The following is a 231,468-nucleotide window of genomic DNA, read 5'->3' as shown; positions in this document are numbered from 1 at the left end:
TGTGTGTGTGTGTGTGTGTGTGTGTGTGTGTGTGTGTGTGTGTGTGTTTTAAAATTTGCTTATCTTTGATCTTAGTTTCCTGACCAGGGATTGAACCCGGGCCATGGCAATGAGAGCGCTGAGTCCTAACCACTGGACCACCAGGGAACTCCCCAGTAGGGACAGTTTTACGGAGGGCAGTGCCTATCAAAATTGTAACCGGCCATACTCTTTGACCCAGCAATGCCACATCTAGGATTTACCTTCCAGATTTTCTCCCACATGTGCTTCAAGGAGTATGCACAAAGTTATTCATTGCAGCATTATTCGTAATCACAAAAAATATTGAAAAAACCTTAAATAACCATCATGGGGCACCAGGTTAAATACATTATGGTATTTTCACACAACGCAATGTCATGCAGACTTTACAAAGAAATGATATTAAGAGTTTCAAAAAAATTTGAAAAGCCAGAGGCAGGACTTCTTCAATCACTGTAAAAGCCAAGGTAGTCTTAAGCGGAAGTCTTCACTGAGCACACATACCCCTCCCAAAGCCTTCCAAGACAAATATAGGCTTGGATGGCCTCAAGGGAATCAGTGTTCTCTCTCTTCACACTATCTTCTGGAGAAAGCACAGTAGGTGAGGCATGGTCAGTTCCTCACTCTTCTCCCATGTTACAAAACAAAGGCAAACTCACCCTTTTTTGAAGTCTATGGTGCAAAGACTTCTGGGGCATCATACAGAGGGACAATAAATACTGGTGTCCTCAAAGCTTCTTTTAATCGTGGCATTATAAACCCAAGGGAGGGCTTCTGATAGATAAATTTGGAAGAATTTAAAGAATGGAATGACATTGTGACAAAACTCCTTCCATTCCCAGGGTTTCTAATTACTGCATCTAATCAGTCTTGCAATAAGAAGTATTCATTCATTAACTGATTTTTTTTCTTTTTGGCCACACCACGCGACTTGCGGGATCTTATCCCCAACCGGGGATTGAACTCGTGCCCTCAGCAGTGAAAGCACAGAGTCCTAACCACTGAACTGCCAGGGAATTCCCAATTCGTTAACTGATTTTTAAAAAATAGTCCCATCCTATCTCATCAATAGATGAATTTCCAAAAATATTTGAGTGTTTAATAATTTCTAAAAATAGGTAATATATTTTATTGTATTGGTTAAGCGTGTAATAATAATAACTCAATCCAAAAGAAAAGTTTTCAACACTTGGAGACCTATGGTCAAAGACAGCATTGTTTAGTTATATAATTTCAACTAATGGACATATTTGGTTGCAAATAAGTATGAAAGGGTAATCAATACATTTCATATATATATGTTTTTGAATGTCTGTGATATGTATACAGTTATACACATATATACATACATACATACACACACAGACACACAAAACATTAGGATAAAAATCTGTGGGGGAAGTCAACTGGAAATACAAGTTTATGAAGTAAAGGAAGAATGCAAAATTCCAGACTTTTTTTTTTAAGTATAGTTGATGTACAATATGTTACAGGTGTACAATATGGTGGTTCACAATTTTTAAAGGTTATACTCCATTTATAGTTATTATAAATTATTGGCTATATTCCCCGTGTTATACAATATATCCTATAGCTTATTTTTTACATAGTAGTTTGTACCTCTTAATTCCCTACCTTTATATCGCCTCTCCCCACTTCCCTCTTCCTACTGGTAACCACTATATCTCCAGCTTGTTCTTCATATCTGTGAGTCTGCTTCTTTTTTTTAATCACATTCACTAGTTGGTTGTTTTTTTTAGATTCCACATTTAAGTGACATCATACACTATTTCCCTTTCTCTGACTGATTTCACTTAGCATAATACTGTCCAAGTCCATCTATGTTGCTGCACATGGCAAAATTTCTTCATTTTATGGCTGAGTAATATTCCCTTGTATATACATACCACATCTTATTTATCCATTCAACTGTCGACAGACACTTAGGTTGCTTCAATACCATGGCAATTGTAAATAATGCTGCTATGAACATTGGGGTGCATGTACCCTTTCGAGTTACTGTTTTTGTTTTTTTTGAATATATACCCAGGAGTGGAATTGCTGGGTCATATGGTAGTTCTATTTTTAGTTTTTTGAGAAACTTTCATACTGTTTTCCACAGTGGCTGCACCAATTTACATTCCCACCAGCAGTGTACGAGAGTTCCCTTTTCTCCACACCCTCACCAACGTTTATTATTTGTGTTTCGTTTTGTTTTGTTTTTTTATGATGGCCATTCTGACAGGTGGGAGGTGATGTCTCATTGTGGTTTTGACTTGTAGTTCCCTGATGATTAGCAATGTTGAGCATCTTTCCATGTGCCTGTTGGCCATCTGCATTTCCTCTTGGGAAAAATGTCTATTCAGTTCTTCTGCCCTTTTTTTTTTTTTTTTTTTTCCCGCGGCACGCGGGCCTCTCACTGTTGTGGCCTCTCCCGTTGCGGAGCACAGGCTCCGGACGCGCAGGCTCAGCGGCCATGGCTCACGGGCCCAGCCGCTCCGCGGCATGTGGGATCCTCCCGGACCTGGGCATGAACCCGCGTCCCCTGCATTGGCAGGCGGATTCCCAACCACTGCGCCACCAGGGAAGCCCATTCTGCCCATTTTTTAATCAGGATATTTTGTTTTGTTTTGTTTAGGTTGTTTTTTTTTTTTTTTTTGATGTTGAATTGTATGAACTGTTTTACATTGTTGGATATTAACCTCTTATTGGTCATATCAATTGCAAATATTTTCTCCCATTCTATACGTTGTCTTTTTGGTTTGTCAACGGTTTCCTTTGCTGTGAAAAAGCTTTTAAGTTTAATTAGGTCCCATTTGTTTATTTATTTATTTTTAATATATATATTTTTAATTTTATTTTTGGCTGCATTGGATCTTCGCTGCTGTGCGCAGGCCCCCTCCAGCTGCGGAGAGTGGGGGCCACTCCTCGCCACGATGGCTGGGCCTCTCACTGTGGTGGCCTCTCCCGTTGCAGAGCACGGGCTCCAGAGTGCAGGCTCAGTAGATGTGGCACATGGGCTCAGCAACTGTGGCTCACGGGCTCCAGCGCGCACACTCAGCATCTGTGGCGCTCAGGCCCAGCTGCTCCCGGCATGTGGGATCCTCCCGGACCAGGGCTCGAACCCGCGTCCCCTGCATTGGCAGGCGGATTCCCAACCACTGCGCCACAAGGGAAGCCCCATTTGTTTATTTTTTGCTTTTATTTCCTTTGCTTTAGAAGACCAATCCAAAAAAATATATATATATATATTGCTAAAATTTATGTCAAAGAGTGTTCTGCCTATACTTTCCTCTAGAAGTTTTATGGTTTCTGATCCTACATTTCAGTCTTTAAAATTCCAGACTCTTAAAGAAAAGCTTGTCTCTTTGTTTTTAAATGGGTGATGTGCTGATGGTTGATATGAAAATGCTATGCTATTTAGATTCCTTTATACTTAAAGAATGATGTAATCATTTTAATAGCAAGATGTCAACTTAAAAATGTACAAGAAGGTAAACATTCTTCAGAATTCTTCAGCTAGGCACTCAGTGAAAAATGTTGAAGATCTATAAAGCAGGGTTCTCAATCTTAACACTATTGACATTTGGGGACAACAACTCTTTGTTATAGGGGCTATTCTGTGCATTTTAAGATTTCACTTAGTAGATGAAATCCCTGGTTTCTGCTCACTAGAAGCCAGTAGCAGCCCCTGGTTTCTGCTCACTAGATACCAGTAGCAGCCGCTCCTCCCCAGTTGTGACAAGCAAAAATATCTCCAGGCATTGCCAAATATCCCTGGGGGCAAAAACTGCACCTGGTTGAAAACCACTGCTGTAAAGCAGTCTCGGAGTTGGTCCATCGATTAGGAGATTAGACACATAATTAGAGCTGCTTCATACCTGGGTACATTGTACCTGTTACACACTTGTGCTTCGGCACCAGAGAGTCTGGGTTCAAGTCTCAGCTCTCTCACTTTTTGTTGTTTGACCTTGAGTAGTTTACTTCACCTCTCCGTGCCTCAGTTTTCTCATCTGCTGAAAGAGGATACTGGTAGTACCTACCTTATGAATTATGACAGGGGCTGAGCTGAGATACGTGGAATGCTGTGCAGCGTTGCTCACGGCAGGTATGGTGTTAGGCTCTTCCTGTGGTATAAAGAGACATATATATTTGGCCTTTGTCCCCATTTCCCGACACTGAGCTCTAAAACCCTTGATAGCAGTAAGAGTCATAGGCTTGGCAGGAATGTCTTCTGTTCTAATGAAGCAACTCTTGGTGGGACCCCAGAGGGCTTCAGGGTAGGGGCTGATCACCAGAAAGATGAACCCTTGATTAGAAGCTTGGAACTTTCAGCCCCAGCCCAACCTCTGGGGAGGGGAAAGGACTGGAGACTAAATTAGTTACCAACGGCCAGTGATTTAATAAATCATGCTTATGTAGTAAAAATGCCATTAAAAACCTCTAAACAACAGAGTTCAAAGAGCTACTAGGTCAGTGAACCCATCTACGTGCTGGGAGGGTGACATGTCTGAAAAGGGCATGGAAGCTCTGTAGGCACCCCCGACCCCATACCTTCTCCTATGCATCTCTTCCACTTGGCTATTCCTGAGTTATATCCTGTATATTAAGAGTTTTCTGAAGTTTTATGAGCTGTCCTAGCAAATTTTTGAATCTGGGGCCTGTGGGAACCCCCTGACTCTGTAGTCAAGTCAGAAGTGTGGGTAACCTGGGAACCTGATACTTGCAGCTGACTTCTGAGGCGAGGGTAGCCTTGTGGGACTAAATCCTCAAACCTGTGAAGTCTGACGCTAGTGTCAGAAGTGAATTGTATTGGGACTTCCCTGGTGGTCCAGTGTCTAAGACTCCGTGTTCCCGATGCAGGGGGCCCAGGTTCGATCCCTGGTCAGAGAACTAGATCCCACATGCCGCAACTAAGAGTTCACATGCCGCAGCTAAAAGATCCCACATGCTGCAACTAAGACCCAGAGCAGCCAAATAAAAAAAAAAAAAAAAAAAGAAGTGAATTGTATTGAATTGAATTGAATCGAATCAGAGGACACCTAGTTGGTGACAGAATTGGTTGTTGTGTGGAAAAAACCCAACACCCCCCTCCTGTGCTCTGATTATCTTGGAGTACTCACCTCAATCCTTGAGCCATCTTAAGCCGATTGACTTTTGTGAGTCTCCTGCATTGCTATCTCTTGGGTCACCCCACTTTAGTGTGTTTACTGTAGGACCAAGATGTTACAGTACCTCCAGAATCGGGGTGTGACTTTCACTCGTCATTAAACCCTTTACGTCTCCACCCAATTGCAGGTCTCACGCTGGATAGTCTGACCAAACCATGCACTGGAAGGTTTCTGTGCATGGATTAGAGATCCTCTAGTGGTAGAATGTGAGGCCTGACACCTGCCACAAGCTCAGATGGCGATTACATTTTGAAACGGTTGGGAAAAAAAAAATCAAAAGAATAATATTTCCTAACAAATAAAAATGATAAGAAGTCAAATTTTAGTACCCATAAATAAAATGGTATTCTTGTATGGAGGGCCACACCATGACTTTTGTGGGTCATAGGCACTTTTGCCTTCATGGCTTCTTCCTCCATTTAAATACGTAAATAAAAATCATATTTTATGACTGTGTTGGTATAAAGACAAATATAATCCAGGCTGAAGTCATTCATTATTCATAAATTTACTATTACTATATTCTTTTTTTAAAAGAAATTAAGATTTAAATATTTTCACGGGCCCCTAAAAGTATCCTGAACCCTAGGCACTGCCTAAGAGATAAGTGACCCTGTCTTTTTTTTTTTACTGAGCAGCCCGTCCTCCCCTCCCCCATCCATCCTTCCATCCATTCATCGATCTAGGAATGAATATTAAGAATTTAGAAACAGCCCCTTGCCCTCTGACATGGCCCACACTCTGTCTGTGGACTGTTTCTCCCAGGGCCACTCTCACCTTTTGAGATGGACCGCATTCCATCTATGGAATGTGTACCTCTCTAAATAAATCCACTTCTCATCTATCACTTTGTTTCCCACTGAATTCTTTCTGCCACGAGACATAAAGAACCTGAGCTTCAGTAAGTCTTGACACCAGGAACTAAGACCCCCACCCAGGCGAAGGATGGAATGATGATGTGGACCCTCCTGACTTCAACTAAAGCTTGGTCTCTGTCTACCTTCGCCCCGATTCTATGCTGAATTCTCCTCTGCTTAAGCCTTCTCATGTACCCTGAGTTTACACATGCACCCTTAGTTTAAAACTTCCCCAATTTTGCAGTTGGGGGAGACACTACTTTGGGAAAAGATCCCTGGTATTCTCCTTACTTGCTGCAAGTAATAAATCCTTCCTTCTCCCCCACAGCCCCCCTCCAAAAAAAGAATTTAGAAACACTGTTTGTGCTTGAATCCAAAAGGCGACCACTGTGCTAAATACATACTTCTAATATACATCCGCAAATAATGAAACAGTGGCCAAGATTCTCAAAATCCTTCATCACTCTCCTCAAGCAGCTGTGGTCAAGCAGCAATTAAGGGCCACTTTAAACCCAATGAGCTCATCAAGGCTCCAACCTCAGCTGCTCTCTGACGTTAGGCACTCACTGTGTTCAAGAGAGTGGAGCTTTGGGAAGATTGGATGGAAAGTATGAAAACCACGAAGACACCGAAAACACTGCAAACCAAAACTCATAAATCCCCAACAATGTGGGGCTAATGGATTAAGAGTTGTTTCAGTGGTAAATGCCTCCAGGGCGGCACTCCTAAATCCTAAATCCTCAGAATCCATCTGGGGCCTGGCATGCAGTAAGCACTCAGCAAAATGTGCTTGGTGAGTTAACAACCTCCAACACCTCTCAAGCCCTGGGTCACGCAGCTCAGGCCTCACTGGTCACCTACCCAGGCACCTTTCCGGAGACTGGATGCCAGGCGCCAACTGACCTTGTCTTGACTTATCTATGGCTGCTTTCACATCGCGATGATGAAACTGAGTAGCTGCTATCGAGCCTACATGCTCTGCAAAACCTAAAATATTTACTATCTGGCCCTTTACAGAAAAAGTTCGCCAGCTCCTGGTTTAGTGTTTTACAAATGAAAAAAGTGAGGCCCAGAGAGACAAAGTGACTTACCTAGTGTCACACGGGCATTCGTGGAACATCAAGGACTGGAATCCAAGTCAACCCACCCCTCTCCCGGACACCCACAGATTTCTCAGGCTCCCTTCAAACTTTCCCTGCGGGCTACAGCCTCCAGTCCAGGTGTAATTCCAAGAAGAATCTGAATGCCTCTCAAGGGTGGCTGGGATGCTTTCAGGGGTCAGCCAAGGGTCAGGGAGAAGCACCGCTGAGCATCCCAGCTGTGGGAAAGTAACGTTTGCTTTGGGCCAGGTGAGCGGGAGCCCATCCTGGTGATTGTGATGAAGGTGATAACGATGAAGATGAGGACCACGGGGCACTTATAAAACCATCTTATGTGATGGTCACAGTAACTCCTAGGACAGATAAATTGCATTGAACCCTGTGAAACTGCTGACTTACGACAGTTTTTGACCCACAAAATCAGAATTTCATATGATCCAACCTAATATGCTTATCTCATTTCACCAAAGAACAGAGAAAGACTCAAAGACATTAAGTCACTTGCCCTAGATAATGGCAAGTAAGGACAAGAGTGAGAATCTAATTGCTCTAATTCCAAAGCCTTGTACAGAGTTTTATACTGTTCTCCCATTCAACTCCACCCCCTCCTCTCGCTGACTCTCACCTACCTTGGGGCTAAGGTTCAAATTTCTCAGCAAGTCTTCATGACTTACTCTCACTCTCTTCTGCGTAATAACCCTGGTGTCCTTTACTCTCTTTCATCCTAAAGTCTTCCTCTTCCTCACTTTGCATGTCTAATCTATCCCCAAACCCTGTTGAGTTTACTTCTTAAATGCCTTGTCTATCTGGACACTTCCTTTTATTGCCACGTCCATCTCTTGTCTGGATCCTGAAATGGCTTCCAAACTGGGCTCCCAGCTGGCATTCCTGTGCCCTCCGTACCGAAGCCACTATGTTCTCTGTAAAATGCAAATGTGACCCCTTCCACTCTTCAGTGGCTTTTCACGCTGCTCTTAGCATAAAGATGTCCCCTCACCGAAGCCTGGGTTCTGTGGGTCTGCCCTGCTCATCTCTTGGGTCCCCTCTCACCCCCTCTGCCACCTGCTCCCTGAGCTCTTCCTCCCTTCCAGCTCTTTGAGTGTGCCAGGCTTCCTTCCACCAGGGCCTTTGCACTAGATGTTCTCTCTGCCTGGAATGTGTTTTCCCACTGCCTTTGTCACCAAGTTCACTGCTATACTTCCAGCAGATATCAGCTCCAGGGCCACTTCCTCAGGGAAGCCCTCCCTGACCTCCCAGACTTAGGTCAGTTTCTCTTGTTACATTATCTCCTAGAATAGGACTCCTTTCCTTCAGAGTATTCAGTTGTTTACACATTTACACATATTTGTGAGATACATATGTGACTCCCCAACACCAGCTCTCTGAGAGCAGGGGTGCTGTGAACCAGCCCCTGCCTGACATCTGGCATGCATACACGTACAAGGATGGATAGATAAATTCTCCCACAGTCACCTGCTGGATGGCCCTCTGCCCTGTGGCAATGCCGTGTACCCTCCACCACACCTCTGCCCACTATACCTTTTCTTCTCTCTCCTCCTGGAGAGCTCCTATGCACCCCTCAGGGCCCCGCCTCACTGTCACCTCTCTGAAGGGCCCTGCAACGAGCTAGCTGCTCTCACCTTTGGATTTTTATTTTTTTATTTTTTTGAGGTACGCGGGCCTCTCACCGCCGCGGCCCCTCCCGTTGCAGAGCACAGGCTCCGGACACGCAGGCCCAGCGGCCATGGCCCACGGGCCCAGCCGCTCCGAGGCATGTGGGATCCTCCCGGACAAGGGCATGAACCTGTGTCCCCTACATCGGCAGGCGGACTCTCAACCACTGCGCCACCAGGGAAGCCCATGGATTTTTATTTCTTTGCACCTTGTACTTCTACCATCCATCCCACTTATTGTGATAACAGTTTTTGTGTTTTTCTTCCCCTCTATGTTCCTTAAGTGACTATGAGCTCCCTGCAGGCCTCTCTGGATCCCTAATGCATAGCATAGCATCTTGGCCTCGAAACACCTAAGGCAGTGGTGCTGAAGTGAATGTAATGCCTTGTCTTTAGAGCACGAGGCTTTGGATTGTCTTTTCTGGTGTCCAGGTGTGTCCCCCACGACCCCTTCCCCACCACATCCCACGGACGTACCAAATCTCTATCTCTAAAACACTTAGCTGTTTCCTTAATTGCTGGGAGTGATTTTCACATGATTTCTCCAGCCAAGGAAAGTAAACCTCCAGTGCTCTCCTGAAGCCACACCTGTGGGCTTAAAATGTAGACACTGATGGGTAGCAGGGAACCGGTGACTCCTGGATTCACAGCCAAACATTCATTTGCTTAATGTGTGTGATGGTAAACATAGCGTCTACAACACAACATGAAGCATTAGGCATGTGTTCTGAAGTTATTACAAAGTATAAAGGTGTTTCTGAGAGATGTATGCATTCCTGAAAACTTACTTACTTAAAACTTACTTACTTAAAATCTTACTTAAAGATTTCTATGAATTTTTGAGGGTTTACTTAATCAAAGATAGTTAAGGGCTTCCCTGGTGGCGCAGTGGCTGAGAGTCCGCCTGCCGATGCAGGGGAAACGGGTTCGTGCCCCGGTCCGGGAGGATCCCACATGCCGCGGAGCGGCTGGGCCCGTGAGCCATGGCCGCTGAGCTTGCGCGTCCGGAGCCTGTGCTCCGCAGCGGGAGAGGCCACAGCAGTGAGAGGCCCGCATACCACACACACACAAAAAGAAGATAGTTAAACCTGTTAATATTTCATAACTCCTCAGGCCTCCCAGACCAGCTTATGTAACCTATGCCAGATACAGCTGGTAAACTGTAAAATCATCCAAGCCACTAGTTAGGTTCAGAGCCCCAACCTTCTCCAACTATCCCCTTCCCAGCCCATGCCCATCATCTCACCAAGTCGGGTTGGCTCTACCACGTGAGGTTGACCCCATGCTCTTCCAGCCCGCGGGTATTGCTGCAGGTCAGGCCCTCCTGCCATCCTGCCTGCATTGCTGCAGCGTCTTCCTTCCTTCCTTCCTTCCTTCCTTCTTCCCTCCCTCTCCTGTCTGCCCCATCCTACAGGTGCTGCCAAGCAGCTCTGATGAGGTCATGACCTGGCCTTGAACCTTCAAAAGCGCTTTCTGCTTATTGGATACACCTACACTTAATTCCAGCATGGAATTAAGGCCCATAGTACATGGCCCCGGCATTCCCATCCCAGACGCTCATGCCACTACACCCCGACTCTGAAACACATTCTCAAATTCGCCCCTTTGTCCAATTCTTTTCCCATGTCCCCTCCCTTCTGTCTTATATTGTACCTACCTATGTAATAATACCTGTCTTACCTTCCTATTATTGTGAAACTCCTTTAAGAATTTATCTTTTAGAGACTTCCCTGGTGGCGCAGTGGTTAAGAATCCACCTTCCAGTGGTTAAGAATCCACCTGCCTAATGCAGGGGACATGGGTTCGAGCCGTGGTCCGGGAAGATCCCACATGCCACACAGCAACTAAGCCCGTGTACCACAAATACTGAGCCTGTGCTCTAGGGCCCGTGAGCCACAACTACTGAGGCCATGTGCCATAACTACTGAAGCCCGTATGCCTAGAGCCCGTGCTCTGCAACAAGAGAAGCCATCGCAATGAGAAGCCCGCACACCACAACGAAGAGTAGCTCCTGCTTGCCACAACTAGAGAAAGCCTGCACGCAGCAATGAAGACCCAATGCAGCCAAAAAAAAAAGAAGAAATCAAAATATTTTAAAAAAAAGAGTTTATCTTTTAACCCTTTCTTTCTTTCCTCAATCCCTTCCTCTACTTCTTAACGTAAGGCTTCCTCACAATGACCAGGGTCGCCCTTCTCCCTGCATCATGCATTACTCAATGGGGCAAAAAGCGGTTCTTGGGAAAGGAGCAAAAAATCTTAGACATTACAATGGTCTATGGCCCTCCAAACATATACAGTATGTCTGTGCTATTAAAATTTCATGGTACAGCGATTATAGGAAAAATGTCTAATAAAAAAGCTCTTTGACAGTGGAGCAGGGAGGATGATGAGAAAAAGGTTGAGAAACATTGTTCTATATTAGACAGGAGAGAAGGAACTTCGAGGATGTGATGGGATTTAAATGAAATTGATGTCTATAAAATGCCTAGAACAGTGTGTGGCACATAATAGAAACCCAATATATGTTCCTGATCATCGCCAGTGTTTATTAGGCACATACTATATCCAGGCACCATGCTAAGATTTTTCACACATTATCTCATTTAATCTTGCACCCACTCCATGAGGGATGTACCATTATTATTACAGAAGGGAAACTGAGGCATAGAGAAGTTGGTTTAATTGCTCAATGTCAAACTCCTGGTAACTGACAGAGGCAGAATTTAAACCTCTATTTGATTTCAAAGCCTGACCTTCAGATGCAATGGGGAAGTGACCCCTCTTCTCACCATGGGATGAGGTCACCTACTAGTAGGGGCAGAGAACGGAGAGATAGATGGAATTAACCAGATATACAGCCATGACTGGCTCCGGACTGATGGATGGTGTGCTTGTGTGCAGGGCCATGATGATGACCGCCTGTGATCTCTCAGCCATCACCAAGCCTTGGGAGGTGCAGAGCAAGGTATGCACTCCTCCTGACCCGAGAGAAGGAGCATCCCAGTACTGGTGACAGCAGCTAATGTGGCTTGGATTCTCCAGCTCCTGAGGCAGCCCACCTTTGCTCCATCCTCCTCTACCAAGACATGGCAATCACCTGAGGACCTCTCCCATGATGACATAAAGTGGGGTGGCAGGGCAGGAGTGGGGTTCATGTCTTTGCTGAGCTGGAAACCCACGTGGGATGCGAGCAGGGGTAGGAGGATTGGGGCTGGGGCTTGACTCCATGGCGGGTGTCTGCCTGTTGCAGGTGGCGCTACTGGTTGCTGCCGAATTCTGGGAACAAGGTGACCTGGAGCGCACGGTGCTGCAACAGAATCCCATTGTGAGTAGAGAAGGGACTTCAGCCTGATACTGGGCATGTGATCTCATCCTGGTGGAGAGCAGTGACCTCGCCGTGATGGAGAGATGTGCCTCCTCACCCTTGACACAGGGATGTGTGACCTTACCACAGAGATGATCTTTCCTTAATGCAGTGGTTCTCAAAGTATGGCCCCTGGAGACCACCATCAACCTCGTTACTTGGGAACATATTACAGATGCAAATCCACAGACCCACCCTGGACCTACCTGAACAGAAACTCTGGGGGTGGGCCAGCAATGTGCTCTCTCCTAAAGTTTGAGGACCCTGCTTTAAGCTATGTGTCCTTAGCACACTCAGCTAAGTAGTGATTGACAAGTGGACGCCAAAACTTAGATTTCCCTTTCAGTTCCGACAGTCTAGGAGTCCACCTCCCCTGGCTCTGTTCTAACAGCACAGACCATGCAAGGGGATGACCTGGTCAAGCTGAGAACCTATCGACATTGAAAGTAAACTTGGCTGGAACTGTCAGCCGGCCCCCCCACCAGACACAGGGAGACCAGTTAGAAGGTTTTTGTTTTGCAAGAATGTTTCATTGGTAGGGTGGGTCCCCTTGCTGCATCAGACCAGGAGGAGCCCAGTGCAGTTAACTCTTTCTCCCCCCCGACAGCCCATGATGGACAGAAACAAGGCGGACGAACTCCCCAAGCTTCAGGTCGGCTTCATTGACTTCGTTTGCACCTTTGTCTACAAGGTAAGTCCTTTGCTTTCAAAGGCCCAACAAGATGTCTTTGATGAGCCCGGGATTCCCAAATGACATCAGGAATAAAAAACCCTGGCAAGTGACGAGTGATACTTTACAAAGCTCTTCTCACCTCCAATGGCATTTGGTCCTCAGGACAGCCCCATAGGAGCTTGTGTGACTGCATACCCAGGCCAGAGCCCGGAGCTTCGTATATCCTAGTTGCTCAATAAATAGTTGCGGGACAAATGACATATCGTGTTTTCAGGCAGAGAAGTGGGGAGCATAGCAGAAGTGGGGAACATGCCTTCCTAACTTCCCCAGCTTGTGGGAATATGACAGGTCACAGTTACTCAATTGCCAAAAGATAATCTGGAACTTCACTTTGAGTTTTGGCTCAAAGTTAGTCTCTCTCTTGAGAAACCCACCACGCCCCAATCCATGTTATCTGTGCCACACACCCCCCTCTCATTTGTTATTTTGATTTTGGCCATGTTACATGAGGAGACAGAGGTCAGAGAGGAGAAATCACAGGGCCAGGTCACTGGAGTCAGCTAGAGACAGCATAAGAGCCGGGACGCCTGACCCCTAGTCTAGGGCTCTCTGCAGCCCTTCTGCTCCCAGAGGGCGCACAAGTGCGTCTCTGATATAACGCAGACTAACTGGGGTCCTCTGAGCAACAGGGCAGCATAGTTGACGCTCTCCATGACCATCAGTAATATATGAAACGAAGACTGGGCTAAGTGCTTTACGTGCATTTTCACAGCAACCCTATGAGGTACTGTCCTGATTTCATGGTGTCCTGCCCAAGGTCACACAGCTGGTGGCAGCATCTAGATCTGAACCCAGGCAGCTCTGAGCACAGCTGGCTCTGGCTGGACTCCACAGTAGACCCTGGATTTGCCATTCTTACCTTGTGCAAATCTCCACCAATCTGCATCTCCATTTCTTCACCTAGAAATCTAGGAGTAATGAGTCTCATTTTCCCACCTCGCAGGAGTTTCTGAGGATCAAAGGAGATAAAGCACTTCATAAACTGTCACGTGCTGTGCTCAAAGGCATTATTTTTCTTCTTAGAGCTAAGAGACCTTAAGAATCCTCTTCCTATCCCGATTTCACTCAGCAAATATTGACTGTCTTTGTGCCCCAGACCCTGTACTAGGCCAAGGCCACCCCAATGAATGAGCAGAGATGTCCCTGCCCTGTCCAGCTCACAGCTCCGGGGGCAGACTGGCAAACGGAGTCATTACAGTGAAGTGAGATGTAGGAAGAGAAGGTTTGGGGAGCTGCTAATAGAGGACCTGACTTACCTTGGGGATCAGAAGAGGCTTCCCTGAGGAAGTGATGTCTAAGTGGAGGCCTCAAGGGAAAAGAAGGGATAAGTTAGACTGTTCCAGCAAAGGCAAGAGCTGGACTGAAGCCCACAGAAACTGACAGATTTGCAATGTCCGGAGGGTTCAAGTTGGTGAAGGGGGAGAGCACTGGGTCTGGAGAGCTTGAAAGCCTTGTGAAGGAGCTTGTGCTTCATCCTGAAAACCAGGGAGGGCCACAGGAGGGTTTCAAGCGGGAGAGGCATGGGATCTTGTGGCCAGAAGCCCTGCAGTGTCGTCACACACACCGCTGGGGACGGAAGCTGCAACGCGCCCGGGCAGCTCATTCCAGTGCAGACACGACCCACTGTGCTCCACCTGGAACCCGGACCCCAGGGCTCGACTCCTGAGCCAGAGGCTCTGTCTCTCTCTTCCAGGAATTCTCCCGGTTCCACGAGGAGATCACTCCCATGCTGGATGGGATCACCAACAACCGCAAGGAGTGGAAGGTGCTCGCTGATGAGTATGAAGCCAAGTTGAAGATGCAGGAGGAGGAGAAGCAGAAAGGGCAGGCAGCCAACCAAGGTTTGTGGAAGGGGGAGGACGGAGAGCCCCTACGCCACACACACCGAGCTCTCATGGCGTGCCTGGCGGGACCGCAAAGCCTCACACACATGGACCTATTCGGGCCTCCCCACGACCTAGCTGTCCCCATTCTACGTATGAGAGCACTGAGGCCCGCAGAGGTGAAGTGTCATGGCCAAGTCACACTGTGAGCAGTAGCAGAGCCTGGTTCCCAAGACTGAGGCTCCCAGCAAGGATTCCCTGACTGCCCCCAACCAGTGTAGGACAGATTCCAATAATAAAGTGGTAGACATAGGGCCGCTGAAAGCCCTGGAGTTTGCAACTCTTGGTCCAAACCAGGTAAAAGGGAAAGCCCGCCACAGCATCCTCTCATCTGGTGTGTTCTCTTTCTTGTCTGATTGCAGCAGCAGCCACAGGAAATCAGCCTGGGGGAAAACCAGGCTCAGGTGGAGGCGCGCCTGCATCCAAGTCCTGCTGTGTCCAGTAGCGTAAGCGGGGATCCACGCCCAGACCGGCCCCACCCTTCACTGGAGGAGGGTACCCAAGCCAGTGGGAAACCATGCACCTGCTTGAGAAGTCAGAGTTATAGGGTTTGAAGACTGAAGAAGAATTTAGTTTACATCTTCCCTAGTGGCTTTCAAGGCTCTTTTTGGCTGTGAGCACTTTTTATTGAGCTACAACCAACATTTTGCCTTTCATAGACTCAGTTAAACATTAGCGCCAGACTCACTTGCTTACCTAGAATCATTTTTGTTCTTGTACTTTCATTTTATAGTACACAAATTTGCAGTCATCCTCAGAAGGAGAGAACTGCACAATGAATCTCCACCTACCCATCACCCAGATTCTAATATCGAGTTTTGCCACATTTGCTTCGTCTGTCCTTTTATATTTTTTTTCATTTTTTTCTTAGCTGAAATATTTAAAAGCAAATTCCAGACCTACCGTTTACTCCTCCATTGTACGTCTTTAAAGACATATGGGCGTTTTCTAACATAACCACATCCTTACCACATGCAGCACACGGACCCCGAATATCCAGCTGCGGCAGGTGCTGTGATGAGCGGCACAGACCCTCTGCTGAAGACTTGTGTTCCCCGCAGCGATGAGCGCTGTCAGCAGACAGCCCTCGGCGTCAGCCCCTTCAGGGATTACCTCATCCGCAGGGAGACAGTTGCCCAGGGGTGGTGGCCTGCACCCAGTGACTGATCCATGGCAGGTGTTAAGGCCTGGCCACCTTGGCCCAACACAGGACAACTCCGCAGCAATAGCACACACGTCCAAGATGGAAAGTCTTGGAAGATGCCACTCTTCACTGCTCTCACTGGGAGTGAGTGAGCAAAGGAAAAAGTTTCAAGTTCACCCAAATATGGCACACAATTCAAGTTTTCCATATCCTCCGACCAGAAACCGTTTCATAGTCGTCAGTTGGTGTCGTTGTCTGAAACCAAAATGTCAAAATCTCTCTTTTAGCACATATGTTTAGTGTGCTTGTGTGAAAAAGCGGATATACCAAAACAAGGGAGTCCTCGTTCACGAGGTGGTACATATAGCTTTATAAGAGTCAAACCGGCAAGAAGCCAGAATGGAACAATGTTATGTGAGGCAAGTCTGAATGGTTCATCATGATCCACAAAAAAGTGCTATGAAGAAAGGACTAGTGAGCTTGGAGAGTTTTGGAGTGAGGGGCACACCTGGACTGGGGTCTTCTCTGAGAGATGACGCTGCAACTAGAATCCTTTTCCCAGTTAGTAGCTGGCGCGACCCTCAACGAGCACGTCGTAGGACCAATAAAGAAAGACACACCTGGGCAGGGCTGTGTGTGGTATTTTCTTTTTAATCTCCATAGTGTATTTGTTAAGTTTATTTATAAGCAGATCACTTCACTATTTACAGTACATGAGCATAGAGATTCTACAGTTTTTGTGATGTAAACAATAACTCCACAGTGGGAGTTTGAGAAAAGAAGCCAGTTCTGAAGTATTTACAGACGTTAAAATAGAACTTTATACTCACGGAATAATAATACATAGAGCAATTTAATTTGGTTAAATTATCTATGAAACTATAGAATCTGACAATGTACAAATACAGGAAAACAGTTTCTCATTTAGAAGGTAAGACAGATAAACCACACCAGAAATAAAATGGGGACAATGCCGACCATAATAATTAAAAGCAAAGAAGTTCTCTTCCTTTGCCCTCAGGGATAATGTATTTATATAAATAAGGACACAACCCAACAAAATGGAAAAAATATATAAAAAATCCTCTACCAATTAAAAAAAATAGCAAAACTAAAAACTTGATTCTCAATCATCAGCAGTGTCCTTTAAAAAATTAAACTTTAGCTTTTCTATTATAAATAACAAAGCAGATGTGTCCCTCTGTGTAGGTGAAATTCTTGCACCTTTCTCAAGAAATGCATCAATGTAATTCCATACATACACACAAACACAGGCGTGCACACATGCACACACACACACACACACACACACACACAACCTTGCGCTCACACACCCCAGGCTGTAGTTACCTTGTTGAGCTTCCTAATAAATAATGCCCCCTACAGTAGTACCCCTGGGGATGCCCAAACCTCACAAGGTTAGCCATTCCCTGGTTTGACCCTGTCACAGAGCCAGGGAAAGCCCTGGCTTCCTATTGCTCAGAATTCTCTAGGCTGCATGGTCACACTAAGAGAAAAGGATTTGAGTCCAATATTTGGAAATGCTGGAAGGGACCATAGGGACCACCTTGCCCAGTCGATTAAGGCTAGCTACAGACACTGTTTCTTTAGACACCTGGGGTTGGGGAGAGGAATCTTGTGTTGGTTTCAACATTAGCAGCTGTCTCTGGAAGAAGCAGATGCTCCAAACCAATGCTAATCCCGTGGCACAAGTAGGTGAAGGGGGTGGGTGTGAATTTCTGGAGCAGACTGCACTGAGCCAGACTTCTGGACGGCCACCTTCCCCAGAAACCATTTGGAAATCCAAGTGGTCCACTTCCCTGGTCCACTGACCACTCTGACCGCACACCCCTTGAGATTTCCAACCTCTTTCCATTGGAATCAGAACATTCCTCCAGAAACAAAGTTGGGAGTAGTTTATGACTTTCAATTCCTAACACAAAAACATTTGACAAGATTTTTAAATACAAAACCAAACAAACAAAAAAAATCTATTTGGCTATTCGGTGGACCATACCAAAGGCCATGGCCAGGCCCCCCACAGAATCCTCACACTCAACCTCTTTGCTTATCCCGAGGGTCCAGTGGGGGGCACAGAGCAGAGGTTCACTTAACAAGGTCAGCAGCTGCGCTGCCAGTATTGCAGTTACATTAAACCCCTCCTGGGCACCTGGGCACAGGGTCCACTCCTGTCTCTGCTGCCAACAGGATAGCTAGTGTATCACTTCTCAGTCTGCGTGGCTGCTTCTGGGGCTTCTGCCTGCTGTTACACTGTGCTCTAAAACACACGACAGTTTGCTCATGACCTTGCATTTCATTCCCAAAGTTGGCGTTGGACAGCAAGGTAGCCAAAAGGATTTATTTGCCTTCCATCTGGGTAGCTGGTAGATACAGTCTTTGGCCACTAGATGGCGGCTAGACGTTGATAAGGCAAAGCGCTGAGGTGGAAGATGACCAGTCCCTTCAAAAGTCACCCACGAGCAAGGCTGGCAAAGTGAAAAAGGAGGCTTGGAGGATCCTTTGACAAAATGTACAGCAGAGAGGGGTTTCTGGCTATAAAACATGTCTTTGAGACACTGTTGCACAGCCCAGGGAACGACCACCTACAAAACCCTCTTTTCCGAGCCCCCAGTTCGGGCAGTTGGATTTCTGTGCTACTTCTGAACGTGCAAGGCATTCTGATGGAGTACCTAAACATCTGTCCCCCGATCTTGAAGCCTCAGTCACCGCTGCTATAATGAAACAAAAACAAAAGCTGCCCTAAACATATGCAGTGTGATCCACGCCTCCTGTTGCCCCATATGTTTTACAATCATTTGAAAGAAATGTGTGAAAAGTGCCTAAGTTAAGCTGTTTTGGAAAAACAAGTGTATTGCTAGTATTGTCTGTGAGCAATAGAGAAACAGCCAAGTGGTCACAACGTTCGGACTGAAAGCTGCTCGGTGGGGACAATGACGAGGCTCATGTGAGACTCGACATCGCCACCTAGCCAAGCTGGGGTTTACTTCTCACCACCCCACCAGAAACTATGGCTTAGATCTGTCCTGGGGAGCCGGCCTCCTCATATAAGGTAACTCGGCCAGGACCATGTGGGTCTGAATCCACCGCGGGTTGGTTACCTTGCAGAGAACTCTCACCCTGAATGTGAGCTGGGCAGTCAGAGAATGGAATTGGTTTCGTGGGTTAGTGATGGATTCCTGAGGCTCCAGGATGGGAATCTGAGTCTATCAGAGGTGAAAGGGACTTACTTTAGTGCTCATTCCATCCAATATTCCCATTTGTAAATGAGGAAACAGTGGCCCAAGACCACATAGCAAGCAAGAAACTCTGGGTTTCTCACTTTGAGATGGCTTATAGATAAATGATTTGCTCTGCAAATCCATTTCAATCAGCTGTGCTGTTTTCTTTTTTTTTTTTTTACAGAAATAGGTACCAAGATTGAAAAGCACCACTCCATTTTTAGGGCCTCCAACAAAGAGGCCAGCAAAGGGCTGGCCCTAGAATGGGCTCTCCTGTGGCTGATGTCTAGGAAGGCATCTCTGCTCTCTCCTCCCTCACCAGCCCCTTTCCTGATCCCCTGTTCCAATCCCTAGGAGAATGCCTCACACAGCCCAAGGAGATCCATATTCGCCAGTGTAGAAACACGGAGCCAGGCTGAGTGCTGTGGTTTTCTCAAAGTGCTTTTATTGGTTCCATGCAAAGGTAGCCTCTGCCTACTTTCCTGGACATTCTACAGCTGGCTGTCAGGGGCCCTCCACCTCACGTCTGTTTTGGGCCAAGGGCATCGCTATGCATGAGGGTTTCCCAGCTCCCAAGCTCTCCCTCCATTTACCCCGTACCCCTGGACCCGGCAGACAGCCCTGTAGCCCATCTATATGTGCAAATGTCTCAGGGACTTGGGGAACAGCTTAAACATATTGCACGTAAGCACAGACCGGTTTCCTTCTGCCCCAATGGGAAGGATCCCTCTTCTTTGGCCATTGAAACCATTAGGTTCACTTTATTTGCTACTGTACATTCAATTTCTTTCCTTGGTCATATCTGAGGACAACTGCTAAATCTCAAATGGTAAGAAAATACTGCAGTTTTGACGTCAGTGAGTCAGATCAACAAATCCTTTGGGGTTGATTCTGCTTCACAGCTGGGATGTCCCATCTCTCAAGCTGCAGGCTCAGCTGTCATTTCAACTGAACCTAAGGCCTAGGATAGGGTTCCAAGCCATCCCTGCAGAAGGGCTGCACTGTCATGCCTTCCCTGCCCCCTCAGTACGTATACTGCATACACCTAGAAGAAATCGCTCTCCAAACATCAGCAAGCACAGGCTTTAGGCGAGAAAGATTTCTGATTGCACGTCTTCCCACATCAGGACCTGGGTACCGAGTCTTTGCAGCTTAGAGCATTCTTCCCTTCCTCTTCCCACCCTGGAACCCCTGAAGCCCTGCCTCTCTGCTGGGCACATTTGACACGCAAGGCTGTGAGAACTCACAGCAGATGCAGACACCTGACTGGTGCTTTGGGTCTCAAAGCAGTGTCCTGGTTGGGGGGCAAGGTATGGTGGGGGGAAGGGGGTCACCGCCGTAGCTGCACTCCATCCACTCATATTCTTTACCTCTTTGATGCATTTTCCTTCGGTAACCAGAGCCCCCAGGAGTGAGGATTCTGATTCAGCCTGTACCGACTGAGGAAGGAGATGGAAGAATTCCACTTAGCGTTTAGATCGGACATATTTGGAAAACACCAGCACGGCACAGAGATGGACAGTACAACCTGCCTTGCATGGGTGGCTACCAACACAGTCTACTGTAAGCTTTTATGGCAATCACATGTAAACATGATCAAGAGCAAATACTAGGACAGAGCTACAATGAGATGGTTGCCAATGGCAGCTGCTCCCTCTGGGTTACTCCTTAATTTGGTGGGAAAGAGACCAAGGTTGACTAGTTGTCTGGAGAGACCTTGGAGTCTCCTTGGTAAATAATACAGAGCACCGAATGAGTCTTCCGGATGGAGGTTGTTTGCAGGGTTGGTCAGTTTTAGAACTTGCAGCCTTTTATGTACGGGATGGAGAGAAGAAACTTCTTGATGCCTTTGGCAGGCACCCTCTCCCATCAGCGGGCCCCAGCCCCGACCTTAGGCATATCACGTCCCAGTACTACACTCAAGAGCCAATGTCTAACTACCTTCAAGTGCCTTGTATTAATCTGAAGTGAAAGGGCAGCTTCAGCTGACCCAGAAGAGGGGACACACTTGTCCTTCACTAAAAATCTGCATTTCTTTACCCTAAGGTACCATCTTCTCATGGTAGAATCTCTAGGCTAGTGCAATCAAGGAAGAAGCAAATAGGAGGGGCTTAGAGATCATCTAGTCTGACCCCTTCTGGCACACCAAGGCTTAGGGAGAGGAAGGAACTCTGTGGCTTATCAAAGTCACAAAGATAGTTTTTGGCAGAGCCAGGACTCAACCCAGTTCTCCAGACTCTGAATGTAGAGTTCCTTCCTACTTTTTCCACAGGATGAAATCTCAGTTTACTCCTTGGTGCAAATCAGGACTTAGGGGGAGGCATCGGGTGGATTTAAATTCTATTCCATTCCATTCTATTCCATAACCATTTATTGTGTGCCTACCGTATGCTAGGCAGTGAACAGCTATCAAAGGAATTTAGAATGTGCAGGTCCGTGCTGTGGAAAGTCCCCTTTTGGTCCACCCTCATAAACCCTGCCTTCCCCAAACATGTTCCTGCCCACTATTCCACTTGGCCCCCACCCCGAAATGGGATTGTGTTGGAGTAATATTGGGAGTCCTGTGCCAAGGAAGGGCTTTAGGGGAATTTTCTCTCATAGATCAGGGATGGGCCTGCATGAAACCCACCACCATATAGTTCTGTATAACAGAGACCATCCAAAGATTAGACCAGAAGGTTAAACAGGTTAAACTCTGATCAGTTAGTAATGGCTGCTCGGAACTGTGTTGAGGATTCTAATAGCATGACCAAGCTCAGAGAACATGAGTACTGTGGTTGATTAGTTATGTCTGCTACTGGCCGAGGACATGGGAGTAGTGGCCCATATGCCACTATGTATTTGCTAGATACCACCTTAGGAGAAGCTAAGACTATCAGACCTGGCAAGGACCTTAGAGATCAGCTTGCGTAATTCTCCCCCTCAGCCTATTACACAGAAAAGACAATTGGGGCCCAGAGAGGTGAAGTGACATGATACACAGGAACTCAAATTCCCTGTTCCTCTAACGCCTGTCTCCTCCAACCTTCTCTGCCGGCTTGGAGTATGCTCACCTCTCAGGAGAGGTTCAACGGCCCAGTTAACCTACTGAGGTATTTTATAATCTTAAAAACAAACAAACAGGGCTTCCCTGGTGGCGCAGTGGTTGAGGGTCTGCCTGCCGATGCAGGGGACACGGGTTCGTGCCCCGGTCCGGGAAGATCCCACATGCCGCGGAGCGGCTGGGCCCGTGAGCCGTGGCCGCTGAGCCTGCGCGTCCGGAGCCTGTGCTCCGCAACAGGAGAGGCCACAACAGTGAGAGGCCTGCGTACTGCAAAAACAAACAAACAAACAAACCAAAACCCCATAACTACCAACTCCCAAAGAAATAGGCCCGGCATTAATAATAGATTAAATCACCTCGTTTAGTTAAATGAGTCAAGTTCAAACTTTTTTTAAGCAGCAGGACCTTTTTTCTTTTAAACACAAAAATTTCCCAAGGAACCCTGATGTGTGAAAGAGACCAAGTTGGAGCCGCTCTGTCTGAAGCAGAGGCAATGCACTCTTACCCTGCCTGGCCATGCTCTCCCTCACAAACGGCCCCCAAGGCACCGGCAGAACATCCAAGCTGGACATGGCTCTGACATCACTCAAGAACACAAATTTTAAAGTAAAGCCCAATGAACGTTTTCTAAGTCGGAGAGGAGCTTGGAGATTGTCTTGTCCATCCCCATCCCTCATGTCTCCCTCCTGCTCCCCTTGCCCCATGCCACCAAAACAACTTTACAGGTGAAGAAAAGGGAAATCAAGATGAAGGAGGATGGGCTGGTGACTGGCCCAAAAAGGGTGAATGACCGCTCCCAGGTTGCCTCTCTGTGTCACCCCAGGTGCATCACTGAAGCTGTGATGCCATGTCCACAGGTATAAGCAAACCACAGGACCCCTTGGATCAAGACTGGTACCAGAGCCTAAACTTGCCCCATGCTGGTGAGGCAGCCATTGACTTACCCCCACAAAATGAGCCTGGAAGCGTCTAGCCTGTTGTCCTTTTTAGCTGAACCCACCTCTACCAGTCCTTGCAACTTTGCCTCTTTATCCTAGGATAGGCCCGGGCTGGGCCGTTCTTCTATAGTCTCACTGGTTGTGGGACCCCGGGCAAGTCATTTCGCCTCTTGGGGCACTGCCTGGAAAACGGGAATAACGCAGCTCACCCCACCTTCCTTCCAAGGTCCGCAAGGATCTGAGCACTCACGGCCAGGCACAAATTCTAAGCGTGAGCTGGACACCACATGAGGGCTCTGATTGTAAATGGACCCAAACTTGCTCAGTGAGAGACAAGGCAGCGCTCAGCAGAAGAGGCCCAGAAACCTCTCTCCATTCCTCCCAGCTGTGGCTGCATGCCACACCTCCCCGGTGACCAGGCTTCCGGCCACCCAGCACCTCTGGGGCATTCTGGCAAAGGGAGCAGTGCAGCTCAGTGGCAAACACCTCACGACAGTGCATAGTTAAAAAATCAAGGAAGCAATACAATATTCCCAGGCACAGCACATCTGAGCCATAAATACATTAAGGACCTACTTTTTTTTTCTTCAATTAAAAATGAGTTTATAATCCTGATTCTAGTCACAAGTAACGATTTCATCATCACACACTATAGACAAGAAATGGTATGGTGAACACAGCTGCACGTCTACGAGGGGACGTCGGTCGGGGAGGAAGGGGAGGCGGGTGACGGACTCAGCGTCTGGAACGCACCCAGGACAACCCGTCAGAAGCGAGGACACTAGTGTGGCAGTGGAACGTCAACACCATGGAAACTCACAGACAGAAGCAGCTTTGTTCAATGTAAACATTGATTTTTTGTTTGTTTTAAAAGGACAGCAGTTCCAAGTCTCTCTCTCTCTCTCTCTCTCTCTCTCTCTCTCTCTCACGCACTCGCTCTCTCTCCTTCTCATATACTTAATTTCTTTGAAAACGTAAACATATTGGAAGGGCCTTGTCTGAGGTATTGAGGTATTCCTCGAAGGTTAAGGCTGTTATCAGTGCAGGCTCTGCTGGGCCTCCTTCAGTAAGCTGTCAAAATCCATGGCTTCGTACTTGGTTTTCACTGACGCAGGCAGGGCCTCTTCTGAATTAGAATCTGGGTGGGGGTGGAGGAGGCAGTGAGAGGGGAAGGCAGCGAGCAGCTCAGAAAGGCCAGCAGACCAGAAAATCTGCCGCCGGGGTCAGCACCACAGAGCGGATGCGGCCCGAGGCCTCAGAGAGCACTGGGCGGCGGGCAGCAGCTCTGTCCTCCTGCTGGAATACCTCTGCCATGTGAGCAGTGTCTCAGGGCCTCGGTCGCCCTGGTTGTAGGATGGGGAGGCCTGAAGCAGAGTCCCCCAGAGCTCCTTTCCAGCTCCAAAAGCCTCTAATTCTACTTCCCTTAACAGTTTCTTGCCCATTAGGAAACCAGTGAGGAGGTCACGTAAGGCAGCCAACGAAACTATGAATCCCTCAGTGCATGGCCAGGGAACTGGGTCCCCACGGGGGACATGCAGTCAGGAGCGCTGCCTGGCCGGGAGCCTCCGGGGTCTCCTGACACTCAGCCCTGCACTCTGGAGGCTGCACCGGACTCTCCCCTATAAAGAACTCTCTCCTAAACGGTACTTTGTCCTTCTTCATTGACTTGTCCCCAGTTGGCTAGGCATGGTGACAACAGTTTCACTGCAGCCCATTAATGGACAAGGCTGCTGCCTGTCGGGGCCGCCGTGGATGCCCCTCAAGGGGGCAGGTCAGCTACTGGCCCTGTGAGGTCAAAGAGATGGTAGCCATGGTTCTGCCAGGTGGCTGTGAACACGAGATTGGACCTTCCAAGAGGCCACGAGAGGCTTCATCTCTTTGGTAGCAGTCCTGGCACAGGACAAGATGCACCAGAGGCCAGCCTCCGGGCCAAGTGGCTGCCAAGTTATACTCACCAGCACAGGGGAGTCTGGGTGTGACAGCCGTGTCCAGAGTGGGCTTTAGGTTTCAATAAAGGAGGTCACTGCCCCTGACGTTTTGGGTCTGACTGGGACGTGCGGGGTCTACGTACTCACCGTAGTCAGTGTAGCGGGGCCAGCAGAAGTGCCGGAGCCCCCCGCAGCTCAGCTGGAAGGAGGGCTCGCTGTGTTTCCGCAGGGCAGCGCCGTTCCTCAGAGAGAGGGCGGCGTGCTCAGAACACCGGTAGGTGATGAAGCCGTACTTCTCGCCTCTGGGGAGAGAGGACAAGGGGAGCGCGTCACTGGGCCAGCTCGGTCGACATCGTCAGACCACCCGCCACTAGGTGAGGAGCAGAAAGCCATGATGACTCCGTAACTGTCTCGCATGGCCCCTCGATAGACACAACGACAGTCACGGGGCTGACCTCCACAATGGAGTCATAGTAAGAGCAGGCAATCTACTGCACGTTGGCCCGGAGCTGGCCACCACCCATCGCCCCACACGCTCTTCAGACCCCCCTGTGATGGGGGGCTGTTGTCACCTCCCCCCTCTGGAGTGAGAAAACAGGCTCTGAGTTCAGAATTTGCCCAAAGACGGGTGGCAGAGCAGGGAAGTAAATTCAGGCTTCCCGCCACGAAAGCTGATCCTTTTCACACTCCCCTCTACTTCCCTCAGGATTCCCATTTTCTAGGATTTGCCACACCTATGCCCCCATCCTCCCAGTCCTGCACCCTTCAAAGGCAGCCTCAGCCAGCCCTTCCTTGGCTGCTAACTTGGCCTTCACCTTCTCTGAGATCGATGGTACTCCGTACACATCTCATCCCTCATGGGAGACGTGTCGTGCCTGCCTGCTCAGCCTCTACTCCCCGTCCTCTGACAACAGCGCCTTGTGCTCAGCTGGGCTCAGGGCGCCAGGGTAAGTCACACAACGGTGGCCCTCCTTGGCCAGTGATTTATTGAAGGATGAACCCGTCAGCCAAAGCAGAACGCCAAAGACTCCATCCTGCGTCTTTGCTGGAACCGTGAGGGAGACTCCTGCTTCCCCGAGTAGGAGACAAACTTAGAGCTGGAGGCAACCACTTTGCTACCAGGAGGGAAGCCTGCCTGAGAAGGATGCCGAGGTGAGGGGGACCTAAAGTCAGTTCTACCCGGCTCCTCAGTTCCACAAACAACAAGAGAACGAACCCCGACCTACCCATCCGCCAGACAGACTCCTCACGGACAGAGACCATGTGGACCCTCCTACTACTCAGCACAGGCCTAGTGACAGCAGATGCCTTGTAAACACTCAGCTGCATCACATTTCCTGACACCTCTCTGAACCAGGCCAAAGTTGGGACCCTTTCTGATTCTTCAAATGTCTGAGGCTCATGCCTGCTTTTTAAATCTTAACAAATTGACCCTTCTCCTTAGAGATTAATTTGATCGCTTTGTCTTTACAGGTTATCTTCACTTGACATCCTGAAGACTGCACAGAACTTAAAACAGTTCTATTTGTGTAATGACTTTTTAAAAAAATTGTGATAAAAACACATAACATAAAATTTACCATCTTGAAGTGTACGGTTCAGTTGTGTTAAGTTTGTGTGATGGATCTCCAGAACTTTTTCATCTTGCAAAACAAACTCTGTACCCATTAAACAACAACTCCCTATACCCCCTCTTCCCAGGCCCTGGCCACCACCATTCTACTTTCTGCTTCTATGAATTTGACTACTTTAGATCCCTCATGTAAGTGGAATCACACAATATGTGTCTTTTTGTGACTGGCTTATTTCACTTAGCATAACGTCCTCAAGGTTCATCTATGCTGTAGCATGCGACAGGACTGATGCCCATCCTTTTTGAAGACTGACTAATATTCCATTGCATGTATATACATTTTGTTTATCCATTCATCTGTCAACGGACACTTGGGTTGTTTTCACCTCTTGGCTATTGTGAATAATGGTGCTATGAACAGGGATGTGCAAATATCTCTTCAAGATCTCCCTTTCAATTCTTTTGATTATATACCCAGAAGAGGAATTGCTGGATAAAATGGTTATTCTATGTTTAATTTTTTAAGGAATCTCCATACCGTTTTCCACAGCGGCTGCACCTTTTATAATCCCACCCATAGTGCACAAGGTTCTAATTTCTCCACATCCTCACCAACGCTTGTTATTTTCTGTAGCCACCCTAAGGGATGTGAGATGTGTAATGATTCTTATGCAGAAACTATTTTCTCACTGAAGTTTTTAAAAATTATTATTAAATTAGAATTTTAAAAACCTAATAACTTAGTTTGCAAGTATAATGGGAGATACTTTAGAATTATTTCAAAACCGACAAAGCTTTGACATCTAAGTTGTACATTTATACGCAACCTATTCTTGCAGATCCCCTGACAGATGAAACACTGCTTCCCCAGGTGAGTGAGACACCTGGGCCGCAGCTGCAGAGGAACAGAGGGATGGAGCAGCGTGGGGCTTGCAGCGAAGTAAGACTGCAATGCAAGTGTGCCTTCAGCCACCAGGAGCTTTTTGCAGCCCTGTACCAGGGTCTAGGATGGAAAACCAGAAGCTGACACACGGGCTGCAGATCTGGCTCTGCCACTAGGTAGCTGTTCAGTTAACTCGTCTGAGCTCCCCAGAAAGGAGAGCAATAGAAAGAGTAAGAGTGTATACATCACAGGCAAGTTGGGAAGTTAAGTAAAAGAATGCATGGAGGGCTTCCCTGGTGGCGCAGTGGTTGGGAGTCCGCCTACTGATGCAGGGGACACGGGTTTGTGCCCCGGTCCGGGAAGATCCCACATGCCCCAGAGCGGCTGGGCCCGTGAGCCATGGCCACTGAGTCTGTGCGTCCGGAGCCTGCGTGTCCGGAGCCTGTGCTCCGCAACGGGAGAGGCCACAACAGTGAGAGGCCCGCGTAACGCAAAAAAAAAAAAAAGAATGCATGGAAATTGGCTCGCACTTTAGCAAATTATCAGTACATGTTCCCTGCTATTACTGGGTTGCATGATGGTTACCGGTCCTTCCTTCCCCTGCGCTGGCAGTAGATTTGTTCTGCAAATCTTCTCAGGCATCTTTTATGCTTCCAGACCTGAACTGGAACCTCTGTGCCCTCCACTCCCCTCCTCTGCGAGAGCCTGACTCACCTCTTGCTTCTCGTGAGCACCTGGCACTCCACAATCTCTCCAAACACCTCGAAGCGCCTCTTCAGTTCACGGGAGCTCATGTCACTGGAGAGATTTCGAACGTACACCACGCGGCCTTCACCCTGCCCGAGGGGGACACAGAGGGACCCATCATCATTGCCTGGCTTCCTGGAGCCCCCTTGGTGGCGGGCTCCCATGGAGTCCTCGTCCCCAGTCCACATCACCTGGCTAAGCGAGCGACACCAGCTGGGGCTGAAGTCAGAGAGGACAATGACGGTCGCTATCCCAAAGGATTGGCCTTGTGAGAGGAGGGGGCTGTTTAGCATCGGATGGGGAAGTGGCCCCAAAGGAAGCAGCCGTTTACTTGAAGGGAATGAGCAGAGACTGGGCGCAGATGGGAGAGGAAGCCGTCACTATGGATGTAACTGCACAGTGAGTAGCTTCTGTATTTGTTTTGAGTCTGACTTTTTCTGGTAGTGGGGGAGGTCCGAGGATGGTAATGGACGAGCAAAGGGGGCCAGGTCGCTATGGGTTAGAGTGGGCTGGGAAAAAAGCAATGGGACAGGGGCATAAGGCTTGGAGCCACCATCATCTTTGGTTTTGCCAGGGTACTGTGTAGACACTGCGACCAAGAGGTGACCTTCAGGTGAGCTTGGTACCAGGCCCCTAGAACTGCCCAGCAGTGGGAGGGGAGAGGGAAAGCCCAGCTGGAACCTCCCCTCCTCCTCTACCGTCTGTGATTGGAAGTTAAAGGCACAGCTATCGGAAGAGTGGCTTTGATTTGCTGGAGAAACTCCAGCTGTGCTCCTGTGGGCAAAATCACCAGGTTCTGGTTTAGATGGGCTTTCTCCGGAACAGGTTAAGGCCTGTGGTTCTCCAGCCATCCCCTTCTGCGCCACTGAGGGCAGGGAGGAAAGCAAGGGCCCGCAGTCCACAGCAGGGCGCTGCTGTACGGTCACGGGAACTGTGCACGTTCCCTAGGATGGCCTAGGTTCAGCTGCGTGTAGCAGTGTCCTCTCCCAGCCTCCTCCGGCACCTTGAATTCACAAGGCTCTTTCCTGCCTCTGCCCCACTGTCCTCCAGAATCTTTGCTTCATTGGCTCCTTTCATCCCTTGGGGCCCAGCTCCTTGAAGATGCCTCTCCTAGACGACCATATAAATACATCAGCCCCACACAGTCAAAACACGACTGTTTCAGACATTTTAGTCATGACGTGATGAACCTCATAGTGCACCTCCCAATCTGTAATTACAGTGTTTACTGATTTGTTTATGAGTCTGTTGCCTCTCTCTCCCTTCTGGCCCAACCACGGGAAGTGGGGACCTTGTCTGTCTCGTCCACTCTTGCCATCCAGCACCTAGAACAGGGCATGTCACAACTGCTGAATGGTCACACATGGTTTCCAGGAAGACGCTCCACATGGTTTTAAGTACCTGCTTCAAGACAGCTGCATGCGTACCTCTGGGGTATGCATACCTAATGTGTTCCCTTCCCTGAAGCACCATGCTCGGGGGGAGGTGGACAATCCAGTGAGAGTCTGTCGGTCTGTTCATGCTTCTGTCTTACTTTCCCTTCCCTCCTTTCTAAGTGATATGGAGGAGATGAGTCCAGCTCCTCGCCGCAGCTTCCTGATGAATTTTCCCTACGGGGTGCTTTGCAGTGGGTCCACCAGGCACAGCCTGGCCTGTGAACTAACTCTGGGAGAAGATTAAGGAGATGGATCAGGAGGAAGGGACAGTCTCTCTTGGTCCCTTAGCCCCGATCGCACCGGGGGACCCTGTGTACAGATGAGTAAACTGAGGCTCAGGGAAGCTGGGGAGCAACTGACGGTCACACCGAAGTGGAAGCAAGGCCGGCTCTGCTCCCCCATCACCGCCTGTCCCCCGGGGCCCTCTCAAGCCTCTGACGCTGAGCCCTACGTGCTCACCAACTGCACGCCTCCCAGCCAGTCCCTTGGCTGCATTTTGCACGGTGCCACCTTTGATGCCCTTTGGTGACCCCTGTGCTTTTTTAAATGAGAGAAATATAACTACCTCCTGCAGGCCGCAGATGACCTCAAAGGGCTTCAGGTCTAAGAAGCCCTAGCACTTCCTGATGCCCCTGCTCATCCCCATTCACTCTGGGCTCTGGGGCCCCATTTCACTTACAATGGCCTTTTCCCGCCGCTTCCTGGTGTGCCGGACACTTGGCGTTCTGTCTGAACACGACCCTCTGCTCTCACATCTGTCAGTGAACAAGCAAAGCAGAGGCACTCACTCTTGGCAGGAACCACAGGGGGACGCGGGAAGGACTTGCTCAGGAGGCAAGGGGTGCTTCCTCCGCTTCTTTCGGACTCGTTCGTGAGGGCAGAACTATGAGAAGGCCCTCCTGAGGGAGCCCAGCTTTCCCCCTCAGCGGTGACCGCCCAGGGTCGCCTGTGGGTCTGAACACGTGACCGACACATACCTTCTGCCAGCTTCTGGGACGAGATCACTGAGAACCACCACTTTGCTAATCATAACCCTTGTGAACCTTTCTATGCCAACGGGGGTGGAAAGGCCCTCTCGCTTCATTATGGTATTTGACCTGAAGAAAAAAAACCACCCTCTGAGGTCTCATGTTTCCCCACTTTCCAGATGAAAACCCTGAGGCTCAGGTTCAGTATGAAATTCGCGCAAAGCTAAAAAGTAAGGAAGCCAGAGGTCGTGGGAGGTCTGCTGATTCCAGACCCACTGCTCTCCCTCCAGTGGTTGGAGCCTGGTCAAGCAGCAGCCCCAGCAGCCATCACAGCCCCCGGGCCCTGGGGGTCAGGGGACCAGTCAGCCCAGATGCACAGCCTGAGAGGCTCCTGGATGCCGCACGCCTGCGCCCTCCTGACTGTCTGCACACTGCCTTCTCCTCCTGAGCACCAGGCTGCTAGAGTGGAAGCAGCAAGGCGTGTGGGGCATGGGTGAGTCCCAACTCTGCCACACGCTGTCTGCGTCCTTGGGTATAAAGCAAAGGATGAGAGCAGGGGCCCCGGAGTCAGAGAGCGTTCCAATGCTGACTCTACCGCCTCCCTGCTGGTGACCTTGGGCTGGCTACTTAAGCCACCTCAGCTCCAGTTCTTCACCTGTAAACTAGGGAGAATCAATTGTATTTGCCTCCTAGGCCATTTGGGAGGATCAAATCAGAACATGCCCGTAAATGCTTAGCCCAGGAACAGCTCAATACTTGCTGGCTACATTTTTCTATTGAACATTTTTGAGCCTCAGCTTCCTCATCTATAAAATGGGGATAAGAGGCAGACGCACCCTCCAAGTGCATCTGTGAAGCTCACATAGGGTAAAAGAAAGGGATGTGACTTGCAAACTTTAAAGTACTACACAATAATAGTATCATCATCCATTTGCAATGGAATCGGCAGCCTCCCCCCACGAAGAACTGAGAGTGACTGGAAGGTGCTGTAGGGCTTGTTAAACCAGCTCCAAGTGCTTCCTGTTGACTGTTGTTTGGTAGCAGAAGCACAGGTAAAGAAATGCTGGTCTGGAGAAGACTGATGACTAGTTTTTCAGGTTTACCAGCCACCAAGCTCTGCCAGGCAGCTGAGCAGGAACCAAGTTAACCAATTAACTTTCTCCAGTGGCAGAGAAAGCCAGCCCTGAACTTGGCCCAAAAGGGAGAAGAGGAAAAGGAGAATCCATGGGGGTTTCGAGAGAGGCCCCCAACTCTTTGCAGACAAGCCCATGGGTACAGGCCCTGAACAGCTCAGGAGGGGAAGGAGGCTGAGAAACTCCAGCTCCTGCCTTGGGGGATGCGCTTCAACAGGACAAGAACCGTAGCCGCTTCTGAGCAGATGCTGCAGAGGAAACAGGTGGGCTAGCTCACAGCGACCCCTGGAGAAAGGAGAACGGAGCTGGAAGGAGGGCTCAGAGAGGTCTGACGGAAGATGGCTCTGACTGATCGTCCTGGCTTATTACGTAGAAGGGCGTTTAGAGAAATTGCTCAAAATAAGCTCATTTCGAGTGACAGATAGTTCAGGGCTTCAGCACGTTAGTGTCTGGGGAGTCCACAAATCCCCTAAAATTGAATGCTCAGTTAGACGTCTATGCTCATTTTAATGGGGAAAGGAGGCTTTGCTTTTAATCAGATTTTCAGTTAAGAGCTACTGGTATAGATAAGGAAATATAAAGCAGAATTTTCCTAAGAAAAGGTATCTTTCTATTACCTGAATTCTGCTTCTCAGAGCATGGCACTCTGGCAACGTCATCACTCCCTGGGAACTTGTTACAAATGCAAATTCTCCACCTCCACCCCCAGACCTACAAAACCAGACATTCAGGAGGTGGGGCCCTGCCATCTGAGTGGTAACAAGGCCTCCTGGTGACTCTGCACTGCTCCGGACCCAAGAGCACCATCTGGTGGTCACTCAGGTGCATCTCGGGCAGAGGGTTTGAGACCTGCACCCACCCTCCTCAGGCCTCCCCCAGGAAGAGCCAGGTCCTGCTGTGAGCAGGGAGAGAAGCAATCTATCTCCACCAAAATATGCCAAACTTCCATTCTTTCTGCCCAGCCCCCCACGGAATTCTGGACCAGCTCCTTCTACAGTCCGGTTCAGTGAGCAAAGATGGTACGAGCAAACAGGCTCATGACACATCATCCCTGTGCGAAGGTAAAAGAGCTCCCACGGGGGCGGCTGACTGCAACTCAGCAGCACGGAGAAACGGGAATAAACCTTATCACTGCTTTAAATCCCGGTATTTTTTTTTTTTGAACATAGATTAGAATTATGCTGATCTTTCTTTCACATGTAAACATCACATAGGTATTACACTGTGTGGGTATATTGACCCTTGAACAACATGGATGTGAGCTCTGTGGATCCCCTTACACTGGGATTTTTTTCAACAGTAAATACGACAGTACTACACTGTCGGCAGTTGTTGAATCTGCAGATACGAAGGAACCTCGGATAAGGAGGGCCGGCTATAAATTACACGGGATTTTTGACTGTAGGGAGGATTGGTGCCCCTAACCCTCGCCTTGTTCAAGGGTTAACTGTATATGTTTACACAAAAACCTAACCATTTTACAAATATAAAAACAGAAACAGATGAATGAGGGGCAAGTTCATTTGGATATCAGGCCACAATAGGCCAGAAAGTGAGTTTTCTTCCTCCCCCGAGGCCAGGAGATTTGGGCCACTCCTGACTGCCGCACAGCAGGCTTTGCCTGGATACAGGACTTGCCCACAACTCCCCAAGGAGTCCACCTCCAGGGCCTCCGACCAGGACACTGACCACACAGGGAGACGCAGCCCCAGTTTCAGGGCTCCTCTCTCCCCTGACACCCTGAAACTGGGGGGTCCTCAGGGGTCCACCACCCAATCTGAGGCCACCCTTCTATCCATACCTGAAGGTCCTTCGCGTGGCTGGTGACCGGGAGCGGCAGGACGAGGAGCCAGAGCTGGAGCGGCTGCGGGAACAGAGCTGCCGGCTGACCTTGCCTGGTGGGCTCTGGTAGGGGCAGTGGTCAGAGCGAGGGGGACTGACGCCTGAGTCCTCTTCATCCTCCTCCTCGTCGTCCTCCTCTAGGAGGAAGTTGCTCTCGCCACTGCTGCTGCTGCTGTCCTCAAAGACGGTGTCGTATTCGGGGCTCTTGCAGGAGGCCAGGTCTTCATCCTCCAAGGCTGTCTCCAGGAGGCCGAAGTGCTTGGTGAGGCTGGCGCGGATCTCGTGGTCTCTCAGCAGCGTACTGTCCTTGGTGGGGGCACCGACATCATAGCTCCCATCTTCCTCCCTGCCAGAGGCCTGTGCCTCAGCCCGCAGGGCCCCTTGCTGGGGCCAGTCCTCAAGGTGGACCCCAGATGGCTCCCAGGACCTCAACACCTTCCTCTGCAGGGCGCCGTCTGGCTTGAGCACCTGGCAGTAGTCGTGGTCTCCAAAGGAACAGGAGAAGGGGCGCTTCTGACCAGCCTGGGAGGCTGGCTGGGCTGCGGCATGCCGCAGGTGGGACAGGAGCTCGCTCCGCTCTGGGTGCTTCTTTGGCAGCTTGCGGGCAGCCTCTGCGGCGGCCCCGAGCTGGGGAACCTCCGGGGTGGGAGCTATGTCTTTGCCTGGGCTGTGCTTGATGTCTGGCTTGAAGGGGTCTTCCTCTGTGGGCTTGTACGGAGGCGTGGTGGGTGGAGTGAGTCCTACCCAAGCAAGAGGAAACACATGTGAGGCAGAGACAGATCACTTCTCCAAGGAACACTGAAACCCTAGTTTGGGATGGCAGGGAAGTAGCATATATGGCACCACTCCCCAGAGCCAATGGATGGCAGGCATCACTAATCGATTACCGCACTGCGGACTGAGCCTGGACGTAGCCTGGGACTCCTTCTCACACAGTCCATCAGTAATTTTTCAGAGCTGGCATGTGATGAAAGCCCTTTGCCACCCCTTCTGTAGTCTGGCAACGGTAGCCAAAGCCTCCAGATCATCCAAGATCTCTCTTCCTGCTCCATATCCAGTCATTCCACGAGCCCTCCCACTGGTCGTTCCAAATGCCTCTTAAGTCTCCCAGGGTGCAGAGGGGGCAGGTACCATAGGTAACATCTCCCACCTGGATTTGACCACCACAGTGACCTCAGTGGTTCTGCAACTGACCTTGGACTCCATCGTCCCCCGGGCATCAGCCAGAGAGCTCTTCCTTTCTGGTGCTCCCGAAGCCCACAGGATCTAGATGAACCCCTTCGGCCTGGCATTCCTCTCAGCCTTTGGTGGTTGCGTTTGCCTGACCCCCCAGTTCTGCCACAGAGCAACACCGGGTGGCCAGTCTCCTCTGATGCACCTATACTGCCGCTCCTCTGTGCCTCTGCTCGTGCCAATTCTGTGGCCGGGGATACCCTTCCCTTTTTTTTTTTTTGTCTCTCCAACTTCTATGCATCCTGCAAGCCTAGCTCAAATGCCTGCTGCTCTGGGTACTTTGTGAATCTTCTCAGGCCACATCCTGCCCCTCCCCACTCTTCCCCTTCCTCTGTGCTCCCAGAGCTCTTGCACGGTCTTTGGAACAAGCGCATATCAAACAGTACTTGTCATGGTGTGAGTCTGTCGCCCACATAAGACTGTGGGCTCCTTCAGGGGAAGACACGTGTCTCTTTTCATGTCAGATCATGTGCCAACTGTTGGCAGCTAAACAGCTGAACCTGGGCCCTGACTCTCCTTATAACGCCCTCAATGTGTAGCTCAAGACCCGGCGTAGCCTGTGCAGCGGTGGCAAGGAAGGCTTGATGGGGTACTCCCTAACTGCCCGAGGGGCTGCGTCCCCAAGGGCACCCCACCAGCTGAGCCCCCAGCTCACCTGCTGTGCCACAGAGCTCCACTGTCAAGGTCTGCTCGAAGCTCTTCTTGCCAAAAGGAGGGTCGCCAGTGGGGCTGGGGAGCACAGGAAGGAGAGAAGTCAGTCAGCAGCAGGCTCCACCTCCCCGAGCATGGCAGGAAGGCAAGGGGACATTGTGCCAGACCCTGGTTCTGCTGCCCACGAAAGCGATGCCTGGGGAGAATTTTCAGGGGAACTCTCTCCTGGTTGTTGGAGGAAATCAAAGCTGTACAGCTCTTTCAAGGAGACACGGGAGAGACTTGAGGGAGGTGGAGACAGGACAAGCATTGTCAGCCTCCTTATTTTATGATGGAACACCTGAGGCCCAGAGAGGAGAAGACACTTGCCCAAAGCCACACAGCACTGTCAACTTTTCCCCATGAAATTCTCCATCTTTCCCCTGGGCCTGCTTCTAAAAACAAACTCCCTTTCAAGGGAGCCCAGATCCTAAGAGTCCCACATGGCAATGAGGGCAGGGGTGTGGGGACAAGGACCAGGCTCAGGGGCCGATGAACCACCCTACACCCAACCAGATAAGGTCTCCTGGAGTCATAAACCAACAATTTCTAAAAATCTACCTTTGCGACAAGGCCAGCATGAGGCACCTGGGAGAGTCTGAAAAGAAGACAAAAAAGAAAAAAATAAGATTTTTCCCAACATGGCGTGGCTAGCAGATGTTTCCCTCTGAACTTCATCGGTACCAAGCACAGCTTCTTTCAGGCGTGTGACCCAAAAGCCTCTGCCACTTTTAGGGACTGTCAGGAACAACTCAAATCCACCTTCATTCCCCCAGACTCGGCAACATTAACAGCTGGCGGATCTACTGATTCTGCAGAGTTGATGGGAACCAGGGCGACCCCTTCTGGCCAATCAGTGTAGCATAATGGTGAAGCGTTACAGCTTCCAAGGCTAGTAGTGGCTGTGGGCTCTGCCCCAGACAGATGCAGGACTAACTCGCTGAACCGACCATTAGCTATCTCTGTGCCTTTGTTTCTGTGTCTTAAAATGGGAATTATAACAGCACCCACCACACGGGCTTCCTGTGAGGATCAATAGGGATAATCCGTGTCAAGTCTTAGACCAAGCCTGGCATAGCAAGTGCATAACAGATAACTGCTGTATTATTATCCCCACTATTGTTACCATTTAAAATGCCACTTCACTGTGGAGCTGAATTTATAGACTCACACCCTCCATCACATTGCTACCCAGGGAGTCTTCTTTAGAGCACTTATCACAATTTGTCATCACTTCTCCTTTCTTGCCCACTTTTTGACTGCCTGTCTCCCCCACTGAAACCCAAGCCCCAAGAAGGCAGGCATCTTGCTGCTCGTTCATTAAGGACACCTGGCCCATGCATGATGAGAAACTCAGAGATGGGTAGGAGGTTCCTGAAGATCTGCCCAACGAGCCTACTGCACAGGAAGGGAAGCTGAGAGACAGAGAGGGAGAGGGATTTGCCCAACCCAGGGCTCCTGGCTCCCGGGCAGTGGGGTCTGCCACACCCTGGCCCTGCCCCCTCTCTCGGACCACCAACTCCGACTACCTCCAGAAGAGAGCTGCGGACAACTGGGGTCCTCGTCGGTGTCCCCACACCCGCTCTCACAGGGGCTCTCCAGAGCTGGGATCTGGGGTCCCCGTCGGAGCTGCGGGTCTTGGCCACTGTCCTCGTCCATGGGGCTGCCCAGCTCCCCCTCCACGTGGTAGGCCTCAGGGGCCAGGCGCAGCGAGGGCAGAGCCCCTTGGGGCTCCGCGGGGACCATGGGCTCATCGGTGAACGTCAGCCAGGGGCCCAGCTCCGGGTTCAGTCTCCTGGAACGCCGCACGGGGCACACAGAGTTCTCCTGCTTCCTCCCCAGCTTGGTCCCCGGCAGGCCCCGGCCCGGCCTTTTCCGGCCCCACTCCTCTTCCTCTTTTTCTTCTTCTTCCTGCTCCTCTTCCTCATCTTCCTCCTCAGGCTGCAGCCTGGCCAACCGGCTGATGTGCCCTTTCACCTCCAGCCGCAGCGGGCGCAGGCTGGGTCTGGGCCCCGAGCTCTGGGGTGAAGCCGCGACCCGCACCTCCTCCACGGGGGAGGGGTGGCCCGCAGAGGCCTGGCTGTCTTTGGGCCTGGGCCTGGCCCGGGGTGTGAGGGAGGCGTAGACAGGCGTGGCCAGGCGGTAGGGTTTGCTGACATCACAGAGGATATCTTGAGCCAGAAGTTCCCTCAGGATGGAGAACTCAGCCCAGGTGGCTTTGGAAGGGTGCTGGCACCGAGGCCGGGGTCTGACCTGCTTGTCGGGGCTGCTGCAAGGCTGGGGGTCTGGCTCTGGGGCCTGTGCGGGCAGCTTCCTCTGGGGAAGGCAGTAGGTGTGCATGTAGCGAATGAGCTGCACCATGGCCTGCATGTCCTCCTGGGACACCTGGGCGCCGGGGTCTGCCCTGCCCGGTGCTGGGGAGTCCCAGGGAGAGGCTGGAGCTGGCTGGGGACTCGGGCAGTCCTCACCCGCCTCCTCATCCTCCTTGGCAGGGACCCAGGGACTCAGGGGTGGTGGTGGCTGGAGGACCCTATCAGGGGAGCGAGCTTTAGCCCGGGGGCAGGACGGCACCGAGGTGAGGTGCTTATGCAGCTCTGTGCAACTCCGGGTCTGAGACTGCGTCATGGGGGCCTTCCTGTCTTGGGCGCTGTCCATCTGGAGAGGAAAAGAGGCCAGAGTGAGGAAGGAGACCCACACTGCTTCTCCCCGCTGCCCACCCCTGCGGCCACTGGCCAGGCCCAGCGTGTCTCACCTGGATCGTCAGAATTGCCAGGTTTCACCACTTCATCCCCAGCTTCCAGCACAGAGCCTGGCACTTAGCAGTGCTCAGGGGATGAGGAATGAAGGAATGGCCAGCCTCCTAACAGGTCTCCTAGCTATGGATTTCGCCTTTTCTAGATTTACTGCCAAAGCCCTGCTCTGACTACCCCACTCCCCTGCGCGGAGCCTTCAGAGAGAGTGCCAGGAAGTACATTAGTGGTTGCCTGGGGCTGGGCGTGGGAACAGGGATTAACTGTAAACAGGGACACTGGGGATCTTCCTGGGATGATGGAAACGTTCTAAAACTGGATTGTGGTCGTGGCTGCACGACTCTGTAAATTTACTAAAAATCACTGAATCATACTTTTAAAACAGGTGCCTTTTATGGTATATAAGTGGCACCTCCAAAAAGCTGTTAAAAAAAGAAAAAGAAAAAGAACAATTCAGTATCTTCCCAGTACCCGTGGGGTAAAGGGGAGGCCCCCTGGCCAGGGGTGCTCTGCAATGTAGCCCCACCCGACCGCTGTCTCCAGCCTTATCTGCCCCCGCCGGTCCACACAGGGCCTTTGCTCCCAGTGCAAATGTCTCTTTGCTGGGGCCAGACTGGCTGTCAAGGGTGTCTCACGCCCCTGGTGTGCCCCCTAGCACTCCAGACGGCAGGCTGGCTCAGGAAGGAGCTTAGCTGCTGCCCTGTTGACAGAATGGAACATGAAGGATGGACCTCTGTTTTGGGAGGTCAGCCAGGACAAGTAGGGAGGGGGCACAGGGACAGGGTCCACCCACCAGGGGAGCCCAGGCAGGGGACAGACTCCTACAGAGCCACTGTCTGAGAAAGATGCCATCCTGATTCTGCCCTAAGGGGTGGGACTGTCCGCAGCAGTCCCCTGCAGCAGTGTCTGGGGACAAGAGGGGAGGGCTGGGTGCAGGCTTTGAGTAACAGGAACGCTGGGAAATTACCTCTGAAACCTCTCCTTGGAAGTCTCAGAAGATGGAGCCCAAGGAGGAAAAGGGACTTACTTCCCTCCTGGGTGCTCAAGATAGAGCTTTCAGCTCTCCGATGGCTCCCCACAAAGAGAAATCCAAACTCCTTATGGCCTCTATGGTGCCAGTGAGGACCTTACGTTTCCTTCCGTCACCTCATTAGCATAAGCTTCCTGAGGGCAGGCCACATCCTCCTCGTCCCTGCTCTAACCCAACAACTAACACAGTGCCTGGAACACTGAGGTACAGTTGACTCTTGAACAATGTGGGGGTTGCGGGGGGTAGAACAGCCGCGCGCGCAATGGGAAATTCACACATGACTTCTAGTCAGCCCTCAGCAGCCACGGTTCCTCTGCATCTGTGGATTCAATCAACTGCGGATCCTGCAGTACTGTAGTATTTACTACTGAAAAAAAATCCACGTGGAAGTGGTCCCATACAGTTCAAACCCACGTTGTTCAAGGGTCAACTGCACATGAACAAGCCCAAGGCTCTTTCTAGAACCCCAGACTGGCCTGGGTCTCAAGCAGTGCCCAGCATATCAGCGACAAGGGTTGTGTGATGAGCAAAGAGGGAAGCTGGAAGTGGACTGAACTTGATGGCCTCTAACAAGAGCGGAAAGGTGCACACCGCCCTCCCCAGAGACCCCCAGAGGCCTGGGTGCGTCTGGGGGCATGTGCAGAAATACCTTGACCCAAGGCCGCTGACTTCTAGACCTGAGGCCTGCCTGGCGCCAGGCGGTCCCTTCCTTCTGGCTGTCAGAGGTCGAGGCTGGGTAGGACGTGGTGAGAAGGAGTTTCTGCAGCTGTGGGAGGAACAGAGAGGAGAGGAGCCGGGGCTGAGCTGCAGCCAGAGACAGGGGATGTGCACCTCAGGGAGAAGCCTGGCCCAGAGCCAGCCCCTCAGGACCAACCACACCCTGACCCCAACATCACAGGGCCATGGTGGAACACAGGAAGGGCACTTAATGACCCAGAATATGTTCCCAATATATTAAGTACAGAAAGCAGGTTGTCTAACAATCCCAAACCCATACAGGCATCCCAATAAAATGTAAGTCCTTTTGAGAGTTAATAACCTAAGAGGAATATCTGTGATCTTGAGAAACCCAGACAGATGTCGGGTGATGTCTACCCACCTTACTGTTGAAATATGATGCACATACTTGATTGGGACATTCTGCGTATACTCGTAGTACACATACACCACTTTCTGTGACCTTTCATGAGGTGGGATTCAATCATGCAAGAATATATATACACACATCACTTCCAGCCCAGCCAGCTGTTTTCACACAAGTGGAAGCTGCTTAAGCTTGTCTGGCTTTTCTAAATTTTCTATAAAAGTTGCTGAGCTTCTGTACCCGGAGGAAAAGTGCTCAGTGTATCCCAGCCAAGAAAGCAGGGAGCTGAGTACGCCTGGGGGTTTCGCCAGGGATCCTACCACAGCCAAGCTTGAGAACAAGTCAAGAAACATGATGGGTTTTTGCTACAGCATCAAGTGTTTCCTCAAGGGACATGACCCCCAGGAGGATTGCCAAAGGCCTGGGGACCAAAGTAAAGGCCACTCCCCACTCCCCTAGGAGCTGGATGAGCCACACCACCCTACCTCGACCCCAGACCAACACACACATCTGTGATTCTCTGGCGTGGACAGGAAAAGATTCTTAGACCAGAGGCAAGGGGCCTGGTTCTGATTCAGTTCAATCCCAGCTCACTGTGAGACCCTGGGCGAGTCCTTTCCCTCTCCCAGCCTTGAGGAAGAGGGAAAGGACTGGGAGAAACCAGCCTTGGTTTCTCCAAGGTAGGGGGTATGTGTGTGGGGGGTGGGTGGAGGGGGTGGTGTCTGTGTGTGTGTGTGTGTGTCTGTGTCTGTGTGCGTATAAAACAGGGGCAGGTAGACTAAATGATTGGGTCTTTTTTGACTCAGGGGTCCCTCTAAGAATATGAGAGAAGCTACTGACCTCAGAAAAACACACATATATGTAGAGGTCCACGGGTCTCCATTAGTCCAGAGGTAGACTCTCTGGGACCCATGTCTCCAGGTTAAGAACCGGGTGTCTGTATAAATTCTCAGGGTCTTTCTAGAACTCTGTTGGTATGCGGGGAGTCTCAATGGTGAATCTGTTTCCTGTGTGCCTAGCCCAGTGCCTGAAACAAAAGTGCCGTCTAAGGCATGAGAGGGAACAACCGGTGACCAGCAAGGGTCACTCTCTACCTCTTCCAGGGTGGTCCCTCTCCAGAGTCCTACACAGAGTTCCTCTTGTTCCACGACCACCACCACCAGTTGTGCGGGGACTATCACTCAGATAGCACTTTTTGAGACACTTCTTTGTACCAGGCACTGTTCTAAGTTCTTTATATGTATAAATCTGCTGTACTCCTCCCAACCGCCTTTGAGATAAGCACTATTATTAACCCCACCTTACAGACCAGGAAGCTGGCTCAGAGAGAGGCTAGGTGCCTAAGGGACACATAAGCATTCATTGGTGGGGCTGGGAATCAAACCCAGGAGGTCTGATTCTAGTCTGAAAGGAAGCACAGCACTTATCGGCAGGAGCCACAATGTGGGGCTGAACATATGCTTGTATCCGGCACACACGGCTGCTTACTAAATATTTCACACTGCTTTGGGGAACTTGCAGGCAGCGGGAAAGAGGGCAAGGGGTCCTGGACCAGGAGTCAGAGTACCTGAGCTCTGGTCCTTGCTGGCACACCAACTCGCTGTGTGACCCTGGGAGAGGCCCTCCCCTCGCTGGGCCTCAATTTCCCCAGAGTCGCACTTTACAGTCACCAAGGGCTCTAACTCTTCACGACCAAAGACCCCTTCCACCTCCAACAGGCTCCGGTTTTCCAGCTAAGTCTCGCCAGCCCCTAGGAGCTACAGTGTCAAGGTGAGGAGCCCGAGACAGATGAGCTGTTCTTCACAAGCCAGGACAGCTGGCTTTCTGGCACCCTAAGCCCGAGTCAAGGGCAACTGCTTTCAGCAACTTCTGAGGTCCGGAACCCTTTGGAATCTGAAAAAGCTGAGACCTTCTCCCTAGAAACCTGCAATGCCATGTGTACGTTTCTACATTCCACGGACACTCAGGTAGCAGTTAACTTTTGCTGGTGGAAGTACGAACCGGTCCAACCTCTTTGGAGGGCCAACTGGAAGTATTTGTCTAAACTGAAAAACCACATATCCTACGACCAAGGAATTCCTTTTCTAGGAATGTATCCACTTACAAATGGCCAAGGCCAGTAACAGGACACAGACTGAAGCAACAGAACAATAAAGGAGTTGAAGCAATGTACATATCTGCCAACCAGGGAATCGGTTAAAGAAGTATGGTACATCCTTATGAAGGAACACTATGTAGCCAACAAAAAGGATAAAACAGAGATACCTCTGCTCATTTGAAAGAGTTCCCAAGACACACAATTCACTTGAGAAAATCAAGGTGCAGGGCAGTATATAATGGAGGCTTCCTTTTGTAGTTAAAAAGAAAAGTGGAAGAGGAAAGTCACACAACAGATCAGTAACCATGGTTACTTCTAAGGTAGGAAAAAACAATTATGAGATGGGTAAGGAGGTTTTGCTTTTAACTATCCATACTTCCTGCTTGAATTTTTACTGTGTGTGTAAGCATAATCTTTAGGAAAATGTTTACATTTAATTTCAAGGGTTTAACACACACTTAGCGTCAATCCATGAAATCCCAAAGGGCCTACAGTGTTGCAGGCGAAGCCCAGGGAGGCCTCCCATGGCCAGTCCAGGCTGCTGCCCTGAACCTTTGCCAGTGATGCACGGAGACCCCTGCAGGGGCTGGAGCTGGTTTTCCAGCACCCACCACCTCTACCACCAGACACCACATCTCAAGCCACCACCATCATTTCAGTTGGAAACAGATTCTCACCAGCGAGAGCTCATCCACTTCAGGGGCTGAGGCTGGGGCCCTCTCCAGGGAGGGGCTTGAGGGCGCAGATGAGGGGACAGGCGAAGCAGAAGTGCAGGAGGGTGCGTCTCCATCATCCAGGGCTGGGAAGGCGGCCAGATGCACAACATCTTCGGGGATGTCATCCAGGGTTTTGGTGAGTGCTGCCAGGAGGGCCTCATTCTCACTGTCGATTATCTGCAGTGAGCAGAGAGGCAGAGAGGGGACACGGTTAGTCAACGCCTTGGGCTCAGCGACTCTGTGTAGAAATCTGCTTTGTACACACAGCTGCACTACCATCACCCTCCCGCCAAATCCACTCAGATCCTCTCAGTTTGCTGGGACGGCAGATGCCCGAGAAATGTGCTATGGACTCCAAGAATCAAAGAAGTTTACGAGAAGGCAGCAGGTGGAAATGGAAAGGGGCCTGGCCTAGGAGCCCCAGTCTGGACTCTGCTGCCCATCAGCATGTGACCCCAGGCCCAGGGCTGTCCACGTGAGGGACGCCCGTCCCCTCCTCTAAGGACAGCCGCTTCACACCACGGCCTCCTGCGTCCAGACCCCTGGACAGGGCCCTGAGGCTGCTCTATGCCAATGGTAGCCCCAGGTCAGTCTCTCTGACTCTGGGGCCCAGGCAGGTGGTAGAAAGGCTGGAAGCTTCGAGGTTCAACCGTGACAGTGAAAGCAGAGCAATAGGGAAACAGCTACCATCCCCTGTGGGTTCCCGGGGCTTGCTGCCTCATTCACGCATGGAGGGGCAGTCAGTGCAGCGGCTAGGAGCCTGGGCTCTGGAACTGGGGCTGAATCCCAGATCTCACATTTATCAACTGTAACAACACCTACTTCATAAGGGTATTGTCAAGGGCTGAGTTAACATATGTAAAATGCTTAGAAAACAGTGCCTGGCACCTAACGAGCACTCATTACTACTACTACCACCACCACCATCATCACCATCACCACCACCACCACCACCATCACCACCACCACCACCACCACCATCACCACCACCACCACCACCCCCACCACCACCACCACCACCACCCCACACACCACCCACCACTACTGATTCCTGCTATGATGATGAGATGATGAAGATGGGGATGGTAATGTTGGTGGTGGTGGTGGCGGTGGTGATGGTGGTGTGATGGTATGGTGATGATGGTGATGGTGGTGGTGGTGGGGGGGATGATGGTGATGTTGGTGGTGATGATGGTGATGAGTGGTGGGATGATGATGGGGATGGTCGTGTGGTGGGGACTGTGATGGTGGTGGTGGGAATCCCGATGTGATGGTGTGGTGGTGGGCGATGTGCGCCGGTGGGTGGGGGGGCGAGATGGACATGGTGGTGGGTTGAGGGATGGTGATTGGTGGGGGGGGGATGGTGGGAGGGAGGTGGTGGTGAGGGGTGATGGGGGGGGGGGGGAGGGGTGGGTGGTGGGGTGGTGGATGGTGCGGGGGTGGGATGGTGGGGGCGGGATGTTGATGGTTGGTGGTGCGGTCTGGTGGAGGGGAGAGTGGTCTGGTGGTGGGTTGCATTTGGTGGGGTGGTGGGTGAGGGTGGAGGGCGGCTGGGTGAGTGGTCGCATGGGGGTGGGATGGTGCATGGTGTGGTGGGTGGGTGGAGGGTCGATGGGTGGGGTGTGGTGGTGGGTTATTGTGGTAGTTGTTGGGGTGTAGGGGGGGGTGGAAGGGTGGGGGTGGGTGATGGTGGTGGTCGGGGGGGGGTGGTTGAGGTGAGGGGTGAGTGAGGGTGGTGGTGTAGGTGGGAGGGGGGATGGTGGGCTGTGTGTGTGCGATGGTGCGGGGTGTGCGGTGTGATGGTGTGTGGCTGGTGGCGTGAGGGTGGTGGGGGGTGGGGGTGGGGGGGTGGGGGGGTAGGTGGTGTTAGTGGCTGTGGTGGTGATCGCGGGATGGTGAGGTGGTGGGGGTGGTGGGGGGGATGGATGAGGTCGTACGGATGGTTTGGGGATTGATGGTGATGTGGTGGTGATGGGATGGATGGGTGAGATGGTGGGTATGGGTGGTGTGATGAGGGTGATGGTGGCGGTGTGGGTGCGTGAGGGTGGGGATGGACTGTCGGTGGTGGCGTGGTGTGGTGGATGTGTTGATGGTGATGGTAGGTGGGGTGGTGTGGTGTGGTGGTGGTGGGTTGATGGTCGGGGTGGTGTAGGGATCGGTCGATGTGGGGTCAGGTGATGTAGGGTGGTGATGGTTGGCTGCGTGAGGAGGTGGTTGTGGTATGGTGGTGGTGATTGATGGGGTGTGGTGATGATTGGGGTGGTGGTGTGTTGATGGGTGGTGGTGGTGGTGATGGGAGGGGGTGTGGTGGTGGTGGGTGATGGGTTGTGGTGATGGTGGTGGTGTGGTGGTGATGGTGTGGTGGTGATGGTGGTGTTGGTGGTGGTGGTGAGTGGTGATGGTGGTGGTTGATGGTGGTGGTTGGTGAGTGGTGCGGATGGTGGTGATGTGGTGTGTGGTGGTGTGGGGTGATGGTGATGGTGGTGGGGATGATGGTGATGATGGTGATGGTGGTGGTGGGGATGATGGTGATGATGGTGATGGTGGTGATGATGGTGATGGTGGTGGTGGTGATGATGGTGATGGTGGTGGTGGTGGTGATGATGGTGATGGTGATGATGGTGATGGTGGTGGTGATGATGGTGATGGTGGTGGGGATGATGGTGTTGATGGGGATGCTGGTGATGTTGCTGTTGGTGGTGGTGGTGATGGTGGTGATGATGATAATGATGGCGGCAGTGGGCAATTCCTCCCCCCCCCCCCCGCTTCTCCTAGCACATATGTACTGAATGGCTACTCTGTGCCTGGTGTTGTCTGGGCACTGGTGACAGAGCATCCCAAGACTGATACAGCCCCTGTCCTCACGGAGTTTACCCTCCAGTGGAGAAAAGAATTAAACAAGGAAACAAAATCAGATCATTTCAGAGAGTGAGACAGCCTGGGAAAAAATGAAAGGCAGCTGTGATGGAGAATAAGAAGGCGGTGAAGATTCACAGGCTATTGACAGTGGTCAAAGAAGGCTGTTTTAGGCAGCTAATACTGAAGCTTAGGCTTGAAAGATAAGAAGGAACCAGCCAGGCAAAGAGCTGAGGAAAGAAGATTCCAGGCAGAGAGAAAACCTAGTGCCAAGGCCAGGGACAAAGAATTTGGCTAACGAGAGGAATAGAGAGGCTTTGTAAATACTGCCTCAGGTAAACCCCACAATAGCCTCTGCAGGGAAGGATACTATTCCCATCACCATTTTGCATTTGAGGAAACTGAGACTCATAGAGGTTGACCGATGTGTCCTGGGTACGTTGCATTCATCCACACAGCAAATCCAGGGCAGAGGCAGGGCTTACACGGAGCACAGCACACACACATGAGCCAAGAAGCTTCCTTCCCTGATGTCTCAGACATAACACAAGGGTCAGCGTGCACACTCCCAGCCCACCGACAGATACCAGCCCACCGGCCCTGGGCCACAGAGGTCACACTGCTATTAGGTGAGGCACCAAGCGCCTCATTCAGTAAACCCTGGCTGCTGGGCCTGTTCTGGCAGGAGGCAATTCTGTCACATGATGCCCTTCCCCAGCACTCTTTCCCATCCCAGGTCAGGATGTTTATCCTTTCTTCAGGAAGTTCATTCGAAATACTCCTGTCGTGACGGCCTTTTGGCTGCATGAAATCTGTTCCAGGCCTTGCAGCCGGAGCAGCAGCTGAGTAATTCGAAGGGGGGACATGGGGAGAAGAGAAAAAATGTGTTTGTGATTTTGGAACAGAGCTAAGAATAAAAGAAAAGGTCAAAAGGTTCTGGCTGAGCCTGACCTGGGCCCTGGGGATGGGAGTCCAAGGGCAGATCCAGGCCCAATAACTCTGGTTCGGGAATGCAATCGGGCTCAAGTGGCAGCCTCTCATCCCCATCCTCAGGCCAGAATCCCAACCCTGTGTTCCCAGAGCAATCTGCCCAGCCTGATGGGGAGTTAAGACCTTGGGAGCTGGGGCTCAAGGACCACTCTTGGGGCTGACCGTGGCAGCAGCTCTGCCACTGACAGGGTGATCCTGGGCAAGTCATTTCCCTCTTCTAAGCCTTGCTGATTTCTGGTCAACGGGAAGACAGGATCCCTGGTTGGCTTCCCTCCAAAGGCTACTTGGAAGGCCAGTTTGGAGGCAGTGACACAAGGGCTCTGTGCAATGTTCCCGGGTCTAGCTCAGTGCCTGGGGCATGGGAGGCTCCAGGCAGATTTGCTGAATGGAAGAATGAGTGAACCAAACAATGAACTCTGACCACTAGGGAGAGACTGAGATTAGTGTCTCAAAAAACAGATTCTGGAGGGAAGTTATTCAGAAATGATGTCATCAGCACTGGATGGAATGAGGGTTCCCTCTTTCACAGGGAGAGAAGCATGGCCCAGAGATATTCTGAATTATCACAACTATCAGAGCTGGAAGGGACTTCAGGGATCACGTAGTGACCAGGGACGTCAAACATGTAGCCTGCGTGCTACTGTCCCCATCCCTACCCCCCACCCTGCCCTTCCACCTTTCTGACCACAACCCTCCAGGCAACACTGCCAATACGTCTCAGTTGGAACTCATGAGGAAGCCTATTTGCCATTCTTTTGGGGGTGGGGGGAATGAAGGTCCAGGAAAGAGACTGGCCAAGGTCACACAGCAAGGCAGGAGGGGCTGGAGAGGATGGTCAAGGACTTACTAGGTGCCAGGCATGGTGCTGAAAGGAATGCCAGATGGCAGAGACCCCAAGGAGCCCCAACAGGTTGAGTAAAAACAAAATGACTGACAGAAGGTCTCCCCGCTCTCTCCTCAGCCCTCCCTGGGCTGCTCCAGCTCTGGAACAGCCAGACAGGGTTGGGGGTCCTGACCCTGTCTGGGAAGAAAGTCCATTCGTGCTCTCGGCATCGTGCCATCAGCACCCTAGGACAATACATCACAGGGAGCCGCCCCTCTCCTCTTCCGGCCCGTTAGCTCAGCTCTCCCGGCTCCGCTTAGAAACAAAGTGCAAATTAATGGAGAGTTAATCAGCTGAGGAAGGGATATTAATAGACTTGCTCCACCCCCAACCTTCCTGAGCTCTCTTAGGCTGAAGGAAAAGGAACCTGCAAGAAACCTGAGGGAGAACGCTTCATTCCGGGTGCCTAGAGGAGCTTGAAGGAAGGACACAGGACAGAATTTAGGCTATCAGGGCCAGAAGAACACTCAGAAATCATCTACCGTTCCAGGGCTTAACTGGGGTGCAGGAAACCCCGGAAACCATCTTCCCTTCCTTTTTTCTGGGGGTGGGTCCACAGATGTCCTCAGGGTCTAACAGGACCCAGTGACTCTCTCCCTACAACAGAGTAAGAATCACTGATCTGATCCACGCTCGTTCCTCATTTCTCACCTGGGGAAACTTAGGCCCAACAGTGAGGAGCTACTAGCCCAAGGCCACGTGGCACACGGTGATAGAACCAAACACCTGCTTCCTCCAAAAATACTTACTAAGTTTAGCCTATTGTGACCCTGGCCCTAGGACTCTGGGCACACAGAAACAGAAGGCACTGTCCCTGCCCCCAAGCAGTTGTCAACTCTTGTAAGGGTGGCTGTTCTCCACTCTGTCTGTTTCCATAGTGATGGTACCACCTGACTTGTGAGAACACGGCTCTGACACAAGGCAGCATGGCTCTATGACTGCCACTGGTCAGATAAGGACGCTGTCCCAGTTAGCGGCAGAGGGGGTATTAGAACCTCTGGTCCCTGTATCCCAGCTCAAGGACTCTGGAATGGGTCGTGTCTGGTCCTTGGCAGGAAGGAAACTATTACAATCAGTTTCTTCATTCAACACATATGATTGAGTCTTTTCAATGCACAAGGGCCCCACAGAAGAACAAAACTCTGTTTGTCCTCAAGGAGCTCGAAGCCTGAAGGTCACAGGCATGCACGTACACAGGATGGGAGCCCAGAGAGGAAGTCACTGACCACCTGCCTTAGGAGGGGCTAACATGACAGCTGGGGGTCAAAGGATTTATTCATATGATAAATATTTTTTAAGCCCCAAGAAAGTGCCGGGCTCCATGCAGAGCCCTGGGGATATAACAGTGCACAACGCTGTATCAGCCCCCAAGCTCAGGGGGTTTATGATGGGGGAGGGGGGCAGGGAGGAATCAGGCACTAATCACATAATCACCGCAGAGGCACACCAGTGTGTATGGGTGGAGCAGAGGTGGAGTGCGGGCCATGAAGGGGAGAGGGGCTGGGTGGGCAGAGTTCTGCCTCACTAACCATCTGTGAAGATTCTCCTGCCCTCCTTGCTGTGCTAAGAGCCCAAGGGCCATACCAAGGCTGACTTGTGTCTGAGACCATTTCATGCACATAGTAGGACCTTGGCAGGAGCTTACTAGTGGGTCTGGCCAGTCTCTGAGTAGGTGAGGCCTGTACAGTTTAGGTGGGGATGGTCTCCCCGCAGCATCTAAACCCCTCTCACTCATCAGCTCTCCATAACCTGGAAGCATTTCCTGGAAGTTGGCCCCCTCTGAGGGAGGAGGTAGCACAGTGTAGTTAACCCCATTGTTGTGAGAAAGAATGGACGTCCTGGGAAAGAGCCAGAATTAGAGCCCAGCCCTGCTGATCGTCATAGGGTTGGCAAAGAGGTTATACAACAGCGAGGGGTTTGGGGTCCTGTGTTAGAGTCTACACTCTGACCCTTCCTAACTGTATGGCCTTGGGCAAGTTACTTAACCTCTCTGAGCGTCACTTTCCTCACCTGTAAAATGGGTTACTAATAGTTTTTCTACCGACAGGTTAGAATAATCTTGGGAAAAATCCAGCTCCTTAACATGGCCCGGGAGAGCCTGCATGATCTGGCCCCTCCTAGCCCACCTCCACCCCCCAACTACTTCCTGGCACCTTCCCCTTAGCTACTGCTCCAGTCCTTCGGGTCCCAACACAGCGAGCTTTCCTGCTTCCCCACTCTGTGATCATCACTCATCATGTGGCTCCTCCTCCTCCTTCAGCCGAAGCATCTGCTCCTCGGAAAGGCCTTTCCTGACCACCCAGCCTTTAGATGCTCTTCTCATCCCAGGTTTATTCCTACGGTGCCCATGTCACAAGTGACCACTGTTGGTTTATGTATTACCTGATCTAGGGTCAGTCTTCCCTCTAGACCATAGAGTCCACTGTTGAACACAGTGTCTGACACATACAGGGAGCTCCATAAACATTTCTAGAAGGAATGATACAATCTGTCAGGAGTACTATTTGAGATGGTGCTCTTGGCACACTGACTTGGCACATGGTATGTTATTATTATTGTCGTCGCTATCGTTATTATTATATTGCCAGACATTATCATCACCATCATCCATCTGCCAGACAGACACAGGGCGCTATGGCTTCTTCCTCCAATCTTTATAGGGGAGCATATTTCAAGGAAAGAATAATGAGTCCAAACGTACCCATCACCCAGCTTCAACGTGGCCAATCACATTTCACTTATTACCTCCATGCCGTGCACCCACACCCACAAATGCAAATGCATGTAGGGATTGTTTTATTCTGATGCAAATCCCAGACATCACATTACCCCCTGTTTGAGGCCTTCTTAAAGGAAATGTGCCTCCAAAGCTGAGAACAGAGGCAGATGCATAGATATGCGCTGCGGTTCCTGGCACTGCCTCTTTTTAAAGAACCTCTAGGCTCCAACTGAAAAATGGAGATAACTATACTCCTGTGTGTGAGTTGTTAAGAAAATTAAGCGAGTTAATATACACAAACAGGGACAGTCCTGCCACAGAGAATGTGAGTCATTCCCATTATGGTGTCAGCATGGTTATAAAGCTCTGGCTCAGGAGGCAGGCAAACTGGGTTTAAATCTAGTTCAGCTACCGACGAGGTAAATCACCCTAGGCCCGTGACTAAACTTCTTCAAGCCTCAGTTTCCTCATCTGTAAAATGGGGGAATAATCTCACCTGCTTCACAGGGTGGGAATGAGAGTTCACTGTGGCCATACAGGGAAGGGAGGCCTTGGAACCCCCTCTGGCTCACAGAGGGACTCAGTTCTGACTGGGGGCATAGAGAGAGCAGCTCTTCCGAGCCCTCACTTCCCAGGGGTGATAACACAGCCTGGCAAGGGGGCAAGAGCTGCCCAAGATCAAGTGTAGACCCAGGACAAGAGACAGGGTCCCAAGAGCTTTGGTGGATGAGGAGACTTCTTTGCATGAGCAAGTGTAGAAGAAGATGGCTCAGGGCAGAGCCGGGCTTTTAGAGGGAGAGAGAGGCAGTGAGGTTCCGGAGGGCATACCTGGAAGAGCTCCGGATCGTTGGGGCTGTACTGGCTGGTTTCGGTCTCAGGGTTCTCCAGGCGCCACTGCAGCTCCTCAAAGCAGGTGGCCGAGTCGAAGTCGCTGGCGTCCAGCTGGGAGAGGTCTAGCTCTGGAAAGTCAGCGCAGAGCTGCTCCTCCCCAGACCCCCCGCCCTGAGGAGACAGGAAGGAAGAAGGCGGGTCAGAGCTGAGTTTGGTTAGACCCCAGCAGGGACCCTCTTACTCAGGATGCTGCCAGTCTGAACCTGTGGCTGCCTTTGTCCGAGGCCTGATTTTGCCAAGCGACCAAGAAATGTAAAGCAGCATCCTCTTGCAACTGTCGAACCTACCATGAGCTAAGTCAGGCCCTGGCAGTACAAATCCCCCTTCCTGCTGCTCCGTCCCCACCTCCTCTGCACTCCTATACACCCCTCAAAGCCCTGCCCGCATAGCACCTCTATTCTCTTACCAGAAATATTTTGTTGAAAACTTTATTACAACCTATAAATAGAGATCTATTCCTTTATACAACTGCTTCCACCTGAAAGGGGATTTGCGGAAGGCAACAACCCCTCTATATGAATAATGAAACAACAAAAAGCAATAATAATGAGAGATGACATCATTGAATGATTGCTGTGTTTTGGAAGAACACTCACCCATGTTCCCAGGAATATTTGTAACGTCTAAAGTGTGGAAGACCACCCATCAGTAGACAATAGGTAAGTAAAGCTATAATCACCTATATCATAAAACAGTGCTGTTGAAAAGAATGAGGCCGTTATGCATGTTCTCCATGGCATGTTAAATAAAATACTAAACTGCAGAATATCAGCAAGTAAGATATTACCCCACATGTGTGAAAAGAATGGGACAGACTCAAGCTACACACTTCTCACGATAATACGTATGAGAATACCGTGCCAGTACACAGGAAAAGGTCTACAAGGCCATAAACCCACCTGCCAGTGGTGGGTGGGGTAGAAGGGAGTCATGGAGGACCTGGTAACAGTACCGACCGAACTGATGCTTCTCAGAGGGTGGTCCCAGGACCGGCAGGGGCAGAACCACCTGGGAACCTATAAGAAATAATGCAGATTCTCAGGCCTAACCCCAGACCTGTGGACTCAGAAGGTGGTCACCTTCTCACCCTGGTCTCCCAAGTTTAACAGTTACCAACAGAAGGGCTGCCTTGCAGATTCAGAAACAGCCTGAGTGGGGAGGCTAACACAGAAAGAGGACACCACAGGCGCTGGGGTCTGGTAGACCTGAATCATAATCCCCATTCGCCAGCTGTGATGCCTTAGGCAAGTCCCTTCACCTCTCTGAAGCTCAACTGTCTCATCTGTAAAGTGGAACAACAACTGTCTCATACAGTTAATATTAAAGGAGGCAGTGCCGTAGCCTGGCTTGGTAAGTTGCTCAATAAATGGTAGCGAGCAGTAATGACAACAAATTTTTAAAAATAATGAGAACAACAGAGTTTCATGGCAGGCAAAGGAGGGTGGAACCTCTTTAGAGAACAGACAGGCTTGTGTGACACTTAAGAGAAATAGGTTTTATCCAGACCTTTTCCTTAATTGTTCCCACTTACTAGGCCTCATAAATTATGAATAAATGTATATTATTAGCTCAACTTGACACAGGAAAAAGGCTTTTATCCGAATTTGGGTCAAATGTCTTAATTGGCATTTTGCAAGAATCGTGCACACACAGGCAGCACCGGGGCTGGGTTCTCCCAAGCGGTCAGTCCCTGCTCTCAGGCCAGGCAGCACGGTGCCCAGAGAGTATGTCTCCAGGGACATCCCTGACCACACCTGCCCTCCATCTGCCCGGTCTTTCTCCAATCCACTTGTGTTCAACATCCATGAATATTAAGTCCTGAGTCACTCCAGTGAGGATTCTCAGCCCCCTCCTGGGGCTGCAAATCTCCCCCTGCCCAGTTGGACTATGGGGGTACAGTGGTCTTGCCTGTTCTAGACGGATGATTGGTTTGTTTCTAGTTTTTGGCTGTGATGAACAAGCCTACAGTACGTGTGTACAAGTCTTTGTGTGGACCTATGTTTTTATTTCTCTTGGGTGAATCTCTAGGAGTGGAATTGCTGGGTCATATGGTAAGCGTATGTGTGACTTGATTAAAAACTACAAAATTGGGCTTCCCTGGTGGCGCAGTGGTTGAGAGTCCGCCTGCCGATGCAGGGGACACGGGTTCGTGCCCCGGTCCGGGAAGATCCCACATGCCGCGGAGTGGCTAGGCCCGTGAGCCATGGCCACTGAGCCTGCGCGTCCGGAGCCTGTGCTCCGCAATATTTTGCGGGAGAGGCCACAACAGTGAGAGGCCCGCGTACCGCAAAAAAAAAAACTACAAAATTGCTCTCCAAAGTGGTGGTGCCATTGCACACTCCCACTAGCCATATGAGTTTCTATTGTTCCACGCCCTCAACAGTACTTGGTGTTGTTAGTATTTAAATTTGAGGCGTGCATGATAGCAGGGGCCTACAAGCATTTATTAAGTGCTACTGTGAGTCAGGCACTGTGATGTATAAGACTCAGTTCTTTCCTTCATTTGTCGACATCTCAGTGGGGGAAGAAAACACATAAATATTTCATTACAGATGGTGCTAGTGCCACAAAAGAAACAAACCAGGTGCACTGATAGAGGACAAGAGAAGGAGGGGAATCTACTTAGACGGGGTGACAAAAGGCTTCCTGGAGGAGCTGACGTCTGGTTTGAGACCTGAAGGAGGAGCCAGGCAGTGGAAAATGTGGAGAAAAAGCTTCCAGGCAGAGAGGACCCAGCAAAGTCAAAGATCCAGGTGGGGACCAAGCCTAGAGAATGGGGTACTGACCAAAGGCCAGTGAGGCTGCAGCTCAGCCCTAGAGTAGGGGGAGGGAGAGGATGCCTTCAGAGAGGCGGGTGGAGGCCGGATCAGGTAGGGATTGAAGGGATTTGGGTTTTGCGCCAAGTGTGATGGGGGTGGGAAGCAGGCAGATGGGTTAGGCTGGTGTAGCATCCAGGAGAGGAGCAGGTGGTGGGGCTGGGAGGACAGCACCGAGGCCCTGTGGAGCAGGAGGGAAGGCCAAAAGTAGACAGACAAGGATGCTAGGCAGCTAGGGCCTCCCTGGCCAGCAAAGCCCCAGCTATAAGCTCTCTGGGGAGCTCTCTCTATACGTTCTAGAACCAGCCCGTGCTAGTAACTCAGAGCAGCCACCTCTACAGGGCTTGCTTTTTGAGTCTTAGAAACAGCTTTTAAATCAGAGTTCCAGAATCCCAGACCAGCCAGGAACCAGCAGCCCTGAGAGGTTGTCCATGCAAGTCTTTGTGGACAATTCGGGAGAACGATGCGCCTTCAAGAACTAGTTATGGATATGTGTGCACAGTGCATGTGCGTGCAAGGAATTTAGACTTAACTTCTAGCCCTTCACAGACACAGCTAAGAACTCCTGACCTGGTTGGTCTACCTACTTCACTTTGCACCTATGGAAACTGAGGCCCAAGGAGGATAATGGATTTGCTCAGGGTTATCCAATGAGCGTCCTTCCCATGAAAGCCATGCCACCTCCTTTACAAAATGCCCATCAAGTGGCCATGACTACTGCACTTAATGATTAGCCAGAGCAGCTTGACATACTCAATGTGTACCCAGGGCATAAAAATAAAGAAACCTCGGGCTTCCCTGGTGGCGCAGTGGTTGAGAGTCCACCTGCTGATGCAGGGGACACGGGTTCGTGCCCCGGTCCGGGAAGATCCCACATGCCGCAGAGCGGCTAGACCCGTGAGCCATGGCTGCTGAGCCTGCGCTCCGCAACGGGAGAGGCCACAACAGTGAGAGGCCCGCGTACCGCAAAAAAAAAAAAACAAAAAAAACCCTCAGCTTCAAGGCCTTGTCAATTACGGCTGAGGCCACTCTCCAGCTAAAAACCATTAAACATTGCATTAATAGTGATTTCTCTGGCCCTCTCCATATTTAGAGAGGCTTTTGAAGCGGTGCCTCCGGTGACCCAGCTCTCTTTTGAAAGGTCTGACTTGAGGCCTTCCTGTTCTGTACTGGGCAGCCCCAGCAGGACCCACCCATGGAATGGGAGGTAGGGGGGTCACAGCACAGGCTAAGTCACTGCTATTACTGAGCACTTTCTATATGCCAAGGGCCACACTAAGTGTCTTATATACATCCTCTCAGCAGATTCTTGTAACGACGCTACAGGGCAGGGGTCACTGTCCCCATGTTACTAATCAGGAAACTCAGTCCAGTCACTTGTATTAGTTTGCCAGGGCTGTCGTAAAAGAGCACCACAGACAGTGTGGCTTAAACAACAGAAATATTTTTCCTCCCAGTTCTGGAGGCTAGAAGTCTGAGATCAAGCTGCTGGCAGGGTTGGCTCCTTCTGAGGCCTCTCTGGTTGGCTAGTGGATGGCATCTTGTCCCTGTGTCTCTTCCCGTTCCTTTCCCTCTACATGTGCCTGTCTCTGTCCAAATTTCCCCTTAGATTAGGCCCACCCTAACGACCTCATTTTGACTTGATTGCCTCTGTAAAGACCCTATCTCCAAATAAGGTCGCATTCTGAGGCACTGGGGTTTAGGATGCCAAGATACCTTTGTATGGAGGACACAATTCAACGCATAGCACCCAGGGTCCCAGAAACGTAAAGCTGAGATTCAAACCCCGGGTCTCCTGGCTCCCTAACAAAGCCTGTGCCATTGCCCGACATCCTGCTTCTGAACGTGAGAAGGAACGTTTAAGACCATTTATTCCCATTTATGGATGGGGAGATGGAGCTTTGGGAAAAGTCTGAGAAAGACCCAAGTCACAGGGCTAGTCTGTAGCTGAGCAGGGACAGGCCTGGGGCCACATGTGCTGCATTGTGCACCAGCCCCGCATGCACAGGCCCCTGTGGTCCCCACCACCAGTCTGCTCACACCCCTGACACGCTCGGGACACCCCCCTCTGGTTGCAGAACCTTCTGTATCCATTCCTCCAGGGACACCACACTGCTGATCTGAACGGGCTGTAGCTGCCCCAAGCCAGGGAGATAAAACGCCCCGGCAGTGGATTAATGGTGTTTCATCCAGATTCTAAGTTGCTTCACTGGAAGCCTGGGTATCTTGTCGCAGATCGATTCCCTGTTTAAGAAAGAACGCATCTTCAGGAAAAATTGGTGGCTCCGCTTTACTGACTACAATCAGCAAATCACCTAGCTTAGTGCCTGACCCAGAGCACATTCTCAGACTTACTGAGTGGAAGGAAGCAGGAGAGGGGGAGGGGGGGCTGCACTAACAGAACTTGGGTTCTGGGCCTGCCCGCACTCACTATGCATCCTTCGGTGGGTCACCTCCTCTCTCGGGTTCTCACTGCCCCCTCTGGAAAACAGACCATCAAACACAAAGACCCTATGGACCCCTCTTGCGCAAGCATTTGCAAGTACAATTCCGTACTGCACTTATCCAGTTTCTGTGATCCACATAGGCTTGGGGTAAGTATTTAGGTAGAATAAATAAATGAATTTACAGAGGGAGAGACAAAGACGCAGAGAGAAGGTCTGTATTGAAATGGAAGGAGGCCTAGAGAAGAAGGATAAAGGGCTAGGCCTGGCTTGGCTACTAACGTTAATCATTTGTGGTCAGGAACCTAACTTTTGCCGGCTTAGTTTCTATTGACAAAATGGGGATAATAAAAAAGAATCCTATCTCACGGTGTTCTTAGAAAGATAAAACATCACAGGTCAGGAGCCTGGCACATGTCAGACACCCCGTGAATGGTGGTCACTGATACAGCATTTATAGCTGACATTCAAGTGATGTTCACAGCTATGGTCTCACTGGTACCTTCCCAAGATGCGGGAAGTAGGCAGTGGTCAACGTCCCCACTTGACTGATGGGAAAGCAGGACATCTCAGAGGTCAGTGCTTCATGACCCATCTGCTCAGTCCTAAACCCGCGGATGCCCTCAATCCTATGTTCCTTCAACCTCCACCAGCCCCCATTCCAGTGTTACCATCGCTCGTGGTTTCTCTTGGCGGGTGATCTTGCCCTAACAGTCAGACCACGCTGGCTCTCTCCGGGCCTGCCCTGGAGGGTGGGAGCAGGGCTCCCACCCAGGCCTCATACACTTCTTTACTGACATCTTGGATGCCCTAAGTACTGCCCTACAAAGCATCCTTCGCTGACAAGAAGTTGTATTTGATGGTCTGGGGCAAGTTTTCCCTTTAAATTACTGTTAGGAATGCCCAGACTGGCCTGGGCATGAGATCTGATAGGGTGGTAGGTACCTGGCACTGGGCTCACCTTTCCCGCCTCCCTAACTTGGCGGATACCAAACACGGCTCTACCTCCCACTGAGCCCCGAGCCTTCGCAACCCAGAGCCTTACCAGCCACTGCTGATTCATTAGACCCAGCCTGCTCTAGACCTATGACCCTGTACCTCTACTTGCCTTCTAGGAAGGAAGTGAAGTAAGTATTCATGATGTCCCCACAAAGCCATTTCATTATACAGATGTTTTCCTTTTTCTCCTCCTACGTCTGTTATTTGGCTGGCCTCCCACCCATTCCCCTTCCTAATGGTGGCAGCCCACTGATCTCCTTGGGGAAGTCATCCCTCCCCCGAATCCAGGCGGTCCAGGTAAGCACAGTCTGGCCAATTAAAGGGTCTCATCCAGTGACCACAGCAACTGGTTCACAGGGGTGGGTCAGAGTGAACACCAGGAACGTGCTGGAGCGTGTGGACAAGGGTGCTCAGCTGGTTGAATTTAATTCTGGAGACGCTGCGAGCCATCTTTGCTTCCACCTGCGAAAAGCCTGCCCAAGAATGAAGCCAGCACGGGGAATGCAGAGTCAAGAAGCAAAGAGAGGGCTTCCCTGGTGGCGCAGTGGTTGCGAGTCCGCCTGCCGATGCAGGGGACACGGGTTCGTGCCCCGGTCCGGGAAGATCCCACATGCCGCGGAGCGGCTAGGCCCGTGAGCCATGGCCGCTGAGCCTGCGCGTCCGGAGCCTGTGCTCCGCAACGGGAGAGGCCACCACAGTGAGAGGCCCGTGTACCGCAGAAAAAAAAAAAAAAAAAAAAAAAAAAAAGAAGCAAAGAGAGATGTATTCCGGATAAAAATAATTTAAACACTTGGATACAAATGTGCCTGAAGCCAGTCTATTTCCTGTACTCCACAATTATGTGAGTGAATAAGGTCCCTTTCCAGATTATGTACCTGCTGGAGTTTGTCACCTATCAATGAAAAAGTTATGACTGATTCATCTCTCTTACATCCAAAAAAAAAAAACCTAAGCTTTCCACTGTCTTCCAAATTAGTACAAAACTCCTGAAGATGCTTCCAGGAGAACAGTAGGAAGAGTAATTGATTTTTAGACCTCAAAGAAATACTACAGCATCCTCGTAAGACTCAGGAGTCACAGACACAAAATTAAGCTCCAGGAAGAATAAGTAGAAAACACAGGGGCTCTGAGCTCAGCCTAAAAGAACAAAACACCCTGAGCTTAAAGATAAATCAGACCATTGAAAGGATCTCCCGCCAAAACACTCAAGGCTAAGTGTCTCAGAACATCATGGAGGCCCTTTCCACACAGGAGCATCTGGCCCCAGGCCTGCCGAGCAGAAACTCAGTGATGCTCAGCGCTTTTCAGCGGGGCCTCAAGCCCCAGCTACGCAGCTACCCGCTCAGGGCTTAGCGTAAGGTGATCTGACAGAAGGTCACCAGGCCTGGCAAGAGTGGGTCCTCCAGCCCAGAGAGCAAAATGGGTCCAGTGCTCAGAACTGGACTACAAGGCCAGGCCGGGAGGACGACCAGTTACCAGTGACCTTGGGAAGGCAGCTCTTCTTGGTAGGCGAGGCGATAGGATGGGGGAAGTGGGGTCCCTGATATTTCTAAGTGCCAATCGGCCCTGGGATATCCACCTCAGGACATGAGGGAGGACTCAACGTGGAGCCTGTCAAAGTCTTCAACATTTTGGGCAGTTTTCTGTTACTTGCCACCAAACCTAATCCTTACCAGGCCCTCTCAGGCCTTTGGTACAACAAACACTCCCCTAAGCAACCGCCCGGGTTAACCAACACTCTTCATCCCCTCCTGTAACAACACACATTACTAAGGCCCAAGGCGCCCCAGAGTCTCAGAGACAACCCTCCAGGTCATCTCCAGCAGCTGGGTTGTTTGTTCAATGTCATTTGTGTTTCTTCCCAAACCCATTTGTTACTATAATTACAAAGTTTTTTTTTTTTTTTTTTTGGGGGGGGGGCTCACGCCACCTGCAGCATCCTAGCTCCCCAACCAGAGATTGAACCCATGCCCCCTGCAGAGTCCTAACCACTGGACCACCAGGGAATTCCAATAATTACCAACTCTAATGAAACGGTTCATCAACAGAAAATATGAGTATAAAAGAAGAGACTGCGACGGCAACTAAGTTGAAGGCTGTGGAAGGACTCAATAAAGTTGAGCTGTTTTTTTAAAAAAAAAAACATACAAAAACCCTGCTGTCAAATTATGTGTGGGTGAGCTAACAGTGAAAGATTAGGGAGGCACTGGCAAGAATCTGAAGGATTCTGCACTTAGATTGCTTGAGTCTAAATTCTTAATCCAACTGAGTGAATTCCCAATCTGGAAATAGGAGCCCTGGCAGCGTGGGTGTGGACCAGGCAGGAGAGAGCGCTTGGGATTTCAGCGTCGGCAGCACAAGCAGTCCTAGAGCAAAAGGCTGGCAATAATGAATGTGCATGCCATATGGCTTCATTAAACAACAACGTTAGGTATTACGTTTTATGATTTCGTACTCTCACTGACTTTTTCCGAGGAATTCCCCTCTCCAGCCCTCCACCCACCCCACCAACCCCCAGCTGTAGTTCCTGCTTGTCATCGGATAAGGTGGCTATTGGACATGGATTGCAGCTTGCATTGTATAGGAAATAAATCCTTACAGTGGACTCCCAGAAGACAGAACTGGGGCTTTTGGCACTGGAAGAGGCTGTGGAAATACTTCTAGAGATGACTCTCTTATTTTGCAGATAAGGACACTGAGGCAGACAGTCTCCTGGGACAGGTGTTATCTTGGGCATCTCCTTTCCTCCTCCCTGTTGCCTGCAAGCAGCCCCTTATCCAACAGAAATCCCTAAGGTCTCTCAGAGCTGTGCCTGGGCCAGGTTACCTGGGGTGGAGCAGCTCCTGGCTGTCTTGGCAGGTGGTGGGCACTGAGGTCTAAGAGGGCACCATTGGCGCCCCACACCCCTGCACCCCACTGTGGCTGCACAGATCCTGGCACCTGTCAGCCAACACAGGCTGCCCCTGGCCCAGGAAGGTGGTGCTTTCGTTTATTTTAAAACAGTAAAAGGGTGAAGTATATTCTGTGACACGAGTGAGCGAGAGTGAGTGAAGGTGTTTCAGGGGCAGTGTCGTCCGCATACTGTGTTCGCCTACAATTGCTGTCAATTTTATGCACTTGAATTCAAGGGCCTCTTCAATTCACAGGAGAGCGGCAGGAAAAGCGCTTTGTGAACTGCGAAGCGTGTGCCGGTATCCACCTGCTGTTAAGACTGGTTAACAGTCCCTTTCCATCTCCAGGGACCAGCCTCCCTCATGGAACTGCTGTGTGGCTTGAGTTTCCACCCTGGGGTCTCTGTGCTGGCAGCTCCCTCGGCCTGGGATGCCTCCTCTATCTTTCTTCTGCGCATGGCTGGTCCTTTCTTATCAGCCCCATCCCAGATTAAATGTCCCTCTGAGGTGAGCCTTGCTGACCACTGTATCCTAAAGTGGCTGCCCATCTCGCTCCCATCACCTGCTCTAAGTCCCTCAATTAACACGTTTCACTTTCTGATATCCCCTCCCCCCTTTGCCGGTATTTTTTTTTAATTGTGGTGAAATACACATAGTATAAAATCTTCCATTTTAACCATTTTTAATTAGGCAATTCAGTGGCAGTAAGTATATTCACACCGTTGTGCAACCATCACCAGCGTCCCTCCCTCTTCAGAGCTCTTCCCCCTTTTTCACTTATCTACTTGTGTATTGTCACCTCCCCCAGCTATGAGTTCCATGCGGGCAGAGGCGGTGTCTGTCTTTGTTCCCCGCTGTTTCCCAGAGCCTAGCACAATGCCCAACATATAGTAGCTGCTCAATAAACAAAATGAGATCCATGTGGAAGTGTCCTGTAAACTGGAAAGGGTGGTACACAAGAGCAAGAGACTGCAACATGGACATTTTCTCCGTACAGTCCCAAGACAAGGCCAAATTCCCTGGCAGCCTCAGTTATTCGACAACAATTTTGAGTTTTTGTCCAACTCTGTGGGGGCAAAAGCGTCGAGAGCTCCTTTTCTTTCCTGGTTCCAGGCCCCTCTGAGAGGTCAAGAATGAAGATATACGATCACACAAACCACCTGACATTGACACTCACCATTTCAACACATCAGCTCTACCCAGAGCAACATTTTATTAGTCGCTGAAGGGCAGGCACAAAAATAGACTGCAGGGATCGAATGCCACCCTCTACAGTGGTTGAAAGGCCCTGGCATATGACGACTTGAGGCCTGGGGACCCTGGGAGGGGGGTCCTCTGTCACAGGAGTGCACAGACATTGGAAGCTAGAATCAGGGCTGGGATTAGGCTGAGGTGAGGGTACCAGCCTTGGGCACCAAAAAATTCAGCAATCAAGACAGATCATATTTAATGCAATATTGTGAAAACAATCAAAATTAATGCCCCCTAAAAATCCATGATGAGCAACATATCAAAATTCTAAATAAAGACAAGGTCAGTGGTACTGATTTTTCCTTTTGCTTCAGGTGACTACTTGGCTCTGCATGGCACTCTTCCCTCCTTTATTTAAAAGATGTGGTGTGTTCAAAATGGATACTTTGGCATTGACTATTAACATATTAACTATTACAACATATACAAATGTTGCATTAAAATATGATTTATCTTGATGACTGAGCTTGTTGGCATCTCCTTAAATTTTGTGTCTGAACCAAATGTCTCCTTTGCCTCACCCTAATCCCCACCTGGGTGGAATGAGGGTGAAAGAGTTACTGTATGTTCAGGTGACTGAAATGAGATCAGATCCTGTCCTACACCCCTTCTCCCTGGGGCCTCAGTTTCCACATCTCTACAATGGAGCACACGACCCTAGGGTAGCTGTGGAACTGTCCCAGTCTTGTCCAGTGAGGCATTTGGGATGGGAAAGTAGGAAAACTCTAAAGTGCTGGCCGTATGTGAGGAACTGTTATTACATTTTTATCAAAGGTAGTAAATGGTCCATCACAATGGTAAGTAGCATTCAGCTTTGAGATGAGTTGCAACACACTTGCCTGATTTATAATGAAAGGAGTGAAGTTTGCTAAATGAATAGGTTTTACTTTAAGAAAAGAGATTAGAGCTGATTCACGGTTCTGTCAGCAAGTAGGATCTCCCCTCCCATTCCAATGCCTTTACTGAACAGGAAGGAAGGCAGAAGGCTACAGCTAGCCCTGGGAAAGCACCCATTTCACGCAGCTGAATGGGGGGACCCCAACTCCCTAATCATGCTGCGGGATCATAACCTAACAGGCGCTTTCCTTTCCCCGTCTCATTTTGCGGGGTTCCTTCAAAATCAGAATATGCCCAAGGGGCAGGGCAAGAGGGACTGGCACGTGTCAGCCAACCTCAGGTGTGAGACGCATGAAGAAATGCCTGGGAATAGATAGTGGTGATGTTTGTACAAAATCATGAATGTACTTAATGCCACTAAATTGTACACTATAAAATGGCCAATTTTATGTTATGTATATTTTACCACAAAAAAATAAAAATAAATTTTAAAAGTCCCGGAGTCCTAAAATAAAGTGCCCGGCACACTCCTTCTGGAGGTGTTCTCCAGGGTCCTACGGTCTCCATGTTCTTTGGTTCTATTTATGTGTCTCTTGCTGTGGCTGGCAGGAGACACGGGGGCGGGAGCTGGGCCAGGGCTCAGCTGAGAAGCCCTTTTGCCTGTTAAACACTGTTATAAATAACGCAGAAAGAGGCAGAAAGAGGGTCCTGGCATGAGAGTGAAGGTCAGGCAGCCCCTTCATGGCATTTGAGGAAATGTCACGCCCATCGGGCCAGCAAGGTGCCGGCTCACATCTCCAGCCCCACGCTGCCCAGGGCTGACGGCAGTCGTGCCGGGGAGCCCGTGGAGCATCACTCCCACTCAGGAAGGGCAGCCCCAAGGTGGCCGGCTCCCGGGGGTTCGAGCAGAGAGGGGACCACGGGGTGGATGGAGGAGCAGAGGGTAGCTGAGAATCCCCCAGCCCAGTGGGCAGGGGCTAAAGTCAGCTTCCCAAGGACCCAGGCCAGGGCTCAGCCACCAGCACACCAGCCTCGGCTTGTCAGCCAGTACACACAACCCGCCGAGGGAGAGATGACTCAGCAACGCTCAACCCACAACTGCCCCCGCTGGGGCCGCTGCACAGCGTGGGAGCTGGGAGGGGCCTCACGGCCCATCTGGTCCTGTGGTTCCCATGCTGGGCTCCCTGGGGAACCCCCTGCACGCTCTCCACCCCTGCAGCCCACCAGCACCCTGGGCTTTGAAGTGGGAGGGGTTATGAGGGAGTTCATTAATTAGGTTTTCCATTTTTATTAACTAAAAACCATACAGTGGCAACCCATCCTACTCCTATTTAACCTGAGTGAATTCAACATTATAAGCCTGGCAAAAACCAAATTTGTTTCTTTCTTAAATGTTAGAAATACGATGACATTCTATTTTGCACGGAATTCTATATTTTCCCATACCCACACACTCTTACCTATTGTTCATACACGCTATTTCATCAGCAATTTAAGGGCTCTACGGACTTCATTTGAATCCTCAGAGGAAGAAGCCACTTCCCAATTAAGTGGTATCCACCACTCAGAGCCCAGCAATGTGGGTATTTCCCCATTTTACAGATGAAGAAGCTGAGACGCAGTGAGGTAACGTGATGTTGCTAAGCAGAATATGAATGTTTGAGAGTCTTTATGTGCTCAGGAAGCCCAGGTAACAACGTGTGTAGACCACGGAAGAGAGAGCCGAAGCTGGGTCTCGTCCACCATCCCCAGGATGCTGGAGGCGTAGCTGAGACTAGGGGCCGTCGCTCACTCGCCTGCTTACAAGCCTTGACTTGTCACTGCCCTTGACAAAACCCCAAAGTCCTCACCGGGCCTGTGAGGCCTGGCGCGGCCTGGCGTGGCCTGGGCCTGCCGCCTCTCCCACCATTTCCTGGGCCCTCCCATCCTCCCAACGCTGCAGACACAGCAGCCTTCTTCTCCTGGAACAAAACTCTCTCGGCTTGGGGTCTCCACCTGGGACACTTCCTGCCTGGTCCTAGGCCACTTATCCAGCACTGGGTCTCAGTGAGAGAGGCCTTCCCCAACACTCAACCCCCTGAACACTATGGGTTATGTCCCCATGTGTTATCCACAGCATGAACCCAGGGACTGTCTGTCTCCCCTCCAGAATACCAGCTGCATGACAGCAGTGGTCCAGACTTGTCCTCTGTTGAATCCCAGTGCCTGGAACAGTGTCTGGCACAGAGTAGGTGCTCACTAAATCTTTGTGGGATGAGTGGAGGTGGGCCGGGGGAGTAGAGCTCCGGTTTCCCAGTTCAGTTTAGGCATCTCTGCGTCACACTGCTGTGAGGCTTGCAAGCTCTCCCTCTCACGCACCCGCCTTTCCTGGGGGGGGGGGGGGGGGGCCGCGGGGGTGTGTCCTTCTGCATCCATTTATTCCCTTAAGGAAATAAATTTCACAGTGGTCAGATGATGAGAAACCCAGACCCATGGGCTCCCAGATGAAGCTGGTGGGAAACAGATTCTCTCTGGCCCCAGCAGGCCCTCCCTGGTCATGTGGTCAGTGAGGGCCCACTCACTCACGCCCCCCATGCCTGAGGCACTGGCTCCCTCCAGCCACAGTGAACCTGCCTCATGTAGAAGTATGTTCACTGGACATGTAAAGCGAATTTGTGTCAAACAAATCATACCTTTCCATTCCCTTCTTCTTAAGTAACAGGGAGGTGGCCCACAGGGTGATATTGCCACTGGCTCCTCAACCAAAGCCAGGGCCCTAACAGTGGAATAACAGGCATCTGAGCTAGGAAATGGACACCATCTGACGATGCTTGGGTATCACCCCAGCTTGCAGAGAAACAGGCAGGAAGTGGGGAGCTCTCCAGGAGAGAACAGTGAGATCTTTCAGGGAGTGAAGTTCCCATCACCCCTGCACGTAAGTGCCACCTGAACCGACATCTCTGACCTACTAGGTTCCTTCCACCCTGCCAGGATTAGGAATCCTGGGGCTCATAAAAATCTTTTATGCCTGTAAACTAGACCTTCTCCCATTTGATCCTCACAACTGGGCAGAGGTTAAGCCATTTTTCTGATGGGGGAGCTGAGGTTCATAGAGGGGAAGTAACTTGCCTAAAGTCACTAAGCGAGTTAAAGAGAGGAACAGGACTAAATCTCCCAGACCTGACTTAGTTGAAGCAAAAATATCACTGATTAGGAGGCACAACCTTGAACTCTCTGCACTACTGGCAGTGGGGAACTTGGACGAGTCCCTCTACTTCTCTGAGCCTCAGTTTCCCTATATTCCCAAACTGGGCAGGCTTGGAGACCATGGTCAGTCAGCTGGGGCTTCAGGACATGCAGGGTCAGCCTGTGACATCCTGGGCATGGTAGCAAACCCTCAGGTGCCCCATCCCTCAGCAATCCCTAACAAGGGGGAAAGATGGTGGAGATGGAGATGATGATCACCGAGGGACACGTCACATGGTGTGTGTCTGCAATGGAGTCATGGGAGGACATGTGGGAGATCTGCTAGCCCCTCACTCTGCCACTCAAAGAGCGGTCCACAGACCAGCCGCATCAGCCGGGCCTGGAGCTTGTTCCATTCTGCAGAATCTCAGGCTGAATCCTCCTGAATCAGAATCTGCCCTTTAATAAGATCCCTAGGTGATTCGTAGGCACATTAAAGTTTGGGGAACAAAAAATTTTAAATCAGAAGACCAATTGTAACATGTGAGCTTTGGTTCAGCACCTAGATCCTTCAAGCCCCAGCGTCTGCATCTGTAGAGTAAAGATAATAATGTGTACACTTCACGGGACTGCTGTGAGCGTTACGTAAGATCACACATGCCAACAGTCCAGCCCAGTGCCCGGCAGGTAACAGCTGCCCAGATTGCTAGTTTCTTTCCTTCCTGAAAGGCCAGAAGGAAGAAGGCCTCTGTTTCCATTCCAAGTCCTGCCTGTACATCTGGGAGGCAAGGAAAAGACCCCCATGGGGCAGCAACAGATGGGGATGGGGTGGGAGCAAAGGGAAAGGAGGAGAGCAGAGGAAATAAAGAAGCAAAATAGAGACAAGCAGCAGAGATCATCTGAATCCCCAAGAAGCGGATGAACATGTGAAACCCAGAGACACAGCCGTTTCAGCTCATGTCAGAAGCCAAAGGGCTGAGGATGGAGGAGCAAGGGCCACTGGGCTGTGTCCCCACAGGTCACACACTGCCTTTCCAGCCCAGCTCTGAAACAGTTCTTGTGGCCAGGGTGGACACAGCGCCAAGGGTCACTGGAGCAACCAGACAGAAGCTGGGGGCTCAGGCTGAGCCCTGAGAAGGGTCAAACTTGGCTGGAGGACACCAATCCAAGGGACTGTCAACCCAGAGGAGCTGGACAATGGGGGGCTGAGCTGTGTGATTTAACCTCTCTGGGCCTCAGTAAAATGGGAGATAGTAATAATAGCCTTAGGGTTCTTAACGAGGATTTAATGAGAAGAGCTTGCATTGTGTCTGGTGCAAAGTAAGTGCTCAAAAGATAACGGCCATTCCTGAGATTATTACACAGGAGACCTGAAGCAACTGCTGGAATAGAAGCAGCCCTCTGGGCTTCTCAAACTTCCTCTACACTCAGTCACTGCGTTAACCCCTTCAAGCTCAGACTGACCCAGTCCACAACACCGTCAACTCACAACTTATCGGCAGCCACGGCTTCCTGCTTTCACACCAGCCCCCTCCAGGCTGCTGGACACAGCACAGCCATAGCCAAGTTCTCAAGATGCAGATCTGACACTACTGGACCCTGTTTAAAATCCTGCTTGCCCCCAATTCCTCCCAGATAAAGAGCAAAACCCTTCAGGAGGCCTGTAATGTTCTGCGTGATCTGGCTTCTGTCTACCTATCCGGAATCATTTCTTAGCATTTACCCACCGTCTCCCCAACTTTAAGCCCCACTGGCCTTCTCTCCACCCCTGGCACTTGCCAGGATCTCTTCCCCCATAGGACCTTTGCATGTGCTGTTCCCTCTGCCTGGAACATCATCCCACACATAGATCCTTTGTCCAGTTATCTTGTACCGTACCCTTCACTCTTTACCTCCTCGAGCTTTCCTTGAGCCATGCAGACCACACAAGGAGCCTGGTTGTACCTTCTGTAGGTCCTGAGCCTTCCTTCAGAGCTTATCACAGTTGGTAATTTATTTGCATGGGCATGTATTAGTGCTCACCAATGTATCCCTGGTACCTGGCACATAGTAAGTGCTTAATAAACAAGGAGAGTAAGTGAATAACCTCATTCTCTGGCAACCATCTCACCCACCTATCCAAGTCCCACCTTCCCTCTCACCTCATCCCCTAGGCCCTAACTCTCCATATTACACACAGGACAAACCCCAGTGCTCCCTGATCCTCAACCTCCATCCCTGACTTGCAGGACTGGTGCCAGAGATCCAAACGTTTCTAGATCTGATTTTCTTGAAAGCAGCTTTGGGCTATGGCCAGGGGAGGCGTGCGCTGCTGGCCTCGGCAGTAAACACTGATGAAGCTGTCTGGACCAGCTGAGCTGAGATCAGGAAATGCCAAGATTTAAAAGCATCCGGAACCCATTTATTTATTGTTGTTCTTGCACTTCCAGGCTATTTTAAGCTTCAGATCAATCAGATCCTCTCTCCAAATATCGCTCCAGAATCAGCCAACGTGCACCTGGCCCTACCTGTCAGGGCCCCATCTGACACACGACCTCAACGACAGCAAAAACAGGTAGCTGTTCTTGTTTACTGGGTGCCTCTGTGAGTGGTAAGTGAAAGTCGCAAACAGTCTCAAAGGGAGGTAGTATTAGCTCCATTGGGAAGATGGGGAAATTGAAACTCAGAGAGGTGAAGAAAGTGGCCCAGCGTCACACAGCTAGTAAATGCCGGAACTGGGATTCGACCCCAGATCTTCCAAATCCAAAGGTCAGCCTGGGCTCCTAACTGCTCAGCAATACTGCTTCCCTCGTTCCCCTGCCAAAGCTCTTCCTACATACTGAGGGGTTTCTCATCTTGCCCCTGCCCTTTCAGCCACCTGCAAGGACCATCAGTGTTCTTACGCTATGAGTCAGAGCCACCCGCCCCCATGTGCGTTGCTATGGGAAGGTCGCCAAGCTGGGCTGTTAAAAGGGGAAGGTAACGTTACATCATCATGTTTGTATTTTTTTTGAAATGATGGATGGATGGAAAGATGGAGAGATGGTTCATATATTCATAGATTATTGCTAGAAGGACACAAATGAAAGTATCAAGGGTTTGGGGGAGTAAAGAATAAGGAGTTGATTGGGGATAAGGGGTATCAGAGAATATTTACTTTCAATTTTATGTCCTTCTTAAGGTTTTTATTTTTCTTTAGTCATGCTTCAACCAATCCTTCAAAGGCCAATTCAGAGGCCGCCTCCCCCATGGAGCCTACCCTGATTGCCTCCACCTGTCCCTCCTCTGCATCCCTACCACATTCTGCCTGCATCTCTCAGGGCCCTTAGGCCACTGAGCCTGCGTACTCAGTGTGCACATACCCACAGGAGTCCCCAGCCAGGCAGGAGCTCCAGGGCCTGGATCAGTGTCATGAGCTTCTGGGGTCTCCCCCAACACTGAGCCTCTGCTGAGGCGGGGGAGTGGAGAGGCCTGGTGAATGAATAACTATTTTGCTTTCTATCTTGGTCCACGGCCTCCTGAAGCCAAGGAAGTTAGAAACTCTAAAATGGAGCTTGGGGGTAGGGAAGAGAAAAGGAAAGCAGAGAATCAGAGGGTAAATTCAGCTCCCGGAAACCTGCCCAGCGCACATCCCTGGGAAATGACTCAAGCACAGCTTATGCCAGCAGACAGTCCATCTGGGCCCTGAGGTCACCAAACCTCATCAAGGTCCTGCTTATCAAATATAGAGGCACACGAAATAAAGCCACCAATCTGGAGCTGGGGCTCTGAGGAAGGGACAGAGGCAGTGATGAGAGGCAGGGAATCTGTCCCCCATTCCCCACCCCTGACCGATCACCCAGGAAGCTCTGGGCTGTGGCTGAGGCTGGACCCCTAGGTCAGACTTGGCTCTTCACCTTGACAGGAGCTTTGGTGATGGTCCCACCTCACCTCCCACGCAGCAAGGGGGTTCCCTGCCCTCCTCAGCACCCACCCCTGCCTGAGGACCAAGGAGAACTTGGTAACCTTTGGCCCATGATAATCACAAGCTTTGTTGAGCCTCTATTTTGCGCTATACACTTTACAACCATCTCATTGATCCTGTCCAACCAAATTGACGGGCGGATACTGTCCAGTCCGTTTTACAGATGAGGAAACTGAGTCCCAGGGATGTAAGTAATGTGCCTGAGATCACACTGCCACGTTAAGTGATACTGAAACTAGACCAAGGCTGCAGCAGGGGAAGAACCAGAACCAGAACTCCACTGGCTGGAGCGATGGGACCACAGCCACCCAGTGATGAGAGGCCTCAGTTTTCTCATTTTCTCAGGGGCTGTCAGGCTACATGGCAGCATAAGAATCACTGAGCTAAGGCCATGCTTCCCTGTCTCTGATCACATACCCACTGGGGGTGCAGCGGTGGGCTGAGAAATACTCAAAGGCATAGGCCAGGCATGGTGCCTCTTCTCAGAACTCTATTTCCCTCTTAAGATCTGGCATAATAGAAAGTTAAATCATTTCACTGGTAAGGGAAACTTTCTTCCAGTGTAAAAAACAAGGGTATGCTAGGGACTAGAATGTAAAAGTTGCATTAATTTTTTCGTATAAAATAAGAACGATTTTTGTGCCATGGATTCTGTTTAAACTGGCTGTAGGTTTAGCTGACAGGGCTACTTTGGAGGCAGCGACAGGATTGTTAAGAACTGACTGTGGGGAATAAAGATGCAGACGTAGAGAATGGACTTGAGGACACAGGGAGGGGGAAGGGTAAGCTGGGACGAAGTGAGAGAGTGGCATGGACATATATACACTACCAAATGTAAAATAGATAGCTAGTGGGAAGCAGCTGCATAGCACAGGGAGATCAGCTTTGTGACCACCTAGAGGGGTGGAATAGGGAGGGTGGGAGGGAGATGCAAGAGGGAGGGGATATGGGGATATATGTATATGTATAGCTGATTCACTTTGTTATAAAGCAGAAACTAACACACCATTGTAAAGCAATTATACTCCAATAAAGATGTTAAAAAAAAAAAAAAGAACTGACTGTGGGATCAAAAAGATCTGCATTAATTTGGGCTCAGCCACTCAAACAGCTGTGTGACCCTGGCCAAGATACTCGACCTCTCTGAGCCTTAGCTTGTAAAATGGGAATAAGATCATGCTTATAAAGCAGGAGTCCTTAACCTTTTTTGAGTCATGGGTCCCACTGGCAATCTAGTGAAGGCTATAAACTTCTCAGAATGTTTATTAATGCGTAAAATAAAACATAAGATTATTAAGGAAACCAACAATATCAAAATACATTTATACAATATTAAAAAGAGTAAATTTGTTACAGTAATATAACATGCTTCCTTATTACTATACTAAATAATAAGATCTAGTAGCAAGTGTAACAGTCACCAGTAATTTCAGAGTAGTGATGAGTATAAATATTTTTAGATATCTGAAACGACCGTAATGTGATATGAAAATATCTGTGATTTCCACTGGTGACAAAGTCACAGGTACCACTAATACTTTTACAGTTTGTCGCCTGCATTCACAACGGGAGGAAATGCTAAATTTCACTTGGAGGTTAGCAAAAATAAAGATGTCATTTTTTTTTCCGTCCAAGTTCACAGACCTCTGAATTCTATCACCTGGGGTTTAAGCAGCTCAGTTGTAAGGCAATCTACACAGTGTCTGGCATGCTCTGTAAATGTTCTTTAGGGTAGCTGGTTTGAGCTATGCCAGACTCTGCCCCCCAGACACAACAGGGCCCAAGGTTCCGCCTGCGTGCCATTAGGAGTCCTCTAGGGGAGGGGTTTGAGCAGCCCTGCGCCCTTCAGGGGCTCAGGGAGGGATGTGGGTTATGCAAAGCTGTTAGGTGAGTGAGGGAAGCTCTTAAATTTAATCCAGAAGCTTAGGGTTGGAAGAGGGTTAAGCCCCAGCTAGATGTGCACTCAGGCTGTCTCAGCTCAGAACAAGCCGTGTCCTTCCGCGCATTAGCTGCGTCCTCGACCACTCTGCAAAGGAGCCCTTTCAAATCCTGCCTCCTTGACATCTCCACTGTGTGGTTTATTGGCATCTCAACCTTATGTCCAAATGGAATTCTATTTGCACGCAAGCCAGTTTCTCTTCAGTTTTCCCAATGTCAATAAATGGCAAACCCTTCACCCAGCTGCTCAGAAGAAAACTTGGGTTTCCTCTTGCCCTCACCCCCACATTCAATCCATCAGCCAGTCCTGTCCACTCCCTCTCCAAAATACAGTACTCTTCTCTCCATCTCTGCTGTCACCACACTAGGCCATACTATCACCACCTCCTACCTAGACTTTTACAGTGCTGCCTAACAGGACTCCACTTCCATACTTGCCCAGCCCACCCCAAGTTCATCCTCCACATAGTAGCCCAAATAATCTTCAAAAACTGTAAATCAGATCATGTCACTCAGTCGCTACTCAAAACACTCCAAAGATTCTCCTACTGCACTTAGAATGAAATCCAAACATCCATGGCTTAGAAGGCCCTTACCTATGTTGCCAGCAACCTCTCTGGCTACTTCGTGCCTTGCTCACCATGCCCCCCAGCATCCTGGCATTCTTTACATCAGAGCTCAAACCAGTCACTGCCCCAGGGCCTTTGCACAAGCCATTTTTTGCATGGCTGGCTCCTTCCTGACACTTAAACCAAATGTCACCTCTTCAGAGAGGCCTTCCCCGACCACTCACTATAAAGTGGCCACCCTTCCCCACTCTGGCACACTCTCCATCACATGGCTGCATCCAACTTCTTCATGACCCACATCACTGTCTGAAATAAACGTGATCATTCTGTTGATGTGTTTGTTATCTGTCCACCCCCACTTGAATGGAAGCTCCTGATTGCTGGGGACTAGTCTGTGTTGCTTCCTACTCTATGTTGGCACACAGTAGGCACTCTTCAGATTTTACTGAGCGAGCTTATTTTGTACGCGAAAATGGGCTGGGCTCCGGACAGGCACTTGACATGCAGTCCTTACAGCTGCTATTCTTTCCCTTTTACAGAAGAGGCAACTGAGGAGGCCCAATGAGGTTCCCCAGCTGGTTGAGTACTGTCTAACCCCAAAGCCAGATTCTTTATCACTGCATCATACTCTTTAAAAAAAATTACCCCTTCACCCACCCCCATCCTCTCCAAAAGTCATCCCCAAAGAGAAGACAAGGAAAGATGCAGAGGTACAGGGCTGAAGCGATGGCATCCCAGGCCTCATGATGCTGTGACCTCATCCCGCTCAGAGGCTGTTCCCCTGCTGGACCGCTCTGCCCACGGAAGCTAGCTGGCAGGGATCCACACCTGGACTCACATTTGCCTGCAGCACCCTGGAAGCTCCCCATGGCTCCTTTCTCCTCAACTGCCTTTTCTGGGCCTCTAATCTCCAGATCAGGTTTCCAGAGCTGGGGAGTGTCCTCTGCTTAGGAAATTCTCCAGTCAACACTGGGGGGAAGGGGGAGACCTACCTGAGAGGCTGGAGATCTGGAAGCCAGAACCACAGAACCCCAGATAGGAAAAGACCTTGACAGCCATTCAGTCCAACCCTCCTCCTTATGCTTTAACCAAGCAATAGCTGCAAGTACCTCGTGGGATAGGTTCCCTTTTAGCTCCATTTCACAGATGAGGAAACTTGAGGCCCAGAGAGGTTTGCTAACTTCCCTTGGAGACACCCAGCTAAATAAGTCATTGAGCTGGGATGGGAACCCAGAAAATCTGACTCCCTAAGCCGGGACATTTAACCTCCGTGCTAGAATAAGAACAAAACCCTTTTTGTTTCAGAGCCCTGCCAAGGGAGGCACAGGTGCCAGAATTACAAAACAACAGAGTGAAAGGGGCCCTTAGATAGACCTGGCTCTAACTCTCCTATTTTCCAGGGGAGGAAACTGAGGTTCAGAGTGGGAAAGTCTCTGACTGCCCCTCTGATTACATCAAGCTGCCCCTGGCGAACTACGCGTGGCCCCGACACCAGGCAGGGTGCACAGGTGGCACGCATGGGGGCGGGGGGGGGGGTGCAGTGACCCCTACGAAGGACCCACTCCAGGAGCGAAGGACCCACTCCGGGAGCGCGCTCCCCTGGAGCCCGCATTCCAATCTGGTTACAGCAGGAAGGGCAGGTGCTCGGCAGACAATGCGCCGTCCTCCATCCGTGGCGGGCAGGAGGCAGCTGCTGTGCGGGAGCTTGCCTTAAACAGAACTCCCTGTTTCCATTTTAGCCCTGTTGCCATGGGATGGGTCTGGCTGGGACAACAGCCTCCTTATATAGGGCAAAGCAGAAATCCTTGCCCCCCTTCTCCTAACACAAAGGCAATGGACACAAAAAAAGACAAAATAAGCAACTGCTCTTTAGAGGCAAACACATCTCTTTGCCACTTTACTGCTCAGAGAATTTTGCTTGTGTGTGTGTGTGTGTGTGTGTGTGTGTGTGCGCGCGCGCGTGCACGCACATGCACGCGTGAGCACGCATGCAAGCCACAAAACAGCAAATCGGAACAAAGTGCTCTGGCCTGGGTTTGACACTGACAGCTGCCACCATATGCTTCCAAGGAAGTCCCCCTGCCTCCCCAGGCCTCAGTTTCCCCATATGGATATGCAAGAGTCAGACTAGACAGTGTCTAACATCCTCTTGCCCTTAACATTTTAGAATTCTATGAAATCCAGACGATCTGAAAACTCTTCTATTCATTAAAGCACCGACACATGAGGGACTACACCATCAGCCAGTCTGTCTGGAAATCCTTCCCCAAGAGACTCCACTCCTCCTGGTGTTGCTCTAACACAGGCTGATTTTTCTTTTCTGTTGTTTTTGGGGGGTGGGGGGCTGCGCTGTGCGGCATGCGGGATCCTAGTTCCCCGGCCAGGGATCAAACCCGTGCCCCCCGCAGTGGAAGCGAGGAGTCTTAACCACTGGACCACCAGGGAAGTGCCCAGGCTGAATCTTAACCCTTCCTTGATAGCTCAAATCATCAGGGGTTGGCCACCTTCTTCTGTAAAGGGCCAGATAGTAAATATTTTAGATTTTTGATCTATACAGTGAATTACTCAGCCCTGGACTTGTAGTATAAAGCCTCAGACGTGTGAACAAGTAGGCACAGCTGGCTTCCAATAAAACTTTATTTTCAAAAACAGGCAGTGATTGGATGTGGCGCTCAGGGCCTTAGTGTGCTGACCCCTGGGACCATCACCTTCACCGTCACCCCCTCCACGTGGTCCTTTGCTCTGACACAGTGTTGCCCCTCCCCGCATGGCTCTAGTGTCTTCAGAGCTGCTGGTCTCTGCCCTTCGCAGTCATTGCCTCTTGGCAGTTGGGTGCTTGGCTGACACGTCTTCCTGCTGTGAGTCTGCTGTCTTCAAGAAGTTCCACCCCTCTCTGCTTAGGTACTACTTATAATCTGCAGTGGACTGCTCAACCAGATCTCAAAGCTGAAGGCTCTAACTGAGACAAGAATCAGTGGGCTCTGAAGGAGACTTGTTTGGGGAACAGCAGTGCCTGGTCCCTGTGATAAGGATTTTGGCTACCAAAGGCTCTGCAATAGACTCCAGACTGTGTAGGCTGCCGGACGATGTGTCTGAAGGTATGAGGAAACCGGGGTGTGATGTGTCCTCCCCACAAACATCTGTTGCATGGGTGCCAAGTGAGGCAGTTCAAGGGCATTCTTTTAAACAATGGGCTACTTACACTATTATTAACAGCGCAGTGGGATTTTTGGAAGACAGAGGATGCACAAATGAACCAACTTCCTTCCGTCTTTCCCCTGGACTTGTTGATAGAACCACTTGTCCCTTCTGACAGGAAAGCATCTCCTATGAGTCAGGGGCTCCTCCTGGCAGGCAGAAACCACTCCCCTGCCCAAGAAGAGCTTCCCCACCTTCTCCACCCAGTTCTTAGGGAAGCAAAGAGGAAAGAGCAGACAACAGCAGCTGCCCCCGCAGGCTTTTTGCGGGGTGGGGGAGTCACCCAACCAGCAACCCCAACTGCAAGGGCAGGGGGGCCCCCCCGAGGGATGGAGGACACACCCACCACCAAACCCAGTGACCTGGGCTCTGATTAGAAGTCTGCGGTCGCTGCTGGTTTATTTGCATGTCTCTGAAGGTCAAGGAGAAGACACATGAGCATCTTTATTGGGTTCCCGAGGGCAGATCCAAGATACCAATGGGTGAAAGTCACAGTTTTTCCCATACAAGTAAGAATGAAGGCAACGATTCCTTCTTTGCTGGGATTTACACAGAGGCCAGCAGTGCAAACTGCAGAGGGGACTCAAGCACCCGAGAATGCAGACGCTTTAATTAATCAATATGCCTCGGTACCGAGCCTGTGCTCCACTCCGGTTCCTATCCTTCAACAGCAGATGCTTTAAGCCTCACATCAATCCTTGAGGTAGAAATTAATGGTCCAGTTTGCAGACGGAAAAACTCAGTCACAAAGGCTGTTACAGAGAGGCAAAAGCAGTGCAGCCAGCCAGGATTCGACCCCAGCTCTCTGGCGGCAGTGTCTCCATAAAATCACATTCCTTAAATGACACTCAGACTCCGGGTCCCATCCCTACTCCATCCCCAAAGTGGGATGGATTCATTCTGGGAGGTGGTCTTGGCCTTCTCTTTGACCCTTCCCTCTGGGGAGCTGCTGTGAAGAGTGAGGGGGTGGGGACCCCACGTCTTAGAGGTCCCAAGAAGGTAGAATTCTGCCTCCCCCTGTACCCATCCCATCCCTGAAGGATCAGAAATCTCCCTCAGGAGAACTGGAAGGACTCTCCATGCCAGACCTATTTGCCAATTCCCACTTTACAGCCTCCTGCCCTGACCCTCCCCACCCTTTACTCCAAACACCCTGAATGGTCCTACCTCAGCACCTTTGTATATGGTGCTCTATCTTCCACCACTCCACCCGCCCCCCCCACTTCCCTAGTACGGTCACTCTGTTCTCTTCAAAACCCTGCCCTCCCAAGTCTTGCTGGAGGACACCATCTGCCCAGCTCACGTCCCTCTGTGGCTTTAGCATCACTTCCCCGTGGGGAGGCTTTGAATACAAGGCCAGGGGATTATGATGTGTGTCCTGGGGTCACCTGGGGCCAGCAGGCGCTCATTCATCCCATGCTTGTTGAATGAGTGAAGCTTTTATAGATGTATCCTTTTATATTTAAACAGAAAAACCACAAGGCACTGGGATAAGGTCCCTCATTATTTTAATCTGTAAAAGGCTGTAAAACGGGGGAAGGGGACTGCCAGACACCAGGCCAATGAGAGTAGCTCTCCTAGTCTCCTCTACTCATTGGGCCTTCGGTTAAGAGCAACTGCAGAGGGGAAGAAAGTCCTACAGTGGAAAACTAAAACTCCCTTCTAGCTCTAATATTCGCTAATTACCATTCATTCTGCAGAAATTGACTTTTGCTATAAAAGACTTGCCTCTCCAGGCAATGAAATCACAGAATCTCAGCACCAGGAGATCTGCACTGGGTCGGCTCACCGGCGCCAATCCAAGCAGGCAGTCTCTGGAGCCCCTTGCACACCAACAGGGATGGGGAGCTCACGAAGAAGCAGAGGGTCATCTCTAGAAACTTTTAAGCGAGAGTTTTGCGGGGAGGTCTTGCAGGGTCTTTCACCTCCCCCAAGAGTTGAAGGTGGGGTGGCTGAGAAAGGGGAGTTAAGGAGAAACTTAATAGAATCAAAGGATATTCTAAAGTAGGACTCAGGGGCTTCCCTGGTGGCGCAGTGGTTGAGAGTCCGCCTGCCGATGCAGGGGACGTGGGTTCGTGCCCCAGTCCGGGAAGATCCCACATGCCGTGGAGCGGCTGGGCCCGTGAGCCATGGCCGCTGAGCCTGCGTGTCCGGAGCCTGTGCTCTGCAATGGGAGAGGCCACAACAGTGAGAGGCCCGTGTACCGCAAAAATAAAAATAAAAAAATAAAGTAGGACTCAGTATTTCTCAAGGTGGTTCTCTGACCACCTGCTGCAGAATCTCCTGAGGAAGCTTGTAAAAATGCAAGTTTCCTGGGCCTTACCCCAGAGGCCCTGAATCCATCTCTGGGGGAGACCCAGGAATCTACATTTTAAACAAGCTTCCAAGTGATGAAGCAATCATTACTGTCTACTGTCCAGATTCCTGCCCCAGCCTAGGAATCTGTATATGTCACGCATTGCCCATGGATTGCCAGGTCCCACTGCACAGGTGGGGTCACTGAGACCAACTCCCAACAGAAGGGAATTTGCACTCAGAGTGACTGACGGGAAAGCAAATCCTCTATAAGCTTTGTCACTCACTTCTTTATTTCATCAGGTCCAAAAACAAGGGCACTTGTATACTTCCAGATGCCTCATCCTAGAATCAGAATCTCTTCCGGTTGTGCTCTTTTTATTATAACTTCTTAGCCTCAAAGGCCCCCAGGAAATGCAGGCTGCAGATCAGCTCACCCTGGATTTGGCTGGATGGGGGCTGCGGCAGGATGGACGGGGAGTACAGCTGCCGGCTGAGCGAATGTATCGGGAAGAGCTGGCGGAGACATGCAGGGGTGAGAAAAGAGGCACCCCCAGAGGGGTTATTGAGTCCAAAGTCTGGGGGCTGAGGGTGTGGGCGGTAGCTTTTACCTGAGAGGGGAGAATTTGCTCAGAGCTGACCAGGGCATCATAATAAATGATGCTGCAGAAAAAAAGTCCTGGTGCTCTGCCCCGTCCTGAGAGGGGCAACCCATGCCCACCATTTCAGGTCCCTTTAACCTCTACACCGCTCCCTCCACCATCACCCATACTGAGTATTTAATATGTTACCAAGCACAGCTCTTACATTATCTCATTTACTCCCTACACTAATCCTACACAGTAGGTATGACTACCACCCCTATTTACAGGTGAGGAAACTGAAGCTCAGAGAGGTTAGGTAACTTGCTCAAGGTCACCCAGCTAGGAAGTGGTAGAGCCAGGAGATGAACCCAGGCAGTATGACTGGAGATCAGGGGTAGACTCTTAGCTTCCCCCTTCTTAACCCCCAAAAGGTCTTAGAAAGGTGTCATTGAGCCGTGAAGGGTTCACACATAGACCATAGCAATCTCCATGGGTCTTAATGAGAGAGTAGACATGTGAGGCATCTCCTAGCAAGAAAAGAATTAGAGGTACTGCTTTAGGTAATCCCTTTCAGGTGCACTTGACAGTTTACAGTGAGAAGCATCATAATGCATAATAAAGGGATTCAAAGCAGTGACATTATAACTAGGCTGCCTGGGTCTGAACCCCACTCCCAGAGTTATGTGATCTTGAGCGTGTGACAATGTCTGCACCTAAATATCATTTCATATAAAATGAGGATAACAATAGTAGCTACTTCACCGAGTTATTTTGAGGATTTAATGAGGATATAAGTAAAGCACTTAGAACAGTACCTGGCCATAAAAAGTGTCATTTAACTGCTTGCTGTTATAATAAGTATGATAAAATGATCTCACATTTATTACTTCATTTGATCCTCATAACAGCCCTGCTTGGTCCACAGGACTGGATCATTTGTCCCAGTCTGCAGATGAGAAAAGCAAGGGAAAAAAACAGGGAAAATGAATTCCGCAAGGACACACAGCCAGCATAAGTCTCAATGTACCTCCCAGGCAAGTCCCCATTTTGCCTTTGCTTCTCTTTTGAGACCTGAAGTTACCTCCATTTGTTCTGTTGACTCATATCTAAAGTGAGAAAGCTAAAAAAAAAAAGGGCAGGAATGTCTACCACACAACAAACATGCCACCACTTTCAGTGCCTTTGCCCATGGCAGACACTGCTAATCAATCATAGGCCTCTTTCCTACTGAGCCTGAGCATAGATCTGGACTCTCCAACACAGTACTCTTGACAGTCCTTATCAACTGATCACACATGGTAGCTGATCAAACCTTTCATTGTATAGACAGAACCTTCTATTCAAACTCGGATTATATCCAAACTTAGTTATGACTGGGAGACAGGGGTACCCATAGCCTAGCCACATACGTCAAGCTCCCTGCAGATCCTTCTCATAGATTATAGTGTCCCTGTGAGTAGAATGTGGTCACAACAGCATCCATCTTTCCCTACATCCAAGAAACTGCCCAACAAGGATGCCTTGCTTACAGCTGACCCTACAGCCTCACCATCATGACTGGCAATCATGTCAGTCATTGGGGGAGGCATTCGACATGAGCAGGTCTCCTCTGTGTGGTTATGGACACTGGTGAAAGGTATGGTAGGTAATTACTTACTAATCCCATTTTAAAATCCCAACCTGGAGGATGATTTGGTTTTTAATGTAAAGTGGAGTGGTTCAATGGGCACAAGGGTTTTTATCCCTCCACCATCTCTCTGGAGAACAATACATTCCAATGTTGGAGCTCATGGGTCAGTGACACTGAACCTACACACACACTCTTGCTCCAGAGGTGGGCCCATGACCTAGTCCTGGGCAGTCAGAGAGCCACACTGCCAGACATCATTACTGGCTCAGGGCTGAAAATATATCCCCCAATCTAGACAATGAGAGTCAGTCCCAGGATGTTAGCTGGTGCTAGTGGAAAAGAAATGCTCTCCTCCGATTGCAGTTGCTAAGCTGATCCATGAGAGGCCTTGTGGCCATTTTTTCAATTGACTGGGAAGAACCTGTATGAGAATGGAGCCCCAATAAAAGGAAAGCTGAGTTGAGAGATGGTGCTTTTGGATCAAACTGAACCTGAACCCCACACTTCCAGTTATGGGACCCAATAAATTCCTTTTTGGGGGGTGACTTTGAGTCAGCTCTCTTTCATTTATAACCACAACAATCCTAACAGTTGAATACTCACATTCTGATGTGGGTAGAAAAGATCTCCAGCGGGCACATGACCCCTGCAGCTTCTCTCACCCATGCCACAGCTGATAAACTGGGCAGGCATAGAGGAGCGAGCCTGTGTTCTCTAACATGCATGTTGCGGTAAAATTTTAAAAGTTTGAGAATCACTGAGCTTAACTCTGTGGTTTTCTACTGATGTCTCTTTTCTACTCTAGGTACCTAATAAAATTGCTAAGGCTTGAGCCAAGGGAGTTAATGGTCTAGCTTCTGAGGCCTGGAAGGCAATTTTGCTTCTATTGGCAGAGGACCTCTCTTCGTTCGTTTGTTCATTCATTCCTTTATTTATTTCACCGACATTTACTACCGTTTGATGGTCTCCGCTCTGAATTCTCCTCCAACCCTCCTGCTACCTAAGACATTCCTCCCCTGACGGTCTCAAATTCCAGCCTCTGCAGTCTGCAGCATGCATGCCGCTGGGGTTAGACATAAGGCCACCCTGTGACAGGGTGTCCAGGAAGACTTGGCTGCTGCCACTGGGGCATCTTCCCATCAACAGTGGTTGTCAGGGGACTTCCCTGGTGGTCCAGTGGCTAAGACTCCGTGCTCCCAATGCAGGAGGCCCGGGTTCAATTCCTGGTCAGGGATGCCGCAACTAAGAGTCTGCATGCCGCAACTAAAGATCCCGCACATGGCAACGAAGATCCTGCATGCAGCCACTAAGACCCGGTGCAACCAAATAAATATTTTTTTTAAAAAAGAATGGGTGTCGGGCTTGGTCCTTGGCTTGCCTTTGCTCTAAGCCTAGCCCAGCCCAGCCCAGCCCCTTGGGCAGCTAACCTCGTAGATGTGAGGGGACAGTCAGCAAATGATTGTATACTCTGGCCTCATTTAATGCCAGCCTGAGTTGGGGCACCACAAGCCCCCGACAGTCACAACACTAACAACAGCAGGCTCCACAGACACATCTGAACCACTTGTGTGACACCATCAGGAGACCAAAAGGTCTTTACGCTGTGTGTGAAGAGGGAGACTGGGATCTCAGGAGAGGCCGAGTAGAGGGCAAGACGAAATGCACAGCGGTCTTTCTATAAATACTTGGCACTAAAAGTTAAGGGGAGAAAAAAAGAACTTTTCTTAATGATCAAAATTTGTGAGTCATTTGAACTGCCACGTTCCCTCATCAGGTTGTAAACTAAAAAGGAGGGGCCCCTGTTTATTGTGTGCTTACTAAGTGTCAGGCAGTAGTACACTGTCTCATTTGAGACGGCAGAAAGGAGTATCTCCACCTCTTTCACGACGAAGAAACCAAGGTTCAGAAAGATCACCTGCCCAGCAAGTGATGAAAGCCAAGATTCAAATCTGGGTCAGTATGGCTGCAAAGTCCACGCTATTAGCCTCTTTGTCTTTTTTCTGTCCTACCTTTAGAACTGGAATGGCCCTCAGATGAGGGAGTCTGGTCCAATCCCCATTGTACAGATGGGAGACTGAGGCCCCAAAGGAAGAGGCCTGCCTGGGACCTAGGGTTCTTGCTACCCTGGGTGGGGCTTCTCTCTAGGCTCCTGAACCCTGAACACCAGTATGGAGAAAACCTGTCGTCCTGAGAGCACATACACTTTCTTCTTTCCCAAACTGTCATTTCAGTGCTAACCTGAGCCATGCTTCTAGGGATATAGCAGTGATAGAAAGATGGAGTCCCCACCATCCAGTCAGATGGTGCCCCAGATCAGTGCCCAGGCAATTAGAACACAAAGAGAAGGAACTGAGAAAAGTTCAGTTGGCTGGAGTGAGGGTCAGGGGCCCTAGGAGGGATGATGGGGAAGCATCCTGAAGGACTTCTAGGCCATGATGGGGAGGTTGGCCTTTGCCCCATGATCATGGGGCTCCACTGAGAGCATTTCTGCAGGACAGTGACAAGATAGCTCTGTGTTCTGGCTGCCACGTGGAGATGGGAACAAAAATGGCAGCAGGAGACCCAACTGGGTGGCTGTCCCATAGGCCAGCGTGACAAAGTGGCTGCTAAGTGAAAGGAAGTAAAATGAAGAGAAGCGAATGGATTGGACTGATTGTTTGCCAGCAGGGCAAAATGGGGTAGATGGGCTGACTGGTCATGACAAATTCCCACTATAATCCTGCTGGTGGCTGTGCATCTCAGTGGAAATTAACTAATGGACTTCTGGGGTGTTGCGTGTGGCAGGAGGGAAAGAGATGTGTCCCAAGGTTGAGGAAGGCTTGAGTGGGCCATCAGTGTCTCTCTCTCTCTCTCTCTCTCTCTCTCTCTCTCTCTAATTCCCATGTGACACTGATACTGTGACCCAGGAGTTGCGATGCCCATCCCAGAATCTCTGCCCTAAGCACCTTGACCTTCTTTCCACCCTGCGAGCTTGGAACCACTGGCCAGGACAGCCCCACCAGATGCCTCCACACTAGGTCTTTCTTCCCTTCCTCTTTTCTGCCCCCCCCCCCACCTCTGTCCCAGCCAGCACTTGGCAGCCCCCCAGAGGCCTGCTGGGAATCAGGAGGGAATGTTGAGCATCTGGCCAGAGCCCAGGCCAGCTCTGTGGGTTCACATTAGGGCACCTGCTAATGTGCAGGACTCTAGGGCACGCCGTCCCGTGATTGGTTGGTGAGGCCAGGCATCAGGGCCATCCCAGCACCCAGGGCCGCATGAGCCCAAATCCCAGCTATAAATAGATGAGAGCCTGTCAGCCCTCCTGCCCATACCCAGCCTCCCCTCCCTCTTGGCGAAGAATGAAAGGGCGCCTTGAAAAGGTGCAGAGGCCCAAATACCCAGCTCAGCTGCTCTGGACCCAGATCTTCTGCTGATCTCAGGGAAAATACTCCATCCTCTAGAAATCCAGGGATCTGTCAAGCTCAGTCCCCACTCAGCCCACATCTTGCTTCCATCCTCAATAACAATCCTGGTGTAGTTACTGCTTCCAGCCCCCAGATTTCTGAGTCATTTGGGTCACACTTTAATATGCTACCAACAAGGCATTCATTAGGAAGTCACTGCCTGGGGAGAAGGGTGCATGCGTGCACCGGTCTTTGCAGCAATGTTTATTTTTTAAAGCTTCTTTACGGCTTTGAGGATATGAGACCAACGCTCGTCCCTTACCTTACACAAAAGGAATGGGCCTTACCCAAGGTCACATAATAAACGGACAGCAGAGCAGGGACAGGACTCCCAGGCCAGAGCTCACCACAGCCCCAAGGTGATCACGAGACGAGCCTCACTCACAGCCCAACACCACTCGGGATTTTGCTTATGCCGTGCCAATGGCCTGGAGTGCCCTTCTTGCTTCTCTCTTCTCTCCCCTCCGTCTTGGACTCGGCCCACTACCACCTCCACCAAGAGGCTTTCCCAGACATTTAATTTAGTCCGCAGCTGTCCTGGCCCCCACTCCCCACCAATGCAAACACTTCCCTTAATGCATTTACTGAGTCACTTGCTTGGCACTGACCAAGAATGGCATTAGTAATTAGTTTCCTTTATTTAGGGGTAGCTAAGAGTCTATCTCACAAGTCAGATACAAGTTAGTAGTAGCTATCATCGTGTGGGTAAGGATCTGCAGGAGAGAGTACGGTGATGTCTGCCCCAGCCAGACAAAATGTCAGCACTCGTGCCAGCTTTTGCCATACCTGCTTTAGTATCTACTCTTCACTCTGCTGCCCCCAAAGACTCAATTCCTTAAGGCAGAAGCTCACTATATAGATCAGTCAGCTTGAGCTATGAGAACAGGGATTCTCCACTCCCTGCCCACCACCAAACGTCAGCACGGTGGTAAGCAGACAACGCAGAGGGGGAGGGGGGGAACTGATAATTATCCCTTGCTCATGTCTGTGGCTGTACCACACAAAGGACTCCACAGCCATCACCTCAGCTAACCTGGACAACAAGGCTGAGAGGCAGACAGGTATTCTCTCTCCTTTTCACATAAGGAAACTGAGGCACACGGAGGTTAAGTGACTGTCTCTGGATCACACTACAGGTGTCGGACCTGAACCCAGGTCATAGAATGGCAGCCATCTAGAACCAGCAAGCCATAAAAAGGAAAGAAACTGGGTCGTTTGTAGGACATGGATGGACCTAGAGACTGTCATACAGAGTGAAGTAAGTGAGAAAGAGAAAAACAAGTATTGTATATTAATGCATATATGTGGAATCTAGAAAAATGGTAGAGATGAACCGGTTTGCAGGGTAGAAATAGAGACACAGATGTAGAGAACAAACATATGGACACCAAGCGGGGAAAGCGGCAGGGGTGGTGGTTGATGGTGTGATGAACTGGGAGATTGGGATTGACATGTATACACTAATATGTATGAAATGGATGACTAATAAGAACCTGCTGTATAAAAAAAATAAATAAAATAAAATTCAAAAAAGAAAAAGGAAGAAAAAAAACTCTACTGCTAAATAAAATTAAAAAAAAGAAAAGAATCATCACAGCCAACCTGCCAGGTATCCATCCCACTTGCCCTCTCATACCTCCCATGATGGGAAATGCCCTACCATCCAAGGAAGGCCAGCTCATTCCATCTGGGACAGTTCTGGGCATTTGGAAAGCTCCTTCTTTGCCTGAGCTGGAACCTCTTCTTATGACTCCCATTCTCCATTGCCACCCCTCTCCATGTCAAATATTTGCGGGCAGCTCACGCCCTCCCCAAACCTTGTTTCCTCTGGTTGCACACTTTACAGCTCCTGCCATTTGGAACAACACCTGGTTTCAAGTTATCTTGCCTTTTGTTCCTCTTTCTCTGAGAGCACATCTGTTTGCCTACTTTGTTGAAAGTACCATCTCCTCCCTAGTTCTAGGAGCCAGACTTCTACTAATATAGCCAAGCATTCAGAAGTATCCATAATTTTTTGAGATTCGTCACGCTTCATACTATACACCGCCCTCCCCCACAAATATCCCTCCTCTGCCACCATTCTGCAAAACTAGAAAAAACTAGAATAATAGGGAATTCCCAGGTGGCTCAGTGGTTAAGAATCCGCCTGCCAATGCAGGGGCCACAGGTTCGATCCCTGGTCTGGGAAGATCCCACATGCTGCAGAGCAACTAAGCCCGTGTGCCACAACTACTGAGCCTGCGCTCTAGAGCCCGCGAGCCACAGCTATTGAGCCCGCGTGCCACAACTACTGAGCACGCACGCCTAGAGCCTGTGCTCCACAGCAAGAGAAGCCACCACAATGAGAAGCCCACGCACCACAATGAAGAGTAGCCCCCGCTCGCCGCAACTAGAGAAAGCCCACGCGCAGCAACAAAGACCCAACACAGCCAAAAATAAATAGATAAAATAAATAAATTTATTAAAAAAACAAAGAAACAAACAAACTAGGGCTTCCCTGGTGGCCCAGTGGTTAAGAATCTGCCTGCCAATGCAGGGGACACGGGTTCAAGCCCTGGTCTGGGAAGATCCCACATGCCGCGGAGCAACTAAGCCCGTGCGCCACAACTACTGAGCCTGCGCTCTAGAGCCCGTGAGCCACAACTACTGAGCCCGCGTGCCACAGCTACTGAAGCCTGTGTGCCTAGAGCCCGTGATCCGCAACAAGAGAAGCCACCGCAATGAGAAGCCCAGGCACTGCAACGAAGAGTAGCCCCCTCTCACCACAACTAGAGAAAGCCCACGTGCAGCAACAAAGACCCAACGCAGCCAAAATAAATAAATAAATAAATAAATTTAAAAACAAACAAACACACAAACTAGAATAATAGACTGTCAGAGCAAGAAGGACCTCAGAGACTCCGAGGTCAGACCTCTCACCACACAGATGAGGGAGAAGGGCCCTGTCTCAGGTTCAATGGCGAGACGGTGGAGAGCCAGACCAGAACCCAGACATCCTCCTCCCACTCTTGGACTCTGCCTACCAAACACTGGGTAATGTTTGACTTGAAATCCTACACCCAATTCAAGGGCAGGCGAGCCAACCTGGGTCTTACAGAGGACTGTTGAGAGAGGTCAGGTTGGGAGTCTGCACCCGACAGGCCTAGGGCCACACTCAGCTCCCACTGCTCTCCATATGGGCTCATCCCCGTGTTAGAACCTGTGCTGGGAGCTTCGCCTCTCTGGGTGTGTGGGCTGACCACGTCCTAACCCCACACGGCTCTGCACCCCACTCCTGCCCACCCCCAAACTCTGCAGCAGTAACAGGCCTGGGAGTTCATCACAGGCTCCACTCCCTCCACCCTGCCCAGGACGAAGGCCCTTTCAGCCAGTTCTCCTTTCAGCTTTAGGTGCAGGGAAATAGTCACCCACTTGCTGCCAGCCAGAGGGTGTTGGCAAATGCCAAGTGAAACGGGAGAGCTCCCACGTGGAAGGGCTGGGAGCGGGCTCCATGTATTCCTTTATCAAACATCACTGAGCACTGAGCGGCCCTGGAGCCAAGATACTGGGACACAGCACCACGGGGCTCAGTGCATGCCCTGACCTTGCCACCTCTGGGACCTGCCTCACATCTCCCTTCCCTGTTCCCACCACACCACCCTCCTCTCAGTAACCCTCCAGGCTTTCAAATGCTCTTTCTTGCCTGGAGGCAAGTCAATCCTGGAACAAGCCTTTCCTGATGCCCATCCTCCCCACCATTATTTCCTCTTTCTGCACCCATCACTGTTCCACAGTTTGTCACCAATGTCTCCTGATTTGTTTCCTTGTTTCTGTGTTTCTAGAGAGCTCCATGGATGCAGCGGCCTGTCAGTCTTACACTGTTGTATCCTCAGTGTCCAGTATACAGCAGATGCTCAATAAAAACCTAAAGGCATGAATGTTGTGCAGTGCCTGAGGTGGTCCAGCAACACTCTGGGGGCAGAAGAGGCAGCCCCTCCCCAGGCATGGGAATGATTGTTGTTTTCCGGTTACTGAGCACTTACGATGCACCAGGTACTTACATGCATCCTGCGGAATTCTTACAACCCTCAGCCCCCACCTAAAAGATGGGGAGACTCAAGTTCAGAAACGCTTAGTGACTTGTGACGTGCACCCAAGACGCAGCAGAGACAGGATTCAAAATTCAGGACTCTTCCATGGACTGCCCCCAGATTTGGGGCCTGGCTGGGATCAGATGGTGACAGGGCCTCTCCTGGACTTCATCTAGTAGTTAAGAGAAATCCGGGGAAGACCTTTCTGAGGAAGGGCCAGCGTGGACCCTTCAATCTGTGACATTCAAACACTGGGTCTTGTTGCGAGTGATTTCTTGGGCACCTGCTCCCTAAAAGACTGGTCTGCGAGTAAACTCCTTGTCAAACGCAGACAATGGGCACCAGCCACCTCCCTGTGAGAAGTTTCTAGAACCTTCTGGATAATCTCTTTCCATGGAATTCTGGAAACTTGGGCATGATTCTGAGGTCACACTTCGCTTTTTACTAACAAGGAAACTGAGTGCCAGCTCTTGCCTGAAATCCCCCAGCCATAGCCAGGCAGTTACAGATCCCGGATGCCTGGCCTCGGGTGTTGCAGGGGAACCTGGGGACATGAAGGGCTGTGACTTGCAGGAGGAGTGAACAAGAAGGTCCCAAGGTCGCTCAGCTTCTGTGAGGTCCCAAGAAGCTGAGCCAGGGCCAAGGGTGGGAGCTGACATGGCAGCTCATTTATCCTACGGAAGTGCTTGTGACAATCAGAGCTGCCCAAAGATGGTCACAGGCAGCCTTGTGAGATCACGAGGGCTCTGTGACCTGGTGTGTACAAACACAGGCTGCCTGGTGGGACAGCGGGGGATGCAAGCGGGGGATGCAAGCACGAGATGGTGGGCGGGGTCTTAACGAGATAGCCTTGCAGCCTTCTTGACCCAGAAAGCCTGGGAGCTCTGCTCTGGGCCTCTTCTCGCCACGTCCAGGGTCTCTCTGGCCACTGGAGGTCTAGGAGGAATCAGGGAGCCGAGTTGCAGGCTGGGGCTAAGAGATAGACTAAAGTCTTCCTGCTGGGAACGTGGGCCTCCTCCCCCTTTTTGGTTCGGGGGCTGCCCCCCTTATGCCACGCTCTATGATGTGCACAGACATCCGCGGAGACCCAGGTGATGCTGGTCAATGCGTGTGAGCAACTGGACACTCTGTGCGTGTGTGTATTTTAAGAAGAGAGCTTTAAATCTCTACTTCCAAGTGCTCCTCTCTTGGGGAGCTACAGCTCTGGGAGGAGGATGGGGCAGTGCGGCCCTCGTGGGGAGAGAGGACCAAAGAAGGCAAGAAGTTAGGATGCAGGGGGAGGGGGCAGGCCACGGGCAGTTTCCGAGGAGACCCAGGCTGTAAAAGGAGTGAAGATGCCTCCGTGATCCATGAGAGACAAGGCAGACACTTAACTCTTCCCTCCAAGCAGGGGAGGGCAGCGTGGGAGGGTAGTGGAATTTCCCAACACATTCCTGGGCATGGATCCCAGCAAGCCCCCTCCCACTCCTGGCTGTCAGCACAGCTCCGGCCAGGCCTTACTACTGAGCGGGGCTGGCAACGGCCCAGGAGGCGGTGGGCTTTTGGAAGGAGATAGTAGAGCTTGGGGGCGAGGGAAACAGGCTCTGGAGACAAAGAATGGCCTTAGATCCTGGCTGTGCCAACCTGAGAGGTCTTGGCATGTGCTTCGGGACTTTCCTCAGAAGTTTCCCCACCTGTAAAGTGGGCAGACTGTGTGTGAGAGAGAGAGATGGCTGAGAAAATTACTCTAAAGCCCTGGCACATACTTGCTTGACTAATAGTAGACGCAGCAAACCACGAAACTGCCTCGGCAATAAATACAACAGCAAAAATGCATTCAGACTGAGCTCCAGCCCCGGCCTTGCTGCTTCACTGAGGTGAGTTTTGTCACCTTTTCTGAGCCTTAGGACCTACACCTGCAAAATGGAAATAATAACTTCCCTCTAGCAAACTAAAAAGTGAAGTACACCGGGACATGGTTGTCCCTACTGTGCAAGAGCTGGGCGGAGGGGAGGATTAGGACTCAGCGGCAGGAACGAGGCGGGAGCGTGAGAGCGTGAGCATGTGCATGTGTGTGTGTGTACAGAGTACAAGCAGCCTGGAGAGACTCACCCTGTCCGCTGCCAAAGGGAAAAGGTTACCGGGCTATTTCCATCCTCCCCTGAGAACCACACACAGTCCTATTCAAACCTGTCTGAAGCCACAGAGCCAGCAAGTGGCCAAAGAGGGATATGAACTCAGGTCTAATTGCTGAGGCCACGGTCCCTCTGTTACTCTACAGTGCTGGCCCCTGGGTGGGTCATTCCCAGAGCCCTGGATGAATTCACTGCAGCTCAGTTGCAGCTGGTACCAACGGCCTGCCCGAGTCTCCCCAGGCCAGCATCCACCTCATTCATGATCTCAAGAGCCCTCGGTCTATGGATACCAACCACGGGGGGAACCACTGCCAGGGGCATTTGGGAGTTCCAGGTTGGCACAATGATTCAACTCAGGGGCCTGGGAAGCTATGCGTTCTGCATAATGAAAGCTGTCCAGCCTAAAAAGGTTTTGGTACCCCTTGAGGGAAACACACAGGCAAAATTTCCATAGCACAGGTGGAGAAACTAAGGCCCGCAGAAGAAAAGGAATTTGCCCACGGTCACACAATAAGCTAGCAATGGAAATGAGTCTGTAGTTCAGCTCTTCCTACTTCCAGTGCAGTGGTCTTTCATCACCTTCATCACCTACACTCTGCTCTCTTTTCTAGGATATCTGTTAGAGTTAGAACAGAGTGCAGAGAGGGTCCAGAGGAAATATCCTTGAATGAGGATGCTAATAACAATGATGGAGGAAAAGGGGTGGGGTCCTGGCTTGGCAGGGAAGAAAGGAGGTGGTGGGAAGAGGCCTGGGTAGCCAGTGCTCTCTCGATGCCAACCACTAGGGGGCAATGTTGGCCTCAGACAGCTTGGTTGTGTTGGAAGATGTTTAGAGGACGCCAGAGAGCGGAAATGTGGACAACTCTATTAACTGATTTCTATCTCACTTGATTTACTTCCCATTTAGACCAGCCAGTGCACCTAATGCCACAATTCCCTTCAGTGCTGTGGAGGGAGATACAGGGGGAAAAGGGAAATGGAAGAAGGAGGTCCAAAGGCGGATGCAGATCAGATAAGCCACAGAGATCCAGAGCCCGGAGGACTTCCTAGCTTCCATCCAGGGACAGAGGAAGAGGAGTGGGTATCACTAGCTAAAGCCTTCAACGCAAGACATGCCCAGCTGCAGACTCAGCATCCCTTTCTAGACCTCTTAGAGAATGTTCATCTCAGGTGCCAGCTCCAAGTGATTGGAGGACTGCCTGAAGCACTGCTCCACGAAGGATTCTGAGGCCTGTCCAGGTTCATGGGGAAAAGTGTGGTGATTGATTAGTTCTGTCCACCATGGGTGCCGAAAGGAGAGTTTCAGCTCCTGTGCCATCTCAGTCATGACCTTTCTTCCTTCCAGGAAGCCTCACTCTACTGCATCTTCCAAGCATCCTGGGCAGTGGACAGGGTAAAAACGATTGAGCCCCTCTGAAGGGAAGGAAACTGAAAAGTCAAAGAGCCAGCGAAACGGTCCCAGTGATGCAATAAGTCAGTGATGAAAATGGGGAGGAGAACCTGGGCAGGGGGCTCCATCTCCCCTCTTATTACTGCTGTGCTTTCTGGGGACCCACAGAAGGGCATTCTCTGATGCCTCTGCCCCCACGGGACTGTAGTTAGGGCTTCTGCAGTGAAACTGAAAACGGGTGAAAGTTCTGCCTCGTGAGGCTGTCCAGAGGGTGTTGGGGCATTCACAGCAGGGAGCTGCCCTGCCTCACCCCTACACACCCTTCACACACCCCTCAGCTGCCCGTGAACACACCCCACCAAGGAGGAAAGGGGAGGCCGGTCCAGGTGAGGTTGTGTAACCAGTTCCATCCATCTGTGTCTGCCTGACAGCTGCCAGCACCGGCTTTGGCTCTCCCTGCTCTGACTGGAGGAACGTGGCACTCAGCTGGGTCATGGCCTGAGTCTCAGACGAGCCCACCTAGACCCTGGAAAATGCTGAGGTGGAGCAACCACCCCCAAAGGCCATGCTGTACAATGGGAAGAGCATTGGACTTGGAGTCCAGAGTCTCAGATTGAGGCTTCAGCTCTGCCACTCACCCACTCTGGGGCCTTGGCCAAGTCCCCACCCCTACCCCCGGGCCTCAGTTTCCTCTCTGTTCGATGGGGATTCATGGCCCCCAAATGCCAGCCTGTGGACCAGAGGCATCAGAGCCACCCAAGCACAGGGCCAAATCGCAGCCCCAGACCCAAGCAAATACCTGGGCGTGGGGCCTGGAACCTACACTGTGAAGCAGTTTCCCACCGGACTCTGAGATCAAGAGACAGAACTCAACCCCTGGGCAAAAGGCCATCCGCTGCCAAACCAGCAGCCTCCTCTCAATGACTCCCTTGAGCGGGTCCTAAACCATCTCAGCCATTTTCTGAGCAGGCCGACAGGGCCTAGCTACAAAGGGGAGTGCCCAGGATCAGCACAGGGCAGAGGCAGGAGGTGGGGGGCGGCTCAGACCCTGCCCAGCAGTAGGATCACACGTGGGGTAGGAACCAGCCATGCTCATCCCTGAACACCTGGCACCCCGAGAAGAGCCTGGCTCACGAAGGGTGCAGGCTGCATGCTGAATGAATGAACAAATGTCAAAGCTGGGAGTCTGAGAAATCATCCAACCCCATCTCAATGCTCAGATGTGATAACTGTGGTCAGGCAGGTCATCACGGGACCAACCCCAGAAAGATGACAGTAGCAGCAAATCTTTATGGAGTCCTTACTCGGTGCCAGGCCCACGGCTAAGTGCGCTACCCGTAAACTTTACAACCCCCAGGAGTATGTGATATATTTAGCTCCATTTTGCAGGTGAGGAAAAGGGGGGGCCAGTGTACACAATTAGTAAGCTGCAGCACTATGGGGATCTTTCACCAGAGGGGGGCAGGGGGCTCCCCCAGGCTCTCTGCTTCACGGATGCTGCGAGGTGCCAACCCCAGACATCCTGCTGGGGCTCAGATGCCCGTACCATTCTGGCCTCTGCCCAAAGGGTGTTCAAGTCAGAGCTGAAAGAGGGACCCAGGACAAGCGCCTCATTCGCTCTCCTGACTGGTGCTAAAATGGCCCTGAGGCACACCCTGCAGACACCTCCTTTCTGATTGACGGGATGTTGCAGTGTGGCCCACGCAGGGCTGGATGGGATCCTGGGGACAGAACAAGCTGGGACCCGTCTGCAGTCACCCGGGCCTGGAGTCACCATCAAGCCAGACAGCTGGGTCTCTTCCTTCAGAAGTTCACGATCGGCTTCCTCCGCAAAAGGCCTGTCCGCTCTCCCCTACCCGCTTCCACCTCACTCCAGTCTCCAGCTTACAGCCACCCTGCCCGGCCCACCTCAGGCCACTTCCCTGGCTGCTGGGCCTCCAGCCACCATATCTCTTAGCTTCATAACACCCTCCCAGTGTGTAATTACACACTGATGTGGATACTTGATTGGTGTCTGTCTCCCTCCCACGAAGGCAGGGACACTGTCTTATTCGCCTGCTTGCCCAAGTGCTGGCAAATTTTGGGCCCTCAATAAATGCTTATCAAGAAAAAAGGAAATCCGGGGGGAGGCAAAATGCAAAGTTGAGAGTGAGTGGTCCCGGTGGCAAGGGGTAACAGAACCCCAAATGGGCAGAAATCAATCAGGGCTGGGGCAGATGGAAGAGAGGGAGTCAATCAGGGAAGGTTTCCTGGAAGAGGAGTTAGGCTTCAAAGCATGAGTAGGAGTTTGGCAATCATTTCAAGAGAGTGGACCCTCACGGGGCAGAGGTGGGGCTGCCCTCCGTTGGAGGGTTCCGGGAGGGGGTCAGGCTGAGAGACAAACTCTGAAAGTAGATGCTGCCTCACCCCACCCTGCCCACCAGCCAGAGAAGGAGTGGAGGTGCCTTCCCTCCTGTGGGCAGCAATGGTTGAGAAAGGTCAACTGCCAGGTTCATACACACGCCAGGCCCCACAAAACACTCAGCATCCCCGCCCACAGGATACGAGGGTGTGCAGGGCTGCCTCAGTTATTTAAGCTTTGGGGAGGGGCACTATTGTGTTTCCTCTGGAGGCTGTTTTGATGAATAAAAGGCGCAGAGGTCTGCACAAGCCATCACCACAGCAATCCCTGTACCCCAACTACCATCACAGCCTGTGTGGGTCCCCCCAAACACCAAGCACTGCACCCAGGAGAAAGCACCATCCTGCAACCACTAGAGCCAGGGCCAAACCCTTAAACACCAGATACAGTCGTGTTATGTTGACACATCATACCAAACCTTAACTTCACCTTCACCCAATCCCAAGCACTGGTGCACCCAACGCAACCAAAACGCCACCACCTCCGTCACTCAGCAGTTACAGAAAACACCAGGAACGCCACAGCGATACCACGCGACCCCACAGCTGAATCCACTACCCCAAGCGCCATAATGATGTATCCTTAGCGCAAACCCCATATCCCACGACAGCCGGCAGGACACAAACACCATCACACCCTAACCCACCAGCGACACGGCACAACCATGTCCCTGCAGAACACACTCGCAGCCACACATCACAACTGCCAGCCCAACAAGCTCATGGCAAAGGCCTTCACCGCCAGAGCTGCTAGAACACACCCAGACCCAACATCCAGCATTGCCTTTGCGCCTGCTCATCCAAGGGTCCCGGGGCAACCCCGATCCAGAGCAGATGGGGCGGGCCCGTTGGAGAGTCCTCACGGCCCGCCTGATCTGGCTCTAGACGCCACCGGCGCCTGCCCCACACTGTACAAGGTCCACCCTGAACATACACCCCGGCCATGGCTGACCAGCAGCTGCACAACAGTGGTTTCCCATCCCAGCGCTCCTCTCGGCCCCTTTGGGACCTGCCTTGTCCACCCCACTCCACCCACCCCAATGCGCTCAGTCACGTTCTCCAGATACACGCTCCCATCAGGCGCCCTGCCTGAATTCTCAGAGGAGGTCCTAGGAGACCAGAAGGGTTGTAGTTTTTAAAAGCTCCCAGAGGCTCTGACACTGAATCCAACCCAAGAATCCCTGCGGTAGAGCCTGACACCAGGGCCTGGGGGAGAGAAACGTTCAACCCTCCTTGCCTTTGAGGTGATATCCAGCCCTCGAGAGGCTTGGTATGGCTGGGGAAAAGGAGGCCTGAGGTCCGCAGTGGCAGCCCCACTCACTGGGAAGGAGACCTTGGGGGAGACCTCAGTCTCCCTGTCTGCAGAATGGGGACAGCCTTCCTGTCTTTGCCCCGGTCCCTGCTGAGCACATGCTCCTCAGTACCCCCTGTAGGGCCAAGCCTCCTGCAAAAAAGCTGGCAGGACACTGGCTATAGCCCTGGGGCCTTAGAGCCATAGTAGTAGAACGTATTATTCAGCTATGGCTGCCATAATAAAATACCACTGGGTGGCTTAAACAACAGAATTAATTTTCTCACAGTTCTGGGGGCTAGAAGTCCAAGATCAAGGCACCAGTCAGGTTGGTTTCTGGTGAAACCTTTCCCTTGGGCTTACAGATGGCCACCTTCTCATTGTGTCTTCATGTGGCCTTTTCTCTGAGTGTGGAGAGAGATCTCTGGTGTATCTTCCTCTTTTTGTAAGGACACCAGTCCTATAGGATGAGGGCCCACCTTTATGACCTCAGTTAACCTTAATTACCTCCTTATAGGCCCTATCTCCAGTACAGTCCCATTGGGATTTAGGGCTTCAACATACGAATTTTCAGAGGGATGCAATTTAGTCCATAACACGAGGAAAGGCTCAGTATAGGGTCCATGGGCTTGGCAGTCTGGCAGACCTGCGTTAGAAAACTTAACCTTCTGAGCCCGTTTCCTATCCATAAATGTGGGATGACGACACCTAAATCACAGTGCTGAGGATTAAAATGAGAACGTAAAGCAGATGGAAGCTGGAGCCAGCTTGGAGAGACATCCCACTGGTAACGTGAAATTGGGCTTGGGTGGGAAATTACATCACTGGCAAACCCTAAAAATTAAGGCCCCCATCCACACCCCAGAGCCCCCTGTTACACGTTTACCAGGACACCACTGAACGTAAGACAGAGTAAGTACAGAACTTTCTACTCAGTGCTGTCAGATAGGCAGACCGAAAGAACAATATCTTGCTATGCAAAACTAGCAGAGGGAAGGAAAACACTTCTCTTGCTATAATTTATGTGCAGCATAATAGGTGTTTCCCATTACTCTATGCTTTTGTTTTGATTCTTCTCCACTCCCCAAATCTGACCTCATAGATCCAAGACCACACCCTGCTAGTTCCCACCTCCATGCCTTTGCCCACCCGCCTGCCTGCAGCACCCCCATAGTGTCCCCAGTAGCCCAGCAGACCTGGGCAATCAGGACCCCTGCGCTGGGCTTTGCATCTCAGAGGGCTTGATTCTGGCCCTCCTCCAGCAGTGCCCTCCCCACCTGGAAACAGCAGCCCCCCTCTGGACCCCCAAATGCCCTGCCTAAATGGCCCCGAGCCTGCTTACAGGGCCCGTGCAGGCCTCTCCCCTGGATCCATCATCCACGGGATGACTGCACGGCATGTGTACACTCTGAGGCCCAGGGGTTACTGAGCAGTGGCTCTCTGCAGTCCCCTGGTAGATGGAGCTTAGACATGCTGCTGGGGGCATCCACATGTGTGTGCACGCGGGCTGGGGGGTCTCCATTTGTTCTCTTGTCCTAGCCTCAACAAACCAGCCATCCCATTTCTTTAAGTTTCTAGAACAAGAAATTCGTCAACATTGATGATGATCCTTCAAAGCCCAGAGTCCTCATCTCGTCCATAAACCATAGACCATATCCAGCCCTGCCCCTAGAATAACTGTGTATCACATTTAATCTTGTAAGTCTTTATGACTGCTTTGGTGTCACTCAAGGCATCTCATGCTGTTCCAATAAACCTTGGTATTTCCATAATATTCTCTGTTTTCGTTCTTCACACAACCCTTGGGGGAAAAGGAACATGCTACTATTTCCACCTAACAGATGAAGACTTAGAGCTATTTAGTTACTTGCCCAAGGTCACATAGCCAATAACTGCCCTGAGGTAAAAAGTCTTGACTTTGCATGGGTGCCCATGTCCTCCCCTAATTGGATGATCAACTTTCCCCCCACCCACGACCCCCCGTACGCGGGCCTCTCACTGCTGGGGCCTCTCCCGTTGCGGAGCACAGCCTCCGGACGCGCAGGCTCAGCGGCCGTGGCTCACGAGCCCAGCCGCTCCACGGCATGTGGGATCTTCCCGGACCAGGGCACGAACCCGTGTCCCCTGCATCGGCAGGCGGACTCTCAACCACTGTGCCACCAGGGAAGCCCGGATGATCAACTTTTTTAAGGGCAGGGATAGTATCTTATATTTCTTTGGACCTTGAGGAGCTAACGGGCAATAGAAATATGGTTCCTAGAACGGTAACAATTGGGTCTCCCTTTTTTTTGTAACTTTACTCATAAGAAACTGAACAGAATTTGACAGCTGGAGAAGGCAACTTCAGGACTTCCGAGTTCCTCCCCAATAGGAAGCCAGACCCAGCAAGAAGGCAGGGGGTTCCTGCAACCCTTAGGAGGCTAATGTGCAGCTGAGGGGGACAGCTGAGCTATCACAGAGCTGAGGGGGTTCTGGAGATGGAGTTATGTCCCCCAAAGATGTCCATGTCCTAATCCCCCAAACCTGTGACTAGGTTATCTTACACGGGATTTTGCAGATGTAATTAAGTTAAGGATCTTGAGATGGGGAGATTATCCTGGATTATCTGGGTGGGTTCCATGTAATTACAGGGTGTTTATGAGGGAGGCAGGAGAGTCAAAGAAGGGGACCTGAGGATAGAAGTAGAGTAGAGGTCAGAGCAATGTGACCAAAAGCCAAGGAATGTGGACAGCCTCTAGAAGTTGAAAAAGGCAAGAAAACAGATTCTGTCCTAGACTCTGCAGGAAGGAATGCAGCCCTGCCATTGATGTAAGTCCAGTGAGACCCATTTTGGACCTCTGACCTCCAGAACTGTGAAATAATAGATTTGTGATGTTTTAAGCCACTGAATTTGTAGTCATTTGTTACAGCAGCAATAGGAAGCTAATACAACTCCTGTTCAATGTATAAGTGAAGAAACTGAAGCCCAGAGAGAAGAGAATGGCCAGCAGTCCCTCGACTATGGGGACAGGCCCAAGGAGAGGCAGCGCTCATGGTGCCCTTGACGGGCTTCTGGTCCCAGTGAGAACCACCTCTCCTGCAGTTTATCATTTAGCCATCTTGATTATCATTTGCAAGGAAGAAACATAATATGTTATATAGAAGAATATAGACAAATGCCAGAAAGTTCCAGGGGAGCAGAGTTCATCTCAATGAAAGGAATACCTGAGCTGTCAGATGTAAAAAGGGAATGGGATACCCACAGTGGGAACGAATGTCCTGTCCCTGGAGGTGACAGCTCAGTGGGTACAGCATTTTCAGGGATGCTAACAGAAGCGTTCTTACTTTGGAAGGTTAGACCAAAGGATATCCACGAATTCATTATTTGAGAGGGTCCTAGATTTCTAGAATTCCTCTACATTGAGTCTCTAGATTCCTCTGCAGTTCCAAGATCTCACTCTACCCTTTAATAAAGCCTGAGACCCCATGCTTGTAAGATGTCTTAACGTCATCTCTCCACACGTCCTCAAGGCTTCCTGGTGTCTCCGTGGAATCAGAGGGAAAAGGAGGGAGAAAACTTCCCCTGGGAGCCCTGAATTTCTAAACAATTATTTAATTACCAAGGAATCTTTCTAGCCAGCCTCACTCAGACCACATCTCCTGGATCAGGGGGAAAGGCTGGAGGCACAGGAATGCATTTGTGGGCTCTTGTACGACCATCCCCTCAGCTCCCAGAGCCCACCTCTGTGAACTTTACACCCTAACCCACGGCCTTCCCTCCCAGCCAAGCCAGCGTGGGAAATGGGCTGAGATGTCTAACTTTACAGAAAGAGGACTGTTGTTTCCTAGCGCAGGCAGACTTCCTCCCCTGGCGCGGGTGGACATCCTTGCCGGGGAACAGGGTGTTGCCAGGACAGTTTTCCACCAGCTCAGTGCAGGGACCCTGTCCTCATCTCCACGCCAGCGCCACCAGCCAAACTGACTTGGAAAGGAACATGCTGGTTTTGCTTCCTCCTCACACCCCTGCCACTCCCCACCCCAGGCTGGTTCCACACTCAGGTTCTCAAGTGCAAGCAGGCACCCTGCTTCTCTCTCAGAGCCATTCAGAGAACATCCACCTTCCCCAAAGAGGCCAGCCACCTGACTCTGTGGGGGAAGGGGGGGTGGGAAGCGGGAGAACAGATAATTCCATTGTCTCACATTTGCCTTCAGCGGGATCCAATGAAACCCTGATGGGTGCTACCATGCTCTGTAAAGACACAGGCAGGACTCAGGGCATAAACCCAGGCCCCAGGGTGACGCACTGCTTCTTCAGGCCAGCTGCAGGCAGAAGCCAAGAGTTCAGCCTATTAAACTCTCTGGGATCCAGAGACAGGATAGCTGTTTGGCCTGGCCTTGGTTGAGAGGCAATAAGAAGGTTAATACTTCTGGGTATTTATCTGAAGGAAACAAAGGCATTAACTCGAAAAGATAATCTGCACTGCCATGTTCAGTGCAGCACTATTCATAATAGCCAGACATGGAAACAACCTAAGTGTCCACTGACAAATGAATGGATAAAGAAGATGTGATATATATTATATATATATATTTATAAATATATATAAATATAGATTATATATTTTATCTATATATATATAATTTTATATATATACATATATATATATATATATATATATATATATATATATATATATAAAATTCAGTCATAAAAGCAGGAACTCCTGCCATTTGTAGCAACATGAATGGACCTTGAGGGCAATATGCTAAGTGAAATAAGTCAGACAGAAAAAGATAAATACCATAGGATCTCATTCATATATGGAATCTAAAAAAACCAAACTCATAGATACAGAAAACAGATTGGTGGTTACCAGAGGCTGGGGGCTGTGGAATCAGTGAAGATGGCTAAAGGTAAAAACTTCAGTTATTAAATAAGTCCTAGGGATATAATTCATGGTGTGGTAACTATAGTTAATAATACTGTATTGCACATTTGAAAATTTTTAAATATTTTTTTGAAAAAAAAAGGTTAAGATCGCACACAAGCTTTGGAATCAGACTGCCTGTTAAACTCCAGCTCTGCTGTGTGAGGTGAGGTGTGTGTTGTCAAGCAAGTTAGCTACTTTGGAGCCTCAGTTTCCCCTTTTGAAATATGGCACTAATAAAATTGATCTGAGGAATGGGCTACAAAGGAGGTATGCAAAGTGCTAATCAACTTGCCTGGCCTATTAAGAAAGAGCTTAACAAGTGATACCTTTAAATACATAGATTTGTGAATCATTAAGGCTCTACCAAGTCTGGTATCCTGTAGTTAACCTGGTAAAGATACCTTAGCTTGTCTTTCCTGGTTACCCTGTAACCACATGACATTAGATTTTCTGGTCGATCTCCTTTCAGACCACCCCATTCAAGACAAAAATAAAATATGATGATAAATAAAAAAGAAAACAAAACCCAAAAAAAGCCCTGAACCTGCAATTTGGGTGATCTGCCACAAGGTGGAAGACTTCTCGATGGCAACGTCTCTTATAAGGCCCAAGTTTGCCTGAGGATTCAGAGGTAATACCTCTGCTCACGTGACAGATTAGCAATCAATAAATTTCTACATGTATTCATTTTTTTAAAAGCTCTTTATTAAAATAGCAGCCTTAAATAAATTGCGCAATATCTGCTAGGTACTGTCAAGTGCTTAACCTCATGTAACCCTAAAAACAATCCCACAGAAGCTAGCATTATTATCCCCGTTTTTTGGCAATAAGGAACTGAAGGCTCAAAGAGGTGCTGTGGCATGCCCAAGGCCACACAGCCTGTACCTCTTAAAGGCAAGACGACTTCAGGTAAGAAAGACCACCTCTCTCCTCTTTCCACCCTATAGTTCTGCCCTCAGCTCCAAATGGCTCCAGTCCCAAGTGCCCGAGGCAGACAGTGAAGACTTACCAACAAGACCAGCTGACTGCCCCGGGGCCTCCCAGAAGGGAAGCAACACTAGCCAGGCTGGCCTCTAATGCCTGTCCCTCCCTGATCTAAAGGAGGTATTTCCTTCACTTAATAAACAAAAATGAAGGAGAGAGCTCTTCCTTCCTTTCCTTCCATAGGATTAGTCTGCCTTAAAAAGAAAGTTCTGAATTATCTCAGGGTACCCCCTTAATACTTCCCTACCTCTTAAACAGAGACTTCAGTTGGTTTCCTTCTGGCAAATCCTAGGGGGGAATTCCCTTTCTTGCCTTTTTTTTTTTTTTTTTTTTTTTTTTTTTTGCAGTACGTGGGCCTCTCACTGTTGTGGCCTCTCCCGTTGCGGAGCACAGGCTCCGGACGCACAGACTCAGCGGCCATGGCTCACGGGCCCAGCCGCTCCACGGCATGTGGGATCCTCCGGGACCGGGGCACGAACCCATGTCCCCTGCATCGGCAGGCGGGCTCTCAACCACTGCGCCACCAGGGAAGCCCCCTTTCTTGCATTTTGACCATCAGTAACTCTAGTTCCATTCATTAATAAGCACCTTCCACTTGCATTTTCACATTTCTCCCTCCCCCAGCACCCCGATGAAGTTGACATTCCGGTGACAGAAGAGACAGCAAGCAGTACATGCATACTGATGAATCAGACATCATCCCGATGGTCACCAGACTTGGCTCTGACCAGCAGACCCTCCTGGTAGGGGCACCTCCATCTTTTCCCACCACTTGTATACTGGCAGCCATGGTCCACCACCCTGACTGAGCCTGTCTCACCCTCCAGGCCCTGAGACAGCCAAGGCCTAACTGAGCCCATCACTGGACGGGCCCTAGGAAGCTCTTCCAGCCTCCATATGTCACAGATCAGCAAGTCATGCAGCACTGTCCCTCTTGTTTTCTGAGTCACAGAGCTAGAAGCAACCTCAACGAGAGCCCAGCCCCATGTCTTTGGGCTTCAGCTCCAAGCCCGTTCTGCTCCATCAGCCTGGAAGAGGTCAAAGCTCAGGTCCTGGAGAAAAGCCCTAAGTAGCTCCAGCCCCGCTGGGTCCCTCCTTCACTGCACCATTCTTGGGAGAAAGCCTGCCGCAGGAGGGAAGTAGGGGGCACGAGTGTTTGGGGCCTATGCTCTGCCCTAAGGGGAGCCCATCGTCAGGGCTCAGGGATCAGCCTGGGTCAGTCATTGGTCATTAGAGTGCTATGCTTCCCATGCCAGCTGCCTGATCTTACCATATCTTTGTAAACCCTCCTACTAGTTTCTACCTAATATCTTTCTTTAAATCCACTCATTTTTCTCCTCAGATTTATCCTTATCAATAAGTTATATGTAATAGCTACATTTTCTCAAACGTGCATTGAAGTAAATACTTAGCTACTTAAATGAAGTAACCTGATTTACTTGCTGCCCCAAATCGCCAAGCAGACCACCCACGAGCCCCTCTGACCTCTGAGTTCACTCATTCACACACTGACCTTACCCCAGCCGCCTGCCCTTAGCTGGCCTCCGTTCCTCCCCTGGAAAATTCTGAAACAGTGGCATGTGAGCTCTTGTCAACCCAGCACCTGGTCTCCCTTGGTCTGGTAATTTCACTGGCCAAGGATCATGTCAGCTTTGTACTGGAGCCTGTCTTTATTTTTTTTAATGTACATTATTTTATGTACCACTAAGAAAAAACCCTGCCAATTAAACTGTAACACCAGGACTTCCCTGGTGGTCCAGTAGTTGAGAATCCGCCTGCCAATGCAGGAGACACAGGTTCGAGCCCTGGTCCGGGAAGATCCCACGTGCCACGGAGCAACTAAGCCCATGCGCCACAACTACTGGGCCTGCGCTCTGGAGCCCGAAAGCCACAACGACTGAGCCCACGAGCCTAGAGCCCGTGCTCCACAACAAGAGAAGCCACTGCAATGAGAAGCCCACGCACCACAACAAAGAGTAGCCCCCGCTTGCTGCAACTAGAGAGAGCCCGCGCGCAGCAACTAAGACCCAACACAGCCAAAAATAAAGCAATAATAATAAAAATAAATTATTTAAAAAAATACAGTAACACCATTCTTTCTTTTTTTTTACAAGATCAATATACAAAAATCAGTTTATTCCTACAGACTAGCAATGAACAATATGGAAATGAAATTAAGAAAAAACTCCATTTAAAACAGCATCACAAAGAACAAAATACCCATGAACAAATTTAACCAAAGAAGTGTAAGATTTTTACACTGAAAACATTGAAAGAAATAAAGAAAATGTAAATAAATGTAAAAACATTCTGTATTCACGCCTTGTAAAACAATATTGTTGACATGGCAATATTCCTTGTTTTAGTTTTCATGTTGCTGCTATAAAAATTTACTTCAGCTTCAGTAGCTTAAAACAACAGATACATTCTCCTATAGTCTGGAGGTCGTAAGTCCCCCAGAGAACACCAAGAACATAGGTCTTACGGGCTAAAATCAGTATGTTGGCAGAGATGGCTCCTCTGGATGGAGCCCGTCTTGAGAGCACCATGAATTCACAGGTTCCATATCTTTGACCAATTCCCACCACCCCTCTCCAGTCCCCATGTTTGATCCAGCCTCCTCGGTGGGGCTGGAGGACATCACACCCTGAGCCTCCATCCCTCTGGGTCCTCCTCGCTCATCTCCCCAACCCCACACACCCCGCCAGCCCTGCCTCCGGCTGAGCGCCCACCACTTCCACTCCTGGCTCCGGGCGCCTCTTCCCGCCCCAGGCTCCCTGCCTACCTACCAGGAATTGTGAGGCAAGGGGGCACTTCTCTGGATCTCAGTTTCTCTGTCTGCACATGAAAGACGAAAGACTCAAATAGAAGTTTTTATCTGGGGCCTGCGCCTGGCTTTCAGAGTCTATGAAATCATGCGCACACATTTTTGTTTTGACATTCTTAAGTAATACAAGTCCACACTATCTTCAAAGTCCCAGATGAGGGCTCTGACCCTGTTCTGGTCAGAGCCCCAAGAGTACATGGTCTCTGAAGGCCTTCGGGCTCTCACTCTCACACTCTGAATCCTCCGGGCGTACACACTCCCCCTCGTCACACCCATGGCCGACTGTGCAACGGGCCTCAGTAAAGACCTAAAACACCCTCTCTTTTCCATGCTTCGTGATCAACAGCCCCTGACAACAAGAAAAAAGAAAGAGAAACACACCAAGTGTTTGATGCCTTTTATTCAACTTCAGAACCAAAGAAAGTTACAACTTTTATAGGAAAAAAAGAGAAAAGTTCAAGAGTCACCCCAGGACCTGGGGCCAAGGCAAAGCCCTCACTCCACTGTGGCTCCCCGAGGAATCCAGACTGAGAACTGCAGGACCAGGGCCAAAGACTAGAGCGAGAGAGGCTGCAAGGCCAGGGAAGGGGAGAGGGAGGGAGCAGGGGCCAGTTCACCTCTCTAAAGGGACTGGAGGGGGCTTGAGGGAGAGCCCACAGGGAGAGCCAGAGGATGGAAGTCAGAGATTCAGCTCAACACCCACATGTCCCCAACACTGTCCCCCCAACAAAATTGGGGGCCTCCGGTGACAGCGAGGGCCCTGTCCTGCATGCACAAGCAGCAGCTGGGAAATCCAAGCCCTGTCCGAGAGGGGATGGCCTCTAAAATCTCTTCTATTCTTGAGACTCCTGGAATTCTTCCTCAGACAAAAGAGAAGGCTGGGGCCTGGGAAAGCGAGAGAGCCGTCTAGAGAGGGGCCTGAGTGGGTGAGTCAGGCCGGGATCAGCAGAAAGGCATGTGAAGGCCACTGTGGGGACTTCCTGACCTAAGTCACCCCATCTGCTCCTCTGCTTGTCACTGCCCTTGCGCTTTATACCCATCACCTCACAAGTCCTCGAAGGAACCCAGTAGGGACGAGGGTCTGGCCATAGAACACGATGGGGAGTAGACAGAGCTAAGGAGGGAACAGCAAGGCCGAGGCAGAAATCCTGGCTGGGCGAGCAAACAAGAGCGCTCAGGGTGACAGGCACTGAGCTGAGCTCTTTAAACACGCGTTATCTTGTTTAACCCTCACAGTCCCGTGATGAGGTGGTACTGCTGGCATCCGCGGGTCCACGGGAGAACACGTGCTCCCTCCCTCTGGACAAGGAGACCGAGGACAGTGGGGACCCGCCGCCTGTCAAGTTAATAAGCCACAGAAGCAGCCCCTCCAGGGCCCACAAAACCAAAACAGCGCAGTGGAGTGTGAGAAGGGGCCTGACGCCGAGCCAGCATCAGTCACAGAACAAAACCCCCAGACGCCTCATGCTGTTTTAATAACTAGAGCAGCAGGAAATACCTGCCCCCCAGTTCAGGGCAAGAGCCTTTTCTTTTATCTTTACTTCAGGGCTGGGCAGGCTCTCCCAGAACGCTCATCGGGACAGGGTGTGCACTGGGGGATCAGGTCAAATGGGATTCTGCTACACCTCAGGGCAAATTCCAGAAATGACTCTGCTCCTTCGCCTCTACCAGGGGCAGCCAGACACAGCGGGCCTCAGTGGCTTTCTTATTTGTGTGGCAGGTGCATGAGAATGTTAGTAGGGCAGTGTCTGTCATATTTGCATGGCGTTTGGGCTCCACTTACATTTCTCTCCACAATGTACAAGCAATGCCAATCCCAAGTGTGTCCCAGGCTTCTACACACCTGCTACCACAGCCATGAGGGACGATGGCAATGGAGAAGCTGGTGATGATAACCACGTGACTGCTAGAGACACATTGTGTCTGTTTATTCTCATTTTATTCTTGCGCCCTTTTTAAACGGGGTAGTAGGCTCAGAAAAGCCAAGCAACTTGCCCGAAGTTACACAGCTTGTTAAATGGCAGAATCCTCAGACCCGGCACTCCAGTACATATGAGTCAAAAGCCCTGCCTTTAGCTATCATTCAATGCCAAGGCCCTGCCCCTGGCTTCAGGGGCACTGCAGCAGGGGGAGCCCAACCTCAAGTCCCACCCCCAGCAATTGTTCCCAGGAACTGCCGCCCAGGGCCCTCTGGCATCAGCACACCGGGCTGGCTCATCAGCCTCGACCTTCCGACAGTTTGCTGGTTGCTGTGGTCTGCTTGCTGGTGGCTGTGTGCACAGCGCTGAGCGTGGGTGTGTGCTGAACGAATGAATCAGTGGATGTCCCTGCTGCGTCCTTGGCTCTTGCCGAATCTCTTGCATTATATGTGCAAGACCCGCACCCCTTCTTTGTCTGTCCCGCACAGCTCCTTGCACATAACAGCTGTTCCACTGCGCTGGGTGAAAGAATCTAACACGGAAAATGTGGTAGGAAATCTCTGGGTCCGAATCCCAGCTCTGCCGCTAACACACTGCCTAACGTGGGCCACCAGCTCAGTCTCTCTGAGCTTCAATATCCAGGGCAGGTGTAAGACCCCCAGCTCGGCGAGTCCTTGGAGGCCAAATCCTTCACCAACGCCCAAGGAGCAGCCCTGCAGCTGGCCCTCGCTGCTGCTGGAAGCATGCCTGGTGACGGATGTGGGTCATTCTTAACCAAATGCACTTCCTCTGGTTTGTGAGGACAAAGCGAGGGGTGAGAGCCCCCTCTCTGAACCGGCCCAGGGAGCAGCCCAGCAGCCCAACTTTTTCCTTTACATGCTGCTGAAGTTCAACTCCGGTCAGCAGCCACTTAAGGCAAGTGACTTAAGTCAGAGTCTCCAGCTCCTGGCCACTGAATCAGGAATGGTGGTATCCCCTCCCTTACCTCCTGCTCCGTGGTGGCAGCTATGGGTATGGCATTCTTCAAGCACTAGCCCATCTGCTCGTTCACCCTGCACATCCACTCTAAGAGGCAGGTACAAGAGGCAAACAGGAGTCAATTACCTGCCTGAGGTCATGAGTAAAGCATAACTGGCTCTCCTCAACAAACTGCAAAATAGAATCTCTAGCTCCATCCATGAGGAGCATTACCCTGCTGGCATCAAAACAGTGAGTTAAAAAAGTTAAGGCCAGGGAAAAGACCTTCTATAAACCTTAATAAAGATTAATGAGACCTTAATAAAGATATATCATCCAATATAATGCTAAGTGAAAAAGTCACAAAGACAATATGATCTGATCTTTTTTTCATGGAAATATGTTTATGGGAAGAAAAAAAGAGAAGCATTCATGGCAGTCACTTCTAGACAGTGAAATTATGGGTGGTTTTTATTTCCTTTTGGAAGATGTACCTATTTCTTTAATTTTCTTCAACAAAGATTTAATTCTTTTGTAATTAAAATTTTAATACATTTTTGTTTTATACTTCAAAACAAAGCAGAAGTTACTCTTATGTGAACCAGAGGAATTGTGGATGTACAAACTTAATGTTCAAATCTTTAATTAATTATAGCTGCTTTAAACTGGAAGTAAAATGTGAAAAATAATTCTAAATATTTATAATTATTTAAATATTTGTTGAATTAAAATAAAAAGCAAGATATGACCCCACGGAAGAGACACAGCATACCTTGGAGCCTTGAAGGAAGGCTCAAGCACATGGACAGAACTGGCCTGTAGAGGTCTTTGAATCCCAGAGACAATGAGCTCCCAGACAGGACCCCTGCTCCCACAAGGTGGCACCTGGCCCAGCACATGATCACACGGGAGATCCCACCTGGATTCAGATCCCCGAGCCAGCTCCAGGTACTTGTCTCTTGAGGTCCATCTCACAACAGTAACTGACAGCTTCAATGACAAATACAATCCTAACCATGATACATGCAATGCATGGGTCTACTTCGTCCTCTTGCCAGAGGACTCTATGCTTGAAGACAGTGGGGACAGTCTGTCCTGTTGCACCTGTGCCCCTAGCACCCAACAAAGAGCCTGGCATACACTATGGCTCAGTAAGCATTTGTTGAATAAATGGATAAGTGAAAGGATGTATGATGGATGAGGTGAATGAGTGAATGGATGAGTAAGTGAATTCTGACCTAGAACAAGGTAGAGGCTGGATTTGTCCCAAGGGCAGGGTTAGCCAGCCAGAATCCACTCCACAGTGGGACATGACTTGGCTGAATGCATAACCTTACCAACGTGAGCTGTAGCCTCACATGGCCATCACACGGTAGACCTGTCCCCAAGACCAGCTGGCCCTGGCCACAGACATTACTATGTGTGGGAGGCGGGGGGCAAGGGTCATGGTATAAAGGGGGTGGAAGGAGGAAAGTTTTCCACCCCCCAGGCTGTTGCTAGGAAAGATTAATCAAGACCAAAAAAATGCCCCAAGCTGCCCACCTGGTCTTTTTCTAGAACGCAAACTCCTGGGGCAAGAAGACTCCCTCCTAGGGCAGTGGGGTCCATGGGAGTCCAAGGCCTCCACATTAATCTGTGTCACTCCAGCTCTGTGACCTGCAGATCCCTCTGGCTGGGCCTCCCTTCCTCCTCCTGCCCTAGCCCCCTAGACTATCCCTGCTGGTTTCTCTGCACTGTGACCCTGCCCTGGGCCCAGCTATTCCAATTTTAAGAAGCCCCCTCTTATTAAGCAACCCAATTAGCCTCACTGACCTCGACTCTGCAGCTCTCCGAGCAGCCGGGCGTTAAATCGCAGATCCAAGTGTGGAAATTGACTTTGCGTCGAGGGTGCCTGAGGACACTGACACCATTTGATGGAGAGCCAGTGAGGAAGCCCTCATCTGTTAGGGACAGCCTGCCAGAGCTACTCTGAATTAGAGAAGGCCTCGATTCTGTAACTTACAAAGGCTCTGTGCATTTTACTCATTTCAAAGAAATACCGTAGCTTAAGTGATGGTCTAAAATATATCTATATGCTCAGCTCTCCCCAGCGGATCCCCTCAGGCGGGGCCTGCTCTTATTTATAACTATCACATCACCTGCTCTGAAAAGTTGCTCAAACACCAGTTCTCTATGCAGCCTCCCCTGGGATCCTGGCTGCACAAGTGGTGGGTGTATCTTGTGAAGAGTGACAAACCCAGCTGCTGGGGGCCTTTGCCCTTGCTGTTCCCCACTACCTAAAACAACTCCTCCCCAAAAGGTTGCTTCCTTTTTTGATTTCTCAGGCCTCTGTATGAATATCATCTCAGAGGGGGTACCTTCCGGACCACCCTCTCTGATGCAGCTCACGACCCCCATCACAAGACCCCATCACAAGTGGGTGTCTCATTTATTCTCTTCTGAGGGTTTATCCCGGGCTGAAATCATGTTTATTTTCTGCTTCCCTATGTCAGTTCCCCACGGTCAGGACTGGGTCTAAGCTCACTGCTACATCCCCTCATCCAAGCACAGGAAATGGACATTAAATATAGGTGGAGTGAGACGGAAACTCCCTGAGGCCGACAGAACAATGAATGATCCAGGGAGACCCAGGCCCAGGGGTCAGGAAGCCAGATCCCACGTCAGTGGGACGTCAGACAAGGCACTGGGCCTTAGGGCTGCGGCTTCAGTCAAGGAAGCTCTGATCCCCTCCACTCACAGGTCACCAGATAAGCCAACCCCCTCGTGGGGGGAGGGGGAAGGCAGGCTGACTCAAATTCTCTGAGGTTATAGAAAAAGGACGTCTCACAGGAAGTGACCTACAGAGTCTACAGGAGTGGGCAAAATCCCCGAATCCCCTCAGAATGTGGGTCTTAGGGGTTCTAGGCCAAGCAGAATCCACGTCAGGACCCGACTATGGCCAGACTACGCAGCCCTTACTGTGGCCAAGACAACAATAAACTAGGATGTAAGCTTCCCAAGGCCAGGGACCCTGCTTCTTTCTGCTGAATCCCAAAGCCTGCACCAGTGCTGGCACATAATAAGCACGTCAGTAAGTTGTTTTGTTTTGTTTTGTTTTTGCGGTACGCGGGCCTCTCACTGTTGTGGCCTCTCCCGTTGCGGAGCACAGGCTCCGGACGCGCAGGCTCAGCGGCCATGGCTCACGGGCCCAGCCGCTCCGCGGCACGTGGGATCTTCCCAGACCGGGGCACGAACCCATGTCCCCTGCATCGGCAGGCGGACTCTCAACCACTGCGCCACCGGGGAAGTCCCAGTAAGTATTTTTTAAATAACTTATTATTCGGTGCCTCCTACACAGTAAGCATTTTATATACAAAGTCCATTGATTCTTCAAATCCACCCTACGTAGCCAGGACTCCTATTACTTCCTCAGAGAGGTGAAGTAAGATGGCCAACCAGCAGGGGAGGGCAGAGCAAAGCGTTGAACCCAAAAAGATGTCAGACGCCAGACCCCAGCTCCCTGACTACCGGGCCGCCACACCTGCAAAGCCAAACAGTAATAATGACACCATCTACCAAGCCAGACGGGCAGGGCTCTACCACTGTGGTCTCAGTAAGCCTTTCAACAGCCCTCTACGCTACACAGAGAAGGCAATCATGGCCCCAAAGGGTGAAGTCACCTAGTGTGGTGTCTGCAGCTAACGCCTGGCAGAACTGGGATTCCAACCTAGATACCTCTCAGCTCCGAACCACAGGCTCTTGGGGTTCAGCCACAGAGCATTCCCCTGAAAGGGAGAGGCTGCCGTGGAAATTCGAATAATTTACTATAAAAATCAGGATGCTCTCGAAGAAACAGCTCATAACCTGTGGCTCCTACTGTAGCAAGACAACTCAGGACCCCGTTCCCCATCAGACCAGCCTCTGGTGCAGGACTCTGGCAGGTCTACTCTCTCTGGGCCTCACTTTCCCCACCTATTTAACCCCTATTTAACCAGATGACACGGCTCTCAAGTTTTAAGAATCTAAAATCTTTTCACTCAAGTTTTAAGAATCTAAAATCTTTTCACTCATCTGAAACTAAGTAAATATTAATGTGGTATTAAGTTTGTACAGCTTTCTACAGTTTATAAAACACTTTTTACATTGATTATCTCATCTATCCAACAACCCTGCTGTTGAACTAACATCCTCACCTTACAGAGTGGGAAGGAGTGACTTAAGCCACTTAGTCAAGTCACACAGCAGGTAGGTGTCAGAACCAGGATGTGAGTCCCTCACTCTAGTCCACTGGGCTTTCTCCTTCAGCTGGGGTGCCAGAGAGGAGGGTGGAGCCCAAGAAGGTCCCAGGGTACTGTAAGGGAAAGTGGAGGGAAAACAAGCACACCCATATAGAAGAAGTATCAGCAACACAAGAGGCAGTTCATTGGAAAGGAAACACAAGTGACTCTTAACCATGAGAGAAAGACTGCAAATTAAAACTTCAAAGAGACACCAGATTAACAAAGGTCAAAAAAGTTTAATACCATGGTGTTGGTGAACAAGCATTTCCTATTCACTTCTGTGGGAAGGCAAAACTGATGTAATTTCATGAAGGGGAATGTGGTAACATTCATCAAAATTTCAAATGCGTACACCCTTTAACTGGGCAATTCCACTTGGCAGTATTTATCCTACATATCCATTCACACATGTGCAAAATGATGCTCATACAAAAATATTCACTACAGACTAGTAGCAGCACTAAATTAGGAATAAGCTAAATGTCCAATAGAAAACTGGTTAAGAAAACTACAGTCAAGCCAAAACATGAAGCAGATCTTTCTTTATATATGGATATGAAATCATCTTTAAGATATAATATTAAGTGGAAAAAAAGCAAGTTGCAGGGCAATAATCTTAGCTGGCTACCATTTGAGCAAAAAATTGAGGCAAAAGGTAGACCATATATATGGTGGTTGCACAATTTTTCTCTGGAAGAACATTTTAGAAATTGGTAGCAGGGCTGCTGTGGGGATAGGAGCACAAGACTTCCATTTGTAACTTTTACAATTTTTCAAGGAGGATCACGTATTACATTTTCAAAATAAATACAAAAGCAAGTCTATTGTCTCTTTCCGATTGAACAATGCTGTATGTTGAAACCAGCATGAAAATTAACTTGCTAGATAGCTGGATCTTCCGAGGGCCTGTTCCACATGACCCCCACCAAATCTCTTCCCCTTGGGCCGGCTCCGATAGCAGCCTCAATCACAAGGTGGATCAGTTAACACTTTAAATGGGCTGACTGAGTAAAAGATTCTAAATCAGGAAGTCTGGGTTTAAATACGTTCTCTACCAGCACGGGTGTTTATCTTTCTCTGCACATATTAACAAACGTATATCTAAAAAGATGTGATGCACAGTGTGTGGAATAAAAGCCAAACCTCTGGGGTGATTAAATTCCGGGGCATAATGGTGATCAGTCATGTGAAATACTTGGAGATGATCAGATATTGTCCAAACTTGATAGGGTCTGAGTTAAAACAGTAGTGGTCACTGTAGTGGGCCCAGGCTGGTCAAGTAATAACAGTGCCTTACCTCTGTTTGTGACTCTAAAACTTGCAATTAGCTTTGGAATCCATGATACGTGCTTTGTCACGGCAATGCAGGGATTGATCCCATTTTATGAAGGAGAGAGGTCACATGGTGGGCAACATTTAAACCAGGACTTCAGTTGAAGTTCTCTGTTTCGCAAGGTCACGGGCAGAAATCAGTCCATAAAGGACCAGAAAGTAGAAGTGTGCCCAAGGAGGGAAGTTTGGCTGGAGGTGGAACAAGGCCAAAAAAAAAAAAAAAAAAAAGCACTGCTTTTGACTGGTTGTTTCTGGGTGTGGGATTTTTTCTTTTCCTTTTGCCTATTTATAGTCCCTTAAATTTCAATAAGTTAACACCTGCCACTTTTATATTAATAACAAGAAAATACAATGTATATAAAAGTAAAACAGAGAATGATATATTCAGTTGAAAGGCATTTAAATATACCAAATTGCTAAGAGTGGTTGTTTCTTGAGGGTAAGAGATTACAGGATGGAGGTAACCTCACTTTCTCTGACAAGTTCGCTCCTAACGTTGGAAATGTTTTAATACTTTAAAATTTTTATTAAAAATGTTTTAAATATTAATTTAAAAACAGATACATTTGTTGAAAAACCAATGAAAATATAAAGTGAAGAAAAAAATTTTAAGGCAATAAGTATTTCTCCAAAACACCTTGGGATTAACGGTGAATTATGGAGCAATTAGACAAATGTCTGAGTTACAGAGATATAAAATTTCTGTTTTAAATTCCATCATTTTTAGCTTCCTCTATTACCCAACAAAACTGCTTTTCAATTAACTTGTTCTGTAAGGGTCAGAGCAGAGCCTCCCCTGGATGCAGGCAGATGTCATCTTCCAGGCTGAAGCAGGGCCAGGCTGCCTGCGCGCACCCACCAAGCGCACATGGACCTGCCTGTCAGTCCCTCCGTCACCTAATCCACCCGGCTGCAAAATGCAAAAGAATCCGGCAGCTGGTGAGGGCTGGAGGGAGTTGGGTAGCTCTGGTGTTGAATTGCCTGTTGGCCACATGGTATGGTAAGTGTGGTCGCTTTTTTTCCACTTGCTGTGAGCTTTCTTTAAATAATTGCAGACCTCGTGGTTGAGCCAGCAGGATCTAAGCGTGAAAGGCACCAGAGACCAGGGCCCAAGAATGGCCATCCTGAGCCTCACAGAGCACCCACAGCCAAGTGTGCAGACCCCCGGGGTATCTCAGAATTCACTGACACCTTCCCTCCCTTCTTAAAATATTTTTTAACGAAAACAGAGAGGAAAGCTAAAAGACAGTTTTACAGATAAAAGAATGATTCAAGATAGATAAAACAGTACTGTGGAAAAAAGGGAAGAAATCAATTTTAGATATAATCTATCAGTGGAGGATTTTGAATAATTTGCTCCTTTAAAAAAATCTGATCCAAAGTTCCTGATTTTCACCCAATCTTTCCACCCCCATGAGTGACTTATCCAAATGTTCCGTGATTCACTGGGGAGGTTGGAAATTGGGGATTCTCTTGCCTGGAGTTCCTCCTCCACCTTCTCCTCTTTCCAAACCCACACGTTTAAGGCACATGATCCCATGACAAATTTCTTCCAACTTGCAGTTCAAAGAAAAGTCAGCACCTGTCACCAGCAAAGGGGACACAACCAGGGGAGTTAAGGACCTGCCACTGGCTTTGCCCGCTGGATGGAGGGAAATCACGTTGCCCATCTGAGATGTGACCATCTCCCAGCTCCAGGCATCTCCAGTAACCAACCTTCTCCCTCTCTATCCAGTACCTGGCAGTTCTGCCTCAAACAGAATTTACAAAACAAGACAGCCTCTGCGACAGAAAAAGGATAAGTCACAGCACGGCAGAGATGGCGAAACTCAAGCCCAGAGAGGGGGCCAGACTTGTCCAGGGTTACACAGCAAAGAGGGACAGGCAGGACCTGAACCGAGGCCTTCTTCCAGACCACCAGGTACAACACTCTCACCGTGGCACCCTAATCTCCAGGGCAGCTACAAAATTCTCTAAACAAGATTTTCTCTTCCCTACCTCAAACTTAGAGGAATCGATGGAAATTACACTTTGGGGGGGAAGTTGCAGCTATTGCAAAATCACACAGTGGAAGGCTGCTGCAACTCCATAAAGACTGGGGATCGTTGCTCCAAGGAGAATTCGAGATAATCTTGGGAACTCAGTCTACACGAGGCACAGACATCAAAGGGCCCTAGACAAGGGCCCTTTCAAACACCATCCCTTCTGGACCTTGCAGACTTGGGGGCCACAAATCCCACATTCCTCTCAAGTACCTGCAACAAGGACCTTATTGGGTAAGACATTTCCATATCTCTGGGCCTCAGATTCTTTGTCTGTAAAACGGAAATGAAAATCGTCAAAATCGAGGTTGTGAAATCTGGATGTGAAATGCTATGAGAATTGCACAGTGATATGCTAAAAGGGATAATAGTTGAGATGAGACGAGTAATAATAATTATTATTATGGCAATAATTATCACTATCATCATTAAATTTACTGAAGGCTTCCTCTGCAAAGCTACTAGCCTTCTCCTTGTCCATCAAGTACCCAGTGGTTGTGCGAGGTCCCGCCTCACCATGATGGGGATTGCTGCTTCATTGGGCGAAAGGACCTCGGTCAGGGCTGCAGGTGAGAAGCTGTGCCCCAGCCTTGTGCCTCCACTCCACGCCTGGGGTTGCACAGATCACAGGGTGACACCACTCATTCCATCTTGCCTATGAGGCTCGGGGAAAACCTAGTCACCTCCCCACCCAAGACCTCCCCACTCCTTCAGAGCAGCCTCCTGCTAGTTTCTAGGGCTGGAAATCTTGGTGCTCCTACTTGTGATTCTTCTAGACACTTAGTTCATCCTGTATGTTCTTCCCCCTCACAGGAGTCATCCAGCCAGCTCAAACCCTCCACTGATGGGGAAGGAGCTCATGTTCGCCCCCCCTGCACCTCTGTCACTCACTGCTCATTCACCAGCCACAGGACGTGCTGGGCCTTATGACAGGCTGGCCTCTCCCTAAGATGCCCTTCCCCACCGAGTCAAGCCAGTTCATCCCTCAATACTACTCATTCTGCTACACGAGCTGCCTGGATACTCCCTCTGCCCCGGTCACCCTCACGGCCACCTGCGAATCTGATTTTCCCAAGATGGGAAGCAGGGCTTGCTCAAATCTGCAATCCTAGCTTCCTGCGCAGAGGGAGTGATTGCTGCATGGATAGGGAAAGGAAGAGGTATCAACTGATAATCCATGATTCTGTACCTCATGAGGTCCACCAGTTTTTGTCACCCATCTGTCATCAAACCAACCAGTCACTGATTGTCACTGTTAAGGAGAATAACCACCCCCAGGCACGGCACTAAGTTCTTCAGACATTATATCATTTCAACCACTCATTGATATACTTACTATTATCCCATTTCACAGGTGAGGAGGAAACTGAGGCCCGGGCACATTAAGTAACATGCCCTAAGCCACTCAGCTGCTAAATGACAGATTCTGGACTCAGACCCCAATTCAGAGCTCTAGTCATAACCACTATTCTAGCTGCCTTCCACTGACCCTCAAAATCCAGACCCCAGGCTGAGTCCCTCACTGGAACCAGCTGATTCTGTTCCACCTCTGCTTGTCCCACAACTGAATCCTTGAAAATTAACTGTGCGGTCACCTGAACAAAGTATTTCTTCTCATTCTGGAGTGGATTCTACATCTCCCTCCTCCCTCTCATGCCTTTGACCTCATCCTCTAGCCCCCTCTGCTCTCCCCAGGACTTGATCTACTAATCTGGGCCTACTTTGTCTCTAGGGAGAGAAGCTTCCGGTAAGATACCATCATTGTCCTCTAGGCTCGCCTGCTGCAGTGTCTCGCTGGAGACCACCCCCAGAGGTGGGAGATTGCCACATTCCTGCTGGGGGCTGGTCCACAAAGTGCAAGTCAGGCAGCCACTCCCTTGGCCACCAGGACAAAGAGTAAGTGCTGGAGGCCTGGGTGCTGCTGGGCAGGTGCCCGTGGTGACACCCACAAGATAGGGAGGAGCTGCTGCCCAACCCTAGGGAGCAAGTAGTGTGAGGTCACTGGGGCACTGAGGCATGACTCCTTGGGGGCAGGGCACTGCCGGGGGGCCTCTAGGGGCCTGTGCCTGCCTTGATCAGCAGAGGAGCTAATCCCCCAGCCCACACTCACCCTCTGAGCCTCACATCCCTCATCTGAAGACTGGGGCTCTATCTCCTGAGGTTGTTGAGAGAGTTAAGTGAACTCAGCACAGTGGCCAGTACAGATTAAGGGCTCAACAAAAATTGAATTCATTCATTCAAGAAATATTCAGTGAATGCCAACCATGCATCAGGCTCTAGGCTAGCTTCTGGGGGTACAGTGGGAACCAGACAGGCAATGTCCAGTCCTGGTGGAGCTTCCTTTCCCATAGGGGCAACAGGCAATCAGTGAGGTACAAATTAATAAATAAGAAAGTATCTGGCGGTGCTTTGTGACCGCCTGGAGGGGTGGGATAGGGAGGGTGGGATGGAGGGAGACGCAAGAGGGAAGAGATATGGGAACATATGTATAACTGATTCACTTTGTTATGAAGCAGAAACTAACACACCATTGTAAAGCAATTATACTCCAATAAAGATGTAAAAAAAAAAAAGAGAGAAAAAAGTATCTGGGATACTTAAATGCCTTAAAGAGACGAGAACATGGTACTGTGACAGAAAGTGGACAGAGCAGGGGGATCGGGGAAGGCTTCTCTGAGAAGGAATGTCTCAGCAGATCTGGAGGAGGTGAGGGGGCAGCAAGCCATGGTTATGCCTGGGAGGAGCATTCCCGGCAGAGGGAACAGCATGTGCAAAGGCCTCACTACACTAGCTGGAAGAATACTCCTATTATCACTGGAGCCAAACCCTGTCCTCTCCATAGAAGCAGCAAATATAGCTGGGAGGACAACTCACTGGGCATCAGAAGAAGTGGGTTCTAGCTCTAAACCACCAATATGGCCTGGCATGACAACCTGCACCTGTTGATCTTTAAGGGTCTGTAGATAACCTGCATTCCCTTGGGCTCCCTCCTTTATTCCTCTTCTAACCCACCCCCCTCTTAAAGTCATCACGATCCCCACCTCCTGAGTTGCCCTAGAAGTGTGTGTGTGTGTGTCTGTGTGTGTGTGTGTGTGTGTGTGGCTGAGGCTTGAGGACAGACAGAGGGATGAAGACAAATATCTGAAAACTGATTCACTGCAGGATCCTGTCAAATCACCCTCTGGGGCTCCACTTCCCACTCTGTAAAATGGGAAATCTGCTCTCCTCTTGCCTATGACACGAGATTGATGTGAAGGTCAAATAGAAATGTCAGATAAGGAAGCCGCCCTGCTTTACACAGGCATCATATAGGGGCCTTCTATCTGCTTCTCCATCATTTGTATCCTGTGCTCTGGACTAAGGCAGGAAGGACAGAGAAGGGAGGTCACAACAGAGTTAATTCCAGACACTCTACAAATAGTATCTGATTGTTCAGGCCCAAGGCAGGGGTGCTATGACAGGGAGCTTTCTAGAAACATAGATGCTTAAGGGCTTGCTCTCAAAGATCCTCATTCAGTAAGTCTGGGATGGCTTCAGACGTATAATTATTATTTTTTTAAAACTACACTGATGATTCTGATATGCACTCATGGCTGAGAACTACTGATTAGTTCTACCAACTCTGGCAGGTAGAAGCTATTATTATTCCCATCTGGGAGCTGGCTAACTAGAGCACAGAGCGGCTAACTCCTTGGGTCACACAGCTAATAGTCATAAAGCTAAGATCTAAACCAGACAGTCTGCTCTCATTCATCACGAGTTTACACAGTTTCTTGAAGCCACGCAGCGTTTGTCACAGGCTCTTTCTACTACTCCATGCAGCCTTGGAAACCCAAAAGACAACATCTCACCAGAGGAGACGGCACCAACTTTCAAAGAAACTTTTATGGCTAGACTAACCCTTCTTCATCTGGCATTATCGAGAAATAACATGTGCTCACAATAAGCAGGGTTTGTATCAACAGATAACTTGGAAACTTTTCCTGCTTTTGACAGACTTCCTATTTTAGACGGTAACACCAAAATACATTTCACTTTCTTACTCCCTTGAACAGAGAACACGGATCAGAATATACCTTTCCTCAGGGATGACACACTGTCTCTACCATGCATTAGAGCTTTGTACTTTTGTACAGTAATGTATTCGGAACAAGGGGCCTGGGCTTCCCTGGTGGCGCAGTGGTTAAGAATCCACCTGCCAATGCAGGGGACATGGGTTCGAGCCCTGGTGCGGGAAGATCCCACATGCTGCGGAGCAACGAAGCCCGTGCGCCAGAACGACTGAGCCCGCGAGCCACAACCAGAGCCCGTGTGCCACAACTACTGAAGCTCGCACACCTAGAGCCTGTGGTCCGCAACAAGAGAAGCCACCACAATGAGAAGCCCGCGCACCGCAACGAAGAGTAGCCCCAGCTCGCCACAACTAGAGAGAGCCCGCACGCGACGAAGACCCAACGCAGCCAAAAATAAAAATAAATTTATATTTAAAAAATCATTAAATTACCCATAAATAGTGGTAATTTAAAAAAAAAAAAGAACAAGGGGCCTCCTCGCGCCTTCACTAAAAGGCCCCAAGTGGTTTTCAGTGCTGAGTCCACGTATTTCTGTCTCTGGTGGAACCAAACGCTTGCACAGACACATGCTAACAAAACGGGTTTGCTGTTTCTAATGTCCTGAGGCATGGACAAGACTGCCAAGCTTGTAAGAATTGTGTGTAAAGGAAGAGTGAATTGGCCCTAGGCAGGAAGGGTAAGGAGTGATCTTCTGTGGAACAGACTGAGTCTTGAGGGGATCCTGAGCAAGGAATGATGCATATGGCTTAGAGTTAATCCTTTTGGGCTGGAGAGCACAGTCCTTGGTCCCTGAGTGATCCCTCCCCCACTTTACCTCCCTGGATTCCCTCCCCACTTGCTTCCTCCATAGTGGAGGCTAGCTTGCCCAGTCCCTCTGGAAAAAGCGGCTGGGCAATGGACATGAGGCCCAGTGTAAGGTGTTGGTTTCAATCTCCCTGGAAGGCGTAGGGACATTTGACCAAATCCCTCCCTGTAGATACGAGAGACTCCTAAAGCTTTGAGTTGGGCCAGAGCAACGCCCTGTAACAGACTGGATTCCTAACCTGTGGTTTAACATTCCACAAAGACCTGCCCACTGGAGGTGCGTTCTGATAGGGGTTTCTGGAGGCTCCAAAAAAAATGTTTGCCTTTGATTCCTTTGTATGCAAGGCTTATCTTGGAGATGACGGCAGTGGGGCCCTTGTGGGGACCAGTACAATCACCACACACACCCCTCACCCACACATTCTAGCTCCAAGCACAGAGAAGGAGCTTCTGGGGCCAGGCAAATGACTGGTGACTTTCCTGAAAGATCAAACAGCATTTGTTCATTCATTTAGTCATTCAACAAATATGTATTGGGGGCCTACAGTGTGCCAGCCACTGTTCAGGCACTGGGGGATTTGATGCTGAACCTGCCTGACAAGACCCCTCTCCTTAGGGAGCTCTGGTCCTGACTGGTTACAGAAGAGAGAACGGTAGAGAATAAACACATACACAAAGGTTATCACAGGCTGGGACCAGAGTTTTGCATTTAACAAGCTCCAGAGAAGGCCAGGGAAGGTCAGAGATGGGGGTGAACCTGGCACATGGTGGGCCCAGAATAAATAGGTATCTACTCCCCATACAAATCTTCCCCCAAAGCAAATTCTCTTCTGCCACCCCCTACCACCATCTCAGTTATAGGGATGCCACTCTGAGCCCCCTGTACTCTGTCACTTCTCTCCCACATCCACTCACTTCCATTGAGCCCCCCGGTTGAGGGCAAGTTTAGATGCCTCCTTCCTGCTGTCCATCACCCCCATTCCAGTCCTTTCTATACGCTCAGCCAGATTAGTCACACTGCAGTGGTTAAGACCATGTGCTCTGAAGCCAGGCAGACCTAGGCTCAAATCCCAGCCTTTCCACTACTTATCTGGGTGATTGGGGTGAGTCACTGAACTTCTTATACCCTTAGTTTTCTGGTTTGTCATAGGACCAACCTCACCAGGTAGCTGAGACTCCTTTACCTGACAATGTACCTGAAGGTCCTAGCTTAGTACTTGGCACATAGTAAGTGGTCATTAAATGTTACCTATTTTCTATGGTTACTGTTATAAATAATACTACTAACAAAAACCTTTGCTGACTTCTCACCAGGACATTCAAAGCTCTCCCTTACAGCCAGTTTCCCTGTGTGTTTTGTTTTGGAGTGGCTGAGTGGCAGATATAAACGAATCAGGGTGACAGAATACAGAGTGAAGGTAGGACATGCAAATGTCTGCCATAGACTGTGGGATCACAGAGCAAAAAGGGGGCACTTCTCAGAGAAGGATTAGGGGAGGCAGCACTCAAGCTGGCCTTGAAGGATGCTGTTGGAGATTGGGAGGGGCAACAGATACCTCATGGTAGGGGCCCTAGTGGTTACCAGGTATAGGGAAGGAACTGCAGAACAGTGCCAGCACCTCAAACTGGGGAGGCAGCCTCAGTCTATCCAACTGTAAGATGGGGGTAACAGCACGGACCACTTCATGGGGTTCCTCTGAGATTAAATGCTGTTGCTTAAAAGGGTTAGCAGTCGTTAACTGTCCTCATCACCGTCACGGCTGAAGGATATGGTTGAAGAGGAGGGCGGCCTAGGAACACCTAACATCAGGATCCACGTTAAAAATAATATATTGTTCTACTCTTGTGGCAATGGGTACAGTGTTGCATGATCAATAATACCGGGTGAGTGAATGGACGGATGGATGGATGGAATGATGGATAAATGGGTAGGCATCTGAGGCCCCGAATGCCATACCAAGGAGCTTGATTCTGCAGGTCACTGAGGGTGGGCCTGCAGATGTTTTGAGCAGGGGCTGCTGGGGCCTGGGGTTACTAGCAGCATGGAGGCTGGGCCATCCTCAGTGCCAAAGAACCAGGTCAGGGCCTTCCCCAGTGTCCTGGGTACCACACTTCTCTGAGAGGAGCCTGAGACCAGAAATAAAGGCTCAAGCAGCCACGTTGCCAAGGCTGTTTGCCATGGCAACATCAGGGAGCCACTCGTGGGCCGGCTGCTGCAACTGCTCAGGGCTTGGTTTCTAACGTCTCCTCGCTCTCCCTCTGCTAAATGACTCTGTTCTGCCAGGCAAGCACAAGGAAAAAACACGGCGGCAGAGCTGCCGGGGAGCATCCATCTCAGCCAAGCAGGGCTCTCCCGGCTGAGTTCCCAGACAGTGGGTCCCAGACAGCTGAGTCCCTGCTATGCAGAGCCAGCCCTGGCCAAGCAGATAGCAGCCAGGGGTCCTGTCCTGCCTCTGCTGGGTGATCTGAAGGCTTTCCCTGGTCTGCTCCCTGTTTCTTTACTTCAAGGTAAGGGCATTGAGCAAGATGGTCTCTAAGGCACTCCCAACTCCCTGAAAGCTCAAGTTTACCTTGGTGTATATACATAATTACCATACAGAGGCTACCATTTATTGGGTGCTTGCTATATGTCAGGCAATGTGGCAGGCATATTTATCTTCTGCAGTTATCCTAAGAACATACTATAATTATCCCCAATTTTGCATGAGGCAACTGGGGTCAGAGAGGTTAAGACACTTGCTCAAGGTCACACAGCTAGTAAATGGTAGAATGCTGATTTAAACCCTTGGCAGTTAAACTCCAAAGCCCAGAGTTCTTAATCACTATCTGATATTTCCTCTCCTCTCTTCAAGCAGCATCTAACTGGATTCGCTTTCCTAAAAGTCACGTTGGAACACCTGGCTAAGGCTGGATGGGATTCCTCTTCAGTCCCCCCAGAAGTACAGGGGAAAGGAAATCATAATACTAGAAACCTCAGGGCTAAGACAGGATCAAGGACCAAGAGTTCAGTGGGAAGATAAGTAGCAAGATCTGAATTATGGGCTGCCCTGGTGGCGCAGTGGTTGAGAGTCCACCTGCCGATGCAGGGGACACGGGTTCGTGTCCCGGTCCAGGAAGATCCCACATGCCGCAGAGCGGCTAGGCCCGTGAGCCACGGCCGCTGAGCCTGCGCGTCCGAAGTCTCCGCAGTGGGAGAGGCCACAACAGTGAGAGGCCCGCGAACCGCAAAAAAAAAGATTTGAATTATATTTGCCTGTTTTTATTATTAACAATGGCTCCCATTTATTGGGCATTTCGAAACACTTTACAGGCATCATCTCAAGTAGCCTTTCCTAAAACCCCTTAAGGTATCTGCTACTATCAGTCCTATTTCCTAGATAAAAATGCTGAGGCACAAAGAAATTTTGTGCCAAAGGCCACAGGGCTTGCCCCAAGCATAGTACAATCCTAGGATTCAAAGCCCTCTCAGCCACTGAAACAAATAATTAGAGAAAACATTTGTTTTCTTTCCTAAAAGACCGAGCAGTAATTACAGGCCTTTGGGGATAATTAATCAATGACTTTGCCAATGACTTGTAAAAGTCTCTCTGGTCTCCTACTCTAGACCTGAGCTGCAACTCAGGCTCTTCCCTAAGGAAAGAGCAGAGCGGGGAGCCCAGGAGTCTTGCTGCCACCATGGCCTAGCTATGTAACTCCAGGCCAGGCCCCTCCTCTCAGCTCTGTCAACTCCTAACCCTGCAGCCCTGTCTCCCTCAAAGGATGGTCCTCGGCATCTAATGAGAAAACCAAGGTCAACTGCAAGGGAAGTGGGTGAGGCTCCTGGGGTTTAGGAACAGCGAGAGCAGGAGGAACGTTCAGCCTGCCCAGGGTGGTCGTGGACTGCACCCCAGGGTCCTACAGCCACCACAAAGCCCAGCCACCCTGGGCAGCAGTGTCTCTCCAAGGACTATCACCCTGTCCCTCTCTGAGAGCCAAGACCCACCCTCCCCTCAAGTCCTGATACTGGAAAAGAACTCGTCAGAGAGTCAGAGACCTGAGCTTCCTCCAGCAAGATGGCTTCTTCTCCTGTGCCCCAGTGTCCCTTCTTCTGGGAAAGGCACTCTAAGATCCCTCCCAAGCTGAGGAGAGGGAGCTGCTTAAGAACCAATGTTCAAATCCCAGGTTAGACACTCACTAGCTCCAAGACCCTGAATGACTTAACCCCTGTGTCTCAAGTTCATCACTTACAAAACGGGAGAAACAGAAGCCAACTCACCATTACTGGAAGAAACCCATGCAACAGTACTCAAGTCTCTTCACAGATACACACTGAAACAGCCATAGATGACATGTGCTCTGTGGGTGGATGAATAAGAGTGGCCCCTGGTCCAAAATGGCTGAATCTGAGTGTCGGGGGCATGGAGATTCCCTATTCCCTTCCCACCACTGGCTTTTGCTGTGTATGTTCGACATTTTCCATCGTAAAATGTTTAAAATACAAAGTTCTTTGCAGAGAACCTGACACCTAATCATACAGAACATTCTTCTGCTCAAAAACTCGTCTGCTTAATGGGTAACCACAATGCTAGACCAGGATAAAAATTATTTTTTCTTGCCCTCCCTGAGCTGTCATCCTAGTTGTAGGGTTAAACGCATACATGCAGGCAGGGACTTCCCGGGCGGTTCAGTGGTTAAAACTCTCCGAGTTCCCACTGCAGGGGGCACAAGTTTGATCCTGGTCAGGGAACTAAGATCACACAAGCCAAGCAGCCAAAAAAAAAAAAGCACGCAGGCACCAGTAGATAGTAAGTGGCACCAGTGTGCTTCACAGGCCTTCCAGAGCGGTCAGGTGTGACCTGGGGCTTGAATTGCGGGTAAGCTATGAATACATTAAAATGGTGGGGATGGAGGCCTGGAAAGGAGCTTTCAGGTCATTCCACAAGCGTTTTATTAGTCTGTCTCTTCTCAGGGACACATGCTCTGAAGAGGCTCATAGTCTAGCTCATTTGCTCACTCAGTGAGGATTCTGAACTGTGTTCCAGGCACTTGTCTATTCATTGTGGGAAAAAATGGTCAATGAAGTGAACAAAAATCCTTGCCCTCATAGAGCTTAACAATCTGGAGTGATTTCCTAAACACTTAACAAGACCTATGTTAGAAGAGATGCATCTACTATTGGGTGCTTCTATGCCACGCATTGTGTGGGGTGCTTTAAATCCATTTTGTCCTTTGATTCTCATTGACTCCTCAAAACAGGTTTATCAGGGAAGTACTATTTATCGTTACCTTTACACATGAGGAAATGTAAGTTTGGAGAAATCACGTGACCCACCAAAGGTCTCACAGCTAGTAAATCACAGAACCAGGACTCAAACCCAGCCAGGCTTCAGAGTGCACCCTGCCACACGTGGGATGGAGTAGTGGTACCTGGAGGTGAGAAGGCGTCACCAAAATGATGGCATGGGAGTTGAATCTTGCAGGATAAATAATGGAAATAGTGGAAATGGAGACAGAGGAGACAGAAAGCAGCTGCGTGAGCCAACGTTTCCTGGAAGAAGATTCATGACATAGCCTGGGGCAGACCAGGATCCCAAAGGGAAAGCAGACAACTCAGGATGAACTCAGGGGCCTAACTCTCCAACTTCAAGAACCTTCAGGTTCTTGAAGTTGGACAGTTCTTGCACATGAAGCTAAACTTTGGCCTTTAAGTTAAAAGTACTGGGGAGCCATGGGTGATGTGTGAGCAAGGGAGTGACATCAGACATGTACTCTAGGAGGACTGAGCTGCCATCAAGGCTGAGGACAAGTAGGAGAGGGCAAAGATCCGTTCGGTAGTAAATGCAGGAATCCAGTTGTCAATGGACAAGGACCTAGACCAGAGTCGGAGAGAGGAACAGAAAGGTCAGTCCAATCCAATTGAATCCTCATCAGCTGAGTGTCCACAGGACGCATGTGAGACATTCAACTATGTTGGAAGAGGAGAGACAGTAAACAACACTGCTCATTCTCTTCTAAATGACTGTATTTGGGTTCCCTCCACCCTTATATCACAAGAACTATGCTTCCCTTTCCCACAGAGAAAAGATTGCCTGGGCGGGAGTTAGTTCCATCCTTGCTCTTGCCCTTCTAAAGTGTTTCAGAGAGAGAAAGATTCCAAGTTTTGTGAACAGCAGTTGGATGTTCATTTTATATACATTCGATTATTTAATTCCCAAACCTGAGAGTTAGGGCCTAATATCCCCATTTCATAGACTGAGGAACAGAGGCCTAGAGAAGCAGAGGGACTTATGAGTTCTGCCTTCTTTCTCTACAGTTGGCCTTCATTTGCTCAAGGCGCTATGAACAGAACAGAACTATGAACAGAAACAGAGTAGTCCCTGTCTTCATGGAACTTGGAGTCAAGAGGTCTAGGGACCTTGCCCACTGATCCTGGCTCTTCCACTTACTCTCCAAGGTAATGTAGGTAGAGCATCTTCAGCAAGTCAGTGAGTTTTCTGAAACTGTAAATGCCTCATCTGTAAAATGGGAATAATAGCACCTACACTTTGTAGAATCTTTATGAGAATGAAATGTAATAATGCAAATAGAAGGCTCAGCAGAGCACACAGCACATAGCAGATGCTCAATAAATTGCATTGGTGATGACGATGATGCATCGTCCTAGGAGACAGCCATTAATACTGCAGTGCTCGTATGAGGGACTCACTTCTAAGCCCAAATCCAAGCTCCCATTTGCAAGGCTGCTTCTGACTCAAACCAGTATTCCTTCTATTGTTCCAGAGACAGAAAAAAAAGGGTGACTCACCTTTTTTTGGCAATGATGAAGCTTCTGGCTGGCCTGCACCAGCTTGGGAGAGGAGGACCCTAGGGGGAAGGGGAAATATAAGCCCCCAGGGCCCAGTTGCTGGGTCATTGCCTTTCCTGGGTTTCACAGGCATCCTGATCATTAGCACCAGCCAGGAAGCCCCAGTGAAAGTGAACCCTGGGCCTCTGGTAAACAAATCCAGCAAACGTGTCCCCTTCTGGGCTCAGGTGAAAAAGTTACTCCCCTGGGTCTCACACAGGTTTACAGTAGGTAAAGGCACCCAGTGAAGGATTCACTTCAACCTGCCCCTATAGACGGCCAGAACCCTGACTTGGAAAAGAAGTTAACCCTGGCTTCAGGGGCTGTGGAGGCAGCAATATTCCAGATTTAGCAAGTCAACATTAGTGAACCCATTTTCCCCAATTCTCCATGTAGCATGAGCCCCTTCTGGTGCTCGGATCCAGTCTTAGAACAATGAGGAGATAGAATACCAATGGAAAAATGGGCCAAGTTCACCAACACAACATTTCACAGAACAGAACCACAAATGGCCCATAATCACATGGGGAAAAAAGGTTCAGCATCACAAGTCATCAAAGAAATGCACATTAAAACAATAAGGTGACAAAATTTATTGATGAACAGACTGGTAAAAATGAAAAACAATTAAAATACCAAGAGTTACCGGAGTATGAGGAACCAGGCATTCCCACACAATGCTGGTGTGAAATTAGCACAATCTTTCTAGAAGGCAATCCAGAAATGTGTTTACTAAACGCCTGCATAGTTCCTTTGACAGAGTAATTTCATTTCTAGGAATTCAAATGAAGAAAAGGCATATGCAAAGATATTCATTTCAGCATGGCTTACAGGAGCAAAAAAAAAAAAATTATAAACTACTTAAATGGCTTAACAATAAAGGATTGATTAAATGCATTATGGTTCAACCCTTAATATTATATAACCATTAAGATATTAAGTAGAATACTTGTTGATGTGGAAAGACAGTGACAGCATATTGTTTGGAGGACAAAAAAAAAGCAAGCTACAACAGTGAGATTCCAAGTTACAATTAGTATGTAAAGAATGACTCCATTTTTGTACAAAAGATATAATCCATAGGAATCAACAGGAAAAAGTCGGAAAACATATATAAAAATTAAGAGTGGTTATGTTTGGGTAAGATTACATATTTTCAATTTTTTTCTTTATGCATGCCAGTACTTCCCAACAATTCTATAATTAAATATTTTTAAATGATAACAGGTTGGACTTAATTATTTAAAGTTCCTGCCAACTCTGGGGTGGTGGTGGTGGGATGAATTGGGAGATTGGGATTGATATATATATACACTAATATGAATAAAATAGATAAGTAATAAGAACCCGCTGTATAAAAAGTAAATAAAATTCAAAGAATTTTTTTAAATAAATAAATGAAAATAAAGTTCCTGCCAACTCTGACATTTTGGGCACCTATGATTGATGCCCCAAGTGACTTCGAACAACCCATATTTAGTGTGGGCTTACTGTGTGGCCTTTGGAGCCTAAGTCATTGCCCACAGCTGCAGCCCTCTGCATTCCTCTCTTCCGTACTCTGCCCGGCTGTCTCCCCAGCCAGCCTGAGTGCTTCCCTTGTCTGTAATTCCTGTGCCTAGCCAAGAGCTGAGCAAAGGAGCTCAGCATGGTGACAGGTGCCACGGGGCACAAAGAGATGAAAGGCACAACTCTAGTTCCAGAATCTTACTGGGACAGAACGCACACACAAAGTGCTTGGTTGTATAACACAGACTAAGAAAACCAGAGGCTAGAGAAAGCAGGGCAAGCCGGGTTGGGGAGGCCTGCTAGAGCTGAGGGCCATGCAGGAATGGTGGGTGAGGGCACTGCAAGCAAGGGGCACAGCCTGAACAACGGGAAGCCAACCCAAAGTCCTTTGGGAACATGCCCCAAACCTTTCCAAAAAACTTTCACAATCCTTGGTCTGCCGAATTTCTGAACTTTGCCCTGAATGGGTAAAAGTTAAGTCTCCTAAACAGGAGCCCTCCCTCTGTCTAACCCTGGGTTAGCCACCAAAGACAAGTCTTTGGGATAGAGCCGATAAATTACTTTTACTCACTCTTCCCACCTCTTCCAAAGGCGGAGGGGAGGAGGGGAGGGCCAGGGAGGGTCTGGGGGGAGGAGAGGAAGTTGCAGGAACAACAGACATCTCACATGCAAACAGTGCTCACCGCAAGCAACCGAGGGCCTTCTCTTGCGGCGCCACCAACCCCATTTGACAGATGGAGGAAAGGAGGCTCAGAGAGTTAAAATGGCTTGCTCCAGGGTCACCCAGCCAGAGAGTGGGGAAGGCGACTCCACTCAGGCCTTCTGACTCCAAGTCCAGTGCTATTTCGAGGTAACACACAGGACCTGGAGTCAGGAGCCCTGGATGGCTCTGTCACCCACTGGCTGCGTGGTCCTGTACCAGCCGCTCAGCCCTCACAGCCTCTATCCCCAACTGTAAAATGAGGAGGCACGCAATGACCCGCCCAGGTCCTCTTCCGGTTGGCTCTATGAGCCTTCTAGGGGCGGCTGCAAAGCTCTCCCCTATCAATTACATTTCCCAAGTTGGGCCGGCAAAGATCACCAGAAGAGCTTCAGCCTATCACGTGGTTAAATAAAAAAAGCAAAACGTCCCGGATTAACTTTCACTGCACTGCTTCTGCTGATACCTGATTACCCAATTTTCAAGTTTCCTTAGGTGAAATATCCCTGCTGGGTACGCACTCCGGACGGCTAAAAGGGCAAAAGATTATTGGTCAGCCAAAGAACACAGAAGATGGAGTTAAACCCAAAACGGAAAGTTCTTGCTATGGGTCTCTGAACAAGCCTCTGGCAATTTCAGGCCTCCTTCATTCGCGTCGTAGGGAGAGGTTTGGAGTCAGCCCCAGACAAGTAAGGGGGTCGAGGGCAGAACTTTCCTAGCGGCAACTCGATCCACCCCGCATCCAGTCCCCCTGGCCCCAGGCTGTCGGCTGGGGGGCTGGGGGCGCCGTGGTGGTGCCAGGGCTGGGATCGGCCTTCGGAGCAGACATGGGAGCGGGGCGAGTGGCTGCGCCCGGTGACCGCCGCGGGAGCTACACTGCAGTTTCGTCAGAGGTAAAGGTACGCGCCCGGCGCGCGCGGCGTGTGCACACAAACACACACACCCGCGCGCGCAGACCGTTCATCACACTCTTCCCCCGGCCTGGAGAAGCGCGATCACACGCCACCAGCCTCTTCGGCCCCTGCCCGGAACCCACCCAAGCTGGCCCGCCACCGACCACGAGGCCCCGCGGCTCCCTGACGCATGAACGTCCGCAGCGGGCGAGGACCGGCCTTCTCCTGCGCGTGGCGGGCTTCCTCTCGGCGACACCCCGCCACGCCGCTCGGTTCCAGCAGCCAGCCGGGACTCGCCACCCAGGGTCCGCCAGAGCTGAACGTCTCGGCTGCTGCGTCCCCTCCAAGTCGCATCTCAAGGCAAGAAGTCAGCTAGCAAGCCTCTCCCCGCCCACCCGGTCCCATGACAGCTGCTGCCGCCCAAAGACAGGCAGATATAACAAGAAGCAAAGTTTCCCTCTCTCCCCTCCCCCACCCCGCCCCCCCCCCGACTTCCCCCTCCCTTCCACTGTTATGCAAAACAAGCCGGCAACGGCGCTCCGACTCCAGGTACCAAACCAGCCCTAGCGAGCCGCGCCCGGGAGCGCCCAGCGGCCCCTCTCGGAGCACAGGCATGCGCCCGCATCCGGGGTCTCATTCTCGGCTCCGCCGCATCCCCAGCCGCCCTGCTACCGGCAGCGGGGCGGCCGTAGAAAAAGCCCTAACTATGGGGCCAAACTTTATGATTGCAACAGGCATGGGGTGGGGAAAACTAGGGAACGGGTGGGGGGCGCGCACGCCTTGTGCTGGCATTTTCAGTGCAGCTTATCCCAGCAGCAATGCCCCCCGCCCCTGTCTCCAAGTCACCAGCTTCCTCGCCCCCCCCTCCAACTCCCGGCACACCAGGGCACCCTCTCCTGTCACGCGCGTGTCTCCGGTGGGGCTCCCAGGCGCCGCCAGAGCCCGGGACGCCGCCTCGCCTTCCCTTCCCCCAGCATCGCCGAGCGCGCACCGGGGCCGCGCGCCGCAGGGGGACCCAGGCATCCCCAGACAGTCCTCCGCCCCCATCCTGCCGTGCTTTTCCCCCCGGGGGCTCCGCCGGTTAGCGAAACCAGGAAGGTTCTATCCCCGCCCGCATGTCCACGTGCCCCGCAGACCCCATGGCTTCAGCGGGCAACTGGCAGGAAACTCCGCGCTGCTGGCGCTTTGGGGGAGCCTTGGCGGGGGGGGGGGGCAGCAGCAGAACGCGGGGTATCCGAGACTGGAGGATCAGGGGACTCCGGGGACCGGGGCAAGCGCCTGTGCCCGGGCCACAAGTCCACGTGAAAGTACGGCAGCAAGTGCCGGGAGCCTGAGGGCGCGCCTCCCACACCCAGAGCCAGCGTAAGGGTCCCCCACACCTTAGCGCGGCTCAACCTCCCCAAGGAAGCGCAGAACCCCCCAGCTCTGCGGGCGTGGGGGCCGGACTCCAAGCAACGAAGTCTAGACCCTCCCCAGCGGCCGTAGCGCCCCCAACGCTCCGGCACGCGCGGGAGGACCTCCAGCTCCCAGTCCATAACGAAGCGCATCGCAGGGTGCACGGAAGGGGGGCTCTGCAGCCTGGAACCCCCGATCCCCCCAACACGCCCACCGCTGCCTCCCGGCCTCCGCGGCTGCGGCGGCAGCCCCCGCAGCTCAGCAGCCCTGGCTCCGGGCCCGTGGCCCCTGCTGGCCGTACCTGCGTGTCGGCGAGATAGTTGAGGAAGAAGGAAGAGAGCTCTTCGTCCAGCAGCGCGCCGCAGTCGTTCCCCGCCATCTTCCAGCCGCGGCTGCAGCGTGCGGCGGAGTCAGCGCCGAGCCGGCCGGGGGGGAGGGAGCGAGCGAGCGAGGAAGGGAGGCGGGAGGAGGGAGAGAGGCCGGCGGGAGGAGGAGGGCGGAGCTCGGGCCCCGGCTGCCGCAGGGCAGCTGGCTGCGGGGGCGGGGCCGCGCGGTGCCCGCTCGAGCAGGGGGTCGCGCCCCCACTTTCCTGCGCAACGTCTGGCGCCGCGATCCTCGCCCGCTGCCCCCTGCCCGGGAGGAAAGCGCCCGTAGCCTGGTGACGGTGCCCAAGCCGACAGTCCGATGCCTGCGCAGCAATGCGGGCAGCCCACCGCTCCTGCCAGAGCGAATCACGTTGCGTTAGCACTGGGCGGGTCCTTCGAGACAACCTGCTTTGGCACAGCTGGGGAAACTGAGGTCTGGGAAGGTAGAGGACCTCGTTTGAAGCCACAGTGCAGTTCAGTGCAGGAAGACAAAGCCCAGGTCTGGCTGCCCTGGAGGCTTGAGTTTGTCATGCCGGGCTGCAGGCCAGAAAGGGAGGGATACCATAGGTCAAAGGTGTAGAAATCCGGGAAGGCTCCTCAGAGGGAGTGGCTTTTAAAAAATTCTTTTCCTTAGAAGATGCGTTGACCCATATTCCAAATGTAACCCTCTTTCTCTCTTAAGTATCCCCTCACTCCCTAATTCCCCCCAACCCCCCCTAAAAAACCCCAAAACTTCAATGACTTCTCTTACCGTGGCCCACAATGTCTTCAAATGGCCAGCCTCCTGCATGCTTCCCCAGGCCCACTGGCCTCCTCCCAGTTTCTTGGGTGAACCATCTCACAACAGGGTGCTGTCCCCTGCCAGCAGACATTCATCTAGTAAACCACATCTTCACCGCATCCTTCCTTGCTGCCCCTCAGACTGTCAACCCATTCCCTCTCCCCCTACTCCCACCGTCCTGGGCTCCCTTAGTTCTGCAGGCCTTTAAAACACTGGTTAACAGTTGTCATTTTACATTAGTTTCAGGGAAGATTTGATCTTGGAATCTCTTCCTACTAGACTCTAAGACCCACGGAAGCAGGGCCTGAATCTGCTTTGGCACATGCTATGTCTCCAGTGCCTGGCATATAGTAGGTTCTTAATAAATAATGTGTTAACTAAAAATCACAGAGGATTTTGATCCCCCATTACCACCACCACACATTGTGTAGATAAGGAAACTGCCCAGAGTCAAGGGTGCACATGGAGTGAGTGCCAGAGCCAGAACCAGGACTCGGGTCTCCTGACGCCAACCTTGAACTCTCATCATCATGCCCTGCTGTTTGCCAGGCAGGAGATGAGGGCACCGCCTGGGTAAAGGCAGGAAGGCGGGAAGATTTAGGCCTGTTTTATTGGGCCCTCCTGCCTCCTGCTCTCCTCCCACCCTGCACTCACAAGGGCTGACCCACCCTGCCTGCCCTACCTGGGCTCCCTCCCAGCCAGAGGAGGAAACAGGGAGGGTCCACAGTACACCTGCTCAAACTTGAACACCAGGGCAAGAGCTTCCTTCTTCTCCAGCCTGAGGTTCCCAGAACCGCAGGGCATGATTTCACTCTTTGGGCTTTAGACCAGTGAGCTTTTAAGGGACAATGAATCCCAAGAGAAAGCCTAGGACTTCCCCGGCGGTCCAGTGGTTACGACTCCACTCTTCCAATGCAACAGACACGGGTTCGATCCCTGGTCAGGGAACGAAGATCCCACATGGCACGCAGCCAAAAAAAAAAACGAGAGAGAAATCCTACATGTAACCTTGGAGCACTAGCCTGGAGTCAGTAGTCCCAGGTTCTGGTCCAGCCCACCACATCTCATTCCAATATTGAGCAACTCAGGGAGTTAAGAGCATGGGCCCTCTAGTCAGATTGCCTGGTTTTGAACGCCTGCAAGTCATTTGGTCTCAGGCCTTGGTTTCCTCATCTACACAAATGGAGATCATAGAATTACTTACTTCAGGACTTCCCTGGTGGTACAGTGGTTAAGAATCCGCCTGCCACACACACAAAAAAAAGAATCCGCCTGACAATGCAGGGGACACGGGTTCAAGACCTGGTCGGGGAAGATCCCACATGCCGCAGAGCAACTAAGCCCGTGTGCCACAACTACTGAGCCTGCACTCTAGAGCCCGCAAGCCACAACTACTGAGCCCGTGTGCCACAACTACTAAAGCCCTCACGCCTAGAGCCCATGCTCCACAACAAGAGAAGCCAACGCAATAAGAAGCACCGCAACGAAGAGTAGCCCCTGCTCACCACAACTAGAGAAAGCCCGCACACAGCAACGAAGACCCAATGCAGCCATAAATAAATAAATAAATACTTTTTTTTAAAAAAGAATTACTTCATAGGGATGTTATGATGATCAAGGAGATGACATATGGAAAGTGTTCGGCACAGTACCTGACTTCATGGGGAAAATGCTAACCTCTCTGGTTCTCTGTTTCCTCATCTGTAAAAATGGGGATAAAATATTTGTCTCTCGGAGGCCCTGGCCAATGTTACTTTCCTTTCCTCCAGCGCTTACAGGTTGCTGGCTACCTTGAACTCCAATAGGTCTGGATTTGAATCCTGGTGCTCACTAACTTTGTGCCGTTGGTTGTTTACTTAACCTCTCTGAGCCTCAGTTTCCTCCAGGTGGGGATCTTGTGAGGATTGAATGAAACAATGTGTGTAAAATAAATTGCCTAGCCCTGCATCTGGCAAAGAGGAAGTGCTAATTCTCACGCTCATCATCGTCACCACCATCACCAGTGTCGTCAGCGTTAGCACTAAGGATGTGAGCTCTCCTAAGGCCCCGCTTTTCTGCTGTTGCCCATAGACACCAGAGTCAGAGCCCCACAGGACTCTGTTTCCAAGAAGTGTCCCTACCAGATCCAGCCTGGCCTCCGATTGGTGTTGTGCCCCTTATAACCCAGGGACCATTCTTGGAGGGTCCCCAAGGCCAGCCATCTCTAGCCTTGGCCTGGCAGAGCTGCAGTGCCAGACAGGGCCTCCCAGGGAAGCCCTCAACGCTCACCCAATGGCTTTTGTCTTTAAAACCCTGATGTTGATAGAAAAGCCACAAATTGCCCAGCTTCAGGGCGTTTCTTACTAACCCCTGTGTCCTCAGAATGGGCTTCTGGCTGGCAAGAAACTCAGGTGAAAAGGCACCTCACCTGAGATATCCAGCTTCTTTTACAAAAACACCTTATCCCAGGAATTCCTTTATCAAGGGCCAACCACAGAGTCAACCTCATCACCTTCTCTGATCCTTAAAAGCCCTCAAGAAACCTAACAAGCTAGATGATCTTGTGCAGTTAGCTTCAAGTATCTGAGGCTGCTTCCCTACCTGTAAAAACAAAAGGGTCAGGCTAAACCAACCTCAACTGAACACTCCAGCCCAGATATCCTGGCAGTTTATAGGTATCAACCTAAACTTAACAGCTTTTCTGTACTGTGCATGTGCCAGACACCTGAGTTTATATCATGTCAGATTGTCTTCAGCAGCCCTGAGTAGTCGGCAGTGTGATATCCATTTTATGACTGAGGAAACAAAAGCCTAAAAGGGGTTAAAGTGATTAGCCCAAGACCAAGCAGTTAGAGACACAGCTGAGATCTGAAGCCAGCTCTGTGCATGGTCTAAGCCACAGATGCTTGAAAGGGATTGAGGAAAACCTCACACCAGCAACCCCTCCCGGGAAGCTGGAATGGTGGCACATTTCCTATTTTATGACTTTCAGGTGAAGGGCAATAATCATGCCAAACTTGGACTTCAAGTGCCTCAACTCCTATCTCCTCTGCCTTTTATTGGCCTTGCCTCTCCCGAGATTAGTGAAAGTTTGCCCTGCCCATACCCTGGGCAAAGCCCAGACCGCTCCAGGCTCCATGGAAATGGCTACAGCAAAGTGAACCTATTTGACTTGAATATTTTAGTCACTACCAACAAATCCTCAAAAGTAAAAAACATCAGTGTTTTCTCCCTTCTGATAATAGGAGAATGCTTTACTCAGATATTACAGCCATGATTCTCAAACTCTGGAGTCATATCAGTCACCTGGGCCCCGTCAGCAGAGATTACAATTCAATAGGTCTATGGTGGGCCCAGGCATCTGCATTTCATAGGCTCCCCTAAATGACTCTGCTGCAGGAAACTACCCGTCATTCAATAGATGCTTAATGAGCACCTACTATGTGCCAGCCAGTGTGATCAGTGAACACAACAGCTGCCACCCCTGCCCACATTCTATTCAACACAACCGCTTAGTGAATTTTTGTCGAGTGAATGGGGGAGATAGGACATGGGTCTTGATAATCACTGAGGTTTCCTGCCAGCTGCCCATAACTCTGATTCTCTGACCCAGACCAGGGAGTCAGACACACACCTATTTCCCACCTATTTCTCCAGTCCCAGGGGGCAAGGACTCAAGCCAAGAGGAACTAAAAAGTTACCTGGTTTATATTGCTAATTTAGAAAGCCAGCTCCATCTTCTATTGAATTGTAGAGCTTGAGAACTGTGGAGGGGCAATGGAGGGTATGTTATCTACCAGCTTCGCTGTACAGGTAGAAGAATGTGGCGGAGGTCATACAACCCTTCAGGGGCAGAGCCAGGACTAGTAGCCAGAGCTCCAGATTGGGTAGTGCTCAGGTGTCTTCACAGGACAAACTTCTCAGGGCTGAGGCTGTGGAAGACATCATCCAGTTGCGTCAGTCAAGGGTCTCAGAACTGGGGACAGGGGCTTCTGGCCCTTGAAAGTCCATCATAAGCAAGGCACTTGTTTGTGTTGCCCTCTTCTTCCTGTAGGGCTAACTTATAAACTCACCAATACCTTTGGGAGATACCAGATCACTTTCTCTTTGACACACTACAAATGATGAAAGGGTTTCCAAATCAGCCAGTGAGGGCAGTAAACAGCTGTGAAGTCAGCTATGACTGTTTTGCAGTTTTGAAAGGACAGATTTTCATTCACCCTCCTCTGCCTTGTTAATGACTGTGCACAAGTATGGGAGTCATGAAGCGGGGCAGGAAGAGAAACACCTGCTTTTTCCCCATCTGCCCACAGATCAAAATGACGCCAGACATGTGTGACGGATAAATGGGCCCTCCTTATGTCCATTTGACAGATGGAGAAACAAAGGCCCAGGGATGTGAATTATTCTTTTTTTTACGGAGATGTAAATTCTACCAGGTTATTATATATATATATATAAATATCTACCTATATATCTATATCTATCTATAGATAGATCAACCTATCTGTCCCACCTGACCTAGAATTTTGTGTGGATCAAGTTCACTTACAAAGGACTTTGAATTTTACATTCACAATCCTAAATCATCAGTAATGCTCCTTTGGAAATTTATTCAAAAGCTGGGACCACTACAGCATGATGCTTATGTGGATAGATAAATAGATAGATAGATTCAACAAATATTTTTAGAACCTGCTGGGTGCTACAGACCTGTGCTACAGGCCCACAAATGGTAACCATAATACAATCTTTGCTCTTGCGTAACTCACAGCTCTGATCTCCACAACACGCAGGGGAGAGACTAGTCAGCCTGCAGCTTGCTAGGGAGGGTGTAATAAGTTCCTTAATGGAGGAAGTTGGGGGGCTGAAAACTGGGTGGGGCTGGGAGAAGAGTCCAGGGGAGAGGCGGGATCTGAGCCAAGACAATGAAAGTAGTAGGAGGGATATGGAAGAGTGGGTGGACTGAAGCCATATTTTAGAGGAGGGATCAATAGTCTTTGGCCATAGGTAAGAAATGGTGGGGGAATTACAGGGAATGGTCAGGACACCCAGGTTCTGGCTTCACTGGATGATTGGTCTTAGAAGAGAGGCAGCTCAGAAGGAAGTCTCCTAAGGAGTATTTTCAGATGACTGTGGGATGTTCAAGGGGAGACATACAAGGGGGGCACATTGATGCCAAGCAAAAAATTGGAAAGAACCTCAACATCTAGTAAGACAGTTCAATTCCACACCTAGTTACAGACAGTAGACAAAAGCTCACACATGTGCACAGAGAACTGTGTCCAAGGATGTTCAATGCAGTATTGTTAATTATGGTAAAAATAGAGGTTACAGGAAAAATGAACTGTAGGGTGAGATCACACAATGGAATATTAGATACTTGTGAAAGTCAATAACAGCTGCATGAATCCACAAAGATAAATCACAAAAGCAATAAGTGAGATCAACAAGCAGCCTAAGGATACACACAGTATTATGCCACTTACGTAATATTTTAAAATATGCAAAATAACACTCCATAACGCTGGTCAATGCATGTATATGAAGTAAAAGCATAAACACGGGACAGCAAAGACACAGATCATTTTAGGAAAGGAGAGGAGAGAGGGATCCAGGGCTGGCTTCGTGGGTGTGCCACCTCATGCGTGCAGTCACACTGGCCCTGGGCATGCTCTGCTGTTGCCATCTTGAAATTCATAATGATTTTTGAATAAGGGTTCCCACATTTCATTTTGCACCAGACCCTGCAAGTTATGTAGTTTGTCCTGGCGGGATTAGAGTACATTGTATGTGAGAGAGCTCCAATTGTACCTGTGATTTTTTTTTTTAATCTCAAAAAAAAATTTTTTTTTAATTCATTTAGGTATTTATTTTTGGCTGTGTTGGGTCTTCGTTGCTGCACGCAGGCTTTTTCTAGTTGTGGAGAGCGGGGGGCTATTCTTTGCTGCGGTGTGCGGGCTTCTCATTGCAGTGGCTTCTCTTGCTGCTGAGCATGGGCTCTAGGCATGTGGGCTTCAGTAGTTGTGGCACATGGGCCCAGTAGTTGTGGCTCATGGGCTCTAGAGCGCAGGCTCAGTAGTTGTGGTGCACAGGCTTAGTTGCTCCGCCGCATGTGGGATCTTCCCGGACCAGGGCTCGAACCCATGTCCCCTGCATTGGCAGGTGGATTCTCAACCACTGCACTACCAGGGAAGCCCTCAAAAATGTTTTTAAAGTATCAGTATTTGTTAAATCTATGTAGTGTATTGTTCCCTGTGCTTTTTTGTATGTTTGAAATATTTTATAATACAAAAACAATGAAGATGTAGTTATATAAATAGTGGTTTATTTACTTGAAATACACTGCAGAAGGTAGAAATCTATATGGAAAATGTACAGGAAAACACGTATAACATTAAGTGAAACAGGATTATAAAAATGTTTGTAAAGTGATTATAGTTATATGCATAAATGTACATGTAAAGTGTGTATGTTAAAGTGACATAAGGAGTGTAAACAAATGAAACGTGATTAGGATGGCAGAAATAATTTCTTTTAATATTTTCATTTGTGTTGTTACAATTTTGTTTTTACAATAAATGAAATAAAATGTAACTTGCTGTCTGCTTTCTATACTAAAAACGAGCTCCTCTGATAAACTATGTTGCTGAGTGCTGTGTTATTTAAGTAACAAATATGCATTGTAGCAGAGATATTTCAGAGACTCAAGATCTCAACGTAAAGGAGTAGCTATGATGGAACTTTTGGGAAGCCTCCCTAAAATGAGGCCTGAACTGGAAGTCAGGTCGGAGTCCCACTCTGGCACTGAACTCACATTTGGACAAATCTCTTCTCCAACTTAACACTCAAATTCCCAGTCTGCACACCAGTGGGCTTGGACTGGATCAACCACCCCAAACATGCCTTGGATGGGTGTCTCGCCGAGACCTCTGCCTTGACGGTGAGATGCTCTGATTCCCTATCCCCTTTGCAGGGGAGATCATCCGGTCCATGTGTATTTTGGCAGCAGAGACGGTTGAAGTAAGGATACTGAGAGGAGAATCCAGGTCAGTAGGCGACCCCAGGAGTATTTTACATGGGGTGAAATCTCCTTGGCTCCTGGAACAGCCAGAATGGCAGAATCCCAGGGAAAGGGCATGGCCTTACCGGCAGGGCAAGGCATAGAGGGCACAGCATGGCATCATGGGCACAGCATCACGGGAGCCACAGAGCATCCTGGGTACAGCATGATGGGTGCAACCCTGCTCTCTTCAGCTTCCCTGAGAAAACTGACAGACAACTCAAAAGAAGAAAAATTGGTTGAAAGGGAATATTCCACCTTCTGTCAGAGTTATTTTATTATTTTTTCATTATAAATTATTTTAACTTACAAATTACATAATTATTTTATCCTTGTATATATAAAAAAATAAACAATACAAATAAAGGACAAGGTTCTGTCACCAACCCACCCAACACCACTCCCTCCCCACAGGTGCCCACTGTTTGTATTTCATGAATGGCCTTCCAGAAAAGAAAAAAAAAAAAAAAGTGTATTTTTCTTTGTTTTATATACTCATTATAAGACTAGAAACCCTCAAAGTTTCATTGAGACTTTTAAACAAAAACGGAATCCTACTATAATAATTACTATTTTGTAATTTCCTTCTTAATGTGTCTTGGAGGTCTTTCCATATCAGTACATATAGATCTACCTATTCCTTCAAATTGATGCATGGCTTTCCCCAGGGTGAGTGTGCCATGGACTTGATTTGTAACTGTTGGTCCATCATGTTTCTAGACTTATGTTCTCCAGGTTATATGGTCCTGGTTATATCACTAAAGAATATGCAAATCTGGGGATAGAAAATAATGACAATGGATGCATTCCTTTATTCATTCAATCAACAGAAGGCTGTGGAATGCTTACTTTGAGTATACCCTTCATCTTTTAATACACAATCAAGCCAGATATGCATAGTTTAGAAAATAATATCAGTCAAGTTGCTACATTGTTTGAAATTCATTCATCATTCCTTCATGAGCAAACTACTTTGTGCCACGTATTCTGCTAAACTTTGTGGGACTATACAGTATTAGTTGTGACTGCTCTGGTTGCAAATAACAAAAAACCCTACTTAAACTGGCTTTAACAGGTAATGTATTGGCTTCCATAATTAACACATTTAAAGGAGGAATGTTGCCAGGAAGATGTGGAAGTTCATTTCCCAGCTCTCTTTTCCTCTGTGTCAGCTTCATTCTAAGACAGGTTCTCTCCTGGTGATGGCAAGGTGGTATGCTCCAGGCCCAAACCCAATCCTCTTAGCAAGTCCAGCAAAGGAACTGTCCCAGTTGTCCAGCAAAAGACTAGGATTCACTCTGATTATATCAGTTTGGCTCAAATGCCCATCACTAAGCCAATCCCTGCTCTGATTGGTCAGTACTGGGTTACATGCCCACCTCTGAATCCAGGAGTCAAGCTGTTTCATGCAACCCCCCCAACGCCCAAACCAAGGTTTCTTAACAAGACACCATTAATTTGAATGGAAAATAATTACATCCTTTTTACTAACTTCAAACTGAAATTTAGCATTTCCTTCTATTATGAATGTAGCAAACAAAGCACAGCGGTATTAAAAGTTCCTATAACTTTTGCACCAATAGAAATCACAGATATTTCATATCATATCACAGAATATCATTTGTGTTCATCACTATTTTGAAATTACAGTAGCTATTAGACCAACTAGATCTTGTGTGTTGATAAAAAATATATATTGGGCTTCCCTGGTGGCGCAGTGGTTGAGAGTCCGCCTGCCGATGCAGGGGACACAGGTTCGTGCCCCGGTCTGGGAAGATCCCACATGCCGTGGAGTGGCTGGGCCTGTGAGCCATGGCCGCTGGGCCTGCGTGTCCGGAGCCTGTGCTCCGCAATGGGAGAGGCCACAACAGTGAGAGGCCCGTGTACCGCAAAAAAAAAAAAAAATATATATATATATATATATATTATTATATCAAAATTTCTTTTTCTTACCATTTGATAACTATTTCAATATAATTGACTTCTTTTAAATCATTTGTAGTTGATATTAAGCATTTAAAAACATCAATCTGAGGAGGGGTCCATAGGCTTCTACAGACTGTCAAGGGGTCCATAGCACACAAAAAAGGTCTAGATATAGTATGGGGGAGGGGTGTCTCCCTAAAAGGAAATCAGGTGCCTTTGCCAGAGAAAGAGGAAAAGGTGCTGAGTAGGCAGAAACAACTGATGTCCACACCAAAGGGATACAGAGATGAATCAGATGTGAGCCTGCCTCTAAGCCAGTTAGACAAGGTGTCGGCACTTCCACCGCAGGGGGCACAGGTTCCATCCCTGGTTGGGGAACTAACATCCCGCATACCACAAGGCCAAAAAAAAAGAAAAAAAGAAAAAGCAGTACACGTAAGGACTTAACCACAGAATTAAATATCATAATGAAAAGAGGTGTATAAAGATGTCGCTCATTCTCGAAGGATTTCCATCATCAAAAACAATGAAAGACAATGGTGATACATGAAATTAAATGTAAGCATAGAAGTTAGTGGGACCATTTTTTTAAAATATGCAATGATAATTCTTAAGAATATTTTGTTCCATAAACCAGGATTAGTAATACTTCTCTGTGACACTCTCCAACCCTTTTAGAATTATCTTGAGGACCATTTAAGACAAAGATGTGAGAGTATTTTAAAACCCTCTAGTAGAATAATTACTGTTGGGACTCTTTACAGTTCATAGAGCATGGTCCTACTCATGAGCTCCATTCCACTCCTTGTGATGAGTAATCTCCTGCCTCAGGGCCTTTGCACTTGCTGTTCCCTTAACCAGGAGTGCTCTTCCCTCAGCTCCCCTTGTGTTTTATTCTCATTCTTCAGCCCTTAGCCCAAATCTCACCTTGTCAGGGAGGCCCTCCCTGACTATCTGATCTAAATTAAATCTCTGAAATTATCTTGCTTGTTTACTTATAAGACAAGCAAGGCAGGAGAGCAGGAATAGTGTCTTGTTACCCACAGTGTCCCCCAGGATCTGGGACAGTTCCTCCCACATGGAAGGATGCTATTAAATGAGGAGTGATCGACATCTCTGTGAAATTGGTAGCCAGGCCTGTGGTACAGAGGAGGAAGCTGAGGCGCAGGGAGGAGAAATGACTTATTCAAGTTTCTGTGGCAGGTATGGTAAGCACATAACTTATTGTCCAGCCTGGAAGGTTTTTACCCTGGACACATGCTAAGCTGAACAGGACACGGGATAGCAGGTGTAAACTGAAACAGCAAACAAAGACACCTGGTCACACTTCAGAAGGGGGACTAAACCCTGGCAAGTGTAAGCCATGTTCTTTCTGCTAAATCTGAAGTTCTGTGAAAAGTCAAGGTCAGCAAATTACTTTCCCCACATGCCTCTGCCCCACAGGGAACACTAACCTACGCAGCTCAGGAGCAGCTGATCATCACGAATCTGCTGACTTTACTGTCCCCCAGAAGTCCTGAGAAGGTTCTCCATAGCGGAAGCCAAGATTTCTTCTGTGGAAGTAGGTGCAACGGTAGAATGAACAAAATTAAACCTGGATTTCCTTTGTGAAGAGAAGGAGGAGAAGCTCATGAGATCACTTTGCTCTGCAGATGCCGACTGCCCTGCATAGAATCCAGCAATATGCCTGCCCTTTGACCAGGTCTCCCTGTCCCTGGGAGTTCACCTTAAAAATGAGTGAAAGGAAGAGAAAAAGCTAGCCAGGCAAAAATATTCACTGAGGTGGACTGGGGGTGGGGAGGCTGGGTTTGGAGCGTAGAGTCAGGCAGGCCTGGGTTTGAAGCCCTGCTCTACCACTATCAAAAGAGTGGCCAACAGTGCCGCCCAACCCCTGTGCATGCTGTTCCTCCAGCATGAAGGATGGGGTCTGGCTCTTCCCCTTGATTTCGGACTAGCCTTGTGACTTGATTTGACCAAGAGAATGCAGCAGAGAGGGTGCTATGCCAGTACCAGGCCTAGGTGTCAGGACAGTGGGAGCTTTTGCTTTCGCTCTCCAGGAAGCCAGCCACTGTGTAAAGAAGTCCTGTTAACATGCTAGACAGATCACGTAGATAGAAAGAGGCCCTGAAAGATGAGAGACCACAAAGACAGAAACCAGCTGACTCACAGCCATTTCAGCCTCCTCTGCTGTGGCACCAGACATCTGAATAAACCCATCTTGGATCCTCTAGCTCCAGTGAAGTTGCCTCAGTCAGTACTGTGTGCAGAAGAGATGACTCACCTCCACCAATCCCTGACCACATTGCAGAATCATGAAGAAACAAATGGTCCTTGTCCCCTTAAGCTATCACATTTGGGGGCAATTTGTTACACAGCAATAGCTACCTGAATTTGGGCAAATTATTAAAATAATGTGAGCCTCTGTTTCTTCATCTGTAAAATGGTATAACTTGAATACTTACCTTACAGGATTGTGGTGATGCTCAAATGTTACATAGCAAACATTTAGTGATTTTGTGGAATATAATATTATATGATAATATGGTATAATTTCCTGCAGGTGTTAAGTTTCTGTAAGTTATTGGAAGGACTCTACTGTGTAGAATAGTATGGAGCCATTAGAATTCATAAGCATAAAGTTTGTGAACAACAAACAAATGAAAACTGGTAGTGTATTTGGGTGGTGGGTTTTATTTACAAATGTACCTTTAGGATTTCTTTAGTGTCGTTGTCAGCTTCTTAATAATAAATCATTTTAATGCAATTTCCAAATGGGATTAAGTTTTGAAGAAAACATGGAGAAATGAAAACTGTGTATTTGAGTTTTGATTTTAGTGAAAATGTACTCTACTCAAATTTCCTTTAATTCGATCTTCATAAAAAATAAGTTTAGTGCAATTATTAACTAGAAAACTGGTCATTGTGTAATTTATCCAGCGGTATTATGAGCCCAGCAGAGAACTAGGTGTTTGCGTTGCTTTGTTTATTCAACAAATAGCAAGAGCTCAAGGGGAGGGATTTCCATGCTTTGTTCTTTGATGCCTCCCAGCAACTCTATGATGTCAGTGGTGTTATCCGCATTTCACAGATGAGGAAACTGAGGCTCAGAGAGGTTAAGTTACTTGCCAAAGTCATTCAGCTTGGAAGTGGCAGAACTGAGATTTGAATTTAGGTCTCTTGAGACTGTCTTCCCATTATCAAAGCTCACTCCTTTGCCCACAGCAGTGCAGACTGCTCCGAACAGAGACTGACCAAGCAAGTTTGTGAGCAGTGAGAGGCAGCACTCTCACAGAACGACAGCATGGAGTCAGGAGACCTGGACTTGAATTCTGGGTCACTATGTGGCCCTTCCCTCTGGACCTTAGTGGCCTCACGGGTTAAATGAGGGATTTGGATAAATACTTGAAAAATTCTGGAGAATAACCCAAACCGTAATCCCTTGGACCTTAACTTTAATTGATTATAGTTAGTATGTTAGTCCTAAAATTGTGCTACAAATATGCCAATGGTACTCAGTTACTATTCTAAGCAGTATTTGGAGTTTAAGTCCCAAGATTTGGGTTCAAAGACTGGCTCTACTTTTGAGTGACTTTGGGCCAGTTTTCTAGCTCTCTGACTCTCAGTTTCAAGGACAATAACAATCCTAACCTCTCTCATTGATCGTGTGGACCCAGTGAGGTAAACCCTGTGGAAGAACTGAATGTTATATATATATATATCTTAAATGAAAGACACCTTAATGAAATATCAAAGTAAAATTCCATAGTATATACAATTAGCATAAATCTATCTGTTTTTATGTTTCCTAATCACTTAGCAATTCTTTGATAGGTAGATATATATATGTATTTTGAATATGTATACACTATATATGTGATATAGATGATATATAATATTCAAAAAATATATTTTTTGAATATGATATATGAATGGCAACATGCCTGCATCTCTGTGATGACAGAGTTAGAGCTAGGGTGGAAATTGTCCCCAGCTCCCTGCCCTACCTGCCTCAAGTCTTCCACCTGCCATCACACCTGGCTGGAGAGTGGTCTTCCCCGTATCCTGGGGTTACCTCTCTTAATGCATTAACACCTTGAGTGAGAACATTTTCTCTATTAAGTATCTGTTTCCCCCCATGAGACCATGAGCAAATCAAGGCCAGGGACTGATTCTTAATTTTAGATACATCAGCCCTCACAGTAAATGACATAGAGTAAGTAGATAATATTTGTTAAACTGACTTGAACCCATAGAGCTTGGAGATTTCTTTTCTTTTTTTTTTTAATTTAATTTAATTTATTTTTTTGGCTGCGTTAGGTCTTTGTTGCTGCACACGGGCTTTGTCTAGTTGCGGTGAGCAGGAGCTACCCTTCATTGCGGTGCACAGGCTTTTCATTGTGGTGGTTTCTCTTGTTGCAGAGCACAGGCTCTAGGCGTGTGGGCTTCAGTAGTTGTGGCACATGGGCCTTAGAGCACACAGGCTTCAGTAGTTGCTGCACATGGGCTCAGTAGTTGCCCACGTGGGCTCAGTAGTTGCGGCACATAGGCTCTAGGGCACGCAGGCTTCAGTAGTTGTGGTGCACGGGCTTACCTGCTCCACGGCATGTGGGATCTTCCAGGACCAGGGATCGAACCTGTGTCCCCTTCACTGGGAGGTGGATTCTTAACCACTGCACCACCAAGGAAGACCCGAGCTTGGAGATTTCTAAAAGCAAAAAGTATTGCTTTAAAATTAGATCTATTTTATATGAATAGCAAATAAGCACATGGAAGGATGCTCCATATTATTACCGATCATTAAGGAAACATAAATGACAATCACAATGCAATACCACTACTCCTTTTCTATGATGAGTAAAATTTTAAAAACTTGCCATAACAAGCATTTGTGACAATGTGGAGCAACTGGAACTCTCATACAATATTGACATGAATGCAAAATAATACAAAGGCAAAATGATACCACTTTGGAAAATAGTTTGCCAATTTTTTAAAAAGTTAAACATATACCTTCCACATGACCAAAAAATCTCATTCTAGGTATTTATACAAAAGAAATTAAAGGGCTTCCCTGGTGGCGCAGTGGTTGAGAGTCCGCCTGCCGATGCAGGGGACGTGGGTTCGTGCCCCGGTCTGGGAAGATCCCACATGCCGTGAAGCGGCTGGGCCCATGAGCCATGGCCGCTGAGCCTGCGTGTCCGGAGCCTGTGCTCCACAACGGGAGAGGCCACAACAGTGAGAGGCCCACGTACCGCAAAAAAAAAGAAATTAAAAAAAAAATATGTCCACACAGGATGCATAGGTGAATTCTCATAGTAGATTTGTTAACAATAGCCAAGAACTAGAAAACATCCAAATGGCAGGCTGACTAAACTAATTGAATGAATAGACAAATTGTGGTAATAGCTATTCAATGAATACTGTTCTGCAATAAAAAAGAACAAACTCCTGACATACGCAACAACATAGATGAATCTCAAGTGCATTATGCTAAGTGAAATATGCCAGACTCAGAAGACTGATGAGTATATAATTCCATTTAAATGAAATTCTAGAAAAGGCAAAATTATAGTAACAGGAAGTAACGTGCAGAGGTGGGGAGAGCTGATTGACTAAAAAGAGGACAAGCAAACTTTTGGGCCTGATGGAAGTGTCTAAACTGTAGTGTGGCAGTGGTTACATAACTATTTATGTTTCTCAAACTAATTGAATGTTATACTTAAATTGGTGCATTTTATTGTATGTAAATTATACTTCAGTAAAGCTATTTTTTAAAACATGTATAGATTCGCATGTTTTTTGTTTTTAAATATGGTTGGCTTTTTGAAGTAGGCAGTGTCCCGTCCCCAGAGAATGCCAAAGAACAACCAAATGGATATCTGTCAGGCATGCTGTAGAAGGGATTCCTGAGTTGGGTGCAAGCCCAGAAGAGATGGCCTTTAGACCAGTTACAGTTATGGAATTTAGACTTAAGTCAGTATTGCCTAATGTGTAGTAGAAAGAACAGTGGTTTAGGAGTCAAGAGCTGTTCATTCATTTATTTGTCATTTACTGAACACCTAACACGAGCCTGGCAAGGCTCAACAGTGTTGAGCTTGAGCTAGTTTGAGTCCAATTTCTATGCAGTCACACCTAAAAGAATCCTAACACATATAAGCCCATCGCTAGGTATTAAATTGGGTGATACTGACTATAAGTGCCAAAGGAGGAGATCTGTGAGGGCTTGAAGGAGTCAGGCAGACCACCCACTTTTCTCCATCTCCATCGCCACAGCCTTGGTTCAGGCTGCCATTGCCTCTCACCCTGGACAGTTACAGCAGCCTCCTCATGGGTCTCCATGAGCCTACTTGAACTTTCTTGGCTCCACTCTATACATAGCATTCAGAGGGTTTCAGCCGCCACCTGAAATTCAGATCTGACTCTAAAAATTCTTCCATGGTGTCTCCTTGCCCCAGATTAAAGTCCAAATTCCTCAGCATGGTTCCCAGGGCCCTTTGTGACATAGCCCTGAGTTGAAGGAAGATCAGCTAGGGAGGTGTGTGGTATCCTGTGGGCTGGAGTGGGCAGGAGGAGCAGGAAAGGATGGAATGCAGAGATGTTTTCGATGCCAAAACCACCTGGGTTCCGGCACTGGCTGTGCTGTTGCTCTGTGTAACCTGAGCCTCAGTTTCCAGATCATCCAGAGATGAGGCAGATCTCGAAGGACCCTTTCAGTTCCAGGGTTGTAGGTTTATGCTTCTAGGTATGTTTCCAGGCTGCTCCTCTAGCTTCGTCTCTCTGTGTGCCCCTCTCACTCAGCAGACACCTTTATAGAAAATTGTTATCTGAGGATATGAGTCACAGATTATAACTGGCTCAATCTGCAGGAGGCTTCGCAGCCCATCCTGCTGACATGATTCTCTGCCCAGAAGAGCTTGAGAGTCATGTTACTGACCTGAAGTGCAAAAGAAAACCTGGTGAGTGTCCTTTGAAATGGGAAAAGAAGGAATGCACTTATAGCCACTGACACTCCCCTGGACGACGATTGTTCCCTGGAATCCAGCAAAAAGGAACGAGTAGGAGAGGGAATGGTCCAGCCTTTCAGATGGTTCAGATGCTGTGTGTCCAAAGCACTCAAAACACTACTAGGGAGGTGCTTCCTTCCAGTCAAACAGAAAGGTCACTGAGCTGGCTGTGAATCAATGCGCTACTCACTCACTCAATCTTGGCTTGACCTTGACAATGTCACTTCACCTCTAGCTCAATTTTTTTACCAACCAGTCAGACACAGTAAGCACAGCTTAAACTCATCAAACAGTTCACAATTTCAATTTCACAAGCAGTACATGTTCATTAAAGAAAATGTAAAGCATGAATAATCAAAAAGGAAAAATAAATTCCTTAATCTCACCATTCCGACATGAACAGATGTTTTTCTATTTTAATCAAAGTGAGACTGCACTCGCACATTCCCTCCTGCACCCAATTATTTTCTCTAACAATATATTGCGAACGTCTTTCCACGTCACTACATTTTCTTCTACGTTAGGATACTCAGATGTGACTGGATACCCATGGGTATTCTCCAACTGAGGCCAGTCTCTGTATTTTATTTCACCCTTCAAAAACACATCCAATCCCAAAAGAACCGGCAGGCACTGTATCACTGAAGACTTTGTGGGCTGTGGAAGAGAGAGTTGTATTGCTCACCATCCAGCAAACATTCTCAGACACCCCACTTGATAGCTCCATTCTCTCTGTAGTCTGACTTTCCTGCTCCCCAAACACAGCCTCTCAAAAACCACCACTAGTGGTGGTTGTATACATTACTTGGCATACACAAGTAGACCTTCTGGTCTACTTATATACGCCATGTAGCAAAACAGTAGTCAGATGGCATTCCTCAAGGTTGCCCCTTGGAAATTAATTTGACGGAATTATTTATTCATTCATTCCTGCAATAAATACCAAACACCTTTATATGATGGACATTGTTTTGAGTGCTGAGGGATTCTTCATTCAACAAGAGGAAAAAAATCTTGGTTCTCATGGGACCTATTATTTTTCACCATTTACACTCCTGATGAAGGAAGTCTCAAAATTTACTTCAAAAGTCAACTCTTTTTGGACCTCTGTGTTATTTCCAATTCTCCGCCTCCTGGTGGTAAACAATGCCAATGTGAACATCTTCATGGCTTAGGCTCCCATTTTAAAGATCTTTCCCTTGACAGATATTGTTTTAGTCATAACAATCTAAAGATGCTCTACTGAAAAGGAAGGTAAGGACCAGGAAAAATCAAGTAATTTCCCCAGGGTTACATGTTTGGTTATTTGGTGGCAGATCAAACACACAAACATATTTTCAAGAGGAAAACATGAATTCACAACAGCATGAGCCAGATGACTTTGAGTCCTTTCCCCTTGAACAGCAGTAGCTGACGTTTACAGAGCACTTACTATGAGCACAACCCCAATACACACATTTCATTTAATCTTCTTATGCTATCATTCCCGTTCCACAGAAGGGCGATGGACAACAAGTGACAGCAAAGTCTTGGACCCAAGTAGGTCTGATGCCAAAGCCCACACTCTGAACCTCTCCTCTACCTGGCCTCACTACTCTATGCGTGTCCAATTCCAATCCCAGCAAACTTGTCTTTGAATCTTAAAAATTGCGTAGGAATCTGCTAGTGTTTCTGGCAAATACCTTTTCTGGGTGGGCCAGTTGTCATTAGTCTAAATGTTGTTTAGCATCATAATATCTTTTTTTTTTTAATTTATTTTTGGCTACATTGGGTCTTCGTTGCTGTGCACGGGCTTTCTCTAGTTGTGGCAAGCAGGGGCTACTCTTTGTTGTGGTGTGCGGGCTTCTCATTGCTGTGGCTTCTCTTGCTGTGGAGCACGGGCTGTAGGAGCACAGGCTTCAGTAGTTGTGGCATGCAGGCTCAGTAGTTGTGGTGCATGGGCTTAGTTGCTCTGAGGCATGTGGGATCTTCCTTGACCAGGGATCAAACCTGTGTCCCCTGTATTGGCAGGGGGATTCTTAACCACTGCACCACCAGGGAAGTCCCTAGCATCATAATATCTTAAAAATAAAGATCATTCTCTCTATGTGACAATTTCACATTTTACAAACAATCTCACATGCTACCATCTCATTTGATCCTCACAACAAATACTTATCCTTCAAGTCCCAACCAGGCATCTACTTCTCCAGGAAACACTCTCCAACTGTCTCCAACTGAGAAGTCTCCCTTCTTCAGCCTTACAGTTCACCAGACTGCGGTTCTTTTAGGCTGAGTTGTTATTCTCTGTCGCTGAGAATAATGACCAAGTTTTATTCACCCCCAATGTCAGGCACTATGCCTGGCTTACTCTGAAAAAGTCTGTGAGCACCACTGCTCACACTAGGTTCCTGGGAGGGAAATGAGGATTAGAAATAGGGTTCTTCACTCCAATTCCTCACTGTAAGATTTTTCCTACCACACCTGCTTTGAGCTCAGCCACTTCAGGTCATTGGAGCCCTGGTGTTAAAGATGCTAAAAATGGAGACTTCTCTGGTGGTCCAGTAGGTAAGACTCCTAGCTTCCACTGCAGGGGGCACGGGTTTGGTCCCTGGTCGGGGAACTAAGATCCCGCATGCTGTGTGGTGCGGTGAAAAACAAAAACATTAAAGATGCTAAAAATGAGCAGATGAGTGGAGAGATGGGAGAAAGGAAGGGAGAGTGCGAAGAAAGGAAGGGAGGCAGTAACAGAAGGGAGAAGGTATAAGGAAAGGTGAGTAAATAGATGGAAGTAAAGGATGAATAGATGGATGGATGGTTGGATGGATGAATGAACGGACAGTAGGATGAATGGTTGAATGAAAGAAGAAGGGAAGGATAACTGGGTGGATGTATGAAATGAAGGAAAGAAAGAAATATAGATACACGATTGGTTAGAAAAGGATAGTGCAAGAATGGGAAGGACAAAGAAAGGAAGGAAAGAAAGAAGGAAGGAGAAAGGAGGAAACAGGAGAAAGTAAGGAAGGAGGAATGGAAGGAGAGAGAGAAGGAAAGGAACAGTGACTTGGTTGAATAGGAGATTCAGGGTTGATTTATTTAGAATCTCACTCTGGAAATCACACACCCCTAGGAGGATCAGGTATGGGAGCCCTTCTCCACTGAGATTTTGCATTCCAGCCCTTAACCAATATTTCATATGCTGGATTAACCTAGGGCTCAGAGAAGTGAAGAGTTTGTTCTTATGACCAAGGATTAAGTTCATACAGACAGTCAAACTGGATACTTAGGATTCCAAAACTAAGCCTCTAAAGGACAATGAAATCAATCTTTAAGGAAATATTTGCTTTCTAATCTATAGAAGAGACAAAGTTACATGAGGCACAGAATATCAACAAGGAAACAGGTCTTGCTATAAGTCAAGTAGCCCTAATAAACATCTATTTGAGTTAGGCAAACAGGATCAATTTTTATTAAACTTATGTGCTTGGCTTTGGGGACTTCCTCTCCCTGTTGCTCTGAAATGCCTATACTAGGGCTTCTGAGACCGTTTCTGAGGGAGGAAAACACACTGGGGTGGCCATGGCCCGGCCTGGAGCTGCTGCTCAGACCTGGACCATCTGTTTCCCTGGGTCCCACTGGGTCTCCCCATTGCTGGGACACAGCCTCGGTTGCAGGAGAAGCCCAGGACAGATCAGGCAATAAGTTCAAATGGAGACTGACTGTCAGCAACTTGCAGCTGCTGCCTCAGAGTGATGTAGGGGGCTGGGCTCCCACTATCCCGGAGGCTATTCAGGGGGTTGGGGCAGGGCTTCAGCTCCCCAGGCCAGGAGGGCCCTGACTGCCCCAGAGACATGCCTCACGACACATGAAGTCCTGTACTGGGCCCTAGGGACACAGAGACGAACCAGAGGTGGGGCTGCCTTTACAGAGCTTCTAGACTGTTTGGGGAGATGAAGCCAACAAACACCTATAAAATAAGGTGGAAAGTGACCAGAGCCATGTGAGGGCACAGATGGGGAGGGTCTATGGGAGCTCTGAGGAAAGTGAGTCATTTCTAGCTGCGGCTGGATAAGGGAGGCTCCTGGAGCTGGAGCCGTGGAGCTGGAGCTGGGCCTTAAATGCTAGGAAGGATTTCACCAGGTTAACAGGATAGCAAGGGCAAGGTTGCCTGGTCCAAAGACCCGTAGCATATTCGCATGCCAGGAACTTCCTAGAGGGGCTACTGTGGATGGTGAGTGAGGCCGAGAGGTGGCGGATGGACTGGGTGGGAGGACTGAAGTCCAGCCTGCCTCACTCAAGAGCTGTGGCTTTAGGCTGAAGTGTGGGAAGCCTTTGAAGGCTTTTATGCAGATATTGTTTGCATATGTAGATCCCTTTCCTTCATACACTGGCTCAATGATAAAAATCCTCCGGGAGGGCTTGGTAAGATGCAGATCCCCAGACCCAAGTACAGGGGATTTTGACTCAGTCTTTCTGGGGAGTGGGGGTAGAGGAAGGGACAAGCATGGTTCTGATCAGTCCCTGATATCAGGGCTTAGCCTCACCTCTTTCAAATCCTCTATTTACCACGTGTCTAAACCTCCATCCTTCAGCTGTGTCAGGGATTGGGGCGGTAGATAAACAAAGCATGGGGCTATTTCCTGTGGTGTGATGTGTGGAAGGATCAATGGGGAAATGTCCTCTATCCCAGTGACATCAACCCCAATGAACCCAGCCCAACACTCATGGGGCTGTGATCACCCCCTTTCTCCCCCGCAGCTTCGAGGGCGCAAGAGGGTGGTAGTCTGGCCAACCGGCACGAACTTTGGCCTAGTGTTATCACTCTTCCTGAGAAATTCAAAGTGGCCAAGCAATTCAAAGGTCTTTTATGACCAGGAGGACAAAAGTCAGCTCCAGACATTAGCCATTAATTACTCCTCACCACAACTTGGATGAGATCCTTGTCCCACTTTTACACAGAGGCTTAGGGTTATGCTAACAGGTCGCTGTAGGATGCCAAGGTGTCTTATCAGACTCCCAGGTAGGCTTGTTCAGAGAGAGAAGTCTTCTAAACTCACACCTACTAAAGTTGTGAGTGCCCAGGTTGGGAAGAGGGGCTCAAGGTCTCGACCAGCAGAGGAAAGATTTACATTTAAAACAAGAGTCTCCATAACAACAACAAAATAGTAATTATGAGAGGTGAAGGATACGTCAACTACCTATTGTGGCAACATCTCACAATATTTACATGTATCAGATCATCACACTGTACACCTCAAACTTTACACAGTGTTATATGTCAATCAGATCTCAATGAAGCTGGAAATAAATAGTAAATCAAACCAGGATTCTTCCTCTCCTGGCAGGAGTGTCGATAGCAATCTATATCAGGAACTTTAAAGAAAAAGCTCTAGACCTTTGGTTCAGCAATTCCATTTCAGGAATCTCTCTTGAGGAATTAATCCTCAGTGTGGACAAGCCTCCAGACACAGAGGTATTCATGATAGCTGAAAAGCCAAATCAAGCATGTCTATGCTAGCCATAGACAAATTATTAACATTTATTGTATTGGGCTATTGGCAAAGCATTTCACCTGCATTATCTTGCTGAACCCTGGCAGGAGTCATGTAAGGTAAATACTGGTATTTAGCCCATTTTGCAGATAAGAAAACTGGGGCACAAAAAGGGTAAGTAACACACCCAAGTTTGCATAGCTAACGAAACCGTGCACCTCAGATCGGGACTTGAAACCACGTGCCGGGACTCGAACCGGGAAAAAATCCACAGTCTTCCAACTGAGATCACACATCTGGTTTCAGGACTTAGTGAAGCTCAGGTTCTTAATGTCTCATCACAGAAAGAGTTCAGTGAGAGACAAAGTAATAGGTAAGAAGTGGATTTATTTAGAGAGAAACACACTCCACAGAGTGTGGGCCATCTCAGAAGGTGAGAAAGGCACCAGGGTATTGGGTTGTCAGTATTTATAGGGGTGGGTAATTTCATAGGCTAATGAGTGGGAGGAATATTCCAGCTATTTAGGGAAAGGACAAGGATTTGCAGGAATTGGGCCACCGCCCACTTTTTGATCCTTATGGTTGCCTTAGAACTGTCATGGCGCCTGTGGGTGTGTCATTTAGCTTGCTGATGTGTTACAATGAGCGTATACTGAGGCTCAAGGTCTAGTGGAAGTCGACTTGTCCACCATCTTGGACCCATTTGGGTCTAATCCGTTTATGTCATGTCCTCGGACTATGTCATTCTTTCAAAAGTTGTGCCCTGCCGCCTCCCCTCCTGTTTCATTCCCCCCTCAGAGATTTTACTCCCATATTCTTATGGGAAGCAGAAGGGCGATGGTCCAAGTCTTCTGTAACTGCTTCAGGACTGAGTAGGGTCATCGACCCTGCCTGTCAGGCAGTAAAAATCTCTGGATGCCTGATCTAGGGGCCCCAGGGGCAGGACAGCTCCTTGTTTTAAGTCAGTATGGGCTGAAATTTTCGCATAGCCATCATCTTGGTGTGGAACTGTTGTAACTGCTTCCATAGCCTTTCTATGCATGTCCTTAATGATGAAGCACTTTTTGTAACAGCATCAGAGTACAAAAATATCTATAAATGACAAAAGACTTAAAAGGCATGGTTAAACCTGATTACAGCGTAATCAATAAAGAAACTTGGTTACAATAACCAGAATTATGAAAGATTACATTTAACTTAACATACCAAATAATCCTAAATATTTCTCTTTAAGATACCTCAGGGACCCTCTAAAGTACCCCAAAGTTAGGTGGCAATCAAAAGAAACTCAATTAAAGTTCGATATTTGGGGCCTTCCCTGATGGCACAGTGGTTAAGAATCTGCCTGCCAATACAGGAGACACGGGTTCGACCCCTGGTCCGGAAGATCCCTCATGCCACGGAGCAACTAAGCCCGTGCGCCACAACTGCTGAGCCTGCACTCTAGAGCCCACAAGCCACAACTACTGAAGCCCGCGCGCCTAGAGCCCGTGCTCCACAACAAGAGAAGCCACCGCAATAGGAAGCCCACGCACCGCAACAAAGAGTAGCCCCTGCTCGCTGCAACTAGAGAAAAGCCCGCGTGCAGCAATGAAGACCCAACGCAGCCAAAAAAAAATTGATATTTGGGAATTTTGTCAAAAAGTTCTAAAACACCTGGTCAAATAAGATCATAGGTCACTATGAGACAATACTTATTCCTTAACCAAAGTTACAAGAGATCTCAAAAGCAAATACAGATCACTTAAAGGCCAAGAAACTCATACTATCTGTTATTAAAAGCAGGATTTCAAGAAAACTTTGAAGGGAGAAACCAAATCCAGTCTTGTTCTAGCCCATTCCTAACAAAATCCATTTACCCAACTAAATTCAATCCGATCTTAGAAAATCCTGATCATGCATAACTCTTTTCAGTATTTTTCATTCTTCACATTCTTTTACTAAAAACACATATCTTACTTTTCTTAAAAGTTTTTTTCACATTGAGTTACTTTTCTTGTTGACAAATTTGTTACAGATAGAATAAGGTCTTATTTGACCTCTAATAAACCTAGGTACAACAGAAGTTTTATACTCAACACTGATGACTCTTACATGTCTATATTAATCAAACCAACAAGCTTAAGCCACCTTCAATACCAGATAACAGTTTAGTAGTGAATATTTTCCAGATGACGTGAACCTGAAATTCATTCTGGCCAGACTGTTTTCTCTTTCTGAGTATTTATATAAGCGCTTAATTTTTAAAAAACCAATTATAGAACTCTTTTACGAATTAAACTTTGGCAATACCATACACCTACAGCACACATATAGATACATATGAACACACAAACAAACACAGGGGCCTCATAGTTCCCATTCCAAAATTTCAGCCCTGTGTCAGGTACAACATAATAGCCATCAGTTACAAGGGGTTGGATTCAAATTGGGCTTCTAGCAGATGGAAAAAATCAAGGTCACCTACCTAGATGTTTAAACGCTTTTTACTAGTGTTTACAGAAAAGACACTTAAGATTTCTATTTATCCTTGACAAGTCAAGTTCTAAATTACTTTACCCTCTTTTTAAAATTTGCATTTAAAAAGATGGCAGAGATAAGCGTTCCTGAGAAGACCAGGTAGGACATTTGCATCTCAAAGGTACAGGCAAGTTCCTCCTGGGATGACTTTGTTTCCCCTTTGTTTAATACTTACAAGCCTCTGTAAGATAAATAGGGAAGGTTTGGGGAGTGGTAAAAGGATTGGTGGGCTTTGGATTACTTTTGGAGCCACACCTCTGGTCCTGTAAAGACTTCATTTGTAAAACAAGGACAGTTTTGTTTTCTTTTTCAAAGAATTGGGTGGTTACCACAAAGATATTGAAGGACTGACATACCCATTCACCTATGTTGGAAAGTTTTACTTTTCCACATTTAGCTTAGGGAAGAAGGCCTCTATCCAAAATTCCTATCAGGCTCTGAATATCAGCTGTGGTCAGTTTAGTCAGACCAGTGGCCTCCTATTTTGGTAATCTACATACAAACATTTTTGAGGATCTTCCCTAGGTTTAAGAAATTTGTACCTTATATTTAGACACTATATAACCCTTTTTACTTAATAATAACCAGCTGGATATGTTTGGCCAAGCCTGGAACCTCGATATTCCACATTCCAGGGTCTACTAAGGCTTCTATTTTAGCTTCAGATTTTATCTGTTCCTTTTTGCTTTTTTGTTAGAACCATTTGGTGATGAGGGTGGTTCCCTTGCCCCTCAAGAAACAGAGTGGCCTCTAACTTAGTTAATAAATCTCTTCCCATTAAAGGGATGGGACAGTCAGGCACAAACAGGAAGGAATGTAAAACAGCTGGCCGTTGATCTTGCACAAAAGGAGTTCCAGGAAAACGTGCCTGCGTCTCTTCTCTGACAACCCCATTATGTATTCCTTATGATTGCTAAGGTTTCCAATCCTTTGGGTGAAGACGGAGGTTGTACCAGTGTTTATAAGAAATTGTATCAAGTGGCCCGCCACATCAATGACCACCTGAGGCTCGACATTAGTTATGTAGATGGTATCTCTAGGCAGAGCCACTTTTGGCCTTGGACCCCTTCAGTCTTCTGATTGCAAAACCATCAATGGCTGAGGGACCCCCGTCACGCTCTGGCATCTGGGGCATTCCCTCTTCCAATGCCCTGGCTGTTTGCAAAGGGCACATGTAATCCTCCCTCCAGTGCCCCTTTTGTCCACACAGGGTACACTGGCCTTGTATGGGTACCCATGGGCCTTGTGGTCTGCCAGGGCCAGATTGGCCCAGAAAAGCTGGCTTCCCCTTTGGTGGTCTCTGAGTGGACAAAGCCATTGCAATCATTTGGGCCATTTGCATATTTCTCTGGGTGCGTTCAGTCTTTTTGGCCATATCCCTATTACTGAAAACCAAATAAGCCAATTGGAACAAATAATTCACTGGAGTCTGAGGACCAGCACTTGCTTTCTGAATTTTGCACCTGATGTCTGGGGCAGACTGGGCTATGAAATGCATAGCCAAAAGGGCCTGTACCTCAGGGGAGGAGGGATCCATGTTCATTCGGGATCCATGGTGCTGTAGGGTGGGTCAATTAAAATGTCCTCTATGTCCTTCCTAGAGTTATCCCTCCAAGCTACACGCCTCAAATTCCTTTTGGGTTCCATTGCCTAGATAGAAGGCCATGAAAATTTGAACATAGGGTACTTCATTCCATTTTAAATTTCTTAATTCTTATTGTAGCCAAGCCTGATTACATAGCTTACAAAGTTTTTTCCTTTTAATTTCTGTTGTCCAAATCTTTCCCAATCCCGGAGTATAAGGCCCAGAGGGGTATTGGTTGGGATTGATGCTGCCTGACCCATTTCAGACAAGCCTAAGGTGATGTCTTTAACTCCTGAGCTATCCAAAATTCCGCTCTTAAGTCAAAATCCACCACTTACAATTGTAGATGCTATCCCTTCCAAGGTAGTCTCCCAACCAGGTGTTAGTGCCCAAGAGGTGTCGTAAAGAAACGGCACAGAAGATGTCCCCAGTGGTGTTGATGATGAGCAGGAGTTGGTCTAGCTATAAGTTGGGAATAACAGGTCAGCACATGTACGGGTCAGAGGGAGGGGAATAAGACCAAGTACACCTTGGGCTTCCCTGGTGGCACAGTGGTTGAGAGTCTACCTGCTGATGCAGGGGACACGGGTTCATGCCCCAGTCCAGGAGGATCCCACATGCCGCGGAGCGGCTAGGCCTGTGAGCCATGGCCGCTGAGCCTGCGCATCCGGAGCCTGTGCTCCGCAATGGGAGACGCCACAACAGTGAGAGGCCCACATACCGCAAAAAAAAAAAAAAAAGTACACCTTGGTGGTCACACAGGTCTTCTGGGGAGAAAAGAAAGAAAGAAAGGAAGAGAGAGAGAAAGAAAGGAAGAGAGAAAGAGAGAGAGAAAGAAAGGAAGGAAGGCAAGAAGGAAGGAAGGAAGAAAGGAAGGAAGGAAGAAAGAAAGAAAGAAAGAAAGGGAGTAGGAGTGAACAAGAATGCAAAAGTGTAGGAGAAAAACCTCAGAGTCAAGGAGAAGAGTATAGCGACTAACAATTCTCTCCTGTATCTGTTGTTGGATGTGCATAAGCATACAGGGTTGACCCACCAGTCTAAAATGAGCAGACATCGGCAGAGCGTCCTCCCCAGTATGCCTGGCTCGTGGTGTCCCGCGGGCCTCCTTAGTACCAAGACCTAACTCTCAACATTTTCTTACCTTAACATTGTCCCTACGTGGTCGCCAGCTAAAACCGTGCACCTCAGACTGGGACTTGAACCCACGCGGCTGGGACTCAAACCTGGCGAAAACCCAGTTTTCCAACTGAGATCACACACCTGGTTTCAGGACTTAGTGAAGCTCAGGTTCTTAATGTCTCATCACAGAAAGAATTCAGTGAGAGACAAAGTGATAGGTAGGAAGTGGATTTATTTAGAGAGAAACACACTCCACAGAGTGTGGGCCATCTCAGAAGGTGAGAAAGGCACCAGGGTATTGGGTTGTCAGTATTTATAGGGGTGGGTAATTTCATAGGCTAATGAATGGGAGGAGTATTCCAGCTATTTAGGGAAAGGACAAGGATTTGCAGGAATTGGGCCACCGCCCACTTTTTGATCCTTATGGTTGCCTTAGAACTGTCATGGCGCCTGTGGGTGTGTCATTTAGCTTGCTGATGTGTTACAATGAGCGTATACTGAGGCTCAAGGTCTAGTGGAAGTCAACTTGTCCACCATCTTGGGCCCAGCTGGGTCTAATCCGTTTATGTCATGTCCTCGGACTATGTCATTCCTTCAAAAGTTGTGCCCTGCCCTCTTCCCTCCTGCTCCATTAATAGCAGCGCACAGCCAGGATTTACAGAAACATGAAAAAAATACTTCTTTTGAAACGAGATTATTAAAAAAGGATCAAAATTGATATGTGGAATGATTATAACTATGTAAAACAACAATAACAACTCAGAGATTTATTTCTAAAGACTTCAAAGAAATTCTCCAAAATATTACAGTGGTTGCCTTTAAGTACTGACTGTGTGGATGCTTTGTGGCTTTGGTGGGGTGAGGTGGGGGGGTCTACTTTTTTCTACTTTGCACAGTTGTTTATTTTTTATAATTCAGGCGGAGAAAATGAACTTCTTGTTCATCTTTAAACAGAAATTTAGAATTGATAATGCAAAAAGATGGTTCTCAAATGGAGGAATTTTAGGCAATGGAGGAGTTCTCCAGGGGCAGTAAGGACCTTGTTGCAGCAGCCGCCAGAGGACCTTGGAAGTTTCTGACCAGCTCACTTTGATCTGACCTAGCGTCACCTCAGAGGTGTGCAGGGAATAGCAGAGCAGAGAAGCCAAGATGGGGAAAGGCCCAGAAAACGAGTCCCAGGAGAAAATTTCTAAACCATTGGTCCCAGACCATGGGGGAAGACCACGGAGGTTTTCCAACAAGTCTGGAGACAGGGAGGCTGGAAGCATCTTTGTTTTCCTTTTTCCTCTACAGGGTGGGGACTGGCAGCCAAACCTCAAGTTCCCCCCATTGTGGCCACACCAGGGGGGCAGGGAGGGTGGTCCCGGGCCTGGTCCACTCCTTCATCTCCATCAGTCTCCCACCAACACCTACACATCCCCTGTTTAAAATGGACAATTAATGTTTGCTCAACCTAACACAAAGCATGAATAAAAAATTCTTTGGATAACTTTATTTTTATTTGACTATAACATACATCAAAGTAAAAACCCTGTGCTTGTTGGACAAACACACCTTCAAAACAGCCCTCATGCCCCTCCTAGAGAGGAAACTGGAAGCACCTTGCCCTCTGCTGTACCCTAATTCCACCAGCGAGTGCCAAGGGTTAAGGAGACCTAAGATGGGGACTAAGTGAACAGTTTGGCAGGTGGGGCAAGCCATCTGAGGGCAGCAGGAGAGGTAGGGCCCAGAGTCTGGGCTGAGGAGGCTGCAGAGAGCTGGGCCAGAGGGAAGGGTCCAGGGCTGCTCGGAAGTCAAGGTCAGGCCAGCACGGCTTCATCAGAGGCCTGAAACTGGTGGCTTTAGGTTGAAAAACTCAGTTAATTACAAACCTTTTCCAACATAAAATAATAAATGTCATTATAGAAAATTTAGAAAAAAAGGAAAAGGAAGTTAAAAAAACAAATGACCATTTCTCTGACGCCTTTATTTTATTTAAAAATACATTTTATTATAAGTGTATTTTCCCTTTGAAAGTAAGCTAGGAGTATTCTGTGTGTACTTTAAATATTTCTGCGTTGTTTGAATGTTTTAAAAAAATACCTGTCTTATTTATGTTAAGTAATGTCTGCTGTTAATTTAGTAAATATAAAATAGAGCAGAAACAAAGTGTTTTTTTAACCTAAATATTTTTTATCCTATGTTTCAGAAACTTTGTTTTTAAAGACATAAAGCAGATACTCAGGAAAAAAGTATATATCTTTGAAAGTCCATGCTACCACATTCAGAAGGCACAGAGAGGGATATACACAGTGAAAAGTCAGCCTCCTTCCCTCCCTCTCCTGTTCCCCAGCCACTAAGTTCCCCTCCCTGGGAAAACCATTTTTGCTACTTTTTATTGATTTTGGCAGAGAGTATCTTTGCATTTACCAATGTATGTGTAACCTCCCTTCAGTAATTATGTGTGCACACATATGTGTGTGTGTGTGTGTGTGGGTGTGTGTGGGTGTTGAAACTCTATGTTCTGAAACTTGCTTTTTACATAACTTATCTTGGGGATCTTTCCATAGGACAAGTAAAGAATTCTGTTGGCTGTGACCTCACCCCTACTGACCTAAAGCGCCCTTCTTAACGTCTAACCAGAAACCCTTACAACTCTCAAGTCACTCTAGCAAGGCCTGCACCCCCTTGGGAGAGACAAGGAGGGGGGTCGTTCAAGGGCTCTCTTTTCCTTCCTCCCTCCCTCCCTCCCTTCCTTCCTTCCTCTCTCCCCTCCTTCCTTTCTTCCTTTCCTTCTTGCTTTCTAAAGGGAAAACAGCTCATTGTGGCTTTATTCACTCCAGTTATTAATGCAAAACGTGCTTAATTGTAAAATGATCAGGAAGTCCAAAAAAGGAAAAAAGGAGAGAGTAAAAAGTCACTCCCACCATTACCAGGAAATAATCCCTGTTAACATTTTAGTGCCTGTCCTTCAGGTTATTTTTCTGGAATGCACACAATTTTTTTTCACCATTTTAGCCATTTAAAAGTGTACAGTTCAATGGTGTTTAGTACATTGACAATATAGTACAACCATCACCACTATCTAGTTCCAGAGATTTTTCATCATCCCAAGAGGAAACCTTGTACCCATTAAGGAATCAATCCCTATTCCCCTCTCCCAGACCCTGGTAACCACTAATCCTGTTTTCTGTCTCTGTGGATTTGCCCTTTCTGAGTATTTTATATTAATGGAATCATATGTACCTTTTGTGTCTGGCTTCTTTCACTTAGCATAATGTTTTCAGTGTTCATCCATGTAGTAGCACATACCAGCACTTCATTCTTTTTATAGCCAACTAATATTCCACTGTATGAATATGCCTTATTTTGTATATCCATTCATCATTTGAGGGACTTTTGTGTTGTTTCCACCTTTCGGCTGTTGTGAATAGTGAACACCTGTGAACATGCGTATAAAAGTTTTTGATTGCACAGCTACATTCGATTTTTTGGGATATATATTTAGAAGTGGAATTGCTGGTTAGATGGTCATTGTATGTTTAACTTATTAAGGAAACATGAAACTGTTTTCTACACTGGCTGTACCATCTTACATTCTTACCAGTGATGTATGAGAGTTCCAATTTCTTCACATCCTTGTCAACTCTTGTCATTGTCCACTTTTTTATTATATCTATCCTAGTAGATGTGAAGTGGTGTCTCATTGTGATTTTGATTTACATTTCCCTAATGACTAATGATATTGAGCATCTTTTCCTGTGCTTGTTGACCATTCATATGTATTCTTTGGTGAAATATCTATTCAAGACATTTGCCCATTTGAAAAATTGGGCTGTTTGTCTTTTTATTATTTAGTTTTACAGTTTCTTTTCATATTTTGGATACAAAAGCCTTATCAGATACATAATTTGCAAATATTTTCTTTCATTCTGTGACATTCTTTTCATTTTCTTGGTAGTGAATTTGATATATAAAGGTTTTTAATTTTATGGGTGAAAGGTGTCAAAGAGTACAAAATTCTAGTCGAAAAAAAAAATTCTAGTTGAAAAAAATAAGTCATGGGACTGTAACATACAGCATGGTGACTACAGTTAATAACACTGTATTGTATAACCAACAAGAACCTACTGTATAGCACAGGGAACTATACTCAATAACTTGCAATAACCTATAATGGAAAAGAATCTAAAAGAGAATATATATATATATAGGCATGTATGTATAACTGAATCACTTTGCTGTACACCTGAAACTAACACAACATTGTAAATCAACTATATTTCAATAAAAATCTAAAAAATACTGTATTGCATGTTTGAAAGTTGCTAAGAGGGTAGATCTTAAAAGTTCTCACCAAAAAAATATTTGTACTATGTATGGTGATGGATATTAACTAGACTTATTGTGGTGATTACTTCACAATACACACAAATATGAAATCATTATGCTGTACACATTATGTTGAAACTAATATGTCAGTTATATCCCAATGAAAAGTTTTTAATTTTGATGAACTCCAATTTATCTATTTTTTTCTTTTGTTGCTTACACTCAAGGTCATGAAGACTCATGCCCACAGTTTTTTTCCTAAGAGTTTTGTAGTTTTAGCTCTTATATTTAGATCTTTTTACCATTTTGAGTTAATTTTATATGGTGTGAGGTAAGGGCTCAACTTCGTTCTTTGCACGTAGTATCCAGTTGTCTCAACATCATTTGCTGAAGAGGTTATTCTTTTCCCCATTGAATGGTCTTAGCATGCTTGCTGAAAACCAGTTGAATGAAGATGTACAGGTTTATTTCTGGACTCTCAAGTCTATTCCATTGATCGATATGTAAGACAATCCTTATGCCAATACCACATTATTATGATTACTGTAGCTTTGTAGTAAATTTTGAAATCAAGAAGTGAGTCTTCACACTTTTTTTTTTCAAGATTGTTTTGGCTATTTGGAGTTCCTTGAAATTCCATATGAACTTCAGAATCAGCTTTTCCACTTCTAAAAAATGGAATTTGTGGGATTTGTACAAGCCCACACCCTGTACATTTTTTTTTTTCACCCTGTACATTTTTAAGTATACAGTTCAGTGGTATTAAATACATTCATAATGTTATGCTACCATCACCAGCATACAATTCCAGAACTCTTTTCATCTTATAAAACTGAAAATAGGGCTTCCCTGGTGGCACAGTGGTTAAGAATCTGCCTGCCAATGCAGGGGACACGGGTTCGAGCCCTGGTCCGGGAAGATCCCACATGCCACAAAGCAACTAAGCCCGTGTGCCACAACTACTGAGCCTGCGCTCTGGAGCCCGCAAGCCACAACTACTGAGCCCACGCACCGCATTTACTGAAGCCCACGTGCTCTAGAGACCATGTTCTACAGCGAGAGGCCTGCGCACCGCAACAAAGCACCACTCGCCGCAACTAGAGAAACCCTGTGCGCAGCAACAAAGACCCAACACAGCCAAAAATAATACATAAAAATAAATTTATTTTTTTAAAAAACTGAAAATATATTCCCATTAAACAATAACACGTCATTCTCCCCTCCCCCGCAGTCCTTTGCAGCCACCATTCTGCTTTCTATCCTTATGATTCTGACTACTCTAAGTGACTCATATAAGCAGAATCATACAGTGTTTGGTGACTGGCTTATTTCTTTTAGCATAATGTCCTCGAGGTTCATCCATATTGTAGTATATGTCAGAATTTCTTTCCTTTTTAAGGCTAAATATTATCCTCTTGTATGTATATACCACATTTTGCTTATCTGTTTATCTATCAATGGACACTTGGGTTACTTTCATGTTTTATCTATTGTAAATAAGGCTGCTATGAACACAGGTGTACAAATATCTCTTGGAGAACTTGTTTTCAATTCTTTGGGGTATATATCCAGAAGTGAGATTGCTAGATCATATGATAGTTCTGTTTTTAATTGTTTAAGGAACTGCAATCTGTTTTCCATAGTGGCTACACGATTTCACGTTTTCATCAACAGTACTCAAACTTTATAATATCTCTACACACAAATTTTTGAATCAAAAATTTTAACACTTGGACCTCTTTCCCTGTCGGTGGTATAGAGGGCTACCTAATCATTTATGGCACTTTACGGATATACAACAATTTGTTTCAATAATCCCTTAATATCAGTTATCTTTTTAAAGTTCTAATGAATGTTGCCAAGTTGTCCTCCAAAAATATTAGACCAACACCCACTCTGAAAAGCAGTGCGAGAGGCGCCTCTTCCTCACACAGGTCCAAATGATTTTTCCCCAATGTCACTTCCAGAGGGGCAGTACAGGGGCTTTCATATGCTCCTTCACAAGGCAGAAGCCTTGAACAAATTAGAAACAGTCCCATTCAACAGAGAGGTCTTGCTCTTAGACCTAGAAGGGCCCTTAGCAAATCTTATTGGAATTTTTATTGTAAAGACAATTTGTCTGTTTTTTGTTTTCACCTGTTATTTTTCTTTTCTTCCTCCAGACTGTAAGCTACAGGTGGCATGGGTCTGTGTGTGGCTTGTTCACTGTGAATGCCAATGTCTTGTAAAGTGCCTAGCATGGGGAAGATGTCAGAAAAGGTTACTTATTATTAAGATAGGTAGAAGACTGCTTACCCAAAGCTGAAATTCCCTGAGAATAGGAACAGCGTCTGTCACTGCCTTTTGTGCTTCCAGGGCTGGCACAGTCTCTGGCACATGGTGGCAGCTCAGTGGGTATTTGTCAAATGAATAAAGAAAGTGCCTGGCTCTAGAGTGTCAACGGTAGCAGCAGATCTGAAGACTCCTAGTCCAGCGCCCTCTCTGCACTCTGCACCTTCTTACTTTTATATTAATGTTTGCACTGGATTTCTGTATTTATGGCCTCTTGGCTTCCGTGCTCCTGCAAAACAGCCACATTTCTGCTGCCAAACAGACAAGCATGGGACATCACCCGTCAGCAGTTCTGAAGTCCCATCTCACACTCCCAGATGATGTTCCAGCGGTGAGGACCAGGGAGGGAATTTCCCCATGCGTGCCCAGCCGTGGCCCATCTGTGCCCCCTTCACTGGGATGCTACTCTGTGGGCTGGAGTCAGCATGAGAGCTATTTTTGACTAAGTGGCTACCTAATCTTACATAACCCTCAGCGATTCAGCCAAGGTCATTCGGCTTAGTGCGTGAAAGACACATCAGAGATAGTGATCCCCCTTCCCCAGAGCCCCTCCAGAGCCTGGGAGCTGGGAGGGTAGTGCCAGTGGTTCTGGGCCTTCACTGCGAAGCCCAGCTAGGACCTTCTGCGCACAGCTCGACTTCTGTAACAGTCCCCGGGAAAATTCCCCAAATATCTTGTTTCCCAATATCTCTGGCATTTGCGTGGAATTACAAACTCGGGCTGCAGAGAGTTTGAATCCTCCACTCCCTGCCCCCAACACACCCAGTTCCTTCCCTAATGTGGAGGTGCCTGAGCTGAGGACACTTGAGAGGCCCCATGGGTGGGGAAGATCTTTATCTCTCCTAGAGCAGAAGTGATAAGCCCACATTTAAAACTCAATTTTGTTTTATTGGAAAAGAGATAGAACAATGGCATTCAAGGTCCTCTGGTATCTAATCCCAAATGGCCTTCCTATCTCATCAGCAACCCCTTAGCCAAAAGCCCGACCAGTAATAGGTGCTCACTAAACGCTTAGTGAATGGAATTCACTGGCTGCTCCCAAGACTTCCTGCTGCACCCAGCTAACTGCCACCGCCAGGCCCTGCTGGTGAACTCTGCACCTGCATACACTGTTTCCTTCACCCTATAAGCCCTTTGCTGCATGCTCTACCTTCAGGGCCCAGTCCAAAGCCCAGTGCCTCAACACCACCTTTGAAGAGGCCCCTAAACAGAATGTGTTGTTCTTTGGTCTATATTTTCCTAGCATGCTGCTGACACTCCTGTTTTGATTTTCTTATAACAGAACTGGTTAGGTACTCATCTGTTTCTTCTGCCGGACTGCGAGCTCCTCGAGGGCAGGGTCCGGCCCTCCGTTATCACTGCACGTCCAGCACATATTGCTACCTGGCACTTACTGGGCTCCCTGTAAATATCCATTTGTTGGATGGATGGATGACTGGAGACACGAATGAGGTCTGCAGTTCACAGAATTATTTGTTTTTCAGATCTACCATGGGCTGGCTGAAGGAGAGAGCCATAAAGGATAATATCCCGAGTCAATGTTCTGAACTCACAGAATCAATTATAACTTTTCTCTTTTCAAAAAATTTAATCTCACAAATAATTGGTGTCCAAACACAGCACAAGTGCAAGAAAATCACTTTTAACATTTCAGAATATCTTTTCAGACTTTTTTCTCCTAAGTTTTCACAGGAATAGGACCTCACTGTGCGTACTGTTTTGTTATCCATTTCCATTATGAATATGTGGAGGATAACTGAGATTATTAGTGTTCTTCTACGTTTAATTCAGGAACTCTCATGTTAGGTCAAGGAGACCCCTCCCCGGTCTTAGTGGATTGGTCCAGAGGCAGGTTTTGATGCAGCTTGGCCAATCACAGTGTCAGGCTGCCCTGTCCACAGCTGACTGGCTGTGATTTGGGCACTTGACCTAAGGTGGCCGATATATTCCTTGCTTGGGATTTCTGGATTGAAGGCTAGAGACAGCTTCAGGTAGACTCTTTCCTGTGTCCCAAACCTTGTCCCCTGCTGTCTGGTTGGCAGTGAGAAAGTGAGTCTTGTACACAAGGAGAGGCAAACATGGCAGATGGAGAGAGTGTCCTGGAGCTGAGACTGGATTCCATTTCTTTCTTTCTTTCTTTTTTTAATTTATTTGGTTGTGCTGGGTCTTAGTTGCTGCAGGCAAGCTCCTTAGTTGCAGGTCACGGGCTCCTTAGTTGTGGCATGCGAACTCTTAGTTGGTGGCATGCATGTGGGATCTAGTTCCCTGACCAGGGATCGAACCCAGGCCCCCTGCATTGGGAGCATGGAATCTTAACCACTGCACCACCAGGGAAGTCCCAGGATTCCATATCTTAAGATCTGGCCACACTGTGGTCCTTCCCAAATCTTGAATTTCAACTCTCCTCTGGATTCCATGGGCCAACAAATCCTCCCCGTGCTTTTCCCATTTTGAGATGGATTTCTGTCACTTGCTACTGAACAGCTCCTAACACATACATAATGTATCATGGATGTAATTTCATGTCAGTTTGCCCAACATCATTTGTAATGAGGCAGGGTATTACCTGAATTTCTACTTTTAATGAGTCTCCTGTTGTTGGATATCTAGATTATTTTCATTTTTTCGCTGTGATAAGCAATGCTACGTAAACATCCTCATAAATTCATCTTGCTTCCATGCATTATTTTATCTAAATGAATTCCTCGAGATGGAATCGCTATCACAAAAGGTATTCATATTTTTTAAGGCTTTGTGACACAACTTTTGACCCTCTTGATGCTTTGTGACCACTGCCTCTTCCAGCGACACCGTTCACACTGTCGTTGGACACCTTTATGGGATTACATTATTTTGGACTGAGCTGGTCCCTGTGAGTTTGCCCTTCATTGCTCATTGCGGGGCTGGGGTGGGGGGGTGCCCAAGCTTTGACTCCAATCTGCCTATAAACCATGTCCAAGTATTCTGTTGAAAAAATAGGTATGGGGTCAGTCAAGGTCTGGAGCATTTTCAGAGGATTTTGTAAAGACTAGTCCCTGAGGGTACAGTGGACACCTGGGGTGTGGACAAAAGAATGTCCAGCTTCAAGCTCATTGGTTGGGTTCTGAGGGTTTATTCCAGAAGGCAAGGGAAGTACATGGCTGGCACCGAACACCACGACGCAGGGCACAGTCCTCAGTCTGGAGGTCGTGGGACAGCAACAGTCCCTGCGCTGAGTACTGGGCTCAAGAGCCAGGTTACAGGGGATAAGGCCAGGCCTAGTGGCCTGTGCTGAGAACTCTTCCCTGAGGGCAATGGGAGCTTTGGAGGGAACAGCAGGGGAAAGATGCAATCCATTTTCCTCAGGGGGAAGCAGGGACAGATTGAATCAAAAAGTAACAGAGTGTGTTTCTGCCACTTACGGCCTGTCCCAGGGGCCCAGGCTGGTGGGAACCTTCTCTGCCCATCACACTTGGATCTCAGACCTCTGAGCTCGCCCCCCTGCAGTGAGAGCCAGGGCCTCACCCAGCCTTCTCGTCCTGGCTGACGCCCTTGTGTGTCAGCCCAGGCTCCTATCCCAGAGCCTCCTCTTTGAGTGGGTAAATATAGCACACTCACAGAACAGCATACACGTGAACACATCTCCACTTCCTACATAAAGAAACAACATTCCCCTCACCCCACCCCCACCTCGCCTCCCATACAAACAAGAATCTTTGTCATGAAATTAAATGAAATGAGGTAACGGAAATGAAAGTGCTTTGTAAAAGGAAAAAGGGCTAGAACGGGGGCTTTCAGGGTTTTTGTTTTTGTTTTTTTCTTTCAAGCAGCAGAAGTCTTTTTCAAATAAAATCCTACTGTACATCCATTTATCCATCTGCTCCCATGATGTGGCCTTTGGGAAACATCTCACATTTCACATGCCCCAAACTAAGGCCTTGGATTCCACCACCGTCTTGCTCATGATTGTTTTTTTTTTTTTTTTTTTTTTGCCACGTGGCTTGTGGGATCTTACTTCCCCAACCAGGGATTGAATGCACCCGGGCCCTCGGCAGTGAAAGCACCAAGTCCTAACCACTGAACTTCCAGGGAACTCCCTCTACCATCCTCTTCAAATCTGCTCCTCCCGTACCTTCTCATCTTAGTTCTGATACCTCTCCTCACACGTGTGCTCATGCTGGAAGCTGGGCGGGGGCAAACCTGATGCCCCCTCCTCCCCGCCTCCACACTCACAAGCTGTCAGTGCCCCCACCGTCGCCTGTCCTGTGGGCGATTCTCCAACGTGTCCCTCCAACCCATTCTGAGCTTCTCATCACCGCCACCACCACTCTGGGCCAACCACCACTTGCCTGGATTCTGTCACAGCCCTACCTCGTCTCCCTCAGACTGCACCTGCCAACATTCCAGTTCAGTGCTCACATACTGGCTGAGGGGAACATACCTAGAGTCATGCACAAATCATAACAGTTAAGCTTGATGAGTTTGTCTAAACTGCACACACCTGTGTAACCAACACCATGTCAAGAAGCAGAATATCGGGCTTCCCTAGTGGCACAATGGTTGAGAGTCTGCCTGCCAATGCAGGGGACATGGGTTCGTGCCCCCGTCCGGGAGGATCCCACATGCCGCGGAGCGGCTAGGCCCATGAGCCATGGCCGCTGAGCCTGCAGGTCCGGAGCCTGTGCTCCGCAACGGGAGAGGCCCGCGTACCGCAAAAAAAAAAAAAAAAGCAGCAGAATATCACCAGCATCCCAGAAGTCCCTATAGGCCCCCTCCTAGTCATCCCCACTACTCCCCCAGGACAACTACCATCCTTATTTCTAATGCCACAGATTAGTTTTGCCCCTTTTTGAACTTTATATACAAGAATTAATACAATGTGTATTATTTTACACCATTGTGTTTGAGAGATCCATCCACATTGTTCTGTATAGTTACAATTTGTTCACCTTCATTGCTGTATAGTATTCCATTGTCTGAATATATCATTATTTATTCAGTCAAGCACTGAGAGACATCGGAGTGGTTTATGGTTTGGGGCTTTCACAAAGAGAAGTTGTCAGGATTTTTGTGTTTGGCCCATGTAAATATGTATTTGTGTTGGGTATCTACCTAGGAGTAGAACTGCTTCATCATAGGGTATGTGTATGTTCACAGAGTGATATCTTTAAAGCACAAGCAGGTTGCAGCATTCCCTCGCTTGAACCCTCCATGACTTCCCATTGGCTTTAGAATAAAGTCCCGACTTTTTATCTTAATTTACACGGGCCTTGCATGTTCTGGCACCCCCGACCTCTCCCTCCCCGCCACAAACCCTGCTCTTGCACAGGCTGCTTTCCCACCAGACTGACCTTCTATTCCATTCTTGGGGCCTGCCAAGCTTTCTCCTCTGCCAAGGAGCCCACCCGCTTGATGTGCTGCAGTTTCCAGCTGGCCAGTTCTTACTCATTCTTTATGTTGCTGCTCAGATAGAATATTTTCAGAAAGGCCTCTCCTGATCCCCTAATATAAAAGAGGAAACACCGTTACTGTCTCTCATTGCCCAGCTCATAATTGCACTGAACTGAATGTGAAATTGTCTCGTTAATGACTGCCTCTCCCAGTAGACTGTAAGCAACAAGGGCCTGGGACTGTCATGTTCACTGCTGGATCCCCAACACCTAGCACCGGGCAGGAACATAGTAGGTGCTCAATAAATAGCAATACTCTAATCTGCGGAGTACATAAGAGGAGGACCGAGGCCTGCAAGTCCCCCAGGGACCAGGGTGCAAATCTTGGCTCCATTACTCACTACTCTTGTGTCGTTAGGCAAGTTACCTAAGTTCCCTGGACCTCAGTTTCCTCCTCTGTAAAACAGGGATAATCCTGTGGCCTGAGAATGTATGTGCGTACATCACAGTGTTGGCCACGTGGTTAGTGCTAATTAAGCAGTGGCTTTCTGTGCACCAGCTCTTGGAAGCCTCACCACAATCCCACAGGCAGGAACTATTCTAAATCCCCATCTCATAGATGAGGAAATTAAGAAACTAAGGCCCAGGGAGGTTAAATACTTTGTCCAATAATTCTGGCTCCAGATCCTAGGCCCTCCTCCATGACAGTGTTGCTGGTAGCATGTGAAAGATAATAAAAACAGAGGAAGGGGCAGTGGTGAGCTCCAAATAGCCAACCCCACTCACTCCCACCCCTTTTACATGCATTCATCCCCATGAAACCCAAAGGTTAGCAGTGCAGCATGAAAACCACTGGGTTACACAAACATCCGTGTTTATTAATAGTTATGGAGGAAAAGATAGAAAGATCTGATTACAGAAAAATTTCAAACTTCTATATGACAAAAGACATCACAAGTGAGGTCTAAAGATAAATGAGAGTGTGGGAGGAAATATTTAAACTTCAAATAACAAAGGCTTACTCTGCCTGGGATGAACACGCTCCTCCAAATAAACTGGAAAAATACAAACGACCCATTGGAAAAAATAGGCAAAGAATGTGAACAGAAGAGGAAATGACAATGGGTAGCAAACAATGTGTAAGAAGGAAAATGAAAATTAAATAATGAGCTCCTGCATCTCTCCTAATCTTGGCAAAAATGAAAAACATTGGTAACATTCATGGCTGATGAAGGCATAAGAAAACCAACACTAAAACACCCACATTGAGCTGTAAAAAAAATTAGAGGCTTTTAGGAAACATTTTCTAAAATATTATGACAAAAATAATGTGTGATAACTTTCAGAAATTATAGCAATAATAGATGGTGATATAAATAGATAGGTAGATAGACAGATACAAGAACAGTCATTGCAACATTTTTGTAACAACACAACCTAGAAACACCTTGATTGTATCAATACAGTTGTATATTACATAGCTATTAAATGAGGTAGATCCATACTGTGCCAACTTAAAATTATCGGTAAAACGCATGAAGTAAAAAAGAATGTCAAGGAGTAATGTCTATGGTTTGGTCCTATTTTCACAGAAAACAAAAATAAGCATAACCAAATCACCTTGAACACTTCTTTAAGCAGGAAAATCAAATTTCTAATTACAGTGTGTCAAAGGAGTCAGACTAGAGGGTGTTTTGCTTAAGATACATTTTTAAGTTTGAATTGTTGCAATGAGCATATATTTTATTAAAAATTAATTAATAAGCCCTGCTCATTAATAATGACTTAATACATGTTGCCTGCCTATCTACTCTTGTAAAACCCTTCCTGCTTTAACACTTACTTTGCTTCAGTTCCTACAAATAAGCTGCTGGTTGGAGAGAAGGTGTTAATTGTCTTCTGAACAACTTCCTCTGATTAACCTCTTGGCTTGCTCTGCTGCCCAGCCTTTCAGGGAAGAGAAACCTGATATTATTATTCTAAAAAGAAATATATGTTCTGAACATGCAGTACATGTACGTAGTAGCAAATTCAAAATAAACAAAAGAGGGACTTCCCTGGTGGTGCAGTGGTTAAGAATCCGCCTGCCAATGCAAGGGTCACGGGTTCGATCTCTGGTCCGGGAAGATCCCATGTACTGCAGAGCAGCTAAGCCCGTGCACCACTACTACTGCACTCTGGAGCCCGCGAGCCACAACTACTGACCCTGCACGCCGCAACTACTAATGCGTGTGCTCCACAACAAGAGAAGCCACCACAATGTGAAGCCCATGCACTGCAATGAAGAGTAGCCCCTGCTCGCCACAACTAGAGAAAGCCCACACACAGAAACGAAGACCCAACGCAGCCAAAAATAAATAAATAAATAAATAAATTTAAAAACAACAGCAAAAAAAAACACCCAAATGAACAAAAGTATATAGTGAAAAGTAAGTCTCTCTCTCCCTAGTACCTCAGCCACCCAGTTCTACACCATTTTCTTGTGTGCCCTCTCAGAGAGATTCTATGCGTATACTAGCATATGCATGTATATAGTCTAATTTTTTAGAACACAAATGCTGTACATAATGTCTATATACACGAATACATTCATAAGGGAGACACCTTTTGATTTCTTCTAGCCAGAACCTGATTAGTTCCAAGGTTGCACTTCTTTCCTGCTTGAGAAGCCAAATTTCCCCAGCAGTAGCAGTTTATCCACCCATCCACCCATGCATCAGTCTATCTGGCCATCCATCCATTCATCCAATAACACTCGCTAACAAGTATTTGGTGAGCACTCACTCTGTGCCAGGTACTAGCTAGAAGCTGGAGATAAGGTGGTGAAAAGATAAGGTCCTTGTTCTCACCCAGCTGGCCTTCTGGGGAAGTAACAAATTATGTAGAAGAAAACAAATAACAGAAGAAAACTAACACATTTCAGACAATGGGATGTGCCTTGGAGAGACTCATTCTCTGTTAAGAGAGGGGGGAAGGAGGAGAGGTGAAAAGGAGAAGGGAGGAGGAGAGAGGGCCTATTTTAGATGGATGGCCAGGGAAGATCTCCTTCAGGTGGTGACATTTAAGCCAAGAACTGAATGACAAGAAGGAGCAAATGTTACTGGTTTCCTTGCTCTGATGACTTTCCAATGAGAGAGTCCACAGGCAGAGTTTCAACCTGATCAGAGCGGTGAAGAGGGTGGGCTCTGAAGACCTGGAGATGTTCATTTGAACCCCAGCTCTGCCGCCGAAAGCCAGGGGAGCCTTGGGCAAATTATTTAACCTCTCTGTGCCTCAGTTTCCTCACCTGTGATATGAGGTTATATAAAAATAGTACCAACTTAATAGGATCACAGTGAAAATTAAGTGGGTTAAGCAATGTGGGCTGCCCAGGCTGGCACAAAGAAAGTGATCCAAAAATGATCAAGTTTTAAAAAAGTATAATGTTAGGCAGAGTTCTTAGATGAAAAGTCAAAAGTATGATCTATAAAAAAGTAATAAAAGCTTTTATCAAAATTAGAAATGTTTGCTCTGTGAAAGACTCTGTTAAGAGGATGAACAGACAAGTTACAATCTGGGAGAAAATATTTGCAAATCTCATATTGGACAAAAGGCTTATATCCAGAATATACAAAGAACTCTCAAAACTCAGTAAGAAAACAAAGAACCTGATTAAGAAATGGGCCAAAGACTTGACCAGATACTTCACCAAAGAGGATACATTATGGCAAATAAGCACATAAAAAGATATTCAACAGCATTAGCCATTATGAAAATGCAAAATAAAACCATGATGAGATACCACTACACACCTATTAGAATGGCTTAAAAAGAATCTGACAACACCATGTGCTGACAAGATACAGAGAAACTGCAACCCTCATGCATTGCTGGTGGGAGTGCAAAGTGGTACAGCCACTCTGGAAAAATGTTTGGCAGGTTTTTATAAAGTTAAGCCTACGCCTAACGTATGTGCAGCAATCCCATTCCTAGGTGATTACCCTAGAAAAATGAAAACTTACGTTCACATAAAGACCTATACACAAACAGCAGCTCTATTCATAATCATCAAAAACTAGAAGCAACCCAAATGCCCTTTAAGGGATGAACAGATAAACATACTGTGCCAAGTCCATACTACCCAAAAGCTACTCAGCCAAAAAAAAAGGTACGAACTCCCGCTACGTGCAACAGCTGAATGAACGGGAAAGAAGCCAGTCTCAAAGGGTTATGTACTACGTGATCCCTTTTATATGACTTTCTTGAAAAGACAAAGCTAGAGCAATGGAGAGCAGATCAGTGGTTGTCGGGGTAGATTTGGGGAAGGGTGTGACTGCAGAGGGGCAACTCCAGGTGGTTTCTGGGCTGATGGAACTGATTTGTATCCTGACTGTGGTGGTGGTTACACAAATCCACATGTACATCAAAATTCATACATAGATACACCAAAAAGTCAATTTCATTGCATGTTAATTTTTAAAAACAAGAAAAATAAAAAGTGATGAATGATCCTGTCATTCTAACTCAGCCACTCACTTCCAATCCCTCCTGCCTCCTTTCTCCTCATTCTCTACAGCCAGAAACTTCTTAAAGAAGAGATACTTCCACTCCCTAAATATCTGAAGACATCCTTAGTAACTTGGCTTTGTTGCTCTGCATACAAAGGTAATACATTTTTCTTGGAACGAAAAGAAGGAAGGAAGGGAGAGAGGAAGGGAGGAAGGAAGAATTCAATCTACAGAAATGCGTAAGGTAGAAAGCAAAAGCCGTCAGGAATCCCACCCTCCAGAATTAACGGCTGGGAGAAGCTTCCACCAGAACCCATTCAAAGCCATGTCATACAGTTGCTTCCTCACAAGGTTCAGAACCCATATAGTGGGATTTCATCTGATTGACTGTTCAGGGAAGCATGGAGGGCCCTGGGGTGCATGACCTTGAAAGGTTAACATTCGGATGCCAGCCCGGCCTCATACCAAGTCAAAGCATTTCACAGCTGGATGGAGTCTTAGGGTGATCTAGCTCATTAAAGGTCATCCAGTCCCTTCCTGTCCCTCTCCACCCCCATCCCCACAAGACTCCCTATCTCACGGCAGCCTCTTGCCCACATCCGAGCTCTCCCTCTGTGCACTGGCTGCCTCTTCCCTCTCAGCCAGCTCCGTTTGCAATCACTGTTTGGATCATTCAATCAACGTTCAGCAAATCATTCATTATCTGTTCCTTCCTTCCTTCGTTCAAAGATACTTACTGAGCACCTCTTTTGTGCCGGGCCCTGTGCTGAGTTGTTAGAATACCTTGGTGAACAAGATCCACATGGTTCCGGCCCTACTGGAGCCTCCATTCCAGTCAGAGAGACAGTGCCTAACCACAAAACGATTCTAACACGTATCTCAATAAGAACTGTGCTGGGTTTCCCTGGTGGCGCAGTGGTTGAGAGTCCGCCTGCCGATGCAGGGGACATGGGTTCGTGCCCCGGTCCGGGAAGATCCCACATGCCGCAGAGCGGCTGGGCCCCTGAGCCGTGGCCGCTGAGCCTGCGCGTCCGGAGCCTATGCTCCACAACGGGAGAGGCCACACCAGTGAGAGGCCCGTGTACCGCAAAAAAAAGAAGAAGAAGAAGAAGCGTACTAACACCTGGAAAATGCAAGTACATGGCATGGCGATAACAATCCTGGCCAGGCCAGGCTTCCCTGAGGAAAGGCGGGCGGTTAAGCTGAGACCTGCAGGAAGAGCAGCAGTTGGCCAGGTTTAGAGCAGAGGGGAGGAGACTCAAGGCTGAGGGAACTGCACCTGCAATCCCGAGAAGTCAGGGTGGCTCCCATGCACTGCGGGGACCAGCAGGTGCTGAGGTCACAGCAGTAGACAGGGCATAATGATAGCTCTCTGGGGAAATGTTTTGGGGACTTTTGCCACTGACTCTGTGGGCTCCCTTGCCCTTTCCCTTAAAAGGGAAACAGAATGTTCCCTGTAGGGCTCAGGGTATGGGGTCTGGAATCAGACCTAGGCTCTGTACAGGCTTTGTATGTACAAAGAGGCAACAGCTTACTGTCTGTGTGCCTCATGCTTTTCCACCTGTAAAATAGGTATGATGCTGTAACTTGGGAGGATTTAATTAGATAACCCACATAAGGTCATATCAAGTCATGATCACAGTGCTTCGTACTTCAGCAGTGCTCGCTTCGTGCCATTGTTATTCCTATTATCAGAGGCACCATGACCCTGGAGGCGCAGTCTCTATATAGTCAAATATGGAGTTAACACAGAGCCGGGGAGGGGCTCCCAGCCTCTGGATTCCTGTAGAACCAAAGTCCAAGGTATGACCCCTTTGGAATGACATTCGTGAATCCATCAAGTATGTTTTGGGAGTGGACTGGCATTTGTCAGTGACACAGGCTAGAGAGTAGAGGGCAGCTAAGACCCAGAAAGGTTCCTTAGATGACAAATGCACGCAGTCAGTGGACATCAGCCCACCTCCATCTCCTCCTCCTGCCCTGAAGGCTGGACTCCCATCCAAAGGATTCCAACAATGCTGTCTGTAACGAGAGCCCCAAGATGTCCTCTCTGAGCTGAGGGGTCACGAGTTCTGCCTTCCCAGAAAAGCACATTTGCTCCAGCAGTAGCACGCCTTTGGGCTGATACAGACTCGTGGGGTCCAGTTATGGGTAAGAATATTGCAAGGGGCTGAAGCTATTTTTTGCCACATGCTCTATCTCTCCAGCAGGCAGAGTGACAGTGCTTGGGATCCAGATATTCTCAGCCGTAGAAGGTCATGGAGCTGAAGGCTAGAAGTCCTGGCTCTCAAATAGCTAGATTGGGGGTGGGGGATTATTTGCATACCGGTTGGGGGGTCCTAAGACCTTGAGCTGTCATCCCTTCCATCCCCTGGCCCAGCACCGACCACTACCCACAAGACTTCTGTTGAACCGAATCCCCTGGGCCCAGAGTCTGGTGGCAACTGTTTATTTTTAGCCTCTGATTCTCTGAGAATGTGGGTGGGCCCCTTGGAGCAGGGGAAGGGAGGAAGGAGGAGGAAGAAGTAGTTCAGGGCCTGGAGGGCCACGGAGGACACAGCCCAGTCCAAGCCCTTAGCTCAGCTCTGTGATACAGTCCTCTCCCTTCTTGGCCCACCCCAGGTCAGGATTAGGTTGGACTCATGTCCCTGTGTTCCCCTTTGCCTCTGCCCTGAAGGCCCTAGAGACTGTGTGCTTTCCGTTCCTCTTTATAGCCACCCCCCCTGCCGCGTGCCCTTGGTCCTTGATGTTATCATACTCAACCACAGTGGGTGTGGAACAGGACTCCTCAATATCCCTCCCTTCCTCCTGCCTCTGAAGAGACGTCCCAGGTCCATCTCCTCGGGCCTGCCAGAGTAGGTGCTTAATAAATACAGGTAGGGGCTTCCCTGGTGGCGCAGTGGTTGAGAGTCCGCCTGCCGATGCAGAGGACGCGGGTTCGTGCCCCGGTCCGGGAGGATCCCACATGCCACGGAGTGGCTGGGCCCGTGAGCCATGGCCGCTGAGCCTGCGCGTCCGGAGCCTGTGCTCCGCAGCGGGAGAGGCCACAACAGTGAGAGGCCCGCGTACCACAAAAAAATAAATAAATACCGGTAGGCTGAAAGATAGACTTCAAGGCTCTTCCATAATGGCAAAGGCCGGAATAATGGAAGAACCAATAAGGGGAAGTTTAGAAACTTACAAATAGGAAGTTTAGGAACTTACAAATAGGGGTTAAATAGGGGTTTAGAAACTTACAAAACCCTTAAGTCATTGTCTCTGGTTGCTAGTTCCTTTCTCCTTTCTGAGAAGTTCCCTGGAGCCCCTAGGCCCCCTCTTTGCCTCTGTAATCTAGAAGGAAATGCATCTATCCCTTCTTCCTCTTCAGGTCTAACTTCAGCCTTCCCTGACAAAAGGGGAACTGTCTGATGAGCTGGCCTCAATCCTGGCACAAACTTGCCCTGTAACCCGGGGCAAGACACCCTGCCCACTGCACGACATTGTAAAGCACTCTTGTGGGATTGTTGTGAGGACTAGCGAGAGTGTATGTAAAACGGCTGGCACGTAGTTGGTGCTTAGTAAATGCTTGTTGCTGTTCTATTATCATTAAATAAATGGTACAGTAAACCAAGCCTTCTTTTTTAACATCTCCTTCTTTCACGCTATACCTGATCATTCTTCACATTTTATAGAGTGCTTTAATATTTTATAAGGAACTTTCACATACATTAGCTCATCTGAGCCCCACACAACCCCTTGAAAAGGGCCAAGTCATTATTCCATGATTATTATTCCCATTATACAGATAGAGCCACTCATGTTCCAGAAAAATGTAGATGGGTCTCACTCACCATTGTGTCGTCAGCGTCTGACGCAGGGCCTCGCACAGAGTGGGTGATCAAAACAAAACAAAGCAAAGCAAAATCCTTTCGAAGGAATGGCCTATAGGATGTAACCCTATATGCCATTTACCCTTTCCTCACCTGTAAAATGGGAATCAATGCTATAGAATACACACAGGAAATTCAAATTCTAGGATTCAGCTCCATAGCAAGCCTTGGTCTTTTTAACAGACAGAAGGCAGTGAGGTATGTGTAGCAAGCCCTTTCTGCTTCTCCTAGAGGTGAGACCCATTTTTTTAGTTTCAGGAGAATAATTGGGAAGTGCCTCAAACAGGCATATGGTTATAGCTCATTCCTGGGAGAGGGTCAGACCAGATTCCCAATGTCCTTACATCCTGGGACTTTGGTTTCTCCTGGTTTCTCCAGCTGGAAGCTGAATTTTAGAAAGGAGATGAGCCTATGTGCATGCAGTCATGGGAAGCAAATCCCAGGGGCAGTGGGAAGGGTTCTGGAGTAGAAATTAAAATGTCCTCTAAGATTAACACCATGGGGAAAAGATGCTGCCGCATTTGGAAGAGATGGGGTGAGGTGGATGAAAACATAAGAGAAAATTTACATATGTGCAATCCCCTTTCAGGTCAAAAATTATTTTACTAATTTTGGGACATAAAAATGTATTATATGTAAGTTGATTTTTACTGCAAATGATCACCATCAGTAAATTACATTTCAAAGTATAATCTTTGTTGTCAGGCAATAATTATAAATCTATGGCTTACTTTTCATTTATTGAATTTCAAAAGAAATAAATGGAGCTATAGATGTTAAGTTTTAGAGAGTCTCTTCAGTTTGCGCATTGAGGAGAAGCAGAAGTCACCCACACTTGACTTCAAGAAAGCCTCTAATGTGTGGGAGCTTAGGGTTTATAAGGAGAGACCACACAACTTTCAGAAAGTTACCAAGACTGTGTAGGAGGGAAAAACTCAACTCACTGATGACAACACATGTCTCTTGGAACTGAACTCACCACTGTGTGTACATTTTCTTTTCTAGTGACGGTAAATCACATTTTTTCCCTCAGACTACTTTACAATGCTTTTAGATTCTTGGAATCTAAAATAAAGCTGAGGGCTTCCCTGGTGGCGCAGTGCTTAAGAATCTGCCTGCCAGTGCAGGGGACGTGGGTTCGAGCCCTGGTCCGGGAAGATCCCACATGCCGCAGAGCAGCTAAGCCCGTGCGCCACAACTACTGAGCCTGCGCTCTAGAGCCTGTGTGCCACAACTGCTGAGCCTGTGCTCTAGAGCCCACGAGCCACAGCTACTGATCCCACACACCACAACTACTGAAGCCTGCGCGCCTAGAGCCCATGCTCCACAACAAGAGAAGTCACCGCAGTAAGAAGCCCGTCGACACAACTAGAGAAAGCCCGCGCGCAGCAACGAAGACCCAACGCAGCCAAAAATAAATAAATAAAATAAATAAAAATTTAAAAAATAATAATAAATAAAATAAAGCCGACGTTTATTAAGCATCTACTATGTGGTAGACATTTTTGTGAGGACTTTCCATGCATTCATTCATTTAATCCTTATCACAGCCCCATGACAGAGGTACTATTATTATCCCCATTTTACAGATGTGAAAAAAAGTTCAAGGAGGCAAAGTGATTGCCTAAGTTCCCATGGCTACCAAATAGCAGAACCAAGATTTGAACCCAGGTTGACAGCAAAGTGGCAAATGGTTCAGCATGAAAATTCGGTCCCTCTTCATTTTTTTTTTTTTTTAAGATTTTTTTTTGATGTGGACCACTTTTAAAGTCTTTATCGAATTTGTTACAATATTGCTTCTGTTTTATGTTTTGGTCTTTTGGCTGGGAGGCATGTGGGATCTTAGCTCCCCGACCAGGGATCAAACCCACACCCCCTGCATTGGAAGGAGAGGTCTTAACCACTGGACCACCAGGGAAGTCCCAGCCCTCTTCATTTAATCAAGTTACCTCCTCAGAGTGAACTGAGGCAAACTACCCACCTCTAGCCTCATCATCCCATGGAACCACGTGGAACACTCTTCTCCCCAGATCCTGCCCCAACAGGAACACATTCGTGACTTACGAGCTGCTGAACACACACCAATGCTCTTTCAATATTGCTTTAGTTTTTTGAGCTCAGAGCAATTTTTAACTCTTTAAATCTTCATCTTAAAAGGATTCTTTCTTTAATCCCTTTTATAGATGATGAGTTCACAGGGGCGAGAAAAAGCTGATTTCTAATTCTCTCCCAGCTCCCTATCTCTGTCATGCTCTCACTAATTTGTCTGGAACCTTGTGAGCAAGGAGAGAGTAGGATCACATTTCTGGCCCTTCCCATTCCCTTGTTCCTTTAAACCTTACTCATGGAGCCCCAGACCCTATCGAAGGCGTTAGGAACTCGGGGAAGAACGTGGAGGGCTCTGCTCTCAGTTGGTGAACCTTCTAGTGGGTAACGACTGACAGTAAACAAGGCACAAAGAGAGAGACTGAAATACAGTGACTGTATCTGTGCTCTGAAGGAAATCCCCCGTTTTTTGGTCTGGCAACGTCAGTGCCCAGTCGAACTCACGGCCCCCATCAGGGCCTGGGGAGTGGGCAGGAGCACGCCCACCACCGAGACTGAAAGTTTATAAGAGGAAGCCCCAAGCAAGGGGGCATGGAGATCCCTATCTTGCGAAAACGACAATTTCTGGGTCCCAGAGGGGCCGTTTCCCCTTGTTGACCTATGTTCGGGTCACCCTGCCCTCGGTGCCCAGGAACTGCACTGGGACCACACCAGCCACAGCCACCTCCCTGTGGCTTCAGTTTTAGGCATCCCTTCAGGAGAGCAAAGTCTACCTGGTAGTATTTGGACAACTTATCTTAAGTGTTTTATTTGGGGGAGATTTGTTTTTCAGGTTTAATGTCTTTGAGGAGCCAAAAAGTCCTGGAATAAAATGACACTGATCACACCCCACACCTCTAACTCCTACCTTCACAGAAGAGACCCAGTGGGAGGATCAGGACGGAGATTGCTACCTTTTTCTTTTTTTTTTTTTTTTTTTTTTAGCGGTACGCGGGCCTCTCACTGTTGTGACCTCTCCCGTTGCAGAGCACAGGCTCCGGATGCGCAGGCCCAGCGGCCATGGCTCACGGGCCCAGCCGCTCCATGGCATGTGGGATCTTCCCGGACTGGGGCACGAACCCATGTCCCCTGCATCGGCAGGCGGACTCTCAACCACTGCGCCACCAGGGAAGCCCCCTTTTTCTTTTTTTAAAAAATTAATTAATTAATTTATTTTTGGCTGCATTGGGTCTTTGTTGCTGCGTGCGGGCTTTCTCTGGTTGCGACAAGCGGGGCCTCTTCATTGCGGTGTGCAGGCTTCTCACTGCAGTGGCTTCTCTTGTTGCAGTGCACGGGCTCTAGGTGTGTGGGCTTCAGTAGTTGTGGCACGTAGGCTCAGTAATTGTGGCTCACGGGCTCTAGAGCACAGGCTCAGTAGTTGTGGCGCACGGGCTTAGCTGCTCTGCAGCATGTGGGATCTTCCCGGACCAGGGCTCTAACCCGTGTCCCCTGCATTGGCAGGCGGGTTCTTAACCACTGCACCACCAGGGAAGCCCCTGCCACCTTTGTCTGAGCCTGACACAAGGACTGTCCCAAGAGCCATCCCTCACTGGCCAGCACCACAGAGTCCTGGAACACTTTTCCTCTCTGTGATGTCAACCAGTCCACACGACAACTGGGAGAAGGAAGACAGAGGTTCTCATCCCCACTTTCAGGAGCCGAGCAGGTCATTTGCTGAGTGGTACTTACACATGATTTCATGATTCTAAACACAGTGCTCTTTTTACCATCACGGTGTCTCCCAACCTCTGTCACTCAAGTCCTCCCTCTGACTTTTGCCAAATCCCTGTAGCAGTTGTACCATGATTAATACATTTTTGTCAAAGCTGCCTGCTTTTTCCTCTTAGCTTAAATGCCTTTGTTTAAAAACAAAACGTGCTATCACTGCTCTAATTGGAAACCTGGTTTCACTTACTGTAAATGGAAGGCAGCCATAAATATAAATGCAAGGAAATGTAGCAAATCCCAGCTAGACACTGAGGCCTCCTGATGGCTCTGAGCCTGAAGCCTGATCTCTCTTTGTAAAAAAAAAAAAGGGAGGGTAGCAAGTGTCAGAGGTGTTAAAGACAGGCTAGCTCCCAACTGAGGCTTTCTCCTGGAAGGACTGAGGGAGAATTGAGAAAGTGTTGAACTTTGTCGCTATGTGAGCAAACGAACGCTCGGCTGTGCCTATCTTGGACACCGTCCAACAGGAGCACTTGTCTTGCCCCTGGGAAAACCTGCGGTGCTGCACCCTTTCTTGGAGAAGAGAGGCGGCTCCCTTGCCGTGGCACCTCTCAGGTTGGTTCCCCCAAGCACCACTCCCAAAGCCGTCCTCTCCTGTCTTGGAGGCCGTCCTTTGCAAGTTCTCTTATCTCTGCCTCCCCACTGTGAGGTTGCCCAGGCTCCATCCCTGCCCACTCGTGTCCCAGCACAAGGTCTCTTCTCCCACCCAGGCCCTCTCCTGGACCAGGGGGCAGAGCTTGGCTGGATTGCTGCAACCCCTTTTGAAACGCTCCCTCTGCTTCCCATTCACTCCTCCTTCAATCTGCCCGCCACGCCCAGCACAGGTGCCTTTCTAAAGCCCAGATTGATCATGCTGCTTCCCTGATAAAAACCACTTGGTGATGGCCATTCTGACTGGTGTGAAATGATATCTCATTGTAGTTTTGATTTGCATTTCTCTAATGATTAATGATGTTGAGCATTCTTTCATGTGTTTGTTGGCAGTCTGTATATCTTCTTTGGAGAAATGTCTATTTAGGCCGTCTGCCCATTTTTGGATTGGGTTGTTTGTTTTTTTGTTATTGAGCTGCATGAGCTGCTTATACATTTTGGAGATTAATCCTATAATTCAAAAAGAGCCATGTACCAAAATGTTCATTGCAGCTCTATTTACAATAGCCTGGAGATGGAAACAACCTAAGTGTCCATCATCGGATGGATGGATAAAGAAGATATGGCACATATATACAATGGAATATTACTCAGCCATAGAAAGAAACGAAATTGAGCTATTTGTAATGAGGTGGATGGACCTAGAGTCTGTCATACAGAGTGAAGTAAGTCAGAAAGAGAAAGACAAATACCGTATGCTAACACATATATATGGAATTTAAGAAAAAAAAATGTCATGAAGAACCTAGGTGTAAGACAGGAATAAAGACACAGACCTACTAGAGAATGGACTTGAGGATATGGGGAGGGGGAAGGGTAAGCTGTGACAAAGCGAGAGAGGCATGGACATATATACACTACCAAACGTAAGGTAGATAGCTAGTGGGAAGCAGCCGCATGGCACAGGGATATCGGCTTGGTGCTTTGTGACCGCCTGGAGGGGTGGGATAGGGAGGGAGGGAGGGAGGGAGGGAGACGCAAGAGGGAAGAGATATGGGAACATATGTATATGTATAACTGATTCACTTTGTTATAAAGCAGAAACTAACACACCACTGTAAAGCGATTATACTCCAATAAAGATGTAAAAAAAAAAAAAAAAACCACCCACTTGGTGTCTCCCACCGCCCTCAGGATCACGTCCTTCCTCCCTCCCTCGTGGGCCTACGAGGCCCTGCCTGCCCTGTCCTGCCCACACGAGTCCCCAGCCTCACTCCTCCCCACTTCCCTCCCCCAGCTCTATGATCTTGCTATGTTGGACTTCTTCACTTCCTTACCAGTCTCTTCCTTGACTTGGGAATTTCATAAACAACGTTCCCTCTGCTTGAAGGGAACGCTTTTGCCTTCACTCACACGTTCCGCCAGTCTCAGCTTCAACATCACTCTGTCCCAGCAGCCCGCTCCTGGTCTCCCTCCAGGCAGACCCCTCCCCTTTGATGACCCCGTGTTTCTCCCGTGGCTCACGCTCTATTGGAATCACCTGTGTCTGTTCGCTGCTCTAGCCCAGAGCCTAGCAGAGGGCCTGAACTGTATGGAGCCACAGAAATGCTTGTTAATTGAATGGAGGGTTATTATTAATTCCCTGCACCTATCAGTCCCCAGTCCCAGTTTCTACGTGACCTGCCCTTTGTCTTCATTTAACTAAATTCTCCCTCTCCCAGCCTTGATAGACCAGGTCAATTCCCACCTCTCCCACGAAGCCACCCCTGATTGCTCTAGCCCAGACAGAATTCACCTTCTGTAGAATCCCTAGAGCATCTCTTTCTTTGCTGAATGAATGAATGGGACATATTCTATTTTTATTTGGCCGCTCCTCGTGGCTTGTGGGATCCTAGTTCCCCAACCAGGGATAGAACCCTGGCCCTCGGCAGTGAAAGCACGAAGTCCTAACCACTGGACCATCAGGGAAGTCCCTAGGACATATTCTAAATGGAGCAGAGTGAGAAAACGATGTTATTTAAAACTCAAACTCATGGTAATGACCTCTGTTTTTTAAGAGGGAAGGCATAATTCCTATCAGTGGAAAAATAAATCTCTAAATGACTTCCTTGGAGAGGCTGGTGGGAAAAAGAGAGACAACAGGCTAAAATCACAAGACTTTTTTGGTTTTTCTTTGAAGTAAATGTGAGACCCTAAGAAGTCCTCTTTCAAAAAGTGACGTGTTTTTTTGGAAATAGATAACAGTTTGCACATGGTACAAAATTCAAAAGGCAGACAGCCTTCCCTTAGCACGCCACATTAATGAATTTGAATGTGCAGGGAGATAGATGTAAGTGGAGTAGAGAATCCATTGTTCCTAATGATACAGTGGGGGAAACTGCATTCCTAGGGGAGTCCCCATGGGGGGAAAAGTGGACTCTAAGGGCAAGGGACCAAGCACGCAGATATTGTTCCAGGGTCTGTGCAGGTGGATGGCCGGGGAGGAGGTCTCCGGGCAGGTGGCCTAAGGGTCTCCAGGCCAAGGGCCAGCCAGCAGTTAAGTTGCCCTTTCTTGTCTTATCAGCCACACCAGGCTATCAGCCCTCAAATTCCTGGAGGGACAGTTTGGGGGGCAAACAAGGAAAGTTGGCTCCAGTCACCCTGGAATCAAACAGCCTCAGAGAGAGCAGGAACCCAGGGTCTGGGGACACAGGGAGGACAGTGGCTCTGGGGACTTGTGGAAACCTTGGGAGGGCTTCCCGCTGAGGAGGAATAGGGCTCCAGCCAACGATATTTAATCTCAAAGGACACATGACCTTAGCTAATATTGGAGTTACAAGCAGCATTGCTTTATATTATTAGCTTTTTCGTTTATTGACACTCTGTATTCCTGACTAAACTGTAGGGTCTCTGAGGCCAGGGACTGGGTCTCATTTCCCCTTGTTCCACACCCGACTTCCCTGGGCAATAACAGTGAGCCCAGCACTGAATCCATTTTGGTGGCCACCTGTGACATTCTCATTGAGAGAGGACTGTGGCTGTGATTCATATCAATCCCCTCCAAACACACACACACAGCACCTGGAAACAGCCCAGGGGAGGGTGAAGGTACTGCTAGGCTGCCAGGAGCCCTGGGCCCTAGCCTGTCCCCCACTACCAACATGCCACTTTGGGCAATCTCGGGGCAAATCCCTTGACTGACTCAGCTCTTTTTTCCCACACCCTCCAATCAACAGCTCAAGGAGCCACAAAGCAAGGTTTATGGCTACCGCACTGGTTGGATTGTAAGAAGGACAAATAAGGCCGTTTCTAAGTAACTCCTGAACTGTTCAGATATGAAGGTTATAATGGCCAGGGACTGGCATGGGCTGGGGAGCCAAGCAAAGCAAGATTGCCAGAGGCCTTTGTAACTGCTTCTGTGGCTGTACTGGTGGGGAACCAGCTCCAAGTCAAATATGTGTACAAAGAGGACGCTCAAACCCCTGCTCTCAGCCCAGCCCTGGCCGTCTTGCTGCCTCCATTGGAGAGATAAGAAAGCAAAGGCTCAGAAAGTTTAACACAATCATGTGAACATCAGTAGGGTAGTCAAGAATTAACCCCATTAGGCCAATACTAATTCCTGGCTTCTTAAAGGCTCCAAGGGACTGAATTTCTGCCAAACTAAGGTTCTCATTACCTTCTAGGGAAAAACATTCTCCAAATGATGCCACCATTATAATAACAATGTGAGACTGTTGGGGGCTTATGCTAGCCATCAGCTTGGTACTCTGAATTCTTGACATTGCTCAAGTTAAATTTTTGGTTTTAATTATTTGTGAGTGAACTAGAATGCTCATGGCATGCACTGATGTGTCATTTTGTTGTGCCCAAATTTAAATCAGAGCGCTGGGAGGCTGGTGTACTGGAAATATTAACAGTAAGAAAGGCCAGCCTCTTGCCCAGCGGCTACATTTCAACATTGCTTTCTTGTTGTCACATGTCATATACCCTGGAATTCTCAGGAGATTATATAAAAAAATTTTTTTTTTTTTACTTTCTATAAAATATAGTTCTTGAAAAACAAGCCAACTTGTCTTGGTGACGGAAGGGAGTAGTATAGGAAGTATAAATTCCTGTTGTTTCTTAAGCCAGAAAATAGAAGTTTTAGATGAACTGCAGAGTAGGAGATTGGACCCAGTGGAGGCTCAGATCCTAAAAGTGACAGGTTCATCTTTTTCTCTAAACAGTAATTTTAAAAAATTTATAAAACCATTTCAAGCAATCAGTGGCAACAACAATAATAGTAACAAAAACAACTCCTCAATAAGCAAAAGAAGAAACTTTAGAGAAGTCAAAAAAGCATTTGATGTGTAGCATGAAGATGTAACCCTTGATGGAGATGGGGTTCTGGAGGAAGGCAATTACCTGAGCAGATTTTTCCATACATACAAATTTAGGGCACACAAAGGTCTCCAGCTCTTAGTCTGGAGAAGATTGGAGGCCACTGGGAAGTCTTGCCTCACCATCAACTTGCTCATCCTTCAAATTGACCCCCACTCCCAGCCCATCCCAAATGGGATGTCATGATGGCGTGTCATCTAGTGGTTGAAATGATCACTGCAAATAACTGCCTTGGGCTTCCTGTTTCAATTTCATCACACCTTTATTTATTTGTTTGTTTGTTTGTTTGTTTATTTAATGGATTGTTATTTTGTGCCTGATGCTGAGACTATAACAGAGAATATAGACATGGGCTTTCCTTCAGGAACCTCAGTCTACTGGGGGGATCAGACACAGCAAATAAAATATGAGGGTAAGATCATAATATATGATAGGAAGCTAACAGAAAACTGAGGAAAGGGCACCTAAGCCAGATTTGGTGGCCAGGAAAGCCTTCCCAGAGGAAGTACCATCAATGCTGGGACCTGAAGAATCTCATTCATTAGGAAGTCATTCATTAAGCGAAGGAAGGGAAGGGAAGAGCCTTCCAGGTAGAGGGAACAGCATGCTTAAAAGCCAGGTATCAAGAGTACACAACAACCAGCACAGGCTGGGCTTTGAGCTCTGTTAAGAACTTTGAACTTCATCCTTGGGCGCAGTAAGAGCCATTTCTTTTTAGGGAAAAATGAAGAAAGCCTATAGAATTTTTTTTTTTTTTTAAGCCTATAGAAATTTGAATTTCCCCCAGGACCTTGCTTATACCTCTTCCTCTTAGAGTACATATCCTCAGCCCCCGGTCCCACCGCCAAAGAGTGGCATGATGTTATTCTTTTTGTTTGTTTGTTTTCTTCCCAGGCATGAGTTGCTCATCCCACATGCCCTTGATCTCTCTTTTCCTTCTGTCAGCAAAGAGGTTTGTTTTGCATTGTAATCATTCCTAAGCCAGGGCAGAAATTCAGGTCCTGCACAAATAGGTCTGGGAATGCCAAACTCCTTTCTAAGGCCAAAGTCCTTAATGGGGGAATAATGGCTACTCTGAGGGGAAGGTCCCAGGAACCTGTGCCTCTGCATCCTCTGGCCATTTGTTAAAGAGGTAGCTTCCCACATCCCATCCCAGGCCTGCTCAGTCCTCACTCAGAGGTGGACGACCATGGAATAGGCACCAGTGCCCCAGGTGACCCTGCTACTCACTCAGGTAGGAAGCACAGGTGCTGTGGCCAAGAGCTCCAGCTCTGGGGTCAGTTCCCTCCATGGTTCAGTGTCAGCTCTGCCTCAGCCAGTAAGCGGCTTATCTGTTTGACCTTAGGTCAATGACTTCATTTCCCTAAGCACTGCTTCCTCTTCTTGAAAAGGAGAATAAAAATCATAAAACCTACCTGATAGGATTATTGAGAGGAGAAGATGAGGTTATGCATGTAATGCACTTGGCACAAAGTCTGGCATACAGGAAGGGCTCAGTAAAGATTAAAGAACAAGGACGGTCATGTCTTGGACCCCATTTCAGTCATAAGTGGGTACAGGGCTTAAGGCAGCAGGCCTGGATAATCAGGAACTGAAATCTAGGATTAAACACACCCAGAGGAGTAGGCTGGTACTGAGGGGGAAGAGGGGGCCTAGGTGCATCAGACATGTTACTCTGAGAGGAGGGTGAGAGCCAGCAGTCCAGATAAGCAGTCTGCCTTAGGGCAGCTGGGAAAGGCCTAACACAGGGTCCCAAGTGCACAGGAAAGGGGGTGGAAATGAAATATTCAGAGAATCTGATAGGAGGCTGGGTTCTGCCAACTCTGGGTAGCAGTCATAAAAAAAAAAAAAAAGAAAATTTGGGCGGGGGTTCATTTAACTAAAAGGGCCAAGGGTAGCTGAATCCAGTTTAAACAAGGTCATCAACCAGTCTCCAGTTCTCAGCTCTACTTCCTTCTGTCTTAGCTTTGTTGTCAGGCAGACTTGTTTTTTGTCATGGCGAAAAGTCAACCAGCAGCTCCAAATGTAGCTCTGCATGTAGCAACCCCAGCAGAGAGACAGCCCCTCTTCTGCCATAGCTCCAGCAAAAATCCTGAGGCTGACATTCATTAGCTTGACCTGGGTCATATGCCCATCTCTGAACCAATCACCGTGACCAGGGAAATGGAATGTTCTGATTGGCCAGGCATGAATCATATCTGGAATCCAAACTACATGGACTGACCGTAAAGAATTCCCCGAATAAAATTGCGGCCTTGAAGAATCAAGAACTGCAACTCGGGGTACACAGAATTAGGTAGAAAACCAAATAGTGTCCTGATTACAGGAAAGGGTCTCAGGATTTTTATGGGAAAAAAAGAGAGATGAGGTAAGCTGTTTTTTTGTGTGTTTGAGGTGAGCTGTTTTTTTAAGAAGAGTTCATTGGTGCAAGGCTAAGTAATTGATCAGGTGAAGTGTTCATTGATAAAAAGATGAGGCAAAGCCAGATTTGTACTTCACTGGTCAGGTGAAGTCGTCGCTAGGTAAAAGTTCATTGATAGTCCTTTCAACAGGACAGTCTGGTTTCTCTGCTGAGTTGGAATGTTGGTGGTTTTGTCCAGTTCAGAGGTACAGAAAACAGGACTTGTAAGAAGGCAGTTCCTCTGGAATGGCTGCTACGGCTCTATTTCATATGGCTCCACTCATGTCATCTTTCATAGAGGAATGAGGACAAGAGGTGACCTTATTTTGTCCATGTGTGAGACACCCCTGAGGCCAGAGGTCCCTGGAGCCAAGTACTCAGTCCCATGGGCATCCACCCAGTTCTGCTGCAGCCACCACAGGCTTGGTCCTTGCACAGAGGATTACAGCAGCACTGGACAGCAGGTGGGAGGAGTCTCCCCACAGAGAGCTACGACACTCCAGATGGTGCTTGCTGAAAACGCAGTTCTGGGGAGAATTAGGCACAGCTGGTTTGTACAAGCCCCCAGCCAGATCTCCTTCAAGAGAGTCTGTAAAGGACAAAAAATAGGGGACCTTATTGGGGGAGGGGAGTAGGGAGATGCTAAAATGCCTCTAGCTCTTCAGAAGGCTAGGACTCCTCAGCCACGGTACCTGAAGCCCATGCGGGGCTGGCAGCTTTGGGCTGGGAGGGCATTAGGGATGGTGTTCTTGCTCAGACACTCTTGCCTTTCTCCCTCCCTTCTTCTTAGTCCATCCTCCACCCTCACCCCAGCACCCTCTGAACTATGCAGCCCTGTGAATGAACCCCTTCACTCCTGACACGAGTCTCTTGGGCCCTTGTATTCATTCAGTCACTAGATTAGCGCGTGCTGGGGGGCACATCCTGTGCCAGGAACTGCAATGGGTCCCTCGGCATAGCCCACAACCTCTCGGAACATATAGCTCTAGAAAGTGTGCATTCTTTACTTTTAATTACACAAGTTATGCATGCAGTTATTCTCCTTGTAAAATATTCCAACAATGTCTTTACTACGAAGGCCACTTGACTCCACTCTCCCCAGCCAGTCACTCCCTCCAAGAAACCTCAGTTATACATTTGATGTTTATCTGTTGAAACAATTTTCTACATATGTACATCCTAACATGTTCACTTGCAGAAGCACATAGCTTTTGTTTTGGTGACAGTTAAAAAATAGGTCCAAAAGGGTACACCATGAGAAGTCTCCCTCCAACCCCATCCCCCAGCTGGGGATGTGCAATCCCCTCTCGGAGCAGCCAGTCAGGGTCACCAGTTTCCAGTGCATCTTTCCAGGTAAGCTAGGCCAGAAGTCAGCAACCTTGTCTGGAAAGGGCCAGATGATAAATATTTTAAGCTTTGTGAGCTTATTGGTCTCTGTCACAACTACTCAACTCTGCCATTGTATTGAGAAAGCAACCATAGACAATACACTAATTAATGAGCATGGCTCATTAATAAAACTTTGTTTATGGACATTGAAATTTGAATTTCATATCATTTTTATATATAATGAGATAATATTCTTCTTTTGATTGTTTTTCAACTACTGAAAAATCTAAGCATCATTCTTAGATAGCTGGCTGTACCAAGGCAGGCAGCAGGCTGGATTTGGCCTGTGGACTGTAGTTTGCTGATCCTGGTCTATGCACAAAAAAGCAAGTACCCATGAATATTCTTTCCTCTGTTTTTTACATAAGGGGAGCGTGCTATACACATTGTTATGAACATTGATTTTCTCACTTTGTGACATATCTTAAAGATCGTGCCACATCAGTTCATATAGAACTTTTTTTTTGTGGTACGCGGGCCTCTCGCTGTTGTGGCCTCTCCCGTTGCAGAGCCCAGGCTCCGGACGTGCAGGCTCAGCGGCCATGGCTCACGGGCCCAGCCGCTCCGTGGCATGTGGGATCTTCCCGGACCGGGGCACGAACCCGTGTCCCCTGCATCGGCAGGCGGGCTCTCAACCACTGCGCCACCAGGGAAGCCCAGAACTTCTTCATTTTTGCCATTGGCATACGTAGTATTACATTTTATTCCTTGATAACACATGTACCATAATTTACCATAATTTCCTTAGCCCACCACTTATTGATGTGTTTTTAGGTTATTTTCTTTTGCTATTATAAACAAAGTTTCACTGAAAAATCTGGTATTTATTTGTATGTGTGTGCATTTTTAGCTTTATTGAGATATAATCCATATACCTTACAACTCATCCATCTTAAGTGTACAATTAATTGGCTTTTAGTATATTTACAGAGCTGTTCACACAGCAGTACATTCAATTTTAGAACATTGCCATTACCCCAAAATAAACCCCTGACTCTTTAGCTGTCATCCCCTCGAAGTCCTAGGCAACCACTTAACTACTTTCTGTCTCTCTGGATTTGCCTATTTTGGATATTTATGTGGAATCATAAAATATTGATCTTTTGCAACTTAGCATAAGGTTTTCAAGGTCAATCCATGTTTTAGCATGTTATGAGTACTTCATACAATATTCTACAATATTCTATTGTATGGCTATACAACATTTTATTTATCTATTCATCAGCTTATGGACATTTCAGTTGTTTCCACTTTGGGGCTATTATGAATAATGCTGCTATGAACATTTGTGTATATGTTTTTGTGTGAATATATCTTTCCATTTCTCCTGGTTATATATCTAGGAGTGGAATTGCTGGGTCAGATGGTAACTTTATGTTTAACCATTTGAGGAAATGTCAGAATGTTTTCCAAGGTAGCTGCACCATTTTATACTCCCACCAGCAATGTATGAGGACTCCAATTTCTCCACAGCCTTGCCAATCTTTGCCATTATCTGTCTTAACTTATTTCTATATCTCAGGCTTTTTTCATATATATATATATATATATATATATATATATATGTAGATCTTCTTTGTGATTGTTAAATGCTAGGTGGTATGCCAGAGCAAAACTGGAGCCCAGTTCAGCCATTCCCTCTTGATGGCTATCTAGACTGTTTCCAGCTTCTTATCAGTATAAACAGCACAGCAGTGCACATTCTTGTTTTACCTCCTTGTGCATAGAGTAAGCATTTCTTGAGGACAGTCTTTGAAGTGGAATTGCTGGATGAAGGGGTATGCACATTTACATTTTTTGAAATATTACAAACTACCCTCTGGAAAATTCTACCAATTAACATTCCACCAACAGTGTATGAGTGCTCATTTCACTACATCCATGCCAGCCCTGGATATTACCCCTTTCATTGATGCCAACAAGCATCTTGTTTTCATTTCCCTCATTAACGTGTGGTTGAAATCAGAGCCATATCCCAACTTGCGGCTCTCCTCCTCTTTGGCATCAGGGTGCTGCCCCTTCATCTCTGTGTCTTTCATACTGCCCAGCCCAGGGCTGAGTGCAGCAGCTACGGATAAATGTTGGAGTCAGGCACTGTGATTTTTGCAGTCCGATGTGACAAATATATGTTCTGAGACCCTACAAAATTCTACAGTGTCTTAGTTCTCCAAGATTTCATTGCGGATGTTAGAGCTCCTATCTGAGCTGTGCTGACTTCTAAGCCTTAGAGAAATCAGAAATCCTTGACTCCTGGTCTAGGGAGCAATTTTTTAGTAAACAGCAAAACAACTTGAATACCTGGTCAGGATGGAACACAGGAGTCTTTCAAAACAAGTCCTAGGATCCTGGGAAGCAGGAAATCTCTTCTGTTGGAAACTTCCTGATACCATCATCCAAACAGAATGGAAAAAAACCTTAGGGGTCATTTAAAGCTATCCTATTGTGCAAATCAGGAGGCGGAGGCCCCAGCTAGAGAAGTGACTTGCTCTAGGTCACATAACTAGTCAAGAACAGAGCTGTGAGCGCAGTCCAGGTTCTGATTCCAGGTCAGTGCTCTTTCCTCAAAACATATAGAGTCAGAGAATTCACCTCCAAACTCCTCCCCAAACTCCTCTGCTCCTAACAGGAGAACTTGACCTTTCTCAGAAGCAGCATAGAATGGGGATTAAGGGCCCTGGTTTTTGAACCAGACAGCTCTAAATTCAAAACCCAGTGCAGCCACCAAGGTCTAGTAACTTTACTCTTTGACCCTTGGTGTCTTCTTTCTTGACGGTTAATATCACCTACATCACAAAATTATAGCTGTAGTTAGTATTATTTACCTCACAGGATTATGTCAGATTTAAATGAGCGAAATTCAGTAAGCACTCATTAAACTGCCTTTTATTTTTCCCCTCTAATCTCCTCCTCTCTTGAGTGATTTGTCTGTGAGGGTGTAAAGATTAATTTATCAGAGTGTAGGGAATTCCTGGTTCGGACTCCATGCAGTCGGGAGGATCATGCATCCCCCCGCTTTGTTACTTCACTTGGCTAGGCTTGAGTTGCCACTTCCTAAGTCACTCCTTTATTAAACCACCATTCCCAGCAGAGGAACTGTCCGCATCCTCGTTCGTTTGCATTGCATAAATTAGAAGGAGCTGAGAACAAGAGTTCCTTTGACCTCAGTCAACCTTGGCTGCCATTAGAATCATTGGGGGAACATTTCAAAAGCACCAAAGACTGCACCCCATCCTTTCCCTTACCCCTTATCCTGATCAGATTGGTTGGGAGTGGGGTCCAGGTGGCTTAAAAGCTCTCCCGGTAATTGAAGTCAGGCTGGCGATCCACTGGTCTACATGAGGAGGGTTTAACACGCATCTGAATCACCTATAGAGCTGGGTCTCTTCCATTCAATAGGTCTGGAGCAGGGCCTATGAATTTGCGTTTCTTACAAGTTTCCACGTGATGTGGATGCTGTCAATTTGGGGAATATTCTTTGATAAACGCTGATCTAGATGAACCTGAGAGGACCTTTGGGTTTTTTCCTTCCCAGCATTGTTTCCCCCTCTGGTAACAGCTCATGACTTGCCTTTAGTGAACTACCCCTGCTCATATCTTAGGCCACAGGTGTAAGCAATACTCACCCTCCTCCCAACTTCAGGAGAACATGACAAAGTCTGGCCAATCAACAGAATCTACACCCGGGCTCCAGGGAGTGATTGGTTGAGCAACGGGCATATCACTTAACAGTCTAGTGAGAGTCAGCCCTGGGATGTTTGCTGGAACCCTTGGGAAGAAGTGCTAAGCTGGTAAGTTGTAAACCTGGGGCTGCTGGGGAAGAACCTGCCTGAGGATGAAGCAGGCAAAGGAGGGCAGAAGAAGAGACTAAGAGAGACCAAGTCCCAATGACACCTTCTTATCCCCTGGATCCAGCCAAGCCTGAATTTAGACCTAAATATTTCAGTTATATGAGTCAATAAATTCCCTTTTGGTACATCACAGGGAATATAACCAATATTTTGTAATAACTTTAAATGGAGTATAATATATAAGAATATTGAATCACTATGTTGTATACCTGAAACTAATATAACATTGTAAATCAACTATATTTCAATAAATAAATAAATTCTCTTTTTTGCTTAAGCCAGTTTGGGGTGGGTTTTGTCATGTGCAATTCAAAAAGTGCTGGGAATTCCCTGGTGGTCCAATGATTAGGACTCCGTCCTTTCACTGTCAAGGGCCCAGGTTTGATCCCTCGTTGGGGAACTAAGATCCCACCATAAGCCACGGTGCAGCCAAAAAAAAAAAAAAAAAAAAAAGTGCTGAGTACATGGGACATCTACAATGCCTTACCACCCAAAGGGTGGGATTCCAGGTTCTCTCCTGGATGCTACTTCCATCAGGCAATGATCTTCACAAAGGCCCCAGAATGGAACAGAAGAACTCCTAGAGGTCAGTTAGTGCCATTCTCCTCCTTGTTTATGTGGGGAGACCGGGGGGACAAGGAAGGGTGAGGACACGTCCTGAGTCATGCATACAACAAAGCCAAAGGATATCAGCCCTTAGCTCTGTCAGTAAATACACCCAAACCAGTGGGTGATAACAGCCAGCAGTGCAGTGCCAAAACACTGACAAGTTTCCTTCTCAAGGACACCCATACAGGGACAGGGGCTCCCTCCTTCAGCATGAAAAAGAGCATTACTGTATCTTAGTTTCTCTAATTGCACTTGAACAAACACACAGATAAATGCTGTTGTTCCCTTTTTTTTTTTGGCTGTGTTGGGTCTTCATTGCTGCGTGCAGGCTTTCTCTAGCTGCGGCGAGTGGGGGCTCCTCTTCGTTGCAGTGCACGGGCTTCTCATTGCGGTGGCTTCTGTTGTTGCGGAGCACGGGCTCTAGGCATGCGGGCTTCAGTAGTTGTGGCACACAGGCTCAGTAGTTGTGGCTCACGGGCTCTAGAGCGCAGGCTCAGTAGTTGTGGCCCACGGGCTTAGCTGCTCCGCGGCATGTGGGATCTTCCCGGACCAGGGCTCCAACCCGTGTCCCCTGCATTGGCAGGTGGATTCTTAACCACTGCACCACCAGGGAAGTCCCAATGCTGTTGTTCTTAATCAACGAAATGGAGTTTATGGAAATGGGAAGAAAGTTTTTTCAGGGGATAAATATGAACAAAAAGAGGAAAATGAAGCTCCCGGTAATGTCACTACCTGTGCTAACATTGACAACATTTAGGGAGCATATTCCTTTGTGTTTGTTTGCTTTACCTATGAAGATTTACATCAGGTAAGGTGGAGATGTGCTCTGGGGGACCCAAACTATCCTTCTCAGGAATGAATTGGGGTGAACCTTGGAAGTGAAAGAGGAAAAGATTTCTTCCATTCTTGGGTGTTGTATCAGACAGGGTTCTTCGTGTGAGCACCAGAAATTAGAGAGTAGGGGATATTTTTGGAAGGCCAATGGAAGCTTACACAATTGATGAAAGGCTAGAAGAGCAGGCTTGGGTCAACAGGACTTAAGGAAACTGAGGGTCAAGAAGCATAAGTAGGAAAATCAGTCATTTCCCTTAATAGGGACATAGGTAAGGATGCTATCAATGACCCACAACTGCTATTGCCACAAAGAGAACGGCCAGAAACCACTTCCTTGTCCTTGCCAGAGTTAAAGTCCTGGGAAAAGAGCATGTTAGAGCACGTGTTCCCCACTGATTCCCCCAGGTGAGTCGAGGAGGGATCTGACCTCTTTGACTTCAACTAGAGGAGGCCAGCAGGGGAAGAAAGGAGCCAAGAAGTACCCCCTCCCCAAGACAGTCAGGGAGGGGCAATTTCCCTTAATGAAGTTGGGGTGCTTTGGGGAGGGGGATGGGTGGTGTAGAGCCCCAAACTAAGAGCTACCCACTAGTGATCCTAGAGAGGGCAAGAGCATGGGGGCTGCTGCCTCTAGGGCCAGTTTATCACTGAGCCTGCAAACCAGTCCCAATCTACTACCCTAGCACACTGTTGGTGTACCTCTGAACGAAAGCAACCATGTTTGAGCGTATGTGGAAATACAGAGCTGTAACACTGGGTGTCCAGGCTATGTGTCATGGAATATGTGCGAAAAAGTCTTTTCCCTTTCCCACATCCCCCTGGGAAGCACCTGCAGGACCAGCCAGATGGAATGTGCCTTGATCAATGAAGTGGTTTCTTTAGAGGGTAGGGGCTGTACCTGGGGCTGGGTGTTGTCGACCACGTGTCTCCAGGCGGTGGAAGAACACGGCCTTTAGGCAACCAAGTTGCCCCTTTTCAACAGTGCCCTCCTATGGCCATCTCAGCAACTGCAGGATACCTAGTGGTCAGGCTTCTCTGTTCTCCTTCAGGAGATGGCAACTAAACTGCCCGTTAGGACTAAGTAACTGCTCTGAGAGTTATCCTGGAAGAGAGGGCCACAGGTTGGGAGGAGAGTCATTCTCAGAAGAGGTGGGATGGGAACTCAAGTCATTCAATTTTAGTAATAAAAATCACATGACATGGTGCTTCCCTGGTGGCGCAGTGGTTAAGAATCCGCCTGCCAATGAAGGGGACATGGGTTCAAGCCCTGGTCCAGGAAGATCCCACATGCTGCGGAGCAACTAAGTCCGTGCGCCACAACTACTGAGCCTGTGTGCCACAACTACTGAAGCCTGCGTGCCTAGAGCCCATGCTCTGCAACGAGAGAAGCCCGCGCACCTCAACGAAGAGTAGCCCCCACTCAACGGAACTAAAGAAAGCCCGTGTGCAGCAACAAAGATCTAATGCAGCCAAAAATAAATTTAAAAATAAAAAGTATTTTTAAAAAAATCACGTGGCATAGCATCCTTCTACGTAAACACTATTCACTAAGATCCTTTGGGTACTGATCTCCTTCTGGCTAAAATCCATCCAGCTGTCCTTGAATCTGTCTCACAGTTTTCCATCATATATAACCATGAGGATATCATGCCTCTGCTTGTCCACTGCCTTGCTCAAGTTCAGACATACTATGTCTCTATCATTTCCTTGTCAAAGAGGGAATTGAGAGGCTCACTTATTGAAGGGAAGCGAAGGAACTAAATCCCTGACCTTCAGTGTCCCCTTTATTTCTGGGGGTGGTTTGTAAGAAACTCACAGTGCACTGGAAGTTCGGAGCCTTGATCCTTGCTTCCAGCTTGGCCATTAACTTGCTGTGTGATCTTGAGCAAGGTGCTGGAGCTCTCTGAGCCCCACAACCCTCCTCAGGCAAATAACCTCCACAATGCACACCTCAGGGCTGCTCGTTGGTTTGAATGAAGTTAATGTTGCAGAAACCTAGAAAAGACAAAATAAGTAATTATTAACAACAAGCAATGTGGGGAGATTTTCTGCTGCAGTATTGGCTCTTCTGCATCCGCAGAGCTGAGGAACTAGGAAATAGGGTTCTGGTTCCGAAAAACAGCTGTTAAGGGATCTTTCTGTGTGTGTGTACTTGTGTCTGCATCTCTGACTCATGTTTCTCTCTGCGTGTTCCTCTGGGTCTCTATCTCTCCCCTTCCCCCACTCTTCCCTTACCTTTTCCCAGTCTTAGGCCAGAGCTGATGTTTCTTCGCAAGTGGCAATTCAGGGCCCTTTTAAACCAGGTCTGCCCTCCCCTAATGGTTGTGCTAGGCAAGATGAAGCCAAGTCAAGATAGCTTCTGGGTTTCTCTGGCTCCAGGCTTGAAAGGTAGAGCATTTCAGTTTCTTGCAAGTCCCAGTTAAACAGGACCTTAGTGGCAGATCAGGGCAGAGAAGTCCCAGGCTGCTGTACTAGGCTCCTGGGGAATGGGGTAGAGGGAGAGGTGGGGGAGGGGATTGCCAGCAACTTGGTGACTGACGGCTTCAGGCCAAGGTAGGCGGCACTGATGCCACCATCTCAGCCCTGCTTCCTGCCCACCTGCTGGCCTCTGCCAGCTTTCTGCCTCTCTAGAGCCTCTGGGGTCAAGACAAACCTGGGTACAAATCCTGACTCCCCCATCTGCTCACTGTGTAACCCTGGGCAAATCATTAACCTCTTCTAACTGGATTTCTTTGTCTGGAAAATGAAGACGATAAGAATTAAGTTGTAAGGATCAGGTTGAATAATAGCATAGCATAGAGCGGGAGCCAGCAAATTATAGGCTGTAGACCAAACCTGGCTCACTCCCTATTTTTGTATAACCTGCAAGCTAAGAATGGAATATTTCTAAATGGTTGGGGGAAAAAAAAATCAAAAAAGGGTAATATTTCCTGACATTGAACATGATATGAAATTCAAATTTCAGTGTCTCTAAATAAAGTTTTATTGGCACACAGCCACACCCATTCATTTATGTATCGTCTAGGGCGACAGAACTGAGTAGTTGGGACAGAGACTGACTGTATGTGGTGCTCAATGCCTAAAATACTTTCTGGCCCTTTACAGAAAAAGTGTGCCTACCCTGGGCACAGGTTTAAGAGTACAAACTACCTGGGTTCAAATCTCTGTTCTGTCACTTACTAATTTTGTGACACTGGGAAGGTCATTTAATCCATATGTGCCACAATTTCTTCTTCTGTAAAATGGGGATAACAATTGTGATTAGGGGTTGTTTTAAGGATTAAATGAGTTAATATTTGTAAAGCACCAGGACCAATGTCTACACGCAGTATTATGTAAATAAACAAAGAAGATCATGTATATGAGGAATTAAGCAATGATCTTGTGTTATGGATTTGGCTGGAAGCAAAATCAGAAGGAATGGTGGCTTTATCCCTGATACTGTCCTGGGCAGCATTTTTGTGTGTGTGTGTGTGTGTGGTACGTGGGCCTCTCACTGTTGTGGCCTCTCCCCTTGCGGAGCACAGGCTCCAGACGTGCAGGCTCAGTGGCCATGGCTCAGGGGCCTAGCCGCTCCGTGGCATGTGGGGTCTTCCCGGACCGGGGCACGAACCCGTGTCCCCTGCATCGGCAGGCGGACTCTCAACCACTGCACCACCAGGGAAGCCCTGGGCAATAGTTTTTTGGTCAGACACTTGAATGAAGACATCTGAGGTAAGACAGTGGAATGCACGGAAGGTGTGGATGGGAGTGATTGTGGGAGGACGGAATTGGATTCCTAGAGGATTGGATTGGATTCCTGTCAGGAACAAGTGCACTGACTATACAGGTGACAATTTGGAGGGCTAAGCCTACATGCGGCTGGTTACTCTACAGAGATATTAATGTGTGTTTTGTCTTTTGGGGGTTTTGTTTTTTGTTTGTTTTGCTGCTATTGAACATTAAAAAGAACGAGAGCTGGTTTCTTGTCTCCTCCTTGACCACCTCACCTCTCCAAGAGGACTAGATTTTGCATTCATGGAGTCTTGAAAAGAAGTTGAAAGTGGAGGCATTTCTCCCAAGGTGGAAGAGGGTTTGGAAGACTTGAGGTGAGCGAGGAGACATGACATAGTAGCAGCATGTATGACATCCATTTTGATACAAAGCATAACGTGCTAAACCAAAGTGAGTACAATCTCAGGCCACGTTAATATCAATAGAAGTAGGTCTTGTAGAAAGAGGGAGGTGATGTCCTTCCACCTACTCTGGTCAGCGCATGTCCTATCCTGGGCAATTTAAGAGGGATGTGGACACATTTGGTGGTATCCCCGTACCTTCTCATCAGTTGCACTGGGTTCTTCCCCACCCTCATCATCCCTGGCCCATAGGAACAGCTGATAAATGCCAGTAGCTCCTGTCTTCCAATCATTCTCAATTATGCAGAACTCACTCACTCTTCCCTGGTGAAAGCGGGCCTGAAGGATGAGTCCTGCTTCAGATCAAAATTTCTACTTTATCAGCAGCTACAAAGACATTAACCTGATCCCTGGGTGCAAAGTTTAGCTTGTTCAGCAACTCCTAGAATCACCTGGCCTTAGGAGATCCTGCTTAGGCCCCAGTGGTCTCAGAGACTGGGTGGCCCATCTCAGTCTTCAAGGACCCCTGCCATGTGCCTACAGCCTGATTTCCCAACCTTATCTTCCACTACTCCCCTTTACACTTGTATGACTCAGCCAAAGGGGAGCACAGTTCAGCTTTTTCGAAAGCACGTGCTATCTTAGTCGTTTTTTGGTTGCAAGGGGCAGAATGCCAACTCAGACGGGGTTCACCAAGAAAGGAAAGTTTATTGGCTCATGTGACTGAGATGTACAGTGCTGTCTGGCATCAGGCCCAGTTGTATCCAGCACCTTAGGATCTCTCTATCTCAGTCTCTAGGCTCAGTGTTAGCTTCATTCGCAGACCAGCTTTCCCCTAGGAAGTTGTAAAATGGTTGCTGAAAGCTCCAGACTCAAATCTGGAGCTCAATAACCCTAGTAGAAATAGAATTTCACTGCCCCCAAGAGTTTGAGCCCAAGGCTCAGGAGATGACTCTCAGGGAACAGACTGGGGTTATCCCAAATCAAGTCCTGTGGCAAGAGGCATTGAACACAACAATTGAATAGGCCCAAGTCACACGCCCCAAGATGCAGGGGAAGAGACCCCATTAAGAGTTGGGGGTACAATTAGGGTCCGTGTTTCTTATACCCAAGACTTGCGAGTGGGAAAGAGTGGTTCCTAAAGGACACTGTATTCTGTGATTAGAAGCAGTGGAAACAGGTGATGGGCAGGCAGTAGCACATGCCCATCACCACACATGCTGTACCATTCCTCCTGGCAACCTAGTGATCTGGTATCAGTCTGACAGAGAGCGAGGGAAGTAAAGCCAGGAAGAGCACCTCTGGATGTTGGAGGGAAAGTCCTGCATTTCTTTAGGACACCTTGCTGGCTCTGGGAGGGGACTGGAAGAGAGGATGAAGGAGCCATGGGGAAGATTTTGAAATCTGAAAGTTGATCTTCCTGCACAGATCATGACTAATGAAAAGAGAGATGCCTCTGGAGCCTGGGCCCAGAATCAGGGAGGGAAATCCAGGAAGCTGGGGAGGAATAGTGCAGCATACATTGCCCAACAACCTTCTTCCCCCCCCATCCTTCTTTGAAGAGCCCTATACTGTTCAGGTGTCTACTCAGCCCAGCTTCAGGGTGAATCATGATGGCTCCAAGCCTATCATGATGCCCCACCCTTCTTGCCAGCAACTGGACTAGGTATGAATGTGTGATGTAATTCTGACCAATGATATGCCGGGGCCTTTTCAGAACCATTTTCTTTACTGACAAAAAGAAACACATAGGAAGACACAGACCATCCCCCTATGCTGGACACTGTCATGTCTGGAAGTGCAGCAGCTATCTTGTAGCCAAGAAGAGAGCCAGCCTGAAGGCCATGTGACACCTGAAGAGGACAGAGAAGAAAAATGGAAAGAACCTGAGCCTTTGCTTATGACACTGAGCCACTGAATTAACCAATCCTGGAACCATCCTACTTTGGACTTTTTAGAGTGCAGTGTAATAAGTTATCCTTATTGCTTAGGCCAATCACAATGGAGTCCTCTCTTACTGTAGCCACAGCACACTAAATGACTCACATAGGCTTTGCTTTATTGAAAGAGTATCTGAAGAGAGAGGACATTTCCGACACTGGGTGTTAAGGCTCTAGGCAAGCTGCACAGCCACTCTGGGAAGTGCAGGGTGGTGGAAAGAGGATGTGCTTTAGAGACTCATATGCCTAGATCCGTCACTTATTAGCTGTGTGCTGTTGAACACATTCATTCACCTCTCTAGGCATCAGTGTTTTCATCTGTAAAATGGGAAGAATAACCTGTACTTCATTGAGTTGTTGTAAGGATCGAAAATGTGTACAGAGTTCTGACATACAATTATAACGGTCACATATGGAAGGATCGCTTTTGTCTGTACCTCACTGGACCAGGATCTCAGTGATGTCCAAACAAACAATGACTGATAAAGCGATGATACTTTATCAGAACCTCCTCAGAAGCTTCTTGAAAAATCCAGATTTCTGGACTCCATCCATGGGGATCATGATTCAGTAGATCTGAGGTGGGATCTGTGTATTAGTCTGGACTCTTTCTTTCTTTTTAATATTCCAAACCCTTTATTTTTAGAGTATCAGCACACTCCCAGAAAATTAAGTTCACAGCAGTTTCTGGGTACCATGATTTTTTGGGGGGAGAAAAACAAAGCTCCCAGGGTGATACCTATGATCCCCGTATTCAACTTCCCCTTCTCCTTGTCTTCCTCCTCCTCCTTCTTCTTCTTTGCACGATCCTCTTGGATAGATGGGTTGAAAAATTACATGCCCTTAAAGATGTTGCATTCTAACCCTCAGTGCTTGTGGGTGTCTGCAGATGATCGAGTTAAGATGAGGTCCTTAGGGTGGGCCCTGATCTAATATGATTGAGTCCTCACAAAAAGGGGAAATTTACACACAGAGACAGATGCCTAGAGAGGGATGACCATGTGAAGACACAAGGAGAATAGCATCTACCAGCCAAGGAACATCTGAGGATACCAGAAACTAGGAACCCTTTGAAACCATCAGGATGCCAGTTTTCTCATATGGACACCAAGGGGGGAAAGTGGCGGGGTGAGGGTAGGGGTGATAGTCTGGACTCTTTCAGTTGCAAGTTGCAAAAACCCAACTCAAACTGGCTGAAGCAAAAGAAAAAAAAAGAAAGAAAAGAAAAGAAAAAAAAAAAGAAAAGGGTAATTTATTGGCTCATACATTTGAATAGCCCAGAGGAATAAACTACAGACATGGCTGGATCTAGGTGCTCATAACATGTCATGAGCTTGCTCTCTCTCTCTCTCTCTCTCTCTCTTCTTTCATCCCTTGTCATGATTTGCCTCTGTGTTTGTTTCATTCTTAGCCAGCAGTCCCAGGCTGACGGCTACCAGCCTAGAGCCTACGAAAAAAGAGAGCATCTCTTCCCCTACAGCTCTGCCAAAATCCTGGGGCTGCCTGCTCCAGCCTAGCTTTGACCCCTGGGCTGATCCCTCTGTGATTGGCCCGGCCTGGGGAACAGGCTTGCCCCTGGAGACCACCCAAACTACATGGGGCCGTGTGAGGCAGTGACAGCTCTCTAAGGTAACCTAGGGGCTCTTCTCAGAAGAAGAGGAAATGGGTGCTGAGCAGACGAACACGCTACAGGTCTCAGAATCTGTATTTTTTTACCCAGTCACCTGGTTGATTCTGATGCACAGGCAGGTTTGGGAATGACTGCTGGACAGATCACTGGTTTTAGGACTCACTAGAGCTATGGAATCCCTCTCCTCCTAGAAAATCTTAAACAGGAGAAAATAAACAAAATAGATATCCCAAAATGGCCCTGTCCTAGTGGAAGGAGGGGTTTGGGGGCCTTCTATCATCTCCCAAGCAGTCCCTAAAGCCCCCGCAAGAGCTCCCTGATTTTGCTGTTCTCTTTTCTGACTCTTCAGCCCTGCATTTGGTGCAGTGGACTGGGTGGGGTGGGAGGAGAGTCTCAAAGAGCTCACCTAATGCTGTCCCCGCTTCCAGCCCTCGCCCACGCCTCAGCAGCCAGTGCCAGAGGAGTAAATAGGGACAGGAAGGGCCAGTGGCTGACTTAGAAGGTGCGTCAGACATGCCACATCGGATGCTTCTAGCTTTGAAAGCCCATCCTGGCCCGAGGCCAAATGGCTTCATGGGCTCTGCAGAGCACTGGGCCCTGGGGCTGCGTGGGCGTTGATGACCCGCCTGTCTGCCGGTGACAGAGGGGATGGCGGCAGGACTGCATTAGTGGTAGCAGAGGGAGATGCTACAGGGACACACTGGCTGGGGAGACGTGGCGGAGGATGAAGTCAATTTCACACTTTATTAGTCAGTCTGGGGCCAACTGAGGCCATCCTAAAACTGGGCTGAAGCCCCGACTCTCCCTCCTCCCTTCACCAGCAAGAAAGGCCTTTATCACCTGAAACTCTTCTTGTTGAAGGAGCAGTATTTTTTTCTACTCAAAACCCCATTGCATTCAAACAAGGAGTTGGGATCCCTTTTATTCTGCAAGAGACAAAGCTGAGGGGTGAACAAATCTGATGTGTGTGTGTGTGTGTGTGTGTATGTATGTGTGTGTGTGTGTGTGTGTGAGGCGAGGCGGGGAAGTGGTGTTGAACCACGTTGTTTATTTATTCATACATTTATCCCTTACCTATTCAACAGACATATATTGAGAGCTTACTATGTGCCCGGTGCTCAGTGTAATAAAGCATAATGTCCTCAGGGAGCCCCCATTCATTCCCCAGCTTTTCACTGAGCACCTACCAGGTACCCGACACCATGTCAAGCTCTGGGGATGCCGTGTGAATAGGTAGACACAGCCATTGCCCTCTTGGAGCAAGGGAGAGACCCTCAAGTAAGAAGGCAATTTCAACAGAGAGGGATAAGGACCCGAGTAGAGGCACACACAGGAACAGCACCAGAACCAAGAAAGGAACGCTTCCTGGAAGAAGTGATATGCCACTGAGACTTGAAGGATGACTTGGACAGGGGACGGGGGAGTGGGAAAGGGTGTACCACCCAGATGAAGGAGTGAGTGTGAAGGGGGGCAGAGAGAGAGCAGTGCAGATTCAGCTCAGCCAGAGCTCAGAGTTCAAGGAGGGGAAGGGATAAACAGGAGCCAGACCATGAAGCTGTGGTCAAGAACCCTGGAAGGACCTCCAAGAGCCCTGGTTTCAGATCTCTGTTTCTGAAAGCTGACCCTGGTGGTGGCCCTGTGAAGGACGGAAGCCTGGGGGTTTGCTGGCAGTGGGGATGGTGAAAAGTGGGTGTCTTTGGGAGATCTGAGTGATGGCATGCTCTTGGGGGTGGTGGTTCTCTGTAGGCCAGAGGTTGAGTACTGGAGACAAAGACTGTACTGGGAGTCAGATGAAGCTGGGTTCAGAACCTGCTCTGTTCTTAACACCTATGTGACCTTCAGCAAGTATCAATACCTGTACCTCTCTGTGCCTCCTTCATAAAATGGGACTCTATACCCATCTATTGAGATAATAGTGCATGGAAAGGCGTGCACACAGGGTTTCTGTAAGGGACATGAAAAACCTTGCGAAGACAATGGGAAAAACTCAAAACTCAGTCCACAGGAAAACATCTCAATGCAATCTCATCTGCTTCCTGCCTTCTTTAAGGCAGTCATAGATCCAGTGTTTTTTCCTTATAACCAGGGCTGAGATCCTAGCTCTGGACTTCTCTCTGTGGCTTTTCTGGACACTTGACTTCTTGAAGCCTCAGTTTCCTCATCTGTAAAATGGGGATGACAATACCAGCTTGGTAGGGCTGTTGTGCGGATGGACTGAGATGTGTGTAAGGTGCTTAGCACAATGCTTGGTACATAGTAGGTGCTGAATAAACAGTCAGGAGTCTCATTAATATTCTCCATTCTTATCATCACTCACACAGGAAACATGAGCACTTCCTTTGTGCCAGATCCTGTGCTGGGCATCAGAGATGAACTGAAAATAATAAAAATGTCTGTAAATGTTTATTAAATGCTTACCTGATCTAATGGCTTTTTATGTCTGTGTACATAGACGTTAATTAATTAAATCCCCATATCAATCCTATGCTGTACCTACTATTATTGTCGACTCCATTTTACAGAAGAGGAAGCTGACGCTCAGAGTAAGTGGACAACTTTCCCAAAGTCACACTATGGGTGAGGGAAGTTGGATTTGATCCTGCTTAGTCCGGTTCCTGGGTCCACACATGATGCCACCCAGCCTCTCAAGGGTCAGCCGTCCAGTGAGCCGCTCGGGACCTCCTCGATTATGAGTGACAGCTAGTCCACACAGTGGTCAAGCACTCTGGCATCTGACTGCCTGGGTTTGAAGCCCAGCTCTGCTGCTTAGAGTCTGTGTGAACGTGAGCACGTTACTTAACTTCTCTGTTCCTCTGTAGAGCGAGTGACAGAAACACCCTCATAGAATTGTGTGAGGTGACAGCCTAAATGAGATAGTGCATCCAAGGGCTTGGCCCAGTGCCTAGCACACACAAGTGCTTGAGAATGTTGGCTATTATTTTGAAGCAAAAGGGGAATTTACTGGTGCCCATAAACAAACTACAGAAAGGATGGGGTGGCACTGACTTTGGGTCACTGAACTGTGGGACTTGAACACTACCAGAGGGTGTCTATTGGTCTACCTGTGACTCTGTCTGTCTCTCTCTTCACTCATTCTCTGTTGCTGTCTTGTTCTCTCTCCCACCCACCTGTCCTCCCCCCCCCACTCATTTTCTCTCTTCTCTTCCCATACCGGCTTCATTCTCTTGTTCCCAGGATGTGGGACCATGGGCCTCAAGTAGGATTGCCAGTTAAAATACAGGGCACCTAGTTAAATGTGAATTTCAGATAAACTAGGAATCATTTTTTAGTACAAGCATGTGCCATTTGGGACATACTAAAGGTTATTTGGATTTAGGATTGAATGAGATGGATAAAATCCTTATCCATCTTACTTTCTAATGAGGGAAGCAGACAACAAACAGATAAACTAGAAAATAGGAGGGAGTGGTGCAGTCTCTAATGACAGTAAGACAGGGTGATGAATAATGAGTGCTGGGGTCAGGGTGGGAAGGGTTGGACACTGCCCAGATGGAGCGGTCAGTGAAGGCATCACTGAGGAGCTGACCTGTGTGGCAAGAAACCAGCCAAGGGCAGATCTGGGGGAAGAGTATCCCAGGGAAGGGAAGGGCCAGTGCTGAGTCCCTGAGTCAGGAAGGAGCTTAGGGTAATTGAGGAACAGAAACAGAAAAGCAAGTGTTGGCCGTATCACAGTGATCAAGGTGGAAGGTGGTACATGGTTCGGTGGGAGGGAAGCAGGGCCCATCACACAGGCCCGGTTAGGTCTGAGTAAGGAATTTGGGTTTTGTTCAGTTTTAAGAGGTGTGACATTCTCTAATTTACTTTTTTCGAAGGATCACTTTGACTGTTCTATGGAGAGTGGGTGAGGGGGAAGCACAGGGGTGGGAACTGAGAGACAGTCCAGAGGCTCCTGCAGAAGCACAGGGGAGAGAAGAGGAGTGGGGGTGCTGGAGAGGGGGAAAGTGGACAACTTTCAGGAAGGTTTTGGAGGTAAAGTTGACAGCCCTTGCTGAAGGACTGAACATGGAGGGAGGGCTGCGAGGAAGAGAGGAAGCGGAGTGAATCCCAGCTTTGTTGGCTTTACCCCTTACAGGAGCCTAAGGAAGCATGACAGGCAGTGATACAATTCAAATTCCATATTTGGTTTTATTAAAAATAATGTAGGGACTTCCCTGGTGGCTCAGTGGTTAAGAATCCACCTGCCAATGCAGGGGATACGGGTTTGAGCCCTGGTCTGGGAAGATCCCACGTACCGCGGAGCAACTAAGCCCGTGGGCCACAACTACTGAGCCTGCGCTCTAGAGCCCACGAGGCACAACTACTGAGCCCGTGAGCCACAACTACTGAAGCCCGCGCGCCTAGAGCCCGTGCTCTGCAACGAGAAGCCACCGCAATGAGAAGCCCGCGCACCGCAACAAAGGGTAGCCCCCGCTCGCTGCAACTAGAGAAAAGCCCACGCACAGCAACAAAGACGCAATGCAGCCAAAAATAAGTAAATAACTAAATAAGTAAATAAATAAATAAGTAAATAAAATAACATAGAAAATGTATTACGTGCATATTGTAATACATTAAGAAAAACAAAAACTACGTTATAGTCACAATACAAACTGCAAAAAGGAAATCTGGACCAGGTGCTTTTGGCTGGTATCTGTCCCCTCCAGGTGGGGACGGGGACACCTGACTCCTAAGGGGAGTGCCATGCCTTGGAATCTCTGGCCTGGGATGTGGCCAGCGGGGTGGTGTGAAGGGGAAGAAGATAGATGTTGAGATTTTTCCAGTTGTGTGCGTGTCACTGTATTTTTCTTTTATGTTCTGCCGCAGCTTTAGGTGAGGAGTGGGGGAAGGGTGAGAAAGAATTTGAGGAAAAAAGTTTAGCAATGTGGGAGGAAAGAAAGTAGGGGGGAGGTATACTCACAAAGGCATATCAGCAAGGCTGTCTCCCACTGCTTGGCCTGGGGCTGTGAGGAAGCTTCTTGGGAGGATGAAGATGAAGTAATTCAAGATGGCGAGCTCTAATCACCAGGGAGTATCGGAGGACGTGGTCACATTACATTCCCAGGGGAACAACCTTTGGCCTCTTAAGACATCCTCTTGCTTTCAGTTTGGAAAGAGCTCAGGCAGTGAGGGGCTATTTTTTCAGAGCCTGAGGTGGTGAAGGGTCAGGAACACAGACGTTAGAGCAAAGATTGAAAGTACAAGGAGTGTTAGCCCAGAGAAGACTCAGGCTGGGGTCACTGCTGGCAAAGCTTAGGAGGAATACATTGGAGGAGGTGGGAGCCAGCAAAAATGGCTGTGTCTTCGAGGCTCAATCATTTGAGCAGCACTCATATGTCCTAGACTGCCAAAACCTCCACGCGTGATCCCATTTCCACATTCCAACAGCCCTCTGAGGTATGACTATTTCCTGGTTTACCCACAAAGAGGAAAGTGAGGTTTTAGAGACATGAAGTAACTTGTTCAACGAGGTCACACAGCTGGTGAGTGTGGAGTCAGGATTTGAATTTGGACGTTTTGCAATGTGAAGTCTGGTCTCCTGACTACCACAGCCTCTTCATCCCAGACCCTCTCCCATGTCCAACCCATCTTGCTCCCTGGGTTCAATCCTGTCATCAGATGGGAGGATTTCCAGCAGCTCTGGCCCCCGGGGCTCAAAATGAAGTCCCTGTGTCCAGCTCTCAATCCTGCTCTTGCCAGGATCTTTGTATTTTTAGTGGACCTGATCCTTAAGTCCCCAGGGCCTAGTACTTGAACCCAAAGACTGGGATCCTACTGCCTGCTTTCTGACCTAGCCTTGATCTCTGTCCTGCCTGGACACAAGGTGATAGGTGTCCTCAAGTGCCCCATTATGGTTCTGGACACCTACTGCTCATCCCCACGTCTCTGGGGAGTGTGCCCTGAGATCACTGTGACCTCCCAACCTCACAACTCCTTCACCTGACTCGGCCTTCTTCCTAGCCTTGGCAGCTGGAACTGTGTTGCCAGCCCCAGCTCTGCTCCAGGGGAGAGGCCTGGGGCTCAGTACTAACTAGACACCAGCTTATCCTACAGAATAAGGTCCACAGTGCCTGGTTGCTGTTGTGATTTGTGTTTTCTTGTTTGTTTTTCTTTAGTTCGCAGGTCTTGAGAGCTTCCTATGTGCCAGCACTGGATTAATTGCGTAAAGTAGATTTCCTCACGTAACCCTCAAAAAGCCCTGTGAGAAGTGAACAGAAGCTGTGGTGATTGCTAGTAGTGCACTAGCCTTTCCCCAGACCAAAGGCTCTGCTGATGTGCCTGGAATAACTGAGACCCCAGAATCAAGACAAGCAGGCTTTTTCCTGGCCAGAAGCCTCATCTCCACTTCCCGTCTCACTGACCGGGGGCTCACCGTCCCTCCTGAGCCAGGGCCAGACTCGAGGCACTGTGGCTGGAAGGAGGCGACCCTCTCCTCCTGCCCACAGCCTGGCTCTGCTGTCACACAATGGCCCTTGGGTCTCCTCTGTGTCCTTCTCTGGGCCCTGCAGAACAGCTTCAGTTGGCCCAAACAAGGGCTGCTTGGCAGATTCTCACAGCCACTGACCCTGGAGCGTGACCCACTCAGCTGCTGTCTATAGCTGAAGACACTTCCAAGAGATCTGGGTGGGGAGGGCCGGACTGTTCCCTGACCCAGGGAAGGTACAGCAGACCTGGTGATGGTCCCAATCTTCTCTGAGGGCTCGGCAGCCTGAGGGGCAGAGGTATCTAGGAGCCCCCCAGCTCTACTACCCACTCCCTCCCTGTATCCCTAGCTGCTGAGCTGCACAAGAGTCACTGTCCAGTCAGAGAGAGAACCACTCTATGCCTTGGGAACAGAGGGACTTAGGGAGGAAGTTACACAGGTGAAAGAAGATCCTAGAATCACCACAGGGATTAACAACAGCAAAAAGACACTCTAGTCTTTAGGTTGGAGGAACGCAGGGAAGAGGCAGCGTTATTAGGGCCCAGTATCTGAAGCTATCTTACAGAAACTGGAAGTATAGCCAGGCCTGTCCAACGGGACCTAAGACCAAGAGGGAAGGACCATCCAGTGGAAGTGGGAACCATGGAGAAGACCAGCCAAGGCAGAGATGCTGCCTGAAGCAGAGAGAGGGAGAAATACCTTGGGTTCTCCCCTCCTTCCCCCTGCCAGTGCCTCCCATTGGACAAACCCACCAGAAAACCAGAGAACAAAGGAGCCTGGGCAATGTAGTTCCCTGGAGTACAGAGCTGAGCTGGGCAGGGAATAAATGTGAGAGCAAGCAAGCAAATAACCAACCTCTGAGATGTGAGCTGCTCAGAAGGGGTGGATGCAAGTCCTATGCCCACTCTGGCCCAATCCTCCTAAGGCTCAGGGCTGTCCCAAACCTGCAGCCACTGAGCTCTCTTTCTACTCACAGGCCTCAAGGATGCCCAGACCCCTGAAGACAGGCAAATGGGCCCCAAACAGGGAACCCAGAACCACCCTGAGGTATCCTGGAAGCATGGTGGTGGCCTGAGACCTAACTGAACAGCATTAGCTGGTGCTCCTGAGCCCAGCATAAGTCAGAGCCCTCAAGGACAAATCTGATCTCACCCCCTCTTTGTTCCTGAATCTGCCAGTGGAGCCTCCAGCAAGGAGTCTTTGTCCCCAAAGCTGCTGGGTCCCCTTGGAACACCCTGAGAAGATGCTCCTGGATGTAAAGGGCCCTGAGCCTCTGACCAGAGTTGCTGCTCCAGCGCATCTGCATGCCTGATTATTGCCTGAGTACCTGCCTGACTTGTCCAGGTGCAATGGACTGCAGAAAGCCCTCTCGCTGGGGAGAGGCAGGAGAATCTGGGCCACTCCTGCCCAAGATTGGGATTGCCCTGGATGGGGAAATCTGCCCACCCTGACCCAGACGCAGCACCAGGGAACCGGACTAGGGAAAGTCCCAGGAATGCTTTTGGGGTGTGACAGCAGCCTCTGAGGGAAGGGCTGTATCCAACCTCTACTAGGCCCTCAGGAGCCGGAACCAGGGGGCTTCATCTACATAAGGGAGTAGCCAGGCCTCGTCACCATCCCAAATATAGAGAGAAAGGCAGGCCCTGCAAACCTTCCTCCAAATGTCATGCCATCTTTTCTAAAGTCCCCATAACAATATTTATTGAGTGCTAATGAGCCAGGTGCTGGGCTAAGCGATATTATATCAGTATCTCATTTATTCCTCAAAAGAACCTTGTGAAATAGGTACTATGGAGAGCCTCATGGGTGGTCAGAAAATATGGCCCACGATTGAATAAATGTTTGATGACAACAATAATAACAATAGCAGAAAACGAAACAGTTCTCCCCAGAGATCCAAGGAAGGAAAATTAACATCTAATGAAGTAGTGAGTGAAGTGGAGACACATGACGGCATTTCACAGAAAACAGATGTGAAGCTAATTCTTCAGAGGAGATTCTCTACCAGGGCAGCCAACCCACACTCTGTGGCAGAAGATGCAAAAAGGGGGACCTGTTGTGACCCACACAATCTCCACACAGATTTCACATCAAAAATCAAAACAAAACCCTGGTTTCTGGCTTCTCTTGAAAAATCAGAATCTCTGGCACAACTGGGCCCTCATTCTGATGTGGCAACACTGGTTGAAGCCAAGAAGCTGCAAGCTCCTTAGATGGAATATGTATGCTCTGGTCCACCACAGTCCCTGCCACTCCCTAATGTCTTTCACCTGGCCCTTCCTCTCATTTGCACCACCTGCCCAGCACCCTGGGCGTTTCAATTTGCTGAGGTGGCGCCTCCCAGCCCAATCGCAGGTGATTCCTAGAGCCCTGCCGCCACCTAGTGGTCAGAGTTCACATATTCCCTCCCTGCACAGCCGTGATGCTCCTGTTGTGATCCGCCACCATTCACAAGTGTTTCATTTAATCCTCTCACTCACCCTGTCAGAACAGGAATTGTACCCATTTTACAGATGAGAAAAACAGAAAACATAAGTTCAAAAATTACTGATAAGAAAACAGAAGAACAAGGTTAAGTGAGTGGATTGTTAAGGAACCCAGCTCCTCGGGATGTTGCCAGGAGTGGAATCCAGTTCTTTCCTTACCCACCAGTCCAGGTATTTGAGTCTCTGCCCTACCACAACAGATCCTAAAATGACTTTTCCACGCTGGAAGGTAGGTCCTGGTGGAGGAAGCCAGCGACTCCTTGAGAAAAGACAGAATTCTACAGTGAGTATTTTTTGGGCTGAATAGGGAGGACAACGCAGGCTGGGGGCCCTCACCAAACTTCCCCACAGGCAGAAACCACAATAAATGAGTTTGCTACTTGCCTATGGCCAAGCGGGCCTTGAACTCAGGGGTTTTAAGGTCAAGTGCTGGGCACTTCTCATACCATTACACTGCCTCCCTGGGCCTGAGAAGGCTTCCCCTTCCCTTTTGCTTCCCCCAACCCTACTTATCCCACAAAGTCAGCACCTGCCCCACTTCCTCCAGGAAGCCTCCCTGACCACCTCAGCGACCCCAAAACTCCTCCTTGTCTGAACACCCATGAGCCTGGTAAATAGCACCCTTCTGGGGCTGACGGCATCCTGCCTTGTGGTGCCAGGTGCTTGTCTGTCTTTTACAGCTGGATGGGAGATTCCTTGGAAGTAGGTTTCAGTGTTCCCATCCCATCTGGGCTGTTTATATGAGCAACGTGTATTGAACATCTATTACTTGAGGCATGTGACAGATGCTTAGGGAGATTCCAGGATAAACCAGAACTTGCATCCTAAAACACAACTCTGGGCGTGTCACTCTTCTGCTTGAAACCCTTTAGTGTCCCCCACCACTGCCCTCAGAATAAACCCCAAAGCTCCTTACCAGGCAGACCTCACTAAGCCATCTCGCACTGTACCCACCACCCTTATGCACACCCTGTGTTCCAGCTCTATAGCATTTTAGTTCCCTGATGAGCTGTGCTTGCTCTTAACTCTGGGCCTTTGCATGTGCCCTCCCTCCCACCTTCATCTAACCTGTTACCCATCAGCTTGGATATCACTTCTTCCAGGAAGCCCTCCTTAGCCACCAAGTCTGAGTCAGGGGCTGGCCTCTCCCCTGGGCTCTGGTGGCACCTGTTATCACCCTATCCTAACAATTAACACTGTGTTTAACTGTTGCCTTGTCTGCCTCCCTCATCAAACTGTGGACTTTGAGAGGGCAGGGTCCCGGTCTCTCTGACTTCTCACTGCATCCCCAGCAGCTAAGGCCAAATCCTGGAGGCACCAAAGATGTGCAGTAGACACTCACTAAATGAACACATGAATAAAGGAGGTTCCATTTTTATATATGGCAAGTATCTAGTGAACAAATGTCACACTGGGGCATCTGACCATCCAATGGTTAGAGTCACACAAATTTCAGTGGCATTTCATCTTCAAGTCCTTTATTCCCAGTAGTTGACATCAGTTATTCACCAAGCTAGACTCATCACATTAACCAAGAATTCGCTCATCTTTCCTTTGATATTGTAATCTTGTCCTCATGTCTAAAACTAGGTTGGAGCCCAAGAGATTAAAGAGGTCTCACTCTGTTGCAGGGAGCAAGGGTCACCCTTGTGAATCAGTCTTCACCTCCTGGAAGTCTTGTTCAATTCACAGACATATACCTTTGTAAGTCTAATATGTGACAGTCCAGCATTGAAATACATAAGTCACAGGGCAATGGTTCTAGGTATTTGGAGGGGAAAGACACATTACACAGAGTCCCCTGGAGAAAATTCAGGCCATTCTCCATCTTCTCAATTATGCATTTTCTCACCCTTCAGTGACTTTTAATCTCATCCCCTAGGAGAAACCATTACCCACGTGCTACTGAATACATTGTTATTTTTCCTCATGAGATAGATTTGGTTCCAAGAATATTTCAGTTTTCTCCCTTATGCCTACAAGAATATCCAGTTTTGTTCAGGTCCCTTTTTTTGTGTGTGTGGTACGCGGGCCTCTCACTGTTGTGGCCTCTCCTCTCCCGTTGCGGAGCACAGGCTCCGGACGCGCAGGCTCAGCGGCCATGGCTCATGGGCCTAGCCGCTCCGCGGCATGTGGTATCTTCCCAGACTGGGGCACGAACCCGTGTCCCCTGCATCGGCAGGCAGACTCAACCACTGCACCACCAGGGAAGCCCCTCTTCAGGTCCCTTTTAATGGCACTTAATAAATATACATTCTGGGACCTGACAGAACAGGCTGTCCTATTTCAAACCTCCTCTCAAGCTGTTTTTTTATAACTTTTTAAAAAAATTAATTATTTTCGACTGCATTGGGTCTTTGCTGCTGCGCGCAGGCTTTCTCTAGCTGTGGCGAGTGGGAGCTACTCTTCGTTGCAGTGCGCGGGCTTCTCATTGCAGTGGCTTCTCTTGTTGCAGAGCACAGGCTCTAGGTGCGCGGGCTTCAGTAGTTGTGGCACATGGGCTTAGTTGCTCCGTGGCATGTGGGATCTTCCTGGACCAGTGCTGGAACCCGTGTCCCCTGCATTGGCAGGCAGATTCTTAACCACTGTGCCATCAGGGAAGTCCCTTTTTTTTAAAAAAATAACTTTTAAAATTATTTATTTATTTTGGCTGCGAAGCTGCCTGTTTGAAACATCTGAGCAAGTACAAAGTTTGGATGGGGCACGTCCTAGCTAACAGCTTGTGACCATTTCCAACCCCGGGTCTATCTCGACCACCACTGTGTGTCTAGAGCAGAGGTCCCCAACCCTGGCCACACACTAGAAATACTTGAGGAGCTCTCTGAATTCCTGAGGCTGGGCCACACCCCACACCAATTACATCAGCATCTCTGAGTGGGATCCTGGCTTCAGTCATAGTTAAAGCTGCCCCGGTGCAAGCAGTGGGCAGCCACGTTGAGAAGCCCTGAGCTAGGTTTCTAGCACACTGTAGGCTCTCATAAGTATTATGGAACCACAGTTGAATTTCCTATTTTATTATCTGTTCCCCTGTGCTTCCTGTTTGTATCAGAACTCTGAGCAGGGAAGAGAAAGGAAAATGAGTCATGAGCATCTTGGAGAGTGAATTTGCTGCTGGGAGAGGGATTGAAGGGACTGAGTTTTGCATTATGTATGCAGCCTTCACACTTTCACAAGCCCAGAGGAGGTAAGTTACAGACTGACAAAGACATGTATAGACTTTTAAAGGCTCTCCAAATACCAGAGCTAACAGCTTTAGGCACTACAGTTATAATACAGAGATGTTCCTGGAATTAAGTCTAAACTGCCACATATTTTCACACACACTCTAAGGTGGGTTGGTTCCAAAAATTTTTTTTTCCCAAAAATGTTTTATTTGTAGCTACTTGGCTAATGGTCATGGCTGTAATATATATATATATATATATAGAGAGAGAGAGAGAGAGAGAGAGAGAGAGAGATGACATTTTTAAAAAACATCTTTGAGTATAATTGCTTTACAATGTTGTGTTTCTGCTGTATAACAAGGTGAATCAGCTGTATGTATACATATATCCCCATATCCTCTCCCTCTTACGCCTCCCTCCCACCCTCCCTATCTCACCCCTCTAGGTGGTCGCAAAGCACGGAGCTGATCTCCCTATGCTATGCAGCTGCTTCCCACTAGCTATCTATTTTACATTTGGTAGTGTATATATGTCAATGTTACTCTCTCACTTCGTCCCAGCTTACCCTTTCCCCTCCCTGTGTCCTCAGGTCCATTCTCTATGTCTGCGTCTTTATTCCTGTCCTGCCCCTAGGTTCATCAGAACCTTTTTTTTTTTTTTTTTTTAGATTCCATATATATGCGTTAGCATACGGTATTTGTTTTTCTCTTTCTGACTTACTTCACTCTGCGTGACAGACCCTAGGTCCATCCACCTCACTAAAAATAACTCAATTTCGTTTCTTTTTATGGCTAATATTCCATTGTATATATGTGCTACATCTTCTTTACCCATTCATCTGTCGATGGATGCTTAGGTTGCTTCCATGTCCTGGCTATTGTAAATAGTGCTGCAATGAACATTGTGGTACATCACTCTTTCTGAATTATGGTTTTCTCAGGGTATATGCCCAGTAGTGGGTGATATGGTAGTTCTATTTTTAGTTTTTTAAGGAACCTCCATACTGTTCTCCATAGTGGCTGTATCAATTTACATTCCCACCAACAGTGCAAGAGGGTCCCCTTTTCTCCACACCCTCTCCAGCATTTATTGTTTCTAGATTTTTGATGATGGCCATTCTGACCGGTGTGAGGTGATACCTCATTGTAGTTTTGATTTGCATTTCTCTAATGATTAGTGATATTGAGCATCTTTTCATGTGTTTGTTGACAATCCGTATATCTTCTTTGGAGAAATGTCTGTTTAGGTCTTCTGCCTATTTTTGGATTGGTTTTTTTTTCTTTATATTGAGCTGCATGTGCTGCTTGTATATTTTGGAGATTAATCCTTTGTCAGTTGCTTCATTTGCAAATATTTTCTCCCATTCTGAAGGTTGTCTTTTCGTTTTTTTTATGGTTTCCTTTGCTGTGCAAAAGCTTTTAAGTTTCAGTAGGTCCCATTTGTTTATTTTTGTTTTTATTTCCATTACTCTAGGAGGTGGGTCAAAAAGGATCTTGCTGTGATTTATGTCATAGAGTGTTCTGCCTATATTTTCCTCTAAGAGTTTTATAGTGTCTGGCCTTACACTTAGGTCTTTAACCCATTTTGAGTTTATTTTTGTGTATGGTGTTAGGAAGTGTTCTAATTTCATCCTTTTACATGTAGCTGTACAGTTTTCCCAGCACCACAGTACCATACTGTCTTGATTACTGTATCTTTGTAATATAGTCTGAAGTACGGGAGCCTGACTCCTCCACCTCCGTTTTTCTTTCTCAAGATTGTTTTGGCTATTTGAGGTCTTTTGTGTTTCCATACAAATTGCGAAATTTTTTGTTCTAATTCTGTGAAAAACGCCATTGGTAGTTTGATAGGGATTGCACTGAATCTGTAGATTGCTTTGGGTAGTATAGTCATTTTCACAAGGTTGATTCTTCCAATCCAAGAACATGGTATATCTCTCCATCTGTTTGTATGATCTTTAATTTCTTTCATCAGTTTCTTATTGTTTTCTACATACAGGTCTTTTGTCTCATTAGGTAGGTTTATTCCTAGGTATTTTATTCTCTTTGTTGCAATGGCAAATGGGAATGTTTCCTTAATTTCGCTTTCAGATTTTTCATCATTAGTGTATAGGAATGCAAGAGATTTCTGTGCATTAATTTTGTATCCTGCTACTCTACAAAATTCATTGATTAGCTCTAGTAGTTTTCTGGTAGCATCTTTAGGATTCTCTATGTATAGTATCACGTCATCTGCAAACAGTGATAGTTTTACTTCTTTTCCAATTTGGATTCCTTTTATTTTTGTCTTCTCTAATTGCTGTGGCTAAAACTTCCAAAACTATGTTGAATAACAGTGGTGACAGTGGGCAACCTTGTCTTGTTGCTGATCTTAGAGGAAATGGTTCAGTTTTTCACCATGGAGAACGATGTTGGCTGTGGGTTTGTCATATGTGGCCTTTATTATCTTGAGGTGGGTTCCCTCTATACCTACTTTCTGGAGAGTTTTTATCATAAATGGGTGTTGAATTTTGCCAAAAGTTTTTTCTGCATCTATTGAGATGATCATATGGTTTTTCTCCTTCAATGTGTTAATATGGTGTATCACATTGATTGATTTGCATACATTGAAGAATCCTTGCATTCCTGGGATAAACCCCACTTAATCATGGTGTATGATCCTTTTCATGTGCTGTTGGATTCTGTTTGCTAGTATTTTGTTGAGGATCTTTGCATCTATGTTCATCAGAGATATTGGCCTGTAGTTTTCTTTTTTTGTGACATCTTTGTCTGGTTTTGGTATCAGGGTGATGGTGGCCTCGTAGAATGAGTTTGGGAGTGTTCTTCCCTCTGCTATATTTTGGAAGAGTTTGAGAAGGATAGGTGTTAGCTCTCCTCTAAATGTTTGATAGAATTCACCTGTGAAGCCATTTAGTCCTGGACTTCTGTTTGTTGGAAGATTTTTCATCACAGTTTCAATTTCAGTGCTTGTGATTGGTTTGTTTATATTTCCTCTTTCTTCCTGGTTCAGTCTCAGAAGGTTGTGCTTTCCTAAGAATTTGTCTGTTTCTTCCAGGCTGTCCATTTTATTGGCATATAGTTGCTTGTAGTAATCTCTCATGATCCTTTGTATTTCTTCAGTGTCAGTTATTACTTCTCCTTTTTCATTTCTAATTCTGTTGATTTGAGTCTTCTCCCTTTTTTTCTTGATGAGTCTGGCTAATGGTTTATCAATTTTGTTTATCTTCTCAAAGAACCACCTTTTAGTTTTATTGATCTTTGCTATTGTTTCCTTCATTTCTTTTTCATTTATCTCTGATCTGATATTTATGATTTCTTTCCTTCTGTTAACTTTGGGGTTTTTTCATTCTTCTTTCTCTAATTGCTTTAGGTGTAAGGTTAGGTTGTTTGAGATTTTTCTTGTTTCTTGAGGTAGGATTGTATTGCCATAAACTTCCCTCTTAGAACTGCTTTTACTGCATCCCATAGGTTTTGGGTCATCATGTTTTCATTGTCATTTTTTCTAGGTATTTTTTGATTTCCCTTTGATTTCTTCAGTGATCTCTTGGTTATTTAGCAGTGTATTGTTTATCCTCCATGTGTTTGTATTTTGTACAGTTTTTTTCTTGTAATTGGTATCTAGTCTCATAGTGTTGTGGTTGGAAAAGACACTTGATACGATTTCCATTTTCTTAAATTTACCAAGGCTTGATTTGTGACCCAAGATATGATCTATCCTGGAGAATGTTCCATGAGCACTTGAGAAGAAAGTGTATTCTGTTGTTTTCGGATATAATGTCCTATAAATATAGATTAAGTCCATCTTGTTTAATGTGTCATTTAAAGCTTGTGTTTCCTTATTTATTTTCATTTTGGATGATCTGTCCATTGGTGAAAGTGGGGTGTTAGAAAGTCCCCTACTATGATTGTGTTACTGTCGATTTCCCCTTTTATGGCTGTTAGCATTTGCCTTATGTATTGAGGTGCTCCTAGGCTGGGTGCATAAATATTTACAATTGTTATATCTTCTTCTTGGGTTGATCCCTTGATCATTATGTAGTATCCTTCTTTGTCTCTTGTAATAGTCTTTAAAGTTTATATTTTCTGATATGAGAATTGCTACTCCAGCTTTCCTTTGATTTCCATTTGCATGGAGTATCTTTTTCCATCCCCTCACTTCCAGTCTGTATGTGTCCCTAGGTCTGAAGTGGGTCTCTTGTAGACAGCATATGTACAGATCTTGTTTTTGTATCCATTAAGCCAGTCTATGTCTTTTGGTTGGAGCATTTAATCCAGTTACATTTAAGGTAATTATTGATATGTATGTTCCTGTTACCATTTTCTTAATTGTTGTGGGTTTGTTTTTGTAGGTCTTTTCCTTGTCTTGTGTTTCCTGCCTAGAGAAATTCCTTTAGCATTTGTTGTAAAGCTGCTTTGGTGATGCTGAATTCTCTTAATTTTTGCTTATCTGTAAAGGTTTTAATTTCTCCTTCGAATCTGAATGAGATCCTTGCTGGGTAATCTTGGTTGTAGGTTTTTCCTTTTCATCACTTTAAATATGTCCCGCCACTCCCTTCTGGCTTGCAGAGTTTCTGCTGAAAAATCAGCCATTAACATTACAGGGATTCCCTTGTATGTTATTTGTTGCTTTGCTGTTGTTCTTGCTGCTTTTAATATTTTTTCTTTGTATTTTTGATAGTTTGATTAATATGTGTCTTGGCATGTTTCTCTTTGGGTTTATCCTGTATGAGATGCTCTGTGCTTCTTGGACTTGATTGACTATTTCCTTTCCCATGTTAGGGAAGTTTTCGACTATAATCTCTTCAAATATTTTCTCAGACCCTTTCTTTTTTCTCTTCTTCTTCTGGGACCCCTGTAATTCGAATGTTGGTGCATTTAATGTTGTCCCAGAGGTCTCTGAGACTGTCCTCAATTCTTTCCATTCTTTTTTCTTTATTGTGCTCCCTGGCAGTTATTTCCACCATTTTATCTTCCAGCTCACTTATCCGTTCTTTTGCTTCAGTTATTCTGCAATTGATTCCTTCTAGAGTATTTTTAATTTCAGTAATTGTGTTGTTCATCACTGTTTATTTGCTCTTTAGTTCTTCTAGATCCTTGTTAAACGTTTCTTGTATTTTCTGCATTCTTTTTCCGAGATTTTGGATCATCTTTATTATCATTACTCTGAATTCGTTTTCAGGTAGGTTGCCTATTTCATCTCCATTTATTTGGTCTTGTAGGTTTTTACCTTCCTCCTTCATCTGTAACATATTTTTTTGTTGTTTCATTTATTTTTCTTTTTTGATGGGTGGTGCTCTGTTCCTGTCTTACTGGTTGTTTGGCCTGAGACGTCCAGCACTGGAGTTTGCAGGCAGTTGGATAGAGCTAGGTCTTGGTGCTGAGATGAGGTCCTCCAGAAGGCCTCACTCCAATTGATATTCCCTGGGGTCTGAGGTTCTCTGTTAGTCCAGCGGTTTGGACTCAGAGCTCCCACCACAGGAGCTCAGGCCCGACTTCCGGCCTGGGAACCAAGATCCCACAAGCTTCATGGTGCGGTAAAAAAAAAAGAAGAAAGAAAAAAAGGTGCAGTACAAGATCAAAGAATAAAAAACAAAATAAAATTAGAAAGATAAAAAATATATTAGGAAAAATAATGAATCAACAAGGTAAAACAGAACCCCAATCTAAAAGAGGAAAAAAAAAAAAGCCTTGGCTATGGGGGCGGAGTTTAGGCAGGGGTGGAACTTAGGCAGGGGTGGGGTTTAGGGTGGGGTGGGACCTAGGCAGGTAGGGGGGCGACGTTCAAGCATGGGGCGGGGCCTCTGCTTAGGACCTGCGCAGAGGGGAGAGGCAGCACGTGGAAAGGGGGGCCTCTGGAATGTGGAGTTCCGGAGTTTGGGGGGTAGGGCCCTGAGTGAGGGTGTGTGGGTGGGGTTTAGGCCCAGCGCGTTGGATGGGGTCTCTGAGTGTAGAGGTAGGGCCCTGGGTGGGTTGTAGGGCCAGGGCTCGGGCTTTGCACGGCAGGAGGGAGGCTCCAAGGGCGGAGGATTAGGCCCAGGAGCCCAACAGGGCTCCAACTGACCACGTTCCCTTCCGTTCCTTCGCGCCCCTACCCCACCATCTCCCCCAGGGTCTCCCCCGTCGCCGCTGGACCCCTAACCATCAGTGGGTCCCACTGGGTGTAGGAACTCCTCCCCTCCCTCAGCCACCCCTCAGGGGTGCTAGTCCTGGAGGTTCAGCCTTTTTCTCCCCCTTTCCTCTCTCCCACTCCCTCAGGACCCACGTGGCTGGAGGGGTCCTCGGTGGGCAGAGGATCAGGCCCAGAATCTCAGCAGGTTCCTGGGGGCCTAAGTGGGTAGGGGAAACCTGGCCATGCTCCCTTTTGATCCTCTGCCCTCCCAATGGTTCTCCAATTTCCCTCTTTGGGCATGGGATCCCTTCCCCTCCCCCAGCCGCCCCTCAGGGGCGCCAGTCCCCTCCAGCCTCCACTTCTCCTCCCCCTTCACTCCCCCCACGCCCCACGTCCTACCCGGTCACTGTAGGCTCCTCCCATCCCCTTAGATGTCCGTGGTCGCCCACTGGTGCCCGGTAGGTGCCCTAGTTGTGAGGAGACGCGAATTCCGCGTCCTCCTAGTACACCATCTTGACTCTGCCCTCTCTGTAATATATTTTTAAACGATCTGTAATTTGTTTTAAAAGTTACAATGGATCACCTTTTCCCTCTCCTGTGAATCTTGCAATTTATGTGAGCCCCAAGTTACAACCTAGAGATGATGATCCAATAGCGGCTGCACCCAAATTCGCCCCAGCGGTCAGTCTTCCTTGAACAGGAACTGTTTTGAGGGGCTTCAATTTCTAAGTTCTAGAAAGGGATGACAGTAAGTTTGATCTCACCAAGTTCAAGAGTTTGGTTACCTAGATTGCAGCATTGGGAGGGATCCTGGGTTTATGGGAAAGGATGCCACAGTGATTAATAATGTCCATCATGGCCATGGGCATGGCGAGCGGCCAGCCGATGGCTGGGGCCATCCTGAGACCACTTCCTAGACATCCTGCAATTTACATTTATATCACACTTCATGACTTGCAAGGAGCTTCCACATCCTTAGCATCATGTCATTCTCACCACAAGCCTATGAGTTAGGTCTTTATAAATGGGAAAACTGAGGTTGTGTCCTATGTCTGAGGGGCCACAGCCAACTGACATCACCTCCACTGTTGCCTCCAAGCCCTCAGCAGCCTCCTGAAACCACTGGGGGTTCCACTGGCTCCCCTTCTTCCAGAAACAGGAAACCAAGTCATTACCCACCCATCAGGCCTTTAGTTACCTGCTTAACATAGTTTCCTCTATGACTTGCATACCCCTCTGTCTCCTAATCCAGAGAACACAGCAGCAGTGTACAACTGCTGCCAACAGCCTCACACACCCCACCTAACACGCCCTCAAAAATCCCCTCTTCCCTGGAGCAGCCTCTGCATTTGCCTTAACACATTCCAGAATCGTGACTTGCTCACACCTACTCCCTGGCCCAGCCAAAAGTCTCCTGGGAACCTCTCCACTGCCCCGACAAGCCCTCATTCCCCTGCTAGAGAGGGCTCCCAGGGGTTCATTGCCCAAGACAACTTAGCTCCCAGCGTGGAAAAATAAAAGCTGACTGGTCGGCTGTTGTATCTCTTTATACCACAGGAAGGAAGTGAACTGCCAGGTCAGGCGGTTCTGGACTCTCCAGTGTGCCTCCATGCAAGCACACAGCGCACAGGTAAAGCTCACCTGGGTGACCCACTCCCATGGGCAGGACCAGACGGGGCACAGGTAAGATTGGCCATAAGCAAGTCCTGGCCAATCAGCTGTGACCTGCCATCCCAGGTGTTGTGACTCAGGTTGGAACGCCCTCTTCATGCAGACATAATGAGCCGTCCTGGTTGGAGCCTTTCATGTTCACCCACGCCAGGCACTCTGCAAGGCCCACCTACCTCTTCTGGCTGCCTTCTGGGTGCCCTTCACCCCACCCTGGCCTGATTTCCCTATCCACCCCCACCTTCTCTTTGCTTCTAACTCCCAGGGTCACAGCCTCTAAGCCTCTTGGAACATGGGCTCCAAGGAGGGCACCCTAAGAGGGCAGACTCCAGCCCCACAGAGCTGGACCTGGGGCCCTGGCCAGGAAGCTGGAAGGCACATAGCCCCTCTGTCCGTTCACTTCCACAAGGCTCCATTCTGGGTTCCCCTTCTTGTCCTGGGCCTCCAGGACAGTCACCTGCTGGCCTGCCTGCAGACTCACTTCATGGCTGCTTCTGGCCACAAAGGGGTACACTGCCACCACCTGAAACACACGGGGAGTGACACAGAAATGGTCAGGGTGGGAGGACAGACAAACCTGACCTAGAGAAGCTGTTTATCCTCTTCCCTCCCACCCGACTCAGTCCCCATCGCTGAGCAGTCATTGCCTCCCAAATACATCCTTTGTCCAAAGCCATCAGCTACTTCCGCTACTCCCACTGCTAATAGCTACTATGTGGCAGGCTCTTTGCCTGGTTTTGATTTTCACAATTCTATAATTCTGTTTGCCCCGTTTTTCAGATAAGGAAATTGAGACTCAGAGAAGTCAAGGAACTTATTCAAAATCACAGAGGAGTGAAGCTGGCCTGTCTGACCTCAGAAGGGGTGCTCTCAGTCCACTGCTGCCATCTCACCGAGCAGGGGATGCAGCATCCCTTCCCCACAACCCTCCTCAGATCAAAGGGTGTCATCTGCCCAGGCCAGTTTCCCAGCTTGGAGCAGAGACAGGAAGGAGGTTAGGTGACTTTGTTGAAAGGCAAAAAAAAAAAAAAAATTGGAGGAGGGGGCATTTGTTAGGCTGATATTTCACCTCCCTGGGCCTCATTCTCATCATCTGTGAAATGGAAGTAATGATATCCTTCCCTCCAGGTAATTGTGGGGATTTAATGAATGGATGCCTGTGCCTGGTACATAGTAAGGGCTCAACAAATGCAGGCTGCTTTCGCTATTTTTACCATGACTTTTATTACTGTGTGCCAAGGCTCAGGAACAATCAGGGGCAAGGGGGAATGGGGATGACCCCACGTGAGTCCCACTGAGCAGCCCCACGACCAAAGAGGAAGTGGCTGCTGTGTCTGGGCAGATGGACAGCTGAGCTCACCACATGAGCCCCTGGGCGGGTGTTCCGGGACACTACCCACACTGGCGGCCACTGGGATTGAGTTGGATGGCGAGGCTCTCTGGTGGGATCCCTGTGGGTTCTTTGCTGATGGGTGGGTATGTCCAACAGGAGGCAGCCCTGGTGTACCACTTCTAGCTAAGGCTCCCGGCACTGGCCTGAGGGCCTTCCCAGCATGTGCCACAGCTGTACATCACAGCTTCCGCAGGCTTCAATGCAGCCCTCCTGCAGCCCACTCCAGGCTCCCTCAGCCACCCTGGCCTGCGGCATCCCCTGGCTATTCACTGCAAGCCTCTGGGCTCCCACCCCTCAGCCTGGGTCCTTTCTGTTGTTCATCCATCACCTGTGAAGCTCCCCCTTTATAACTGTGAGTGCAGCCTCCATTTACTGAGGCTCACATATGCCAGCCAGCTAACTACCTCAATCAGCCCTCACAGCGACCCCGCTAAGCTTCTGCCCCGAAAAGCCTTCCCAACACTTTTTGTTTTGAGATATAATTCACATGCATACATTCACCCTTTCAAAGTGTACAATAAAGTAGTTTTTAACATGTTCACAAGGTTATGCCACCATCACCATTATCTAATTCCAGAACATCTTCATCATCTCAAAAAGAGACCCTAGACCACTTAGCAGTCACTTCCCATTCCCCCTGCCCCCAGCCTCTGCCAACCACTGATCTACTTTCTGTCTCTATGCAATTGTCTATCCAGGACATTTCGTATAGAGAATCATACATTACATGGCCTTCTCTACCAAGCTACATGTGGTAGCATGTGTCGGCACTTCATTCTTTCTTATGGCTGAATAATATTTGATTGTGTGGATGTGCCACATTTTGTTTATTCCTTCATCAGTTGATGGACATGGGTTGTTTCCACTTTGGGGCTGTTATGAATAATGCTGCAACGAACATGCATGTACAAGTTTCCCATGGCTTTTTTTTTTTTTTTTATCCGGTACGCGGGCTTCTCACTGTTGTGGCCTCTCCCGTTGCGGAGCACAGGCTCCGGAGCGCAGGCTCAGCGGCCATGGCTCACGGGCCTAGCCGCTCCGCAGCATGTGGGCACGAACCCATGTCCCCTGCATCGGCAGGCGGACTCTCAACCACTGCGCCACCAGGGAAGCCCTCCTCCCATGGCTTTTAAGGGAAAGCCAACACCCTCACCAAGGCCACAGGCCCGGCTGGCTAGCCCCACCCACCTCTCCAGCCCACCGCTCTCACCGTCCCAGCCCCACTGGCTCCACTCAGTTCCTCACTCACCCTGTCCTCCCCGGTGCTGGGCCTTTGCATTCGCTGGGCATGCTTTCTGGGAAGCTCTTCCCATCCACAACCCTTTATCCAATTACTTCCTAACCACCCTTCAAATCTGAGCAAAAACATGATTCTTCTCAGAAAGACCTTCCCTGAACCTCTCCCACACCTAAGGCTCTGGCACTTAGCACTAATAGAACTGTGATTATTTATATGATTATTTTATTAATCGCTGTTTTCCCCACCTCCCAGATTATAAATTTGAGGAAGGCAAGGGCCAAGGTTGACTTCTGCTCATCACTGCATCTCTTATCTAGCACAGTGCCTGGTGAATACTGAATAAATGAACAAATGCATGAACAAACGAATGAACGAAATAATCCCAGGTGCTCTGCTAATGGGGAGCGAGGGACTAACTCCCTGCTCTTGATGTGGCAAGGACGAGAGGCTCCTTTCTCCAGGTCCCACCCTGGCCAGGACACTGGTGTGGCCACTGACCGAGGCCCTGGCCTCACAGGGTGGTAGTCCCTCTGGACAGGAGGAAAATCAAAGCCCCACTCCAGATGGCCATGGGGATGTGAACCCACCTGCCCTCTTCCAGGCTCACCTGGGTCACTGCTAGGACAGAAGGGACAGAGGCCAAGGTGGGCTCTGGTGTCTGACGTTGGGAGTCCCTGTGAGGCCTCGCCTGCCCTCTGAGCTCCTCCTCACGGGGGACCACGTGGTACAGCTCCAGTTTCCCAGCTGGCACGTACCCTCGATGTCCTGCAGGACACACAGAACGTTATCTGGCTGTGGATCACACTGCCCATCCCTTTCAGAGGTAGAGGAAGTCACCACCATTCACAGATGTGAATATCTCCAATACAGCTTCTTCACACTAAAATGGACCTCCAAAGGTTATCTCGGAACCTCACAAACTGCCCCCCACCCCGCACCCTGCACTCACTCTTTCTAGCTTCTGCTTGTTCATCCCAGTGACAGCGAGCTCATTCCCCACAGAGGCAGCCCACTCCATTTGGAACAGCTCTGGCAGAGATAAAAAGTTCTTCCTCGGAAAAAAAAAAAGTTCTTCCTCGGAAAAAAAAAAAGTTCTTCCTCGGAAAAAAAAAAAGTTCTTCCTCGGACTGGTATGAAAACTATTTTCCTGGTGCTGGCACCACTGGTCTCCTTTCCAACAAGGCCACTTCCTCACCGCAGGACTGCCTTTCCCAGGAGGCAGAAATTGCCTTTCTCTTCTCCAAGTGCCCCCATTCTTTCTCGTGTAACAGCTACTCCAGTGGTGCTCTGGTCGCTGTCACTGTGAATGGCCATCACCTCCTGAGAGCTTGCTTGGTGCCAGGACCAGCATCTGATCACCTAGTCTTTCCATCAACTCTTGAGGTCCGTGTTGTCATCTCCATTGTATGGCTGAGCCAACCGAGCTCAGAGGCTCCATAACTCCTCCGGGATCATGCAGTTAGTACAGTGCAGAGTTGGGGCCCGAACCCGGTCCTCTTGACCCCAAGGACCTTGTTTTAATCCCCATTCAGCTGTTTTTCAACTTGAGTTAGGATTTTACCCTTTCATGATTCTTGCCAGATTTGTACCATCTTCTTAATTTTTTTTAATAAACTCACTTTTTAAAACTTAGTGTTGTACTATATAATAATGAATAAAATCATGGGTTTCTGTACTAGTTATATTTTTTCTAATACACATTAAAATACTGAATTAAAATAAAATGTCTGAAGGGGGAAAAACTGTCGCCAGATCCCCTCCCAATAATCCTGTGTAACCCTCATCTTGTGGGTCACATGCCCCTCTGTGGAAGACACTCTGGTGGGCCTTCTCCTCCTGGGTTCACGGTGCTCCTTGCCTCCTGCCCTGCTCCCTCCTGGGGCCCCTACATCTGAGCAGCACACCAGGGTCATGACCAGCGCAGAGGGAACAGGATAACACCTCCCTTGTTCTGGATGTCAGACTTCTGTCCACACAGTCAGGATCTAAACGTCACTTCTCTGCGTATCTCCATCCCTTCTCCATTCCTTCAAAGTGATGCTGAGTTCTCCCCACACAACTCTGTCTACACAAATGATCTGTGAGGTCCCCAAGGCAGATCTTTGTCTTCCTTACACAGCACCCAGCACACAGTAGGTGCTTGATAATGGATATTGCAATGTTAGAGTGAATTTCTCTTTTTGGCATATCATGCACCACAATAAGCCGGCTGTACCCCATGCCCTCCATGTTCACCTGTGTTCATTCCCATCCTGGATTTGGACCCCTGCCCACAAGAGTGCCTATGTCTCCCCACTGGCTCCTGTTGGACAGTTTTCCCAAAGGGCGGGGAAGTGCCCATGAAGTCCCACATACCTCCAGTGTCCACCAGCCATCGGCTGCTGTTGCCTTTGGTGTCCTTGTCTTGAAGGAGGGCTACGACGTGGCCCCGAGGCAAAGTCAGGTCCAGAGTCCCAGACCCGCTGATGTTGCTTGTCACCTGGTACAGCTTTCCTGGGCCATACCTGCTCAGGAGAGCCTGCACCTGGTGTTCAGCCCCTGGAAGGAGTGGCTGGGAGAGAAAGGACAGAGACAGGCACAGGTGTTGGAGCTGGAGTGTTAAAGCTGGCGCCAATGTTGGCCCACGTGCTGACAGCTAGGAGTCCTGGGCCAAGCCCACCTCTGCTGCCCATTGGTCCATCCCAGTCGGGGCAACCGTCTCCTAATAGATGGCTGGATCAGATGAGAAACACATGCTCTTAGTATCCAAAGGCATTTCAGAAGAAACTTCTAACTTAACTTCTAAAATCCTTCTCTGGTCTAAACTTCTTGGGTTTTCTAAACTCCTAAGGCAGTTTCTGAGTCTCTCCATTACAGAACTCCAGGACTGGGGCCTCAATTCTGCCCATAGCATCAAGCTAAGCTGTCCCACAGGAAAATGCCTTACACATGTCTTTTAACCCCAATGAGCAAAGCTATGAGCTTCATGTGGGCACCAGGCCTTACTCACCTGGCATCTTAAACAGCCAGCACAGGGCCAGCACATGTAGACACACGTGTGAACAAAGAGAATGTGGTTTTTTATTCCATGCGTTTTGAGTCCACAAGTATTTATTGAGCCCCCTACCATGTACAAGGCATGGTAAACCTTGTGGATGGCATAGTAGAAACAGTTTTTCCCTGATGGAAATTGCCATCTAGTTGAAGAGAATGATTCAGTGCATTTTCAGAGCATCCAAAAATCTCCTGGCACTGCCTTTGTTTTTTCATTCACTGCTTCCAGCAAAAGTATCAACAAGAAGGGACTCAGGCGATTGTCCCCTTTTTGTAAAACAAAGAAGAAATTTAAAATGTTGGATATAGATTTATTATATATTCTCTCTCGCTAGATATATATGGATAGATATATATTCATCATAGTCTATATGATTATTTCCAGGTGGAGAGGTGCTGGGTGTAGGCAGGTAGGCAGAGGTGTCCTTCAGGGACATTTGGGCATGGACTCTGCCATTACTCCTACCTCCAATAGGTTCCTGAACCAGGATCAAGAACCAGGAGAACTCCAGGTTTCTAAACAGGCCCTCAAATGGAAGTGTAGAGACAGGGTAGCTCTTTTTCAGAATGGTGGTGTTAACAGGAGTATGGAGTAGCAAACGTTTGCCTTCCTTCTCAAGTCTCTGCCCCTACCTGTGCAGAGAACAGCAGTGCTCCCTGGAGGGGCCGGGGAGGCCTGTAAAGATCTCACTGGGACTCTCCTGTCCTGGGTGGCCACCTCACTCCTCTGGGTTCTGTACGTGTAGCCAAATAAGTCAAGAATTTATAGGAGGGTGTGTGCATGTTGCAGGGGTGGGTGAGAGAAGGTGGGGAGGGTGGGGCTGGGGGGGTCTCTCCTCTCTTCCTACCAACACACCAGGACTATGATGTTCCCATTTGTTTATTTTTTCTGTATCTTCTTTTTTTTTTTTCTGCAATCAGCACGGATTGCTTTTCCAATAAGAAAAATGTTATTTTGTCTTAAGTAGAAAAAGATAGAAGTTTCCATGACTCATCTGAGTGGCTGCTCTCTTCTTGATTTTCTGCACCCTTCCTCTCCCCAAGCTGCAGAACCCATGCGGCAGCCCTGATGAGCCCTCTGCTGGGGCATCTCAGGGTGGGCGAGGAAGCGGGGATAGCTGTGGCCCCAGGAGTCGTCAGCCCCACTTGAAGTGCACATACACCCCTGATGGTCTTTGATGTCCTCTGTGCTCTGGCCAGGTGCAAAGGCCACCTGTATCTGTCCAGCTCTGCTGGGCTCCTTTACTGGCCCCCTGTGTCTCTGGGGCCCCTTCTCCCTTCTGGGGAATCTTGGAGCTGTCTCCTGACCCTTCACTTCACATCTCACATGTGACTAAATACGGTTTGTTTTCTCAAACCAGGTTTCATGATGCTCTGGGAGCCCATGCTCCCTTCAGCTACTTCAGTTACTTTTCAAATATACTAAAAGTAACTACACAATATTTTATATATTCTTGAAGAATTCTTCAAGTGGACTGCAAGATACCCTTTTGTTATATTTTAGAGAAAAATGCTTTACCAAAAAAAAAAAAAAAAAAAGACTTTGGCTGGCCAAAGTTTTGTAAACCACAATGCAGCTGAGATACTGTCCTTTGCAATTAAAAATTCCACAGCAAAAAGAAATTTTAAATGACTTCTTATTCAAATTTTTTATTCATCCTGAATGCTGGTATTTGAAGCAGGTTCCATGAGAAGGTGGTGAGGAAACGGTAAATTTTGAGAAAAATTTGAAGTTCCAAGTTTCAGGCTGTAAATGCCACTTAGCCATTATGATGTCTAATTTCACCTAAGAGTAAAATGTTTGCGTTTTCCTCTTCCTGACCTGCTCTTATGCTTACTGGCCATGAACAGCATGTGTGTGTGTGTGTGTGTGTGTGTGTGTGTGTGCGTGCGTGCACTCTTATGCTTACTGGCCATGAAGAGCATGTGTGTGTGTGTGTGTGT

General features: G+C 48.2%; 3 protein-coding genes across 8 annotated transcripts in view; 1 reads left to right on the top strand and 2 right to left on the bottom strand.

Annotated features, from left to right (window-relative positions):
• Positions 1–15,955, top strand: part of PDE6A (phosphodiesterase 6A) — a 69,488-nt gene extending 53,533 nt beyond the window's left edge. The window contains exons 18-22 of one of the 2 annotated variants that reach the window (XM_029217480.1): positions 11,724–11,787; positions 12,073–12,147; positions 12,794–12,877; positions 14,613–14,760; positions 15,168–15,955. In XM_029217480.1, coding sequence (XP_029073313.1) covers positions 11,724–11,787; positions 12,073–12,147; positions 12,794–12,877; positions 14,613–14,760; positions 15,168–15,247 — 451 coding nt within the window. In that variant the 3' untranslated portion in view covers positions 15,248–15,955. The remainder of the gene's footprint in view (positions 1–11,723; positions 11,788–12,072; positions 12,148–12,793; positions 12,878–14,612; positions 14,761–15,167) is intronic. The other variant, XM_029217481.1, reaches the window with a different exon arrangement.
• A 6,539-nt stretch (positions 15,956–22,494) lies between these two features.
• PPARGC1B (PPARG coactivator 1 beta) lies at positions 22,495–130,712 on the bottom strand. The gene is made up of 12 exons (XM_029218194.1): positions 130,610–130,712; positions 51,554–51,727; positions 43,239–43,454; positions 40,029–40,145; positions 37,129–38,254; positions 36,161–36,197; positions 35,565–35,638; positions 33,636–34,416; positions 30,413–30,488; positions 28,265–28,386; positions 25,242–25,396; positions 22,495–24,304 (listed from the first exon to the last, which is right to left on the bottom strand). The coding sequence occupies exons 1-12, from the start codon at positions 130,685–130,687 to the stop codon at positions 24,204–24,206; spliced, it is 3,057 nt and encodes a 1,018-aa protein (XP_029074027.1). The 5' UTR covers positions 130,688–130,712; the 3' UTR covers positions 22,495–24,203.
• A 91,907-nt stretch (positions 130,713–222,619) lies between these two features.
• Positions 222,620–231,468, bottom strand: part of ARHGEF37 (Rho guanine nucleotide exchange factor 37) — a 74,782-nt gene continuing 65,933 nt past the window's right edge. For all 5 annotated transcript variants that reach the window (XM_029218256.1, XM_029218257.1, XM_029218258.1 and 2 more), the window contains exons 11-13: positions 228,847–229,042; positions 227,099–227,256; positions 222,620–224,381 (exon numbers count right to left, since the gene is read on the bottom strand). In XM_029218256.1, the coding sequence (XP_029074089.1) occupies positions 224,172–224,381; positions 227,099–227,256; positions 228,847–229,042 (564 nt within the window). In that variant the 3' untranslated portion in view covers positions 222,620–224,171. The remainder of the gene's footprint in view (positions 224,382–227,098; positions 227,257–228,846; positions 229,043–231,468) is intronic.

The sequence above is a fragment of the Monodon monoceros genome, unplaced genomic scaffold (assembly GCF_005190385.1).
Source record: "Monodon monoceros isolate NGI ecotype Baffin Bay Population unplaced genomic scaffold, NGI_Narwhal_1 Super_Scaffold_12, whole genome shotgun sequence".
In the NCBI taxonomy this organism is placed as follows: Eukaryota; Metazoa; Chordata; class Mammalia; order Artiodactyla; family Monodontidae; genus Monodon; species Monodon monoceros.
The sequence above is the reverse complement of the archived record's forward strand: the minus strand, read 5'-3'. Positions and strand labels throughout refer to the sequence as shown.

Coding starts and splice junctions, on each gene's coding strand:
- PPARGC1B (XM_029218194.1), bottom strand. CDS start 130,687: ATGGCGGGGAACGACTGCGGCGCGCTGCTGGACGAAGAGCTCTCTTCC. Junction 35,639..36,160: donor ATGCTGGCCTTGTCGCAAAG/GTAGATTTTTAG, acceptor TGTGCTCCCCAG/CCCCACTGGCGACCCTCCTT. Junction 34,417..35,564: donor GGAGCTCTGTGGCACAGCAG/GTGAGCTGGGGG, acceptor TTGCTTGGGTAG/GACTCACTCCACCCACCACG.